Source organism: Lemur catta, chromosome 1 (genome assembly GCF_020740605.2).
Source record: "Lemur catta isolate mLemCat1 chromosome 1, mLemCat1.pri, whole genome shotgun sequence".
NCBI classification, from domain to species: domain Eukaryota; kingdom Metazoa; phylum Chordata; class Mammalia; order Primates; family Lemuridae; genus Lemur; species Lemur catta.
Genome location: NC_059128.1, coordinates 3,649,989 through 3,938,346, shown reverse-complemented (window position 1 = coordinate 3,938,346; position 288,358 = coordinate 3,649,989). Strand labels below are relative to the sequence as shown.

The 288,358-nt window shown below is 43.0% G+C and overlaps 1 protein-coding gene and 1 pseudogene across 6 annotated transcripts; both read left to right on the top strand.

The window, feature by feature from the left end:
• The first annotated feature begins 33,826 nt into the window (after positions 1–33,826).
• On the top strand, positions 33,827–34,441 carry LOC123622832 (annotated as a pseudogene).
• A 103,755-nt stretch (positions 34,442–138,196) lies between these two features.
• On the top strand, positions 138,197–277,502 carry PPP2R5C (protein phosphatase 2 regulatory subunit B'gamma). 6 transcript variants are annotated; one of them, XM_045529094.1, is made up of 17 exons: positions 138,261–138,303; positions 139,320–139,385; positions 158,212–158,377; positions 219,809–220,008; positions 239,939–240,049; positions 241,100–241,192; positions 241,279–241,409; positions 246,391–246,450; positions 248,713–248,821; positions 250,028–250,081; positions 255,217–255,387; positions 258,339–258,466; positions 260,768–260,869; positions 263,240–263,312; positions 268,497–268,613; positions 272,660–272,731; positions 274,924–274,969. In XM_045529094.1, the coding sequence occupies exons 1-16, from the start codon at positions 138,277–138,279 to the stop codon at positions 272,705–272,707; spliced, it is 1,656 nt and encodes a 551-aa protein (XP_045385050.1). In that variant the 5' UTR covers positions 138,261–138,276; the 3' UTR covers positions 272,708–272,731; positions 274,924–274,969. The 6 variants fall into 6 exon arrangements, with proteins under 6 accessions (XP_045384976.1, XP_045385050.1, XP_045385129.1 ...); XM_045529020.1 differs by lacking the exon at positions 272,660–272,731 and having other exon boundaries at positions 138,197–138,303; positions 274,924–277,502; XM_045529173.1 differs by lacking the exons at positions 268,497–268,613; positions 272,660–272,731 and having other exon boundaries at positions 274,924–277,502.
• The last annotated feature ends 10,856 nt before the right edge of the window (positions 277,503–288,358 follow it).

Here is a 288,358-nt window from a genome sequence, read left to right as displayed (position 1 = left end):
GAAGAGACAGCTGTGTCGACCAGCAGTGGGAGAGCCTGACTCACACTGACACATGTCCTGTGACATCTCTGTAGGACCAGCCAGCAGGGAAGGTCTCAGAGACGAGACCAGTGTTGGTGGAGGGCCAGGAGGTGTCCGGGGCATCAAAGGGGCAGACATCTGTGGCAAGCAGAGACAAAGCAGACCAGAAGTGGGAAAAATAAAGTTGCCAAAAATCTATGACACTATTGTAGAATCTGCACCGTTTCAGCTACAGACAGACACACACACACACTCACCTGAGCACGCAGGGTACACACGCAGAGAAACAAGACTGAAAGGAAGCACATGCGACAAAGTGTTGACTGAGGCTCTCGGTGGTGAGAGGAGTGGCAGGTCATTTTTATTCCCTTTTTTAGACTCTTCTGTGTTTTCCAAGTTTTCTGTAATACAGCAAGTTATTTTTTTAAACAATAAATAAAGCACCGTGGGGCCTGAGGTTCAGGACACCACCCTGGGCAGCACCCCGGAACCTCTCGGGCACCTCTTACTCCAGCCGCGGCTGCAGTCACCGGTTCCACACAAGCCCGGCGCACCTGCAGCCGGGTGCCCGACAGGACCTCCATTCGGGAGCCCCCGTCTCTCTTCCTGCCGCCACCCTGGGCCCTCTTCACGGAAACCCACTTTGCATCCCATGGACCAACCCAGGGTTCCTTCTGACAGCAGCAGAGCAGACGTGCGCTCCCCTTACGTGCCGGGAGGACCTTAAGACGTGGCCACGGCTCCTCGGAGGCCGAGCAGCTGGTGCCCACGGCAGGGGCTCCCTCGCCCCCACTCTTTCACCCTCTACTACTTCCCAAGTGAAGCTCTGTTTCAGGCTCTGTCTTGGGGGATCCTGCTCAGGGCACCGACCCTGATACCCTGTCCCGGGCCAGCGTCATCCTAGCTTCTCCGCCCAGCTGTGCCCAGGCCATCTTTGGCCCCTGGAAGGAACCCAGGCAGGTTTCTCCTCTTCATCTGCAGGTGTTGCTGAAACAAGCCCGGTAGACAAGGGACCTCCCCACCTTCCTGGGTAAGAGGACCCAACTTGTGTCCAGAAAATGTCATCGGGTGACTGTTCTGCACCTGCCTACTCCAAGCCAGAAGGTGGGGAGGGGTGGGGGCGAGTGAGGCCTGGACCCAGCCCTGGAGCAGCTCCCAGGCTGAGGAGGGGACAGAAGTGTTACTGCCCATGACAGGGCAGGGCGTCCAAGGTGACGCAGCCCCCAGATGCACAGGGGAATTCCGCCAAGGGCCTGCCCCTGCCCCATGCTAGGAACCGCTGGCCTGGAACCTGTGGGCTGGGGAAGACAAGGTGACAGCCTGCAGACCTGCGCTTAACTCTGATGTTGAAGACCTTGGATGCTTCCTTACAAGCAACAAGAGCTCAGACACAGGACTGGAGCGGCAGGAGGCAGGAGCATCAGTGAAATTCAAAGGAATCCATACGGATTATCCAGATTTGGGGCCGGGCCCTGGGCTCGGTAATGTGGCTGCTTTAAGTAACAGATTTGCTGTTTTCCAAGAACACTAATACGATAAGTGCTCTTGCAGCTAAAATTGTTCTCCATGCTGTCTAATTGTGCTCTGCCAAAGCCAGTGGCCTCGGAGGCTTGTGCAGAGTTGCTGGGCCGCTGTAAATACCCATTGTCCCCGAACGGTGGGCTGCAGAGAAAAACACGATGTGTTGCCGGGGCTTTGTCGGATGAGCTTGTTGCTTAGACTCAGATGAATGCTCCACTGCTCCGAGGGGCGCGGGCAGGATGTGGAGCCAGTGGAGCTGGCTGGGGTTTGTTTTAAGCACTTGCCACCCATGGGGCCGTGGGGGCCTCAGGAGTCAGATGCTGGGTCGGGGTTCCCACCTGCACCCCCACCCCATTGCTGCATAGCCTTGGACCACCCCACCCACCCCAGTTGAGATAGTTTCTTAGTTGGGGCGTAGGTTAGGCTGCATGTGACAGACTCAAAATAACAGTGGTTGAGCAAGGCAGGTGTTTATTTCTCTACCACGGAAGCTCTGTGTGGACAGAGAAGCAGCCAGAGGTTGGAGTACACATGGGCTCGTGGGTGGCAACAAGTGGCCTGGCCAGCTGATTGGGCCCCTGGAAGGGAAAAACTTGGAAGATCTGGGACAAGGAATTCTGAGGGAGAGACAGGACGTACCTAGGGGAGTAGACATGAGGGGTGAGGACCTCGTGACACATGTTACTGCCACCAGAGAGCAGCCACCCAAGAGAGGCCTCCTGACAAGATGATCTGACATCAGCCAACCTCCGTCACAGGCCACCCCAGTGTTGGCACGATGGGCCCATGAATGAGGTCCCATGGCGGCCGAACAATAAGAGATGCACAGCCTGTTCCACCCCCTGCCACCACTGAGTGTGCGACAGGGCAGCAATAGAGACCACCGCGGACCCCCAATGTGGCACCATCCTTAGAGGAAACGAGCCAGCCACTTAGAGGACCCTGACCACACGGGCACCCTCATCCCAGATGGGTGCTACGGTCTTAAACTTTGTGCCCTGCACTCATGTGCTGAAATTCTGGCCCCAAAGGTGATGATATTAGGTAGGAGGTGGGGCCTTCGGGGCGATTGGGTCACAAGGTGGTACCCTCACAAACGGGACCATGCCCTTGTTCAGGAGGCCCCGGAGAGCTCCCTCGCCCCTCCTGCCATGTGAGGACACAGTGAGAAGATGCCCGGCTATGAGGAACAGGCCCTCACCAGACACCAATCTGCCAGCACCTTGACCTTGGAGTTCCAGCCTCCAGAACTGTAAAAGATAAGTGTCTGTCGTTTGTAAGCCACCCAGTCTATGGCAGTTGGTTACAGCAGCTAAACGGACTAAGACCCAGGGGTCAGCAGTTTGTCCTCGCCAGAACAGACACCAACACGGGTGGGGGCTGGCCTTTCCTGCCCTCAGCATCACCGTGCAAGGGCTTTCAGAGGGTGTGACCCGCCAGCATGGGGGGGTCACTTTACAGCAAGAGAGTTGTGCGAGAAACCCAGGACCACGAGGCCCACCGGCCGTACCGTGGAACACGCCACTCGGAAGCCGCAGGCGTCACAGTGCTGGCTGGTGCACGGCCTGCAGGCAGGACTCTGTGCACGGGGACTGTCCTCCAGGATGGTGCACGTGTGTTGTACCTGCCTTTTATACAGTGGAGTGTACCCAACAGGTGGAACAAGCTATGGGTCCAGGGGCCTGGGAATGGAAGCAGGAGAAGTCCCAGCCATCATCACACCCAACGAGCCATTGGGGAACTTCGTGCTTCCCATTGCCACACCGCTGGGTTCCGCAGGGTCAGAGATCCTCATTCCCCAAGGGCACCTTCTCACCAGGGACACGGAAAGAGTGCCACTGAACCACAGGCTGCGACTCCCCAGGGAGGCTGGGCATCCCCATGGTCAGACAGGCAGGGGCCATCGACTCTGACCGCCAGGCAGCAGTAGTGCTGCTGTCACACACAGGACGTGGCAGCAGCAGAAGCGCTAAGCTCTTAAGGGCACGGCGTGGGTGTGCAGACCTGGTGGGAGCATCTGGGCCACGTGGAGAGATGCAGGGACGGCAGCGCCTGGTCCCTGAGGGCTTCACAGAGCGTAGCCGGCCCTGCAACCTGAGCTTCCGCGGTAGAGAAATAAACACCCGCCTTGCTCAGCCACTGTTATTTTGAGTCTGTCACATGCAGCCTAACCTACGCCCCAACTAAGAAACTATCTCAACTGATGGCTGCTCTATCCCCTCATCTCCCAGATCACTTATGAGACCTAGAAGGTCTCAGTAGTTTAGCTCAATCCATTAAAAATAATCAGAGCTGCCAGCTCCAGGGTGTTTGCTACACACTAAGCTCTGCACCTATATTGATTCGTGGACACTTCGTGACAGCCCTAGAAGGTAGCACCATGACTCCAGATTTACAGTTGGAAAAACTGAGACTCAGAGAGGGTGAGCAACTTGCCAAGATCACACAGCTAGAGACCTACAGAGCCACATTCAGAGATCATCAGACGGAAAGTCCGTTCTCCTGTGTCTACTCGTCTGCATCTGCCTTGAAGCCAAGCTGTCCCCTCTGCTCCCACAGACACCACCACCATCCCCTCCTACCCCACGGCCTCCTCTCCCAACCCAGCATGGAGCCTCCAGGCTTCAGGCAGACCCTGGGCCTCCGGAAGGAGGAGATGCCCCAGGCAGGGCACCACGTGTGCAGAGGCCTGCAGGGGGCAGCTGGGAGGGCGGCGCCAGGAGAGCAAGCCCGGCAGGCTGTCCCCTGGGAGTCTCTAGCCCACAGTGCCCCGCTTGCTGGGCCCTAGGCTCCTGCTCAAACTTGCAGTTGGCCCAGCGACGTGATGCTCAAGCAATGGATGCGCACGCCCTCCGTGCCCTCCTGGCCAGGTGCTCTGCTCTGCGGTCATCCCTGCCCCCTCATGTGACAGTCCTGGGAGCCAGGAGCGGGAGGAGGTGGCAGAGAAGCCAGAGCCAGGAGGTCCTGGGCTATGGGCCCGTGGGAGCCAGGCCCACACTCACCCCCGACCGTCCTCAGCCTCTGCCTGGGGAGGGGGTGTCAAAGGAGGGCGCAGATGCCCCACCTCTGAGCTACTCCTCCCCTGGGCCTCAGTTCCCCAGCTGTGACATGGGGACACAGCACCCCTGCCCTGCCCCTCTCTCCTGCCCAAGCCTCAAGGACAATCGCAGCACGGCCTGCTCAAGCCCCTCCCATGCTTGCCCTTGCTGAGGACCTCAGGGGCAAGGGCCGGGTGCACCAGGGTGCACCAGCAGCACCCAGCACCGGGGAGAGCAAAGGCAGGGGTGTGTTTGCCGCCTGTGCTCCAGCGGGCCCTGCTCCCCTCCGTGCAAGTCCTCAGCAGGGTCCACCCGTGCTTGGCCAGGGCCTGAGGCTCACCAGCCGCAAGGAGCCTGGCCCGTGGCTAGCGCTTGTCAGCCCCTTGTCAGGTGTATGCCCTGGTCACTGAGGCCATGGCCTGTGTGCCACTGGGGCAGGGTGGCCGTGTGGAGTGAGGTTAGACTAGCCACAGGCTCCTTCACAGACTCCCAGGGCCGAGGACATACGCAGGTAGACGGCATGTGATCATAGATTGGTAATGTGAGCAGAGAGATAGAAACTCTAAGAAGGAATCCGAAGGAGGTGCTAGAAATGAGAAAACACCACAATGGACATGAAGAATGCCTGTGATGAGCTCGTCAACAGACTGCACATGGCCAAGGAGAGAATTAACGAGTTTGGAAATATGTCAACAGAAACTTCCCAAATTGAAATGCAAAGAGAAGAAAGAAGCCAAAAAAAGAGAAGACAGTGTCTGACAACTGTGGAGCAATGTCAAAAGGTGCTACATATACATAATTGCAAAACCACTGAGAAGAGAGGGTAGAGCAGAAGAAATGTTGGGAGGAATAATGGCTGAGAACTTTCCAAAATTAACAGCAGACAGCAAACCACAGAGCTAGGAAGCTCAGAGAACAGCAAGATAAATGCCAAAAAGTCTACACTTGGGCATATCATTCTCAAGCTGGAGAAGAAGACAAAATCTTAAAAGAAGCAGGAGGGGAAAGACACCTCACCTAGAGAGGAAAAAGAGTAAGAATTACATTGGGCATCTCTGCAGAAAGCAAGAAGAGAGTGGAGACAATAGTAAAGTTTTGAAAGCAGAAAAATCCACCAACCTATAATTCTATATCCAGCATAATGAACCTTCCAAAGTGAAGGGGAAATAAAAACTTTCTCAGACAAATCAAAATTAAAAGTATTCATGGCCAGCAGACCTGCCTTGCCAGAAGTATTAAAAGAAGTCCTCTAGGGAGAAGGAAAAATATATGTCAGAAACTTGAATCTACATTTTTCTTAAAAAAGGAAAAGTATCAGAGAAGGATTTTTCAAAAATAAAATAAAATCTTTTATTTTTCTTATTCTCAATTAGCCTAACAGATAAATGTTTGTTAAAAGTGGTAACAGTGCTGTGGTCTGACTGTGTTAGAACCTTAATCCCCAGTGCAATGGTGTTGACAGGCGGAACTTTTGAGAGGCAATTAGGTCACGAGAGCTCTGCCCTCTGAATGGATTCATGCTATTATCTCGGGACTGGTTAGTTACCATGGGAGTGGGTTCCTGAGAAAAGGGTGAGTTTTTACCATGGGATGATGTAGCAAGAAGGCCCTCCCCAGATGCAGCCACTTGACCTTGGACTTCCCAGCCTCCAGAACTATAAGAAATAAATCTCTGCTCTTTATAAATTACCCAGTCTCCGGCATTCTGTCATAGCAGCACAAAACAGACTGAGGCAAATAGTAATAATGTATTTTGTGATGATAGCATGCCTAAGTGAAATTAATGATGGCAATTTTAAAAGAGACAGGAGAAAGAAATTGTGAATACTGTGTTATACGGTAGCTGCACTACATGTAAAGTAATATAGTGCTAGTTGAAGGTGGACTTAAATTAGTTATAACTGTATACTGCAAACTCTAGGGCAACCAGTAAATTTGGACTGTCACCCAGGCTGGAGTACAGTGGTGTGATCATAGCTCACTGCAGGCTCAAACTCCTGGGCTCACGTGATCCTCCTGCCTCAGCCTCACAAGGAGCTAGGACTACAGGTGTGTGCCACCACATCCAACTAATTTTTATTTATTTATTCATTCATTTTGTAGAGATAGGTTCTTACTATATTGCCCCGTAAAATTTTTAAAGTATAATTGATATGCCTAAGAGAGTAGAGAAAGTGAAATCACTTTTAAAATGCTTAATTAAAACCACAGAAGGCAGAAAAAAAGGGAAGAAAAAGGAAACAAAGAACAAGTGCAACAAATAGAAAATAGCTACAAACAGCGTAGATATTAATACAACTCCATCAACAATCACCTTGAATGTGAATGCTCTAAATACGCCAATTAAGAGACAGAGATTGTCAGAATATATTAAGAAGATGAGACCCAATTATACAATGTCTACAAGAAATCCACTTTAAATATAATGACATGTAGATTAAAAGTATCGGAAAAACCAAAAAGAAAACTTTACTTTTACTTAGTAAAGGGATGAAGAAAGATGTACCATGGCAACAATAATCAAAAGAAAGCTGGAGTAGCTTTATTGATTTCAGACAAGCAGACTTCAGAACAAGGAAAATTATCAGGGATAAAGAGAGGCATTGAATAATGACAAAAGGATCAAATTCTCCAAGAAGGCATAATAATCCTTAATTTGTCTGCATTTAACAACAAAGCACCAAAATACATGAGGCAATAACTGAGAACGACCTGGAGAAACAGACTGATGCACTTGGAGACTTCCATGCCGCTTTCAGTGATTGACGAAACAATGCAGGAAATCAGCAAGGACATTGTTGATCTGAATAGCACTATCAATCGACTTGATCTAATTTTAGTTTATAGAAAAATCCATCCAACAATAGTAGAATACAAACTTTTCTCAAGCACACATGAAACATCCACCAAGATAGAACACACTCTGGACCATAAAACAGACCTTAACAAATTTAAAAGAGTAGAAGTCATATAAACTATCATCTAAGGCCATAAGGGAATTAAACAGGAAATCAATATTTAAAGACAATTGAAAAACCCCAGAATATTTAGAGATTAAACAACATACTTCTAAATAACACAAGAGTCAAAAAAATAAGTCTCTAGAGAAATTTTTTAACATTTTGAATTGAATGAAAAAATAATTTTCAAAATTTGTGGAATGTAGTGAAAGCAATGCTTAATGAGAAATTTATAGCATTAGATGTATATATTAGAAAAGAAAAATCAAAAGGAAGGAAATCTTGTGTTTGTGACAACGTGGATGAACCTGGAAGACATTGTGTTAATTGAGATAAGCCAGGCAGGGAAAGATCTCACTTATTCATGGAATCTAAGAAAGTTGAACTCATGGAAGGAGAGAGTAGAATGGTTGTTACTAGGGCCTGGGCAGTGGGGTGGGGAGATGTTGGTCAAAGAATACAAAATTTCAGTTAGACTGGAAGAATAAGTCCAAGATATCTATTGTACAACACGGTGATTATAGTTAATAACAATGTATCGTATTCTTAAAAATTGCTAAGAGTATATTTTAAGTGTTCTCGCCACAAATAAATATGTGATGTAACACATATGTTAATTGCTTGGTTTAGCCATTCCACAATGTATACATATTTCAAAACTCATATTGTACAGGATAAATACATACAATTTTTATTTGTCAATTAAAAACATAAAAACAAATCAATTAAAATTTTTGAAAAAGAAAAAAATTTTAAATCAATAATCTAAGCATCCATCTTAGGATACTTGAGTAAGGAGAACAATTTAAGTTTAAATCGAGCAGAAGAAAAGAAGTAATAAAAATTAGAGAAGAAATGAATAGAATCAAAAACAGAAAATCAGTAGAGACAATCAGTGAAACCAGAAGCTGGTTCTTTGAAAAGATCAATAAAACTGCCAAACCTCTAGCAAAGTTAGCCAAGAAAAAGATGAGAGAGGAGGCCAGGCATGGTGGCTCATGTCTGTAATCCCAGCACTTTGGAGGCCAAGCTGAGAGGCTCGTTTGAGCCCAGGAATTTGAGGTTGCAGTGAGCTGTGACTAAACCACGGCACTCCAGCACAGGCAACACAGTGAGACTCTGTCTCAAAAAAAAAAAAAAATTAGAGAAGACATTAATTACTAATATCAGAAATGAAAGAAAGTTAATCACTACTGATCCCAGGGACATTAAAAGGATAAGAAAGGAGTATGCCCATAAATTTGATAACTTAGATGAAATGGACTAATTCTTAAAAGACCCAGTTACCAAAACTCACACAAGGAAAATAAGGTAATCTAAATAGGCCTATTCTATAGGCCTGTCTATTAAGGAACTTAAAGCAATAATTAACGACTTTCCAAAACAGCAAGTACCAGCTCCAGATACTTTTACTGATAAATTCTACCAAACACTTAAGGAAGAAATGATACCAATTATCTACAATCTCTTCCAGGAAACAGAGACACTTCCTGACTCATTCTGCAAGGCCGGGGTTACCCTACCACCAAGACCAGGTAAACACATGACAAGAAAGAGAAACAGCAGGCCAGCACCTCTCATGAACACGAATGAAAAAATCTTCAATAAAATAGTCAAATTGAACCTAATAACATACAGAAAGAATTATATACCATATTCAAGTGGGATTATCTCAAATATGCAAGATTGGCTCAACATTTCAAAGGCAACTAACATAATGTACCACATCAACACGGTAAAGAGCAAAAATCATAGGGTCATTATCATTTAAAGCAGAAAAAGCATTTGACAAAATCCAACACTCATTCGTGAAAAAATAATTACTCGGCAAACTAGGAATAGAGAGGAACTTCATTAAAAACAACTACAAAAAAAGCTGCAGTTTACGTCATATTTATTAGTGGGAAACTGGATGCATTCTCTGTAGGACTGGGGAGAGGAGGGCTGTCCCCTCCCATCCCTCATCGACAACACACCAGTCCTGACTGTTTCAACAAGAAAGGAAACAAAATCACACAGATTGTGAAGGAAGAAATAAAACTGTCTTCCTTCACAGTTGACACAATTATCTACAAAGAATTCTCTCTCTCTCACTCACACACACACACACACACACACACACACACACACACACACACAAAACCTCCTGGACCTGTGAGCAATTATGACAAAGTCAGAGGATACAATGTTAATACACAAAAGTCAGCTCAGCTGCTTTCCCATAAGCCAGCAATAAACAGTTGGAATTTGAAATTAAAAACACAGTATCATTTACAATAGCACCAAAAATGAAATGCTTAGGTATAAATCTAACAAAATATGTTCAGGATCTAGATGGATCAAAACTCTGATGAAAGAAATCAAAGAATACCTAAAGAAATAGAGAGAGATTCTGTGCTCAAGGATTGAAAATGACTCAATATTCTGAGGTCAATTCTTCCCAATTTTATCTAGAGATTCAACACAACCTCAAACGAAATCCCAGCAAGCTATTTTGTAGATGTCAACAAACTAATTCTAAAGTTTATTTGAAAAGACAAAAGGCCCACAAAAGCCAAAGCAATACCGAAGGAGGACAGAAAGTCGGAGCACCCGCACTACTTGACATCAAGACTCACAATAAAACTACAGTAATCAAGACAGCCTGGTCTTGCTGAAAGACTAGACAAACAGATCAATAGACCAGAATAGAGAACACAGAAATAGACCTGCACAAAAGTACTCAGTGGATCTTTTAACAGAGGAGCAAAAGCAACTCAACGGAGAAAGTATAACCTTTCAATAAACGGTACTGGAACAATGCGACATCCACATGCAAAAAAACCCTAGACTCAGACCTTATACCTTTCACAAAATTAAATCAAAGTGGATTATAACCCTAACTATGAAATTCAAAGCTACAAAACTTCTAGGGGAAAAAATAGCAGAAAATCTAGGTGACCTTGGGTTTGACAGTGAGTTTTTAGATATAACACCAAAAGCACGATCCACAAAAAAAATTGATAATTTGGACTTTTTAAAACTAAAACCTTCTGCTCTGCAAATGACACTGTTAAGAGAATGAAAACACAATCCATAGACTGGGATAAAATATTCACAAAACACATATCTGATTAAAAAAAAAAAGAACTGGCATCCAAAATATACAAAAAACTCTTAAAACTCAACAGTAAGAAACTAATATAATTTAAAAATGGGCAAAAATTCTGAATTCTCACCAAGAAAAGATATACACATGGCAAATAAGAATATAAAAAGATGGTCAAAACCTTATGTCATTAGGGAACAGCAAATTAAAACAATGAGATACTTCCACGCACCTAGTAGAATTGCTAAAGTCTATAAACCCGACAACACCAGTGCTGGTGAGGATGCAGAGAAACAGGAACTCCCGTTCACTGCCGTGGGAAGGCAAAATGGTACAGTCACTTTGGAAGCTAGTGTGGCAGTTTCTTGCAAATCTAAACATAGTCTCACCATATGATCCAGCAATCACACTCATAGGTATTTACCCAACTGATATGAAAACTTACGTCCACACAAAAACCTATCTGCAAATGTTGATAGCAGCTTTCTTCATAACCGCCAAAAGCTGGCAACAACCAAGATGTCCTTCAACAGGTGAGCAGATAGGTGGACTGAAGCACATCCAGGCGATGGAATATTAGTCAGTGATGAAAAGAAAATTAGTCATCAAGCCACTGAAGACATGGAGGAAATTTAAATGCATATTACCAAGTAAAAGAAGCCAGTCTGAAAAGGCTACATACTGGAGGATTCAATTATATAACATTCTAGAAGAGGCAAAACTCTACAGAGACAATGAAAAAATCAGTAGTTTCTAGGGATTCAGGGAGGCGAGGAGAGATTGAATACGTAAAGCATGAGGAGGGTGAAACTATTCTGTGTGACACAGTAATGGTGGAGACATGACATTATGCATTTGTCAAAAACCATAGAACTTTATTTTTTATTGATACATATTAGATGTACAGTTTTGGGAGTACATGTGATAATTTGATACAGTCATATAATCAAATCAGGGAAACTGGGATATCCATCACCTTAAATATTTATCTTTTCTTTATGTTAGGAACATTTGAATTATTTTATTCTAGCCACTTTGAAAGGTACAATTGATTAATGTTAACTATAATCACCCTACTGATCTATCCAACACCAGGTCTTATTTCTTCTATCTATCTAACTGTATATGTGGACTCATTAATCAATCTCTCTTCATCCCTCCTCCCCTCTACCCTTCCTGGTCTCTGATAAGCACCAGTCTACTCTATCTTCATGAGATCCACTTTTTTAGCTCCCAAATATGAGTGAGAACATGTGATATTTGTCTTTCTGTGACTGGCTTATTTTACTTAGCATGATGGCCTCCAGTTCCATCCATGTTGCTGCAAATGACAGCATTTCATTCTTTTTATGACTGAATAACATTCCATTGTGTATATACACCACATTTTCTTTAGCCATTCATCCACTGATGAACAGTTATATTGATTCCATATCATATTATGCTATAATAGTGCTATAATGAACATGGGAGTGCAGATATCTCTTAGATGTATTGATTTCCTTTGGACATATACCCAGTACTGGTATTTCTGGATCATATGGTAGTCCTATTTTTAATTTTTTGAGGAACTTCTGTATTCTTTTTCATAGTGGCTATACTAATTTACATTCCCACCAATAGTTGTCCTTTCTCCACATCCACACCAGCATTTGTTGTTATTGCCTGTCTTTTTGATAAAAGCCCTTCTAAGTGGGGTGAGATGATATCTCATTGTGGTTTCTATTTGCATTTCTCTGATGATTAGTGGTGGTGAATATTTTTTCACATACTTGTCAAAAAGTGTTGGTCATTTGTACGTCTTCTTTTGAGAAATGTCTATTCAGACCTTTTCCCATTCTTTAATCAAATTATTTGTTTGTTTGCTATTGAGTTGTTTGAACTACTTATATATTCTGGTTATTAATCCCTTGTCAGATGGATAGTTTGCAAATATTTTCTCCCATTCTGTAAGTTATTTCTTCACTTTGTTGATCATTTCCTTTGCTGTGCAGAAGCTTTTTAGCTTGATGTAATTCCATTTTTCTATTTTGCTTTTGTTGCCTGTGCTTTTGAGGCCTTACTCAAGAAATCTTTGCCCAGACCAATGTCCTGGAGTGTTTCCCCAATGTTTTCTTCTAGTGGTTTCATGGTTTCATGTCTTGTATTTAAGTCTTTAGTCCATTTTTATTTGATTGATTTTTGTAAATGGTGAGAGTTAAGGGTCTAGTTTCATTCTTCTGCATATGGATATCCAGTTTTCCCAGCACCATTTATTGAAGAGACTGTCCTTTCACTATTATTGTATGTTCTTGGTGTCTTTGTTGAAAATGAGTTGGCTGTAAATATGTGGATTTATATCTGGGTCCTTTATTCTGTTCTGTTGGTTTATGTGTCTGTTTTTATGTCCATACCATGCTGTTTTGGTTACTATATCTTTGTAGTAGATTTTGAAGTTAGGTAGTATGATGCTCTCAATTTGTCCTTTTTCTTTTTTTTTTTTTTTTTTTCAGGGTTGCTTTGGCTATTCAGAGTCCTTTGTGGTTCCATATGAATTTTAGGATTTTTTTTTTCTATTTTTGTGAAGAATGTCATTGGAATTTTCATAGGGATTGCATTGAATCTGTAGATTGCATTGGCCAGTATGGATATTTTAACAATATTAATTATTCTAATCCCTGAACATGGAATATCCTTCCATTTTTGAGTCATCTTTAATTTCTTTCATCAGTGTTTTATAGTTTTTCTTGTATAGATTGTTCACATCTTTTGTTAAATTGATTCCTAAGTATTTTACATTCTTTGTAGCTATTGCAAATGAGATTGCTTTCTAGATTTCTTTTTCGGATTGTTTGCTGCTGGTGTATATAAATGCTATTGATTTTTGTATGTTGATTTTGCATCCTACAACTTTACTAATCCATTTATCAGTTCTAACAGTTTTTTGGTGGAGTCTTTAGGTTTTACTAAATATAAGATCATGTTGTCTGTGTACAAGGCTAATTTGATTTCTTCCTTTCCAGTTTGGATGCCTTTTATTTCTTTCTCTTGCTTAATTGCTCTGGCCAAACTTCCAGTATTATGTTGAATAACAGTGGTAAAAGTGGGCACCTATGGCTTGTTCCAGATCTTAGCAGAAAAGCTTTCAATTTTTCCCCCTTCAGTACAGTGTTGGCTGTGAGTTTGTCATATATGTCCTTTATTATTTTGAAGTACGTTCCTCTATACCCAGTTTATTGAGGGATTTTATCATAAAGGAATGTTGAATTTTATCAAATCCTTTTTCAGCATTCATTAAAATGATCATGTGGTTTTTGTCCTTCATTCTATTGATCTGATGTATCACGTTGATTTGATCTGCATATGTTGAACCATACTTGTATATCTGGGATGAATCCCACTTGATCATGGTGAATGATCTTTTTAACATGTTGTTGAATTTGGTTTGCTAGAATTTTGTTGAGGATTTTGGTATCTATGTTCATTAGCAATATTGACCTGTAGTTGTTTGGCTTTTTTTTATTGTTGTGTCCTTGTCTGGTTTTTGTATCTGGGTAATGCTGGCCTCATAGAATGAATTTGGGAGTATTTCTACCAATTAAAATTCTTTTGAAGAGTTTCCATAGACTTTGTGTTAGTTCTTGAAATGTGTGGTAGGATTCGGCAGCGAAGCCATCAGGTCCTGGTGGCTTTTCTTTAATGGGAGACTTTTTATTACAGCTCCAATCTCATTACTCATTACTGGTTTGTGGACATTTTCTATTTCTTCGTGAAAACCCCCAGAACTTTACAGTACAAAGAATGAATCTCAATATATGCAAATTTTTTCAATCATTTAGGAAGTCAGGGGACTTCAGGAGGGAATTAGACTATAAAGAGATGCTAACTCTATTAAAAATGTGTGACACCACCTCAGTGAAGGGGATGAGGGAAAAGACACTGACCCGAGTGACTCTGGAGATGAACGGAACTGCACGTCAGCCCTGTAGTCTGGCTGATAGCTGTTACTGGTCGATAGATGGCGGTCCAGGCGAGTAATTCTCGTACTGCTCTACACCATGGAATTGAACAACTAAGTAAATAGATGGTGGATGGTAGAATCTAGGTTTTCACTCTTGGGGTGGGAATTTACAGATGACCAGGGGAGAGGGTTACGCGATCCATGTGATAGTGGGTTAGAATTGGAGACATCAGTATCAGCTCATACTTAGCTTGTACAGATACAGATGGTTATCAGTACGTGTGTATACAGAGGTGCCTATACACACACATATCTCCTCATTCCGTCAGCTGAGACGGCCTAGAAGCAACGTTAGCAACAGGTACACCCAGCATCCAGATCTCAGTTTCTAATGCCATTCTTCAGTAAAAGTGCCCAGGGCTCCTTGGAGAAATGGCCGATTCTAGGGCTGAGGCAGGAAACACACAAGATGAACCTAGAGCATCTTGCAGTGCCAAAAATTGAGGAAGTGCTCAAAAACAAAACACAAACATCTACAATGGTGGGGTACATCAGAGCAATACAGAAGCCAACTAAAAGAGCTCCCAGTGGCCAAAGCAGAACAACGTGAGCAACAAAATACATTAGTATAGGATTATAACCCCAAAGTATAAAATAAATATCCATGAGTCCACACTAATATAAATAAATGATTGGATAAATAAATAAATGGGGGAAAAGAGAGAAATTCCCCTTGCAGAAGAATTCCAAATAGTTTATGTAAATATTCCAGCTTCAAGGAGGAGGAGCAGAAATTCCCCCTCCTATGTCTGGGCTGTGTATAGTGACTTTCTTCTAGATGGTTCAGTATTGGAAAAGGGGTAAAAGAGTAACCATACAATGGAAAGACCTGACAAACACTCTGCCATGGGATCAAGATTGACGACAACGGTGATAAGTCATGATGATTGATAGTGGGTGCCCTTGATATGATGTGATAAGAATGTCACTTTACCTCTGTGGTTTTTTTCTCCCCAAAACCCATAATCCCAGTCTAATCATTAGAAAAATATCAGAAAAATCCCAATTGAGGGTCATTCTACAAGATTTCTGACCAGTACTTCTCAAAAGTGCCAACGTCATCAAAAACAAGGACTAAGAAACTGTCCTAGCCAAGAGGAACCTGAGGAGACGTGAAAAGTAAGGGGGACGGGATCCTGGAAGAGAAGGAGACACTGGGTTAAAGCTAATGAAACTGAATAAACCACAGAGCTTAGTTACTAGTAATACATCAATATTGGTTCATTATATGGAACAGAACGAGAGAGGAAAGAGTAAACTTCAAAACAGACCAGTAGAAATTACCCAATCTGAAGAACAGAGAGAAATAGGATCAAAAAGAAATGAACGGTGCTTCAGGGACCTGGGAGGAAATATCAAAGGCCAAATATAAAAGCAATTGGAGTCACAAAAAAAGCAAGAAAAGAAAATGAGAAAGAATAAATATTTTTTTTAAATAATGCCCCAAATTTTCCAAATGTGGTGAAAGGCAAAAATTTAAGGATTCAAGAAGCCTAGCAGACCCCAAGCAGACTGAAAAATAAAAATAAAAAATAGAAACACACACATGTGCCTAAGCACACAACAGTCAAGTTGCTGAAAGATAGAGATAAAAGGAAAGTCATAAAAGTAGCCAGACAAAACCACAATTACATATTGTAGAACAGTTTAAATAACCCCTGACTTCTCATCAGAAGCAATGGAGACAAGAAGACAGTAGATCTTTAAAATGTTGAAAGAAAAAGACTTTCAACTCAGAACTCTATGTCCAAAGAAAATATCTTTCAATAATGAAGGCAAAATAAGAGCATTTTTGGATCAAAGAAAACTAAGAAAATTCATACCTAGCACACCTGCACTGCAAAAAATCCTAAAGGGGGTTCTTCAGGCTGAAAAGAAATGATACCAGATGGAAACTTAGATTTCAGGAAGAAACAAACAGCCTGGAAAATGATAAATATCTGGTAAACGTAAAAAAAATCCCTCTTAAAAAGTAAACTCCATTTTCCTGTGAAATTTATAATGTATGTTGATATATGTAACAACTGTAACATAAAAGATGAAAATATATGGTTGCAAGATTTCTACATTTTGCATGGAGTGGTATAAACTATATATGTAATATTTATTTTACATAGATGGTGAAAAGTTAAGAATGTATTTTTAATCCCTGGAACAGCTACTAAGAATTTTTAAAATACAAGAAGGTATAGCTAAAATACAATAGATATATCAAAACACAACCCTAAAAAATATTTGAATTCTCAAAAAAAGAGAATCAGAGGAACCAAAAGAAAGAAGACAATCAGAAAACAAATAAAATGAGACATAAATGGACTAAACACTACAATTAAAAGGCAGAGACTGTTAGAATGGATACAAATGCAAAACCAGCTATAAGCTTCCACAAGTTATATTCTTCAAACATGAAGACACAGAGTGGTCAAAAGTAAATGGATGTAAATAGAGAGAGAGAGAAAAAGAACAGGAATTGTAAAAAGGCTAGGGTCATTACTTTATGTATCAGATAACAGAGACTTCAAGGTCAAGGGTTCTATTAGAGATCATTAAGGCCCATTCATAAAGATAAAAGGGTTAATTCAACAGGAAGACATAACAAATTATTGTTATATGTATATGTTATATGTACTCATATAATAACAAAGCTATAAAACATATGAAGCAAAAGTTAACAGAATTAAAAGAAATAGATAACTCCTTAATTATCATTAGAGATTTTAACCCCATCCTCTTAGTAATTGATAGAATAATAGATAAAAAATTAGTTCAGACATAAATGAAATGGTTGAATTGAACAATACTATCAACCACCTCAACTCAGCCTATATTTATGGAATGCCATTTTCAACAACTACAGAGTTCACAGCATTTTAAAGGGCCTTCACCAACACAGACCATATGCTGAGCTGTAAAACAAAGTTCGGTAAATTCAAAATGACTAAAATCAGAGTACATCTAACAACAGTGGAATTAAATCCAATAACAATACAATATCTAGGAAATACCCAAATATTTTAAAATTAAACACACTTCTAAATAATCAATGAATCGATGATACCACAAGAACTGCATAATTATGAAAATACAGTTTATCAAAATCTGTGGGATGTTGCTGAAACAGTGCTTAGAGGGAAATCTATAACTTTAAATGCTTATATGGAAAACAATAGAGAAAAAGGCCAAAAGTTGATTCTTTGAAAAGATAAACAAAATGGATAAACGTGTAGCTAGACTAATCAAGAAAAAGACAGGAAACAGAAATTGCCAATACCAGAATTTAAAGAGATTATCACTACAGATCCTACAGACAACTTTATATCAAGAAATTCAACAAGTGATATGAAATGAACAAATTCCTTGAAAAATATAACTTACTAGATGGGTGGATGAATTCTGGGATGGGGTAGATGGGTGGATGGGTTGATGGATGGATGGATGGATAGATGGATGGGTTGATGGATGGATGGATGGATACAAGGATGGAATGGATGGATGGATAGATAGAAGGGTGGATGAATTCTGGGATGAATGGATGGGTGGATGCAGGGATGAGTTCCTGGACAAATGGATGGATAGCTGGGTAAGTGGATGAGCTCCTAGATGAATGGATATGTGGACTTCGTGGATGGGTAGACTCCAGAGACAGCACTCTCCCTGTGGCAGCTCACTGAGCCTTTCCCCATCATCTGAAACGCAAGGAGGCTTCAATGGTCCCTGAGATCTAAAAGAGACTCTAAAAGCTTATGAGCCAAATGTACTTGACCTCGATGGCCCCCCATCTCTCCATATATGAAATAATGAGGGGAAAAAAACAGAACAGGATCAGCCTGCCTGTGTTTCAGGATTCCCAGGATGAAGCTGTGAAAAGAGAAGTACAGTAGCATCTTGAAAAGCGTAAGTGCTGCAAAGATCTTGTTCAGAGGATAATGCCAGCCCTGGTGAGGGTGCCAAGGGTGCGGCAGGGAAACAGGCCCTGCCAGGCCTGCCCTGGGAATGCACATGGGTGTGCACTGGCTGGCAGGCACGCAGGCTGAGGGAGCCAGCAGCCTTCAAGGCACTCATGCCCTCTGACCCAGTAATTCCACTTCTAGGAATGGACCCTAAGGAGGTAATCAAGGATTCCCATTAGCAGCTCACCTGCAAGAATGGTCATCGCAGTGTTGTCAGCAACAGGGACTTAACACAGGGCACTTCTCTACCGTGGAATGTTAGGCAGCTGTTCAAAATCACGTTTTTGAAAAATGACTACATGACATGGGGAAATGCTTGAAATAAAAACTTAGTGAAAAAAAATCAAGATAGGAAAAACTGCATGTGCAGTTAAGATCTCGTGCCTATTGGGGGGAAGTCTCTTTTTGAGTTTTTGCATGGAAAAAGTCCTTAATGGATATATACCAAAATGCCTGGTTATCTCTAGGTGGGAAAATTTTTTTCTTCCTTTTCTTTTTAACGGTTTTAGATTTGAATTGTCTTCCTATTAATTTTCTTTATTATCCAAATCGCATTTGTAGGGCACAGAAGGGTACCCCTGGGTGGGCCTCTTCTCTGAACTGCCTTCCCTGGGGACCAAACAGGGAACCCGACCCTCCCCTCTCAGAAGGGGGGTTTCTAAGGACAGAGAAGCACGGGAGGAAGGTAGCACCCTGTCCCAGCCCTTTCGAACATCCAGGCACATAAAACTCCAGGCCCTTACCGCATGCCTCTGGGAAGAGGGATCATGGAGTCTTGCTCATTTGCTGGCTTTGCTACCTCTCCGTGTTGTTTTAACCTTCCACATTTTCTACAATGAGCAAGAACAACTTTGCAGATCAGGGGAAGAAGCAGAGCCATAGAGAAGCAGCCAGGGGCGTCGGCTGGCTCTGGATTTGTCCAGACCCCGGCCTGCCTGTCTGCACGGGGCCTGCTCCAACTTGCTCTGGAGCCGAAGCGAGAACCAACGCTGGGAGCCAAGAGACGCAGCAGTCCCGGCTCTGCCCTCACCAGCTGAGGGCACTGGAGCTCCTTTCACCTAGACTCAGTTTCCCCAGCTGTGACCTGAGGATAGTCACACCGCCCACGCACAGTGGCTGTCTGTGGAAGGAAGAGATGAGGGGCGGGGAGTGCGGATCCCCCTAGAGCACCTGCCCCGGGACCCTGCCAGGCCTGGGGGCTGGGACCTGCACGCAGGGGGCTGGATCTCTGAGTGTGTGACACCGGGTAGCCGCAACCTGACACCTCTAGGGTGTGGGATTGGGGTCTGAGGAAACCAGAGCAGAGTCTCGGCCTGAGCCCCTCTCCTCTGCATGCGGGGACTGCAGAAGCCCTGGAGGACAGCTAGTTCAGAGAGAAACAAAGGCAGGATCAGGACCCCAGATCAGAACATGGTCGGTGCGTGAGTCTCTGTAAGTAACGCTCTGCTGTCTCAATTTATGAGAAAATATATAAGACATGTAATTGCTTTTGTATTTTGGACACTCATTAGGAGAATAATAAATGTTATTATTTATTAATATGGTCATGAATCATTCAGTTTTTAAAATTAAACTTTAAACTGCTAACAAGTTAAAAGTAAATTATTGGGCCCCGAGTTGATGGCGAGCGCTCCCCGGGGAGGGGCCGCGGGGGGCAGAGTGAGCCGCGTGGCCCTTTAATGAGGCGCGGAGGCCGGAGGCGGCGCGGGGTGACGGGAGGACACGGCCGAGCGGCGGGGACAGCCTGCCCCCTGCCGGCCGCGCGGCTCACGGCGCCCGCGCTGGTAGCTTCCCGATCTTTCCAGAAGCTGCTAAGCCGCTCTCAGGTGCCGCCGCCCACGTCCCGCCCGAGCCGCGCGGCGCAGCGCTGTCGGGAGCGGGGCTCGGCCCTGCCAAAGCGGCTCCCCGGGGGACGCGCCCCGTCGGCGTCATCGGGCCGCGGGCGGTGCCGCCACCGCGACCCCGCGTGGGGGGCTCCTGCCCTCCGCTCTCGCGGGAGACCGGAGCCCCGCGTGGGGTGGCTGTGGCGGCCAGGGTCGTATGCCCGAACCCGCGGTCCCCGCGCCCAGCCTGCGGACGAGCAGACTGACGCGCACCGAGGCCCCGGGGACTTGCCGGAGCCGCAGCAGGAAGCGGGGGCAGAAGTTAGCACCGGCCCGGCCCGGCCCAGAGCCAGGCTCTGGGCCCCTGCGGGTCGCCCGGCTCTTCCTCCGTCCAGACGGAGGGGGGCCGCCCCATCTGTGCCCACCCCCGCTGTGAGCAAACAGTGCGGCTCTGGCGACAGTGGCTGTGTCTTCGGGGATCACTTGAGTTAAAGCAAGAAAATGAATCATCATTAATCAGTACATGGTCCGGAGCATAAAGGTTGTTCCAATTACTGTGATGAGTAATGCCGCCGCGAACGACGCCGGGCTCGGCTACTTCCTCTAAAAGCTTCCCGAACCCGGACTAGGCGGGGGAGGCGGGACGCCAAACTTTCGGGCGCAGCCATCAGGATGCCTCCCAGTAGGCGCTTCCGCCCCACACTCATCTGGGGAGGGATGTTAAAGAGGGGGGTCCTCCCCGCCCCGACACCCGGCAGCGCCCACCCGACCCAAGCTGGCGGGGTGGGGGGCAACCCCCGCTCCTCTGCGGTCCAGCCCCCCGCGGTGCGTCCCCTGGCGCTGACCCTTGAACCAGCCCCCCACACACTCCTGCGGGGGTCGGAGGTCAACAGAGCAGCCCGGTGCTCTGGGACCCCTCGCTCGCTCCCGCCCTGGCTCGGTGCGTGATCCCAGCCAGGGCCGCCTGCGCGACTCTCAGGACTCCGCGGCGACGGAGCGGGCAACCTGCGCCACATTAGTGGGGATGCGTGATGGGGACCAGTGATGACACCGCAGAAAACCCCTCAGGGCAGCGGCCACTGAGCGCTCGCCCCCAGGCCCGGCTCTAAGGCCTTCGCGTCGCTTTCATAACACGGCGCAGGTGACGAACCTGCCAAGTGGCCAGCCGTGATTTGACCCCAAGCCCGCGCCCCGGGATCCCCTCCGGCCTCCGCTGCCTGCCCGGGCCAGGGCGCAGCCCCTCGACCCGCTCAGGGAGTGTTTGCGAATGAACAAATGGATGGAGTTCTGTGCTCTGAGTTGTCGCCTTCACCCCAGCGGGCTGGGACCCCAACCCCGCCCCGGACAGGAGGTGTTCAGTGCGCTGGAGGGAGGGAGCCTCGGCTCCCTCTGGACCCCACTCCCCTCCTGAGCGAGGGGCGCTGCGCGGTGTCCCAGCCGGCCCTGCAGACACGGGAGCGTGGAGCGGCCAGGACTGGCAGCCTTCCGTCCCCACCCTGGGAGCCCAGGTCCCAACCTTGTCGCAGGCCTCCCCCCTTGCCCATGTGTGGCTTGGGGAGCAGGTTTCTCACCCCCCTGCCCCGCACAGCACCAGCGTGGATGGAGGCGCCAGCACGCCTGCCTCCTGCCCGGGCTGCTGCCGCAGGAAGGGGACAGAGCACTCGTGTTATTGCTGTCATCTCTCGGGGGTACTCAGACACCAACTAATTTGTTTCAATATTGCCCCTCCCTCACTGATCAATGCTTTAGCCGAGTGGCGTGTTAAATGACTTGTTCCCATAGCAACCATCAGATACACGCGCGGATCTGATGTGTCTGTTTCCTGAGCCAGATCGCCTCCTAAGAGCTTGCAGAGAACAAATCTCCCTTCATATCCGCGGCTGTTTTCTGAAAGGCACAGGATATTGTTCAGAACAAGTCATTTTTTAAAACGGTATTTTAAAAAAGAACTTAACCAGGTTTTTCAGCAGATATAAAGTTGTTTCATAAGGTGCATCACTCTTAAGAAATATGAAATCAGATTTTAAAACCTTTGACCAAGTTAATCCTTCTTCTGAGTACTTTTTCTCTCCGTAGGAAATAAGATGAAATATGAAAACAGTTCTCTGCGTGAAGATACCAGCACATCATTTATAAAGAGAAAAATTGAAAACAGCCTAAAAGTACAACAATAAAAGATGCAAATAAACTGTGGTTCGCACATCCACAAGGATATTATAGAGATGTCTAAAATGCTGCTTAGAAGAGGGAGACGCACACATCCGTGATGGGAAGGGAAAAAAGCGAGATTAAAACCTGTGTCTGCACGGGTGATCACAATGAATGGAAAACGAACCTCAATTACGTAGGGAAAAAACACTCAAGGAAAACACACACACACCAAAACGTTGACAGCATTGTGTCTTGTTGGGGGAGCCATGGTATGTTTGTTTTTTCCTTATTCACTTATTGAACGGATATTTATTAAGCACCTAGTAGGACTACAACAGTTATTTCTAGCTCCTATATTTTCCCAAATGTGTTTAATGAGGGTGTGTCACATTTCAATGGAAAAACTAAAGTTTTTTTAAAGCCGGGTACGTGTTTCACGGGCCAGATTGGCAACAAAACATTCTGCTGTGAGAGGAAGCTGTGGGCGCTCGGGCGCCCTGCTGGTGGGAATAGGAATTACAACTACCTATTTTGCCATCAGTTACCAAAATTTAAAATCGACATACCTTTTGCCCAGAAATTCCACCTGTAGTCATTTTCCCTACTGGTATACCACACGCACTTGTTGGGGGGTGTTCATTGATCTTGTTTATCGTGGCTGAACACCCTCGCCAGGGGACAGCAACCTGGACCATGGTTCATACTTAGAACGTGCAGCTTAGAATGAGGCGCTTCACTCATGCGTGCATGCAAGGGTAAGGTGAGGTCTCTGAGGGACAGAGCAGTGGCAAAGGTATACCCCCACTGGTGGGGCCTGAGGGGAGAGTTTTAAAGTGTGTATACTTGCAACTACATAGATTTCTGGACAAAAATCTCTTAGCAATGTTTTCCCTGGATCTAAAATGGGAGGATTTGCTTTTCAACATACATCCTTTTGACATGTTATTAACAAGTAAATGAATCAGGTTAAAAGATTCCTGCCCATTGATTACCGTCCTAATGGTCAGAAAATAGCAGGGAAGCTCTGCATCCCCCACCTGCGCAGGGGTGCAGGGCCCTTCGCTAACAGCCCCCAGCACTGTTGAAGCAGCTGGGCTTGATGCTTCCCAACCTTCAGCCTCTGAGGCCCAACCCCAAAACCCAGTGCCCCCCAGCTCTGGCAGGCCAGACCCAGCCCAGACTCCTGGGACCTGCAGGTCTCTGAGTGCCACTGGGATGTGTTGGGCCCCTTCATGCACATCCTCTCTAGTTCCCCAGTGCACCTGCAATACAGGCTTCATGACTGTCCTGCTTTTACAAGTAAGAAATTGGAGGATCAGAGACGAGGCCTGCCTTGTAGCTTCTCCACGCTAGCAGCTCTGGGCTGGAGGACAGCAAGCAATAGCAGGACAGCTGGAACCATGCCCCAGGACAGGGTTGTTCCACTTCCTATCTCCAGCCCCACTCCACCCCCAGACCCAGGGGCTCCAGGAACCCCAGTCTGCGTAGCACAGGCCTGGAGTCAGAACCCTTGTATTCTGGAGTCAGCTGGCCTCCCCTGGAACTTGGCCTCTCCTGAGAGTTACCCTGAGACTTTAGGCATGTTGCTTTGCCTCTCCGAGCATCAGTATTCTCAGCCATAAGATGGGGGAGAGGAGCAAAGGGGACCTGCTTTGCCAAATTTTGGGGTGGGTAGGAGGCAACATATGTTAAGTATGTTGCACATAGTAGGTTGTCAACAAATGGTGACTGCTTCTGTATGAAGCCCTGGCTCTCTCACCTGGAACCTCTGGCTGAGCCCCCCAAAAAGCATCTCCAATTGCATGATCCTATTCTCCACTTAAGGTAATTAGGGGTGATGCCACCCCCCAAGCTGACATTCACCTCTCTTCCAGGAAGCCTGAGCCTCAACAAGGCCCTGCTATAGAAGGGAGGAAAGTGCTGGAAAGCAGACACACCCAGCGATCCTACATTTGCATCTTCCTGCGTGTTTAATCTCAGGGTGGAGAGGCCTCATGGGGAGATGGGTTTTGGCAGATTCCCATTCTTACTCTGCCTTACCTCCGTGATCCTGGACATGTCCCTTCACCTCTCTGGCCTCAGTTTCCTCGCTTGCACAAAGGAGACGCTGATGCCTCCCTGGCAGCCTTCCTGTACAGATTACATGGGATATGGTGTGTGACATGCCTTCTACATTAGCCTCTTGTGTGCTTTTTTCCTTCCTGAGATGGAAACAGCAATAAATGTTGATGCATGTTCTCCAGCAAGCTCCAAACTACAACCTCCCTCCTCTTTCTCTGCAGGCCCCTCAAAAGTCATGAAAAGGGGCCTTGCACTGGGAGGTCTCTAGGCCCCCAGCGATGGCCTTTCCCTGGGAGGGGCTGCCAGCCTTTGCCTACAACAAGCACAGTGTTGTTTTAAAGCCAGCAAATACCCCCATCCTGTCATTTTCTAGTTCTGATGTACAGGGTCTCAGGGAAAGGAATTCTTTTCTGTTCCCAAGGCTGCCCCTTCTCCTCCAGGCCAGGGTAAACCTTCACTCACCTCTCCAGCCCACCAGCTTCCACTTAGAGACCCCGCCCCACACACCTGTCTTTCATGTTAATTGCGGTTAGCTGTTCCAGGTTATTTGAAAACTTATAAAACCTCTTCTTTAAAAAAAAAAAAAATCAAAGTCCCGTCTTGAATGGGAATCCGTGCTTTTTAAAGAGTCCTAACTCAGCAGCTGCAGGAATTTTCCAGACCTGAAAAAAGGAGAAGGGAGAAAAATCATGATCCCCCTTGGTTTCTGACAGAACACGCATAATCCCCACTGGATTCCAGATTTAGAACAGGGGGAAGCAGGGCAGGGAGAGATTCCAACTTCTGTGCTAACATGCCACCTTCCATCTCCTGGGACAGCCTTCCAGGGCCTGGCCATAAGGGGGTCCTGATTCAGCTGGTATGAATCCCAGTGGGGGGCAGGGGAGAGACTGCAGGCCGGTGGTCATTGGGGTAAGGTGGGAGAGACGGTTCTTTTTGAATTTCCGCGGTCTGTTCCACATAAGTGCATGCCAAGAACCCAAGGTGGGGCCGAGGGTGCCAGGTGCAGACCTGACTTTGCACTGGGAGATGATGCCTGTCACAGCGAGGTGGGCATCTGCGTCCCTCCACCCTTCCTGGAGGGCAATCTGGCACCACCAATCCAAAGCCTTAAAACCCTGCATGATCTTTGACCCAGCAACTCCACTTCCAGGAATTAATCACTGGAAATAAGTAAAGATGAGCAGGATGATTTAACTACTAGTGTAATGTTTTAAATAGGTAAAGTGGAAAGTGCCTAATGTTCACAAGAAGGGTTGAGTTGAGTCAATTTTGATTCACCCATACTGTGAAATATGAATAAAAATATTGTCATAGATGATACCATAAAGAGGTCATCTCCCAAACTGCCAAGTGAGAAAAGCAGATTACAGAGCACTGTGTAACACTGCTAGTATTACACAGAATAGTGAGGACATCTAAATCCACATCTAAACTATTCACAGGCATAGGAAAAAGTCTAGGAAGAAGTACACCAAAATGTTAATAGTGGTCATTTATGAGTGACTTCTCTTTTTTAATTTCTCTGCAGTTTCTGATGTTTCCCACAATAAACTAATGTATCTTTTGTTTATTTGTGAGCATGGCCTTGGAGACAAACTGAGTGGGTTCAGCCCTTCCTGTGTGCCCTTGGGCAAGTTACTTAACCTCTCTGTGCTTCAGTTTTCTTACCTATCCTGTGGAGACAGCACCTGCCTCATGGGTTTGCTAATATATGCAAAATGCTTAGTTTACTGCCTGGAAGATAATAAGTACCCAAATGTTAGCTGTTTTTATTTTTTGCTCGATTTTCTACATATAAACATGTCACTGTGCTCTGTGCTGGGGATACAGCAGTGACAGCTAAATTCCAGAAGAGAACAGAGATTAAACCAACACTCACAGACGATTAATCTGCTGCAGTTAGGACCAATGATTTATTCATCACAGGAATGGTGCTGTGCGGGGCGCTTTGAAAGCACTTATCAGGGGACCCTTGTCGAGGATTTTGATCATTATCCAACGAACAATGAGACGCCAGACACGGAGGGCTTCAAGCAGAGCCCTGAGATCAGAAGTGCACGGTTTAAGAACTCACCACGTCTACACTGTGGGCTAAGAGGGGCCCCAGGGAGGTGCCTTCTTAGGAGTCTGCCGTGGGTTCGAGCCAGGGAGAAGGTGCTGCCTGGACTCTGGTGGCCAAGGCAGACGGACAGAGTGGCCCAGACCCCGGCCCCTTGAGGAGGCCGAGTCCCCAAAATCTGGACACGGAGCGATGCTTCGGAGGGGCGTGGGATGGGCCGCCGGGGTCCACCAGCCTTAGAGACGTATAGACTGACGACTGCGCCATGGCTCCCGGGTAGAGGGGACACGGGGGCAGGAGCGGGGCTGGCGGGAGGCTGCGGAGCGTGTTCAGCTGGGGACACGCTGCGTTTGGGCGGCTGGCGCGGGGCAGTGGGTGTCCGAAAGGGGAGGCCCTGGAGGCAGTGTCGTCTGCGGTTGTGTTGATCTCGGGATCCTCGAGAAACCCCAGGTTCTGGGGATGTGTCTTCCAGGACGAAGCTAAGATGGGCGGGCGGGCGGACACTAAGCCAGACGCCGGGCGGGGCCCCGGGCGCGGCTCTGCCCCTCCGACGGGGCTCTACTCCGCCCTAGGGTCCCTCGCTAAACCGATAAACCGCCCCTCGGCGTTGGGGCCTGCTTCCCTCCAAGGGGGACGCATGGCTCCTCCCCAGGCCCCCCAGCCTGGCCCTCTAGGGCCTCCCTTCTCGCCAATCCGCGTCCCCGCGGGACACCCCCCCCCCCCCCCCCGCCTCCAGGCCTGGGCCCCACCGCTCCCGCCCCGCCCAGGCCAGGGCCCTGCGTCCCAGGCCTCGGCTCGCGCATTCCCACCCCAACACATTGTTCTCCCAGATTCCATGGTTCCCTACTGCCTCATTCAAATCCCAGCTAAACGTCGCCTCCTCCTTCCTGCCTCTCCTGCCGGTCCCTTGCGGAGCAGCCCCCACCTCCCTTCTCAGCCCGCTGTCCCCGCGCTCCCGGGCAGTGTTCTGCCTGTCCCCGTGGGCTCCTCCCTCTCGGGAAGGTACGCCTAAAACCACAGGGATTTGACCCGTCCGCTGCTGGGGTGGGGTGCTGGGGGGCAGCGCCTGGGACATAGTAGGTGCTCACTAAATATTTTTGGAGGAAGTGAATTTGTGAGGGCAACAGAGACCCAGAGAGAGGAAGCCAGGGAGAAAATAGCCCACAATGTTTTCAGCACTTCTCTCAGTGGGATTGTGAGTAATTTAATGTTCTAGCTTCTATGCTTCAACACTTTCCAAATTTTCCAGTGAACTGGCATTTCTGTTGGAGTCAGAAAACATGATTTTTCAATCGCTGTTTCTGAATATGTGCGAAATACCAACGGAATACCAGGGCGCCGTAGGGGGGATCAGGCCCAGCTCTAACTTTGCAACGTGAGAAGGGGGTGTTTGTGGGGGCCACGCCTGCCTCTGCACCGGGTGGGGCAGTCCTGGCATTGTTTGCCTGGGGGCAAGGGCGGGGGGCTTCTGGCCCCCTGGAAGGAGTATGCAGGCCCTCCCGGGCACCCTAGTTCTGTTCACAGGTGAGGTGCGGCACTTGCTTAAACCACCCACGCCCCGAAAATGTGCCCCCTCCCCCTTTCCCAGTGACCTGTTTGTGGGTCTCAGGGCCCAGCTCGTGTGCTCCGGGGGGTGAGTATTGTTGAGCCTGCAGTTAAGAGTGGGACTCTGGATCCCCACTGTCGGGTGTGACGCCCAGTTCTGCCCCTGGGACGTTCGGGGACACCCCTAACCTCCCAGGCCTCCTTTTCTTTAAATGGGACTCACCACGTGCACCCCCGCTGGAGGCGGTGAAAAGTAAGCACGGAGGCCTTGGCCGATGCCGGCACACAGTAAGCACTCAATAAATGCCAGCTTCCGTTGCACTCAGCGAAGTTTCAGAATGAAGTGGACGGGATTGGATTAAGCACTGGCCATCTCTCTCCCCAGGTCCCCGTGCTCTGGGCTTGTGTGGCTTCATATTTTGGCCTGGCCAGGGTGGAATCATTGAGGATAACGTATGGCCCGTGGAAGGCCATCTGACAGGCTCTGCGACGGCCGTGACAAGTTAATGAATTCTGCCGCGGTTACCCAAGGCACACGTCTGGGCCACGAGGCCGTCTGTCTGCTGTGCTGACCTTTAAAGGTGAGCATTTAATACCCACCCATCACTCATGGGCTGATCGAACGTTGGGAAGATGAAACCTGTCTGAGCCAGAGCGATCACTCATTCCTCCTCCGCCCCCGCACGGAAACACTGTCGCTCCCTTCTGAGTCATAATCAAACTTTGCAAAACTGTTTGTTCCCTCCTCAGCCCTTGCTGTGAAAACTGAGGCACTTTCTGACGTAGCTGCTGGTAACGGCCAACGCCGCAGGCTCCTGCAACCCGGCCCCCAGGCCCACACCTGTGCGAGGGGGACTCCAATCCGCCCTCTGCTCACAAAGCTTTTATCCTAATCCCTTAATAACCTGCTTCTCTTCAACCTCCCATCTATCCATTGAACAAACATTCATGAAGATCACCTCAGTTTAGATGTCTTTGGCTATAAGGAACAGAAAACACCCTGACTCAAGCAAAAACCATGAGAACCTGTATTATTTGGTGTAACAGGAGGCCCAAAGGTGAGGCAGATTTCAGGGTGGGTTGATTCAATAGCTGGTGTCCTCCTCCGGCACCCAGGTTCCTTCCGTCTCTGGCTCTGTGGTCCCATCTCTGCACCTCAGGCCTGGTTTTGTCTGCAAAGTGGAACCAAGATGGCAGCCACCACCCATTGTATCTCCCACACCTCTTTCCCTGACTCTTTCTCTTTGGGAGGAATCTATTCTTAACTCAGTCATTGTTATTCTGGCCCCTAAGTCTGTATGTGTAGCCCCCTCATCCAGACGACATCCCTAGAAGCTACACCATTGGCCAACCCTGGCCCTCCAGTCAGTTAATAGGTCATGTCTAGTCACCAAGGTTCATCAGTGAGGTTCTTTACTCTGCAAAGATGTGAAAATATTTAGCTTTCCTTTTCATTATCTCTTATTTTTTCAAAATGTTTTAATTCTGTCATCAGAGGTCTATATTTCTCCATTATCTCAATACTAGGTATTGAGGTCTTTCTCCATTATCTCAGTATTAGGTATTTCCAAGTAAAACATAATTGATTTTGTTAATTTTTGACTGCTTCTTCTTGATTTCTTTTTAAGTTTATTTTAAAAAACTGATATTTCCAATTAGCCGAAGTCTGATTTTTAACAATATTTCATGAGTTATTATTTTAGAAATTAAAAAAAATTTTAATGTTTCAGAAGTTAAAAAACAATGCTTAGGTTTTTAAAAATAATAATTTAACATACTTTAAGCAAATCAATACATTAAAGGGGACTGTAGCATTTATGGCACCAAGAGATCTATCTTATCAAATGGATTTCATTTCACATGTATATAGGTAATAGCCACATTTTGTGAATGTTTCAGAAATTTAATTCCTGAATAAAATGCAAATCCATACTTTAATACATTCTATTTTGTGTACTTCATGCTTAAGTTTTTTTTAATTTTTATTTATATTTTTCAAAACATTTAATAATGCAGATAGGCTTTTTAAAAACACCTTAAAAATTGGTTTTCAGAAGCTGTAAAGGCCTCGGGTCTCCTTAAATATTTCATATCTAAATGGATGTACTTTTACAGATATTTTTATGCCTTCCATAATTGACAATGTTTTAATTAAAGCTAGAAAGTTATCATAGTTACAAGACAAGCAGTAATTCCCCCCAAAAGTCTAAGTCGTTAATTAGGCAACATAATGAGAATTGTCACACATTGGTATTCTTGCAGCCCTGACAATCATCCCCCCTTAGCCTAAAAGTCTTATCTGGAAGAATTATCCAGCCAGGCAAGGGAGCCAAGCAGACCTCGCCAGCATCTCACCAGGCAACACGCTTTTTACCCAGAAAAAAAAAAAAAAAAAAAAAAAGCTGTGACCTTTTATAAGCATCCACAAGCACAAATTAAGAAACAAAGTCCTTTGTCGAGATCGATTGCCCCAGTACCCGATGGAGCCCAAGGAGCTGGTTACAAGGTCGTGCAATTAAGAGCTAAAGCCGAAATGACTCACATAATTGCGGAATCGCTCATCTTAACAGCCTGATTGGAAATTGTCAACACTGTGTCTGAGACTAACGAAGCAAAGGAAATGGAAAAGGTGACATTTTCGAATAATATTATTAGTAAACGAATTGACGACATGTCAGATAACAAAGACCACACCGATCCAAGGGTTTATTAAGTCTAAAAAAGTTTTCATCGCAGATTGATGAATCCATATATTAATACATCACTAATTGGGCTCAGTTAATAGCACTAATTAGAATCCCTAAAGGAAAAGGCTGGGGAGGACACTGTTTGCTCTTTAGAGTAGTCCCAGAACAAATTACTGGGAATGAAACATTCAAACTGGTAAATTAATACTTTGAGACGCATAGCTCATTATGGAAGCCCTACTGTGTCTTGTACAGATGTGGCTGTAATGATGGAAGGAGTAACAGCTCTACACCAAGAACTTGTTCTAGAAAACCCTGAGATTCCAGTAATGCATGGCATTACTCATAGCCTTTGGTATAGAAAGTTTGCGTGCAGATCTGACATCCACATTAAACTACATGATCAAACGGGAGACTCTAATAAAATCCAAGCTGTGACAGTACCGTCTGTTTCAACGTTATGTGAAAAAAATGTCATCATAATACTGGGCTCGGCTATTCCATGCCAAAGTGGCTGTCCAAAGAATGAGATCTGTCGAGTTTAAGAGCTAAGAGAAGAAATGAGGGTGGAAAAGTGTAAATGATTCTCACTTAGCTTCTCACTTGGCTTCAAAAAATGGTGTACTTAACTTGACATTTTTGAGCACCTGAATGAACTTAATTGGAAATTGCAAGGACTATCAGGCCAAGCTGTCCTTCAACCATCCAGGCTATGAAAAGCAGTTTGAAATGTGCAAGAATCCAGGAAATATCATACTCACCAGCTCTTCCCTAGGAATCAACTAGAAGGCTGGCGGTGAGCATTACATACGTTTAATCATAGGTCTAAGACTAACAAAGGCAGAGACCAGAGTGGAAGAATAATACATAACTGTTATATGTTCTAACAAAATAGGAATAATCCAACTTAAAATGGGAGGAAAAAGGAGAGAGAAAGGGAGAAACAGAATAAACTCATTGATTGTCACATAAATAATAGGTGGGAGACAATGGCTGTCACTTAATGCTGACAAACCAAATAGCATACTTTGCACTGTCTGAAATTGACAATATCTGACCATCTTTTACCTATAAAAATGCTAGTCCTTTATTGCTTAAGGTAATTAAACATTATAAAGGATATTAGAATAAAGGTAGTCACTCAAACAAAGAACACAAACTTCCCTAATTACAAAAGAAATGCAAACACAAAAGCATGCTACAACATGGAGAAACCTCAAAAATATTATGCTCAGTGAAACAAGTCAGGCACAAAAGCACAAATATTGTGTGATTCCACTTACATGAGGTACTTAGAACAGGCAAATTCATAGGGATAGAAAGTAGAATAGAGGTTACCATGGGCTGAGGGGACAGAGGAAATGGAGAATTATTGCTTAATGGGTCCAGAGTCTCTGTTTGGGGTAATAAAAAATTCTAGAAATGGTGGATGGTCGCACAACATCATAAATGTACTTAATGCCACTGAATTATATACTTAAAAATGGTTAAAATCATAAATTTTATATTATATATGTTTTACCAAAGGTTAAAAAATTAATCATGGAATAAACCAAAACCATTGAACTGTATACTTTAAACGGGTGAATTGTATGATATGTGAAATAGATCTCAATAAAGCTGTTTTTAAAAAACAAATCGGAATAAAGGAAGTTACGCTTTTTTAAAAAAAAAAAGAAGAAAACAGACCACATGGAGAAAGAAACAATAAATGTAATGCAATATGTATAGTAAATATTATACACAATAACACAGCAGAGTGGAGGCCAGTATAGCAGCAATGTGAATAAGCTTAACTCTCTCAGAGAAAAAGATTTCCAAATCCGCTTACATAGCAAGCTACCACTCTAAGCAGAGTGATTTAGAAAGACTGAAAATTAGGGAAATGGAAGCCATAAACAAGCAGAGATTTGACTCTGCTATCAGACAAGGTAGAATTCAGGCCAAAAAGCATCAAATGTGAAAAAGATGTTGCCTTATTAGGCCAATGGAGATTTAACAGTTATGGATACCTGTGCAGCAAATAGCACAGCAGCCACCTTTATAAAGCCAAAGGTTCAGGAGATGTAGGAAGAAATAGAGAGAAACACACCACCAACAGGGGACTCACACACTGCTCTTGGTTAAATAAACAACAAAAAAGAAGGTTACAGAATAACTAAATAATATAATCAGTAAGGGAGATCTTATGAATAACTGAATAATATAATCAACAAGAGAGATCTCACGGTTATGGATAAAATTTACATCACAATAAAAGAGAATATGCTTTATTCTCAAACATACACGGAACATTCAACAAAACACACAGCCCCACACATACACATTCAGTCACAATACTTTTCATAAAGTAGAAATGATATAATAACCCTTGTTGATTATAATGTATTAAAAATAGAAATTAAAAACTAATTTAAAAAGCAAATTTTCTGACTGGAAATTTAAAATCTCTCTCAAATAACTGTCAGGTAAAAGTCAAAATTGCAGGAGTTAAAAAAAATAATAGCAATACTACTTATCAGCATCTTTAGGATATAAGATATTTATCAGAGAATAATTCATAGCCTCAAATACTTACATGAGTAAAAACAAAATAATGAAAATAAATGAACTAAACTCCCAACTCAAAAAAACTAGGACGTTAACAACAAAGTAAACCAAAAGAATGCACAATAAGGAAATAATGGAGATAAAAGTAGTGGCAAGGTAAGATGATACAGCCACTCTGGGAAAACTGGCAGTTCCTCAAAAAGTTAAAGAAAAAATTATCATATGGCCCAGCAGTTCCACTCCTAGGAATATACCCAAAAGAAATGAAAACAGGCAGTATATTGAGCTCCATAGAGACAGCGCCAGGGCAAGTGAGAGCCGGACGGGCACTGGGCGACTCTGTGCCTCGCTGAGGAAAAATAACTAAACATTGGCAAAGGAGACCCTAAGAAGCTGAGAGGCAAAATGTCATCATACGCATTTTTGTGCAAACCTGCCGGGAGGAGCACAAGAAGCACCCCGATGCTTCAGTCAACTTCTCAGAATTTTCTAAGAAGTGCTCAGAGAGGTGGAAGACCATGTCTGCTAAAGAGAAACGAAAGTTTGAAGATATGGCAGAGGCAGACAAGGCCCGTTATGAAAGAGAAATGAAAACCTATATCCCTCCTAAAAGGCAAACAAAAAAGTAGTTCAAGGATCCCAATGCACCCAAGAGGCCTCCTTTGGCCTTTGTCTTGTTCTGTTCTGAGTATCGCCCTAAAATCAAAGGAGAACATCCTGGCCTATCCATTGGGGATGTTGCAAAGAAACTGGGAGATGTGGAATAACAGTGCTGCAGATGACAAGCAGCCTTATGAAAAGAAGGCTGCAAAGCTGAAGGAAAAGTATGAAAAGGATATTGCTGCATACCGAGCTAGAGGAAAGCCTGATGCAGCAAAAAAGGGAGTTGTCAAGGGTGAAAAAAGCAAGAAAAAGAAGGAAGAGGAGGAAGATGAAGAGGAGGAGGAAGATGAAGAAGATGAAGAAGATGATGACGATGAATAAGTTGGTTCTAGTGCAGTTTGTTTTTCTTGTCTATAAAGCATTTAACCCCCCTGTATACAACTCACTCCTTTTAAAGAAAAAAATTGAAATGTAAGGCTGTGTAAGATTTGTTTTTAAACTGTACAGTGTTTTTTTGTATAGTTAACACACTACCAAATGTGCCTTTAGCTAGCCCTGTCCTGGTGGTATTTTCAGTAGCCACTAACCTTGCCTGGTACAGTATGGGGGTTGGAAATTTAAAGCAGGTTCTTGTTGGTACACAGCACAAATTAGTTATATATGGGGATGGTAGTTTTTTCATCTTCAGTTGTCTCTGATGCAGCTTATACGAAATAATTGTGTTTTTTTTTTTTTTTTTTGAAACAGAGTCTCACTGTGTTGCCCGGGCTAGAGTGAGTGCCGTGGCGTCAGCCTAGCTCACAGCAACCTCAAACTCCTGGGCTTACGCGATCCTCCTGCCTCAGCCTCCTGAGTAGCTGGGACTACAGGCATGCGCCACCATGACCAGCTAATTTTTTCTATATAGACTTTTAGCTGTCCAAATCATTTCTTTCTATTTTTGGTAGAGACGGGGTCTCACTCTTGCTCAGGCTGGTCTCGAACTCCTGACCTCTAGCGATCCACCCGCCTCGGCCTCCCAGAGTGCTAGGATTACAGGTGTGAGCCACCGCGCCCGGCCCGAAATAATTGTTGTTCTGTTAACTGAATACCACTCTGTAATTGCAAAAAAAAAAAAAAAAAGTCACAGCTGTTTTATTGACATTCTGAATGCTAAGTAAATACAATTTTTTATTACTATTGTTGTCCTTTTCATAGGTCTGAAATTTTTCTTCTTGAGGGGAAGCTAGTGTTTTGCTTTTGCCCATTATGGATCACATGAGTTATTACAGTATTTATCTTTTCATATAGTTAGCTGATAAAAAGCTTTTGTCTACACACCCTGCATATCTTGATGGGGGTAATAAAAGTTAAATTGAGACAGTTTTCATCTATAACTGAAACTCCAAAGTTGATAAATTTCACATAGCCCACTTATATTTACAAAGTGAAGAGTAACCAGTCTACTCACAGTATGGCATTATTGGAATCAAAACATTTTGAGAGTCTGTCCCTGAAGGACTAATAGAAAAGTATGTTCTAATCTTTACATGAGGACTCTATTCTTTAACTCCCATTACCACGTAATGGCAGTTATATTTTGCAGTTCCCACATGAAAGAAAACCTGAGAATGTATCCCCAGAAGCGTGAGCTTAAAATACAAGACTGCCATATTACACTTTTTGTTGATGTTAGTCCCAGCAAAGACTAGATAAGTGCTGGCCATAAATGTCTTTTCCCATTTATCTAAATATGGACTGCTCAGGAAACTTGAGGTTCTCCATTAAGAGTATCTTTAATTAATTGGGCCAGCCTTTAAAATGATACATTTTTAAAATAGGTTACATTTTCCTGTATTGTGGTTTGCCCCTTTATGAATCAAATTGATGAGCAAAGGTGAAACTTAAACTTTGCATCTCAGTACAAATTATTCAATTTATTTGAATTTAATTTTTCTTTACAAAACCCAAACTGATTCATTAAAGTTACGTTTATCTGCTTAACAGTTTAGGGAACAATTTGGCAATTTTGTGGGTTTTTGAGATTATCCTTCTCTTAAAAGTGCCAGTATTTTAAAATAGCATTCTTGTAATTTTACATGCTTTTGTGATGGAATGCTGCCTTGTTATATAATTTTGACTTGGATTCTTTCCATTTGCATTTGTTTATGTAATTTCAGGAGGAATACTGAACCTCTGAGTTCTGGATGATATTAATAAACTAATAATTGCAGATGTAAAAAAAAAAAAAAGAAATGAAAACATATTTCCACACAGAAACTTGTACATGAATTATGCATAATAGCCAAAAGGTAAAAACAACTCAAATGCCCATCAATGGACAATGGATAGACAAAATGTGGACCATCAATATGATGAAACATTGTTCAGCCATAAAAAGGAATAAAGTATTGATACTTGCTACAGCTTGGATGTACCTGAGAAACATTGTGTTAATTCAAAGTAATCAGACACAAAAGGTCACATATTTCATGATTCCTTTTATATGATATATCAAGAATAGGCAAATCCATAGAGATGGAAAGCAGCTTAGAGGATACCAGAGGATAGGACTAGCAAGGAATGAGCAATAATTACTTAATGGGTACAGGGCGTTTTCACAGGGTGATGAAAATTTTCTTGAAACTAGACAGACTGGTGGTTTCACAGCATTGTGAATACACTAAATACCACTACATGGTACTTTGAAATGGTTAATTATACATTATGTGAATTGCACCTCAATTTAGAAAAAGAAAAAAGAAATTAATGAGGTAGAAAATAGAAAAGCCATAGAACTAATTAATACTTCAAAATTCTGATTCTTTGAAAAAATTAACAAAATAGACAAGCCTTTAGGTTATCAAGAAAAAAAGGATAAAGCACATATATGCAAAATAAGAAGTAATAAGAAGTTAATACACATTGAGAAGAGTTCTATTTAGAACTCAGGAAAATCAGCAAGAAAAAATCAAACAACCCTATCAAAAAGTGGGCAAAGGACATGAATAGAAATTTTTCAAAAGAAGATATAAGAATGGCCAACAAACATGAAAAAATGCTCAACATCTCTAATCATCAGGGAAATGCAAATAAAAACCACAATGAGATATCACTGAACTCCAGTGAGAATGGCCCTTATCAAAAAGTCCCAAAAAAATACATGTTGGCGTGGATGTGGAGAGACAGGAACACTCATACACTGCTGGTGGGACTGCAAACTAGTGCAACCCCTGTGGAAAGCAACATGGAGGGAGATACCTTAAACAGATACAAGTAGACCTACCATTTGATCCTGCAATCCCATTATTGGGCATCTACCCAAAAGAATAAAAGACATTCTGTAACAAAGACATCTGCACCCAAATGTTTATAGCAGCACAATTCACAATCGCAAAGATGTAGAAACAACCCAAGTGCCCATCAATGCATGAGTGGATTAGTAAAATGTGCTATATGTATACCATGGAGTATTACTCAGCTATAAGAAATAACGGTGATATAGAATCTCTTATGTTCTCCTGGAAAGAGTTGGAACCCATTCTACTAAGTGAAGTATTCCAAGAATGGAAAAATAAGCACCACATGTGCTCACCAGCAAATTGGTTTCCCTGATCATCACCTAAGTGCACATTTGGGAATAACACCAATTGGGTGTCCGTCAGATGTGGGGTGGGGAGGGGATGGGTGTATACCTACATAATAAGTGCGATGCACACTGACTGGGGAATGACATGCTTGAAGCTCTGACTCGGGGGTGGGAGGGCATGGCCAATATACATAACCTAAACTTTTGTACCCCCATAATAAGCTGAAATAAAAAAATCATAATAGACAACTTTGCACAACTCTATGCAAATTAAGTGTGAAAACTTAGAAGAAATGGATCATTTTCTAGGAAAGTACAATTCACCAAAATTGATCCCAGCAAAGATAAGAAGTTTAGACCACCTAATTTCAAAATAAATACAGAAAATTATAAATATCTGCAAAAAGAATAAAATAGAAACCAATAAAATTGGTTAGCTATAAGGGTAGAAACCTTAAATACACATTTGTAAATGCTCACCTTCACTCATAGTAAGGGAAAGGGAAGGAAATGAGACTTCTTTGAATATATCTTTTTAAACTATTTTGACTTTTGAACCATGTTAATATATTACACATTTATAAAATTATATTAAATCAGTAAGATTTGAGGGGAAACCCTAAAACTGAATACAACAGAAACAAATAGATACAACTGTTTATCAGTTTGATAACATAACCACATAATAACAGAAAAAAATAATAATTCAAGTACTTTCTAACACATTAATCTGTTTCTGTAGAATAAGAAAACTTAAAGAAATTCTGAACTTTATTGTAAAGTTTGTTATTGGTAATGGATTTGGGGCTGCAATTCTTAAACTATTTTCTGTGTATTGTAGGATTGAGCAAAAATTAAATATATGAATGTTCTTGAAAACCAGGGTTCTTTGGGGGAGAAAGGGAATGCAAAAATGGAATGGTGGAGGGGAAGAATCTCAAGATGTTGGAATGAAATTAGAAGTATTGGTATGAAATAATTTTTAAATATTTACTTTTTATCTGTCTCCACTAAACTGGCCTAGAAGCTTGTAATACATGGTGCAAGAAAAGTAAAAGTTATTTGTGCCAGAAAGTAAGGAAGCATTCAAAACTGATGGAGACATGTCAAAAGTTCTCAAGAGCCAGCTTGAAGAGGGTCTTGACAAATTTCGAGGAATTTTATCATCAGTGTATTATAGTACATTCAATTTTAAAAAGAAATTCTAAAGGGGAAGGGGCTTCTGACTCTAGCCATGATAGAGTGCTTTGTAAAGCTAATCCTCTCAGTGACAACAGCTGTATGATGTAAACAAAATACGTGAGACAGCTATGAGAAGGCACTGGAGACCAGCCAAGGCCAACAGAACTCCAAGGGCTGTGAACACTGAGGGAAGAGTAATACACAATACGCATTCCACAAATATCCCTTCATTTTCCATAAGGGCATTTTCTACTTCCCAGTGCAAGGAAACAAAGTCCTAGCAGAAAGCAGAAGTCTTTGTGGGTCTAGGAGACAGAGGTTGGAGTTTAGAGCTACCAAATCAGCTGGAACTTAAAGGATAAAGTTATCAGATTGAGGGGACCATGTTGAAGTAAGTAAAACTCTCTGTATAATTCAAATTAGAGTGTTATAATTTGTTATAATACATTAAACATAATCCCCATGGTCACCACACAAAAAAAAATAGCCAAAGAACATACACAAATGAAAATGAGAAAGGAATTTAAATGTTTCATTACAAAAAGAAAAAGGCATATAGGTAACAAGGAACAGAAGAGCTATAAAAGAATTATAAGGCATATAGAAAATAACTAGCACAATGACAGAAATAAGTCCTTCCTTATTAAAATTACTTTAAATGTAAGTAAAGTCTCCAATCGAGACAGTAATTGGCAAAATGGATTTTAAAAATGATCCAACTATATGCTGTCTGCAAAAGGCTCATTTCTAATCCAAAGACACAAATAGGCTGACAGTGAAGAACATAAAAGTATATTACATGCAAATAGTAACCTAAAGAGAGCAAAGGTGATGATACTAACATCAGACAAAATAGCCTTTAAATCAAAAAAGCTTACAAGAGCCAAAAAAAGGATATTATATGTTAATAAAAGATTCATATGAGAAGATGATACAAACAATTATAAACATTTCACACCTAATAATAAACTATCAAGTATAAATCAAAAATTGACAAAATTGGAGAAAGAAGTAGATCTATAATAATAGTTGGAGACTTCAATATCCCATTCTCAATAATGGACAGAACAACCAGACAGAAGATAAATAAGAAAATACAGGCCAGGCGTGGTGGCTCATGCCTATAATCCTAGCACTCTGGGAGGCCAAAGAGGGAGGATCACTTGAGGTCAAGAGTTTGAGACCAGCTTGAGCAAGAGTGAGACCCCCTCTCTACCAAAAATAGAAAAAATGAGCCAAGCATTGTGGTGAGTGCCTGTAGTCCCAGCTACTCGGGAGGCTGAGGCAGGAGGATCACTTGAGCCCAGGGAATCGTCCCACCTCAGCCTCCCAAAGTTCTGGGATTACAAGCATGAGCCGCTACACCTTGTCTGATTTTAAAAGATAAATATCATACAAAGTATCTTCTCCGACTACAACAGGATGAAGTTAGAATTCACTAACAGAAGGAACACTTAAAATTTCACAGATTTGTGGAAATTATACAACACACTCCGAAACAACCAATGGATCAAAGACAAATCACACGAGCAATCAGAAAATACTTAGTGATGAATGAAAACAAAACCACAACATACCAAAACCTATGGAACACAGCAAAAGCAGTTCCAAAGGGGAAATTTATACCTATAAACATTACATTAAAAAATAAGAAAGATCTTGTATCAAAAACTTAACTTTGCTACTTAAGGAACTAGAAGAAGAAAAACAAACTAAACACAAAGCTAGCAGAATGAAGGAAATAACCAAGATTAGAGCAGAGATAAAATAAAGACAAGAAAAATAATAGAGAAAATCAATGAAACCAAAAGTTAGTTCCCCAAAAATATCAACAAAATTGACAAAAACTTTAGCTACAGGGACTACAAAAAAAGAGAAGACTCAAATTACTGAAATAAGAAATGTAAGTTGTATCATTACTATGAATTCTGCAGAAATAAATAACATTATATATGAGTAATTGTACATCAAAAAGTTGAATAACCTAACAAAATAGACAAATGTCTAGAAACCCAAAACGCATCAAGACTAAAATATGAAGAAATAGAAAATCTGAATAAATAAGTGTATAACTGGAAATGAGACTGGAGCAGTAATTAAAAATCTTCTGATAAAGGAAAGCTCTGGGCTTTATGGATTCTCTGGCAAATTCTACAAAACATTTAAAGAATAACAAACACCAATTCTTCTGAAACTTTTCCAAAAACATTGAAGAGGAGAGAACACTACCAAACTCATTCTATGAGGCCAGCCAAAACTAGACAAAGACAGCACAAGAAAATTCCTTAGGAACACTGATGAAAACTCATCAACAAAATACTAGCAAACAAAATTTAGCAGTATATTAAAAGGATTATACATCATGACCAAGTTGGATTTATTCCTGGAATGCAAGGACAGTTTAACATATGAAAATCCATCAATATAATATACAACACTAAGAAAATGAAGGGGGGAAACCACATGTTCATCTCAATTGATGCAGAAAGAACACTGTACAAAATCCACACACTTTCATGGTAAAAACACTCAACAAACTAGGAATAGAAGGAAACTACCTCAATATGATGAAATCCATATGTGAAAAACACACAGTAAATATCATGCTCAATAGTGAAAGACTGAAAGCTTTTCGTCTAAGATCAGAAGTAAGGTAAGGATGCCCACTTTTGCCACTTCTATTCAGCATAGTACTGGAAGTCCTAGCCAGAGAAATTAGGCAAGAAAACAATAAAGGCATCCAATTGAGAAAGGAAGAAATAAATTATCTCTGTTCACAGATGATATCATTTATATGTACAAAAGCCTAAGGATTCCACCAAAAATAACACCTGCTGGAACTAATAAACAAATGCAGCAAAATAGCAGGATACAAAGTCAACAAGCAAAAATCAGTTGCATTTCTATACATTAACATTGAACAATTCAAAAAAGAAATTAAGAAAATAATTCCATTTACAACAGCATCAAAATGAATAAAATACTTAAGAATTAACTTAACCAAAGAGGTGAAAGACTTGTACAATGAAAACTGTAAAACTTTGCTGAAAAATATTAAAGAGATATAAATAAGTGAAAACACAACACATCCTATGTTCAAGGATTGGAAAACTTAATGTTGTTAAGAAGTAAATACTACTGGAAATTATCTACAGATTCAATGCAATCCTGATCAGAATCCAATGATGTTTTTGTAGATATAGGAAAACCCATCCTCAAACTCATATGGAATCTCAAGGAATCCCTAATAGTCAAAACAATCCCAAAAGAAAAAAAATAAAAATAAAGATAGAGGACCCACACTTCCTGATTTCAAAACTTAATACAAATCTACAGTAAAACAGTGTGGTACTGGCATAGAGATAGACATATAGACCAATAGAATAGAACAAAGAGTCCAGAAATAAACTCTTTGACATATATATATCAAATTATTTTCTACAGGGATGCCAAGACCATTCAATGGGGTAAAGATAGTCTTTTCAACAAATGGTGCTGGGAAAACTGGACATCTGCATACAAAAGAATAAAGTTGAACCCTTACCTAAAACTACATATACAAATCAACTCAAAATAGATTAAAGACCGAAACATAAGGCCTAAAATAATAAAATTCTTAGGAAAAAAAGCAGGGGAAATTCTTCACCACATTAGATTTGGCAGTAATTTCTTGGATATGATGCCAAAAGCACAGGAAACAAAAAAAAATAGACAAATTGGACTTAATGAACACTGAAAAAATTTATGCATCAAAAGATACAATCAACAGAGTAAAAAGGCAACCTACACTACAGAGAATATAGAGAGAAGTTTAAAACTCAACATTAAAAATAACAGGCAACCTGATTCAAAATTTGGCAACAGACTAGAAGAGACCTTTCTTCAAAGAAGATATAAAAATGGCCAACAAGCACATAAAAAGGTGCTTAACATCACTAATCATTAGGGAAATATGAATAAAAACTACAGTGAGCTAGCACCTCACAATTATTAGGATGGTTATTATTTTAAAAAAATGGTAAATAACAAGTGTTGGTGAGAATGTGGAGTAATTGGAGCCCTCATGCACTGTTGGCAGGAATGCAAAATGGTACAGCCACTGTAGAAAACAATATGGCAGTTCCTCAAAAAATTAAAAATAAAATTCTTAATACTATATGATCCAGCAGTTCCACTTCTGGGTATATACACAAAATAATTGAAAGTAGACTCTAAAAGAGATATTTGTACAGCCATGCTTATAGCAGCATTATTCACAACAGCTAAAATGTGGAAACAACCTAAATGTCCATTGATGGTGAATGGATAAGCAAAATGTTATATATATGTATATATTCAATGGAATATTAATCAGCCTTGAAAAGGAAGAAAATTCTGACATATGCTGCAGCATGGATGAACCTTGAGGGCATTGTGCTAAGTGAAATAAGCCAGCTACACAAAGATAAATACTGTATGATTCCACTTATATGACATATTAGAGTAGTCAAAAATCATAGAAACAGAGAGTAGAAGAATGGTACTTGCAAGGCATGGTAGGGAGAGGAGAATGGGGATTTATTGTTTAATAGGTATAGAGTTTCAATATTGCAAGATTAAGAATTCTGGAGATAGATGGTGGTGATGGTTGCACAACAATAAATGTATTTAATACCACTGCACTACACACTTAAAAATGGCTAAGATAGTAAATTTTATGGTTAAGATATATTAAAAAGGTATAAGATAGTAATTTTTTTCACATATAAATGAGAAACATAGTTTGCCATAACAAAACAAATTGGAAAGGAAATTCTACGTACAAATTTCTCTAAAATCACTGTCCTAAGTTGTGATTGCTAAGGGTGAGATTGTAAGAAACCCTGAAAAAAAAAAAAAAAAAAAAAAAAACCTAGTACGCTAAGGAGCTGAGTGGAGTCATGAAGTACTATAGAGGCATACAGTGGAGTTCAAGACCTGGAAGAGGGGAATTGGAAGACCTCCTGGACTTTCAGGTGAGACTGCTAAAGTATCACATCTTAGAAGTAAGAGCAACTCTCTAGGAGTACATCCAAGGAGTACAGACCATACTTTATGAGTAAAGAGAAAACTGAAATAGGCCAAACCTAATAGAGCTTAAAACCAAGATCAAGGTGGTCTGGTGCTCTGCATGCTAGAAGAAAAAGCACTGTTTGGAAGAAAATAACATTGTCCACAGTCTTTTCACATTTGTACTTACATTTGACATCCAAACAAAAATGATGAAGCATGCTAAAAAAAAAAAAAAGGACCAAAATGAGTGAAACCAAGAGATAAAAATAAGCAACAGAAACAGACCCATAGATGATTTAAATATTTGAGCTATCAGGGAAGAAATGGAAATTTTAAAATAACCGTGATTATTAGTATGTTCAAGAAAATAGATAAATTCGAGTTCTTTGTGGACTTTCACCAACTAGAGACATTGATTGTTGGACCATCCTGGTGGGAAGGCAGGATATCAGACAGAGGAGAGGGAAGAAGAGTCACAGCTCAGGTGTGGATCACAGAGAGACAACAGAGTTGGCTGGAGACCACACGGAGAAAAATAGTGAAGCTAAGAACGAATAAGATAAAGAGGACAAGATATCAGCAAGGATCAAACCCAGAGAGGCTCAGAGCCCAGTGAAAGGGCAACTCTGGACAAGCATTCTTCTCCCTGGCATTGTCAAGGATTGATCCTTGGAGTCCCAGGAACAGGCCTGCAAGCCAGGCCTAGTACTCCCAGAACTTGACTGAAAGGCCAGATGAGAAGGAATCAATGAAAGAACTCTGTAAATATGAATAATCAGAGCAAAAAAAAAACACCCCCAAAATGAAACAACAACTCTTTACCAATGGATACCAACCAAAACAAAAATATTGAAGTGACAGATAAAGAATTCCAAATTTGGATCATAAGGAGGCTCAACAAAATACAAAAGAAATTGGAAAACCAACACAAAGAAACCACAAAAACAATACAGAAAATTAATGAAAAATTCACTAAAGAAATTGAATTATTTTTAAAAATCAAATAGAACTTCTGGAAATAAAAGATTCATTCAGGAAAATACAAAACACAGTGGAAAGTTTTGAGAATAGACTAGAAGAGGCCAGGCATGGTGGCTCATGCCTGTAATCCTAGCACTCTAGGAGACCAAGGGAGGAGTATTGCTTGAGGTCAGGAGTTCAAGACCATGCTTGGCAAGAGCGAGACCATGTCTCTACTAAAAATAGACATTAGCTAGACAACTGAAAATATTAAAAAAAAAAAATAGCTGGGCATGGTGGTACACATCTGTAGTCCCAGGTACTTGGGAGGCTGAGGCAAGAGGATTGCTTGAGCCCAGGAGTTTGAGGTTGCTGTGAGCTAGGCTGATGCCATGGCACTCTAGCCCAGGCAACAGAGTGAGACTTTGTCTCAAAAAAGAAAAAAAAAAAAGAATAGACTAGAACAGACAAAAGAATCTCAGGGCTTGAAGACAACACCTTCCAATTAAGCAAGTCAGTCAAAGATAAAGAACAGAGAAATAAGAGGGATGAATAAAGCCTACAAGAAATATGGGCTTATGTAAAGATACCAAATATAAGAATTGTAGGTATACCTGAGGGTGAAGAAGAAAACACACAAAGGTTGGAAAACCTATTTTAGGGAATAATTGAGGAAAACTTCTGCAGTCTTGCTAGAAATTTAGATATCCTGGTACATGAAGCTCAACAAACACCTGAGATGTTCATTGCAAAGAGGCAATCACCACAACACAGTCATCAGACCAGCCAAAGTTAACAGAAGGAGGAACTCCTGCAAGCCATAAGGCAAAAAACATCAGATAACTTACAAAAGGAAACCCATCAAGCTAACTGCTGACTTCTCAAGTGAGACCTCACAAGCCAGAGAGAATTGGAGCCCTATCCTCAGTCTTAAAAAGAATAATGGCCAGCCTAGAATTTTGTATCCTACAAAACTAAGTTTCTTATATGAGGGTGAAATAAAGACTTTTTCAGATAAGCAAACACTGAGGGAATTTGTCAAGACCAGTCCGGCCCTGTAGGAAGTACTCAGACCTGCATTATACATCGATCAGCACAATAGACACCCACCAATGTGAAATCACCCAAGAGCTAAAGTTCAGGGCCCATATAAAATAATAGTTCAAGAGGTAAACAAAGCAATAAGGTTCTACCCAACAGGATGAACAGAAATGCATCCCACTTATCAGTTCTTTCAATAAATGTGAACAGCTTTAATTCCCTACTCAAGAGGCATAAGCTTGCTGAATGGATAAAAAAAATAGAAGCCAAGTATCTGCTGTCTCCAGGAAACACATATAACCCACAAGGACTCATTCAGAGTCAAGGTAAAGAGATGGAAAACAATATTCCACGCAAATGAAAATCAAAAGAAAGCAGGTGTAGCCATTCTCATATCAGATCACATAGCCTTCAAATCAACAATGGTAAAGAAAGACAAAGATAATCATTATATGATGGTAAAGGGAGTAATTCAACAAGAAGACATAACAATTCTAAATATTTATGCACCTAACACAGGTGCACCTAGATTCATAAAGCAAACCCTACTAGATCTAAATAAAGTGATAAACAACAGCAGCGTAATAGCCAAGGACTTCAGTACCCCACTAACAGAACTGGACAGATCCTGCAAGCAGAAAATAAACAAAGAAACACTGAACTTAAAAAGGACTCTGGAGCAAATGGGCCTAACAGACATTTACAGAACATTCTGCCCAAAAACTACTGAATATACATTCTTCTCATCAGCACATAGAAAAATCTCTAAGATTGATCACATCTTAGGCCACAGAACATGTGTCAACAAATTCAAAAAAATAGAAATTATATAAGATATGATGTATCTTCTCAGACCACAGTGGAATTAAATTAGAAATCAACTCCAACAGAAACACTCAACTCTGCACAAAGTCATGGAAATTAAACAACCTACTGCTGAACGATTATTGGGTCAAGGAGTAAATTAAGATGGAAATCAAAAGATTCCTCAAACTAAATTACAAAGGAGACACAAGTTATCTAAATCTATGGGATTCAGCAAAAGAAATCCTAAGGAGAAAATTCATAGCTTTGAATGCCTACATCAAAAAGACAGAAAGATCACAAATTAACAATCTAATGAATCATCTCAAGGAACTAGAAAAGGAAGAGCAAACCAAACCCAAACCCAGCAGAAGAAAAGAAATAACTAAGGTCAGAGCAGAACTAAATATTTATGCACCTTACACAGGTACACCTAGATTCAGGAAAAAGAAAATGAAATCAAAAAAAAAAAATACAGAATATTAATGAAACAAAATGTTGGTTCTTTGAAAAAAGTAAACAAAATTGGTATACCTCTCAGTAGATTAACCAGAAACAGAAAAGAAATGACCCAAATAAGCTCAATCAGAAACGAAAAAGGAGATATTACAACTGATACTACAGATATACAAAATATCATCTGTGAATACTATAAAAATCTCTATGCATGTAAACTCAAAAATGTTAAGGAAATGGACAAATTCCTGGAAACACACAACCTCCCAAGCCTCCATCAGGAAGAAGTATAACTCCTGAACAGACCAACAGTGAGCAATGAAATTTAAGCAGCAATAAAAAAATCTTCCAATAAAAAAAAGTCCTGGACCAGATGGTTTCACAGCTGAATTTTATCAGACCTACAAAGAATTGGCACCCATACTTCAGAAATTATTTCATAATATCAAAAAGGAAGAAATCCTCCCCAACTCATTCTACAAAGCCAGTATCACCTTGATACCAAAGCCAGGAAAGGATGCAACAAAAAAAGAAAACTATAGACCAATATCCCTTACGAATATAGATGCAAAAACTCTCAATAAAATTCTAACAGACTGAATTCAGCAGCACACCAAAGGTAATAATACTACTAATCCACCACAACCAAGTGGGCTTCATCCTTGGGATGCAAGGATGGTTCAACGTATATAAATCCAAAAACGTGATTCAATACATAAACAGAAGCAAAAACAAAGATCATATGATCATCTCAATAGATGTAGAAAAAGCAATGACAAAAGTCAGCACCCTTTTATGATAAGAACTCTTAACAAAATAGGCATAGATGGAACATATCTTAAAATTAGAAAAGCCATATACAACAAACCCAGAGCCGACATCATACTGAATGGGGAAAAGTTGAAAGTATTTCCACTTAGAACTGGAAGAAGACAAGGATGCCCACTGTCAGCACTTCTATTCAATATAGTGCTGGAAGTCCTAGCCAGAGCAAGCAAGCAGGAGATGGAAATTAAGTGTATCTCAGTAGGTAAAGAGCAGGTGAAATTATCACTGTTTACTAATGATATGATCTTATATGTAGAAAACCCCAAAGATTCCACCAAGAGATTCCTGGAATTGATAAATAAATTCAGCAAAGTCTTGGGTTACAAAATCAATGTACACAAATCAATAGCATTCCTATGCACCAACAAGAGTCAAGCTGAGAATCAAATTAAAGACTCAATACCCTTTGCAATAGCTACAAAGAAAATAAAATACCTATGAATATATTTATCCAAGGAGGTGAAAGACCTCTACAAAGAGGACTACAAATCACTGACGAAGGAAGTTGCAGATGATGTAAGCAAATGGAAAAACATATACTCATGAATCAGCAGAATCAACATTGTTAAAATGTCCATACTACCCAAAGTGATTTACAGATTGAATGCAATCACCATCAAAATACCAACATCATTTTTTGCAGATATAGAAAAAATAATTCTTTGCTTCGTTTGAAACAGAAAAGAGCCGAAATAGCCAAAGCAACCTTAAAAGGAACAAATCTAGAGGCATCACTTTACCAGATTTTAAGCTATACTACAAGGCTATAGTAACCAAAACAGCATGGTAGTGGCACAAAAATAGAGACATAGACCAATGGAACAGAACAGAGAACCCAGATATAAAACCATCCACATATTGCCATCTGATCTTTGACAAAGCAGACTATAATATACACTGGGGAAAGGAATCCTTATTCAATAAATGGTACTGGAAAAATTGAGTAGCCACATGTAGAAGACTGAAACAGGATCCATATCTTCCACCACTCACTAAAATTAATTAAAGATAGATAACAGATTTAAACCTAAGACATGAGACCATAAGAATTCTAGAAGAAAATGTTGGAAAAACTCTTCTAGATATTGGCTTAGGCAAAGAATTTATGAAGACCCCAAAGGCAATCACAGTGACAACAAAAATAAATAAATGGGACTTGATTAAATTAAAAAGCTTCTGCATAGCCAAGAAAACAATCAATAGAGTGAATAGACAATCTACAGAATGGGAGAAAATATTCACATGCTATACATCTGATAAAGGGCTAATAACCAGAATCTACAAAGAACTCAAGCAAATCAGCAAGAAAAAAATCAAACAGCTCCCTTAAAAAATGGACAAAAGACATGAACAGAAGTTTTTCAAAAGAAGACAGAGAAATGGCCAATAAACATATGAAAAATGCGCAATGTCACACTAATCATCAGGGAAATGCAAATCAAAACCACAATGAGATATCACCTAACTCCAGTGAGAATGGCTTGTATCAAAAAGTCCCAAAGCAATAAATGCTGGCATGGATGCGGAGAGAAAGGGATACTTTTACACTGTTGGTGGAAGTGCCAACTAGTACAACCTCTATAGAAAACAGTATAGAGATTTCTCAAAGAACTAGACCTACCATTTGATCCAGCAATCCCACTACTGGGTATTTACCCAAAGGAAAAAAAGTCATTTTATCAAAAAGACACTTGTACTTGAATGTTTATTGCAGCACAATTCACAAATGCAAAGATGTGAAATCAACCTAAGTTCCCATCAATTCATGGGCAGATTAATAAAATGTTGTATATTTATGCCATGGAGTACTACTCAGCCATAAAAAAGAATTAATACCTTTGGTAACAATCTGGATAGAACTGGAGACCATTATCCTAATTTCTACATCCCCTGGTGACCACATTTCTCCTGTCTTTCTATGTTTTCTTTTTTTGTTTTTCCAGATTTCACATATAAGTGAGATCGTGCAGTATTTTTCTTACTGTACCTATCCTCCAGGTTCACCCATATTGTTGCACATGGCAAGATATCATCCTTTTTGAAGGCTGAATGATATTTCACTTGTATATATTAATATATGTGTGTGTGTGCACGTGTGTATGTTTGTCTGTATGTATATATACACATACTACAACTTCTTTATCCATTTATCCATCAAAGGACACTTGGGTTATTCCCATATCTTGGCCATTGTGAATAACACTGCAATGAACATGGGAGGGCAGATATCTTTATGAGGTGGTGATTTCATTTCCTTTGTGTGTACCCAGGAAAGGGATTGCTGGTCATATGGTACTTCTCTATTTAATTTCCTAAGGAAACTCCATAATGTTTTCCACAATTACTGCACCAATATACATTCCCATCAATAGTGTACAAGGGTTCCCTTTTCTCCACACCCTTGCCAGCACTTATCATCTCTTGTCTTTTTGATAATAATCATCCCAACATATGTGAAGTGATATCTCATTGTGGTTTTGATTTGCATTTCTGTGGTGATGTTGAACACTTTTTCATATACTTTTTGGCCATTTTTATATTTTCTTTGGACAAATACTTACTCAGGTCATTCGCCCATTTTTAAATCTGGTTGTTTGTTTTTTGCTATTGAGTTGTGTGAGTTCCTTATATATTTTGGATATTAACCCCTTATCTGATATATGGTTCACAAATATTTTCTCCCACTCTATTGGCTGCCTTTTCATTTTGCTGATTTGTTTCCTTTGCTGTGCAGAAGCTTTTTAGTTTGATGTAGTACCATTTGTTTATTTTCACTTTTGTTGCCTGAGCTTTTAGGATTATATCCACACAGTCATTGCCAAGACCAATATCAAGAAGATTTCACCGTATTTTCTTCTAAGAATTTTATGGTTTCAGGCCTTATGTTTTGAGCTTTAATCCATTTTGAGGGTGTGGGTGTGTGTGTGTGTGTGTGTGTGTGTGTGGTGTAAGATAAGAGTCTCGCTTCATTCTTTTGCATGTATATCCAATTTTCCTAATACCATGAATTGAAGAGAGTATCCTTTCCCTGTTGCGTCTTCTTGGTTGCTTTCTCAAAAATAAGTTGACCATATATGCTTGGGTTTATTTCTGGGCTCTCTATTCTATTTCGTTGGTCTATATGTCTGCTGTTATGCCAGTATCATACTGTTTTGATTGCGATTGCTTTGTAATATAATGTAAAATCAGGAAATGTGATGCCTTCAACTTTGTTTTACTTTTTTTTCTTGTTGTTTTCTTTTCTTTTTTTTCTTTTAAGATGGGATCTCATTCTATCACCCATGCTGATAGAATGCAGTGGCATAATCATAGCTCACTGCAGCCTGGAACTCCTGGGCTCAAGGAATCCTCCAGCCTCAGTCTCTCAAGTCACTGGGACTATAGGAAGTTTTCTTTTATTTTTAATTGATGAATAATAATTATATATATTTATGGGGTACAATGTGATGTTTTATTATATATATATACATTGTGGAATTATAAAATCAGGATAATTAACATATCCATAACCTCAAATATTTATCATTTCTTTGTAGTGCAACTTTGTTTTTCTTTCTCAATATTGTTTTGGATACTCAGGGTCTTTTGTGGTTCCATAAAAATTTAAGAATTGTTGTTTCTATTTCTGTGAAAAATTGAATCTGTGCATAACTTTGGGTAATGTGATGAACATTTTTCTTTTTTTAATTTCAGGATTTTATAAGGGTATAAATGTTTTGGTTACATGGATTGCTTGAGTCAAAGTTATAAGTGTGCCTATCACCCAGATAGTGATCATTGTACGTCTTAGGTATGATTTCATCCATCCCCTCCTCCCACATTCCCCTGGCTTGATTTCCATTGAGTTTTACTTCTATCTATGCACATGAGTGCCGATCGGTTAGAACCAATTTAATAGTGAGTACATGTGGTGTTTCTTTTTCCATTCTTTAGATACTTCACTTAAGAGAATGGTCTCCAGTATTAATGTTTCTAATCCAGGAACATAAGATATCTTTCCATTTGTGTCTTCTTCAATTTCTTTCATCAGTGTTTTATAATTTTCAGTGTATAGATATTTTACTTCCTTGGTTAAATTTATTCCTAGGTATTTCATTCTTTTTGATGCTATTATAAATAGTATTGTTTTCTTGATTTCTTTTTTGGATAGTTGTTACTAGTGTAAACATTTTGTATGGAACCAGAGAAGACCTCGTATAGCCAAAGCAATCTTAAGCAAAAAGAACAAACTGGGAGGTATCAGTCTACCAGACTTCAAGCTATACTACAAGGCTATAGTAACTAAAACAGCCTGGTGCTGGCACAATAATAGAGACATGGACCTTTGGAACAGGGCTGAGAATCCAGAGATGAAGTCATCCGCATATTGTCATCTAATCCTTGACAAAATAGACAAAAATATACATTGGGGAAAAGAATCCCTTTTCAATAAATGGTGTTGGAAAAACTGGATAGCTACATGCAGAAGATTGAAACTGGATCCCCATCTCTCACCTCGTACAAAAATCAATTCAAAATGGATAACAGACTTAAACCTAAGGCATGAAACCTTAAGAATCCTAGAAGAAAATGTAGGGAAGACTCTTTCAGACATTGGCCTAGGCAAAGAATTTATGAAGAAGACCCCCAAAGTAATCACAGCAGCTACAAAAATAAATAAATGGGAATTGATCAAATTAAAAAGCTTTTGTACAGCCAAGAAAACTATCTTTAAAGCAAATAGACAACCTATAGAATGGAAGAAAATATTTACTCTCTACACATCCAATAAAGGGCTGATAACAAGAATCTATCTAAACTCAAAAAAATCAACAGGAAAATAATCAAACAACCCCATCAACAAATGGGCAAAGGACATAAACAGAAACTTTTCAAAAGAAGACAGAATAATGGCCAGCAAACATATGTGCTCAACATCTCTAATCATTAGCGAAATGCAAATCAAAACCACAATGAGATTATCACCTAACTCCAGTAAGATTGGCCTTTCTCAAAAAAATCCCAAAGCAACAAATGCTGGCAAGGATATGGAGAGATAGGAACACTCTTACACTGCTGGTGGGACTGCAAATTAGTGTAACCTCTGTGGAAAAGAATTTGGAGATACCTCAAAGAGCTACAAGTAGAACTACCATTTGATCCAGCAATAGCACTATTAGGCATCTACCCAAAGGAACAAAAGTCATTCTATAATAAAGACATCTGCACTCAAATGTTTATGGCAGCACAATTCACTATAGCAAGGGTATGGAAACAACCCAAATGCCTGTCAATCCATGAGTAGATTAATAAAATATGGTATATGTATACAATGGAATACTACTCAATTATAAAAAACAACAGTGATCTAGCACCTCTTATATTTTCCTGGATAGAGCTTGAGCCCATCCTCCAAAGTGAGGTATCACAAGAATGGAAGAATAGGCACCACATGTACTTGCCATCAAACTGGCACTGATTGATCAACACTAAGGTGTTCACACAGTAGTAATATTCTTTGGGGGTAGGGGGATTGGGGGTGAGAAAACTCACAACTAATGGTCATGGTGAGCATTGTAGCAGGGGAAGGGCATGTCCCAAATCATGGTTGGGATGTAGCAAAGTCATAACATGTAACCAAAATGTTTGTACCCCCATAATTTCCTGAAATTAAAAAAATAAAAAATAAATAAAATGATTAAGGCATGTAAAAAAAAACTATAAAACATCACGGAAAGAAAATAAAGAAGATCTGTAAATAAATAGAAAGACATTCCATGTTCATGAATCAGAACCTTAATATTGTTACGATGGCAACACTCCCAAAATTAATCTACAGACTTGATGGAATCTCTATCAGAATCTCAGGCAGCTTCTTTATGGAAATTAAAAGCTGATCCTAAAATTCATACATAAACTCAAGGGAACCAGAATAGCCAAAACAATTGTTGTCAAATATATAATTATGGGTAAGCACGTATTTTCTTCCAGTAATTTAAAGACAACTTTCCAGATTCCATCATTTCTATAAAGAATTTGTCTGTTTATTGTTGCTCTTTGGAGGTAAAACTCTTCTGTTCTCTGGCTTCCTTTAATATTTTTCACTTTATACTTGGTTTTTGGCAGTTTGCTATGATTTGTCTATGTGTAATTGTTTCACCTTTAAGATTTGCAAGCCTTCTTTAATTTAGGGCTATGTCTTTCATCAATTTTGAAAATTTTCTTGAACAGTATTCAAATATTATTTCTTCCCCATTCTCTCTTCTAGGACTTCAATTAAATATCATACCTTTTATTCTATCACACATTCTCCTAATGTTCTTTCTATATTTCCCTGTATTTTTCCTGTGTGTTTCAATTTTCATATACTCTATTGATCTATTTTCTAATTCATTAATTCTGTCTTCCGACTTGTGTAATTCTTTGTGAAATCCTCCTAGAGAGTTCTTATATTTCAGATACTGTATTTTTCAGTTCTAGAATTATTTGATTCTGTTTACAGATTTCAATTCTCTCTTGAAATTAATAAACTTTTCAAGGGTTTTCTCAATCTTTCTTCTGTTTCCTTGAGCATATTTATGATGGTTACTTTACAGTTTATATCTGCTAACTCCAGTATCAAAATCAACTTTGATTCCATTTTTGTTGGGTTTTTCCCTGGTTCCCAGTTTAGTGCTATGGTAAATAATGTCTTCATCGCTGTATGTATACATGTCTGTGGTGTTCAGGGATTTAGGATGCCCTAGTTGACTAGCTTCCCAGGGGTAACTTCTCCCCTTCAGTTCAGTTTGCATCAAAGATGCGTCTTAGACAAGCAGGGCTAGGGAGGATTCCTATTCCCTAATGTCCCAGCAGTTTATTCCAGCACCACTCCTAGGAGATCGACTGTAGCAGTGGGCCGGCGGCATGGGCCAGACCCAGCCAGGGGTCAGATGAAAAACCAACCAGGAAGGTCTCCATCTGGAGACCATTCTCAGAGTTTGGAAGATTATGCCCCCTTTCTTATACCTGTATGTAGTCCGGGTCAGTTACAAGGTGTTTCTTTCATAAAGGGACTCTAAGCTATTCTCATAAGGGTAAGCTTTGTTTTAAAGTTTATGAAAGTTACATCTGCTTAGGTGGCCTTGTCTCCTGGAAATCCTCGGGCCAGGCTTGGGCATCCCCAGAGCAGACTACATCGTGCTGCCACGTGACACATATTGGCCCTGCCAGGTGCTCAAGTGGGCCCCGTGGCTGTCATTAATCTTATAGCCATATGTCTCGTATACTATGCTACCATGTCTTTGCATTTAGTATGCTCTTATTTTTCTAGTTTAAGGTGGAAGCAGAGGTTATTGATTCGAGAATTTTCTTCTTTTCTAATTTATGTTTATTGCTATCAATTTCCACCAGTAGTATTTTTACAGCATCCCACAAATCTGATATGTTGTGTTTTCATTTGCATTTAGTTCCCAATATTTTCCAATTTCTGTTTTGATATCTTCTTTGATCTATGAATTATTTACAAGTGTATTATTTAGTTTCCAATTACATGGGGGTTTGCCAGGGATTTTTCTATTACTGATTTCTAATTTAATTCCACCGTTGTGAAAAATCATACGGGCGTATTGAATTTTATTGCACTTCACTTTATTGCACTTCACAGATAATGTATTTTTAACAAATTGAAGGTTTGTAGCAGCCCTGCATTAAGCAGAGCTATCAGTGCCTTTTTAATTTCCAACAGCACGTGCTCACTTCGTGTCTGTGTCACATTTTGGCAATTCAGAGAAATATTTCAGACTTTTTCATTATTGCTATCTATTGCGGTGATCTGTGATCAGTGATCTTTGATGTTACCGCTGTAACTGTTTGGGGGCACCGCAAACTACATCCATATGCAACGGCAAACAGAACTGATAAATGTTGCGTGTGTTCCAACTGCTCCACTGACTGATCATTCCCCATCTCTTGCCCTCTCCTCAGGCCTCCCTATTCCCTGAGACACAATATTGAAATTAGGCCGGTTAGTAACCCTATAATCCCCTGTAAGCATCCAAGTGAAAGAAAGAGTCGCACATCTCTCACTTTAAATTGCAATCCAGAAATGAGCGAGCCTGAGGAAGGCACGCTGAAAGCCAAGATAGCTGAAAGCCAGCCTCTTGGACCAAACACTTAAGTTGCAAATGCAAAGGACAAATTCTTGAAGGAAATTAAAAGTGCCACTCCAGTGAACACATGAATGAGAAGAAAGCAAAACAGCCTTATTGCTGATAAGGAGAAGTTTGAGTGGTGTGGATAGAAGATCAAACCAGCCACAACATTCCCTTAAGCCAAAGCCTCATCCAGAGCAGGGCCCTAAGTCTCTTCAATTCTGTGAAGGCAGAGAGAGGTGAGGAAGCTGCAGAAGGAAAGTTTGAAGCTAGCAGAAGTTGGTTTATGAGATTCAAGGACAGAAGCCATCTCCCTATAACATAAAAGTGCAAGGCAAAGTAGTGAGTGCTGTTGTCGAAGCTGCAGCAAGTTAGCCAGAAGCTGCAGCTAAGATCATTGATGAAGGTGGCCACTAAACAACAGATTTTCAATGTAGATGAAACAGTCTTATGTTGGTAGAAGATGCCATCTAGGACACTTGTAGCTAGAGAGAAGACAATGATGACTTCAAAGCTTCAAAGCACAGGCTGACCCTCTTGATAGGGGATAATGCAGCTGGTGACATTAAGTTGAATCCAATGCTCATCTACCATTCTGAAAATCCTAGGGAATTATGCTAAATCCTTAAAAATTATGCTAAATCAATTCTGCCTGTGCTCTATAAATGGAACAACAAAGGCTAGATGCTAGCACATCTGTTTACAGGATGGTTTACTGAATATTTTAAGCCCAATGTTAAGACCCACTGCTCATTAAAAAAAGATTCCTTTCAAAATATTACTGCTCATTGACAATGCACCTAGTCACCCAAGAGCACTGATGGAGATGTACAAGGAGATTAATGTTTTTATGCCTGCTAATACAACACTCATTCTGTAGCTCATGGGTCAAGGAGTGATTTTAATTTTCCAGTCTTATTATTTATTAATTCATTTTATAAGGCTATAGTTACCATAATGATTCCTCTGATGGATGTGGATCTGGGCACAGTACATTGAAAACCTTCTGGAAAAGATTCACGACTCTAGATGCCATTAAGAACATTCATGATTCATGGAAGAGGCCAAAATATTAACATTAACAGGAGTTTGGAAGAAGCTGATTCCAACCATCATGGATGGCTTTGAGGGGCTCAAGCCATCCATGGAGGAAGTCATTGCAGACGTGGTAGAAACAGCAAGAGAACTAGAATCAGAGGTGGAGCCTGAGGATGGGACTGAATTGCTGCAATCTCATGATAAAACTTGAATGGCTGAGGAATTGTTCCTATTATTTTTTTTTTTTTTTTGAGACAGAGTCTCACTCTGTTGCCCTGGCTAGATTGAGTGCTGTGGCATCAGCCTAGCTCACAGCAACCTCAAACTCCTGGGCTTAAGCGATCCTCCTGCCTCAGCCTCCCAAGTAGCTGGGACTACAGGCATGCGCCACCATGCCCGGCTAATTTTTTTAATATATATTTTTAGTTGTCCAGATAATTTCTTTTTATTTTTAGTAGAGATGGGGTCTCGCTCTTGCTCAGGCTGGTCTCGAACTCCTGACCTTGAGCTATCCTCCCACCTCGGCCTCCCAGAGTGCTAGGATTACAAGCATGAGCCACCGTGCCTGGCCAGGAATTGCTTCTTATGGATGAGCAAAGAAAGTAGTTTCTTGAGATGGAATCTAATTCCAGTGAAGATGCTGTGAACATTGTTGAAATGACAACAAAGGGTTTAGAACATTCCATGAACATAGCTGATAAAGAAGCAGCAGGGTTTGAGGGTATTGACTCCAATTCTGAAAGGCTTTCTGCTGTGGGTAAAACATTGTCAAACAGCACTGCATGCTACAGAGAAATCTCTTGTGAAAGGAAGAGTTGATCATTTCGGAAAAGTTCATTGTTGTCTTATTTTAAGAAATTGCTGCAGCCACTTTAACCTTCAGCAACCAGCACCCTGTTCGGTCTGCAGCCATCAACACCAAGGCTATACCCTCCACCGGCAAAAAGGTTATGACTCTCTGAAGGCTCAGACGATCGTTATCATTTTCAGTAATAAAGTATTTTTCACTAAGGTATGTACATTATTTTTTAGACAGATGCTATCGCATAAGCAATAACTACAGTATAGGGTAAACACAACTTTTATTAATATATGCTCTGGGAAACCAAAAATTCATGTGAATGTTTATTGCAATATTCACTTCATTGTGATGGTCTGGCACCACACCCACAATGTCTCTGAGGTATGCCCATATTTGATATGACTTGAATCCCTTTAAATGTATTGAGGTTTGTTTTATGGTTCGCAATATGGGCAAATTTGGTAAATATTCTGTGTGGAAAAAAACTGTGTCTCCTGTTGTTGAGGAGAGTTTCCTATAAATGTCAATTAGTTCAGGTTAATGACAGTGTTGTTCAGGTTTTCATATTCATACGGATTTTTTCATCTAATTGCTCTCATAAATTATTGAGCAAGAGATATTTAAAATCTCTGAGTTTCATTGTCTATTTCTCCTCATTATGGGCTATACTTTTTCTGGTTCTTTGACTGGTAATTTTTGCTTGGATGACAGACATTGTGAACTGTACCTAGCTGGGTGCTGGATATTTCTGTATTCCTACAAATAGTCTCGAACTTTGTTCTAGGATGCTGTTAAGGCCCTCGGAAATACTGTGATCCTTTTGGGTCTTCCTTTTAGCGTTTGTTAGGTGGACTAGAGCAGTCCTAAGTCTAGGACTAATTATTCCCACCAGTGAGGCAAAACCTTTCTGTGTCTTCTATCCAATTCCTCACAAGTCGCTGAGGCTTTCCGGTACAGCTGGTTGGAACCGGCACTGTTCCCAGCCTGGCGTGAGCACTGAGCACTTGCACCTCTAATCCTTCGGGTGGTTCTTTCCCCAGCCTCAGGCGGTTTCCTCGCACGTGTGCACTGATTGATACCGAGCTGAGTACGCAAGGGAGACCCCACGCAGACCTCTGGAGCTCTCTCCCCTCAGGTCCTCGGTTCTGCAAACTCTAAACAGCACTTCATCCTCAACTCATAGGCCACCAAGCTCCACAGAAGAGACCCTCAAGGCAGCAAGCTGGGGCAATAATAGACCTTGCCTCATTTATTTCTCATCTCTCAGGGATCATTAGCCTTTGTTGCTTAATGTTCTGAGTTTTAAAAGCCATTGTTTCCTATATTCTGTCCATTCTTCAGTGGTAAGAGGTATCCGATTCCCTGTTCCCATGTTGGTTAGAAGTGGAAGTCCCTAACTGTTCACATTTAATGTAATTGTTGATATACTTGGCTTAAAATAAACTAACAATTACTGACATATTTGGGTTTAATAAGTTCTTTATACTCTCCCTCTTGATCTATATTTCCTTTTCTCTCTTTTACTATCTAGTTTTGGGGAATAATCTTTTATTATTCCATGTTTTACTCTGTAAGCTTAGAAGTTATGCAGTCTTTCAGTATTTCTTTTAGCAGTTACCTTAGAGATTATTATAACATGTTTCTGGACTTATCAAAATCTAATATTACATGATACTTTTATGAACAATGCAAAAACCTTAGAACATTTTAGATCTATCTATCCTCTCACAAATTATAGGCCAATGCTGCCATCAATTTTCATTCTATTCAAATGTTTAACCCAAGATGTTATTGTTTCCTATGCTGTGAATATTCGTTTAGATTTACCTGTATATTTACTGTTCTAGTTGTTCTTTATACCTTCCCGTGTCTCTAACCTTTCATCAGGGTTTATCCTTTTGCCTGAGGAATACCTGTGAATAGGTCTTTATTGTGCTGCTTCTCATGCCAAACTTGTCCATCTGAAAATGTCTTTGTCTTTAGTCTTGAAGGGCATTTTCTTTGCATAGAAAATTCTAGTTCAGCAGCTGTTTTTCTTGCAGCACTTTAAAGATACTGTCTAATGCCTTTGACAGACTTTATTTCTGCTGAAAATCTGCTGCAAGCGTAAGGAAAGGGAATGAGAGTCCAGTACCCACCGACGCTAGGCCCCGAGACTGCTGTGCTTTGTGTGGGGACCAGTGGGCTTGGTGTAAATAGAGACAACCCAGAAGCTTCCAGAGCTTTGGGTGGGGAAGTAAAGTTCGCCTTGGAATCATTTTGCTTCCTAACGCTGGACTAAAGCATCCATAGAGCTCTGATGCCCCCTGGTGCCTGGTCGAGCAAACCTAAATTGCATCTGCAGGAAGACATCCTGCTACGTCTTTTCTTTTTATTTTGAGCAGGGGAGGCCATTTTATTTTTTACTTTCATTCTTCAAATTTGTATTATATACATTAAGTACTATAAACTTGTCTTTAAAATATAAATATTTGACTTGGGCCATTTTATTTCATCTGAATCTATTTGGAGAAATACAAATCAGCCATTCTGCTTCCAAACATCAAAAAAGATGCCAAATTAGAAAATAGGGCATTAATAATCAGAATTTTTAAATTAACTCACATACCTTTTTACTCTATCTTGCTGTTGGGTTAGCTGTTATATTTAGCATTTACCCTTAAGGTTGGTAAAACATGTTATCAGGGTATTATGCAAGAGATTGCATCTTTTGCATAAAGTGGTCCCCTAAATTGTACTTACTCTTGACTAAACAAAAGACAAAAACCTATGGAACCTTACATTAAACTGTCTTTGTATCATGGGTTATAAGAATTCATAAAAGCCAAAGTGAATCTTTAATGTTGGAAGGACCCTTTAATAGTTAATCTTTAGGCTTAATGAAGGAAAAAAAAAAAAAACAGTGCCATACTGCATTTCACATCTCTTAAAAATAGCAAGTGTTTTAGTAGCTTAAACCTTTTTAGCTATAATGTAAAATTTATTACGCTAGGATTTACCTTGAAACATAATTTACAATCAAATCAATTATAACATATACACACTGGCACCTTAGCACAAGCACAAACTTTAAAAACAAATTACTTTGTTATTATTATATAAAATTAGGCCATAGTATAAAAAACAGTCCATCGTCTTACACGCAGCAAATGCATACTAAAATATTCTATTTTGTTGGATAAAATCCAAGAAAACTTTACATTTGCTGTAAGTTTATTACATGCATTTGTATGGCTCTTTCTTCTCCAGGTACTGAAAACATTCACATTATGCAGCTCCCCACTCTGAGCAAGATACGCAAGGATGACAAGGCCAGGCCACCGTCAGAACAGTTCGTGCAGTGCCATGATACAGAAATGCATTCTGGAAGCTACGGAATGACCATTAAATACTCGTTCTATAAAAAGTGGTGGTTTTGGTGCATCTGTTGGCAGACACCTCTCCACTGCCCAGTACGGCCACTGGGGTCTCCTGGGCCTCCTTCTAATAAGCCCAAGTGCCCTTTCTACATTCACTGTGGCACAGTTTACTAGAACGCGACTATTAAGAAAACTTCACATTTTCTTTTGGCAGCGTGTCATGTTGTTGGCACATTTCTGGCGTGGGTGTTTCTAGTATGTTAAACTTTCAAATGTTCAACTAGTTCTCAATTCGTGTATTTCTTAGCTCGGTGCTTATGCTCTGATTCACTAACTTTCAACAATATACCAATCCATCAATGATAATCTTAAATTACTATTTTCCCCAACAAACAACAGGAAAAGTTGATTCCTTTGCCTTTTCCTGCATCTAAATTTGAATGCTTTCACTTCATCAATTGAGAACGCTTATTATTCGGGTACAATTATTAATTTAATCGCTTTAACTTGCACTGATACTACCATTGCGTCGCAGTGCACACAACACAAAAAACACATGTTTTTTATGTTAATTAGCAGTTCTGCACAAATAGACTAATTCCCTGGCATTTGTTTCAGACCAATTGACAGCTAGCCACAAACATAACTACATCTCAGCATTAGCACTTTATCTTATTTCATACCTGTACTTCAAGTAAGGTTTAAGTGGAAATGTCACGTTTCCTTATCTGGAGGATCCAAGGAAGCAGGGACGCAGTGGCCCGGTGGTTTGGGAAGAGCACGCGGGGACGGCGGCGCACTGAACGCGGCTCCAGCAAAGTTCTGATTAGCTTGAGATTCAACAAGCAAGCTGGGACCTGAGAAGCTAGAGGTCCAATCTTGATTACTTGGAAAATTTTGTTCTTCCCCCCATTTTGCGCGTCCTGCCATGCAGCCGCTGAGGAGCTATGACCGTGTCCTCTTTCTTTCCCCTCACGAGCAGCCTTCACCTGGGAGTCCCGCCCGCAGTCTTCTGCCTGCTGAGCGGGTGTCGGTTCTGACCAACGCTTCCAGACTGAGGGGCCGGAATGAGACACCTCCCTCCACCACCCATCCGCAGCTGCTGCGTCCCCTGTCAGCTGCTTTTCAGATGACGGGATTTCCAATACTGGCCTCTCCCGTGCTGCCAGGCCCAGGGGGAGAGGTGCTGCTTTCTGGCAGACCCTTAGCTTTGCATCAAGAACAGCAGTTGTCATGGGCCGATCTGCTGACTTCAGCCTAGGAGCTGAGGCCAACGTCTGAGTCTCCTCAGCGCACGAGTTTGGGAGACGTCCTAGTGACTTCAAGGTCAGATCTACAGCAGTGGCGGCTCCCTCTGGACATCGACACCTCCCTGCCTTTCCAGGGAGGGAGGAGGCACGGCTCTGGCACAGCCCATGAGCGCCGCCCACCCCCTACACCTGGAGTATCTCCATGGTGTGCCAAATACCAGGGCTGTCACACAGCAAGCACACGAGACAAGACGAATTGTGAGAAAGCAAGACAAAATAGTAATGAGCCACAGACACCCAGATATTAAAATTTACTTTTTGTTTATGGAGATAAAAGACAAGATTGATAATTTTGGCAGAGATCTGAAAACTGTGAAAGAGAGAGAGAGAGAGAACAAGAGGGAGGAAGGGAGGGAGGGAGGGAGGGAGGAAGGAAGGAAATTGTATCTGATACCTCCTCAGACCTGGGCAGACTCTCTTGGTCTCACCCATCCTAAGAGCCTTTGGCCATGTCTTAGTAGCCTTGGGTAACCATAGCAAAATGCTGTAGACTAGGTGGCTTAAACAATAGACATGTATTTCACACAGTTCTGGAGGCTGAGATGTCTAAAGTCAAGGTCTAGCTGATTTATTTCCTGGTGGCTCTGTGCTATGTCGTCCTCCCATGGCAGAGAGAGAGGGCTGCGGTCCTGTAAGGGCACTAATCCCACCGTGGCGGCTCCACCCTGACACTCTCATCTGAATCCAATTATCTCCCGTCAGTGCAGTCAGGGCGAGGGCTTCAACATACAAACTGGGAGGAACACAAACACTCAGTCCATAGCAACCATCTGTTTTGCTTCAGCTGCCACAGTGGTCACCAGTTCTATGTGGCGCCACCTGACTCCACACGGTGCCACACGGCAGCAGTTCATGTCATGCCCGTGCTGGACACCACTTGTCTCCTACCCTGGTACTTCCCTGGTACCAACGAGGCATAAAAAGCCCCAGGACTCATGCAGTGCACATATGTGCAACCCAACAGAGTGAGGGAATTCATGCTCCAAGGGGGGGACCACTGGTAAGTGACATTTGGACACTGACAGGTAAATAAATTATTCCCTGTTCCTCCTCCCGAACAGAACATGCTGATAATCTGTCATTTCACAGCCTCTTAGAAGATGTGTCTATGAGACCAAGCAATCAGTCACACTTATCCCCAGCCCTGTCCCTGTCATGTCCTGTGTCACTGCTTTTCCCCCACTCCTGATTCCCTAGATGTCACTCTCTGATAAAGTAGGAGCGCTACCCCTTCACCTCACGTTCTGCCTTCTCGGTGGATGTATTTGCTAGGGCAGCTGTAATGTGCCACGGCTGGGGAACAGAAGACAACAGAAATTTAGTATCTCACAGTTCTGGAGGCTGAAGTCCAAAATCGAGGTGTCAGGCTGGCTGTGTCCCCTCCAAAGCCTCTAGGGAAGACCCTTCCTGCCTCTCACAGCGCCGGCAGCCCCAGGTGCTCCTCAGCTTGTCCAAACTTCCCCTTTTTGCAGGGAAACACTCCAAGTCATATGGGATTAGGGTCTACCCCAGTGACCCCATCTTAACTTGATTCTTCCGTAAAGACCCTATTTCCAAATAAGATCACATTCTGAGGCACTGCAGGTTGGGGACCTCAACACATCTTTTGGGGGAAACACAATTCAACCATGTCATTAGGGAACTATGGCTAAGACAGATACCAAGTAAAAATTTCATGATGAAATGATAATGAAACTACTAAAATGACAAGCTCAGTGGATGGGCAGAGCAGCACATGAGTCGGAGCTGCAAGGGTCGGGAGAGAGTCCAGAACTAGGCATGGCGAGAGCGAAGGTGCAGGAAGGAAACCGGCAGAGACGCCGAGAGTCGGAGATGAAAGCCGAGGTCCAAGGTAGACGCAGACCTTCTGCATATTTGTTAAGAAAATACATACGCGCAGGGCCGAAACAATAACTGCACAATACGTGTTAATGGTACAGAATAATAATGGAAGAGATAACACCTTAGAATTTACCCAAAGTGCTAAAAGGGATTAAGCACAGATTTAAGAAACTTTAAAAACCCAAGCAGAAAAAGAAATGCATACATCGTGGTGGAACTGTAGAAAACCAAAGAAAAAGAGAAAATATCAAAAATAGACTACAAAAGACATATATCATTTTCACAAAAAGCATCATTCAGCCTCTCAGTGTTTTCCGCACTGAATTAGCAACTTCTCTCGGGAGGAGAAGCAGCCCAAAATGTTTTGTCACCCCTGCCAAATTTGGGGCCAGTATTTCCTCACTATTTTATTATGTTCCTAATACCTTCAAGCAGATTTTTTAATCCAGCTTTTCTTGCTGTCTTCAAAAGGGCTGATGCTCCTAATTACCTGGGTGTCATTTTTACCAGAAGCAAAAGTTAAAATTTTAATGTTAAAATGTCTAAGCGATGGCAGTCCCTACAAAAGCATTCCAGGCCCAGATGACTTTACAAATTAGTTCCAGCTTATCTTCAAATAAGGATAATTTTCATATTAGTCAAAGTATTCCAAGCCAAAACTAAAGGCAATTTGTGATGCTAACATATCCTTTTTTTTTTTTTTTTTTTTGAGACAGAGTCTCGCTCTGTTGCCCGGGCTAGAGTGAGTGCCGTGGCGTCAGCCTAGCTCACAGCAACCTCAAACTCCTAGGCTCAAGCAATCCTCCTGCCTCAGCCTCCCAAGTAGCTGGGACTACAGGCATGTGCCACCATGCCCGGCTAATTTTTTCTATATATTTTTAGCTGTCCAGATAATTTCTTTCTATTTTTAGTAGAGACGGGGTCTCGCTCTTGCTCAGGCTAGTCTCAAACTCCTGACCTCGAGTGATCCTCCCACCTCGGCCTCCCAGAGTGCTAGGATTACAGGCATGAGCCACCATGCCCGGCTGCTAACATATCCTTGATTCAAAACTTTCCTAAGTTATTCCAAAAAAGAAATGAACAATTTTAATTTCTTAAGATAGATGCAGTAAATAAATAAAACATTACAACATTAAATCAAATACGTATTAAAATCATACACTATGATCAAATTGTTTTTATTCCAGGAAAACAAGGACTTATCATTATTAAGAAAACAATGGATAGAATTAGTTAAAATAACAAATTAAAGAATTAAAACACTAAATTGAAATACAAGGAAACTTCCTAAACTTGATAGACTATTTACCAAAAGCCAACAACAAACAACTGCTTAACCGATAAAAGCCTAAAGCTATTTCTACACATATCAAGAAGAGAAGGATAACTCAGTATGCTCACTGTTACTCAGTGTCGCTGGGAGGTAGAAGCCAAGTTAAAAAATATAAAAACTAAAAAGCAAAATGTTGCTTCTGGATTCACTTTGCAGAAGTCAATAACTGCTCTCAGGCATAGCTGATCTCACCAGAGACTGGGCAGAGAAAAAAACTGCGACCTGCAGCCTGAGCATCAGGCAACCAGGAGGGACAGGCTGGCCCTGGGGATAGACAGTGGCAGTTCCCCAGAGTGTAGAGTCTGTGCCAGTGGAGAAGAGGAAGCAAGCCTGGAAATCAATTCTAACACGACAGCAGACCTTCAGCAGGAGTTTAAGGGATGCCAACTTATTACCATCCCTTGGCTACTGGCAAAGGATGAAGCCAAACATCTCTAGAGGAAATCCTTCTCAGTCAGGCTGGAGGACTACCCCAGAGTAAGACCAAGCAATGAGCTTATACTCAAAGATCACCAAGCACATGAGGAAGCAAAGCACCACAGTGAGAAAAGAACAAAAATAAAGCAACGCGTTCAGACTCCCATGTGTATTGGTGTTGTTGTATCTGCACGCAGAAAATATGTGTAGGTCACCAAGATGGCAGAATAGAAGACACGGGCCTTCATTCCCCCACAGCAGAACAAACACGGACAGCTATCTACAAACTGAAGTAGCCCAGACAGAGCTCAAGAGCCTGTTAAAGAATCTGCAGCAACCCAGCGGAGCCCCGCCAGTCATGTCTTACAAGAAATGCTAAAAGGGGTTATTCAAGATTAAAGAGAAGGATGCTAATTAGTAACACAAAAACATACGAAAGAATAAACCTCACTGGTAAAAGTAAATACACGCTCAAATTCAGAATATTCTAATATCATAATGGTGGTATATAAATCACTTATTTTGTTAGTATGAAGGTTAGAACACAAAACTATTAAAAACGATAGTTACGCCAGGCACGGTGGCTCACGCCTGTAATCCTAGCACTTGGGAGGCCAAGGCGGGCGGATTGTTTGAGCTCAGGAGTTCAAGACCAGCCTGAGCAAGAGTGAGACCCCGTCTCTACTAAAAATAGAAAGAAAACTATATGGACAGCTAAAAATATATATAGAGAAAAAAAAAAATTAGCCGGGCATGGTGGCGCATGCCTGTAGTCCCAGCTACTCAGGAGGCTGAGGCAGAAGGATTGCTTGAGCCCAGCAGTTTGAGGATGCTGTGAGCTAGGCTGACGCCACGGCACTCTAGCCCGGGCAACAGAGTGAGACTCTGTCTCAAAAAAATAAATAAATAAATAATAGTTACTATAATTTGCTAAGGGATATACAAGATAAAAAGATGTAAGTTATGACATCAATGACATAAAAGGGACTGGGCAAGGTGGATCAGACCGATGATCCTAGCACTCTGGGAGGCTGAGGCAGGAGGATCACTTGAGCTCAGGAGTTCAAGACCAGCCTGAGCAAGAGCAAGACCCCGTCTCTACTAAAAATAGTAAAAAATAGCTGGGAGTGATGGTGCAACCCTGTAATCCCAGCTACTCGGGAGGCTGAGGCAGTAGGATTGCTTGAACCCAGGAGTTTGAGGTTGCTGTGAGCTAAGCTGACACCACGACACTCTAGCCTGAGTAACAGAGTGAGACTGTCTCCAAAAAAATAAAAAATATATAACACAGAAGTTCAGGGAGTGGAGTAAAACTGTAGAGTTAGAGTTATTTTATGCAATCAAAGTTAAGTTGTTATTAGCTTAAAATAGCCTGTTATAACTATAAGATGTTTTATGCAAACCTTATGGTAACCACAAAGCAAAAACCTGTAATAGACACAAAAAAGAGAAATAGAAAGGAATCAAAGCATACCACTACAGAAAATCATCAAATCACAAAGGAAGACAGCAAGAGAAGAAGAAGGAAACAAAGAATCCATAAAACAACCACAAAAACAATTAACAAAATGGCAATATTAAGTCCTTACTTCTCAATAATTACCTTGAGGGTAAATGGATTAAATTCTTCAATCAAAAGACAGAGAATGGCTGAATAGGTGACAAACATAAATAAATAAATCAACCAAGAAAATGGTGAATGGTGGCACAGAGGTGAGCTGGCTTTACTCCCCACCCCATCCCCAGAAAAACAAAAACAAATATACAGAGCCAAGGTTTTTACCAGCAACAACCCCAAGGTCAAGTAGGATGAGACAGTTCCCAGGGCCACAGAGAAGTGGAAAAACTCCAAGCAGATGGTAGGAGAATTGGAGATCCACGTCCATGATGCCCTTCCCCCCGCATTCTGCCCAGAATCAAGCACACAGAAAATTTCCCCCCACTTCGTGGTTTCTACACTGGAAAAAGAGAAATCAAGGTGGTCAACCAGCTTCCTCGCCTTCTTGGGTTCCCTAGCAAAAGACCTGTTCTTGCCTTAACCCATAGGAGTATTGTGATTGCTCGAAGGGAGAAATATCCATGAAGACAAGCAGAGAGAAAACAAAGAGGCAAGACTACCATGCCCAGCCCTGGAAATTCTGCTCTGTAACTTGGCCAAAGGAGGCACAAAATCAGGGTGGCCGTTCAGCAGCACCACACTGTAGGAGGCACGTTATGCGGGCCCCCTGGGTATGAACCCTTAGCCAGCTTTCCCACACTGCCAGGATAATCCCTTTGGAACCTCCCCCATTTGGGACAGGTAGCACTCCAACCATTTACTAGGGCCCAGAAAGGCACCACCTAGAGCCAAAAAGGAGGCGGTGACCTAGCAGTAAAGATTCACTAAGCAAATACATTCAGTAAAAGCCAAAACAAGCTGGACAGAGAAAACTGGAATAAGTAATCCTTTAATGCAAAGACTTTGATGTATACCTACAAGAAACAACAGCAAACAGGAAACCATGATGTCCCTAAAAGGACAAAGCAAAAATCCTGTGACCCTAATGAGACAGTGATTTTTGAGCTCTTTGATCAAGAACTCAAAATAGAAGTTTTAAGGAAACTCAGTGATCTCCAAGATGACATGGACACGCAATTCAGAAATGTATCAGAGAAATTTAACAAAGAGATTGAAATAATAAACAAAAATCAAAAAGAAATTTTGGAATTGAGAGATACATTTGCTCAACTGAAGAACCTTTAGAAGCTCTCAACAGCAGGATGAAGGAGGCAGAGAAAGAATCAGTGTGCTTGAAGATCAGCTATTTGAAAATACACAATCAAAGGAGAAAAAAGAATGAAAAGGAATAAAGAACGCCTACAAGATATAGAAAATTACCTCAGAAGACCAAATCTAAAAATTACTGGTGTTCAAGAGGGAGCTGAGCAAGATCAAGGGGTAAAAAGCTTATTCAAAGACATAATAACAGAAAACTTTCTAAAACTTGAGAAAGATATAAATATCCAGGTACAGGAAGGTCTTAGAACACTTCAGTCCAAACAAGACCACTCTAAGGCATGTATTAATCAAACTCTCAAAAGTACAGGACAAAGAGAAGATTCTAGAAGCAGCAAGAACAAAGAAACAAATAACATATAAAGGATTTTCAATTTGTCTGGCAACAGACTTCTCAATAGAAACTATACAGCCAGGACAGAGTGGAATGATATTTTCAAAGTGCTCAAAGAAAGAAAATGTCTACTCAAAAACATTGTATCCAGCAAAGTTATCATTCAAGTTTGAAGAATAGGTAAAGTCTTTCACAGATAAACAAAAGCTGAGAGAATCCTCAACCCCCAGACCCATCTTGTAAGAACTACTAAAGTGTTTTCTTCAATCTGAAAGAAAAAAAGAAACACTAATGTGCAAAAGAAAACCTTTCAAGGTATAAAACCAACTGGTAAAATTAAATACATGGACAAACCCAGAATACTCTATACTGTATTTGTGATGTGTAATCCATTCACAACTCTAGCATGAAGCCCAAAAGACAAATATATTAAAAACAATAATAGTTACAACAACCTGTTAAGAGGCAATATAAAAACCATGTAAATTGAGACAATGAAGAGTCAAAATGGACAGAGTGGACGGAGTTGAAGTATAGAAGTTGCATGGTTTTTGCCCTTATGCGTTTCTATTCTTTTATTGGTGATCTAAGATAAGTTGTCATCTCTTTAAAATAACTTGTTAGATCTATAAGATGTTTCTTGTAAGTCTCATGGTAATCACATTGCAAAAACCTATAATAGATTCACTAAAAATAAAAAGCAACAAATTAAAACAGTACCAGAGATCACCACTTACCCACAAAGGAAAATAGTAAGAAAGAGTCTCAAAATAACCAGAAAACCAGCAAAAGAGGGCAATAGTAAGTCCTTAGTTATCAATAATAACACTAAACGTAAATGGTCTCAATTCTTCATTGAAAAAGCATACAGTGGCTGAATGGATAAAGAAATAAGACACAACTATCTGCTGCCTTCAAAAAACTCACTTCACCTATAAAGACACATAGACTAAAAGTGAAGAGGTGGAAAATGTAACTCCATGCAACTGGAAAGCAGACAGGAGCAGGAGTAGCTGTGCTTATATGAGATAAAACAGACTAAAAATCAAAGACTGTAAGAAAAGACAAAGAAGGTCACTCTATAATGATAAAGGAGTCAAGTCATTACAAATATCTATGCTCCCAACACCAGAGCTCCCAAGTATATAAAGCAAACATTAGTAGATCTAAGAGGAGAGAGATACTGCAATACAATGATAGTAGAGGACTGTAAAACCCACTCTCAGCAATGGACAGATCAACCAGATAGAAAATCAACAAAAAACAGTAGAGTTAAACTACACACTAGATCTAATAGGCCTAACTGACATTTAAGAACATTCCACCCAACTGCTGCAGAATACACATTTCTTTCATCAGCCCATGGAATATTCTCCAGAATGGACTATATCTTAGGCCATAAAACACAGTAAAAATTTTCTTGAAACAAATGAAAATGGAAATACGACATATCAAAATCTATGGAGTACTGTAAAAGCAATGTCAAGAGGGAAGTTTACAGCAATAATTACCTATATCAAAAAAGTAGAAAGACTTCAAATAAGTAATCTAATGATGCACCTCAAGGAATTAGATAAGCAAGAACAAACCAAACACAAAACTAGTAGAAGGAAAGAAATAATAGAGACCAGAACATGAATAAATAAAATTGAGACTAAAAAAATACAGACACTCAAGGAAATGAAAATTTGGTGTTTTGAAAAGATAAAAACCAACAAACCTTTAGCCAGACTAAGAAAAAAAGAGAGAAGACCCAAATAAATAAACTCAAAGAAAAAAAAGGAAACATAACAATGAGACCTCAAAAATACAAAAATGTTATGAGACTATATGCCAAGAAATCAGAAAAATAAGAAGAAATGAATAAATTCCTTCACACATACAATCTACGAAGATTGAACCATGCATGAAGAAATACAAAGCCTCAACAAATGAATAATGAGTAATGTGATTGAAGCCATAATAAAAAGTCGCCCATCAACTCTGGAACAAGTAGACCTAACAGACATTTACAAAACATTCTACCCAAAAACTACACAATATACATTCTTCTCATCAGCACATACAATGTTTTCCAAGATAGATCATATGTTAGGCCACAAAACAAGTCTCAGCACATTTTTTAAACTTGAAATCATAGGCCAGGTGTGGTGGCTCAACCTGTAATCCTAGCATTCTGGGAGGCTGAGGTGGGACAATCACTTGAGGTCAAGAGTTTGAGACCAGCCTGAGCAAGAGTGAGACCCTTTCTCTACTAAAAAAAAAAAACTGAATGACATTAGCCAGACTACAAAAAAATAGAAAAAAAAAAGTTAGCTGGGCATGGTAGTCCACATACCTATAGTCCCAGCTACTCAGGAGGCTGAGGCAGGAGGATCACTTGAGCTCGGGAGTTTGAGGTTGCTGTGACCTGGCTGATGCCACGGCACTCTAGCCCAGGCAACAGAGCGAGACTATGTCTCAAAAATAAATAAATAAATAAAGTTGAGGTCATAGCATATGTCTTCTCAGACCCAGTGGAATACAATTAGAAATTAGTTCCAAAAGGAACTCTCAAAACTACACAAATACATGCAAATTAAACAACCTGCTGCTGAAAATCCTTGGGTCAATGATGAAATAAAGAAGAAAATCAAAAAAATTTTTAATTAAATGACTAAAATTACACAAGTTATCAAAATCATTAGCATACAGTAAAAGAAGTGCTAAAAGGGGACTCATAGCACTAAATGCCTACAGCAAAAAGATGGAAAGATCACAAATTAACAACTTAACATCACACCTCAAGGAACTAGGAATAGAAGATTAAATCAAACCCACAACTAGCAGAAGAAAAGAAATAATGAAGAGCAGAGAAGAACTAAACAAAACTGAAACCAAGAAAACAATACAGAGGATCAATGAAATGAAAAGTTGGTTCTTTGAAAAGATAAACTAAATCAGACCACTAGCTAGATTAACTAGAAATAAAAAAGAAAGGATTCAAATAAGCTCAATCAGAAATGAAAAAGGAGACATTACAACTGATCCAATAGAAATACAAAATATCATGTGAGACTACTATGAAAACCTCTATGCACACAAAGTAGAAAATCCAGAGGAAATGGATCAATTTTTGGAAATACATAACATCCAAAGCTTGAATCAGGAAGAAGTAGAAATCCTTAACAGACCAATAATGAGTAGTGAGATTAAAACAGTAATTTTTACAAATCTCCCAACCAAAAAAGAAGCCCTGGACCAGATGGATTCACAGCCAAATTCTACCACACCAACAAAAAAGGACTGGCACCTATCTTACCATTCCATAACATCAAGAAGGAGAGAATCCTCCTTAACTTATTCTAAAGCCAGTGTCACCCTGATACCAAAGCCAGGAAAGGATACAACAACAACAACAACAAAAAAAAACTACAGACCAACATCCCTCATGAACAAAGATGTAAAAATTCTCAACAAAATACTAGCAAACCAAATCCAACAGCACATCAAAAAGATAATTCACCATGATTAAGTGGGCTTCACCTCAGGGATGCAAGGAAGGTTTAACGTACACAAATCAATAAATGTGACTCACCACATAAACAGAATTAAAAATAAAAACCATACAATAATCTCAGTAGATGCAGAAAAAGCATTTGATAAAATTCAGCACCCCTTCATGATTAAAAAACCCTCAACAAACCAGGCATATAAGAACCATACCTCAAAATAATGAAAGCCATATTTGGTAACTCACAGCCAACATCATACAGAATGGGGTAAAGTTGAAAGCATTCCCTCTAAGAGCTGGAACAAGACAAGGATGCCCACTGTCACCACTTCTATTCAACATAATACTGGAAGACCTAGCCAGAGAAAGAAGAGAGAAAGAAAGAAAGAGCATCCAAATCGGAAGAGATCAAACTATCTCTGTCTTGATATGATATGATTGTAGATCTAGAAAACCCTAAAGACTCCCACAAAAGACTCCTAGAATTAATAAATAAATTCAGTAAAATCTCAAAATTAATGTACAAACATCAGTAGCATTCCTATACACTAAAAACAATCAAGCTGAGAGTCAAATCAAGAACTCAATACCATTTACAACAGCTGCAAAGAAAATAAAATACCTAGTAAGATACATAAGCAAGGAGGTAAACAATCTCTACAAGAACTATAAAACATTGATGAAAGAAACCATAGACAACACAAACAAATGAAAAAACATCCCACACTCATAGATCAAAAGAATCAATATTGTTAAAATGTCCATACTGCCCAAAGTGATTTATAGATTCAGTGCAATTCCCATTAAAATTCTAATGTCATTTTTCTCAGAATTAGAAAACCAATCCTAAATTTCATACAGAATCATAAAGGGCCTGAATAGCCACAGCAATCCTAAGCAAAAATAACAAATCTGGAGGCGTCACATTTCCTGACTTAAAATTACACCACAAGGTGATAATAACCAAAACAACATGGTAGTGGTATAAAAGTGGACACAGATTGATGGAACTGAATAGAGAAACCATGAATAAAACCATATACTTATAACCTGCTGACTTTTCACAAAGCAGACAAAAACATACTGGGGAAAGGACAACTTATTCAAGAAATGATGCTGGGAAAATTGGAGAGTCATATGCAGAAAAAAGAAACTGGATCCCTGTCTCATACTATATACAAAAATTAACTCAAGATGAATTGAAATCCTAAATGTAAGACCTAAAACCACAAAAATTCTAGAATAAAATGTAGGAAAAACTCTTCTAGTCATTGGCCTAGGCAAAGAATTTATGACTAAGACCTCAAAAAGCAAACACAGTAACAATAAAAATAAATAAATGGGACTTAATTGAACTAAAAAAATTTCTGCAGAGCAAAGGCAATAATCAACAGAATAAATAGCCTACAGAATGGGAGAAAATATTTGCAAACTACATATCTGACAAAGAACTAATATCTAGAATCTACAAGGAATTCAAATAAATAAACAAGAAAAAAGCAAATAATCCCCATTAAAAAGTGGGCAAAAGACATGAACAAATTTTTTTCAAAAGAAGATAAACAAATGGCCAACAAACATGAAAAAATGTTCAACATCACTAATCATCAGGGAAATGCAAATAAAAACCACAATGAGATACCACCTTACTTCTGTCAGAATGGCCATTATTAAAAAGTCCAGGCCAGGAGCAGTGGCTCACGCCTGTAATCCTAGCACTCTGAGAGGTCGAGGTGGAAGGATCGCTCAAGGTCAGGAGTTCGAGACCAGCCTGAGCAAGAGCGAGACCCTGTCTCTACTAAAAAATAGAAAGAAATTAACCAGACAACTAAAAATATATAGAAAAAATTAGCCGGGCATGGTGGCGCATGCCTGTAGTCCCAGCTACTCGGGAGACTGAGGCAGAAGAATTGCTTGAGCCCAAGAGTTTGAGGTTGCTGTGAGCTAAGCTGCAGCCACAGCACTCTAGCCTGGGCAACAGAGTGAGACTTTGTCTCAAAAAAAAAAAAAAAAGTCCAAAAACAATAGATGCTGGTACAGAACGCTTATACATTGTTGGTGGGACTACAAATTAGTACAACCTCTATGGAGAACAGTATGGAGATCCCTCAAAGAACTAAAAGTAGACCTACCATTTGATCCAGCAATCTCACTACTCGATATCTACCCAAAGGAAAAGAAGTCATTATCTCAAAAAGACATCTGCACCCAAATGTTTATCACAGTGCAATTCATAATTGCAAAGATAGAGAATCAACCTAAGTGCCCATCAACTGAGGAGTGTGTGTGTTTGTGTGTGTGTGTGTGTGTGTGTGTGTATCACTCAGCCATATATACTACTTAGCCATAAAAAGGAATGAAATATTGTCTTTGCTGCAACTTGGATGGAACTAGAGACCATAATCCTAAGTGAAGTATCTCAGGAATGTAAAAACAAATACTGTGTGTTCTCACTAAACAATGGATATATATGGTCACCCAAAGTGGAACAATGGACATCAGAAACTAAGAAGGGGGAAGGGTGGCAGGGGCATGAGGGATCAAAAACTCCCTATTGGGTACAATGTACATTATTTAAGCAATGGATACATTAAAATCCCTGATTTTATCACCACTATACAATTCATCCATGTAACAAAAAATACTTGTAGGCTCTAAATTATTAAAAGGAAAATTAGTGCCAAAAAATAAAATTATTTCATTCAAAAAATAAAAAGTCTCCCATCAAGGAAAAGCCCAGGACCTGTTGTATTCACTGATGAATACTGCCAAACATTTAAAGAACAACTAATACCAATCCTACTCAAACTCTTTAAAAAATTGAAGAGGAAGGAATACTTTCAAACTCATTTTAGGAGACCAGCACCTCCCTGATACAAAACTAGACAAGGACACAGCAAAAGAAAAGAAAAGGAGGAGGAGGAGGGGGAGGGGGAAGAAAAGGAAAGGAAGGGAATGGAAGGGGAGGGGAGGGGAAGGGGAGGGAAGGGAGAGGAGGGGAGGGAAGGAAGGAGGGAGGGAGAGAGGAAGGAAGGAGGGAGGGAGAGAGGAAGGAAGGAAAAGAAAACTACAGGTCAATATCACAGACGCACATGGATGCAAAATTCCTCAACAAAATACTAGCAAACCAAATTCAACAACACATTGAAAAGATCATTCACCATGATCAAGTGGGATTCATGCCAGAGATGGTTCAACACATGCAAATCAATAAACATAGTACATCATATTAATAGAATCAAGAACAAAAGCCATACAATATTTCAACAGATGCTGAAAAAGCATTTGGTAAAATTCAATATCCCTTTTTAATAACAAAATAGGCATAGAAGGAACACACCTCAAAATAATATAGACCATATATGACAAACCCACAGCTAACATCATACTACATGGGGAAAAATTGAAGACTTTTCTTCTAAGGACTGGAACAAGACAAGGCTGCCCACTTCACCACTGTTATTCAGCATAGTACTGGGAGTCCTGGCCCGAGCACTCAGGCAAGAGAAAAAATAAAGTGCATCCAAATTGGAAAGGAAAATGTCAAATTTGCCTTGTTCACAGACAACATGATCTTACACCTAGAGAAACGTAAAGACTCCACCAAAAACCTGTTAGAACTGATAAACAACTTCGGTAAAGTTGCAGAAAACAAAATCAACATACAAAAATCAATAGCATTTATATATACCAACTGCAAACAATCTGAAAAAGAAATCAAGAAAGCAATCCCATTTACATTAGCTACAAGAAAGATAAAATACTATGAATCGATCTAACCAAAGAAGTAAAAGATCTATACAAGGAAAACTACAAAACTCTGATGAAAGAAAGTGAGGAGGACACCAAAAAAATGGAAAGATATTCCATGCGCATGGATTGGAACAATTAATATAGTTCAAATGTCATTACTATCCAAAGCAATTTACAGATTCAATGCAATCCCTATCAAAATACCAGTGGCATTCTTCACAGAAATAGAAAAAAAATCCTAAAATGTATATGGAACCACAAAATATCCCAAATAGTCAAAGCAACCCTAAGCAAAAAGAACAAAGCTGGAGACATCAAACTACCTGGCAAAATATATAAGACTACAAAGCTATGGTAACCAAAGCAGCACGGTACTGGGGTAAAAACAGACACAGACCAATGGAACAGAATACAGGATCCAGATAAAAATCCATGCATTTACAACTAACTCATGTTTGACAGAGGTGCCAAGAACATACAATGGGGAAAGAACAGTCTTTTCAATAAATCATGTTGGTAAAACCAGATAACTATAAGCAGATGGATGAAACTAAACCCTTATCTCTTACTATATACAAAAACCAAATTGGAATGGATTAAAGACTTATATATAAGACCTGAAACTATGAAATTACTAGAAGAAAACATTGGGAAAATGTTCCAGGGCATTGGGCAAAGATTTTTTGTGTAAGACCCCAAAATCACAGGCAACCAGAGCAAAAATCAACAGTTGGGATGACATCAAGCTAAAAAGCTTCTGCACAGCAAAGAAAACAATCAACAAAGTGAAGAGACAGCCCATAGAATGGGAGAAAATATTTGCAAACTATCCATCTGACGTGATTAATAATTGGAATACACAAATTAAAAATGTTTAAAATGTAAAAAGTGCTAGCTAAACTAAATAAAAATGAAACTGCAACATATCAAAATTAGTGGGATATAGCTAATGCAGTGCTTCAAGGAAATATATGGCATTATATTACTATATTAGAAAAAATAAAGGTCTCAAATCAATAATCTAAGCCTTCTGCCTTAAGAAACTAGCGAAAGAAAAGCAAAGATAAAGCCAAAAGAAAAAAAAAGCCAAAGCAAACAACAGGAAGGAAATAATAAATAAAAGAGCAGAAACCAATTAAATCAAAAGCAAAAAAAATAATTTGAGAAAAAAAATAGATAACCTGGCACTCTCCTATTATGAAAGAAATTAAATTTGTCGTTTAAAACATTCCAACAAAAAACATCAGGCCCAGATGGTTTCAGCAGCAAACTCTACCAAACAAACATTTATACAAGAAACAACAACAGTCTACATAATCTCTTCCAGAAGTTGAAAAAGAAGGAAACACTTCCAAACTCATTTTATGAGATGATTCATTACTCTGATGCAAAAAGAAAGACAGAAAAAGAGAGTACAAGAAAGAAAAACTATAGGCCAATATCCCTCATTGCTATAAATACAAAAATCCACAACAGAAAATAATAAAATAGATTCTAGCAATATATAAAAAGAACAATATGTAACAACCAAGAAATGCAAGGCTGTTTCAATATTTTAAAAATCAATCAATGTAATCCACAATATTAACAGACTAAAAAAGAAAAATCACATAATTATATCAATATATGCAGGAAAGCATTTAACAACATGAATCCATGCTTATGTTAAAACTCAGAACTGTACACACAAAAAAAGCTAATTTTAATACATGTAAATTTAAAAAATAAAACTGAAGTTTTTTAAAAAAAGGCCCCAACAAATTTCTAAAGATTAAATAATTCAGAGTATGTTCTCTGACCACAATGGATTTTAGAACTAAATTACATAAAGATATTTAGAAAATCTCCAACTATAAATTAAATGATACAATTTAAATAATCCTTCAGCCAAAGATATCAAAATAAAAATTTATACCTTTAATTGCATAAATTATAAAATAAAAAAGCTGAAAATAATTACTTAAGCTTCAATCTCAAGTTAGAGAAAAGAAAATAAACTGAAAGTAGAAAATATAGCAGAAAACAATGCAAGAAAAAACACACATATAATTGGGAAATTAATAAAGTTGGAGTTGATTCTTTGAAAACATGAATAAAATTTTAAGCCCTAATAAGAGTGATCAAAAAGGAGAGAGACAAAAACCAAATTGTCAACATCAATAATTTAAAAGGGAACATCTTTACAGACCCCGCAGATGTCAAAAACAAAAGTGGATACCATAAACAACATACCAATAAATTTGACAATTTGGATTAAATACGTCAAATGTAAACACATGACAATATACCTTGTCAAACTGACAGAAAAAGAATATAAAAAATCTGAGTAGTCCAGTAAAGAAATGGAATTCATCTAACCCTCTAACAAAGAAAATCCCAGAACCAGGTGGCTTCACTTCTGAATTCTTCCAAATCTTTAAGGAAGAAAGAATTGCTAACATTACCTGATTTATTTCAGAAAACAGAAAAAGAGGAAGCACTACCTGACTCTTATTATGAGGCCAGTATAAACCTAACAAAGATATTACAGGAAATTTTTTAAATATATAGACTCCTCCAGGTGCAGTGGCTCCTGCCTGTAATCCCAGCATTCTGTGAGGCCGAGGTGGGAGGATCCCTTGAGCCCAGGAGTTTGAGGTTGCTGTGAGCTATTAATGTGATAACCCCACGGCACTCTAGCTGGAGCAACACAGTGAGACTCCGTCTCAAAAATAAATAAAATGTAAGCAAACATTTTCATGAACATGCAAAAATACTAAGCAAGATTTTAACAAGTCAAATCCAGCAATAAATTTTAAAGAGGTAACATATAGCAATCAACCAGTAAGGGATGATATATAACAACCAATCAAGGTTTATTTCAAGAATGCAAAAGCGTTTCAACATTAAAAAAAAAATCAGATTGATTTCTAAAGAATGAACTCTGATCTTTTCTTTGCCCAAAAGAAAAAGAAAAAGAAAATTTTGCCTTTTTAAGGGGGCCTGGTGAGTCACGCCTACAAATGATAAAAATCTCAGTACACAGGTTTTTATGATGGTGTTTACTTCCCAACCTGATTCCAGTATAGCATCACGTGAAAGACACAAGACGCTTAAACACTCCTTTCAGCTGATTCCTGGTCTTTTGGACAAAACCTAACTCAGCCAATTGACAACTAAAGAATCCCTAAACCCACCTGTGACTTGTGAGGCCCCACTTCAAGATGTCCTGTCCTTTTCAGGCCAAACCCATGCATGCCCTCCATGTATTGAGTTATGATTCTACCTGTAATTCCTGTCCCCCTGAAAATGTATAAAAATCAAACTGTAACCCAACTACAGTGAGTCCACTTACTCAAGATTCTTGGGCATGGCTCTGGGTCATGGTCCTCAAATTTGGCTCAGAATAAATCCTTCAAATTATTTGAAAGTTTGGATTTTTCCATCCACAATTCCTGGCTGCCCAACATGGGGCTCAGAGAAGATTCAGGACACCTGAAGGAGACGCCTGGACCCGAAGCTAAGGTGCCAGCACGGGCCCATTGAGGCCCCCCCACCCCCTGACTTCAAGCCTCTCCTGGGGCGGAACCTGGTCAGTCCTCCTGAGACCCGGGCCTCCCACTTTTGGGTGATGGTCCACATTTATTATGAGCTGTCGGTTCTCTTCCAAGAAAGTTGTTGTTTGGAATCCTAATTTGATTTGGAAGTGCACTGTAAAGAGCTTTCTCTGTTGCCTTTTTCCTCTCAAAATCAATCTCAATTGGCCAGCCTGAACGTTTGCACTAGGAACCGAACTGATTGTAGATAAATGAGAGACCGAGTTCCTCAGCTACGAAGAAGACAAACGGCATTTTACACCTCCCAGCCGAAAGGCAGCCCTGGGTGACTGGGGCCTGAGTGGGAGTTGCCTGGGGTGAGTGGCCCCCGAGGGACCCCCCAACGAATTAATTGAAAGAAGGCTCCTCCAGGAAAAGCATATAAGAGCTCCAGGTTTTGAGCCCTCTCGGAGGTGCTAGACCCCCGAAGAGAAACTGAGACACGGGAGAGGGCGGGACCGACTGGGTGGTGAAACATTAAGGAGCCCCACCCACAATCTGCACACTCTGATCCACGACACCAAACCACAGTTCAGTTCCTTCTTCTAAAAAACTAAAACCAAAAAAAAGGGAAATAAACCCTCTAAAATTGAGGAAAGGCAAGAAGAACGACCCCCTGCAGGCACCCCAGCTGGCTTTATGCTTGATGGTTATGGTGCCTCCACTCGCAAGTATTTGTGTGAATGGGAAGATCTCACTAGGGACCACCTAGGTCTGAGGTTTCCAAAATGGGGAACTTTTGATATTCCCAAAGTGCTTTTCTTGCGTGCTTGCTGAACTACAGAAATTAGGCTCCCAAATTGAGGAAAAGGAATGGGGGTCATACTGGCACTTGGAATCATCCAAAAGGGGGAATGATGAACTTGCCTCCCTCCAGGAAGTTAATAACAAAATACTTGAGACTGTCTTGGAAATAAAGAAACTAGCAGAAGCCACTTCTGAAATCGGGAAGATGACAAAAACTGTCTCTCCTTCTGTTCCTCCTAACCCTCTGTTCTCTGAATTTCCTTGTCCAGATGATTTCATTCTCCCCCTCCTTCCCCTATTCCCTCATCTCAAACTGCAAAAGGACCAGAAATAGCTAGAAAAGAAGATAAAATAGTAGTTGCTCCTTTTAAAATAAAACCCACTGGGAGAGGGGACCCTAATGTATTGTGTACACCCAGGACCAAAACAGAGTTGAAAACCCTGGTGTCTGGATTCCCGGCCCCTACTCAAGACCCCCTTGGGTTTGCCAGGGAATTCCAGTTAACACTGAAGACCTATGATCCAGGGTTCTCTGACCTGTATCAGCTAATTGAGCTACGGGTCCCCAAAAACAGAGCCAAAGAATGGTTCAAGGTAGCAGGTTGGAAGCAACCTTTAGAAAAGTTTGGCAAGGTAGATGCAAATGGGAGAGGAAAATGCAGTGAGCTTTGCAACCGCGTCTGTGAAAATTTACCACAGGTTTTCCTCGAAGTTATAGATGGGGCAAGGGTGCAACAATGTAAAATACGCCCAAATGAAACCATGCCTGACTTTTATATCAGGTTTGAAAAAACATTCAAATAATATTCAGGGATACCTCCCAAAAACTTTGAGCCGGGTAAAAGTGACAGTTCACTAAATTCTGGATTTGTACAGGCTTAGATGATGAATTAGTGACCTTAATAAAGAGAAATAATGTTGCCTGGGCTTCTCTGCCCACTAGCAACCTAATCACCCCAGCTGATCAGTTGTCACAAAGGATCATTAAGAAGCAAAAGGAAACAGCCTCGAAGATTATGAGTTTACAGCTGAAACAACTTAGTAACCAAGTCGGAAGGTCACAGGGGTTCGGCCCTCTGCAGAGATCGCAACAGGCCAAAGAGGAAGCAGTTTGCTACTATTGCAAAAAGAAAGGGGCATCTTAAAAGAGATTGCAAGAAACTTAAACGGGGGCTTGCACAAAAGGAGCTGAAGACCCCAGAGGAAGGCACCAAAGGAACTTTAAAATCAGAATAGGGATGCTCCGAGGGAGCAGAGAGGATTGGCCCCTGCTTCTAACAAACACTCTAGGGGACATAGAAACATCCGTAAGTGGGGAAGACACCAGAGCCCTTGTGGACACTGGTGCTGCACTGTCGGTCCTCAGCCCTAACTTGATTAAAAACCCCCTCCCTTGGAGTCAAACAGAAGTTCAAATGGCAGGGGTTTCAAACTCCCCAGTTATTGCTTTTAAATCTGATCGCCTCCAATTTCAATTAGGGGAACTTACAGGGCAGCACGTTCTCATTACAGTGGACAGTGCCCCCGTACACCAGCTGGGACGGGATTTCTTAGAGACCCGTAATGCCCACATCTCATTTACACAGAAGGGAGAAACGATTCTCGATTTGAGAGACACAGAAGACTTGCAAAACCCACATGTAATGTCATGCTTGCTAAGGCGAATGGGGAATTTGAACAGGGATTTAGAGCCTTTCTTATGCAAAATATCAGGTTCTCTGTGGGTAAACTCTTCCATGGATATCAGAAGAATCAAGCCAGCAGTTCCTATAGAGATAACCGTAGAGGAGTCTAACCCCTGCCAAATGTTAAGCAACACCCCTTAGGCCTGAAGCCTTACTAGGAAGCAAACCGATAAAGGACTTGTAACACCCTACACCAGCCCTCACAACACACCCATCCTCCCAGTCAGAAGACCAAATGGGAAAGGCTGGAGGTTCATTCAGGACCTAAGAGCCATAAATAAATAGTGACTCCAAGGCATCCTGTGGTCCCTAGCCCCCACACCTTACAGTCTAGTATTCCTATCACCGCCAGCCACTTCTCTGTCACTGACTCACGCAGTGCTTTCTTCAGCATACCTGTAGATCAAACAACCGATATCTTTTTGCGTTCACTTGGGAAAATCACCTGTATACAGGAAAATTGCCTGTATACTTGCCTCAGGGTTACTCTGAGAGTCCTACTTATTTTTCTCAAGTATTAAAGGCAGATGTAGACGATACTGTATTCCCAAATAGATCCACCCTAATTCAGCATGTGGATGACCTGCTGTTGTGTCCCCCTCCCTGAGTGCATGCAGGGGAGACACTGTATACCTGCTACAACAGCTGGCTCTGAAGGGACCCAGGGTGTCCAGAGATAAATTGCAATTTTGTCTCCCCCAAGTTAAATACCTAGGACACATGATTTCTGCAAAAGGACTTCTAATAAACCCTGAGAGAATCTCTGCCATCATGACCTTTCCTTTGCTCAAAACAAAAAAGCAATTAAGAGGGTTCTTAGGGTTAACAGGCTATTGCAGAAGCTGGATTCCAAATTACTCATTAGTGGCTCAGCCCTCATATAAAAAACTAAAGCGTCACCAACCAGACCCAACGTGCTGGGGGGAAGGGAAAAACAACACATAGAGAACTTAAAACAGGCTCCTACCCAGGCACCCGATTTAGGACACCCCAACTACAGCCTTCCCTTTTTCCTTTTTGTACATGAAATAAGTGGAAATGCTCTTGGAGCCTTAACTCAAAAACACGGTGACGATCACAGGCCAATTGGTTATTTCAGCCAACAGTCAGAACCAGTAGCAAAAGGACACCCCCTCATATGACAGCTATATCGGCTGCGCCATTTTGGGTAAGAGTGTTGAAGAATTTGTCCTGGAGGCCTCACTAACCATTTACACCCCCCATTTTTGTGGAATCTCCCCTAAATTCTCACCACACTCAACACTGTTCTGCCAGTCGCCTCCCCTCCTACGAGGTGCTTTCGCCTTCTGCCCCTAACATCACCTTGAAGCGTTGTGACACCTTTAACCCTGCGGCTGGCCTCACTCTCCCAGGTGAACAAAAGCAAGAGCATGACTGCAGTCTGCTAATGATATCTTACTCTCCTGGAGCAGATTTGCAGGCAACGCCCATCAGGAATGCTGAATTCATCTGGTCCACAGGTGGTTCTTATTAGGGGACGATCACAGGCATTATCGGGCAGGACACGCCCACTGCCACAGCAGACATAACAGAAAGTGCCCCGCTCGAAGAGTGAAATCAGCCCAGGTGGCTGAACTAATGGCGTTAACTAGAGCTTGCATCTTGGCTGAAGGGAAGGTAGCCAATGTATACACTGATAACCACTATGCCTTTGGCGTAGCCCCGGATTTCAGCACACTATGGAAACAGAAAGGGTTTCTCACCTCACCTGGGCAACTATACAAAATGGGCGCCAAGTCTCAGAGCTATCAGAAGTGATCCAGATGCCAAAGCAACGGGCAATCATAGAAATTCCTGGGCATTCCATGGTTAACACCGAAGAAGCTAAGGGAAACATCTAGCCGATGCCGCAGACAAGAACACTGCCCTAGGAAGGATGGCCTATTCTGTACGAGAAGGCACCTTCCGACCCACCAATACCCTCACGAACATTCTTTTACAAGACTAACAGGCATCGACCCCCGAGAGAAACGGGGGGTGTATTCAACCCAAGGAGAGAGCTGTGGCTGGGTCCTAATGAGAAACCATAGTTCCCTGAGGTGCACAATCTCCTCTCCTTCTGTTCATTCACAAAGTCACTCTCTGGGCCGCTGAGAAAATGATATCATGGGGAAAACGATATTTCAGGAAACCGTCTCCCACAATAGCCCAGAAGGTACGTACTCGATGTACTATACCTCCAAACACAGCCCTGGCAAGCCCTTACGTGGCTCCCAAGGCCATTTTCCTTTGCCTACAGGACCATTTGAAGTTTGGCAGCTGGACTTTATCCAGATGCCGCCATCCCTACATTGTAAATATGTGTTAGTCTTGGTGTGTATGTTCTCTCACTGGGTAGAAGCATTTCCTCATCAGAGGGCTACTGTCTTAATAGGGGGCAAAATACTGTGGAAAGAATCATTCCAGTTTGGAGAATCCCTTTGAGCTAAACAGTGATCATGGGACTCACTTTACTGGACAAATTGTTCAATCCATTTGCAGAATCTGGCCTGTAATACAATATTTCCATTGTGCCTATCATCCCCAGTCCTCTGGGTTGGTAGAACACACAAATGGCACAATAAAAACTCAATTAGCTAAGTTAACTGAGGCTTTAACCTCCCCTGGCCAAAAGCTCTCCCACTGGTTTTGCTTAACCTTAGATCCACTCCCTTTGGAAAACACTGTCTGTCACCTTATGAAATAGCAACAGAGAGACCTATGAGGCTGGACAAGGGCTTATATGAGCTGGCCTCACTCAAGGGGAAATACTACATTACTGTCAAGGACTACTTAAATCTCTAACAAATAATACAAAGCTGGTAACAGAGTCTTTCCACAGCAAACTCCTGGGGGCCGAAGACTCCAAGGATTGTGGATTACAGCCAGGTGACTTTGTTTACTGGAAAAGGCACCGACTAAAAGACACCTTACAACCTCGCTGGAAAGGACCTTACCAGGTACTCATAACTAACTCTTGTGCTGCAAAATTAAAGGGAGTTGCCTCTTGGATTCATGCCTCATATCTAAAACGAGCGCCCGACCACACCTGGACATCCGAACTCATCTCTGACACCTGCCTGTGATTTCAGAAAACCTCTGAGGCTCAACCAGCCTCCAAAGCAACAACTGAACCAGAACGTTCTTCCAGAGACATCAGACGGGGCCAGTCCTCATGAACCCTGAAATAACCCTCATTCTCACCTCACTTGCTATGGAATATGTTGCTGCAAACCCTGAATGACTTAACCAAGACCCCCAGGAGGTTGTTTGGAATTTGTGAAATCTCCCTTGGTATAACTTTCTAAATAGTTATGGTAATGACTTTCTTTATCAAAATTAGCCAAATGTTTTATTTGATCACCCTCCTTCCCATGATTTCCTCTCTCTGCCTACCCACACTCCTCTCTCTTCAAACCTGAAACTTCTCCTGGTTGGTACACTGCAAACCTCGCTAACTTCCCTGCGATAGGGTTCACATAGTTCGCTGTGATATAGATCGGGATGAAATAAGGCCGCTGAATGGAACAGTTCCACTGTAAACACTCCTGCAGGTGCCTCCTCTGCAGGTACCTCTATTATAAGGCTCTCATCAAATATGATGCCCTGCAAGAATATGTACCAAATAATACCTCGGGAAGATTACTGAGGGGGTCTAATCAGGTAGAACATTTCGTAACAATAGACATTGGTGATGACAAACTCAGACAGCTGCCTGGGTGTGGCAGGAGAAACCTAGCCGCTCCCCGTGTAAACTGCATGGCGTGAGCTGCCTCAACACCCCAGCCCTGTGCTAGTGGCTGATGCCCTTGTCCAGCACCAGCCACACCGACACTGCCCACAAGGAACTGTGGACGGGAGCCAGTTGGCGGACGGAAGTCCCTGACAGTACAAATTCCACCCTCAGGCAAGGGCGCCTCTGGGAAGCCTTATGGCACTCGAGACAGAGGCACACTTAGGTGTGACTGCCACCCTCCTGACAGTTGACTGGGATACCCAGCGGTTCTGGGTTGACTCCATTTATCCAAATGGCACTGGGGCCATCAGCATACGAGGGCAACAGCATTCCTGGTGGGTACACCAAAACTGGCCACCCGGAAGACTAAAATGGGACCTCACTGGAGGAACTGGAACAGGGCTAGGTGTATTGGGACAAGCCGAATTCACAGCTACTGAGGAGACGTCCCCTAGAGAAGGACGCCCTCTAGAAAGCAGGCCACTAGACGGAACGCTGTTCCAAGAAGGAGGAAGGGATGGGAAGCTGCCCTGAAGGGCAATGCAGCTCTCACCAGGTGGATACACAGACCAGACAAACCCTAAAGACATACGCCCAGCCCAAAGGTGGGAGCGGGTGCGTACACTGACCCAGCAAGGGCCCGTGGCTGTTCTCACGGATGGCATCTGAAGCAGCGGTGAGACGGCGGCCTGCAGCACTCAGTGCCGCGGCTCAGCCTAGACACCTACGGAAAACATACGGTTCCCCAAACTTACAGAAATTTTTAGGTGGCAAATGTGCCCTTAAACACTGTATTCTTAAAGTTCAGGCGCCAAAGCTGAGTAAGACTCAACGCCTGTAGTTCAATCAGCCGGCATTGGAACCATTGCCAACAATACAAGGACACTGCCCAGGGGAAGCTGATGGCTGTTTTAGCTGACGAAGCACATGGCCCCCAATCCTCCTCAGGCTGTGAAATCAGGAAAGGGGAATGGCTAAGCCCTCAAACCACTCAGAACCCTGATTTCTCCCAAATTTGGCCCCTAGGATCCACCCCCATGGGGCGTAGCATTTGGTATACGGGAAAGGGCCGCTTTTGTTGGGAGGGACAACAAAATGACACTGTAGAATTATATGATTTCTTCTGTAACAAAACCTCCTTTTCCCTCCCAAACACTAGTATAACACAAAAGTGGTGGGGAAAATAGATTTGTCAACTGTAAACAAGTCTTATGATAATTTAAACACTGAAGACCAGATGTTCCTTAAATTCAATGTATACCCTCCTCAGGACGTTATACCTATGGAGACCAATTGGCCAGAGGAAAAATTAAAATTCTTAGATTCTGAATTGGTATCAGTGCTACAATCCTCAGATAAAATTTACCATAAGGCTCAAAGGACCGTTGATAAGTAAACAACTGTGAGTGTGATTGAAGAGCAGGGTGGTGCCTGCAGGGGCCTCTCGGCTGGTCAGGCTGCTTACTGCCTCCTGATGCTGCCTGTCACTCTCCTGGACCCCTACTCTCTAGTACTTCTGTGACGTTATTGCTGTATTTTACGTTCCTTGTAAATGCTATGCCAGATAAGGAAAAGGAGAAAACCCCAATCAAAGGCCCCAATCATGAGAGCTCACAGAATAGATCTGATCCAGGATGTTTTTCAGACTGAGCCCTAGGCCAGACTCTCTCTGGCCACTTTAATAATTGGCTACTAAATCAGGTCAAGTCATGTCCTTCCCCTAAAGATATAACCCACCGACGTTGAAATCCTTGTCGCCAACACTGGGACCAAATACACAACTCTAGGAACAAGCCTTCCCAGCGCCGTGGGACCTCCTGCAGGCTGCTGGCCTGCACGTGCACGCCATGGGATCATCTTTGGCCAACAAGGGAACTGAGGACTGAACTCTGATCTTTTCTCTGCTCCCCCCAAAAAACCCAAAATTTTTCCTTTCTAAGGGGGCCTGGTGACTCACATCTATAAATGATAAAATCTCAGTACACAGGTTTTTATGATGGTGTTTACTTCCCAACCTGATTCCAGTATAGCATCACATGAAAGATAGAAGACCCTTGAACACTCCTTTCAGCTGATTCCTGGTCTTTTGGACAAACCTAACTCTTTCAGCCAATTGTCAACTAAAGAATCCCTAAACCCACCTGTGACTTGTGAGGCCCCACTTTGAGATGTCCTGTCCTTTTCAGGCCAAACCCATGCATGCCCTCCATGTATTGAGTTATGATTCTACCTGTAATTCCTGTCCCCCTGAAAATGTGTAACAATCAAACTGTAACCCAACCACAGCAAGTCCACTTGCTCAAGATTCTTGGGCTCGGCTTTGGGTCATGGTCCTCAAATTTGGCTCAGAATAAATCTCTTCAAACTATTTCAGAGTTTGGACTTTTCTGTCTACATTCCCCACGTGTAATGGTTAATTCTAAGAGTCAACTTAGCTGAGACACAGGGTGCTCAGACATTGAGCCAAATATTATTCTAGGTGTGTCTGTGAGGGTGTCCCTGGATGACATTAACATCTGAACTGGGAGGCTGAGCAAAGCAGCTTGCCCTCCCCAGTGTGGGCTGCACCCAGTCACTCAAAGACTTGACCAGAGCAACAAGACTGAATAAGAGGGAACCGCTCCTGCCTGGCCGCTTGGGCTGAGACACTGGTCTTTTCAGGCCTTCAGACTGGGACTGAAACATCAGCTCTTCCTGGGTCTTGAGCCTGCTGGCTTTCGGACCGCCGATGTCCTGCTCGGGCCTCAGACTCAGACTAAGCTCCGCTTCAGCTCCCCGGGTCTCCAGCTCGCCTGCGCAAATCTTGGGATTCCTTGGCCTCCGCATGAGCCAGTTCCATACAATAATTCAATCTGTGTGTGTGTATTAGTAGCACACGAGGGCTGTCTGGAAAGTACCCAGCCATTGTTAATATAAGGAGAATGGTCTGCACGACATTGACGAGACCGGACAGCCCAGGCGAGTGGGCTGGGATGCGCATGCGTGAACAGTGACAACATCCGGTCCGTCAGTGGGGCGCCGGGTGCTGCTGAGCGAGCGCGTGCGCTGTGTGGCCGTCGCGTTAAAATGACTGAGCGAGCAGAGCAAGGAGTCTGCGTCACATTTTGCGTTAAGCTTGAACATTCCTCCAGGGAAACTATCCGGATGATTCAGAAGGCTTTCGGGGAGGAGGCGATGAGTGTGGGCAGATGAAAGCGCGGCACAGACGCTTCTAAGACGGTCGAGAATGTGTTGAAAGTGACCGTGTTCTGGGAGGCCGGCAGGAAGCGGAGCACCCGAGCACGTTAACGTGTGGGGATCGGGTTAAGAGACCATGGGGGACTGTGAGGCCCAGGGTACCTACCTTGAAGGGGACTGCGACGTCATTGTCCCGTGAACAACGTTTCTTGTATTTTGTATCTTCTTCAGTAAATGTCTGTTTTTCACACTACATGGCTGGATACTTCCTGGACAGACTTTATATATTTTTATATATTTATATATATATATGAAGTTTATATATATATATATTTATATATATACAAAGTCTGTCCAGGAAGTATCCAGCCATGTAATATGAAAAATAGAGACATTTATTGAAGAAATATATATATATAATTAGTTAATTAGTTCTGTTCCTCTGGAAAACCCTGACTAATTCACCACATTAACAGGAAAAAAAGGAGAAAAATCCCATGATCACCCCAATAGATGCAGAAAAAGCATTTAACAACATTAACGATTAATCTTAGAAAACTAAGAATAAAATGACACTTCCATAATCTGATAGAAGAATCTATAGAAACCATCACACAAATTGGTAAAATATGGAAAGTTTTTCCCCAGACATCGAGAACAAGACCAGGATGTCCCTCATCACTTCTATTCAACATTGTACTGAAGTTCCAGATTGAAAGGAAAAATATAAAACTGTTATTATTTGCAGATAACAGCACATTAGAAAATCCAAATTAATCTACCAACAAATGATTTTAAGTACTGAGTGAATTTATAAAAGCTGCTGGATACAGGTCACCATGCAAAAACTAATTGTATTTCTACATCCCAGCCACAAACAACATAAAATGTTAGAAATTTAGAAAAGCATTAAAATCATAAAACACCTAAGAACAAATGTAACGAAAGATGCACAAGACTTCTACACTGAAGGCTACAAAACATTATTAAGGGGAATTAACACCTTAATAAATAGAAGAATATACCATGTTAATCATTGAAAGTCTCAATATTTTTAGATGTCAATTCTCCCAAAAATCATCTAAAGATTTAATATAATCACATCAAAATTCCAGGTGCAATCATTTTTGGTGGAAAAGATAAACTAATTCTGAAATGTATATGAACATGCAAAGGTCCAGGAATAGCCAAGGTGATCTTGAAGGAGGAGGCAGAGGATAAGGAGGAGGAGAAGAAAACTGGACGTCATTAAGACACTGGACATTGGTACAAGGACAGAGAAATAAGCCAACAAAGTTTAGAAACAGAATCACACATATGCAGTCACCTGAGTTACCACAAGGTGGCACCAGAGAGCACTGGACGCCTGATGGTCTTACCAATAAACAGTGCTGTTAATCGGATATTTATTTGGAAAAAAATTATTTTCACCCCCTAACTCAGACCATGCACAACAATCAAGTCCACACAGATTGCAGATCTAAATGTTAACAATGAGACGGAAAATATTTTTTAAAAAAATAAATGTTCTCAATTTCTTTCGTTTTCAGTTTACTTGGCTTCTACTCTTGTATTTATTATTTCCTTCCCTCGGCTTGCTTTGGATTTCTTTTGCTCTTCTTTTCCTAGTTTCCTAATGTAGAAACTTAGATCACTGATGTGAGACCTTTCTTTGTTTCTAATATAGGACTTTAATGTTGGAGATGCAAACGTGGAAACTTACAGGGCTGAAGTGTCATGATGTCTGAAAATCACTTTCAAATGGTTCAGGAAAAAATGTGCATGTCTGAAAAGAGTGAGAGAAGACAAATGTGGCAAATTGTGGAAACAGGTTAACAATCATGAAGAATTCCAAAGGGATATTTGGGCGTTCCACTTCTGCAGACCTGGACATTTTTGTCCAGTCCCAATCATAACATGTGGCGTGTGCACCTGTCCCGTGCACCGTGGCCTGTGCTTACGTGTCCCATCGACAGCTGTTAGGTGAGCGCCCGGCACCCAGACCCAGCTGGGCACCGGGGAGCCGGGAGCTCGAAGCAGGACTGAGTTGGTGCTGGGGCTCAGTGGAGGGGCAGACGCACGGCATCCAACCCACAGTGTAGATGGCCCCACCTCCATCCTTCTCACCAACGTCCCCGAGGTCACACCAGATCCGCAATCCCCTATCCATGGTCTGAAACCCAAAAGGCTGTGAAAATCAAGAAGTGTTTCCTAAGTTTGGCAACAAAACACATTTTGCAACAAAGCGTGACCTGACACGAGACTGTTCATAGTCATCATTGGCCCCATTTCATGCAAATAGTCACATATTTGGCTGCTGAGATACCGAGTGTGACCCTGCTGGGGTGTAACTACACAGTCCCCACAGACCCCGGCTGGGGCCTTGGTATGAACTTGCCCGGATGAAAGGAGGACTCCCTGAAATGCACAATCTCATTTCATCTTACTGAGCCTCTGGGGTAGCCGCTATTTTGTCCCCATTTCACAGATGAGGGAACTGAGGCACAGAGCGGATGAGTGGCACGCTCAAGGTCTCAGGTAGCCTGCTGGCCTGGACCAGGGGCTGGGCAGGGGGATCCCTGACTGGGGTCCAGCCCTTGCTGCGGTGACGGGCAAGTGGGCGCAGCACCTGCCGCCTCCCCTTGCAGGGCCTGAGCAGCTGCCATGCTTCATGAGGCTTCTCCAGAGAAACAGAACCAAGGGGAGATGCGCACACGCGTGCACACACACGCACACGCGTGCACACACACGCACACACACACTCGGCTGCTCATGGGAAGCGGCTCTTGTGATTACAGAGGCGGAAAAGTCCCGCCAACTGCCATCTGCAAGCTGGGGACCCAGAAGAGCCTGTCGTGTGGTTTAGCTTGACCCCGAAGGCCCAGGAGCAGAAGTGCTACATCGGAGGGCAAGAGAAGACGGGGGTCCCCACTGGGAAGAGAGGGAAAGAGCGGAGGCCCCCAGGGGCGAGTGCAGAGCTCCTTTGCTCGGGGCCCTGTTCAGTGCTCGGCTCTTCCCGAAACACCCGCACAGACACACCCAGAAATAACGTGTCACTGGCTGTCTGGGCGTCCCATGGCCCGGCCGAGGCTGCGTTTAAATCAGCCTTCGCAGCCACATTCATGCTGCGCCTGCGATGCGCGGCCAGCGTCCACGCACATTCCATGTGAGGACAACTTACACGTGAGGAACAAAACGCAAAACCCTGCCCTGTCCCACTCCGTCCCTGTGTCCTTCCAGACCCTCCAGGCACAGCCAGAAGCACCCCTTTAAAGGAAGCCCGGGTGCCAGGGTGCAAAGTCTCTCTCCCTCTCCTGTGGGCACGTGCAGGCCCCGCGAGAGCCCTCGCCCCAGGCCCAGGCGCAGAGAAGCCGCGGCACGTGTCCATGCAGACTCACACTGACGCGCACAGGGCACCTTTATTCTAATAGCCAAAAGCTGGAGAGGGCCCCCAAGTGTCCCCCAATGGGTAGATAAATAAACTGTGGTGTGTCCTTACAACGGACAATAAAAAGGAACAAAGGGAAACACAACAGCACCGGTGAATCTCGAAATCCGTGTATGAGCGAAAGAGCCAGACAGAAATGGGAACCTCCTGTACGATCCCTTGACATAAAATGGAACTTGTCGATAGTGACAAAAGGCAGATCGGTGGTTGCCTTGGCCCGAGGGCATGGGAGGGACACAATGGACCTACAGGGAACTTTGGGGTGATGGAACATTCTGGATCTTGATCGGTCTGGTGGTTTCATGGATGTGCACGTCTGTCAAACCTGATCAAACTGGGCCAGTTTACTTTTCATAAATTGCACCTCAGTAAAGTTGATTTTTAAAGTTTTCTATTTTAATTTTTTAAATTTTATGTTACGTGTGTGTAATGTAATGTCAGGGCTCTGTTAAGTGCTGCAAAAAGATTACAGCAGAGTAAGGGGGCAGACAGTGGCGAACAGGGGAAGAGGCTATCGGGACAGGTGGCCAGGGAAGGCCACGCTGAGAGCAGAAAGTCCGGCAGAGGCCAAGAGGAAGCGAGCACTGGCCCGCACACATCCCGGAATGCTGCGGCTCTGACAGGGAGCAGCAGGAGCAAAGGCCCTGGGGTGACACAGGCGAGTCGCGCTCTAGGACGGAAAGGCTTGTAGTGCAAGAAAGCCATGACAGAAGGTCAGAGGGGTGAGAGGCGGCGCCAGGCCAGGTGGGCAAGGGGTCACCGTGGGGCTGAGAAGAACAGAGACACGACCACAGTGCACTTAAGAGAGTGGACCGGAAAGGGCGGGGTGGAGCAGCCGGGGGCCCGGGGCTCCGCCCAGCACCACCTCCGACCTCAACACAGCCCAGGCCCTCTCTGCTCCATTCACCTAGGCCCCCCTCGGCCCTCCTGTCCCCAGCCATACCCACACCCTGCCCCACACTGGCCACCAGACTTGGCTCCATGCTTGAGAATGTTGTGTGTCTTGCTCTGTTGCTAACTAGCCTTCCCTTCCTTGTGATGAGTGAGAAAAGAGCTGCCGGCAGCCGCCAGCTCCTACAGGACAGAGGCAGAAACTGCTTGTCACAGAGCCAACAGGAGAGAAGGAATCCGGGACCTGGACACATGCTTGAGTGCTGGATCAAGCCACACCTGAAGTCAGTGCCTGAGCCAGCAGAGTCCTTGTATTAAGCCAGTTTGAGTTGGCTCTGTCCCTTGCAACAGCAGGCACAAACTCCCAGGGGGCAGGCCTTGCAGGCCTTGGTCAGACTGGGTTATCCTGAAAGAACGTCAGCCCCTGAGGGGTGGGCGACTTACCCCACCATCCCAGCCAGGGGACCCCATTGAGGGGAGACCTCCGGTGCCCTTGTGGGGTTCACAGCCTTGGGGGCTGGGGCTGGCCCCTCAACACACACAAGGGAGTGGGGCAGAACCCTCCCAGCAGGGCCTGCTGTCACCTAGATGCCCTAATCACTTGTAGTCCCCAGTCCATAAGGGACCAGCTTTTGTTAATCCCCTTCTAGGGACCAGGGACAGGAGCTAGTTCTGAAGAGTCCAGGCCAGGGTGAAGTGAAGAGGCCTGTGCAGTCAAACCCTCCTGTATTCCCCGGAGGCTGCCTGCTGCAGAGGCCAAGCGGCAGAAATGGTGGAGGAGGGTGCACCGGCAGTTGACACCGGCAGGGCCAATGAGTTCTAGAGCCACGTGTGAAAAATTACCTGGCAGGGCCCAACTGAAGGTGTAATGGCAGACTCTGACCACCAGATGGCGCTCAATAACCATCTTTGATTTTAATGTACCATCTAAGCAGCACAACGCTTATTTTTCTTTAATTTTCTTATTTTATATTTTTAAATCGACAAATAATAATGTACATATTCATGCGTTACATACTGATGTTTTGATACGTATAATATATGGTGATCAGATCAGAGTAATTAGCATATCCATCATCTTTAAACATTTATTGTTTCTTTGCATTGGAACATTCAGTATCCTCCTCCTGGCTATTTGAAACCCTATACTACTGTTAACTATAGTCATCCTACAGCGGTATAGAACACTAGAACTTAGTCCTCCTATATAGCTGTAATTTTGTATCCTTTAACAAATCTCTTCCTACCTCTCTCACCCCCTCCCCTTCCCAGCCTCTGGTATCTTCTGTTCTACATTTTACTTCTAAGAGATCAACATGTTTTAGCTTCCACCTGTGAGTGAAAACATGGGGTGTTCCACTCTCTGTTCCTGGCTTATTTCACTTAACATAGTGTCCTCCAGTTCCATCTACGTTGTTGTGAATGACAGGATTTCATTCTTTTTTATGGCTGAATAGTACTCCATAGCATATATACAGCACATTTTCTTTATCCATCCATCTGTCGTCAGACACCTATGCTGATTCCATATTCTGGCTATTGTAAATAGTGCTGCAATAAACATGGGAATGTCGATGTCTCTCTGATATAAGGATTTCCTTTCCTTTGGATAAATTCCCAGTAGTGGGATTGTTGGATCACAAGGTAGCTCTACCTGTAGATTTTTGAGAGACCACCATACTGTTCTTCATGATGGCTGTACTAGTTTGCATTCCCACCAATAGTGGATCATAGCTCCCTTTTCTCTGCACTTGTTATTTTCTGTCTTCTAGATAAAAGTCATCCTAACTGGAGTAAGATGATAACTCATTATGGTTTTGATTTGCATTTCCCTGATAATTAGTGATGTTCATCTTTTTTTCACATATTTTTTGGCCATTTATATGTCTTCTTTAGGGAAATCTATGTTCAGATCATTTGCCCATTTTATAATCAGAATTTTTTTTTTTTTTTTTGCTGTTGAGATGTTTCAGTTCCTTGTAGATTGATTATATAAAGATGTTGATTTTATTTTGATATTAATTCCTTGTTGGATTTGTAGTTTGAAAATATTTTCTTCCATTCTGTATGTTGTCTTTTCACCCTGTTGACTGTTTTCTTTGCTGTGCAGAAGCTTTTCAGTTTGATATTATCCTATTTGTTTATTTTTGCTTTTGTTGCCTGAGCTTTTAAGGCCTTATTCATAAAAGATTTTCTGAGACCAATGTCCTAAAGCATTTCCCCTATGTTTTCTTCTAGTATTTCTATCATTTCAGGTCTTCATTTAGGCACCAGACCCATTTTGAGTTTATTTTGTATAGGGTGAGATGTGGGAGTCCAGTATTATTCTTCTCCATATGGATATCCAGTTTTCCCAGGACCATTTATTGAAGAAACTGTCCTTTGCCCAGTGAGTTTTCTTGCCACCTTTGTCCAAAACCAGTTGGCTGTAGATATGTGGATTAATTTCTGGGTTCTCTATTCTGTTCCATTGGTCTGTGTGTCTGCTTTTATGCTAGTACCATGCTGTTTTGGTTACTACAGGTTTGTATATACTTTGAGGTCTGGTAGTGTGATGCCTTCCGCTTTGTTCTTTTTGCTCAGGATTGCTTTGGCTGTTTGGAGTGTTTTGTGGTTCCATGCCAATTTTAGGATTTTTTTTCTATTTTTCTGTGAAGATTTTCATCAGTATTTTGATAGGGATTATATTCAGTCTGGAGATTGCCTTGGGTAGTATTGTCATTTTAACAATATTAATTCTTCTAGTTCATGAGGATGGGATGTCTTCCCATTTGTTTGTATCCTCTTCAATTTCTTTCATCAGTGCTTTGTAGTTTTCCTTGTAGAGGTCTTTTTTCATCTCCTTGGCTAAATTTATTCCTAGATATTCTCTTTTTTCTTTTTTTTCTTTTTCAGCTACTGTAAATAGGATTGCCTTCTTGATTTCTTTTTCAGCTAGTTCATTGTTCATCTATAGAAACATTACTGGGTTTTGTGTGTTAATTTTGTATCCTGCAACTTCACTGAATTCGTCTGTCAGTTCTAAGAATTTTTTTGGTATAGTCTTTAGGTTTTTCTATATATAAGATCACATCATCCACAAACAGGGACAATTTGACTTCTTCCTTTCCAGTTTGGATGCCTTTTATTTTTTTCTCTTGCCTAATTGCTCTGGCAAGGACTTCTAGAACTATGTTGAATAAGAGTGGTGAGCATGGACATCCTTGTCGTGTTTCAGTTCTTAGAAGAAAAGCTTCATTCAGTAAGATGGTAGCTGTGGGCTTGTCATATATGACCTTCATAATGTGGAGGTACTTTTCTTCACTACCTAATTTATTAAGAGTTTTTAATCATAAGTGGATGTTGAATTTTATCAAAAGGTTTTTCTGTGTCTATTGATATGATCATATGGGTTTTTTGTCCTTCGTTCTATTGATGTGATCTATGACACTTAATGATTTGTGTATGTTAAACCATCCTTGCATTCCTGGGATAAATCCCACTTGATTGTGATATGTTATCTTTTTGATGTGTTCTTGGACTCAATTTGCTAGTATTTTGCTGAGGATTTTTGTGTCTATATTCATCAGGGATATTGGCCAGTAATTTTCTTTTTTTTTTGTTTTGCCCTTGACTGCATTTGGATTCAGGGTTATGCTGGCCTGATAGAATGAGTTTAGAAATTCCTACCTCTTCAATTTTTTGGAATAGTTTGAAAAGAATTGGTATTAATTTTTCTTTAACAGTTCAGTAGAATTTAGACATAAAGCCATCAAGTCCAGGACTTTTCTTTATTGAAAGACTTATTACTGATTAAATCTCTTTACTTGTTATTGGTATGTTCAAGTTCTCCATTTCTTCTTGGCTCAATCTTGGTATGCACGTGTCCAGAAATTTATCTATTTCCTCTAGGTTTTCAAATTTATTACTGGATAGTTGTTCATAGTAGCTTCTAATGATCCTTGTATTTCCGTGGTATCTGTTCTGACATTTCCTTTTTCATTTATGATTTATTTATTTGGGTCTTCTCTCTTTTTTTTTTTAAGTCTAGCTATTGGATTGTCTATTTTGTTTATCTTTTCAAAAAACCAACTTTTTGTTTCATAGATCTTTTGTATTTTTTTAGTCTCAATTTTATTTATTTCTGCTGTGATCTTTATTATTTATTTTCTTCTACTAATTTTGGGCTTGGCTTGTTCTTGCTTTTCTATTTCCTTGAGGTGCATCATTGGATTGTTTATTTGAAATCTTCCCAATTTTTTGATGTAGATATTTATTGCTAAAAACTTACCTCTTAATACTGCTTTTGCTGTGTCCCATAGGTTTTGGTATGTTGTGTTTCTATTTTCATTTGTTCCAAGGAACTTTAATTTCATTCTTAATTTCTTCTTTCACCCATTGGTCATTCAGGAGCATGTTGTTTAATTTCCATGAATTTGTGTCATTTCAAATGTTTCTCTTGCTGTTGATGTCTAGTTTTACTCCATTGTGGTCAGATAAGATACTCGATATGATTTAAATGTGTTTAAATTTTTCGAGACTTATATTGTGTCCTAATGTATGGTCAATCCTGGAGAATGGTCCATGTGCTGATGGAAAAAAATGTGTATTCTGTAGCTGTTGAGTAAAATGTTCTGTAAATGTCTGTTAGGTTCATTTGGTATATTATGAAGTTTAATTTCAATGTTTCCTTATTGATTTTCTGTCTAGATGATCTGTCCAATGCTGAGAGTTGGATGTTGAAGTCCCCAACTATTATTGTACTGGGGTCTATCTCTCCCTTTAGATCTAATAATATTTGCTCTATATATCTGAGTGCTCTGGTGTTGGGTGCATGTATATTTAGAATTGTTATATTCTCTTGCTGAGTCAATCCCTTTGTTATCATATAATGTCCTTTGTCTCTTTTTACAGCTGTGTAGTTACTTTAGCTGTAATCCATACTAGTGGTGTTTGTGAGTTCCTCAGTGGCTTGGGCTGAACGAGTTTGTGGTGATAATTGTGCAGGTTTGCCAAAGATGGGCTTACTAGGCTGTTTCTCAGGCCTGGAGCATGTGCGTGCACACAGTGGATCAGCCAACTTGGAGTTGGGCTTGCTGGGGTTGGGCCCAGGGGGCTGTTACTCTGGCCAGGAGCACAGGCACATGGTTGCTCAGCCTGCCGGGGGCGTGCCCACGGCAGGTAGCCCACAGGGCTATTTCTCAGGCCCAGGATATAGTCATACAGCTTCCTGGCTAGCCTGGGGGCATGTCTGCTGGGGACAGGCACACGGGGCTATTTCTCAGGCCCATGACATGGGTGCTGGGCTTCTCAGGAGGCCTGGGGAGGCCTGTCTGCCAGGGGTGGCCCAGGGGGCTGCTTCTCAGGCCTGGGACACCCGTGCATAGCTGCATGGCTGGCCTGGAGGCATTTCTGCCAGAGGCAGCCTGCAGAGCTCTTCCTCAGGCTTCCATTGTGGGTGCAAGACCACTGGGCAGGCCTGGAGTTTGTCTGCAGGGGATGGGGCACCTCATGGCACAGAAAACACATTGATCGCTTAGCACCTGCAAGTCACTGTTCCAAGCACTTCCTTCACTTCATCCTCACAACCACCCATGAGGTATTACTTGTTGCCATTGTACAGATGAAGAATCTGAGGTTCAGAGAGTTTAAGTAACTTGCCTGAGGTCTCACAGCAGTGACTCCTAGAGGCAAAATCAATCCAGGCCTTGTCTCCAGAGGCTGTACTCTGCACCTACTATACTGCTTCCTGTTTGACCTATATGATACCACATGCATTTAAGTCTATGTTCTAGCACATTCTCTCCCTGTATAAGAGGCCAAACTTGAACCTGAAATGCTAGAGCCGAGCATGATGCAGCCCAGAGGGAAGCCCGTCGTGTGTGTGGTGCACAGTAGCGCCACCTGGCTCCCTCAGCCCTACCCATGCTAGCGTCCCCCTGACCACCAGAGATGGCCATCCTGGGCCACCCCAAGCCATCGCGTGGCCCATTTCAAGGGGAGAACTTGCTAGAACTCCTCCTCTGAGCCATTGAAAAGGTATGTCCCAGGGTGAACCCAGAGAGGGGGCTCAGCAAACACACAGGGTATCATCCAGGTAACTGAGGAGGTCCTGGGCCAGATCTAGGGACCACTGGAAGGTCACTAGCTGAGAGGGACCTCACAGCACCAGCCAAGGAGCCTTCCCTGTTCTCCTAAGTCTGGCAGCTTCTACACTGCTAGAGACCCAGCCCTGAGAAGCCCCCTGCTGTGCCGCACGCCCCATGCCCTATCCCATGGCTTTGCAGAGCCTCACCAAGGAGCAGCGCTTCGTAACTACCAGAGCAAGGAGGGAGGTGAGAGGGAGAGAGGGAGAGAGGAAGGATGGCAGGAGGGAGTCTCAGACAGAGGGTAGAAGGTACACAAACTCCAAGGTCCATTTGGGGACCTGCAAGTGGCTCCAAGGCGCTGGAATGGGATGTGGCAAGTGCTTGCTGGGGAGTGAGTCTGGGCGGGAAGGGCCACCCGGGGAAGCTTGGGAAGGAGTCTGGGCTTTGAGCTGGAGCAGTGTGTACTTGCCCGGCTCACAGGAGTGGACGGTTACATTTTCAGGAATTTTACAGATCAGTTGTTAAGCACAGCCATTATTAAAAATTAAATTACATTCAAAGCAAAGGTAATATATACTCAGAACTTAATCATTTTCTTATTATTTTCCACCCTGGTTGTCTAGTGGGGAGGATTCGGCACTCTGTATTCTTTTATGACACTGTATTATTTTCTTTGCCGTTGGAGCTATTTCCATCTGTTGTACCTGCATAATAGAAATCCTGCCTAACAATGTGCTGCTGTGCTCTCTTCCCCACTGCAGGTTCAGCAACGCCAGGTTGGTAGTTTGAAACCATGGGCATGTTTACACCACGGAAATTGGCAGATGTTACAAATCGCGGCTTTTTATCCAGAGTCAGCGGGTAAACACTTGTCCCTACGGGCTCCGCGGTCTGTAGGGAACACCATGGTCAGGTCACACTTTTAAAAGATCTTGAGGGTGGGGGAGCCACGAGACTAGCGAGTAGAGGAGGGGAACGATCCGAGTGATGCCACTTAGCAGCCTGCACCGGACGTCTCTGAATCCCAAGTACGTTAGAGGAGCCGCCGGCTGCTGTCCAGACTCCAGAGACTAAGCCAGCCCAACTTGGGTCCTCTAGGTGGGGACCAAGGAGCACAGTTTAGACAATGGCTCAACTTTTACACCACGGGAAGATAACGAGGAAGATAATGCCCCACTGCCCTGGACCCTGCCTGCCCTGGCGCATCTATCTTCTGCTTCCAACTGCTGCCCGCAGCTACGCGACCGTCTGGGTGAAAGTCCTCCTGTCACTGCCCAGGTGCAGGGCAGTGGGCGGGCCCGGGGCAGCTGTGCAGGTCAGCAGTCCCAAGCTGCCCTCCCTGGCACTCCACGATCAGCTGAGGGGACTGCAGGGACATGGGCCAGGGCAGAGGGCGGGGGGCAGCAGGGCAGAAGATGAGGACTGAGGTTTGGGGTGTGCAAAGTTTCCATGTCATTAGCCACGCTGCGCGGACAGCCGGAGGTGTCTGGGAGGGGCACTCGTGGACATCGCTGGCGTGCAGGTGAGAGCTGCAGGTGGGCGAGTGCAGATAACGAGGAGGACTGAGGCTGGGGAGAAGACGCTGAGAATGAGGGGGCGCTGGGGGAGGCCAAGGGCCCCCCCAGACAGCTCGCTCCCTGGCAGAGATGGCGTGCCAGACAGAAGGGAGGGCCTACCTGGGGGAGGCCTAGCTCGGGCCACCTGCCAGTGCCCTGCACTGAGACTCCAAAAGCCTCAGATCTCACGGTCGTGGGTGCCGTGGACCCCAGTCCTGGAAGAGGAAGGGGAACAGAGTTAAAAAAAAAATCAAGCTCCTGTGACAAAACATTCCACTCACCAACACGCAGCCCACACCCGAGTTCCTCCTGTACTGGAATGAGGTCTCCCTGGCGCCATAATCTGACACCAGCCCCAGCCGGCCAACACCAGCCTCCACGACCATCCCCCGACCTGCTAGGCCAGCTGAGGCTGCAAGAGAGAGGTCAGGGCGTGAGCGAGAAGGAGACAAAGGACATGTGGGCCCAGATATACCCTAGATGAACTGGCCTGGTCACCTAGGTCTGCCTACAGCCCTTGGGGAGGGACAGTGACCCAGGCTGAGCTCCCCTGTGGGAAGGCCAGGCCAGCGTGTGGGACCTGTCCCCATCCCTGTCGGTCAGCACAGGGAGCCGGGAAGCAAGAAGGGGGACATGGGACCTTTTGTGCCCACTGACCACACCTGCAGCCAAATGCGGCCCAGCTGGGGACTCAGCTTCTACCAATGCAATCAGGATTTGTGCCCCATGGGAGGCATTTGGGGAGGGTGTAGACTCAGAGCCGAGCTAGGGTCGGGAAGACCTCCTCCCCAACGAACATCTCGGGGGGAACCCAAACATCAAAGAGATAAGCAGAGCCACCCTACCTGCGCGTGGGGCCCAGAGTCCACCTGCTCCGCCTTTGCCGCACCAGGAGTGTCAGGTGCATAGCCGGAGAGAATGCCGGGAGCCCGCTCGCTCCTTAAACCCACCCTGTGAGGCCAGTATCATTGCCCCACTGTACAGAAGAGGAGACTGAGGTTCAGAGAAGTCAACTAACACACACAAGGCACACAGCTTATGGGGAGCAGCCTCATCAGTTTCCACTGGGCTTGTTTACCTGCAGTGACTGCATGGGGTGCCAGGCATGGGGCTGGGACAGGTACCCCGGGGGTCAGCTCTACCTGCCTCTTAATGGCTCATCTGGTCACTGGATTTCTGTCACCAGGATCCGCCTTGAGCCTTCTAGATGAGTATAAAATAAAACAAAATGGGTATGCAGCCAACCAAAAAGATGCCAGCAACTCAAAGGAGGGAGAGTCCTATGCTCTTAATATCTGTGTCCCCCAAAATTCACGTGTTGAAATCCTGCCAAAAGAGGTGCCTTTGGAAGGTGGCTAGGTCTTAAGGGCGGAACCCTTGTGAAGGAGAGATTTCCCTTAGAAAAGAGCCCCAGAGAGCTGCACACTCTACCGCGTGACCCAGAAAGCGGCCCGCACCACACACCGGATCTGCCAGCAGCTTGCTCTTGGACTCCCCCAACCCCAGAACTGAGAGAGACAAATTTCTGTTGCTGATACGCAGCCTCCGAACATGAGACTCTAACAGAACCCACCCAGCGTCCGCTCCTGGGCAGAATGCCCAGCCTGTGCCACCTTGTCGGCTGGCCTGCAAGAAGTCTCCGTGCCAACGAGGAAAAGTGCCCCTGGCGGTGGCAGGGCCTGCAGAGGGAAGGGCCAGCCCCACGCAGGGCCCCCCGGGGTGATCACCACACAGTGTGCGCCCTTCGCTTTACTCGTCTGACTTCCCTTTTAGGCCAGGGGTGGGGCAGGGCCGGGTCTGCTTTGCCCACGGGGGGCTCCCCGGACGCCCAGAAAATGCCTCCTCGTGGTGGCAGCGCACAGCGTCCAGGGGGTGACGCAGCAGGAACGGGACAGAGGCACCTGTGAATAGGTGGCCAGGGAGGCACCGGCATGTGCAGGGGGCAAGGGGGGACCTGGCAACGGGGCCACAGCCCCAGCAGTCGCCTCGAGGTTCTGAAGAGAGGACAAGATGGAAGGACAATCCCCTGGGACACATGGAGCTGGCGCAGGTGACTGGCCACTTAGAAACAAGTAAGGAGAGACTGTCTGGCTCCCTAGGGCTGCCACAGAAAAGTTCCACAAGCTGAGTGGCTGTTATGGACTGATTTGTGTCCCCCAAATTCATACACTGAAGCCCTGAGCCCCGTACCCCGCAGCACGTCTGCATTTGGAGGGAGGGTCTTTAATGAGGCGACTGAGCTAAAATGAGGCCCTTAGGATGGGCCCTAATCCAACCTGGATAATGTCTTTACAAGAAGAGGAGATTTGGGGCCGGGTGCGGTGGCTAACGCCTGTAATCCTAGCACTCTGGGAGGCCGAGGCGGGCGGATTGTTTGAGCTCAGGAGTTCGAGACCAGCCTGAGCAAGAGCGAGACCCCGTCTCTACTAAAAATAGAAAGAAATTAGCCAAACAACTAAAAATAGAAAAAATGAGCTGGGCATGGTGGTGAGTGCCTGTAGTCCCAGCTACCTGGGAGGCTGAGGCAGGAGGATCACTTGAGCCCGGGAGTTTGAGGTTGCTGTGAGCTAGGCTGACGCCACGGCACTCTAGCCCCGGCAACAGAGTAAGACTCTGCCTCAAAAAAAAAAAAAAACAAGAAGAGGAGATTTGGACACACAGAGTCGCCAGGCTCAGCTGAGGCACGGACACCAGGCCGTGTGGGGATGCGGTGAGGAGGCAGCTGTCTGCAAGCTGAGCAGAGAGGCCTCTGGAGAAAACAACCCTGCCAGCACCTTTTTCTTGGGCTTCTAGAACCGTAAGAAAATAAATTTCTGTTCTTACCACCCAGTCTGTGGTATTGTGTTGGGCCAGCCCTAGTGCACTAACATAGGGGCTTCGGTAGAAATGTGTGGCCTCACGGCCCTGAGGCTGGAAGCTGAGAGCCGGTGTCGGCAGGGCCGCGCCCCCTCTAAGGGCACCAGAGGAGGGCTGTTCCAGGCCTCCCTCCGAGCTTCTGGTTGATCCTTGGTCCCTGGCAGTTTAACTCCAATGTGCATTTGGCGTTCCCCTGGCACGTGTGTTTGCACCCCATCTTCCCCATCAGGCTGGATTAGGGCCCACCCTAATGACTGCATCTCAACTTCCTCACACCTGCCATGACCCTACTTCCAGATAAGGTCACATTCTGAGATCCTGGGAGTTGGGACTTCAGCACGTGACTTTGGGGAGGTACAAGTCCATCTGTTATGGACTGAATTGTGTCCTCCCCAAATTCATGTGTTGAAGCCCTGACCTCCAGCATGACCATATTTGAAGACACGGCCACTAGGGAGGTAATTAAGGTTAAATGAGGTCTTAAGGGTGGAGCCCTGATCCAACAGGGCTGGTGTCTTACAAGAGGAGGAAGGGACACTAGCAATCTCTCTCCACGTGTGCCCAGAACAGAGATGACAGGAGCACATAGCAGGAGGTGAGTGGCCTCGCCAGAAACGCACCCCACCAGCGCCTTGATCGTGGACTTCCAGCCCCGAGAACCATGGGAAACGGACCTCTGTCATGTGAGCCGCCCGATCTGTGGCACTTTGTTATGGCGGCCCCAGCAGACAGACACCACTCATAACAGAGCCTTGTCTATTAAGTCGTGTGGTTGCAAGCAACAGAAACCCAAATTAAACCACTTTAACCAAAAGAAAATTTCTTTGCTCAAGACCTGAACAGTCCAAGAGTAGATCCAGGTGCAGCAGGACTCAGGAGTTCTGGCTCCTTCTCTCTCTCCTTCTGCATCTGCCTCTCTTGGCTGCCGCACCTCCTGGCGCTGTGTCCCAGTGACTATCCTCCTCGGCCTGGGGGCTACCGGCTGCCCCAAGCATGTGCCTGGTCCCCCTCGGCAACTTCCCCGGGAAGGAAGCACCTCTTCCCGGGCGCTCAGGCTCAACACGCTGAAAGACACAGGCCAGGCCACGCTGGCTCCGGCCAGGCCATGGGACACACCAGGTCATGGGGACTGAACATGGAGCGGGAGCTCAAAAAGAACCCACAGCGATGACAAAGGAACACAGGAGCCCAATGGCCAAGGCTGACACGATGTGAGACCAAAACAAGTGACACGGCATCAGATTATAGCCCAAAGGAGAATGAGAACATCCATGAGTCCATATTGATGCCAACGAACAACTGAATAAATAAACGGGAAGAGACAAATCTCCCATGAAATACAATTCCAAATAATTTCTGCAGAAACGTGTCCCTCAAGGAGGCGGAGCGTGACTGCCCATCCCTCCAGTGTGGGCTGCGCAGAGTGACTGTCACCCGGGAGGGCGGTGTGGAAGGGGCAGGGGAGGACATGGGGAGACTTTTTATTTGGACAGAAGAAACCTGACCAGCATCGTCCAGCCAGTGGTCAGAGCCGACATCTACAGCGGTCAGTCGTGGTGGCGATGCCTGCCCTGATAGGACGCGGCAAAATGGCGCCATGGCCTTCCTCCCAAATCCCATCGTCCCAGTCTGATTACGAGAAAAACAGGAGACAAACCCCAAATGAAGGATTTCTCATAGAGCGCTCAACCAGTAATCCTCAAAGCAGTCAAGTTGACAAGGCAAGTCTGAGACCCTGTCACAGCCAGGAGGAGCCCACGGAGACCTGATGAGTGATGTCCGGCAGTGTCCTGCATGGGATCCTGGAACAGGAAAAGGACGTTAGGGAGAAACTAAGGAAATCGGAATAAAGTGTGGACTTAATGGATTGCTACTGGCTCAGTGACTGTGGCGAATGCACCGTGCTGATGTACGATGTTAGCGATAGGGGAAATCACATGGGACACACGGGCACTCTGCACTGTCTTCACAATAATTCTGTAGCCATAAAACTGTCCTAAAAGAAAAGGTCTATTTAAAAATTTAAATTAAAAAAATAAAATGGGGACTAGCCAGGTCCCTAAAGAATGTTGAAAACCCAAGAAATATGTATCTATTAAACCCCACATCAAAATACATTCTGGATTCCAGATGGATGTAAGATTCAAACGTATATATATATATATATATGTATATATAATTTTTTAATGAAACCATAGAAATACTAAAAGAAAGTGGAGGTAAATGTTTATATAATCTTAAAATAAAGAAGTTCTTCCTATAGATCACTCCAAAGGCAAAACCCACAAGAGATAGCTCTGACCACATAAATGTAGTAGTGTACTCTGGACGGTCAATATGAAAGAACAATACAGACACCAATAGAAACAGCAAATAATTGTCTCACGCTCACTGTATTCTAGGCCCTGTATTAACTCACTTAATCCCCACAACACACCTACAAGCTATTAATAGTATCCCTAATTACAGATGAAGAAACAAAGGCTCTGGCAGGTGAAGAAATGTGTCCAGAGCCACAGGGCAGGAAGTGGGAGGGCAGGGAGGGTAGGTCTGTGCTTACTGCAAAAGTAGCAGACGCCCCACAGACGAGGAAACGTGAGATCATTTCGTGAACCACAAAGATTATATCTTTATGATGGTAATATATATGTGCACTCTTACCCATAAGAAAAAGACAAACACCTCGGTAGAAAAACAGTCAAACGAAGTAATTCACAAGGGCAATCCGCAAAGGAAGTTATTCAGTCAAAGCCTGTAAAAAAAAAAAAGTCCAACCTCACCAGTTGTCAAAGAGAAGCAAATTGAAACAGCACTTTCCACCCTGTCGAGTGACTAAGGTCCCGCGGTGAGACTTGCAAGCCGGGTTCTCTGGGAAGCAGACTCAGAGGTGGAGTCAGTGCAGCGGGATGTTTATGGAGACTGGCCTCGGTGTCCAAAACTGCAGGAGGGAGGGAAGCAGGAACGGACAGAGAGAGAAGGAAAACTTCATCCCAGACCCAGAGACAGCCGTGGTGATCCCACGAGATGACTAAGCAGGAGGGGCCCACGAGCCTTTTCCTGAGTTGGGCAGAGATGGCCCCACATTGATATGTCATTGGATGAGGTGGCCCGGAAGGGGCCATGACTTTGGACAGTGTGGTGCTTGGCGGCTGAGCAGTCCCTGAAGTGACAAGTCCTTCCTGGAAGAGGGATCTGGGTGGCTCAGCACAGTGATGATATAGAAAAATGCATATTAAAAGTCATTGATGGCTGAGCGTGGTGGCTCACACCTGTAATCCTAGCACTCTGGGAGGCCGAGGAGGGAGGATCGCTTGAGGTCAGGAGTTTGAGACCAGCCTGAGCAAGAGTGAGACCCTGTCTCTACTGAAAATAGAAAAAAAAAAATTAGCCAGGCGTGGTGGCGTGTGGCTGTAGTCCCAGCTACTCTGTGGGAGGCTGAGGCAGGAGGATCACTTGAACCCTGGAGTTTGAGGTTGCTGTGAGCTAGGCTGACGCCACGGCACTCTAGCCTGGGGGAAAGAGCAAGACTCTGTCTCAAAAAAAAAAAAAAAAAGTCATCGATGTTAGGGGAAATTCGAATCAAAATGACAATGAGATACCAGCTCATGTCCCTTAGGATGGCTACTATCAAAAAAGCAGAAAATAGTAAGTGTTGGTGAGGATGTGGAGAAACTGGACCCCTTGTGCTCTGTTGGTGGGTACGTAAAGTGATGCAGCCACTATGGAAAGCAGTATGGGGGTGCCTCAAAAACTTAAAAAGAGAATTATTATATGATCCAGCAATTCCACTTCTGGGTAGATACCCAAAACAATTGAAAGCAGGGACTCAAAGAGGTATTTGTATACCCGTGTTCATAGCAATATTATTCACAGTAGCTAAAATGTGGCAGGAACCCAAAGTATCTGTGGACGGATGAATTGATGAGCAAAACGTGGTCCACGCACACAATGGATGTTACTCAGCCTCATGGAAGAGAAAATTCTGCAATATGCTACACCAGGATGAGCCCGGAGAACATCATGTGGAGTAAAATAATGCAGTCACAAAAAGGCAAGTACTGTATGCTTCCACTTATATTAATGTAAGATACCCAGAGTCGTCAAAATCCGGGACAGAAAGTAGAATGATGGTTGCTAGGGTTGGGGGCACGGGGGATGGAGAGTTGGTGTTTAATGGGTATAGAGTTTCACTTTTACAAGATGAAAAGAGTTATGGAAATCACTGGTGGTGATGTTTGCACAACATTATGAACTGTACACTTTAAAATGGTTAAGATGGCAAATTTTATGTTATGGGCATTCTACTACAATAAAAAAATTGAAAAAATAAGTCATTGAGATGTGCAACCCATTTCCTCCAGACTCCATGACAGGGGTTCAAAAGGTGTTAGGGTTCTGAGTAATTCTGAGGAGACCCTCATTCCTCCCTCCCCCACCCCCACCCCCAGCTCTCACATCCCTCCACACCACTGCTTTGGAGACCACCAGGACCTGTCCCGTGATGCCCCATACCCAGGAGTCTGCTGCAGGAACCAGTGTGTACCAGCCGTCGAGAGCTCATTGTCCACTATTTAAGTATTCTGTCAGCCTGTTGTTAAACCATTGGTAGCTTGAAATGTACCGTGGTGGGAGTATTTACGCCATGGAAATGGGCAAGTGCTACCAGTCAGGCCAAAGAGAGTGCTGTTAAGTCAGCACATAGTTCTCCTCGTTCACTGAAGACGCCCAGGACCCCCAGGTCATCCTTTTCCTCCAGCCCCAGTCCCCATAAGGCTGTGCTTACCTCCTAACCCAACACCATCCTCCCTCCTCCACCCCAGAAGCCCTCGCTGTGCCCTCTGGAACTTGAAATGCACCGTTAGCAAAGACCCATTCCTGCACCTTCGCTCCACCTTCTCGCTCCGACTGGAACCCAGCTCTGCAGCGTCCTCCTGGTTCCCCATGGCTGCTTCCAGATTGTCATCCCTGCGGCCCTCCCACAACCCTCCAGCTTGGAAGCTCCTGCCCCCAAACTCTACCCTCTGCCCCCCTTCCTGGTTGCAGCTATCTGCAGACTTCGGTCTCCTCTGCCTGGCTCCTAGAAGACATTCACTCCTGGCTCATGTCTGTCTCTCTAAATCACTCCATCCTAATTCTGATCTCCACAGAGATGGTCCTCTCTGTTCCTCAGCCTCCGCTCCTCCCAAGAGCTCATCTTCCCCCTGCTCGGCCACCCTCTCTCTGTCATTCCCCGGACCTCTGCCGTTCAGTAGAATGGCCACAAGCCACTTGAAATGAGGCAGGTCCAAAATGAGATGCAGTGTCAGTGTAAATTACAGACCAGGTTCCGAAGTCTTAGTGCAGGAAAAAATGTAAAATATTTCATTAATAATCTTTTAACATTGACAAGATGTTAACATGACACTTAGGATGTATTGGGTTAAAGAAAATATATTATTTAAATTAATTTTGCTTGTTTCTTTTTACTCTCTTAATGTGGCTACCAAAAAAATGTTAAGTTACATATGTGGCTGGCATTTGTGGCTCATGTATTTCTACTGCACACAGCGCTGCTCTACAACTTACCGTCACCAACCATCCTTTCGTGACCTCGGTTTCAGCTTGCCACTTCCTGACCACCAGCTCTCAGCTTTCCAACTCACTGCCACCAGCACCCCAAGCCAACGCTCTTTCAGACCCAGTGGGACCTACAGTCCACTCATTTGTCTTTCCGCCTTGCAGTGGTCCCTGTTCTACCTTATGTCCTCATGTCCCGTCCTCGTGTTTGGACCCCATGGTCCGTCACTGCAGCCCGTCTCTTGTGCACATCTTCTGCTCCCTGGCCTCTCTCTTGTGTCACCATACTCACTCCAACCTGGTCGATTACAGCACCATGCTGTTACCTGTTAAGCTAAACGGGGCTGAAGGAAAACACACAACCATGGTGGCTGGTCCCACTTTAACTCTTGAGCGCCAGACTCCAGCGCTCCGTGAATGTGACTGGCAATCCTGCTCCATTTCCATTCTGTTCTCAGACCCCAACACCTGCCTCCCATTTCGAGTCATGGCACTCAGCGGATGGCTTCGTAGCCTATTTCCCTGGGGAGTGGAGACCGTCGGGGAGACGCTGATGGGATCCCCCCACCTCTGCCCACCCGCCTGCCCCGCCCCACATTGGCTGCGCCACAGGCCGACCCTTCCCCTGTGTGCTGGCTTCCCCCACCTCAGCCACTCCCACCACCGCCACCCGTTGTCTATTGGGTCATTCCCATTAACTCCCCTTATAAAATTTAATTAATTAGTTAATTAATTAAAATGTTAAAAACTTGATCTCTCACCCCTTTTCTGCCCCCCTTTACAGCAAGACTCTTGCAAGTATCAATTCTTGCTGTCTTTAATTCCTCTCCTCCCGTTTTCCTTTGAACACATTGCAGTCAGGCTTTGCCTCCTACAGCCACATTGAACACTCCAGTGGCTCCCCTGTTTCAGCTGGACAAAAGCCAAAGACCTCACGATGGCCCACATGACCCTACCTGATCCAACACCCTTATCAGTAGCTCCCTGGCAGCCACCCTTCTGTGGGGCACCCCGTGCCAGCTACTCTGCAGCCAACGTCAGGGAAAACCTGGAGAATGTGTGTGGACCCAAGGATCCCTTCTTCCTGGCTACCAACAGAACCCCAGAATCCTACAGCTGACCCCAAATGCCCTGACGCAATCTGGAAGAGAGGAGGGACAATGGGGGCAGTCAGGAACCCGACTGGTCGAGCATTTTCGCCTAACAATCATGAGTTTCTCAAAGAACCGGTTAAATTTTTGCATTAGACATAGCTCACTAGACTGGACTCTTTTCCCCCATCTTATCCAGGCGAGGGAACCTCTCCAGCAAGATCAGATTAATTAAGTAGTAAAATAAAGATGCTCTATTTTCTTTACACATCTGATGCACTGTGAGTGATTTGGCGACCCTGCTACATGTGCAGTAAAAAGGATGGCAGAATACAGACCAAAATATTAATAGCACTTACCAATGAGTGATGACATTAGAAGGGCTTTTTATTTTCTTATTCATATTCTGTTATTTTCTGATTTTTTTTTACAATGAATGTGAACTAATTTTAAAATTGGAAGCGTATGTTCAATTTTAAAAGAAAACAAAAACTTCTACTCCCAAACAAGATGGAGCAATAGAGACTGGATTTACTCTTCTGCAGGAAATAACCAAAATAAACTGGACCAAATATGTAAAACAACAGCTCTCAGGACACTGGATACCAGGCAACAAAACACAGTGATTTCTGAGACGGTGGAAACTAATGAAGTGAGCCCCACAATTACCCTAGCTTACTTCCTCGAGAGCAGCATGATTCCAAAAAGACCCAGGGGCAGTTTGGGGTGCCAGATCTGTTCATTTTCTTGACTGGTGAAGGTTCACATGTGGGGGGTGATGCTGAGAGACCTGGGGGCTGCCTGCCCTCTGCAAAGCTCATAGCTGGGGGAGGTGGTCTGGGAGGCAGGTTTGGGGAGACGGGAGTGGAGGGAATTGGGGCCCAGCCACTGTTTGGGTTAAAAGGATGGAGTTACCTATTTCTAAGGGGCCCAAGCCCGAGCCTGCCCATGGGTTAGGGCCAAACTCTCCCCTCCTTGCACCCTGTACATGCGTCTGCAGCTCCTCATGACCTTGCACTTCCTCTCAGAAGCAGGGATCCAAAAGAACCCAAACCTGGCTCCTGGTGCTTTTGGCAATGGCTCAGACCAGGGGTTCTCTAACTTTGGGGCACAACTGCACTGAAGGAGGAGAAGCTTGCTGAACATGCAGGTGTCTGGTCCCCCCTCAGGCCTGTGGAATACAAGCTCTGGAGTAGACTCAGAAATGCATCTTTTAACAAGCTCTCCCAAGAGATTCTAACACCCACAAATGTTTGCACAGCCCTCTCTTGGAACCTGCATGACCATGACCGTGTCACAGGGCTGTCCCTGAACACAAGGCAGAAACAGCCTTTCCTTTAAATCTCCCCAAATGGTGGCTTAGAGGAGCCAGGGGCAGCAACGCTAAACAATACACAGAAAAGTAGCCTTAATGGAGGCATTTCTGGCCTGAGTCACAGCCCAGGGGGGTGGCGGGAAAAGTGTGAAGCAAGGTGGACTTCCCAGCACCCTCCTTGCGCAGCAGGGACTGGTCAACCTCGGCCAAGCCAGAGCAGCTCTGGGGAGCTGGGGCCGCTGCCCATTCAGAACACCTGTATGGGCCGGCGCGGTGGCTCACGCATGTAATCCTAACACTCTTGGAGGCCAAGGTGGGTGGATGGTTTGAGCTCAGGAGTTCGAGACCAGCCTGAGCAAGAGTGAGACCCCCGTCTCTACTAAAAATAGAAAGAAATTAGCTGGACAATTGAAAATACAGATAGAAAAAATTAGCTGGGCATGGTGGTACATGCCTGTAGTCCCAGCTACTCGGGAGGCTGAGGCAGTAGGACTGCTTGAGCCCAGGAGTTTGAGGTTGCTGTGAGCTAGGCTGACGCCACGGCACTCACTCTAGCCTGGGCAACAGAGCGAGACTCTGTCTCAAAAAAAAAAAAAAGAACACCTGTATGGCAGAATCATCTCATTTTCCCCACCTTCCTCATTTAAATGCTTTTGAGGAGTGGGAGGAAGCAGAGGCTGGAACCATAGCCTTTGCCCTCTGAAAGCAAAAGACCAGCAGCCTGGGGAGCAAAGAGGTGGGTGTACGAGCAGAGACTTCGAGTGGCCTTGACCCACCAGGCGGTTCCCACGGACAGGCGCCAGCTGTGAAGTTGGCAGCGGCCAGGACGCAGCAAGGAGCACACAGAGAGCGGTGGACACCAGCACTTCCCGTCCTGCACCCCGCCTAGGTGGAAAGCGACACCCCCACTGCTTGGCCTCTGCACCCTGACGTTGCTCATCACAAAGGAAGGCTGTGGTGTCACAGAAAGGCCTCAGACTTAGCATCCAACAGCTTTGTCATTTATGAGCTCAGAGGCGGATTTCCTGGGCAGCTAATGGAGCTCCCCTGCAGAGCCCCTGGCTTACACGGCCTCTCCCAAGCCTTCAACCTCATTTTGTATTCACAATTTTGTACTCTTCTCCTTCAGGGGGCAGCCAAATTTAAAAGCTGTAAGCCCCACAAGACCTGATCCACCCCTAAGAGGGCAGGAGACCCCCGACGGCTCAAGGATGATAATGACCACCTTGTAGGATTGTCCTAGGGACTACAAGACTGAGCAACACGCCACACACCCAGAGGCAACCCTGTCATGGTGCCCTGACATCATCACCAGAGAGACGTGGCATCACCCTTGACCCCAGGGACCTTGCTATTGGATTTCTCTCTGAAACTCCAGACTCTGGAGGTAAAAGCACGGTGCGGGACTCCCTTTGCCAGCACATCTTAGCAGCTTTTTGAGGCAAAGCATTTCAATATTTAGACACAGTGATTTTCTGATGGGTGCTGAGATCTAAATAATAAAAACTCAGTCTGCAAAGAGAGAATAGAAACCAGCAGCAGCTTTATTATTTCACAGACTGTCTTTCTCAGGTAAACATGCCTAATAACATCTGCTTAACTAATGCACAGCACATCGTCCGTGAGGCCTGGGCTCAAGGATGTTCTGTGTTTCTATAGCATCCTACACCCACCCAGCTCAGAGAGCATGGCTGGAAGGCAGTGGGGCAGAGGTAATTGTCCAGCTGCTGACACGTGGCATGCAGAGAGACACGTGCATGTTGAAGCATGCCACGTGTGAGCAACTGGCCGAGGTCACCTATGTTTGCTTGCTTGGCTCACATCCTGCGAGCACCATGTACATTCTGTTCCAGTTGCTTATTGCTGCCTGATAGATCACCCAGAGCTAAGTGGCTCCAAATGGCATGGAGCATTTTGTAATAAGCACTGCATTCCTATTTCCCCCAGCTCTGGGCTGACTAGGCCCAGCTAGACAGTCCTGGATCCAGATCTCCCAGCCGGGGGGCAGTCAGTGGCTCGGGTTAGAGTCGTGGGAAGGCTCCCTCCCCACACAGCTGGCCATGGTGATGCCTGCTGGCTGGGATCCCAGCTGGGGGTGCCGGCCTCGGTGTGTGCACTGGGCTCCCTCCTAGCATGGCGGATGGGTTCTGAGCTCCAGCGGCCTGAGAGAGGTGGGCAGAAGTGTATCGCCATTTGTGGCCTCACCTCAGCAGCCACACAGTGTCACTTCCATGTGACGGGCCTGTTTCAAGGAAAGGGAATATAGTTCCCCCTCTCGACAGGAGGAGTATCACTGTGAGGTCATGGAAAGAGCATGCAGGATGGGAGGCCTTGCTCGGGCCACCTTAGAAAGTGAAATCTGCCACACATACCTTCCAACTAAGAATGGTAAATCATTATGTTTTCCTTAAATTTAGTCTCTAAGGGGGCCTGCTAGATGATTCTTTGTGAACCGAGTTGTCCTAACTGTGTTATGAACTTATGACGAATGAGCATGCATTTCTCGAATAATGGTAATCCACAATTCCGACTTTTCATTATTCAGATTAATATTCCCACTTCCGCAGTGAGAGTGGGTATTCCGAATTTGGGGCCAGATTCATCCCCCAGATAATTCTTGCTGCTCCTGAGGCTGAGTAGGTTTGCTCCCCACAAGATGGCATTTCTCCGGACACCTGGGTTCGTTTTTCTACGTCTCTGTAAGCAAAGGAAACAGACCACAGCTGAGAGCCACAGGCAGCAGCTTGGGCTATCTGGGCGTCAAATCAGCAGAGATGTGGCACAAGGAGAGGAGGCGTGTGCACAGCGTGCTCTCGCGTTGAGGCCGCTCCGTGCTCCACTGAGCGGCCCCAGGTGCGGGAGAGCCACACAGCATGGCCCAGAGTGACAGTGAGTGTCCCGTAACCAGCACCAGGCTATGTACCAAGGCCATTCACTCCCCACGGAAACTCGTGTGAGCTCATTTTTTTTAGGCTAGTTTCTGGCCTTTCTGCAACAGGGCTGGGTCAGAATTCATGCATTTGTCTAAGTCGGATCCTCAGCACGCCACGCTCACAGGCTCACAGGTGTGTGGAGAGGAGTCATCACTGCAGGCAGGGACGGGCGCAGTGGGGCAGAGGGGAGAAGCGGGGTTAAGGGATCCCAAGAAAGGTCCCTGAGCCAGGTGACAGAGAAGGAAGCCAAGGAGAGCCAGCGGAGAGGGTGAGAGGCTCTGTGAACCCCGCAGCAGGGGGTGGGGTCTGTGGACCCCAGGACACCGCTGGTGGTTTTACCCAGGCTGGGGTGGGGGAGGGGGAGGTGGCAGCCACATGGCCAGGCCTGGGGAGCCACTCCAGGGGGTGGAACTTCATCCTAGAGGCCCCGGTGAGCTCTTGAAGTACCGTGATCAGATTTGGGTTTAACGGGTGGTCTGGCTGCTGGGGGCAGTGGGCCCAGGGGAGAAGGGCGTGGATTCAGGGAGGGCACGATGACCCTTCAGAAGCTGCGAGGTTCTGCGGTGAGGAGCCCCAGCAAGCATCACAGCTGGCGTGTTAAAATGCACCCACCGAGAAAGAAAAGATTCTTTTCATCTGAAGAATTCGAGCCCTTTACCTGATCAGGCCCCCGAGAGGCGAGAGGAGTTGGAATGAGACAGCAGTCACAGCCACCCCCAGAGAACAGTAATCATCTCCTGCAGCCACTCGTTTTGTGGGCTGCAGATTGACTGACAGCGCAAATCGCTCTCAACCCAACAGTGCCATACTCTGGCGCCTCATACCCTGTGGTCCACAATGTACAGGCAATTAGTAATCAGCGTTATTTCTGTAAACCAATGGAATTCCTGAAAAACAACTCTCGTAATCACCGCTCTCATCCTTTTCTCTTCGAAAGCTCGAGCCCCTCCTCTGTTTTCCGGAGCACTTCCCAAGGTCACTTGGGGCTGGGCTGCAGCCCTCAACCTTGGCCCAAATAAACTCTCAACCTATATTATTAATAATTTTGCCTCAGTTTCTTCCTTTATGTCAACACCACAATCTAAACTTGAAATGTAATTCCTCTGCACCATAAGATGTATCTGAAAGATTTCTTTTAAATTTGCTTTTGAAACTCTTTGGCTGCGAGTAACACATTTCATTCATTGCCTCTTAGTGTGATTTATTGACCATCACTGTGCACACCTACAGGCTCACCCCACACCTTCACGAAGCTGGAGCAAGAGGACAGCTGGAGGCGGATCCCACATCCGTAAGGGCCTCGCATGCGTGCTGTGGACGTCCCAGCCCTCACGGCCAAGCTCCATCCGTCCTGCCCCTTACACGGCTCCCGCACCCAACGCCACCCCTCCCCACCCCACCTCAGGTCCAGGGGCGAGCATTCCAGAAGTATGGTCTACCTGAGGGAACACCCAGGGAAGAGGTCTGCAGTCCCTGGAAAAAGGCTTAGGGTTTGTGGGTAAGGACCCCAGATACACGGTGTGAGCTCCAGACGGGCCTGTGCCCTTGGCCCTCCCAGGGAAGTGGCTCTGCCGGAGGCGGTGGGCGGGCGTGGAGCCCTCAAAGGCGTGGAGCCCTGGGCATAGCCCCCAAGTGCTCACAGTTAAGGGTGGTATTTTACCCTCAGGGATCCTTGCAAAGCAGAAAAATCTAATCCAGCAATTGTTTTCAAGGTAGCTTTATGTTAATACTCAATTTAACCAAGTAATGGAATTGACATAAAGTCCGCTTGGCCCATATGCGTTTTCCCCGCCCCTGACTTCTGTGGAGGCCCCTGAGATGCTCGGTCGGTGCCTAGTGGATGCGGCTGCCTGGCGGGACCAGCTGGGAGGCTGATGCTGCTTCCCAGGGGAGGGCAGGGGCTGAGCAGCCGCTCTGGGGTTTTGCCCAGTGCTGCTCAGAACTGCCGCTCCCTTGATGGGTCACTAGCACTCGGCAGGAAGCTGCCGTGCCTCACCCCCTTCTGCCTGTGTCCCCGGGCTGCACACCAGTGCAGGAGAGTGGAGGGAAGAAGGAACCGTGTGGCTCCCGCCCGGGACCCCACTCGGGTGGCCGGGGGTGCTCCTGGCGGGCTGGGCGGGGCCTCTCCCATAGGCCAACCTGCACTCGGGGAAACACCTGGCTCACTTAGCTGGGCTTTCCTAGAGGGCAGCCGGGATTCATTCCTCCCAGGGCTTTCATCACACATGGAAAGTCCCTTCTGCCTCCTGTTTTTTCACCTCTGGGAAACCTCTCAGCCACCCAGAATCCTGACTTGGAACTTTGCGGAGACTTCCAGCACCAGAGATTCAGGGAGTGACCTCTTTTCCCAATATGCTCTGCCCCACTCCCACCCCCACCTTTGGACTCTTAGCCCACCCTCTTCCCCCTTCCCCTTTAGTTTACCTGCTCACCTCTCCCTCAACCTCAAATCACACGTTTGAGAACCTGACCACAAAGCATTTCAGCCTTGAGAAATACCGTTTCAGCAGTCTTGATTTTGCCATGAGCTCGTGGGAAGGGATCTTGAGTACTGAGTACATTGGCCCCACCTGGGGGCCCCCTCCAGGCGCCTCCTCAGGCTGCGCTGCCAGAGCTTGCGGTCCCTTTGACCTGTCCGTCCCGTCCTCGTGGGGGGCCTCAGGAGACAGAGGAAGCCGAAGACTGCAGTGGGCTGGCCCGAGTCCTGTGACCGCAGACTCGCTTTTAACTCTCTTGGCCCGTGATACAAGGTAACCCCCCAGTTTTCGTTAAATTGTGTCCCACCAAAAACAATATGTTGAAGTTCTAACTGCCAGCACCTCAGAGCATGGCCTTATTTAGGTACAGGGTCTTTACAGAGGTGATCAAGGCACAGGCAGGTCATTAGAATGGCCCCGATGCAATATGACTGGTGTCCGTATAAATAGGGACACTTTGGGAACAGAAACAGGCAGGCACAGAGGGAAGGTGTGATGGAGACACAGGGAGAAGTGAAGACACAGGGAGAAGACGGCCGTCTACCAACCGCACAGCCCTCGGAAGGAGCCAACCTGCCAGCACCTCGACCTTGGACTTCCAGCCTCCAGAACTGGGAGACAATCAATGTCAGTTGCTTAAGGCCCTCAGTCGTAGCACTTTGTCACAGCAGCTCTAGGAACGAGTCCTCCTGCCTGTTGACCTCCTGAGATGAGACAGCCCTGTGGACGCACTGTGTGAGGGGCAAGTGCCGCCGACTCCTTCCCGCCGCGAGCGCTGGCTGAGCACCAGGAGCGTGCGGGGACCGGGCCTGAGCGCTGTGTAACGTCCTTCCTTTGCTTCCTTTGCAGGGGTTCTTCTCACAGCCACCTTGTGAGGAGAACCCCTGTCAGACTGCGACAGGCCTCGGAGCTCCTGGCTAATCGGTAAGCACATAGTAGGTACTCAGTAAATACCTAAAGCATTGATTTAATATGGATTTGTAATAGTCACAAATTATTTGCTGTGCAAATCTCTGTGTGGGTGTGCTGAATATTTTATAGTCTTCAGCAACATCCAGAAAAACTAATCATAGTTTGAGCCCAAAATAACCTCATTTATTTCGCGCCACAACAGGGCTTGCCCTGCTCTGAAGGGAGTGGGACACCAGGCCTGAAGTGATGGCATTTTGTTTGCTTTTGTGGCCTCATCCCACCTTGCATGGGTGCAGGTCATGACTGTGGACAGTGTGGGGAGAGGAGGCTACATTTTCTGGGTGTAGCAGCTGCAAATGAAAGGCATGGCCCGGAATGCATCATGCAGGTCACTTCAAACTGGCCTTTCCAGTTATTTGAAAGGAAGGGGAGGAGGGGGGAGGGGAAGGGCTGAGGGGAGAGGGAGAAAGAAAGGAAGGAGGAAAGAAAGAGAACATATTTGGGGTGAAATCAGTCCCTGCAGTGTGTGGACATCGTGTGATGCTGGGCAGAAGGGCTTTCAGCACGACAAGAACAAGAATGCCAAGTGCATAAATTATAATGCCGTCTCTTCCCTGCGAACAGTGAATAATTATAGATGCCAAGTGTCTCAGTGAAAATCTGCTGGGCATATGGCCCCTTTCTGCCTTCATGCCACTTTTCTTTGCTCTTCCAGGGTCCAAAGAAACCAGCGTGAATCAGCACCTGGCCACAGTACGCTGACCTGTGAGAAATGAGGGCACGTTTTCAAGTTCCAGCCAGACACACTTCCGTGTTTGATTCAAAACACGTTTACTGAGAGCCACAAATACGCCAAGTGCCATGGGAATACAGGAAGGGCCTGTCACACAGAAGTGTACAGCCTAGCCTGACGGTCCAGCTCCACAATCGTTTATTGAGTGACTACTGTATACCAGCCACTGAGCTAGGGTGGGGGTGAAGGTGGGGGCACCAGATGAATGTTCCAACCTACGTGTCCCCAGGGGGATTGTAGATTCATGGGGAGAGAGATTGTAAAGAATCACATATTTTCTCTATAAAGGAGGCACAATTATGACACCCATAGTGTTGCAGAAGTGACACTATGGCATAGAGTTTCAGTCACTTCCCTGCGGCCGAGATTAGGAAGTGGAAGAGGCAGGTGTGGACCTAGCCCAGCTCTGTACAGCGGGCTGAAGTGGTGATCTCAGCATCACGGGGTGAGAAGGAAGGGGTGTAGACAGGTAAGCGGCCCACAAGAATGCAGGAGAGGACAAAGGAAATGTTTCCTAGGGTGTTGGGTGTCCTTGGAACCCAGTGGAGGAAGTGACTCCAACAGGAAGACTGAGGGAGTCATCCGGGATGGGTGGCATTTGAAGGAGGATTTCAGTAGGTGAGGAAGTCAGGGAAGGACAGTCGGGTGCAGGCAAGAGCAGGGGCAGGGCCACAGGGGTGGGGTGCTGGGGCAGGGGTGCGGAGGGAGCAGAGACAAGGTCGGAGCTCAGAGAGCCCCACCGGCATGCTGAGGCGTTGGGATTGTCCTGGTGCCACCGAAGGTCTCTGAGGAGGGACATGACCTGATCCAGCTCATGGGCAGAACTCATCAGAGAAAGGAATCAGGTAAGAAACCATTGGAGATCTGGGGCCATTTGAAAAACTACCGATGCTCCAATTCCTTCCTACAGCAGTAAGATGACCACGCCAGGACATGGCCAAGAAGGCTGGGCTGGGCCCCAGGGGCCAGAGCAAGGGCAGAGGGTCTCCCCAAGGCAGCCAGTGGTAGAAAGATCTAGAGGGAGAGTCCAGGGCGAGGCCCTCAGAGGTCACCGAGAGTTAGGTCAGGGAATCCACATCCACCAGCCCAAAGGCAAATAGGGAAGCCCCTGGGAAGAGTCAGAAGATGGCAGTTGCTGGAAGGCCACCCTGGGCAGAGCCTCTGCCTTCTGATTGCGGGTCCTCTCAGCGTGGCGGTGTGGTTTGAGGGGCTGGAAGTCTCAGGGAGTCCAGTAGAGAGCGAGAAGGAGCCCACAGGGAGGGAACTGCAAAGGACACTGTCACTGTGACCCGGGGGCAGAAGATTAAACAGGAAAAGCAACTTCCTCCAAGGAGCGTCCAAGGGGTCCCCAGAGCACCCTGCGAGCGAGGTAAGGGGGCCACAACTTGCTCCCCGTGTGTTAAGTGAAATTCATTTAAGAAACTGGAGGTTTAGTATGGTCACATTTGTGTCGATTAAAAAATATATCCGCATAAGAAAACTGGAAGAACATACAACAAAATGAGAACAGTGGTTGTCTTTAGAAGACGGGATTGTGAATTTTTTAAACTTTCCTTTCTCTTGTTTGCCTGTGCTTGCTAATTTTTGAGCAGTGAATATTTTACTTTCAAAGTGAGTTAACTTTTGAAAAAAGTAACGAGCTCTTCCCCTTCACATCAAAGCTGATTCAAACAGTAGTTTGTGAAACGCGGTAGTACCATGCTGGTTGGCATCGTCTCAGCAGCAGAATGAGCCCAAAAGTAATGAGAACATGCAATTATCCAGGTCAATAAGAGCTGCAATATGTAAGGGAGAAAACAGCCCACGTCAACTTTATGTCCAGCCGAGACCACTGTGAAAGCTGAAAACCAGCATCCCGGCTTCCTCTGCCCATCCCGCATACACTCGCACACGTGGCCCCCACCCGTGAGCCAGAGCTTCCGTGGCCTGAGTCAGATGGGGTTTATGCCTCAGGGCCTTTGAACCAGCTGGTCCTTAGGTTGCAACGCTCCTTCCCAATGTATTAAGGGGCTGAGTCCTTCATCGGGTCTCAGTTCAAATTCTGCCTTCTCAGGGAAACCTCTGATCATTGTAGCTAAAGGAGCCAACACCCCTCTCAGGCACTCCATAGAGTCTAATCCAGCACTGTCCACAGATGATGAGAATTCTCTGTCTGTGCTGTCCAATGCTATAGCCACTAGCCACATGTGACTACTGAACACTTGAAATATGGCTAGTCTTACTGAATAATTGAATTTTAAATTTTATTTCATTTTAATTAATTTTAATTTAAATGTCCACATGGCTAGCAGCTACTGCACATGGACAGCCAGTGGTTGGTTAATTGGCCAACTGTGACCCATTCACTTTTGTTGTTGTGGCATATCACTATCTGAAATGGTCTCACTCAACTGTTTGGTTACAAATTCACTGTTTGTCTCCCTCCTCCACCTTCCCACATTGGAATGTAGGTTCTATAAGGGAAAGGGCTTGTCTGTTATAATCCCAATTCCAAAAACACACAATAGGAGTACAATAAATGGTGAGTGAATAATAGAAAAGGCAGACTTTATAGGCTATTATCTTTATTTTGGTAGTTAGATCTTGTATCACATAGCTATCACCAAACATGCTGCATAACAAAAACAGCCCAACACTCAATGACTTAAAAGAAGCATCTTTTAGGGCAGGTGCAGTGGCTCATGCCTGTAATCCCAGCACTGTGGGAGGCTGAGGCGGGAGGATTGCTTGAGGCCAGAAATTTGAGACCAGCCTGAGCAAGAGCAAGACCCCATCTCTACAAAAAATAGAAAACTTAGCCGGTCATGGTGGAGGGCACCTGTAGTCCCAGCTACTTGGGAGGATAACTTGAACCCAGGAGTTTGAGATTGCTGTGAGCTATGATGACACCACTGCACTCTAGTGGGGGGTGACAGAGCATGACTCTGTCTCAAGTAAAAAGAAAGAAAAGAAAGAAACATCTTTTAATCTCCCAGAAGTGTGGGTTACCTGAGGGTGACCTGACAGTCGCTGATTGAGGCTGGGATCACTTGCATATCAGCTGCTGCCTGGGGGGGCTGATGAGTCTTCGTGGGGGTGGCCGTGCTCCAAGGACCATCACCTGGGCGTGTTCTCCCCACGGTGATGGTGGAAGCACAGAGGCAGACGAAATCCCTTAGGCCTCTCCAAGCCCAGGCTTGAAACTGAAATGCCATCACTTCCGTGGGGAGTGGGCTCTGTGGCTAGCGAGTGCCCTGAGTAGGCTTTGGGGAGTTGAAAGAGGAGACGGGGGCGGGGAGGCATGCAGCCGCAGCGAGAGTGTGGCCGAGAACACGGTGAGTGCTTATATATGGCTCAGAACAATAGTAGCAATATGCCATGGGAAAGCGTGATCACGTGGGTTCACATAGGCGATAACACCTTGGTTACACAACCGTGCTGACTCACGCCTCTCGGAAGGTCTGCGGAAGACATGCCAGCAATTACTTTGATTTGGCCTAAGAAACCTACTGCCTATATAAATGAATTTTCCTTACAACTTCTGCCTTGTGCCATTGGCCCATGAGAGTCCATGGCCAGACCCAAAGTCACAGGGCCCTGCAAAATCACACGGTAGAGGGCGTGGATACAGTGGGAGGGAAGAATTGGGGCCTTTGATGCAATCTACCATTAGCGTTTTTGGTTGCCAGGATGGAAACTCTGAGTAGCTCAAGAAATTGATAGACCATCGTGAAGGTGTGCAGAGGAGGGAGAGCCCAGGGCAGGGGCTATCACAGGGTCCCCTCTGGGGACCACGAGTTGGAGGGCGGGTGGGCTAAGCCAGCTCCAGGAGCCTCTGCATCTGGGACTATTGCCAACATGTCTGGGATTTCAGTCCCTCTCCCACCTGGCTTCTCTGCCTGCTCATCTCCACATCTCTCCTCCTACCCTCTGCCCCTCATAGCTTGGCCTTGATGTGGCCAGAGTGGCCTCTCCAGCCCCTGTACCTCCTGGTCCCTCTGCTCTAGCTTCCTTGGCTCTCTGCCACACACTCTCTCCGACTCTCTCAATTACAATGGGTTCAGCACACTTTCTTCCACCTGGACCTATCCTAAATGCTGCCCAGACCACAGATTGGCTCCCCTTATATTAAATTTCCTACCTCTGGGCCAATTATAATAGCTGTGGCTGCAGGATAAAGTGGCACCAAACGTCTCTGAGAACAAAGCAGAAGCCATGGGGGACATGTCCAGCAGTCATGAGCCAGCAAAGCAAAAGAGATGCTGGTGCCTTCGTAAGGATGAAATAACTTCCATCCAAAAGGCCAAGAAATGGCAGAGCGTGGGCACTGGGTGTCTGCTGTTGTTTTGTTTGTCCTGCACCTCTTCCTTTGTAATTCCAAGTAGTTCACGGGACTGGGGGCTGCCAAACATGGCTCCCATTCCCCTCTCACCCTCAGCTTTCTAGAGAGCCTGAACCCCAAGCTGGAGCACCCAGGGTGGAGTTGCTGGACTTGAGTCCTTCAGGGAACAACATGCTGGAACAACTGTCCTGGACCTCCTACCGCGGTGATCTCGGGCCTGCCCTCATCTCTGTCCTTGGCAAAGCCTGGCTGTTTGCACTCCCCAGCACTCTCGCAGCAAACCTCGGTGGTTCCTGTTATTTGGAACCAAAGAACCCCAAGCAAAATCCTGTAGACGCCTGGGACAGAGATAACCTAGAATGAAAGAGGGCAAAGGATGGAGAGAGAAATCACACTTGTAACAGTCATATTTCTATCTTAGGGTGAATGGGCTATAAATTCTTCTTATATATCAGGTTTGCATTAGGACCACTTAGGTAGGAAAGAAATGTGCCAAGGGAGATTAGGATCACCCAAAGAAAACTTTCCCTTGCTTCACAGTTTTGACCAGGGCCAGCATCTGCAGGCAGCCTTTAAAAAGCTGAGGGCACTGTGTGCCTCCAGATGTGTTGCCCTGAGAACGACACAAGAATGCACCACCTCCAGTCGACCAAAAGAAACGTCAGACGACAAAAATGAGGAATGTTCTGTTAAAAAGGGGAGGGGGGGCTGATCTCTTTTAAAATGTCAATGTCATAAAAAACGATGACAGGCTGTAGAAATGTTCCAGATGGAAGGAGGCTAAAGAGACATGAAAATTTAGTTAATACCTGACCTTAGGTTGGGTCCTCTATTGGAGGGCAAAAAAATGCTATGAAAGCTAGTATTAGGTCCACTGATGAAATTGGAATGTGGGCAGTAGATTAGTTTTGTATCACCGTAAATTCATACACTGTGCTTATGTAGGAGAACGGCCCTATTCTTAGAAAATACAAACTCAAAGTATTTGGGGAGAAAAGGGCCTGATAGAATCAACTACTTTCATATGGCTCAGAAAAAAATTATGCACATAGATAGAAAGTGATCACACAAATGGGGCAAAATGTTAATAATAGAGAGACTTGGAAAAGTTCATGGAAAATGGAAATAAAAGATAAAAATATAAACTATTTCTTAACATATGCTCCATCAAGGTCAAGACACTTTTGTAAGTGATGACATCACCCAATGAGTCCATCCCTAAGGAGCTGAGGGTCCCGGGGGTATAACCCGGCCAGTGCAGACTCTTCCACCTTAGTCACTGAAGAACAGTGGGTGCCCTTTCAATATTTTTTTTTTTTTTGAGACAGAGTGTCACTTTGTTGCCCTGGCTAGAGTGAGTGCCGTGGCGTCAGCCTAGCTCACAGCAACCTCAAACTCCTGGGCTTAAGCAATCCTACTGCCTCAGCCTCCCGAGTAGCTGGGACTACAGGCATGAGCCACCATGCGCAGCTAATTTTTTCTATATATATTTTAGTTGGCCAGATAATTTCTTTCTATTTTTAGTAGAAACAGGGTCTCGCTCTTGCTCGGGCTGATCTCGAACTCCTGACCTAGAGCGATCCACCCGACTCAGCCTCCCAGAGTGCTAGGATTACAGGCGTGAGCCACCGCACCCGGCCTCAATATTTCTTAAGATCAGGAAATAAAAAGAAGTCAGAAGGAGCCAAATCAGGACTGTAAGATGATGCCTAATGATTTCCTATCAAAACTCTCGTAAAATTGCCCTTGTTTGATGAGAGGTACACGCAGGAGCCCTGTCGTGGTAGAGAAGGACTCTCTGGCGAAGCTCTCCCAGGTGTTTTCATGCTAAAGCTTTGGCTAATTTTCTTAAACCACTTTCGTAATAAGCAGAAGTCCTTGTTCTGCAGCCCTCCAGAAAGTCACTGAGCAAAATGCCTTGAACATCCCACAAAGCTGTTGCATGAGCTTTGCTCTTGACAGGCCTGCTTGTGCTGCGACTGGACACGTCCAGCTCTCGGCAGCCACTGCTGTGACGGTGCTTTGTCTTCAGGATCATGCTCGGAAAGCCGCGTTTCACCTCCTGTTTACAAGTCTTTGGAGAAACACTTCAGCATCTTGATCTCCCTTGTTTAAAACTTCCGTCAAAAGCTCTGCTGTCGTCTGCAGCTGATGTGGGAGCAACAGTTTGCTCAACTTCAGTGTTTCAGTCAGAACTGTGTGAGCTGAACTAATTGAGATGCCTGTGGTGTTGGCTGTTGTTTTTTCTGCTCACTGGCGGTCTTCTTCAATCAGAGCACGAACAAGATTAATTTTTTCCTTGCAAATTGATGTGGATGGTCTACCGCTGCAGACTTCATCTTCAGCATTGTCCCGTCACTTCTTAAAATGAGTTATCCATCTGTGAACCACTGATTTATTTGAGGGCATTGTCCCCGGAAGCTTTTCATAAAGCATCAGTGATTTCACCATTATTCCACCCAAGCTTCACCATAAATCCGATATTTGTACTTGCTTCAATTTTAGTAGAATTAATGTTGCTCTGATAGGGCTTTTTTCAAAATGATGTCTTATCCTTCTTAGTGCCTCCAATGAGACCCTGTTTGGACATGTTATGACAAGTTAATATGAGTTTGTTTTGGTACAAAATAAATTTTAAATCCACGCATAGGTTTTTCATGATACATATTTTCTATGAACTTTTTGAAGACTCCCCTGAGCATAGGGTGTATGAGTGTTCTTCATACTATTTTTATTTTTGCAACTTTTTGTAAATTGGAAAGTATTTCTAAATACAAATTTAAAGGAAAAAAGCTGATAAGGTGTTTACAGAATGGCTTTGATGGATTAAAATATAACTAGCTTTTAATATTTGTATCTTGTTTTCAAGGTAAGTCACTGATCCACACAGGCACACACATATACTCAGTAACCATTGATTAAATGGCAGCAGGTTTTATTGATATTGTTACTGTTCTTTGAGCACCTTGTAACCACATGCCACGCATTCTCATATATCTTTTAAGGCTTACAACAGTCTGAGGGCTGGCTATGATCATTTCCACCTCACAGGTGAAAGCCAAGCATCTGTCATACCACAGTCCAGATGTGCTCTGGTGGACTCATCCCATGGCCCAAGGAAAACAATAGTGAGAAACACTTATTCCCTGAACTCTTTGTGAGACACTAGGAGCCCAAGGCAAAGAGACAGCCCTGCCCTGAAACTGGGAAGCAGAGCAATGCAGAGAGGGATGGGGTCCAGGACCCCATGGGCATCTGATGCCTGGGTGTGCACACACTGTGGCCCAGGGTGCAGCTGCAGGCCACCATGACTGAGGAAGGCCCTGTGTGCCTTCCAGAAGCTTCTCAGAACTCAGAGGGCCCAGAGAGGAGAGGTGGGAAAAGACAGGCAAGTACCAGATGGTACAGAGAGGGCAGTAACAATGACCCCCTCCACCACCAGTGTAGCTATTACCACGCACCAGACACAGGCCACTACAGGATTGGGGACCCAGTGCCAAATGAGCATGCAGGCCCTTTGTTTAAAAATCTTAAGAATTTCAAGATGGTAATATCTAAACATTAAACAAAGTGTGGGACCCTTCTGAGCACAGTGCCCTGTGCCACTGCACAGGTCGCAGGCCCCCGGAGCTGACTCTGACCAGACACTGTGCTGGGAACTTAATATCATTTATTTCTCATCTTATAAAGCCCTTTGAGGGGGACACTTTTATCTTGAATGAATTGATGAGGAAGCTGAGCCCCAAGGTGATTAAGTGAACAAGACACAGCTGGCAGGGCTCAGTAAAGAAAAGATAGATAGATGATTGGATAGATGGATGGATGGATGGATGGATAGATGAATGAAATGGATGAATGATGGATGGATGGATGAATGAAATGGATGAATGATGGATGGATGGATGGATAGATGAATGGATGAATGAATGGATGGTTGGATAAATGAATGGATGAATGATGGATGGATGGTTGGATAGATGAATGAATGGATGGTTAGATAGATGAATGGATGAATGAATGGATAGTTGGATAGATGAATGGATGGATGGATGGATGGATGGTTGGATGGATGGATGGATGGATAGATGGATGAATGGATTGATGAATGAATGGCTGAATGGATGGATGAGTGAATGGATGGATGGATGGATGGGTGGGTGGATGAATGGATGGATGGATGGATGGATGAATGGATGGATGAATGAATGGATGGATGTATAGATGAAAGTGGCAGATGGCTCTAGATTCAAAGCCAGTGTTCTTTTCACTAGACAAGTTCACATGAAGGACGCCCTTGAGGACACTAGAAGGTAGTTGGGCCAGAGTCAGTGGAATGAGTCTGACAGTTTTTCTGATCTTGCTTTATGTCCAGGTTCACACAGTTCTGGAAAACTACAGAAACTCAGCCTGGCAAACTTGCTTAAGATGGCACAGTCAGCAAGTGGCAGAACCTGAATTTGTGTAGAACCCCCTACACTGACTTGCTGATCTTCCCATGAAATCACAGCTGCCAGGACCTGTAGACACCCCTACCTAGGAGCTTATCCATCTGTTGTTAGTCCTAAATTCATTTACTGTAAGTTAAAACTCATTTATAAGCCTGCAGAACATGCTATTACATACCTGAAATGGTAACAAATCTTTATCTTTACATTCGATATCTGGAAAAGCCAAAAGTAATGTGCCAGTTTGGGTAAGGTAGAGGTTAATGTCTGGGTATCCTTGGGGTTTTTGTTGTTGTTTAAGAAGAAAATTATTGCAGTAAAGTAATAGTGACAAACTAGGGCAACAATGTCATCAAAACTTACTATTCCAAAAAGAAGTTATAAAAATATTCTGAGAAAAGCATATGGTTATAAAAGGTATATCACCTTCCAAAGTGAAGAACTATTCCTCTAAAAGGAAATCTGTTGGGATGTAAAAGTTATAACATTAATTCTAAAAAGGCAATTTAGAATCAGTAATCAAAACCCTTACAACAATGAAAAGCCCAGGACAACTAGATGGCTTCACTGGTGAATGCTACCAGACATTTAAAGAAGAATTAACACCAATCCCCCTCAAACTCCTCCAAAAAATTGAAGAGGAGGGAACACTTCCTAGCTCATTCTATGAGGTCAGCATAATACCAAAGTCAGATAAAGACACTACAACAAAAGAAAACTACAGACCAATATCCCTGAAGAATATCAATTCAACAATCCTCAACAAAATACTAGCAAACAGATTTCAATACTTCATTAAAAGGATTATACACCATGACCAGGTGATATTTATTACTGGAATGCAAGAATGGTTCAACAAGCAAAAATTAATCAATGTAACATACCACATTACAGAATGAAGGGGGAAAAACACATGATCATTTCAATTGACACAGAAAAAGCATTTGATAAAATTCAACACACTTTCATGACAAAAACATTCAACAAACTTGGATGAGAAGGAAACTACCTCAACATAATAAAGGTTATATGTGAAAGCCAACAGCTAACATTATACTCAATGGTGAAAGACTGAAAGTTTTTCCCCTGATATAAGAAGCAAAACAAAGATGCTCGTTTTGCCCCTTTATTCAACATAGTACTGGAAGTCCTTGCCAGAACAATTAAGGATGGAAGGAAGGAAAGAGAGAGAGAGAAAGCAAGAAAGCAAGAAAGGAAAGCAAGAAAAAGAAAGCAAGAAAGCCAGAAAGAAAGAGAGGAAGGAAAGAAAGAAGGAAAGGAAGGGTCGGGTGCGGTGGCTCACGCCTGTAATCCTAGCACTCTGGGAGGCCAAGGCAGGAGGATTGCTTGAGCTCAAGAGTTGGAGACCAGCCTGAGCAAGAGCAAGACCCTGTCTCTACTAAAAATAGAAAGAAATTAGCCAAACAACTAAAAATAGAAAAAGTTAGCCAGGCATGGTGGCGCATGCCTGTAGTCCCAGCTACCCGGGAGGCTGAGGTAGGAGGATTGCTTGAGCCCAGGAGTTTGAGGTTGCTATGAGCGAGGCTAATGCCACAGCACTCTAGACCAGGCAAGAGAGTGAGACCCTGTCTCAAAAAAAAAAAAAAAAAAAAGGAAGGAAAGAAAGGCATCCAAATTAGAAAGGAAGAAATAAAATTATTATATTTCTGTTTGCAGATGATAAGATTCCCCAAAAACAACCTGTGAGAACTAATCAATGAATTCAGCAAAGTTGCAGCATATAAAATCAACATGCAAAAATCAGTTGTGTTTCTTACACTAACAATGAACAATCCAAAAAGGAAATTAAAGAAGCAATTCCATTTACAACAGCATCAAAAGAATAAAATATTAATTCTCAGAAATAAACTTAACCAAGGAAGCAAAAGACATATATGCTGAAAATTGTAAAATGTTGTTGAAAGAAATTAAAGAAGACAAATAAATGGAAAGATATCCTGTGCTCATATATTCGGAAGGCTTAATATTGTTCTAATGTCAATACTACCCAAGTGACCTACAGATTTAATGCAATCTATATCAGAATCCCAATGGTACCTTTTGTGAAGAAAAATCAATCTTAAAATTCATATGGAATTTCAAGGGATACTTAATACCCACAACGATCTTGAAAAAGAAGAACAAAGTTGAAGGCCTCAGACTTCCTGATTTTGAAATATATTACAAAGCTACAGAAATCAAAACAGTGTGGTACTGGCATAAAGACAGACTGGTAGACCAATGGGATAGATAGAGAGCCCAGAAATAAACTCTTGTATATATGGTCAAATAATTTTTGAAAAAGAGGCCAAGACCAATCAGTGGGGAAAGGACAGTCTCTTCAACAAATGTTGCTGGGAAATTAGATGTCCACATGCGAAAGAATGAAGTTGAACCATCACTTTATGCCACATACAAAAATTGATTCAAAATGGATCAAAGATCTAAATGTAAGAGCTGAAACTATTAGAAGAAAACATAGGGGGAATGCTTCATGACATCAGATTTAGCAATGATTCTTGGATATGACACCAAAAGCACAGGCAACAAAAGTAAAAATAGATAAGTTGGACTACATCAAAATTCAAAACATCTGTGCATCAAAAGACGCAATTAATGAAGTAAAAAAGGAACCCATGGAATGGGAGAAAATATTTGCAAATCATATATCTAATTAGGGATTAATACGCAGAATATGTAAAGAATTCCTACAACACAACAACAAGAAAAAAACCCAATTTAAAAATGAACTTGAATAGGCATTTCTCCAAAAAGGATATACCAATGGGCAACAAACATATGAAAAGATACTCAATATCACTAATCACTAGGGAAATGCAAATCAAAACCACAATAAGATAGCACCTCACACCTATTAGGATGGCTACTATCAAAAAATAATAGTAACAAGTGTTAATGAGGATGTGGAGAAATTGGAACCATGTACCTTGTTGGCGGGAATATAAAATGGTGGTTCCAAGCGTCTGTGGAACATATTCATGGTAGAGTGGTTTTTAAAAAATTAAAAATAGAATTGCCATATGATCCAACAATTCCACTTCTGAGTTTATACCCAACGGAATTGAAAGCGATATTTGTACACCCATGTTCATAGCAGCATTGTTTATAACAGCCAAGAGGTGGAAGCACCCCAAGTCTCCGTCTACAGATAAACAATATGTTAAATACAATACATGGATATACACACAAATAGAATATTATTCTGCCTCAAAAAAGAAGGAACTTCTGACACATGCTACAACATGGATGAACCTTGAGGACATTATACCAAGTGAACTAAGCCAGTCACAAAAAAAGAAATACTGTATAATTCCATTTATTTGAGGTACCTAGAACAGGCAAAGTACAGAGACAGAAAGTAGAATGGTGGCTGCCAGTGGGTGGGGAGGGGGCAATAGGAAATTTTGTTCAGTAGGTATAGATTTCGGTTTGGGAAGATGAAAAAGTTCTAGAGATGGATGTTGGTGATGGTTGCACAAAAATGTGAATGTAGTTAGTGTCTCAGAACTGTACACTCAAAAATGGTTAAGATGTAAATTTTATATTACGTGTATTTTGCCACAATTCTTTTAAAATTTAAAGGCAGCCTCATTACTTCTCCATTATACCTCGGGTGCTGGTTCATGCAGAAAGGCAGTCTTTTCAGGTCTCCTGGGACAGAGCGGTACAGGAAGAGAATCCTGCCCACTGGAGCAGGAGGCTGCTCTCTTCTTCCGAAGATGTAGTCGAAGTTTCTCTTTCTCCGCACGAAGGGTAGGAAAGATAACAATGACGTACGTGTGTATAAAGTGCACTCAGCACACTGTAGAGTTCCCTCCAGGTGGAGAATGTCTTCTTAAATGACGTCCGTGGGCATAGTTCTGGCATTCACAGCCATCATCTTCTGTAACACTCTTAGTAAACACTGCACGGGGCAGGGCAGGCTACCCAGGGTTTCTCAGCACGAGTGACTTTGGGCGGAGGATTCTGTGTTGTGGGGCTGTCCTGGGCAGTGGGGGATGGTCAGCGGCATCCCTGGCTTCTAATCACTAGATGCCAGTAGCAGCCTCCCTGCAACCCAGTCGTGACAACCAAAAATGTCTCCTATTTGAGAACCACTGGTTGAAAGGGCTTGAGACACAGTTTACACACAAACCCATCATCTAATTCCAATCTCCCATCCCACCATGATAGCAGGTTATTCTCCACTTGAGGCCCCCTCGATGGCCACTCCCCTTCCTTCTCTGCCCTGCTCCCTGCCTGGAGTAGGACATCAGGCATGCCTCCCTGGGCTTCCTGGCCCTCTGGCTCCAGGTGGGTCAAGGACCAGGAGGCACTGTTGAGGGTGAGGAGGGGAGAAGAGCACGGTTGGCCTGTTTCTCACCCACCTGGGGCTCCCTCCCTGCACACTGGGGGTCTGAAAATGCTCAGCTCCCACCAGCTCTGGCAGCACCTGTGCCTCCGTCTGCCAGTTAGACACAGCTCCCACAGCCACAGGCCCTTGGCCCTTTGCTTGGTCCTTGCATGCCTCTCTGCATAGACCTTCCATTAATTGATTTCAGGTTAAACCCTTCTGATGGGGCCATCTATTCCTGTCTGTTAAAACCAATAACCCCAAACTTAAGACAAGACCTGAAAGTCAACACTTGAACAGGCTGTGGCTAATTATCAACGCCTTCCATTCCAGCAAGCTCTCTGCCACCCCATTTGAATGCACCCTCCACTCTCGGCAACCTCCTAATCCTGCTCACTAATGCTCTTACCGCATTCTTCCCGCGCTACCTTGGGCTAGGTTATTTCTGTCCCATCTTATCTCCTCCACTGGACTTAGGGATTTGGGAGGAAAAAGAAAAGGATTGTCTTTTACTCTGTTTATGTGAAAATGAATTATTTTTGTGTTGGGTCCCATTTTTCTTCAATACTTGGATACAAAATTTTTATTAAGGTATTTCTTAGAACTTTCTTTTGAACTTTCATAGATTGCTTTTAGAATGATCTACAGAATTATCAGTTTTTAGGACTTTCACAAATTTCTACCTTGTGGTTTTCATAGGAAAAATACTCTAGGCCCATTACTGCAGCAATGGGTGGTGCTTATTCCCAGGTGTTGGGGACTGACCAGCTCATGGCATTTATCAAAGCTCTTCAGGGGCCAAGAAAGAGTCTTTGCTTAGTCTAACAGAGCTCTCTGGGTGCCCTTGGGCCTGAAAGTAATAACTTTTGGGTGTGTCCTTGGATTCCCCAGAACTGAACGGCATCGCACATCAAATCATTGTCCACTCACTGGCAATGAGACTCACTGAGTACTCATTACATGCGTGGCCCTGTGATCAGCACTCTTGATATATGGATAATCAATTTCAATGTAATCTGCAGGCAAATTCGTAGTGGAGGGAGTACAGTGCACGAATAAATTCAAATTCAATAAGAAATGTGCGTTTAATGACATTTTGGTGGAAATGAAGTGACAAAAGTTGTGTGGAGTACACGAGTTGAGCTTCTAGTGTGGCGGAGGCCTCGTGGATGGCCTGAAAGGAACTCACTGTCCACTCCAGGTAGCTTCTCTCCAGGAGAGGTAAAGAGGAGGGGCACAGACATAGAGGGCCCCCACAAGACTTGGGGGATATGACAGCCAAAATAAGGTGGCACAAGGTCAGAGAACAAGAAGTCTGGGATGTTGCCCAAACCACGAGAAGCAGTGGAATCAGTTTCTTCAAACGCTAGGCACTGAGAAACACAACACCTGAGACATGATCACTGCCCCTCACTGCCCCTGGCAAGCTCAGCCAAAAATCTATTTGGTCATTAAGTATGAAATGTCTGATTTTGAATCAAAAGTGTAGTTTATTATATCTCAAACAAGAAGCAGTACAATTACTCAAAGTATGCTCCTAAACTATTGACACAGTTTTGCCATTTTAATGGTGGCTTGTTTATGCCAGCAGCGAAGAAGCCTGGAGAGCGAGTGGTGATGAAATCACCAAAGGCATTTTCCATAGCTTGTTGAGAACTGAATATTTTTCCTTGCAAGGTCTAGTGAATACGGTAGATGACAGAGAGTTTCCAAGTCCAGCTTCTATAGTTTGAGCAGCATTGTTTGTGCAACATGTGGTCAAGTGTTGTCTTGCAAGAGGATTGGCCTGTTTCTGTTGACCAATCTCAGCTGCTTAATCACAAACATCCTCATCATTTTGTCCAAGTGGTTGCACTAGACATCGGCTATAATTTATTGACCAGGTTTCATGAAGCTGTAGTGGATGATACCAGCACTTGACCATCAAACAGACACCATTAGTTTTTTTTGATGAATATTCGGTTTTGGACTGTGCCTTGGCATTTCATCTTTATCTAACCATTGTGCCGAACACTTGTGATTGTCAAAAAGAATCCATTTTTCATCACAAGTAACAATACAATGTAGACATGGTTCACCTTTATGTTGTGACAGCAAAGAAAAGCAAGCTTCAAGTCGATTTCTCTTCTGACACTTGTTTAATTCATGTGGTACCCAGCTATCCAGCTTCTTTACCTTGCCAATTTGTTTCAAATGGTTCAATATTGTTGGAATAGAAACATCAAACCTTGCTGCTAATTCACGTGTAGGTTGAGATGGATTCACTTCCACTACAGCTTTCAGCTCATCATTATCCACCTTGGTCTCAGGTCACCCACATGGTTCATTTTCAAGATTAAAATCACCAGAACAGAACTTCTCAAACCATCAACATACTGTGGGTCCACTAGCCCCTTCCCAAACACTTTAATATTTCAAGCTGTCTGCACTGCATTGGTTCCACGACAGAACTCATATTCAAAAATAACCCCCAAATTTTTGACTTATCCATGGTTTCACAAAAATTGCTCTAAAAATTTTTGAAAGAAAACCACAAGCCAAAACATGCATTTCAAAGGCTCAGGATGTGCCTTCACAATAAAACAAGAGGTGTCAAAGTGAAATGTCAAACATATCAACTCCCAAAACTTACTACTTAAGGAAATTGGACATTTCATACTTAACAACCTAATACGTATGCAGGATTGCCTTGATGGCCAGGGAGCCCAGCTGGGCAGGAAGGACATGAAGAAAGCTGAGCCCACAGGGCGGTGTCCTGAGACCCTGGACAGAAGGCTTCCTGGGGCAGGGAGACCAAAGCTGCAGCCTGCGAGGCAGGGCGGCTTCACACCAGCCTCAGAGGAGATGTCGAGGGCAAGGCCAGCTGCGCCATAGGCGTCTTCATAGAGAGACAGGGGGAAGGGCTTTCTGAGGGAGGGGTGCAAGGGTGGGAGGTCTGAAGAAAAGTTTTGTGTGATATGAGCGATGCCTTTATGAACACAGGTGGCGCCATCACGGAAGATGTGCACACGCTCACACACATGTACACACATGAGTATGAACACACGTACATGCACACCCACACACCGTCTCTTGATAACCTCTTCTGTCTTTTTCTTTCTTTGTTTTTTTTTCTTTGCCAACAGCATTTCCAGAAGCAGAGATAACCTCTTCTGAATCCCTTCTTTTGAGAGAGGGAGCTATATCTATCCTTAGCATTCCTGTAAATGCCACAGCACGCAGTACATTGCACAGCACCCTGTGTCCTCTGCGAGTGGTCAGTAACTGTCCACTAAGACTGGTTATGGGATGGCCCTCTCTAATGTGAGCAAATGAAAACCAGCTCAAGGGCCAGCAGGGTACACGTGCAGATGTAGAGGTAACGTCTTTGAGGTGGATTTCTCTGGTTACTATGGTTTCAAGGCCACTGGGTGGTAACTAGGCAACTTTTCCGGTATCTTGTCCCTATGTTTCCCTCAAACTCAAAATGACCTAATAAATACCTAACTTAACACAGAACTAGACATCTATGCTGTATTTCCAGTGGCCAACTTGGACAACTCTACCTGCATTTTCCAGACACAGCTCGAACTCAACATGTCGAAAACTGAAATCACATTCCCGTGCAAATTTGCTCTCCACTTGCACCCCCGCCCTCATCATTCACTGTGTTGTCCAAAATACAAACATGAGCCTTTTGTCCTCTATTCTGGCTCTCTGCTCTCTCAGCCATCCTTCCTGTCACTGCTGTGAGACACTTCACCAGCAGGCACAGAAACCATCACTAGATCCTGACTGCTCTTTTTGCCTCCTGTTTTCTCCCCACCTTCAACCCCTTCTCCACACTCCTGCCACAGATGTCTTTTAGAATCCAAATGAGGGTACATCACTCTCCAGGTACATATCCACCAGTCATCCTGAAACACATTCGAAACGAAGTCCAATTCCTTGGCAAGCCATACCTGTCTTAACCCAGAGCCTCTGTTCCTCGGTCTCACCTCTGGCCATACCAAGACACCCTGTGCTTGTTATGTGCTCTTTCATGTTTTCCAGCCTGATCACCCTCACCCCAGTCCTTGTAGACGTGCTTCATGTCCTGTCCTTCTGACTGCTGGCTTTCTTCCGTTTCCATCCAAGCAAGAGAATTGTTTGAAGACAAGAGTATTGCCTTGTTCGCCGTGAAATCTCTTGCACCATGTGTTGCACACAGTGGGTATCCAACAAATGTGCGTTGAGTGAATGAATGGTGTGTAGCACGGGATCAGGAGATGCAATTACAAGGATGTTGGTGGCATAGACTTACCTTGGAGAACCCCCTCAGCCTCCTTAGAGGTTTATGGCCATAAACCAGAGGTTTCAGAGCTACTCCTTTTTGATACGGATTTATACTGGGTTGATTAAATTGATAGCATACATTTTATTTTGAAAGTGTCATTAACTAGGTCATTGTTCCATCCCCCAATGTTTTATAACTATTTGTTTCGGAGAAACCGTTAACCCACTTAAAAGACTAATCAAAAAACCATTTCTTCTGCAAAAATAGCTGTTTGAGGTTGTCCTGGTTACCTGCAGATACTCGTCTAAGAGGACGCTGACATTGAGGCAGAACTTACTTTCAGGACCTCCCACAACACTCCTCATTTTAGATATTTCTCTTTTTTTCTGTCTTTCAGCTTTCCCATCGCAGAGCGCACAGAACAACCGAAAATGCCTTGACCGGCAATTTTCAAGAGCAAAACCCGGGGCTAAGGGAACGCAGGGATTGTTAAGAAGCACTTAACACGCAGTTCCTTAACCTCCGCGGGCGGGCGAGGCGCCAACGGCCCTCGCACGAGAAGTCCGGTCGCTGCTCGGGTGCCGCCACCTGACGCGTCTCCGCGACCCCTGCCGCCCGCCGCCGTCTCCAGGCGGCCCGGGCCCCAGCGCGCTGCGCAAGTGGCGTGTTAAAAAGTTCGGCTTTTTCTCCTGGAGAACTCCTCTCCCCGAGCTATTAGCGAGGTGAGAGAAACCGGGTGACTCCGATCATCACGCAGCGACCTCCCCACCCGCCTAGGATCAAGCCAAATTAAAGAACAGAATAAAATCCTATTGGCGCGGCGGGTCTTCGGGGGCGGGGCCTAGCGGGAGGGGAGGGGCCTAGCGGGAGGGCGGGCCGAGGGCGGGGCCTAGCGGGTCCCGCGAAAACGCCGCTCGCGCGGTCCGCGACTTCGGCTAAATAGGAGGCGGCGAGGCAGGGAGGGCGCCGTTCGCGCCCCGCCGGCTACAGAAGTTGTTGCCACAGATTGCCAAGGTGCATTCTCTACATTTCCCTCGTCTCCTGCTCTTGCTGTCGCGCACCTCCACAGCGGGCCACAGCCCTGTCGCCGCAAGTGCGGCCACACACCCGCTCCCCTCAGCCCCCGGCCAGCCCGAGACACGCGAGCCGGAGCGTCGCGGCAGGGGTGCGTGAACAGACCGCGCGAAGCGGGCGGGAGGGCGGGAGAGCGTTGGGGCATGTGACGGCCCGTTGGCCAATGGCAGGGCGCCGTTGAGGGCGGCGGGGGCGGGGCCGGATTCGGGGGCAGGGCGAGCGGTGGGAGGCGGGCCGGGGGCGGGGCGGCGGGCCGGAGGAGGGCCGGGCCGGGGCGGGCCGGGGGAGGGGCGCACAGACGCCGCCGCCGCTGCAGCCGCCGCCGCCGCGGCTGCCGCAGCCTGTGGGAGCCTGGAAAAGGGGAAGCGAGAGCGAGCGAACGACTCAGTCCCTGGGCGGCGGCAGCGGTGGCGGGGGCGGCAGCGGTGGCCGGGGGGGCGCGACGGCCGGGGCGGGGGCGCTGCTGCTGCTGGGGGCCAGCGGCGGCAGGGGCGGCGGCGGCCGGCACCAGCCATGCCGAATAAAAACAAGAAGGAGAAAGTGAGTCCCGGGCCCGGGCCGCGGGACGGCCGGGGGCGGGGGCAGCGGGCGGCGGGAGGACTGCCCGGGAGGAGGGGCGCGGCGGGGCGCCGGCGTCCGGGCCGGGCCTTCGTCCTCCCGCCCCGACGCCGCGGGCTCCGGGCCCCCGAGGACGCCCGGGCCACACCGAGCGCCCCCGGGCCTCTCTCTCTCCCTCACGGCCGGTGGGGGCGGGGAGCGGCGGGATGGTGCCGGAGCTGCGGGGGCGCAGGCCGGGGCGCTGGGACCTGCCGGCCGGGCTGGGGCCAGGCGTGGAGGGAGGCGCGGCCGGGGGTGGGGGGCGTGGGCGGCCGCCCCCGAACAGCGCGCGCGGCGGGCCTGAGGGGGCAGGTGCGGCGCCGAGGTGGTCGACCCAGCCTCGCAGTCGCCGGGCAGGGGCTTCAGGGCTGGGTGCTGCAGACGCCTAGGGAGGGACCTGGACGGGGAGAGAGGGGGCGGGAGTGGACCCCGCTTAATGCTTATAAGAAATTTTATGCTGCTCCAGAGGGACGCTCCGGGGCTCCAAAATACTGTTGTTATCCTGGGTGGCGGCGGCGGTGATGCCTGTGTGTGAGTGTGCTGCGTTTGCATTTGGGGGGGGGGCTATGTTTTTGCTTCAGGTGAAGCTCTGTAGCGTTTCAGTATCCCCCTAGAAATCCTCACTCATAGGGTTTAGGGTGGGAGGGAAGAGAAGGATGCGATGTGGATCTTTCCAAATGCCGAGAGCACTGTATAAAATTGGGTTTATCAGTTTCTGCTTAAAGTTTTCAACCCCAAATACAGAGGAAGAAAATGAGGAGAAGTTGAATTGTGGAGGGGGGAGCATTGCAATATTGTATTTCTAAACAATATGATAGAGAATTTCTTGATGGTATGGATTAAAACTATCAGAAACTCTAGTTAAAATTATAAATCAATTTATAACTGCATTTGGTTTATCTGATGTTTAGCAGTCTAAAAATTGAGAAGACTAATTGATTTTGTTTGATGTTTCCCAGGAAACACCAAAAGCAGGGAAAAGTGGGAAAAGTTCAAAAGAAGGACAAGACGCAGTAGAACCAGAGGTAACTGTCCTCAAATATTCACTTTGTTTTTCATGAACACCTTTTAACTTAGATTAGAAACACTGAGGATGATAAAACTCAGGGTCCTCTAAAATGTTTTCTCTATTTGAGGTTTTTTTTGTGGCATCTTTCATAACCTTCCATTTTAGTTATTTAGGAATTTACTACTGTGCTTTGGAAAAATGTTAATGATTTTATGAAAATTGTGCTTGTCTGTGAAGCTAGTATTTTTAAATTTATTCCCCACACTTCAAACCTTACCGCCCTCCTGTGTATAACTGGTCTTGTTGGGTCTCTCACTGGAGTTCTTCCAGTTGCTTTTGCTCTAGGATCCTCCCCCGCTTCCTTTGCACGCTGCCAGGTGGTTGGTTCTCTTTCTTCCATCACCCTGTTCTCCTTCATGCCACCTAGGCTGCTGGATCTTGGATTAGCTCCCTGTTTCTGTTGATGTCTGGTCCCTTGGACTCTGCCCAATAATGTTGGTATTTTTTTTTTGCCCAGCTAGTTATGGTATTTTTGTACAATCGTCTATCATCTTTCACATTCTCTCTCTGTCTCTCTGCATTGACCACCTGTGAATTTTTTTTTTTGGTTCTTGACTTTGAGCTCACTTAAGGAACAACTGGAATGCTTAGTAAAGATTGCTTCTACTTGATGAAGTTGACACCGTTGTGCCTTCAGAGGATTTGCAGAGGCACCACTTTCCTTTGCCTTTGCTTCCTTGTGACTAATTGTCATTGAACTAGAGTACCTAGGGCCCAGGGTCCAGGAGCTGTATGGCAGAGCTGAAAGGTCCTTTTGAATCCGTGGGTAGCAGAGAGCTTAAGGGAGGTGTCAGGTCTTCAAAGCTGGAGCATTAAGGTCCCAGTCTTACCACAAATAACATTAATTTGTGTCAGACTCCTTCCTGTAAGCCAAATTAATATGAGTTAAATTCTGTCTGGGGAACACAGTTAAGTGGGGATTATCTTCAGTAGACTTTTTTTTCCTAGCCCCAGGTTATCTTTTTCTTATCATTTGGTGTATTCTGAGCCTCCCTCTTCTTCAGCAGGTGGTTTATTCCAGCAAATCTGTTGCCCTCCCCAAAGCAAAAAGCAGAAATGCAAAAGGTTCCTTAAATGTCAGTAGTTAGGATCATTTGTGCTAGTCTGTTTCTACCCTTTCTTTATAGCAAACAACCAAGTTTTACTACGGCATGCTTGAATTTAACTTGCTTCTGTGTCACCTTTGATTTAGATGGAGATGAAATTTATGAATAGTTGCTCTGCGGGGGTGTATGTTGTATGTTTTGGGGGGTTTGTTGATCTTTCATTAAAACTGCTAACACTTCCTACTTCTCCCTAAACCTTTCTTGCTAACATACCTATATCCTCTTACCATTAGGGTCACAATGGAAAACCAATGTGTATGTTTCATTTATTCCTCTTTTAGTGGAAAGAACCTGGTTATGTGGACAGATAATGTTTAAATCAGAAAAATCTATCAGTAATTCAAAGATACCAAAACCACTACTGTGTAAAATTCGTGTTTGTATGGCAGCTTGGGTTCCTAGACTGCCAGTTGCATAAGACTCTTGTGGTGTGGCCTACAGTGTCTTGAGTGTGATGCCCCACTTGTCTTTTTGTATTTTTTCCAGTGCTACTGTCTAAGAGCTGGAGTCACAGAGCTTGAAATTGCCACTGAAAAATACCGCTTCCTCATAAGGATACCAGAGGCAACATGGGCATGTTAAGCATGACATTTGGCAGATCACTGTGTAAATTATTTTTCAGGACTACAAATTGAGGCATTTCTGTTTGTCTGAATTTTGAGTTGACCTTTCACTTTTTTTATTGTTTTTCTCCCCTCAGTCTTCAGCTTACTTGTTCATCTCCTAGTTCCACCCACTTACCAAATATGCTTGACTCACACAGGTGAATTAAACCATTATTGCACACTTTTTCCTTTTCCTCTCTCTGTGTTACTCTTAACTTGAATATTTTAACCTGAATGGTTTAAATGGGTTTGATATTCCTGTGCTGCTCTCAAGCCTTTCTAATGTCATATCACCTTCACAACCAACAGTTGCTCCCGTTACCCTGTGAACTCACCTCTGTTGGAACAGTTATGATGCCCGGGGCTTCACAGCCTTGACAGATGTATAGGGCAGGTACCCATCCAGGGCAGAGTAGCCAGAAGGTTTGAAATAATCGCAACAGAGAAACCTTTCAGAACTTGGCCTGGTTGACTTACTGTACTACCTCAAGTATGTGAAAGGTCTTCATGATAAAATCCTGGCTGGCTATCATCTAGCCTCAGAGGAAACAGCAACACACGGCTTACCTTGCACAGCACTTTTTGGTTCGAACAAGGGAACATTTGATGGCGTGGTTTTTTAGTAAGGAAGATGAAGTCCTGTAGTAAGGGACAGGATGGAGAATATTTCAGCCTGAAGCTTAGAAAATAAAAATGGTGATTCTTGCTTTGCCATAAATGATGTCACCTAACTTGTGTGTTCGTATTTCCTCATCTGTAAATGACTTGATGAGTTTAAGATTTGGCCATTGTTAAGTGTATAGGACAGATTAGGCTTGACACTTCTTGAAAGAAATTTTCCCTGCAAGATGTATGGCAGGATATCTTTCAATGTAACAGAATATTGTTAAAAGTCATAACTGCTGCTGTGCAACTTTTGCCTTATTCTAGAAATTTCTAGCCCTTGAACGACATGTATTGGTACATTTTTATCTTATTCTCTTTCAAATAGAATGTTTAAGTTTGACTTATTGCTTTTGCACATGTGTCCTGCAAATAAAAGTTTTTCTGCCCAGTACTTACTGCTGGTTTATTTCATAGCACATCTTTAAGGAATGAGGCCACAAATGGGCTCGTGGGTCACTTGAAGTTGGAAAATTCTGTGAAGATTGACAGGACTCAGCATCTGTTTTCAGTGTAGCATTCAAATCTGTGGAAACATAAGTAGTAGGCACATTTTATGAGTATTTAGAATCTTAATAAATTGCTTGGAGATTCCTGAAGTCCATTTTGTAGGATCAGATCATAGGATGGTGGTGTTTCTTTTACGTTTGTGTACTGTGTCCAAAATTACATTTTTAAAAGTGTTAATGCTTTTTGTAAAGTGATTTGTTTTAAGCACATTAAAGGTTGTTTGAGTATTGTTCTGATGGTCATGTGTTTTACATATCCTACTTCAGCTTAGTTTTGTTTGAAAGTCTCTACAGCAACTCTTACATAATATCTATTGCTGAAAAGAAAGCTGAACAATCCTCTGTCCGACTTGTTAGCTTATTTTGACACCTTCCACCTTTAGTAATAACTTCTTTTTTCTAATCTGTCCTTTGCGTTCCACTGCTACCACCCCATGGTGTTCTAGAGCTGGGGACCCTGGGACTTGCCTTGGGTCACATAGGTGCTAGATGGAGGAGTAATTTTTTAGAAATTAAAACTGAAATTTTAAAAATACTTATCTAATAATAACATATCCATTAAATGTCAACATAAATAACATTTTCATGAAAAATATCATTTCAGAAAATAGTTTTTGACTTTCTGTTCACTGACTCTGCAGCAGGAGTTTTAACCTGAGGAAGTTGGAGGAGGACAGTGAAAAGTGCTTTGTTAGGCTGCGTCTCCATGGAGGAGAGTCCCTGACTTTGCTCCCACAGCAGACCAGAAGCCACTGTCTGTAAGCTCACTTCTGAGCCGCAGGCCTGCCTCACTTTCCATCATTCTCATCCCAACTATTTTGCATACAACCCTAAACTGAACTTCAGTGAGGCCCAGAGATGACCAGAGAAGTGCTTTAAAAATCTTTTTGGAAATTTATATGTAATTATTATGTAGGATATGGAATTCCTTGCTTTTAATTGCCGTGTCTTGGTTTACTTTTCTCCAAGCTGCCCCATGGTCTTTGCTGAGGGCCCAGGTGCATAGGAAAGATGGATGCGCTGCAGAGAGGACCATCAGCTGCAGATCGCAGAGCTTTGGCGTGGGTGTTTTTAGGAGGCTGCCCTGAGCTTACTGTGCCCTTGGGGCATGAGGACATAGTGGTTCTTCCTGAAGCTGCCCTGACTCTGTCCCAGGTTACAAGCTGCACAGTTGGTAGACCCCAAATACCTCCCATGTGACCTCCACTGCTCTAGGCCAAGGGTCCCCATCTCATCTCAGCACTTGACAATATGGGTCCACATATTTTGTGGTAGCACTGTCCTGTGCTTTGTAGGACGTTCACCAGCATCCTTGGGCTTACTTACTAGATTTGGTATCCCCCCACCCGCTCCGGTTGTGACAACCAAAATGCCACCAGACATTGCCTAATGTCTTCTGGAGGACAAACTCACCCCCTGAGCCACTGCTCTGAAAAGACCCCTCCACAGAAATTGTATGTTTGCTTGCAAATCATACCTGGCACATAATCGTCTGAGCGTAGTATTGCCTTTAGAAGGGCAGTGCTCAAGCAGAAGGGGGATCAGTCACTCCTTTACACACTTCAAAATTATTGAAGACCCCAAAGAGCTTTTATGTAGGTGGGTTATATCTATCTACTGATATTTTTCATTTTAAAAAGTAAAATCTTTAAAATATTAATTCATCCAATAACACCTATTACATGTTAACAAAAGTAACATTTGTATAAAAACTATTTTTTAAAAATTTGCTGAGAAGAGTGGCATTGCTCTACATTTTTGCAAATCTCTTAATGTCTGGCTCCATAGAAGGTAGCTGGCTATCTAGCTGTCTGCTCCTGCACAAAAGCTGTTTTGATTTCACATGAGTGGCCTGTGAAAAACTCTACCTAATGATGGTTAATAGGGCAGATTGTACCATAGTGTTAATGAAAACAGTTTTGACCTTGTGGACCCCTGAAAAGGTCTAAGGGATCCCACCTGAGCTCCTTGGAACACACTTTGAGAACCACTGTTTTAGAATAATACTCCCATTCTCTGCTGGCTATCTGAATCGTTTCATATTTTTAGCTCCAACCCAAGTTCATCTATTCTGAAATTTAAGTGAAGCTTTTTCTCACCATCTTGGACCATATTTTTTCCATCTTTTAAATTTGTATAGCAGTTACTTACTATGCCAATTATTTGCTATACAGATGGTCATTTTACCATCTTGGACAATGTTTGCTTACCTGCAACTTGCCTCCTTAACTAAATTAAGCCATTGAAGAAAGCCGTTTAACTTGATTCTTGTTTGCCCTTGCCATATATATTAGGACCTAGAGTCTAGAAATATTTGGTCAGTGGATTTTAAAAGTGCTCAGGAAAAAAGCTTCAACTGAATTAGGTTGCTGATTTTTCTGATACTATAAATTAGCAAAAAAAAAAAAAATTGTTAAGTGGCTTATTTCCTTATCACTTTTTTGACCCTATAAGGAAATTTTAATGCAGAATTTTCATCGAGTACAATTTGTTTTAAATAAATAGCATTATACTAAAGCAGAAGATTATGGTACCTAAGGTCTTTTTCTAATGTCTTATGAATGTTTTAAGAGGTAGAAGCCTGGTGCAGTGGCTCACACCTGTAATCCTAGCACTCTGGGAGGCCAAGACGGGAGGATCGCTTGAAGTCAGGAGTTTGAGACTAGCAAGAGCAAGACCCCATCTCTACCAAAAATAGAAAAAATTAGCCAGCATAGTGGTGTGCACCTATAGTCCCAGCTACTCGAGAGGCTGAGGCAGGAGGATTGCTTGAGCCGAGGAGTTTGAGGTTGCTGTGAGCTAGGCTGATGCTGTTGGACTCTAGCCTGGGCAACAGAGCAAGACTCTGGCTCCAAAAAAAAAAAAAAGAAGTAGAGTATTTCTTTTTTTCTTAGTTCACTTTTACATAGCAGAAAAACGTATAGTCTCATAAGATGTTGGGAAAAAGGTCAGTGGTAAAAAGTATGGTCCCGTAAGATGTTATTTTAATTAAAGCATTTCAAAATAAGATTTCCATTTAAATACAGTGATGTGTCACTTAATGACGGGGATCTATTCGGAGAACCGTGTCATTAGGCAATGTCATCTTTATGCAAACATCAAGGAGTGGACTTACACAAACCTAGACAATATAGCCTAGTACACACCTAGGCTGTGTGGTATAGGCTGTTGTTCCCAGGCTACAAACCTGTACAGCATGTTACTGTACTGAATATTGTAGGCAGTTGTAGCACAATGGCAAGAATTTGTGTATCTAAACATAGAAGAGGTACAGTAAAAATATGGTATTATAATCCAATGGGACCACTGTCATTGACCCAAGCATCATTATGTAGCAGAGACTGTATAAGGTTTCCTTGTGATCATTGATGCTTTATATTTCTTCATTTAAATTTACTTTGAGAATGTTTTCTCAATAGAACATAAGTTACATATATATTTTTAATATGTTTTATAAGTTATATAGATATATATAGATAATAGTTTTGTTTTGAACACCTCTTGTTCTGTGCAAGCACTTTGTTGAGGATTGGGGAGATAGAAAGAATAACACAGCCCTAACCTGTTAAGAACTTAGGTATTGGGTGTTCCTGTTCTGTGTGAAGTTCTTTGTTGCTTCTGGACATTGGGTGTACTTGGGAGTAACTTGGGCCCCCAGTCAGTCAAATCTTGTAGCTGCTCAATGGATAAGGGTCCATTTCACGTGAAGAGCCACCTGGAGCTTTGGGTGAGAAAATCAGATGCTTTAAAACATCTAAGTAGACACAGACCATTAAATTATGGAGTTTCAGAAAGTGCATTGGACCTCAAGTATGTGTTGTAGTTAGAGCCAGCAGATGAGGTCAGTCAGCATTCCTCTCCCTCATCATTAAAAGCTTTGTTACCCTGTATGCAGTTCTAGAAAGAGTTCCTCAAGTAAATCATATGAAATCTAGAGTTTTCAGGTTCATGAAAGAAGCTCAGAGTTCCTATGCTAACACAGCTGCAGGGTGGATGCAAACCTGTAGCCCCGCTGTATAATGGTGGAGAGGTTTTCACCTGCATTTGTGGAAGAGCTGAGTGAGTCAGTCTGCCACCAGCATGAATCGTGGTGATGTTTTCCTAAATCACAGGGAAAATTCATCTGGAAGATTTCAATTATAAAAATGGTCTCCAGCGTTTCCTTAAACAGTGGGTAACTGTCAAAGGTCAGGGTATGGTGTCTGGTTTAGTACAACATTATATCTAATCGTCTTGCATTTTCCTATCAGCATGTTATGTTAAGCAAAGACTTCCCAGTGCCTTGCTTCTTGGACAGGTTTGAGAACAACTGATGCAATGAATTAATGCTTCCCTGAGCCAAACAATATTGTCATCTTCTTTTTCTCCACCTGGGGGAGTGAGAGAACAAGCCTAGAAATTAAGCTCTCCAGAAAAAAAGATTTTAATTTGAGGACATTGGATTTTCCTTCAGCTTATGTATCTTTTTTTCTAAATGTAAAGTTTAGCATGGCCCTAAAGAGATTAGTTTCAGACACCCGTCAGCCTGCAGGTATTAGCTGTGACCCAGTACTGGTTTTGCCCAGGAGTAATATCAAAGTACCTAGGCTCTGAAGGGGTTAGGTCTGCCCTGGCCAGGATATTAGCTATTTGCCACATGTGGCTATTTTTAATTTAAATTTAAATTAATGAAAATTCAATTTCTTGGTTGGACTAGCCACATTTCAAGTGCTCGGGAGCCATATGTGGCTGGTGGCTATTCTGTTGGCCAGCAGATGTAGAACATTTCCAGCTTTGTAGAAAGTTCTGTTGTACAGAGCTGCCTTAGACCCAACAGTGTTTTCCACAATAGTTCTAATGTGAGTGTATCTAACTTAATTTCACTTCCTTTGTTAGCTATCACACTTCTTAATATGAAATACCAAATTTAAGGTTAAATATAAAGGAAAAGAAGACATAAATTGGCAAAAGAGAAGGAAATAGATAATAGGCAAAGGAAGGTGAGAAGAAAAGGGAGTATGGTGGTAAGACAGGAAGGAGGCCCTGCTCCCCACCTGGGTCATGGGGCCTACACCTGACACACAGAAGGAAACTCCAGTCCCCGTGGGAGTAGGGCCAAGAGAGACCCGAGAGGAGTCACAACCTTTTGTCCTTCCAGTCTTCTTAGACATTTTCTCTTTACGCGTTTGTTTTTGGGTGAAAACACACATGGTTAAACAATAAAGTAGTATAGAAATCGAGAGTTTTCCCCTTCCCCTTCCATTCTCAGGCCTGCTCCACTGTCCACTGGTTGTGAACCGCCCCACCGTCTGATCCAGGAAGCAGCGTCATGCGGCAGAGGCTGGGCTCTGGAGTCAGGTGCCCTTTCTGCCCCCTGGAGGAATCTTACTCTCTCTCAGTGTCATTTTCCTCCTTTATCTTGTCCATTCTGTTTGGCATTACAGGCTTCCATCCAGGGCATGCCTTCATTCATGATCATATCGCAGGCACATTCTGAGATCCTGCCCTGTGCTAAGTGCCATCGTGAGTGCAGAGGCCCTGTACTCACAGAGTTTGCCTTCAGTGAGGGCACAAAAGTGGAGTGCTGTGATGCAGGCATTTTTTTAAGGGGTGCTAGTGACATTGTATGTGAGAGCATCTTAACACGTTGCAGAGCAATGGCCTTGGGCTCTCAACACCGTGGTGAAACCAAAACTACTCCATGGTTCCAGATACCCCTGGTGGGGCGGGAACATCTCCAGCAGCCCCTCTGCTGCAGCCCAGGAGGCTGCTTTAGGGGGTTAGCGAGGGCCTCACCAAGGAGATGGCGGGAAAGGTGAGACCTGAATGTCAAGAAGGAGCTGGCAGTGCAAACCTCTAGGGAACGATGTTCATTCAGCCACAGGCAGCAGCTAGTGCAAAGCCCCCGTGGAGGACATGAGCTTAGTGTGCCCACCACCACCAGTTGACTGAAGAGAAGTGAAAGTGGGGAGAGTGGGAGGGATGAAGTCAGGGGCTGGGCACAACAAGGTGGAGTAGGGTCTTGTAAGCAGCCATCAGCAGGGCTTGGGGTTTATAAAAATGAAGGGTGCTGGGAAGCCATTGGGGTGTTTTAAGCAGAGAAGTGAGATGATCTGACTTACACAGTTAAAAAGACCTCGCTAGCTCCTGTGTGGAGAACAGGGCAAGAGTGGAACAAGGATGCTGACTGGAAGACTTTGCTTCCTCGGATGAATGGTTGCTTGGTTCACACACACAAAGATGGGCACCAGCACAGCCGGCTGTGGGCTCTGGGTCTGGGTGGGCTCATCAGGCGACTGATGCTATGGAGCTCTTATCTGGGAGCTGGTTCTTGTGGAATATCACCCCCAATGGCCAGAATGCAGAGAGCTTTGCTTTGAGGGGCTGGCTTCTATACTAGCAGCCTTAGTTTTTCCTAGACAGTTTCTAAGAAAGGGAGCTATGGACAGATCACCATTCAGACCAAAAAGTAATCTCCTCCTCTTCAGCCCCATACCTCACTCCTGTCCTCTGCCTCACCCTGAATCTCCAAGTCCATTGCCACTGGAGATTTTGTTTGGCAGATCAACTGCCTTCTCCCTCCAGCTCCACAGCCACCAGCCCCTGGGTTTCCAGGTGGAAGTTGCATCTGTTGAATACTCCTATCCTGAGAAACACCAGTGACTGCCTGTGCAGATCTTTTTATTATTGGAGGTCATAACTTCCCTAGGCCTTCGTTATCACTTGTAATGGGGGCTCTGGAGGCGTGCCGATAAATGTGAGTGCGTGGTCAACCTTGCTCAAGGGACTCTCTCCTATTCTTCCTTTGACTTGTTGGCCTAGCACAGGTGTTAGCAAACCTTTTTCTGTAAAGGGCCAGATAGTAAATATTCTTAGCTTTGCGGGCCATGGTCTCTGCTGCAGCTACTCAATTGCTGTTGTAGCAAGAGAGCAAATGTTTAAAATAGGCATGGCTTTGTTCTAATAAAACTTTATTTACAAAATAGGCAGGGGGCCAGATGTAGCCCATGGGCTATAGTTGCCCAGCTCTGGCCTAGTGGAATCTAAATCAGGTTTAGTACTGAGAGAAACTTTCGACAAGAGACTGGGCATGTTGCTACCTCGGTCGTCTCTGTCTTTAGGTCCTTATCTGGAACTAACAGTCGTTCTGCTCTGTGAAGGAGGTGTCTTTTGTGTTTGACTCCATTCACCATCAGAAGTAACTGAGAGAACTGTGATTTGGCCCTGCCCAACTGAACAGTAAATGTCTTACATCTAGTTGTGAATTTTTAGAATCGCAGTGTTTGAGTGAAAGAAAAGAGCTGCTTCTTCAGTATAGTAATGCCATGTATGAGAAAACATCTAGAAGTGGGGCTTTGACACAAATCCAGTTGCCTGTTTTGCTGTTTGAATGAAATACTTAAAGGTACAGAGACTAACAAATATCCATATATCTGCTCAGATTTTTTTTTTTTTACTCCAAAGTTATTGGGTCACTGTTGCCCGCCTGCCTCGCCAGCTGTGAGGCAGGAGAGGCAGGGAGGGCACTTGGACATAAAGGCTTGATGTGTCTCATGTTAGAAAAGGGAGGGGACACTTTTTCATAAGCACGAGGAATGCCTCTGGCATCTTGTTCCCTCTACTTTAGCAACTGCTGCCATGCTTGTTGGCTGTTGGGGAAGACTTGGGAGAGGGCTTTGTGCCCCTGAGGCAAGCGATGCCCTTCGCCCTGCACCTCCCTGTGGGCCTAGCAGGAGGGCCAGGCTGGGGGCAGCGGCTCACCTACCTGGCTGGGCACCTGAGCCCCAAAACTGGGGTCATAGTGCCTTCCCTTGCCACGTGGACTGGCCGCTTCACCTTCCCTCCTAAGACACCCCCAGCCAGTGACTTCAGAATTCCAGAACCCCACACCGTCAGACACATTCTCACTCAGGGCCCATGTGTCACTTCAGTAAAGAGTCCTTGGGAAGGAAGGGGAGGGGACAGCCTCCACTTTATTGGTGTAGCTTCCATTTGAAAGGCCAAAGAGCATCTCAAACAACATTTCAGCTCATGGGCCACCCACATTCCGCCTGGAAAACACAGCTGCTCATTGTGCAGCTACTCGGTGTGCAGCTACTTAGTAGACAGGTGGGGGACACACAGGGTCCTCAGGGACCACCGGCTTTCAGTGGCTTCCAGTGAAGGGAAAAAAATCAGCTATTTTGGTGTGAGTTTGACAAATAATACAGAGTTTGATAAATAATTTCCCATCATTAAGCGGCTGAAGTAAATCCTAGGGCAGCTATCACCTCACTGAATGAATACATAAAAAGAAAACTACCTGTAGCCTCCATTCCAGAAGAGTGACAAAAAAGGTAGAATCAAGTCCTTTTTGGAATTTACCCAAGTCAGGTAGCTAAACAGTATCATACTTCTTTTCAAAGATTTCTTATAATCTGAAAAGAGATCCCGTTTTTGTTCTAGAAGTAAACACCTAAACTAAGGAAGCATACCTGTTGTTTCTCACTTAATATTCAGCCAACATTAATGCCTTCTCTGTGCCAGAGAACAGTTGACCCACTGGAAGTGCACATGCCCTGCTGGGCTCCCCGTGGGCTTGCTGTGGGTAGCAGTAAGCCTGGGAGGCTCGAGGGTTCTCAGAGGGCAGTGTGGCCATCGCCACCATCTAGTTCCAGAGCGTTTTCCTCACCCCAGAAGGAAACGTCATCCCCATTGGCAGTCACTCTTCACTGTCCCCTCCTGCAGCCCCTGGCAACCACTAATCTAGTCTCTCTATGGGTTTGTCTACTGTGGATATTTCGTATACATGAACTCATGCAGCATGTGGCCCTCTGTGGCTGGCTTCTTGCACTTAACATAATGCTTTCAAAGTCCGTCTGTGTTACGGCATGTGTTAGTACTTCATTCCTTTTCATGGATGAGTAATACTCTCTAGTTTGGATATATTACATTTTTGTGTCATCACTTGAAATGTGGGTTTTTTCCACATTTTGTCTATTGTGAATAATGCTGCTATGGACATTTGTATACCAGTTTTTGTTTAAACACCTGTTTTCAGTCCTTTTCAGTGTATCTCTAAGAGTGAGATTGCTGGGTCATAGGGTAGTTTTATGTTTAAATTACTGAGGAACCACCAAACTGTTTTCCCCATCAGCTGCCCCATTTTAAATTCTCACCAGCAATGAACAAGGATTTTAGTTTCTCCACATTCTCAGTAACACTTGTTACTTTTCATTTTTAAAAATTATAGGCCTCCTAGTGGGTGTGAAGTCGTATGTTGTTGTAGTTTTCATTTGTGTTGCCCTAATGGCTAAAGATGTTGAGCATCTTTTCTTGTGCTTGTTGGCCATTTGTATATCTTCTTTGGTGAAATGTCTGTTCAAGTCCTTGCCCAATTTTTAATTGGATTATCTTTCTGTTATTGAACTATTAGAGTTCTTTACATATTCTGCACACTAGACACTTAGTAGATATGTAATTTGCAGTATTTTCTCCCATTCTGTGGGTTATCTTTTCATTTTCTTGATGGTGTCCTTAGATGCACAAAAGTGTTTAATTTTTATGAAGTCCAGTTTATCTATTTTCCTTTTAGTTGCTTGTACTTTTGGTGTCATATCTAAGAAACCAGTGTCAAATTCAAGGTCGTGAAGATTTACCTTTGTATTCTTCTAAGAGTTTTGTGGTTTTAGCTCTTATATTTAGGTCTTTGATCCATTTTGAATTAATTTTTACAGGTGGTGTGAGGTAGGGGTCCAGCTGCATGCGTTTCCACACCACTATCCAGTTGTCTTAACACCGTTTATTGAAGAAACTATTCTTTTCCCATGGAACGGTCTGGGCTCTCAGTTCTGCTCCACTGATCTGTACGTCTGTCCTTCTGCCCATACCACTGTATCTTGATCAAAATGCTCTTTTGAAAGATCTTAAAAGAGATACAAAAATAGATGTTGTCTGGAAGGACAAGTAGTTTGGTATTGCTGGACCATAAAGTCTGTGTTTATGTTGGAAACAGTTGCGTGAAGGCTGGGGTTAAGGAGCTGAGAGGCAACAGTATAAGGAAAAGTGAGCAAGCCCTTGAGTCTTTGCCTACACATGACAGGGAGAAGAGCCACAGCCCTTGCTCCCGAAAAGCTTATCGTCTCTCTGTAGAAGCAGACTTGTGATTCAAGGCCTGAGAGAAGTGTAAGGGAACTACCTTAAGAAGAATGTCAAGGAGAGGGCTGCTTCTGACTGCGTGGGTGAGGAGTAGGGAAAACTAATAGAAGTGGCATTTGAGCTAGGACGTCCTTCAGAAGCTTCGTGCTTGGCGTAGGGGAGTGTCTTGGAAGGGGAAGGGGGCATTTTATGTTGAAGGAACAGGCATAGAAACAGGACATGGTCAAAAAACATTTGAGAATCGGAGAGTAGCCTGGCATTCCTGAAATAGTGTGTGTTGAGAGATTAGTCCTGGAAAAGTAGCTTTAGGAGAGACAGTGGCTGGCCTTGAATACCATGCAAAGGAGTTTCAACTTTCTCCTATGGGCAGGAGGGAGCCACTGAAGTCTTTTGAGCAAGGGAGTAGTCTGATACAGGTTTAGAAAGGTAAATTTGGTAACAGCGTAAGAATATGATTGGGTAAAAGAGCAGGAAAGCTATGTTCCACTTGTCTAGTCTAAGCGTAATGAAGTGAAGCCAGAGAGAATTTAAAATTTGTTTTTATTATTTTTTTCTTCTGTGTATTTTCACATACATAGAAGGTAAGCTAATAGCATGATGAACGCCAGGCCCCCACCACAGAGCTGCGACAGTCATCAGCACGAGGCCAGTGCTGTTTTATCTGGCCCTCACCTCCCCACAGGTGGCCCTCTCCTTGCACTAGATTATCGTGCAGCAAATTTCAGCCCTCATGTTTTATTCCTAAGTCTCAAATATGTGGGAGTCTTCAATGAGGATTCTTTGGCAGAACCAAAACACTATTACCACACCCCAAAAAATTAAGAATAATTCCGTACTATCAGCAGTAAGTGTTCAAATCTCTGCTGCTGCCTCCTCCCTTTTTTTAGTTGGTTTGGGTCCTGAATTGAACTGAGTCCTGATATCCAAATAATAACATCTGTTACACTGCACTGAATTTCTCTTCATCTGTATAGGTTCCTCCTCTCCTTTTTCTCCTTGCAGTTTAGTTATTAAAGAAATCAAGTGGTTCACACTCATTTGAAGAATGTGGTAGTCAACCAAGGGCAATTTTTCCTACCAGGGGACATTTGGCAAGTTTGGAGACATTTTTGGTTGTCATAGCTTGGAGTAGAAGGCTGCTTACATCTGGTAGGCAGAGGCCAGGGATGCTGTGAACATCCCACAGGGCACGGCACAGCCCCTGCAACAAAGGATTACCTGAGCCAAAATGTCAGCAGTGCTACATGGAGAAACCTGTTCTCGCTTCTCCCATATTCTGTGTTTTGCTTATCACATCCCTATGGCTTAACATGTTCCCTTCTCCCTTGTATTTCCTATGAACTGGTGGTTAGACCTCAAGGCTTGATCAGATTCAGGCTGGACTTTTTGGAGGTAAACATACTTCTTAAGTGGTGTAGCACATGGTATCACATAGTCTCTGGCACATAAATGGTGGCAGGTTGATCTATCCATTATAAAATTGCAGAAGGGAAGAATTTTGAAAGACACTGGAGAGTGGAATTGCTCAGGTGTGGGGTCTGAGGGAAGGGAAAGGCAAGTTTGGCTACAGCTCTCCTGCATGATCTCGGGTCGTCGCCCATACTCTGAACCCTGGTTTCCTGTCTGTAAGATGAGGATGCTGCGACTTTGTGGGAGTGCCTGCAGGATGGAATGAGGTTAGGAAATAGCTGCTCCCCAGCACCCTGAGGACAGCTACAGCACAGAAGGGCACTAGACATATGCCCTCCATGTTCCCTGGAGTGCATGGAGGGAGGCAGGGTCTGCCCGTGGGGGAGGAGTCTGTGTGGGCAGTGCTCCTTGGGGCACTGACCCTGCATGTCTTGTTGGCCCCTGGTGTTGGGGCTGAGGAGGAGCGTCCGTCAACAGCTGCTGTGTGTGTGTATCTGGGTGCCCTGCTTTGCCCTCTGTTCAGTGACGCCGTCAGATCCTTCTCACTCTCCTCAAGCCTCAGCCCTTCTGTCAATTCCCTGCTTATGGGCATCTTGGTAGTTGACCTCAGCCATCAGGTGATTCAGCCCACTTCGGGCCATCAGGTTAGCAGGTGTCCTGTGCCCATCAGACCCATCCTTTTCTTCTTCTGTTGTTACTGCAGACCTATCAGATCCTTGCCCTGTGCTCAGCTCTTCTGTCAGCAGTGTCCCTCCTGCCAGCCTCCAGATGTCCCCAAACCTTCCCCATCTTCAGCAATCAGAGCCCCTTCTCTGAGCCTGCTCCTTCCTCTGGGGCCCTAACTCTCTTCTTTTCTTCCCAACCAAATTTTTCAAAAGTGTTGGTGGTCCTCATGGTCTTCCTACTGAATCCCATCACTTCTCCAGACACCACTCCACAAAACTGACTCACCCACCAGCCACCACAACCTCCTTGTTGTTCCATGACCTGGGAGACTCTTGGTCTTTGAGTGGCATCGTGGTGTAGTTGGCTTCCTTCCTTCCTTCCTGAAAAACCTGCTTCCCTTGCTTCCGGGAAGGACCTGACATTCTTGCCTCCCCATGGCTTCCTCCTTCCTTCGCTGCTGCTGCTGCTGCTCCTGCTCCTGAGCCCCTGTCCTCTCCTGCTCCTGCTCCTACTCACCTCCTCTCTCCTTCCTCAGCTTCCTCTGCCAGGCATTCTGTTGAGTCCCAGGACTTCAGAAACCACTTAGATACCAAATGCCCATCTCCAGCTCAGGTGGATTTCCCAAGTGCCCACTGGGTGGCAGGCAGGACCCCTTCTAGGTGCTGAGACACAGTGGGGCAGACAGAGGAAGATGGGCCACACACAACTCTTACTGTCTCCAGGGCAGGGTAGCACAGATAGTAACCAAGAAAGCAGATGCAGAAAAAGTTCAGCTGCTGACTCATGTCATAGGAAAATAGAAGCACTTTTGGAAGAGTGGGGAGAGAGGTAGTTTTGGACTCCTCATCTTGTCATGTTGGAATTGCTGTGCAGGTGCCTCAGACTCACCATATTCATACCGAACTTCTCCCTCCCCATATTTCTTTCCTGTCTTAGTGACTCATGCCACCATCCACCTGTCTGCCGTAGCCAGAAGTCTGGGAGTTCTCACCAGTTCCCTCTTCTCCCCCATCCCACACAGCCACTCTGTCATCCAGCACTCCTGATTTTACCCCTAAATATCTCTACTCTGCCCCACTTTCTGCATTTACCTGCCACTGTCCTGGTCCAAGCCACACGGTCTTCTCTTGTTTAGACTACCAGACAGGACCTTCCAATGTCCCCTCCAGTCTGCAGTCCACACTGCACCTCACTGGTCTTTAAAAAAGGAAGATCTGTTCATGACGTTGCCCTGCTCAGGCTGGCGGGGGTCGAGAATTCGCAGGGTCCAAGGAGAGGAGCCAGTGGCATGGAGACTGCAGGTCTGGGAATAGCTTCTTACTTTCTCAGATAGTGGAAACCTTTCCTTGACATGTTTCCCTCCAGTGTACTGTGAATACCTATGGACTTGATTTCTGTTTTACAGGTTAGTCAGTTCACCAAATCCTAGTCTTATAAGCTTGATTATGTAAGATGCGCAGTTCATCCCTCAATTGTTTATCAAGGTCATTGTTGTGCAGCACTGGGTTTGGCATTATAGAAAAATAAAAAGGAGATAGAAATTTTCATCTGCTGAACACATGTATATATAATTTAACATTTAAAACAGAGACACTTCCTAGAAGTAGCTCTTTGTGACTATGGAACAAATACCAGGGTTTTTCTAGGGGCATCGAGAGAGAGGTGAGCAGGAGAGTTTTCACTGGTGGATTCTGTGGAGGAGGCAAGTTATGGGTGGGGTTTTTAAGGCAGAAAGACCCATGCTTTCATGATCAGATGGAAAGAATGACAGACATCAAGGTCAAAGCCCAAGAAAGCACATCTTGAGGAGGAAGCCACAGACTGCAGGAGGGAAGGGAACCCAGGCCCCTCACTCCCAAGTCAGAGTTCTGTCTGTTGTTCCAGGCTATCTGTCACCTTAGAAAACTCTTTCCAAGCATTCTTAAGCACCTTATTAAAAAATAAATCAGCTTTTACTACTTAGTGAAAATTTGATTCAAGAACGAGAACAGGCCGGACGCGGTGGCTCACGCCTATAATCCTAGCACTTTGGGAGGCCGAGGCGGGTGGATCGCTCGAGGTCAGGAGTTCGAGACCAGCTTCAGCAAGAGCAAGACCTCGTCTCTACTAAAAATAGAAAGAAATTATCTGGCCAACTAAAATATATATAGAGAAAAAATTAGCCGGGCATGGTGGCACCTGCTTGTAGTCCCAGCTACTCGGGAGGCTGAGGCAGTAGGATCGCTTAAGCCCAGGAGTTTGAGGTTGCTGTGAGCTAGGCTGACGCCACGGCACTCACTCTAGCCCGGGCAACACAGCGAGACTCTGTCTCAAAAAAAAAAAAAAAAAAAGAACGAGAACAAATTAGTTTGGGGCTGGAGTGGGTATATCTTGTTCTGCTTGGCCTCACGTAGTTGAACTAGGCATGATGGATTTGTGTCTCCAGAATGGAGTTTGGCAGCCTTTTAAAGAGCACATGTGCAGAAACAAACTCCTCTTCTTTGGGGAGAATGCCTAAAGGACCTTGATGGTCAACACTTAGCGGCGCCAGCTGCTGGCCATCACTGCTGGGCGATGGTGGCAGCGTCCAGCTGTTTACTGTGTCTGTTGTTGTTGCCCAGAGAGCCCTTCAGCTGGGGGGCCCAGAACACACTCCACGGGGTCCCATGGCACGCTCATCTGCTTAGGCCTGTGTGGATAACAGGACCCCCGTGGCTCTGTTGCAGGTACTGTGTGCCCTTAGACCCTCCTCCACCACTTCTGAGTATTTCACATGGCAGCGTTGCAGGTCATCTATGTGGTCGTTGGACAGCCCTAGTTGTTGCAATACAGTCTGGAAATGAGCACGCAAATCAGGAGCCTAGAGGCAAATGCAAGGAGAGAGCAGCTAGAAAGTGGAGCATTTCTGGAGGCCCTAGGGGAAAGCACTTTTCTACAGCCTTCACTGATTTCTGAGGGCTGAGTGGTGAGCTAGCAGGGAAAACGTATCATTTATGGGATATTCAACTGTGGCTTAAAAGAACAAACTTATTATCTTACAGTTGTGTAGATCAGACATCTAAAATGGGGCTGAAATTAAGGTGTCAGCAGGGCCATGCTCCCTCTAGAGGCTCTGGAGGAGACTCCATCTCCTGCCGTTCCCACCTGCAGAGGCTGCCTGCCTTCCTTGGCTCTTGGCTCTTTCCTGCGTCTTGAGAGCAGCGGTGTGGCATCTTCAGATCTCCCTCTGCCTCCATCATCTCATTGCCTTCTCTTGTCTGGGCCTCCCACTCCTCTGTCCCCAGGCCCTGTGTGATTACCTTGGGCTCACCTGGATAATCCAGGATGATCCAATGATCCCCCATTTCAAGATCCTTAACTTAATCACATCTGCAAAGTCCCTTTTGCCAAATAAGGTCACATATTCCCAGGTTCCAGGGATTAAGATGTGAACATCTTTGAGGGGGGTCAGCCTACCACATCAACCTTTGTGGTAAATATTTAGAAATCTAAAGTTTGAAGGAAGCTATAAGAAATTAGGTATATCTATAAATCTCTCAAAGTCTAGCATTACTAGAGGTAGAACATAAGTGCCACACTCCGGCAGCTCTAAGGAACGGTGTTGTCTACAGTAGAGTGCAGTGGACTGTTCCAGATTATGGTTTTGCATATGGTTTTTCTATATTTTAGTTGTGCTATAAAATACAACCATTGTACATATTCATTTGTTTTTGTTTTTGTTTTTGAAGCCAATTTCCAGCAGGAAAAACAGCCTTGTTGCTGTCCCATCTACAGTACCTTCTAAAACAAAAGTACCAATCTCTCAGCCCATAGCGAAGAAAGACAAACGGCAAAATTCTTCAAGGTTTAGCGCAAGCAGCAATAGAGAACTTCAAAAACTATCATCTTTAAAAGGTAATTTTTTGTTTTTTAAAAGTTAAATTTTGGCTATTTGGGGGAAGGAATAATGTTTTGATCGTTTGATGGCTTCTTATATCTTGCTGTGTTTGTATTTTGTAGAATCATCGTCTGTATTAGAGGTTTTTGTAGATTGAATGTCATTAACTTATTTACTCAGCCAACATTTTAAATTCCAGAGCTATTTAAGATAAAAATTTAATAACTAATGTGTTATTGGAATATACGCTAAGAAAACAGGAAAAACTGGAAATCTTTTCATATTATATTAAGCTAGCCAGCTTTTTTCTAAAAATTGACTCTCATTTGTCTTAGGACTCTATCAATTCAGAAAGGAGTTATTACAAGTAGAGTAATTGTAAAAATTATAGCAGAATTTCTTCATTTTTCTAATGTAAGAGAGGTAAGACCTATAGCTATAGCACTCTATGGACATTCTTCATTACAAATCATTTGAGGATTACCTCTATTCAGGGGTTCTTTATTTTAAATTAGTCAGGGAAAAGTGCTCTTTACTTTAAATTTCCCCCCAAATGGCACAGTTACCTGTTTCTATCTGAGAGTATTTAATCCCTAAAAGTCTTCGTTTAGGGGATTTTGAGGTTGAGGTACTCTTAAAACCTTATCAAAGAAAACAGGATAAGGAACCTAAAGTCAAATGTCAATCTCTTAAAACCTTTATATTTACTAAAATATAAGATTAGTGTGCTAAATAAACATCAGACATTTTTCATACATTAAATTTATAATAATGAGTGTTTTACAGTTAATTTGCATTGAGTATGAACTCAGTGAGAGCAGGAAGTTTGTCTCCTTTATAGCTTTATTCCCTGTGCCTTCCATGCTGCAGGATATATGGCAGGAACTCGGGGCAGATGTGCAGGTGGAGGGAGGGAGGGAGGGAGGGAGGGAAGGAGGGTTGGGTGGGTGGGCTTATGGGTGGGGGGATGAATTTTCTGCCCTTCACTTGCTAGAAATCCAGGCTTCCCACTCACTCCATTTTACAGAGCTTGTATTTGGCTATTTGGTTTACCTTTGTGGTAGATCACATACACACAAAATCATTTTTGATGAGTCTTTCTCTTCGCAAATAGTCCATGCTTTCTGATGCTATTCATTCATTCATCAAATATGTATTAGCCCCCATGAAAGTGGCTCTAGGTACTGGTGGTACAGAATTAAACAAAACCAAACTCACTCTCCTGGAGTGAACAGCCCAATGGGGAGACAGTGAGGACAGGAATACGTACACGCCTCTTCCTTCCGTTGCCTTCAGGAAGCCCAATAATTTGGATGTCTGGGATGGAAAAGGCTTTGCATAACCATTATTGACCTTCATGGGCCAAGCCTGTTCCAGCTGGAGCTTGGTTCTTGCCATGATATAGGCACGTTGGGCATGCACCCTGCCTCTTTCGTGTGCAGGACACAGCTCGTGCAAGTACTAGTGCAGGCCTGAGTACACTTCCTCTACCTCTTCCGAGGAGTCTGCACAAGCTTCTTTCTCCAGGCCATCTGTTCTACATCTGCTTTCTATTCTCAACTTCCTTTTCCTCCATTTCTCATTATATCTAGTAAGAATGGCATGCAACATACTCCCACTGACACTTTCCCTGTTCCCCAAAAGGGTAAATTCTACATAGTAAATCCACATGTCCTGGAGAATTTCGCATTAATCAAGCTAATTCCCTCACTGGTCTTGTTTGATAATTCTTTCTTGGCTTTTCTAAAACAAAGTGTTTCTGTATATATGCTAAAATAATTTCATCTAGTTCAGAAACAATAGGAATTCGTTAGAATTACCTTAAAGTTATATTTTAATTTGGGGAAGATTAACAGTTTTATGATACTCTTTTTCCATCTAAGAAGATAGTATATTGCTTCCATTTTTCTGGGTCTTGTTTTCTTACTTGTAAGATTTTATGGGTTTCTTGTAAATCTCTAACTTTCCATTAAATTTATTCCTAAATACTTTATAGTTTTTGTCACTCTGATGACTGGGTTATAATTTTTCCATTTCTGCTTCTAATTGGTTCTAGCTATTCTCATGAAAAGATAATTGGTTTTTAAATATTACACCATCACCTTATCAAATTTTCTTATTAATCTTAGTAATTTTTTTACTAGAATCTGCATATATAGTCCTGTCATTTGTAATTAGGTCCTTTTATCTCTCTTCCAATATTTATACCAATATATACTTGTTATTTTAATTTTACTATAACACTGGCTAGAACCAATAGAACATAGATAACACAGGTGAAAGCATGCATTCCTGCTTTCTCCCATTTTAGGAACTGGCTTCAACACTTCTCATTTAATGGAAAAATGGCTTTTGGTTTCTGATAAATGGTCTTTACCAGGCTGCTGGTGTTCCACAGTCCACACTAGCATGGGCCTCACCCGTGCTGGCTGGTGGGTGCCATGCCAGTGTGTGATGGTTGTGCACTGCTGCTGAATTTTATCAAATGCTGTATGATTTTTCTCCTTAAGGCATTAATATTGTAATTGCTGTGGTGTTAGATTTTTCTTGTTTTGAACTATCTTTGCTTTACTGGGATAGACCTCAATTTTGTCATGGTGAATTTTATACAGTGCCTAGTTTGGTTTATTAATTTTCTTTAGAATCTTTGCTTCTGTATTTACTATAGAAGTGGTCTATAGTTTCCTTCCTTTTTTGTACTACTGTATTTTATCAAATCTTAAGATGCGTTGACACTGGCACTTTGTGATCTCTCCCAAGCATGGTCTCCATAAGGTTTTCCTGCTGCTGTCTGACGCTGCCGTCTCATGACAGGGATTGTAAGATGCACCCAGATTTCAGAAATAATAAAATGTGAATGTGCCCATGAAATAGCATCAAAAGAGTGACTCAGAACTCAGCTGGGCCTAATGCTTTTCTCTATGGTAAATCTGTAGCTTCTTCCATAGTGGATCCATTTAGACTATGTCATGTGTTACCTCGTACATGATATTGTTTGATGAACTTTTTAATCTCTTCCATATCTGTGGTGCTCATGTCTCTTTATGAATTCATGTATTCTTTTGACTATTTTGTTTGTGTTCAGTATCATTCATCTCCACTTTTATCTTTATCCTATTTCTTTTATCCTTTTCCTCATTTAGTAAGTTGAATAGAATTCACTTATTTTTAGTTTGCTTTTTAATAATGAAAGAATTTAAAGCCATGTATTCCTTCTGAGTATCACTTCAAGCCCATCCCTTGATTTTCTTTTTTTTCTAACTTTTCAAGTCATAGATTTTTCTTTTTTAAAGTTTTGTTGAGGTATAATTTATATAGCTTAAAATTTACCCATTGTAAGTGGAAATTTTGATTGTTTTAATAAATGTGTAGAACTGTGCAACCATCACTACAATCCAGTTTTAGAATATTTCCAGAATCCTTCAAAAGCTTCCTCATGCCCATTAGCATCAATTCCCGCTCCCATCCCCAGCTGCAGGCAACCACTGGTCTGCTTGCTGTCTCTAGATTTGCTTTTCCTGGACAGTTCATGTAAGTGAAATTGTACAATATATAGTCTTTTACATCTGGCTCTTTCGCCTGGTATAATGTATGTGAGGCTTATCCATGTTGATTATCTTGTTTCTTTTTAATGCTGAATAATATTCAATCATATGGATATACCACGTTTTATGTATCCATTCACTAGTTAATGGACATTGGGTTGTTTTTTAACTATTATGAATAATGCTACTGTGAACATTTACATGTAAGTCTTTGTGTGAACATATATTTTCATTTCTCTTGGGTAGATGCCTAGGAGTGTAATTGCCGGCTTGTATGGTAAGTTTATGTTTAGCTTTTTAAGAAACTGCCAAACCGTTTTCCAAAACGGTTGCGCCATTTTACACCCCGGCCAGCAATGTATGAGGGCTCCAGTGTGTCCACATTTTGGCCAATCTTATTATTGTCTGTCTTTCTGCTTATAGCCTTTCTTGGGGGTGGATAGTGGTGTCTCACTATGGTTTTCATTTGCATTGCCCCAGTGAATGGAGATATTAAGCATCTTTTCATGTGTCTGTTAGCCGTTTGTATATCTTTTTTGATGAGACATCTATTCATATCTTTTGTCTGTTTTTAAGTTAGTCATCATCTTGTTATTGAATTGTAACAGTTCTTTATCCTGGATATGAGTCCTTTATTTTATCATAAAATATAATAAAAATAAATCATTATAAAAGTTTGACATACAAAATACACCCACAGTTTTTATTATTATAGTCAGAAGACATAAAATTACCGTCTTAAATTGCTATCAAAGTTTCTAAACACTTACTTTGAATTTCTGTTACCTCATTGATAATCTTCAGGTTTATCTGTACATGTTGAGCCCTCTGTTGAGCTTTTAATTTTGGATGTATTTTTTTCACTTCTGGAAGTTCTTTTTGATTCTTTTTTAATCTGCAGTGTCGTTTTAAAATATTTTCCTATTCTATTGCACGTGCTGTCAAACTTGTCATTTCTTTAAGTATAGTAACAGTAAGCACAGCTGTTTTATAGCCTGTGTCAGGTAGTACCAATATCTGAAGTCTTTGTTATGTTTTGTTCAAGATGTCTTATTTCTTTATGTACCTGAAGATTTTTTTTATTGTATGCTGGTCATTGTATTCAAATATTTGAAATAAATTGAAATCTAGAATGAAAGTGTCATCTTCAACAGGAATTTGTTTTTGTTTTGCCAGACACTGGGGGCAGTGCCAGTCTGGGAGTATCTTAAACCACAATACTGACTTGTTAAATTAGCCCAGCATTCTGCAGAATATCCTACTTGTTGCCTGTGAGTCCTGTAAATGAAAACCTTTTTGGCTGAAATACATCAAAGGTGATGCTGTGTAACTCAGGAGATTGTGTCATTATTGTGGCAGATGCATAATCTCTGGTTGGCTATCCAAAGGGATGCTAAATCTTAAATTTTACCACTGAATTAAGGCGATGACAGATTGATCTCTCCACTGAACAATTACGTTTCCCTTTGCAATTCAGAAAGTACTAGTGATACTCTGCTGTGTATATTTTGGCATCCTGCCAGTGTCTATTCCCCTCAACCATATGCTAATGTTTTAAATACCACTTGATAAGCCTTGCCTGAGTCAATAGTTTCACTAGAGAGTTCAACGTTTAATCTAGCATTCTTTTGAAAGCAGTGATTTTCCTTCCCAACTGGAGATATTTGCTTATCCTAAAATATGATTCCTACTGGAAAAGCAGGATAAGCTTAATTCTTTGTCTTTTAGTTACCAGTTTCCCTCACATGGTGACAACTTAAGCTTTTTTTCTGGCTTTCTCTTTAATAACATTATGGACTACTATCATTGATTTAGGTGTGTTTTAATGTACTAAAATTATTACTCTTCTGGTGTTCAAATGCCTAATTTCAACCATTGAGTGTCCCTTAGACTAACTGATAGTCTATGAGGCTTTTTACATAGTCTCATTTGTTTTTGATTCCTTGATTTCTGACACAGTGAGGTATCCCCAAGGCTTACTTTGTATTTTCCCTGTCCCAAACTTGGAATCAGCATTTTTCAAAGAGCCTTGGTTCCTTTCATTAGGGAATGATATTAGAGACCAAAATCTAGGTAGTAGGAGTGCTCATTGCTACTGGACTGATTAACAGTTTTAAGTGCTTTAAATGGAGGGAGCTCAAATACAAATTATTTTAGTCATGCATTCATAGTGATATTTTCAGTTCAGTTTTAATATTACAGTGTTTTCACTTTTTTTTTGCATTTTCAGAGTTTTATGTCTTTTTTTTTTTTACACTGAAAATCTTGATTTCTGACATCATTGATGTAATTATGGCTACATTCTACTAAAATAATTCGTAACAATACTGACATTATTACAAACAATTGGAACTTTAAATTGGCTCATCTCATTGCGAAAAAGCTGTTGGCATATTTATTTTACTTATTTATTTTTTTTAGAGATGGGGTATTGCTGTGTTGCCTAGGCTGTTCTTGAACTCCTAGGCTCAAATGATCCTCCTGCCTCAGCCTCCCGAGTCACTGGGACTACAGGCATGCGCCCCATCGCCTGGCTACTGTTGGCATTTTATTGGGATCCCGTTACATTTTTAAAATATCTGAGGAAGGGTTGGCATCTTATGATGTGTGCTCCTCTTATCTAAGAGTATGTTGTGTCTTCCTGTTTTCCAAGTCCAATTTCATGTCCTTTAGGGTGTTTTTAAGTTTTCTTCATGTGGGTTTTGTACATTTCTTATTAAGTTAATGCCCAGATAGTCTACTATTGTTGCTGTTGTAAATAGGGTTCTGCTCTTCCATTGTGTCTTCCAAACAGTTATTAATCGTTTATATGAAGGCTGTGGATTTTGGAGTCTTGCTTTCATATCCTGCTCGCTTACCAAATTATCTTATGTTTGCAGTAGTTTTTCAGTTGATTCTTTTGGGTGTTCCAGCTATCTGATCAGATCATCTACACATAAAGATAATTTCAGCTCTTTGTTTTTCATTGTATACCTCTCATGTCTTTCTCTGGAGTTGACTGATAATTCCAGTAAAATGTTACGTAATAGTGGTAAGAGTACTACTTGTCTTGTTTCTGACATTAGTGGAAATGAGAGGCATGATTTTTAACAACCAGTTATTATTTCATTCCATGGGTACCCCAGTTTTTTCATCTATGATAAACAATGCTGTTAAGTAAATCTTTTGTTATCATTGTTGTTCACATCTTTGAACCTTTCCTTAAGCTGGATTCAAAGAAAGGAAGTACTGGATCAAGAGTATGAGTTTTCAAAAACCCTTGCTGGCTGTTGTCCAGACACTTTCCGGAGAGGCGGCCCTGCGTCCACTCCTACCCTGAGTGTGTGCGATGCTCGTCCCTTTATACCTCTCCAGTACTGGCATCACTAAAAGCTTTAGTCGCTTGTTACGTGGAAAACAGTATTGCATTTTTTAGATTTTTTTTAACAGTGCGGTTGAATATATCTTCAGACCTGCTGATTGAAAGATTTTTCTGAATTAATTGCTCCATTTAACATTTTTGGTCTAGAAGGTAGAAGTGTTAAATGTTAAATGAAGAGACCAGCTTTTTTAAAGATACTTATGGGAGGAGTAAATTAATCATGAACTTTGTTTCTTGAGGTCATTCTCCCTGTTTTAGAAAGAATGGCCTGACAGAAGTCAAAGTTATAGTAGAATAATGTCATTTATCAACTCACGAGAGGTCCTGGGGCAGAGGACTTGCTAAGTACTTGGCCTTTTGTGAAAGAACTTGTTACATTATTGTTTGGAAAATTTACTTGGATTTTTTAAAATTGGCTTTTGAATAGCAGTTAAATATTTTATATTTCTTGCTCTTCTTTTGTAAATATACAATATTTCACCCCTATTCAAAACAGTTTATTTTCTGGTAAAAGTGAAAATGTTGCCATAAAAGGGGGGTTTGTCTGCTTAAAAATGAATTACGCATGTACATAGGAGCTTTGGCCTCTTGCTATTGAAGAATTATAAAGACATAGTGTGAGGAGGTTACCAGAGTGCCTGCTCTTTCTCTAGTCGGCTTAGAAAGAGCTGGACAGGGGATCTCTGCTTTCATTAGTCTTTGCTTCTCTCGCATGTTTTGATTTTGTATCTTCCTGTGATTACCCACAATAATGAGAAGACACAGCCCCGGGCTTGATAAGGCAGGTGCCAGTTCCCACCGGCCATCTGTACTGTTGAGAGTAAGGGGAGAGGGTCAGAACAATGACCAGGGTTGGCCCTTGCCCTCGGGGAGCTAGAGGGCCCAGAGCCACCATGGCATTCTAGCTCCAGCCCCTTGTAAGGAATTTTTGCTATTGAAGAATTATAAAGACATAGTGTGAGGAGGTCACCAGAGTGCCTGCTCTTACTCTAGTCAGCTTAGAAAGAGCCATAAGGAATTGAGAACTGGTCACCTATCAGACAGCCTGAGCCTGGCCCCTCCAGCACACCCTTCTCTCCACTGCCTGGGAGCCACAAACATGGCCTTGACTTCACTCTGGATTCAAGCTCAACTCTCTCTGGGCAGCACCAGGGGTTTGGTTTCCAGCTGCCAGCTGTAATTTCACTTTAGTGTTTAGCTCAGACTTCCCCATACCTTGCCTGGATTTCTCCCAGCACCTTAAATTCAGCTCATATATAATATCTCTCTAATATCTCTCATTCACTCATACACACAGAGGCCACTTCTTGGACATACTCATCCTCTGTACAGTCTAGCACCCTGCTGCTCCTGCCTTCTCAAGTATTTCCTGAACTTCCCTGGCTCAAGCCTTCCTTATCTTTTTTTTAAAATTCTGGTAAAATGTACATAGCATAATATTTGTTATTTTAACCATTCATAAATGTACAATTCAGTGGTATTAAATACATTCATGATGCTGTATACCCATCACTGCTATCTACACCCAAAATTTTTTCATCTTCCCCCAACAGAAACTCCATGAAACAGTAAGACTTCTCTCTCCTGTCCCCAACCCCCGGTAACCTCTATTCTACTTTCTGTATCTATGGTTTTGCCTACTGTAGGAACCTCATTCAAATGGAATCGTACAGTATTTGTTCTTCTGTATCTGGCTTATTTCATGAAACAAACATCCTCAAGGTCCACCCATGTTGTAGCATGTGCCAGAACTTTGCTGAATGGTATTCCATGTGTGGACGGACCACAGTTTGCTTATCCATGCATCAGTGATGGACACGGGGTTGCAGAACACACTGTACATGTTAAACCACTCACTACTCACGTTAACTCTTATGTGTGCTTCCCATTCTAACAACTGCCAGGGATCCAGAAAACACACAGTACATTCACTGAGGAAATGAAAAGCCCTCCGGGCCCCAGCCTATCCTTTTGCTTCTCCCTCAGTTTCCATAGAGATGGAAACCACTCTCTCAGGGTGGCCAGAACCCATCCAGGCTCAAGGTTCCCTTCACCTCACTCTCCCTCAGACTTCTTGGAAAATGAAGTTTATGACTCACTTGACCAACTGCCTGGGTTGGTAAGAGTGTAGGCAAATCAAACAAAACAATTAGCATGAAAGCACGCCAATGTATGCATGCTTTACGTACTTTGTGTTGGTTTCCTGTGTTCTCAGAAAAAGGAGTGTGAGCACTGGCTTTGTTTATAAGGTTTTCCAGCCTCGCTGCAGGGAGTAGAAAAGTAAGCCAAGGCCTCAGGACACAGCACTTCTTTTGGGTGGATTTCACTTCTTTTCCACATCCCTATCCTGAGCTTCCCTGTGGACAAGCTCGTCACTCAGAGGACTCACTCACGTTAACAGAGCACAAATGCCTGTCCACTTGTCTTTGATATTGACAAGCACAAGTTCCCTGGAAACCTTTGAACATAGTTGGATATTAGGAATCTTTATCTGTCTCAGGAAAAAGTCTATTTTAAACTGTAAATAAAGCCAAATTTTTTAGGTTAGATTTCTCACTCAACAAAGCATATATCATCCATGCTCACATAGTTTCCAATTTAAAAAAAAAATAGTGCTGGCCAGCATCCTGTCAGTGCACTGTGGTTATGATGCCACAGGTCTCTCGGTTCAAAAAACCAGCTTTTTGTTAATTACTGTAAAACTTCTTCACTAAAATACAAGCATATTTAATTTGCCTACAAAATTGCTGGAGGAGGTAAAAAATAAAAATAAAACCTTCAGTTGAATTTAGAAATGAAAATTTGAAAGTTTTATTTGGAATTACTATCTGGAAATAACATCAGTGGGATGTATTTACAGGCAGTTTGTTTTTAAGTAAAGAATGAAACAGTGATGGGAGACCCAGACAGTAAAGAATAATTCCTTTTCAAACCTTCATTTTTGTATAACACAAAGATTACTGTGTTTATGGTATTTGGTGAGAGGCCTATGGGTCTGTGTGCCCACGTTCAGTTGTGCAGGCACTCTGGACTGAACCAGCAAGGCACCCTTCCTTGGTACTGGCTCCAACCCTTCATGGTACGGCCACAGCCTCAGGAAAGGTTCAAAGGTTCTGTGCTGTTGTGAGGCCAGCACAGAAGGCAGGTAGGCCTGACCACAGGTGGTAACTGAAAGGTGTCCACTCCTGCAGCAAGTGTGTCATGGGAGGCCTGGAAAGGGATCTGTATTCGGAGGAATGGGAATTGCTGTTCTCGAAGGGATGCGATGGTGTATCCCTCTTAACTATGTGCTGCAGGGTAGAGGTGTGAAGAGTAGCAACGGGGTTTTGTAAGGTCAGAACTGGGTGCTACGCCTGATTCATTCAGTGTATTTGATGGGTGCCAGGAATTGTCTAGGGACTGGGCTGAGGAAGAGAGCCACAGAACCAGGAGGTAAGAGGAAGCCTGCTCGGAAGGGGTTAGTCTAAGTAGAAATCCCTTAAGTGGCTCTGCTGCAGCCCCACATTGCAGCTGGAGGGATCTCTCTGAAACGCTGTTGGTGGACAGCTCAGGTTTTTCGAGTGGGACAGTGCCCACTGCTTCCTGCATTTTGCGTGTGATGGCCAGAGCTACATTTACTTGTATCCTGCCTCAGCTGGAGCTGCTCCCTCCTGGGCTGCCCACTTCAACTGCATAGGGGGCGTGTCCTCCATACACGATGTTTACTCTTCTTAACAATGGGAGGAGGTGGGGATACATCCCCGTTTACAGGTGAGGAAAGATCCTGCCTGGGGTTATTCAAGGCAGCCTCTTTCCCTGTGCTGAGCTGTCCCCTCTGTTTGGTCCCTCCCTGAGCAGGTGATGAAAACACGTCCCAGTGATGTGGCTGCATTAAACCCTCTTCTGGGTTGCGTTTGCCAAGAGCTTGTTTCATCAATGGAGAAAGTGCTCCAGAGATCACATGAGCCCTATAGCTTAGATGAGCATATAGACTCAGATGCAAAGGTAAAAATTTAGGCAGCTCATAACTGATTGAGACAAGGAGTCAACATCCTCTAATCTGTGGGTTCAGTTTTTCATGCCTTATTTCAGCTAATTTCTGTTTGTGTATTTTTACATACATGATCTCATTTATCCATTACAATAAATCTTTTCTATCAGATTTCCTCGGCTCCCATCACAGCCTTTTCTCTATTCTTAACCTATACCTGAGGCAGCACTCATTGAGGGATTCTCCCTGCTGTAATTTAACCTATATCTCTTTCTAAAAATTATTTTAAAACATGGTTACAGCCGGGCGCGGTGGCTCACGCCTGTAATCCCAGCTCTGGGAGGCCGAGGCGGGTGGATTGCTCAAGGTCAGGAGTTCGAGACCAGCCTGAGCAAGAGTGAGACCCCGTCTCTACTAAAGATAGAAAGAAATTATCTGGCCAACTAAAAAAAATATATATATACAAAAAATTAGCCGGGCATGGTGGCTCATGCCTGTAGTCCCAGCTACTCGGGAGGCTGAGGCAGTAGGATCGCTTAAGCCCAGGAGTCTGAGGTTGCTGTGAGCCAGGCTGATGCCACGGCACTCACTCTAGCCCGGGCAACAGAGCGAGACTCTGTCTCAAAAAAATAAAAATAAAAATAAAAAAAAATAAAAATAAAAAAAAAAAATAATAAAACATGGTTACATTTAATTCTCATGAAAGTAACATGTGCTTGTTTTAGCAACACTGATATAAGGAAGTTTCAGAAATAATTACATGGATCAATCCCACTAGTATCCAGAAGAAAGGAAATCAGTATGTTGAAGAGGTATCTGCACTCACATGTTTATTGCAGCACTATTCACAGCAGCCAAGATTTAGTATCAACCTAAGTGTCCATCAACAGATGAATAAATAAAGAAAATGTGGTATATATATATATATATATATATATATATATACCACAGTGGAATGTGGTATATATATGTGTGTGTATATATATATATATATATATACACACACACACAGTGGAATATTATTCATCCATAAAAAAGAGTGAAATCCTGTCATTTGCAGCAACATGGATAAAACTGGAAGTCATTGTGTTAGGTGAAATAAGCCAGGCACAGAAAGACAAATACCACATGTTCTCACTCATGTGGGAGCTAAAAAAGGGGATATTGTGGAGGTAGAGGGTAAAATGGTGGTTACCAGAAACTGAGGAGGGGAAGGGAGAGAAGGGGATGAAGAGAAGTTGGTTAAGAGGTACAAAAATATAGTTGGATAGAAGGAATAAGTTCCAGTATTTGAGAGCACAGTAGGGAAATATAGTTAACAGCAATTTGTTGTGTATTTCCAAATAGCTAGAAGAGAAATATTGTAATGTTCCCAATACAAAGAAAAGATAAATGAGGTGATGGATATCCCAGTTATCCTGATTTGATCATTCATTTCAGATTGTATACCTGTATCAAGATATCACATGTACCCCAAAATATGTACAACTATTATATATCAATAAAAAAGGAAAAATCCATAGCCATACCTCCCCATGATGACCACTGTTGATATTTTGGAAGTGATTCTTTTTATGATCATGCTATCTCTGAAAAGTTTTATACTGCCTTTTTCACTTATGTTTAAGTATTTTTGGTGGATGGATGCATAATATTTCACTGGATGTATGGGATAATCCCTTCGACATTAAGGTAGTTTCCAGTATTTTAGAACCATAAATAAAGTATGATGCTCTCAAAAAGAATAAAATACTTAGAAATCAACTTATCAAGGAGGTAAGAGACTTGTACACTGAAAACTACAAAACTTTGCTGAAAGAAACTAAAGATGACACCAAAAAATGGAAAGACGTTTTTTATTTATGGATTGGAAGACTTAATATTGTTAAGATGTCAGTACTATCCAAAGCAATCAACAGATTCAGTGCAATCCCTATTAAAACTTTTACCGTGTTTTTTTCCAGAAATAGAAAAATTCATCCTAAGATTCATAGTGAATCTCGAGGGATCAACATAGCCACACAATCTTGAAAAAGAAGACCAAAGTTAGAGGACTCACACTTTCTGATTTTAAAACTTACAACAAAGCTGCAGTAATCAAGACAGTATAGCATTGGCATAAAGACAGACATATAGACCAATGGGATAGAATAGAGAGCCCAGAAATAAACCCTCACATAGATGGTCAAATGATTTTTGACAAGGGTGCTAAGACCATTCAGTGGGGAAAGACAGTCTTTTCAACAAATGGTGTTGGGAATACTGGATAACCACATGCTAAAGAATGAAGTGGGGCACTTACTTCATACCACATACAAAAATTAAATCAAAATGGATCACCAAGATCTAAACAAAAGAGCTAAAACTATAAAACTCTTAGAAGAAAACGGGAAAAGCTTCATGACGTTGCATTAGATGGTGATTTCTTGGATATGACAGCAAAAGCACAGGCAACAAAAGTAAAAATAGGTATGAAGTGGACTACATCAAAATTTAAAACTTGTCTGCATCAGAGGACACAATCAGCAAAGTGAAAAGGCAAAGTCACAGAATGGGAGAACGTATTTGCAAATTGTGTATCGGATAAGGAGTTAATATCCAAAATATATACAGAACTCCTGCAGCAACAAAAATCTGATTTTTAAATTGTGTGAAGGACGTGAATGGACATTTCTCCAAAGAATATATACAAATGACCAATAAGCTTATGAAAAGATGTTCAATGTCACTAATCATTAGAGAAGTGCAAATCAAAACTACAATGAAATACTTCACATTCATTAGGATGGCTGCTATTTAAAAAATTACAAATGTTGATGAGGTTATGGAGAAATTGGAACTATTGTGCTCTGTTGGTAGGAATGTAAAATAGTGTAGCCACTGGGGAAAACAGTGTGGCAGTTCTTCAAAAAATTAAAAACAAAACTACCATATAATCCAGCAATTTCACTTCTGGTTATATACCCAAAAGAATCGAAAGCAGGGATGTGAACAGATGTTTGTACACTTATGCTCATAGCGGCATTATTCACAATAGCCAACAGGTGGAAGCAACCCAAATGTCATTGACGGATGGATAAACAACTGTGCTATATACCAATAGAATATTATTCAGCCTTAAAAAGGAAGTGAATTTTAACACTTGCTATGACATGGATGAATCTTGAGGGCATTATGCTGAGTGAAATAAGCCAGTCACAAAAGGACAAATACTGTGTGATTCCACTTGTATTAATATCTAGAGTAGTCAAATTCATAGAAACAGAAAGTAGAATGGTGGTTGCCAGGGGCTGGGGGGAGTTATTGTTTAATGGGTACAGAGTTTCAGTTTTGCAAGATGAGAAGAGTTCTGTGGATGGATGGTGGTAATGACTGCACAACAGTGTGAATGTACTTAATGCCACTGAACTATATGCTTAAAAAAGGTTAAAATGGTAAATTTTATGTGTGTTTCAGCACAAGTTTTTAAATGATTATTTTAAGAAATGTGATGCTTATTTGTGGCACTTCTAGAATAGATTCCCAGAAGTAAAATTACTTAGACAAAGAATCTTGATACATATTGCCAAATTATTTTCTGAAAGAATCAGAACAATTTATAGATTTTTTTTTTGGCAAGGTTACATCATACCTGTACCAGTATTGAATAATTACCGTTTTAAAAAACGGTAATTTAAATTGCTGAGTGATAGGTTAAAAAATACTTTTTGATACAATTATTGATCATTTATAGTTCTTTTGAGAAACAAATCATTTAAACACCAAGGTCTCAGTGTTTTTCTAATCAATTATAGTAATACTATTAATTCCTTGCATTTATAGTATTTATATTTCCTTTTACTTGTTTTTTGGAGGGAACATACAGACATTTGTAATTTTTTAATATAGGCAATATCCCTTATATTCCCTTATAACCCCTTTATTCAGTGGTTTTTAAATGTCCTTTTTTAGCTTGAGAATTGATACTCACTTTCCTTTTCTTCTAAAGACTATGGGATTTGGAAGTGTGGTTTTGCGGTTTTTTTGTTTGTATTTTTTTTAGCTCACTGCTGCGTCCAACTCCTGGGCTCAAGTGATCCTCTCACCTCAGTCACCTGAGTAGTTGGGACTACAGGGGCACCCCACCACGCCTGGCTAATTTCTTAATTTTTTTGTAGAAATGGGGTCTCACTATGTTGCACAGGCTGTTCTCAAACTCCTGGCCTCAAGTGATCCTCCCACTTTAGCCTTCCAAGGTGCTGGGATTACAGGTGTTAGCCACCGTGCCTGACCTTGATTTTTTTTTTTTTTTATTTAACTGTTTCATCCATCTCAGATTTTGTTTTGGTATGAGGTAAAAAGACTTAAATTGACTCTTTCCTACGTGTAGTTAACCAATTGTCTGTCCCAAGATTGCCAAGCAATTATCTAATTCTTTCCCTTTCCCTTGATTTGGCATTCATTCTTTATCATGGTGTTACATTTATGTAAATATGTTCATCGGTTTGAGAGCTGTTGCTTCTGTTCCATTAACCTGCCTCTTGTGCCCCATCACACCGGCATTAATTCATACAGCTTTAGAGTTGGTAGAACTGGCCTTTCTCATTAGTGTTCTCATTCTTCTTGCTTTTTATTTTTCCAGGTGAACTTTAGAATTGTTTTGTCAAGCACCTAGGAAAATAAAGAGGCCCACCTGCATTTTCATTGGAAATGCTTTAAACCTATAAGTCAATTTGCGGAAAAATTAACATCAGCATATTTACAGTATTTATACTTCCAGTTCAGAAATATACCTTATCTTTGTTTGCCTTTTTTCTCTATATTATTTATACCTTAGAGTATGCTTTATCAGTGACAGCCACATCATATTTTTGGAGTTCTAAAGAACTACTTTATATGCATAAGGTTTCAAAAGAGCATGGGGGAAAATCATTAATAAAGTAGAGATCCTTTGATCTGAGATCATTAGGAAAAATACATCAGAAAGTGTCTTCACTTTTTCTTTGACTTCAATTCTGTATATTATATATAAACCTCCTCGGAGTCTTTCCGTCTATTCCAACTTATCAGCGTAGTCTTAGGATAGGCACATAGTCCATCTCATCTAGTATGAAATATTAAATCACTGGCAGGCCTGTGTCTCTTGAAAGCCCAGATTTGCAATAAGAATCTCCTTACCAAGCCCCCAAACACTTCGTTCCTAATGGTGTCTGAGTCATCTGGCATCACTCCTTGCATTAGGAGGTGATGGTGAGTGTTAGCACCATTGTCACCATCAGCATGGCTACATGGTGGTAGTCTGTGGCCGGTGGTCATCCTCTCCAGACAGACACAACCTAGGGGTCGGCAACAAAGTGCCAGGAGGCGTGCAGCAGTGTCTAGATTCGTGTTGCCCGACTGACAGCACATGCTCTTTTCGTTGAACTGTCTGCTGTTTTGGTAGCAGCAGACCAGAGCAGGTGTGAAACCAGCAGTGTGGTGAGGTGGTGAGAGGCTGATCAGGTGGCACCCCTCCCCATGGCTAGTTAGAAATGGTCTCATGCCAGCCATGGAATCCAGCAGTGTCTTTTGCCTCCAGGGAAAGGGGTGCAGGGGTGGGATTTGCCTTGCTTTTATCTATTTATATATTTCAATGGCTATTGATACACATAATAAAAACTAAATTCATACTAGTGAGGGAGGATTTAGTCAGCACCCTGAATGGTTGTAGCAGTTCATTCATGTATTGGAATGTGTGGCGTGCTCAGCCCCAGATGTAACTGCTAACTCATTTGTGTCAGGTGTTTCTTACTATTCTGAATTCTGTTTATGAACTAAGGGCTTTGTATGCTTATTCATGAGTGGGACAAATGAGTGGGGGTTGTGTGAGAAATTTATTTAAAAAGAGGGGCCATAGTTTGGACAAACTTTGTTATTTGTGTGAAGAAGTGAGGAATTTTTTTCAGTTCTACCTGCCAAAGAGGTTTTTCTTATAGTTTATTCATTTCCTTTTGTAGCTACTGATAATACTTCTTTTTGTAGGAACTCATCTTACCTCCCTGTACCCCATGGGACCTTATGATACTCCAGTTCAAAAATTATGTTTTGTCTCCTTAGAATAGCTTTTTACATTAACCTTTTTTGATGATGGGAAATTAAGATCTGAGTAATCTGAGTAGCTTTTAATAATAATCCCATAAAAATAAGTGAAATATCTTTTAAATTTAAACAAAATATCTACAACTTAAAAGTGTCTAGTATGTCAACATCTTTATGATACAAAAATAAACACACCGCATTTCATTTTATGCCTTTTTTCCTTTTACTCCCATGGCCAGGTGGTATAAATACCTTCATTTGTAGCACTTTCTAACTATTGAATATAAAGCAGTTTCATTTTTCTAAACTTAATTTTTCAGGAAAAAAAACTATCCAGAGAAAACAGTGTTTGGAGATTATAAGTTCACAACTTGCCCTATTAGTAGTAGGGGAAGTTGAACAAGAGTCCAAACTAATGAACTAGAATTGTATAATATTGGAATAACCATTTGCTTTTAAAAACTGGGTTGCCAGAGTACTACCTATGATGCAGATATTAAAGTAATTAGAACTAGAAAGTAGAAGATGTACAGGAGGGTATAAAATACCGTTGAATTTGGGGTACCAGTTAAGGAAATGCTAAAGTTAAAGTTCAGAGACGTGTACGCACATGCTTTTTTTGGAAGCTCTCTCGGAATCATTTGTTTGCAGTCTCGCCAAGGTTATGGCCTCAGTCCTGTCCCCTAAGAGATGGGATCTTTGCCTGAAAGTTACTGAGAAATGAAGACTGCAGAAAGCCGGAAAATGTCCAAGCTTTTAGTGCGCACTGACAGCCAAACAGAACGCTCTTTCCGTTTGCAGGTTTTTTTTTTTTAGTGTCATTTTAAGTTGCAGCTTCTGGCCAATCAGCGAGCTCCATGCCTGCTGACATCACGAACCAGCCAGTTCCCTCCAGCTGCAGAGAGCTTCAGTTTGTCTTTTTTTTTAAACTAAAATGGAGGCTGGTTTCTTGCCTTAAGGAGTCCATTGCCTTTCCCGCTGAAGTCTAGATGTTGACATGTAATAAAGCGGGCAGCAGGATGGTGGTGGATGCGGCCAACTCCAATGGGCCTTTCCAGCCCGTGGCCCTTCTCCATATTCGAGGTAAGTTATTGTGTGTTTCACTGAATCGGAACCTTCCGTGGGTAGTTAATAAATGGCTATTGTGCTTCAGATAAGAAAAGCAGGAAGTCCTTTCCAGCAGAATTCACTCCATTTCGCTGCAGACTTAAGCAGAGGAGATTGGGTGTGTCACTGCCATTTGGCATTTTACGAACTACTTACAGAATGTGAGGCTTGAGAGAGGCCTTGCATGCATAGTTCAAAGCTGGTTTTTCTGCTTTCTGCTCGCTCTCCCATCCCCCTTTCAAAGCTGTGCTGATGTCAAAGGATGTGAAGTCACTGCCCGGGGAAGACATTGGGTGGGGTGGGAGGAGAGGCGGGCCCACCAAGCCTGGCCAAGTTGTGCGTACGCAGAGTTTCTGTTACATCTGTGCTGCTTAGTGCTCCAAAGGTTTTACCGGGGACACATCTCTGAATTAAATATGAATTGCAGTCAGAAAATATGCAGAATTGATTAGAAAAGAACTTCCTTTGAAAGAATTGTTTTCATTCTTGCCGTGGAGCCTAAAAGAGAAATATGCTCGTGTTTTGAAATATTGAAATCTATTGTGGGTCATAATTTTTGAAGTATTGGCTTTTTCGTGGAATGTTAGGAAATATTTTGCATTTAAATAGGCTCTGTATTGCCATTTGACTTTAAAATTAATAATTACAGTTTGTCTATCCTATGGTTTATACATATTTTGGGTTTAAAACTTAGCTTAAAAACAGTTACTATAGTAGTTACATATTCAACTATAGGTATAATGGTAGTAGGATACTTATTCTTAGTTGATATTTTAAGATATTTGTTATAAGAATTTTGGGTCATAATTGGGTGAAATAGAAAAATGGACTTTACACTTAATCAAACCACTTTAAAATTTATAATATCACAGTTGTGCCCTAACAAAACAGTTTTAACTGTCAGAATCTCCTTTAAGGACCTGTGTTAAGGGAGGGTGGAGGCAAGATTTCCGGGTGACTAATAGCCTCTATGACTAAAATGCCGGGCAAGATCTTTCAGATCCTAGGGTGTACCCAGGGAAGATAAAAGCACATGAATACCCAGTCTGTCAGAGTAAAATGGGTGTTGCTTTTCTCTCCAAACTATCTTTAATGAAGTTGGTGGAAATCAACTTTCACAAATTGTAGGACAGGCTATGAATTTATTGTTTCTGTAATACACCCAATAAAAAGCCGAGGTTGACTACAGATAACATTTAGATATTTTAGTTGCAGGAACCAAATGTGCAAGAGTAAAATATAATTGTTTGGATTTAAGTTAGTTCTTAAACACCAACTGGTTAGCAATAAGATAATTTTATTGCATGTAAAATGTAAATTTTCATAGTTTTAAGATATCTTCTTATAAATAACAAATCATTTTGGTTTGTGAATTTTCCGGTTTTTATTAGACACTTAATGTACTAGTCATTTTTTGAATTATGAATTTATTCTGAAATAGAATCTTTTAATTTTATATCTTAAACCACACTGGCTTTTTTTTTTTTTTTAATTCCAAGACCTTATTATGGCCAGTGTAGATTTTTTTGCTGTTGGTTAGGTGGTTGGTTGTTTGCTATATAATTGTGAAGAGAAAAAGTAGTGAAGTGTATTAACCTGAAAGAGACTTGGGTTTTTAAGAAGGGGTAACCTTTAGGGACCTAAGACTAACTTCTAATTCAAACAGTAGGAGTAATTTCAAATTTCAAAACTTGGAGAACACGCCTGTAAATCCTAGCACTCTGGGAGGTTGAGGCCGGCAGATCGTTTGAGCTCAGGAGTTCGAGACTAGCCTGAGCAAGACCAAGACCCGTCTCTACTAAAATTAGAAAGAAATTAGCTGGACAACTAAAAATATATATAGAAAAAATTAGCCGGGCAGGTGGCGCATGCCTGTAGTCCAAGCTACTTGGGAGGCTGAGGCAGAAGGATCGCTTGAGCCCAGGAGTTTGAGGTTGCTGGGAGCAAGGCTGATGCCATAGCACTCTATTCTAGCCTGGGCAACAGAGTGAGACTCTGTCTCAAAAAAAAAAAAAAAACTTGGAGAACTGCTTCATTTACTCATGAGGACTTTTTGGAGCAAGCATGTTAACGTGAGATATAGCAAAATTTGTTTTATTTTCTAGGCTTTTATTCTTAGTTTGACATCCATTTAGCATTTCTGTGTGCCAAGTGCTAAAGGTCATTAAATATGACTAAGTTACAGCCTCTGCTGCAAAGGAGCTAATGGTTCAGTGGGAGAGACCCACCAAGGAGCTCAGGTACCGGAGGGACAGAGCAGGAACTCACGAGCAGGGTGCTCTGGAGAGAGCAGGCGCTGATGTCAAGATGCTGGGCAGGGGAAGGAACCAGAGCTGCTCAGCCCTGGGCTGCCTGGCTCGCTCACTCGGATGGGGTGTGATGCATTGTCCTCCCACCTGCACAGAAGAGAAAGTAGCTTACCTGGGGTCACAAAGCCTGGAAGTGGTGGAGCCAGAATCCAAAACCAGACAGCTGTTTTGAATCTTTTTTTTTTTTTTTTTAGCTCATTTTAAAATAGAAATTTTGGCTGTTTGAAGAACATTTTGCTACAGGATTACCATAGTTTTTTCTTAATGTCCTACCATCTATTCGGTTCAGTGGCCTCTTTTTGTATAACAGTTTTGTGCCTGGGGTTCATTTCTTATTCGTTTTACTAATATTTGTTGATCCACACCACGTGCCAGGCAGGTCCTACCTTGGAGTGAGAGCAAGTGCTGTGGCTCAGCTTGCACACAGTGTACAGTCCACGGGGGTGGGGGCAGCCAGGTAAACAGATGGGTGAACTCGATCACTCCACTGAATGGTGGTCCCAGTCGATTTGACAGTTATTGTCTACCAAGTAGTCTGGCGTTTGTAATTAATACGGTGAATTAGTATTTCCTGAAAAGTTCAAGTGTGAAAGGAACATATTTTTTGAAACATAGTGTAAATCTTTCTGTCTGTACAAGGAGAGAGAGTCATCTGGAACTTGATGGCTATAAATTTAGCTTGATGCCTTAAATTCTGTATGTCCAGCACTGCCCAAGAGAACTGTCCAGGAAGTGGAAAAGTTCTTTGTGCTGTCCACTAAGGTGTCCACTAAGGTGGCCACTGGCCATATAAGACTGTGGAGCACTTAAAATGTGCAACTGAGAAACTGAATTTTTAATGTTATTTTAAACTTAAATAGACACACATGTCTGGTGGTTACTGTATTGGACAGTACAGATCCAAGCTGGAATTGGCAAACTTTTTTGGAGAAGGGCCAGATTGTAAATATTTTTGGCTTTGTGGGTGAAAGGAGCCATAGACAGTAAACAAATAGGCATAACTGTGCTCCAGTAAGCCTTACTACAAAAACAGGTGACAGGCTGGATTTGGCCTATGGGCCATAGGTTACCAACCCTGTTCTAGACTATTCCCTGGATTTTTGGTTGCCTGTTAAGAATAATAAAACCTAATCAGCAGTAGGCTTTCAGCTGGAGTGCTTTCTCCTGCACTGTCTGGTGTGATGCTGGGAGGGGGCTTGATACCAAGCCCTTGTCCCCCCCTCCAGGTCTCCAGCTCACGCTTGCTTCAAGAGCTGGGTTTAAAGCAGTGACAGCCAGGCTAGCAAGATATTAGTGGCCAAAAAGGAAGTGAGCAGTCTTGCACCTCTTCCAGCTGCCCTTTATTCTGGGTCTCAAGAAAGTTATTAACTGCTCTCATCTTGTTCTAATCATTAGTAAACTTACCTGGTTGATGAGCTACCTTTGAAAGACTCAGAAGTAGCTCCAGCCTGGTAGGAAGCTGGAAAGCAAATCATTTTTTTTTTTTTTTATGTAAACCATTTTTCCTGAGAAGTGGAGGTCAAATTATGGGAGAGTTTATTTTCTCACAGTACTTCCTGGGGCACCTTCGTGGAAGTTCTTTACTTTTCTAATAAAAATTCAGAGAAAAACGTGGAAGTCAGGCCTTTCGTTTCCTGCTGCACTAAATCTAGTGACTTGCCCTATATTAATAAAATTAATAACTATACACAGTGCATGTGGGCTACTAAATTTAGAACATGCCTACATGATGTGAAGTCAGTAAGTGCTGGTAAGGACGTGGTACCTGCTATTACCTTTATTCCCAGAAACTAGGAAGGAAAAATATCTGAATGATGACCAAACGTAAAAGACCCTTCGAAAGATCAAACCAGTGATTTTTTTCTCTCTGAGTGGTGCATCAGCTCAAAGCAAGATTTTTACTTCACAGACATCTATTTACTATGTAACTGTAGCTCTCTGTAAAGTTACTTTATAGAAATACACCCTTAAACCTTAACCTGTAGTGGTCCAGTATGTAATGTTGTTTCTTTTGTATTCCTGGTGGTGTGGAATGTAACCAAAGTAACAGATAACTCTCTGGGGGTGGGGGGTAGGGGAGTGTATCTGTAAAGTCCATATACCTTTTTGTTAATTAGTCTTATTTACCCTTGAACTTGGGTATAATATCTGCTTAAGAGGTTTTTGCCTTGCAGCAAAGTGTATCTCCTAGAATTTTTTCGTTAAAATATGTTAACTGTGTAGAGGAATGAGAGGAAATAAAGAGGTAAGGCATTAGTCAAGAAAAGGGTGTGTGTTTTTAAACCCAGGAAAAGGACAGACAGAACAAAGACAAAGTGGTTTTGGTACATCATACTTCTAGTTCCGCATGTCAGATATAATTGCAAGGTTGTTCTTTTTTAATCCTACAGCACTTTGCCAATTGTAACAAGCTTTTGTGAACACTCATTTTTTGTTCCTCCCAGCACTCCTGCCTGACAGGTGAGCAAGACAAATCCTCTTGTTTCTTCTCCCCAAGGTCACACAGCCTGTAGGGCCCAGTCCAGGGCTGCTGCCCCCTGTGTGCCAGCTTCATGGTCCCAAAGCTGTGCTGGTGGCTATCCCAGAAGGGAAGCAGCATTTATTGAGCACCTTTAGTGTGCTGGGCCAGGGCCATGTCCTCTCTCTGTTCTATCTTCGAATCTGCCCAGCACTGTGAGGCAGGATTATCCCCATTTTTTTCTAGAAGAGAAAGGGGAGCCTGTTGCCCAGGGCTGCAGAGAAGGTAGTGAGACGTGGTTTGAGCCTCAGGCTGACAGCAAAGCTCGTCTTCTTTCCTCTGCAAACATCAGAGTGTTGAGAGACGGTGGCAAAAGCTCCGACATGTGTACCTTTTGATTTTTATTGTTTTCTGTACAGTATAATATATTTGAGTGTATGAAGTTGAAAATTAATTTCGGGTTTGAATAGGAGTATTAAGGTTTACGTGCATTCATTCTTGGTGTCCGGGGAGAAAGTTGGTAATCTTCCTTGCTGTCCCATTTCACTTACCAAGTCTGCCAGGTACTAATTGTTGGCTTAGAATTCTTATCCCCTCCAGAAAATCATGAGTGTCCTGTTGAACTTGTTCTCTCTCATGACACCTAGATTATAAGCTTCAGTCGGTGTCAGTGGATTGAAAATAAAAAGTTATTCCTCTAAGTGATCGTTCAGATAATAGCTATCTGGTGTATTTCTTAATTAATTACTTGACAAATGGAATGGTACTTGCCAAGCTCATGAGAAGCTGTGCAAGGTGACTGTTGGAAGAGTGGACACAGGTAACCGCTCCCCTCTGGGCCTTTCCCTTTCAGACCAGAAGTTTTACCAACAAGTGGAAAACTTTTTAAAATGGTGTTGTTTATCCCACTAATGTACTTTTTAAAAAGTCTTTTCTTTTTAGTCTTGGAAAGGCATTGGCTAAAGGGCACAGGGACAAACTAGTACTATTACAGTAAATAAAATCTGGTTTTATTTTAGGCCCTTGAATTATTCGTAAACCAAAAGCCTTTCTCGTTTTTTAAAAATGACTAAAGAGATATAATGATTAAATACAGTGAGTGAATCTAGATCAGATCTTAGTTCTAAAAAATACAAAATCAAACCTATTGGAGACATTTTGGGAGCAGTTGGAGAAGTTGAGTACAGAATGATATTGGATGCTGTAGAATGGTGGTTAATTTTCTAGGTACAGTAAAAGTGTTGTAATTTTGTGGGACTATTCTTATTCTTAGAGAATACACTGGAGTATTTACAAGTATCATGATCTCTGCAACTTCAAATAGTAAAGGGTAAAATAACTATAAAGCAAATGTGCTGAAGTATATACAGTTGCTGAATCTAGGGAAGTAGATATACAAGTATTCATTGAAATTCTACATAGATGTAAACTTTTTCATAATATTTGAGGAAAATATCTTTTTTAATAGGGCTATTTTGCTTTCTTATAATTTGTGTATTTACTGGCGAGGGAAATATCTTTAAAAAGGTTCTGCTTTAGAAATAGTGCAAAGGAAGTGTAATAACTTAGAAATTGTTTCCTGAATAGTGAGCAGTGGTCTTTTGTGTCTGAGTTTTTGCCAGGCAGTGCTGGCCCTCTGGTTGCCAACTCATGGTGGGCACAGCCTGTCTTACCAGACAGTGTTTTGGTAGTGTATACCTTTTTTGATGTTCATGGGCATTTTTACTGGTCTTTCAGAGTGTGAGTGCCTTTAAGGCACACTGGAAGATAAAACGAAAGTTGCATCTCAACTTGAGAGGCAGGAGCTTAGTGGTTAAGGGCAGGGCCTGGAGCAGAACCCCACCCACCACGGGCCAGCTGAGCCATCTTGGGCACACAATTCACTCTGTGCCTAGAAATGCAATATGAAATGGGAATGATAATATGACCGACCTCTTTGTGTGTTTTGAGAGTTAAATGAATTCATACACGTTAAGTGCTTAAAATGGTGCCTGGAGTGTTGTAAGACTCTCAAAGTGTTAGTGGTGGCGGTGGTTATTCCTTTTGTAGGTCATATGTGGCACTTTGAAGCCCAGCAGCTTAACCACAATCTATTTTATTTTCCTATAGCTGTATTACTTACATTTGTTCATTTTGAAGCTTATCTGTCCCTCTGTCTCTCTCATATACTGAGCCTTTTCGTCTCTTGCACTTTGCTTGGCATTTCACCACCTGAAAGAAATTAGTATCCTCAGTACTCCTGGAGTTTGAACTATGTTCTATTGTAGATGGTGCATAAAATTACCTACCAAGAGGATCCCAAGCACCATGTCCATGGCCATGTTCAGAGTAGGCTTACTGGTCCCCATTCAGTCTCTGTTCTCATAGTCCAGTCTGTGAAGACTAGAGTGAAATAAGAAATTGGCATTTATATACATACCCTCTCCTCATTTTTTAACTCTTTTGAAGAAAAGAATTTTAACATAGCATTCATAAGAAATTTTATTTTTAAAAGTTAGAGATATCTGTGATTAATCCCAAATAGGGTCACTTGACATGTCATTCCCTTTTAGTTGTTTTTAAATGCAGATGTTGCTTTAATTAGATAGCATTTTAACCAAGTGAGGTCTCATCTATAACCTTATATCTTATTCTAAATTTTAATATTGTGGTATTTTTAATAGAATTTGAGCTGTTAACATTGATTAGGTTTTTTTCAGTCTCTGTCATTGATGTATGTGAACTTGTTATATATAATGCAGCTGAATTTTTGTCTGCTGATTGTGTTACTCATGAGCAGTATGTTCTAATTACACTATTTTAATTTATAAAATTATGAGAATAGTAATATTTTACTCTAGGGAACAAGCCCAGTTATTCCTAAGTTGCTGATTCTTTATTCTTGGTAGACTTCAAGGAAGAGGCAGGGAGTGTACATACTTGTGTATTTACATTTGTAGACAATTTCTGCACGTGTACAATTAGGAATGGTTTTTTTTCCCGCAAGCTTTATATCGTAGGTCAGGCTTATCAAGGGGTGGCTAACCACTTTCTGAGATGCCCTTGGTCTTGGGGTGCTCTGTAGCCCCTGGAGTTGCAGAGCTACTTTCATGGGTTCTGCAAGGCCATGACTATCTCATATGAAGACCAAGATGTAGTCTGCCTCTTTCACCGTGTGGACATTTGCCCTGGTGGTACAGAGGCAGTGAGGGTAAAATGGCTCTTTCCACAGAGCAGGACAGTGGTGTCCAGCCAGCCAGACACCAGTCTGACCCAAGAATATCCTTGATGAAGAATGAAATTATTAGTTTCATTTAATCTCAGCTCTGTGTATACTTTTTAATTTTGTGTGATGAAATGCAAAGTTCACATAAAGCCCTTCTAGCATGTTGGAGTGCAATGGCCATCTTAAAGAAAAACTGCCATGCAGTTGTGAGCTAAAATAGCCACTTTTGCCAGGAACATCATTTTTACTTGACAGAACAAAAGGCAGGCAAACTGTGATTATTAAGATTTGAATATTTGGCACATATTTTTTCAAAAATCTGTGAAGTGAGTTTATCAATTCAAGAGAAACAACTGTGACACTAATTTTTGCCCATCATAAAATTTGAGCTTTCAAGCAAAATTTGAATTTTGGAAAACTTATATCTGCCAGTTGTGAGCGTGATCGCTTCCAGTGCCACAGACTCTCCCACTGAGATAGGTGGTGATGTTACCAAGTGAGGCTTCTTGACGTATACAGTGGAAGATCTGCACAGCTCATGCACCAGTGTGTTCCAAATGCCTAATAAATGATGCTACAAAACATGCATGAGCAGTAGAGCCATTCCTAGTGTAAGACACAACCGCTGCATGTTAATGTCACTGAAAAGGTCATCAAGATGGTTTCAGATGCCACATGGCACCTGGACTTTAAGAAACTATCACTTGTTGAATCTTAGCATCGATTCAAAGAAAAATATCCACAATTTTTGGAAAAGGCTGTTGAAATACCTCCCTTTTTCAACTAAACATGTCTGTGTGAGCCTGGGGTGTTTTTTTCCCCATATACTTCAACCAAAATATTAATCACAGCAAATTGAATACAGAAGCAGATAGGCAAATCTACCTGTCTTCTTAAGTTAGACATTAAAGATCATGTAAAACTGTAAAGCAGTGCCATTTTCTTGCTAATTTTTTGAAAATAAAGTTATTTTCATAATGATGTTACTTAACATGAAATGAGCTTATTGCTATTTTAAATGAATTAACAAGGAAATATTTTTAAAATTCTTTAATATGGTCAGTATCAATGGATATAACCCCGTAATCAAAGCTCTTTGGGGTCTTTCCTACTTTCTAATAGTGTAAATGGGTCCTGACACCAAAAAAATCAAAAATCCTTGGCCTAAGAAATCTCTCTAGTATGGATTGGATGTGTCTCTGACCCTGTTTTTACCAGGCTTCTGTGGTTTTTCTCTCTTCCCCTTGAGGGGGAAAAAAAATCACAAACTAAGTAGTCAATCAGTTTACCCACGTAACTGGTCCCTCGGGTCTAGTGAAAAGTAAGAGCATCTAGTACCCTGGCCCACCGGAGCCTCCCTTCTGCCTTGGTCAGTTTCCTTCTGACTTTTTCAAATCTTCTTTTAAGATCCATTTTCAGTTAATTTACGTGTAAGTATAGGTACCTTTACATTTTTTCTTAATTGCAAATAAAATTAAAATTTTCCCTGATCAATCCCCCTAATTGGTTGCCGTCCCCCATGTCTCAAAGTGACTGTCCTTTGGAATTTACTATATGTCATTTCAGACCTTTCTCTCTCTTTCTCTCTCCCTCTCTCCTCTTTTCTCTTCTCTTCTCTCCTTTCTCTTCTCTTCTCTCCTCTTCTCTCTCGTGTTTATTTATTTATATAAATAATATAAATATGTATTTATTCACCAAGTATACAGTATATTTTGTTTCTTCATTTCTTAAGGGAAAAAAATGTAACATGACAGCAGTTTTCAAAACCAAAACCTTTTTACGAGTTTTTAGTATCTTGATAGCTCTCGTATAATTCATGATGCTCTGAGCAAGTGTTACATCGCTCTATGCTGTATTGTGCTCTATGTACACACATTGCATACGCTTAGCGTGGTCTCCCTTGTTTTTTTGTTAATTTGATTTAAACTTTCAGATTAGACAGGTATTTAGAAGGAGGAGGCCAATGGGGCATCTGGCACATCTGTGACTATCCCAGGGGCTGTTGCAGACACGCAGTCCCACAGCCTCACGCACAAGGGCTCTGTGCTCATTTTACAGGTGTCAGAATGACCAAATGACCAAGCCAGAGTGAAGCTTCACATTGTCCAATTTTAGAATGGAGTCCATTGCTGCTCCACCAAGCTGCTGGAAATGTGGAGATATTTCTCAATTCTTGGACCTGGTCTTGAGGAGACATTTTACTTTAAAGAGCATCAGTGGCCCTTTTAGAAATATTTTACTGTATGTTGAAAACATTGAAGTCTTGTTAATTTACTGAACACACACACACACACATCTCTTCCGAAGTTATTAGATCACATCATAAAGGAATCTGGAGCTATCAGATCCAGGTCTAAGGCCTAATAGTATCATTTACTGGGGTCCTTGATTAAGTCACCATGCCTTCCTGAATCTCCGAATATATTTTATTTAAGAATGCATTTGATTAAATTATTTTTAGGGCATTGAAGAAAGGAGCTTGGATTGACATTCCAATCTAATATCCCTGAAGAGAAAAAAGTGAGAATGAACAAATTTCTCCTTTTATTTTATCGTTATTTAGGAGAAATGTTCTGCCAGGAGAGAACCTGAGTGACTGTCCAGTGGGTATTTTTTTTTTCCAAGAACCTAGTAAATTCAGCTACTTTTCCTTTACAATAAAGCCACAAATGACATTATATTGATAAGTGTTTTTATTACTCTTAAACAGTGGTTAACTTAAATTTAAGCCAAAGTTAAATTTATAACAGTCTGAAATTTTTTACTTACTTTCCTCTCTTTTCTACTTGTTCCCCTTAAATCTCCATTCTCACTTTGTCTCATTTGTATTCCAGATGAGGCCATCGGGTACTGAAACTGACCTTTAGTAAGGCATGTAAACTTTCAGGGGGTCAGGGGGTGGCTTCTCTTATTCAAATAGTACAATGTCAGTGGCCATATATCATGCATTTTTTACTTCCAAATTTTATGCATTATTTAAATAACTTTCAAGATACTGATCTTTAATTTTTGCATTTCATTTTTGTGTGAGTTGGAGTTACCATTATCCAATTAAATCAACATAGACTAGCCAGCCTACATAGATTGGAAAAATATCTTTTGGTGGGGTGTGTGTGCATGTGCGCACATGTGTTTACATATTAACTTAGAAAAACCAGTGCACTCTTACAGTCTTGTTTAGTATAACATATGGGCTTAGGCATTGGCTTATTTGAGCCTTTTCACCCTTTATTTTTAAAAAGGAGGAAAACCTTTAAGTGAAATGTAGGCTAAACTTGGAACTCCCAAAATAATTTTTAACACTACACTTCAGATTTAAATGTTCAAATAAATTAAGGGAAGTTTAAGAAGCATATTCAGTAAAGAGTTCTTTGGCAGGAAACAGGGACTTATCAGCCAAGCTAATAGCCTTAACTATGGCATCCATAGTAACTAAAACACGCCGCCTCTGTAAATATTTATATCAATTAGCAGTGCTGCAAAACCTAGGCAGGGCAACTCAAGCTAATGTAATTAAAGCACCAGCCACCAAGGTTTGATTTCTTTCTTATTATCTGGTACCCTAAGCATTACCACCATTCATCTCTTCTAGAGTTTTTCAAAATTGTTTAGTCTTAAGAAAAAAAAATTTAAAAGACCAGTTTACTAGGAGCAATTTCGGTATCCCCCGCCACAGCATGATAGATACCCAAGTGAGAATGGGTAGGCTGTTATTGTTTGTCATTAGCACCCAGGAACCTTTTTAATCTTCAGAGCTCCTTGCAAGGGTTTATTAACCAACATCCTCTTTCCTGTGAGGTAGTAAACAAGTATTATTGGTCCCATTTTTATAGTTGTGGAAACCAAAGCAGAGAGGTTCCCCAACTTGCCTGAGGTCCAGGCAGGAGTTAGTGACAGAGACAGGACAAGCACTTGAGTTTTCTGACTCACTATTCTGGGCTCACCTCTCCGAACATGCATAGGAGCCTGCTCTTGCAGGTTTCCTTATCACACTTTCTGCTTCTGCTCTAAGTTTTTTATAGTGGTGTAGAGTGCCCTGCAGCCAAAACCAGGTTAGTTGATCTCATGGTGTCATCTAGAAAAACAAGAGATGCAGATTCTGGGTCATGAAGGTAAGGCGGTACCTTGGGGGTTTGTGGTTATGGGTAAAATTAACTCAGCTGAGCCTTAAGTTGTCTAGCTAGGCACAGTATCCACCTGCTCCGTAGTGTAGCCTGTAAGCTCCTGTTGAACAGAGACTCCATGACTGGCTTTCCGCCTGATTTAAGAATCTCACACATCCTGAGAGATTCATGTTCAAGCTGCATTTTAAACATAGCTGCCATGAGTATTTTAGTGCCAAACACAAACTTACTATTGGTAAAGAGTCTTAATGAGTACTTCTTAGAATTTAACACAAAATTAGATATATTCTTTCTATTGGTAGTGATATAGTATGGAGCTCTTGGGAGTGCAGGGGGAGAGGCATTCTTTATTTGAAAACTGATTCTGTTTTAGTATAGGCATTTATCTAAGAGAAACAGTTGTAAAGCAGAAATATTTCTTGATGTATACAATTGAGGTGATATTTACATTGTAGTAAAAAAAAAAAACCTATGAGCTCATGTTCCCTATTTTAATAAAGCTCTGCAAATATTTCCTTCCTTGTTATTTGCTTTTAAATATTCCGTGTTTGTGTTGTTAATTTAAATGTTGGTAGTATAGCAACCCTATGTCCTTTATTGTGCCAAATAAGGTTAAAATTAAGACTAAAAAATTTTAGTTAACTGAATTCATTTCAAACAGAAAGAAAACTTCATTGAATATACCTAACACAGAAAGAACAACATTTAGTTTTGACTTTCTGTGTTATGTCCACCTAAAGCTTTATATCACTCATTAGACTAATACTTGATTCACGATCTTGGTTGTTGGCCTGTGCTTGGTGCTAAGAATCAGTCGTGTTACAGGTGTGTAGATGTATGTCTGTACTGGCTTCAGGAGCAGAGGGCAGCTTCCTGGGGCTCAGCAAAATACTTTAGCTGTGGCCGGGTGCGGTGGCTCATGCCTGTACTCTGGGAGGCCGAGGCAGGCAGATCGCTCGAGGTCAGGAGTTCGAGACCAGCCTGAGCAAGAGCAAGACCCCATCTCTACTAAAAATAGAAAGAAATGATTTGGACAGCTAAAAATATATAGAAAAAATTAGCCGGGCATGGTGGCGCATGCCTGTAGTCCCAGCTACTCGGGAGGCTGAGGCAGAAGAATCACTTGAGCCCAGGAGTTTGAGGTTGCTGTGAGCTAGGCTGATGCCATGGCACTCTAGCCCAGGCAACAGAGCGAGACTCTGTCTCCAAAATAAAAAAAAAAATACTTTAGCTGAAGCTAAGTAAACTAACTGGTGGCCTCAGAATGCAGTTGGGGAGATGGGGTGACTCAGCCCACTGTGTGGGGGGGTATGTTGAGGATGGGCGTGGCTATGTGGTGAGAGTAATCCTGGGAAAGGGCCTGCGTGGACCAACAAAAGGAGAGTGGCACAGAGCGGATAAGTGGAAGGCAGAGTGCAGGGTGGTGTGCCACCCTTGTCATCACACAAGGGGAAGTTGGGCTGAGAAGACCTATTATGGTCCCAGGATGAAACTCAAAGAAACTGAAGGTGATACCTTTGGTGGGCGAAAGGATAGGAGGGTTTTCCCCATGTGTTTGTGTTTGTGTGTGTCTATATGTATAAATTGTGTGACTGTATTACCTATTCAAAAAAACTAAATATAAAGAATGCATAGCATCAAAAGTGGGCACATATACTGGTGATTGCATCAGGATGTTGCTATCCTTCTGTGTCTTAGAAGTTATTGCTATGATTTCAGCCAGTTAACTGGCTAGAACACAGTTTTAAAAGGCCAAGATCATGGATTTATATTTGAGGCTGGGCCAAAAGGTAACTTTCCTAGTCCTTATCATAGAGTACACACTCTCAGCCTCTGCCCAGCCTGTTGGAAGTGCACACCCTCATTCTTGAGGGCAACAGAACATAAGAATGTAGGTGGATTATGCAGGTCAGTCATCACTCAACTTCCTAACCAGGGCCTCATTCAGATTATATCATTCTGGTTTTACTGACCTTTTCCTTTTTGCATTTCATTTAGTTGAATGAACCAGTTTTGCTGTATTTCAGATATTGTCACTTTGTGGTTAGCCATGTTCATTTTTTGTAGGTGAATGGTAAGGCTGTCAAAACTAGATCTGCTGAAAACCAGAATGTTCAGTGTCATCTTCATCAGAGAAGGTTATCAGAAATTTCTGGGACAGGAAGGGAAATTTAAGAAGGATGTTAGGGAAGGTAGGGCCTCATTGGCTTTGGTTTTCCTGGTGGCACAAGAGAGGAGGCCTCTGAGGTGATTTGACGGAGAAGCCTGACTGGGAAGCATGAAGAATGAAGATTGGTGAAGGTGTGTGGTGGCCCGAAAGGTGTGGTCAGAGGTGGCAATCATGCCTGTCATGACAGAGGCCTTGTGTACTCTGGGTATCAGACCCTTTCACATATGTGCTTTGCAAATATTTTTCCCATTTTGTGGGTTGTCTTTTTCACTATCTTGATAGTGTCATTTGCAACAAAAAGTTTTTAATTTGGATGAAGACCAGTTTGTCCAACACCTGTGCTTTTGTTGTCATATCTAAGAAACCGTTGTCAAATTCAAAGATTGAAGAGCTTTATAATATTAGGTCTTACATTTAAGTTTTTGATCCATTTTGAGTTAGTTTTTGTATATGGTATGAGATAAGGGTTCAACTTCATTTGCATGTGAATATCCAATTTTCCCAGCACCATTTGTTTAAAAAACTGTTCTTTCCCCCCATTGAGTGGACTTGGCACACTTGTCAAAAATCAGTGGACCATAAGTAGGACAGTTAATGTCTGAATTCTCTATTCTTTTCCATTTGGTGTATATGTCTGTCCTTACGTCTGTGTTATACTGTATTGATGACTGTAGCTTTGTTGTAAGCTTTAAAATCAGGAAGTATGAGTTCTCCAATTTTGTTTTTCTTTTTCAAAATTGCTTTAGTATTTTGAGTCTCTTGCATTTCCACATGAATTTTAGGATCAGCTTACCAATGCTCTTGTTTCTTGCCCCTAATTCTGTAGCCCTCCCTGATCTGTCGCCTACATCAGGACAGTGCCACCTGGCATTTCCCCAGTAGCTCTGAGGATGAGGAGAGAACCCATCCTCTTGGCAGTCTGGGCCTTAGCCTGAAATGGTCAACTAAGAACCCCCAAAATGTTTAAATTTTCAAAGTCTCAGGTTTTATCATTAAAAGCTATTTGAATTTAGTATTCTGTTTTATAATTTTTACACTTTAGTGTAAAAATGTTTAACATTATTTAACTACATGGAAAGCTGATATTCTAGGAAGTATGTTTATCCTAGAAGTTTATCCTGTGGCTTTATGTACCCTTCAGAATACATACCCCAGTTTATAAGGCCAACTTGGGGAGAAACCTGCCTAATAGGGTCCTCATGTTTGTAAAGATGGCTTCCTTAGCTGTCTGCCATCTGACCTCTCCTGACCAGCCAAGCAGAACTAAAGTGGGATGGACAGTGTTTGTCTGCTGCCGTGACCCCCCATGAGGGCAAGGTGGCCTTACCTGACTCATGTGTATTGCTTTCTCTTGGAGAACTACTGTCCTTTCGTATTGATTCATGAGATAGATTGGGATCTCATCAATCTTGGCCATCAAAAAGATTTAACTCTTACAGAATGAAATCCATTCTGTTCCCTAAGTTATCTTTTTTGGGGAAATCAAGTTCTTGGCCAGACTCAGTTGTACTAAAGGTGGTGGTTCAGCATCAGTCGTTTCCAAACACCTGTGCTCCTCTAAGACTTTTACCTGTCTAAGGCAAAAATAAGGTTGATGTCATGTGGGTTTTCCATAAAGCTAAATTTATTCAATTTAAAGAACTATACTTTATTCTAAGATTGTCCTTTTTGGTATTAAAATGTCTTTTCTAGTTTTTTTTTTTTACTTTTAATGATCTTATTTGTCAGGGTGAAAACTCAATGTCAGTCCTCAAGATTCTTTGTGAAATGTTACTAGTCTGTGAAATCCTAACTCCAGAATATCATTTTAGACCACAAATCCCAGATTTTTACACTTGGAGTTACCACATAATATTTCAAATGGTTTATGTAACTTAAAGGCCCATTTTTTATTCCTTTCATATGAAATATTCAGAGTAGGCAGATCCGTAGAGACAGAAAGCAGATGAGAGATTGCTGGGTGGGGCGGAGAGACGAATGGGGAGCGATTACTTACAGAGTGCAGATGTTCTTCTGGGGTGATGAAAAAGTTTTGAAACTGGGGGGGATGGGGGCTGCACAACATTGTGAATGTACTAAATGCCACTAAAGTGTACACTTTAAAATGGTTCATTGTTATATGAAGTTTACCTCAATTTTTTGGAAAAGCCCATTTTATTCAATGGTGTAATTGTACATAAGAAGACTGGAAGGTGTGGGGGGAGTGCTGTATTCCGATGGGGCAAATCCAGGTGAGTGTTCTGTGTGTGCCCACACACATGCATACATGTGCACATACGTGGATATGTTATTACTTTGTGTCTCTAAGTGTGATCATTAAGAGCTGATTAGGTAGACAAACTTTTCTTCTGCGCGGGGACAGCAGAAAGGTTTAACAATCAACTGACACTCAAAGGTATTCTTTATCTCACCTCAGCAATAGTTTTTTTCAACCTTTCACACTGAAAAGTTGAAGTGTCAGAAATACCCTCAGGATAAATCTGAATACAGTGTCTCTTACTTTGAGTGCAGTGGTTTGTTCTTCATAGTTAGTGGAACTCTGGCCATCACCACCAAAGGCAGGCAGCTGCGTTCTCTATCTGTAAACTTGAAATCGGAGCATGGCACTTGCCCTCCTCTTCTCCTTTCCTCCCCCCACGAGAAAGAAAGGAAAGGAAAAGAAAAAAAATTGTATTATTTTTAGGTAAAAATCCTTATTGTGAGTTCTGAGCCCAGCATTGTTTTCACTCTTTCTCTCCTGCTGTCTCCTTTGGTCTCCGAACCTGCAGAAGGAAACCACAGCCTGCAAAGGCGGGGTTAGGGCACCCTGGCCTGGCTGCTCTGGGGCAACCTGAACACTCACTACTGTTTAGGTTTCTTAGTTTCCTGAGATAATCGAGCTTGTTGCCTTAACGTCAGTTAAAGTACTGATTGTGCTTTACTTTTAACTGAACATTAAGATCAGTAATTCAGAATAATATTCCGTGAAGTTGGATGTTCTTTAAGGAAGATGATTTTTCCCCTTAACCTTGACTCTGTGCTTGTAAATGTGTTGTGTTTTGTCAGTGTTCAGATGGTTTCCATGCACTGACCCTGATCACAGAGGGAACAGGCAGTCTGAAGCACCTGATCATGCAGAGAAGGAACGAGACATCTAATTCAGCATGGTGGCATTTCCTGCTCCCAAGGCATCCTTACTTAGGTGGTGCCTTTAAATTATATTTCTTTGACTGAGCCACTTAGTCCCACTTTGGTTGTTTCTGTTGTTTTTGTTTTTGTTGTTTTTGCAGTCTTTTTTGTAGTTACTCATAGAAACTGAACACTGCCTTTTAGTGTCCACAGTGGCAAAAAAGAAAAAGTTTTCAGAAATTGTATGTATTTAGTCCTCTGTTACCAAAGTTAATTGCTTGGCTTTCTTGCCTAGTAAGAACTAGAAATGAAATGAGGACATGGATGGTATTTTCAGAACCTCAGGTTGTATGAAATACTGGTTTTGTAAAGAAAACATCTGATTTATTTAAGCCTCTGTTCAAGGCAGAAGTTCTTGCTTAGATAGCTTTATGTCTGAAAGGAAAACTGAAGTATAATTCTTAAAAATGCCAAATTGTTCTCCCACTTGTTCTTTAAGACTCAATATGCTCTAGTCAATAGGGGAGAGAGGATTTCCAAATTCATTAATTCAGGTTCCTGTTACCAACTCATATTTTACATCCCTTATAAAGCTATATTTCAATGAGATCTTCAGTTATCACAAGTAGAGTTTTGTAGAATTTATGAACTGTACACTGCTGTCTCCAAACAAGATACAAGGTTTCACTTAAACTAACAACAGATGATCTATCTCAGAATTGTAAACAAATTCTAAGTTGTGGTTTTGATAGTTGTGACCTGACTCAGTCCCACTTTGAAGCTAACAGCAGGAAGGATTGGTCCAAATCAATATAAATCAGAGCAACACAAAATTCACCCAAGGTATAGCATCTGATGGAGTAGGACGGGCTGTGGACAGCAGGTCTGGTCTGCACCTGACGTGGATACCGAGGCTGACTTTGGTCTCTGCTTTAAACATAGCTCTGTGAAATGTATCCTGGACCATTCTAAGTACCATTCTAATAATGGTATGTAGTTACCATTTAAGTGTGTCATTCTATTAAAAGAAACCTGCAGCTTCTATTAAGGTGGTCAAATATAAGATACTTCAGTTTAAAGATATAAAGGGAAAGTTCAATTCTGTATAGCAAGAAATAACAAAGATAAGCAAAAAAGTCTGCCCTCAGGGAATTTGCAGACTAAAAGAACATAAATATCTATAATAATAAGTAAAATGAAAGTGTGACTAGAGGTCCATGGTGCTGCAGGGATGCGAGGATGAAGAGATTGCCTCCAGTTAGAGAGTGATAAATAAGTGTCACCGTCAGCATGGCATGTGCAAGAGTTGGGGCCTTATCGTGTTTTCATTCAGCAAACGTTTCTGAGCACTTTTGTGTCCAATTCTGTCATACACCAGTGAAAAATTATAAACTAACAATCCACATGCAAATAACAACATTGAGTGTCACATGCAGAAATAGCAGCTGGGCAGGGATATTGGCAGTGCACCTGGGGGAGGAAAGAGGTGTGTTGGTTTGGGGGTTTTTTTGTTTTGTTATTTTGGGTTTTTTTTTTTTTTCCCATAAATGAAATGTGATCCTTCTTGATACATTTGTGTCTATGATATGTCGACATTGATATCTTAATGTATAAAACATGCTTATATTTTTATATGACATTTTTTGGCTATTTCCAGAAAAGAATTTGATATAGCTTAAACTATTAGAGACACATGCAACAGTATACTAAAGGGAAAAAAGTAACTAGAAGCCAGTTAGGAGGACGAATTCAACTTTTGAACGGAGCTACTGAACAATTTCAGAAAAAAATTTTATGCTATGAATTGGCCAGTGGGCGTAGTGTCTTTTTACTCTTTCTTCTGTAATAATTTGTGGTGCTAAAACCATTGCAGATGCCTAAAGGAAGATGCTTATCTGTTTGATGGACACACCACCTCATTGTAGTACACTCCTTTAGTAAGTAAAGAATTACAGTTGACCCTTGAACAACATAGGTATGAACTGCAAGGATCCACTTATGTGGGTTTTTTTCAAGCAAATACACAGGATGTGAAACCTGCATATCCAGAGGGTAACTCTTCATATACACAGGTTCTGCAGGGCCTACTTCAGGAATTGAGTACACACAGGTTAGGATATACATGAGAGTCCTGGAACCAGTCCCCCAAATATACTGTAGTCCGTTATTACACTGGCTAAAGTTGAGTTTAATTTGTCCAAAGACATTCTTATTTTAGCAGCAATATTATGATGTACATTTGAAGACAAAACTTAAAAGAATCTATGGATAGCCTGGGATTATAGAGAGCGTCTTAACACTAGGCTCCTAAATAGTATTTCATTTGTAAAACCAAAAACTGGAATTAGCCAGGGAATTAGCCAAGACTGAGAGAGAGAGATTGGTCTGTCTGTCCTCTCAATGAGAAGGAACAGAACAGCAGAGGTAAAATGATTTTCCTGCTCCTCACTCAAGATGATAGTTGGAAGATTTCAAAGCCTGCACTTTGTGGAGTAGTTAACAGTCAACATAGAAATCTATAAATTAGGCAAAATAGAGGATTTCTTGTTTTGTTCTTTCCTTTATACTATGGGATAGCCCAGGATTCCTCCAAGTATGGTGAGTACACAACACTGCTGATGGCACAAAAGATGATTTTAATTGATTCTGAGATGAACATTATTTTATTTTTCATTATGTATTGATGAATCTGAAAATACTGAATTAGCTCACCAAATCTGTAATTTCTTGGGCTATTATTGCTTAGGACAGAGCTTAGTAAAAAGTGTACCATTTAAAGCAAAACACTGAATAAATAATAGCACAACTTACCCACAGATTGGTGAAAATCTTACAGGTGTTAGTGCGTGACTGGGTTCGTTCTGAGAGACTGTTCTAAAGACGCCTTCCAGGCTCTTCCCCAGGGTTGCAGCAGCAGAGACTCACTCATGCTTGCTCAGGTGAAGGCACCAAAGGAGGCACTCCAAGCAGAGGAACCAGGGTGATGGGACATCGGTGGCCTGAGGGGCGTGGTTCCAGCAGCACGACTGACCCCCATGAGCTCCGCTGCTCAGGCTGCCCCCAGCTCCCACTTGTGTCATTTCTCTGCACATCTCTGCACTTTTGCTTGGTGACACAGTACATTTACCAGTTGTGTGACCTCAAGCAAGTTACTTAACTGTTGAGTAACTGTTTTTCATTTGTAAAATGGAAATAATAACAGTGTCACCCTCACAGAATAGCCGTAGATATTCAAGGAGATTGGGAATGTGAGCACTTGGCCCAGTATCTGTAACATACTGAACCAATAATGTTAGCACAGATGATGATTAGATCTGCCTGATTCTTCCCATGTTTCCATGTTCATATTCCAATTAGTGAAAACTGGTTGTTGGTAGCTTCAGTTTTAAGGAGAAAAACTTAAGACTTGACCAAAACATTGCCCTCTATCAAGTTGTTTATTCTTGTTCCAGGCTACCTGGGAGCCAGGTCCAGGTGTTAAAAACATGGGCACCTAGGTCTGCCCCTTGGCCAGCTGTGGCCAGTGGGCACTGGGTGCTGCTGTTAACACGGCCAGTGTCGGGGTTTTAATTCGAGTAAGCAAGGAGGTGGAGCTCCTCAGCCTGGTAATGAGGAGTCTTGCCCAATATGTCTTAGCCAGCTCCGTCTGATTTGGTCAGACAGATGTTTTAAGAAGATAGAGTTACTGAAGAGTCCTAGACTCTAAGTTTGGCAGAAGTTGTTAGAGGATCACAAAGTTGCCTAAAATGACTGATTTAATTATGTGGTTTGATAATTCTTCAGCAACTACCACCTTAGGTGAACCACTGTTCTTAATTTTGCATTCATTTCTGCTTCTAATCATCTAGACCCAAAAAGCTCGTCCTTTGGAGTTTTGCAAAGATGGATTTCACTCAGTCTCTTTTTGAGAGGACATAGTGAGGACGAGGACCCGAGTTTGGGTTCCACCTCTCCTCTTCTAATCATCAACCTAATTAACTGTTCCAAAACTTTTCTCACAGCATTATAAGAATCAGGAAATGTGAAATTTTCTAGTATGGCTAGGGCACCTGACTTTATTGAATGAAAAGTTTTAACAGGGTCTGTTTCTCTGGTGACCAAATGTGGTCCCGCCAGAACAGATTATATCCCGTGAGAAGAGTCACTTGAGAATCTGAGCAGGGTGCTCTGTGGTTACCTGGACCCCAGACACATGTCTGTGGAACTGAGAAGCCCTTTGCTTGGGCCTGTCCTCCCGTCCCCATGCACAGGCCACTGGGGCCACGTGTGAGGTTAGAAGCAGTGACAGCCATACTGAGGATCAGCTGCAGGAGGAAGCGGCTTCTCAAGCTAAACAAAAAGCCTTCTCAAAAAATGGACATCAGACGATCCCCTTGATTTGGCATCTAAGCCGCTGAGTTATCCCACAGGCCGCCAGCAGGTTAACTGGGGCAGGCATTTTCCTCTTCAGCTCGGGGGCCTGTTTGGGCAGAAATGGCTCAGGAAGTTCTCCCAGACTCAGTGTCTGGAGGTGAAACTCACAGGCCCATCGCCAGTCCTGGCATCCGAGTCTTTTAAAATTATGAGGTCATGTAATGTGTGCTTGAAGCTCAAGGGCTGTCAAGTTGCTCGAGGACATTCATACTAAGGATTTATGCATTAAAATATTAATTTGGTCTTATCAGATCAAATTAGATTCTGGATGGGGATGAGAGAAGTGAATCTTCATTATATGCTGGGAAAATGAGAAATCAGCCCTCTAATTGACTGCCACTACTCTTTCCTCGCCCAGGATGACTGCCAAAAAGCTATGAGAAAAAGGCCTCAAATCTTGAAGATTCACTTTGTTACATCCGGCTCCTTTGTGAGCCTGTGATGATAAATAAAGCCTCAAAGAAAAGTTAGGTCTGACTGGATCTTCTGCTTTGCTTCCTCTGCTTGCCAGAGGCCGGGAGAAGCATTTCTCACTCCCAGGAGTGTATTCAGAGCACATTCACAGCGAGGGAGAGGTGCAGCCTGTGTGTCTTTTGGGGGTTGGAGTCTCTGATTGCAACCCCTTGACCGCCTGACAACCCCAGCACTGGTGGGCTGGACGTTGGGCCGTTCCCCCAGCCCGGGCAGTCTAAGAGTGAAGCTGGGAGCCCCTCTGTGGCCGCAGCGTTGGGGGAGGTAGGCGAGGGAAGCATAGGGGGTACTGGTGGAGAGCTGGGAGGTGAGTTATGCCAAGGGACTGATGCAGCCTAAACTCCACAGTCACTTCCTGAGTAGTCAAGAGAATTAAGTAGTGAGAAAAGTTGATGCTGACGTGGGTGTTTGGTTGGTGATAGTGTTATTCAGTCAGACTTGCAGTTAAGGCAATACCTCGGTTGTTTGCCAACCTGCCTGCTAATCTGTGATACCGGCTAAGGGGACTCTGACCCATGTCAAAGGGATATTAGGAACCATTGATTTCAATTCAGATTTTGTCATTGAGGAATTTAAAGGTCTTAGAAGAAATATTTTTGCTAAGCCTTCTGAGGTCTCCTGGGGGACAGACATGGTCTTCATCTTGACCAGGAATGTGAGACCTCTCTTCTCCCTGTACGGGGCAGGTAGCAGGTGAGACCGCCTTGCCAGTGTGACAGTGCCAGGGCAGAGGCACCAGCTGTTCCCTCACAGGGTGCTGCTTGTTCCCACAGGTCACCAGGAGGCTCTGAAGCCACCCTCTCTGGGCTCAGGCACTGGCTCTGTCACTTCTGAGCCATGTCACCTTAACCTCTGTGGATCTCTTTCCTCATTGGTGTAATGGGGTCGATCATGGCCCCTCAGAGCGTTGTTGGAGGAGTAATGGGTATAGAAAAGTTACCATAACACCTAGTATGTAGAACATAATGGTGAGCTATTATTATTCCTTAAAAGAATTAAAAGTGAAAATAGTAGGAAAACTTAATAAGATAAAATACAATGGGAAATTAAATTTTTTTAATTATTTAAGGAAATTCTTCAATTGGCAAGCAGCAATAAATAAGAAACTTATACTTCCTGGCAGCTGAAGTGGACTGAAGTGAAGGCTGTGAAGCTGGACAGAGTTTCAGCTGAGCCGAGGCTGTGAGTCCCTGACCTTCAGTAATAGCCGCCAAGGGAGAGGTGGGGAGAGCAAGCTGGCACTCAGGCAGGAACACAGCAGCCCCCAGAGCCTGAGCGACGCCGCCACCCTTCCTCCCCTTCCCTTCCCTCCTTTCTCTACTCCCAATCTGCCAACCTTCAGACTAAAATCATGGCCACTGGAATCACACACACTGTTACAGCTAGGTTTTTTTTTAATTGTAAATGAGTCATTCTCTTATTTTGGAAATTTATATCTTATGCCAAGATCTGAAGATGGTTCTTTTTCAAAATACTGTGTAGACTAAATGAATTTCTTTAAATATAATATCTCAGTTTTAAACATCTGGGGTTTTGCATGCATTTTTCTAGGCTAGCAAAACTTAAAGATTATTTCCATAATTTTAAAAGTTACATTTACCTTTATATATGTATTACTCTGTATAACAAATTAAACATAGTTCTTCTGACTTCAGCTTTAAATCCTAAAAGGGGGTGGGTGTCATATAAAAGAGTATTAAAAAGAAACACAGGCAGTAAAGATGTTAGGCAGATGCAAAAGAAAAGCAGGGTACATGCCGTTAATACTGGGCAATGTGGAATTCAAGGCACAGAAATAATAAATGAAATGGATTACTTCATCATGCTGAAGCAGATGTCCATAGCATGACATAACTCTCATGGACTTATGTGGCCTAAATGATTTAGCATCAAAGCATACCACGCAAGAACTACAGAGAATATGAGACAAAATTGGTAAACACAGTGGTGGTGGGAGATGTGCCCTACTTCTCGGCCCTTGACAGGCCACGTGGTGGATGCAGGTTATCGCTGTGACCCGGTAGAAACTTTTAAGTTTGATCGCTAGGAAATAGGTACTCACGGTATAAGTTTGTAAATTCAATGTATAATAGTTTCCAGAGAAAATTACTCCAATTACCAAAAAGTTGAAGTAGGTAGAAACCATATTCTCTCATCGTAATGCAATAAAAATGGAAATAAACGCACAGGTAGCGACCAGCCATCACCAGGAGGCCCTCTGGGCAAAGAGGGAGTTGCCGGTGGCCGGGCTGCTTCGCATCCACTGTTAGTCCCTGAGTTGTCCCCACAGACATCTAAAGCAGCCTGCAGCCATTCATTCAGGCACAGCGCTCTGTTTTTTTTTTTTTTTCTTTCCTGAAATTATTTTGTTTATTGATTTTTTTTTTTTTTACTTGTCTTCCTCACTGAGGTGAAGCATCCATAAAAGCAGGGACAGTATTTATTTTGTTGAAAGCTTTATTCTCAACATCTAGAACACTAGCACTCGTAGACTTTGAACAAATATCGTTAAATGAATAACAGCTGATAATAACAGTAATAATGCGTCACATGCACCATTCTAAGCCCTGTATATTCATTATCTCACTCCTTACAGTCCCCGTTTGAGCAAGGTGCTGTCATCATCCCCTTCCACAAATGGATGCATCCTGGGGCATAGACTCAGTAACTTGCCCCAGAATTGACAGCCGGCAAGTAGGAGGACTGAGCTTGAGCCCAGGCTGTCTGACTTGGCCTGAGCTCTCTTGTACAGAACCACTGTTGCGTACAAATGAGTGAAAAAATAAAATAAGGTGATGGCTTACAGAGTTAATGTGTAAACATCATTATTAAATAAAAATGAAAAGAAATTATTTAAATACTAAAAAGATAGAAAAGGACCAAAATAAATTGAAGAATTACTGTATTCTTTAAAGACAAACCAGAAATGAATCAGTTGGTGGGGAAGGGAAGAAAGAATGAAACCCAAGAGCTAGTTTTGAAAGTGGGGCAGGCAGCAGAGTAAGGGGGAGAAGGAAGATAAAATAGGTAGACCTCTCAGCAGCCTAGTGAGAAAAGGGAGAGAAATCGTAGTACGTAATAAGTAGTAATAGCTCAAGGAAAATAAATATGAGCATCTCAATAAATGCAACATTTGGTAAAATTCACCTTCTATTCCTGATTTGTGGTTTGTTTGGTTGTTTTTTAGCTTTTTGAAATAATTTCAAAATTATGGAAAAGTTGCAAGAATGGTATAAAGAATTTTCTTTATTGAGATTTCACCCACTTGTCAACATTTTGCCACGTTTGCTGTCGTTTCTCTCATACACTGTGTATATTTATGTTGTAATAAGCATGGGGGTTTTACCAGGCCCTCCCCACCTTCAGGGCCCTGAGCTCCTTGGTTGGTTTGTGTGTTCTCCTCCCTCCCAGAGACCATGCTTCCCATCGCCGGGTGCTCCGCAGCAGACAGAGCCCTGGGAAAGGAGAAGGCAGCCCCAGATGCAGAGCTTTTCCCTTTGGGTTTCTGTCATCCTTTCTTCTTGGTCTTGTAAGTCTTCACTATTTTTCAAGTTCATCGATACCTCTAAACAGATTTTTTTAAAAGAATACTTTCTGAAGCCTTTCTTACTGCCCCAGTGGGAGGGTTGGCTATAACCTACTCTGCCATTACCAGAAACAAAGTCTCTGGTAGTACAGAAAACCGACTCTCCTGAGTAGAGCCCTCCAGTTAGTGATCTCAGGTGGCAAAGGGGCCTAGAGGACAGCCCTTGAGTGACTTCCCACCAGTCTTCCTCCTCTTGGCCCTCTGGCACCTCTGTTCCACAGCACCTGTGGCCACCCTCATCTGAGCCTGGAGGGCTTCGCCAGCACACGCCACACCAGTGTCCTGCCATCCTTCTCTCCTGGGTGCCTGGCCAGCCACCCTCCCCACCTGCTCTCCAGCCTGGAGATCCCATTGTCTTGAAGGTGTAAGCCCTTTACACAATTCACTATCTCTTTAGAGAGGTTTTAGGAGGGAGTGGACTAGATCAATGTATTCCATCCTCCATCTGTAATCATAAAGTAAAGCATTTTTTGAGATGTAATTTTTCATAAAGAACACCATTAGAAGACTGATGGATTTATTGAGTTGTAGCACATATGTACAGTGAAATTTCAAACAACTAAAAAGGATGTTGATCTGTGTACTGCTGTGTAGGACATCCTGGACATAGGAGTGAGTGAGACAGAACAGACGAGCGTGTGAAGCTTGACTCTCAGTGGTGTGTGGGATCTGGCGCGCCTATGAGCACAGAGGGACCCTCCGCCCCTCCCCGGGCAGGTGTGCGGCACAGTGCCCGAAGTGAAAGGGTTGTCCTTGCATACATTAATATTTGGATTCTTTTTATTGTATAAGGAACATGTATCATTATTCTAAAGACAAAATTTTTCAAAAATAAGTAAACATGTTTATATCATATGTTAGCAATTGAATACTAAGTTGCAGTTTCATTTAAAGATCAGAAAGATTTCATTTATAGGTGTGAGCCCTTAGGTTTTTATATGTTTCTCCGTCTACTATCCACCTTGTAAGTTATTTTCCTGGATTTAAAAATATATATATCACGCTCTTCTTTCCTCTGTTTCTGTTTAGAGACCCTGTTATATTTTCATTTTTCCTCCTGTCTAGGATTTGCTACTGGGACTTGAGTTCTTGAAAGAAGCATGCTTTCACAGTCTCATAGAGCCAGAAAGAACTTTATTTTTCAAACGTAGAGACTGAGGCCCAAAGGCTCAAGCAGCTGGTCATTGCTGGTTAATAACAGCATCCCTGCTGCCCTAGTCTGCTTCCCACTTCTGGTTTTTATTTCTCTTCTTACCTATGTGAGCTTGCAGCACCACCACAATCCTTTGTAAACCTATCAAACTTTAAGGGTATTTTTCCATTCAAATCTAGTTAGTTATACCACAAACTGACAATACTAAGGTGTTGGCGAATTTGTCAAGGAGACTGCCCCCGACCCCATACCCTAGTGGGCACGTGTGTAATAATTGGAGTTGGGTTTCATTCAGCCCCTTTCAGCCAACATTCGAATAGCTCCTGTTGCTGTGCTTTGTCAGGACAGTCACGTAATTGTGTTATGCAGAACCAGACACCGTCACATAGAGATTCTGCCTTTCATTAGGTACAAATTGAGTTACTTAGTGCAGTACATTAGTGGCCTGCTTGGAAATGCCTGGAGAAGATGAAAAATGTTGCTTCCGTTACATTTTTGAAGGACAGGAGAGTAACAGCATTGAGTGGTAGACGCTATTAAGTCACTTGGCTTATGATTAACAGAGAACAAAAACAACTAACATTTACTGAGGACACACTCTATTTCAGGGATTACTCTGAGCACGTCTCTTAATTCACAGCAACCCCAGTAGGCACAATTTTCCAGCTGAAACTAAGGCCCAAAAAGACCAACTTTTCTGTCCAGGGTCACTAAGGTATTATAGTAAAGGGTAGAGCTGGGATCCAACCCACATGTTTCAGCTTTTCAGCCAAGTTCTTCCTGCCTTTGTTCTGCTGCCTCCTGTCTTAGAGGCTTAACAACCTGAAGGGGCAACTGTGCTTCATGGTGGCCCCAAAGTGCCAGGACCTTAAGTTGTTTTAACTATAAAACTTGGACCACAAAGAACAAAAAGTACCGTGTACGGAAACAGAATTTAGAAGACTACAGAGGGAGATTTCCCCAAATGGCACCACCTCAGGTCACCGAATTCATCTACAATTTGAGGCTTCAGCACTGGAGGATGCAGAGGCAGCTCACCGATGTCCAGACACTCTCCCACGCTACGCCTCTGCACACCTAAGCTCACTACAGATGGTCAGACCTCACCTGAGGAAGTAGGGTGAGAGGACCGGGTTGCCCATGGTTAATATGGTGGTTTTTTGGTAACAAACCTTCCAGTCTCAAATATAAAGAGCAGCAGAGAGTAACACAAAGGATTGCCCGTGGTTCTTGGGAGGCTTGTCGAGGGGGCCCCTTTGAGGCCAGCTGGGGCAGTGGGGCCAGTTCAGGGAGCAGGACCCCTGGGGTGGGTGGCTAGCATCATGCAGGCCCCCACAGACCAGGCAGGCTTCATCTGGAAGGAGGAGCACACTCCTTCAGAGACCACTGAGATCACGGCTCCCCCTCAAGCTTCCTGGCAGTGCTTGGCATTCCTTGGAAGTCAGCTCTGCCTGCAGTGTGCCACCTCTTGCCATTCCTCCTAGAGAGTCTGGCTTTTCTTCCCAGGTGCAGGGACAGCTCACAGAGACCCTCATTATACCAGCAGGTTTCCTTCTTGCCAAACCCTGCTGCATCAAGAAAACAGGAATTAAATGGAAGTGTATTTATATATGATTCTAAGCATAATCTCAGTTTCCTGTGCAATTTGGGATCAAATGTATAGAAAAGGATCGGCTAAGTGTCTTTCAACACTTACCTAAACACTAGAATGTTTCTCTTTTAACCAATAATAAAAATTTCAGATATTTAGGTGACATTCTTCTCTAGTGGAAAAATGAACCTTCTAGCCAACTTCTTGAATAGCCCACTAACTGTATTACAGTTGTGTAATTTAAGGAGCACGATGCCTTTGTAAAGTGGCAAATGGCACATGTGATCTAAACCCACAGTTTCTTAGTGCATGTGCCCGCATCGACAAAGAATGATAGGGCGGGGTGCCAACAGGCACGGGTTGTTGATTTGCTCTCCTAGTTGGTGAGCTGCCACCACAGTTTCCTGAAGAAATGGAAGCAGCCCGGTTTTTGGCCCCCAGTAGTAGTGTACCTGTGTGCTGTCATCAGTGGACCTATGTGGACCTACTGGTGACAAGGACATGTTGTATTGGAGAGCTGTGTGTCACCACTAATTACCATCTGAGGGCACACCTGGCGTGGGGTGAGCATGGCCCTGCGTGGCAGCATGCTTATTTTCTATCCCAGAATTATCCTCCAGGTCACAGATCTATGTCCACCACTCCCCCAGGTAAGCTTCAGTGCCCTGGGGAATTGGTGCTGTGGCGCCTGCTCATACCTGGCCCAGGTAGACAGACCTACCTCAGCCCAGGTCCCTATAGGAGGAACCTTCCAGTTTTTCTCAGTGTATCTTATTATATCAAGCAGTTAATCTTTCTCTTTATATTAGTAATTTATCACTGAATTCAGACAGTAACGTAACAGGCTTAAGAAATATAAGATTTAGTTTTCCATATATTTAATGCTTCAGAATTTCTTCTTACCCCTCCACACTGGGTAGTCGCTAGGATCCCATCCCAGTGGTGGCACCTGCCACCCAACTTGAGGGTCCCTTGTCTAGGAGGAGTACCCATCCCACAGGGGTTGCCCCACAGCTCCAGTCAGCTCCCTTCAGCAGGAAACAGGCTGGCTGCTCCATGTGGACATCATGGGTTGTGAGCACCTGCGATGGTGGTGGCATACCAGCATCATTAGTTCACATGACAAAGTTGTTGAGCACCTGTCATTTGCTGGACACTGAGCTAAGGGCTGGGGAGACAGCAGAGGCTAGAAGGGATGGAGGTGGAGAGTGCTGCACCCCCCTCTTCTTCAGGTCCTCTCCAAACAGCAGCCACAATGACGGCAACGAGGCCAAATTCAGTGTCAGGGACAGGAACGCATCAGAAAGCCTCCGGTAAAGCCTGTCCAAGCCTCCAGCTAGGGCACAGGCCACTCTCCACCATCACGAGCTCTGCTGGGCCCTGAAGGGACCCTTTGGAGACAGGAAGGACTGTCTGAGTCATTACCAGCTGATAGCTCTGATGCTTTTAGCGTCTTAGCAGTGATGAGTTGATGGCCAGGTGAGATGAGACTGGAACCCAGTGTAGGTTAATACCAGTACCAGATAACTAATCCAAATCTTAGAAGGTGGAGTGATGGGCATGTGGTGAGTTTGGAGAGGCTGGCAGCTCTCAGGAGGGGCCAGCGCACTCCAGCACTGGTTTCTGCCTGTCCCGCCTCCCAGAGGGTGGACATGTACACCATCCTGACGTGGTGGTTCCTGCTTTCATGGTGCCTGTTACTGCTTCATGGCCCTGGTTCCCAGGCTGCCTCTGTGAGACTGGAGCCCCAGGTGGCAGCCAAGGCTCTGCAGGTCCTGGCACACAGGCCCTCAAGGCTTGTTTGATTATGTCCTTTATTGATCCCTCTTGCTGCCAGCACTGGGTGGACATCATGTGTGAAGGAGGAGCCCAAGATTCGTAGCAAGAGAGCTTCTGTCCAAAAAGAAGCACTTGTACCTACTCTATTAGGTCATTAAATAGGAAATGTCCAATTTCGAATCAAAAGTGTAGTTTATTATATCTCAAACAAGAAGCAGTACAATTAATCAAAGTATGTGCCTAAACTGTCAACACAGTTTTGCCATCTTAATGGTAGCTTGTTTATGCCAGCAGCGAAGAAACCTGGAGAGTGAGTGGCGATGAAATCGTGAAAGGCATTTTCCACAGGTTGTTGAGAATTGAATATTTTTCCTTGCAAGAAGTGGTCTAAAGCCTGGAAGAAGTGGTAGTCAGTTGGTGCAAGGTCTGGTGAATATGGTGGATGACAGAGAGTTTCCAAGTCCGGCTTCAGTAGTTTGAGCAGCGTTGTTTGTGCGACATGTGATTGAGCATTGTCTTGCAAGAGGATTGACCTGTTTCTAGTGACCAATCTCAGCTGCAGCTGCTTAACCATAAGCACCCTCATCATTTCATCCAGTTGGTTGCAGTAGACATCCACTGTAATTGACTGACCAGGTTTCGTGAAGCTGTAGTGGATAATACCAGTGCTGGACCACCAAACAGATACCATTAGCGTTTTTTTTTTTTATGAGATGAAGTGCCTGTTTTGGCACTTCATCTTTATCCAGCCATTATGCTGAACACTGGTGATTGTCAGAAAGAATCCATTTTTCATCATATAGTGTAGAAATGGTTCACCTTTATGTTGTGACAGCAAAGAAAGGCAAGCTTCAAACAATTTCTCTTCTGATGCTGGTTTAATTTATGTGGTACCCATCTATCCAGCTTCTTTACCTTGCTGATTTGTTTCAAATGGTCCAATATTGTTGGAATAGTAATGTCAGATTTGCTGCTAATTCACACTGAGGTTGAGATGGATTTGCTTCCACTACAGCTTTCAGTTCATCATTGTCCACCTTGGTCTCAGGTCACCCACATGGCTCATTGTCAAGATTAAAATCACCAGAATGGGGTAGGCGTGGTGGCTCAGGCATGCATGTAATCCTAGCATTCTGGGAGGCTGAGGCAGGAGGATTTGCTTGAGGTCAGGAGTTTGAGACCAGCCTGAGCAAGAGCCAAACCCTGTCTCTACTAAAAATAGAAAAAAATTAGCCAGGCATCGTGGCATGTGTCTGTAGTCCCAGCTACTTGAGAGGCTAAGGCAAGAGGATCACTTGAGCCCAGGAATTTGAGGTTGCTGTGAGTTAGGCTGACATCATGGCACTCTAGCCCAGACAACAGAGTAAGACTCTGTATAAAAAAAAAAAAAAATCACTAAAATGGAACTTCTCAAACCATCAACATACTATGCCTTCATTAACTACATCCTTCCCCAAACATTTCGTTGATATTTCAAGCTCTGCACTGCATTGGTTCCACCATGGAATTCATATTAAAAAATAACACAAATTTTTGACTTGTCCATGGTTTCACAAAAATTGCTCTAAAAAAAATTTGAAAGATAATCATAAGCCAAAATGTGTGTTTAAAAGACTGAGGATGTACCGTCACAGTAAACATAAAACAATCAGTGTCAAAGTGAAATGTCAGAGATATAACTGTCAAACTTAGCACTTAAGGAAATCAGACATTCCTTACTTAATAACCTATTAATAACATTAGAGACATAGAGAAAGGAGGTAGAGAACATAGAACAAAAACTGAAAAAAAATAAAAAAGTGTATCTTTTTCACAACTCTACACTATTTTGTCCACTGGTAAAGGTATTGAAAGTTCTGGATCCTCTCTGGCAGTCTCTTTTTGTCAAATATAATAACAGCTGTTACTTTTCCTGAGGTGGTACCTGCTCTTGTTCTATAGGTAAATGAGCTGCTAAGTTGCTGGAGCTGTTGGCCACTAGGTGCAGTAATATTTAATATTTCACCAAAAATGCTAGTGTAAGTGGAAGATGAAGTGATATGGGCTCCACCAGAGGTGTCCATTTACTGATCTGTGCTCTGCGTGTCCACTCTGTTCCCCAGGAGGCTGCCTAGAACTAGGCTCTTGAGTAGGGAATATGGCCTGTGTCAGCAAATACTGCTGTGTTGGATTGATACCTCCATCCAAGGAGTTGTTTGATCTGTCTTAATCTTCCTCTATGTAAAAGCCAAATCTTCTAATTTAGATTGATTTCCTTTTATGTATTGCCTGTACCAGGAGTTGGCACACGTTTCTGAATATACATGTGTGTCCACAAGAGATTTTATAGCTTAAGGAAACTGAGGCTTAAAACGATTTCATGCTTTACCGTGTTCTGATTTGGCGGAATCTAGACTAGAAGTCAAGTTTCTTCCATGTGACCTCCTTCGCTGAAAAATCCACTTACCTTAATAGCTTTTCTGAGGAAACCAGTCCCTCCTGGCCTCTTATCTCAGTCTGACCTGGCTCCATCCGGGCGGCCCTCGACCGCACCCTGCCCTTCCCCACCCCTTCCCTGCAGAGGCTGCCAGTTCTCATAGGCAAAAAACATGAATGAACTAGAGCTTGGCTTCAGCCACGACTTTTTGAAATGAAAACATCTGCCTTATTAAACTACACTGTAATTTCATGAGAAAGTGGTGATGATTGGGGTTAGTGGTAGAAAGTTTTGAGGAGAGTGAATATCACCGCTTTCTTCATATGCAAGTAAAGGCAGGCTAAGCAATCAGAAAAGCCCAAAGAGAGGACTGTTTTAAGATAGTAGCAGCTCAGATGTGGGGAAAACCCCACACTGTGCCCTGTGGCTAACAGATCTTTTTCTACAGGAAGGAGGATATAAACTTGGTAAATATGTGTAGCAAAGCTGAGTAAACCACAGATTTGGAATCTGTAAAGGGAACATTCATAGTGACTGGATTGTAAGCTACAGGTTGTCTCTCCAAATGTGTGTAGAATGAGAATATCAATGTAGACACCACAGGCCAGCCTCACTTTACCAGATTTATATCCAAATTAAGTTTAGCCGGCAGCACTTTGATTTTGCCCAAATTCCACCTACAGGGAATGGAAGAAGGACGGTTCAATATCCTAGTGACAGGAAAGACTGCTCACTGGTGGTTTCTCATAGAACACCACCAAACAAAACATAGTTGCAGGTAGACAGCATGCTCAAGCCAATGAACACTTAGGATAGGGACATCACCGTTCAAAGTCTTGTCTGCTTCATATGACCAGGTGGTTACTTCAACTTTATAGGAGTAGTACAGACAGAACATTTGAAAGAAATGTCCATTTGGAAACCTGAGCAGAGACACAATGTGTATAGTGAAGTTAAATGAACATACCTCATCAAATCTAAGACACTATTGATTGTAGGTCAAGCTACTTTTTAGGAATTACCAAGAAAGAAAAAGTGAAAGATGTAATTTGATTTTAAGGACAGTAATATGGAAAATGTACATATTAGAATGGGTGAAATAGGATACTTGCACTTTGAAATTAAGGAAGATTGTAAATTTCAGAAGTCATCAACCAACTTAAGAACAATTTAAGAGGGTTAATTCAATTTTGAAATTATGTAGGTGCTGAGGGTCAGAATAGAAGTTAGTCTTGTCACTTCACATGTATAAAAGTGAATGTTTCATTGTTATGTTTATCATGCTTTCAAGTTGTAGAAGTTTGGGTTCACAGAGTAAGAGATAATTGTTGCTAGAGGTGGCCGCCTGCCAGGCCGGCGCCCAGGGAAGCAGAGCTTGGGTAGGCGATTGCCTCAGGAGAGGACTGAGGACTGGTCACGTAGGCTGTAGCTCAGGCCTTTCTCTTTTGAAGTAGATTTTCCTGCTTCTGGCATCTTAATTTCAGTTCATCTGTGCATCTTCTGAACAGATCTTTCTTATTCCCAGATCAAGCTGTATCACTCATCTGCTTAAAAATCCTCTATGATTCAAATTCATCTTCAGTACTTTTAGATTTTTCTGTCAAAGTACCTCTGACTACAGGGATTCCAGAGAGGAGAAATGCTTATTAAGAGAAGAGGGTTTCTCTGAGGACCTGGGTTTTATGTAGATTATGTTCTGCTCTGATACATGTGGCATTATTTTGGTGTAAATATGTTGGAATTTATGGTACCTCTCAGTTAAATTGCCTGAATTTATTTCCCTCAGATTGTTGTGTTCATTCGGCAGATATCTGAGGTCCCACTATTTGCTAGCCAGTTTTAGATGCTGAGGATAAAACAGTTAACAGGACAAAGTCCCCCTCTATAAAAATTTGCAATTAAGTATCCAGTGTGATTAATTTAGGGTATGTAAAATGTAATCAAGTATTATCCTCATTCAAGATGCCATCTTTTTGAGGAAAATTGATTTTCTAGGAGAATGCACCCTGTTTAATCTGTCCTGTTAACATCAGGGCCCTCTGATTTGAGAAGTGAGCACCTCTAGAGACTCTTCCCCACGAAGGGGGCCCTTCAGTGCCTCCACCTCGGGCGTCAGCCTCTCCTGAACTGTGCAGCTCCTGTCTCCCTGAGCCTTCTTCCCCTGACACAGTCAGTCACCTCCTTCTCTGCGTCCCCACAGTGTCTCTGTTACAGCATGTCTCACTTCTCCCATATTTTGGTCATTTTTCTTTTAGATTAAGTATTCTGTTTTAATGTATCTCTGTCATCAATGCCTAGTCCAGTACCTGGCACATATGTGTTGGGTACGTTTTACCTTGACTTCCTAGTGACACAGGCTGTGTCCTCAAGGTTGGGGCCCTCTGAGACCTTAGTTCTTATGTCCCAATCACTCCCACAGATGCTTAAGATCTATTAAACAAGTCATATGGCAGTTTTTAGTTTACACATTTGGCATCATAATTGCTGATCTTTAAGAGAAAGAGAATCTTTCTATAAATAGGAAACAATTAGAGATCACTTACATCTTTATACTGATTGGGAAAATTTTTCAATAAAAGATATTCAGAGCTTACATTGTTCAACATGAAACACTACATAGAAGAATGTTAGAAAACATGTTGGGATTTTGTGTATGTGCGTGTGTTTTCTGGTCCCAGGTAGACCTAGGTTGGTTTGGAGGTTGTCAATGTTGACCCATCTAAACCTGGGTTGGAAACAACCAACGTCTGCACACGCAGATTGCACGCCTGGAGTGGCCCTGGGGGAGCTCCCCAGCTGGCAACAGTGGTCACCAGTGGGGAGAAGAGGTGGAGGGTGTGGGTGTGGGGGAGGGAGACTCTTTTTTTTTTTTTTGAGACAGAGTCTTACTCTGTCTCCCCTGCTAGAGTGCAGGGGTGCCATCATAGCTCACTGCAACCTCAAACTCCTGGGCTCAAGCAGTCCTCCTGCCTCAGCCTCCTGAGTAGCTGGGACTACAGGCATACACCAGAACTCCCAGCTAATTTTTCTGTTTTTAGTAGAGACCGGGTCTGGCCCTTGCTCAGGCTGTTCTCAAACTCCTGAGCTCAAGCAATCCTCCTGCCTCAGCCTCCCAGGATCTACTCGGCCACTATGTGCTTTTAATTTTTCTTTTTTTTTTTGCCATATGCATGTATCTAGCCTTTTTTATTTGAATTATTATGCACCCACAGAAGCATACAGATCAAATGTAAAGTGTAGTGAATGATTATAAAGCAAATATCTATGTAACCACCACCCAGACCAGGCACCCGGAAAAGCCCCCTGGAGGTCTTTTCTAGTTTTAGGGATGCCTATTTCTGTACTGTATATGAATACAGTCATACTGAATAAATCCCTTTCATTTGCCTCTTTCATGCAACAGTATTTTTTAAGTCTTACCCATATTGTGTAGCTATATTTTATCTCCCTAGTTTTGGAATATTATATATGCTGCAGTGTATTTATCTAATCCACCACTGATGGACATTTGGGTTGCTTGCAATGAAGACTGTTAGGACAGTGCTGCTTCGAACATTCTTTTTCCTCTGTTGTGGAGCATGCCCAGGAGTGCAGGTCTGGCACATGTGTCTTCAATGCCACTTGATAACGCACAGCTCCTCAGCCTGTAAGTGGCAAGTGCACTCCAGCCACAGCACAGCTTCTCTCAGCAGTTTAGGGTTGGCCAGGCTCTTAGGGGTCTAGTGGTATCTTGTTGTCGTTTTAATTTGCATTTCTCTGGTTATTAATGAGAGTGATGATCCTTTCATATGAGATTAGCAATTTGGATATATTTTGTATGAACCTGGTTAAGACTTTTGTCTATCTTTCTATTGGTACTCTAAATTTTCCTTTTCTTTTCTTTTTTTTTTTTTTTTTTTTTTTTTTTTGAGACAGAGTCTCACTCGTTGCCCGGGCTGGAGTGCCATGGCGTCAGCCTAGCTCACAGCAACCTCAAACTCCTGGGCTCAAGCGATCCTACTGCCTCAGCCTCCCGGGTAGCTGGGACTACAGGCATGCGCCACCATGCCTGGCTAATTTTTCTATATATATTTTTAGCTGTCCATATAATTTCTTTCTATTTTTAGTAGAGACGGGGTCTCGCTCTTGCTCGGGCTGGTCTCGAACTCCTGAGCTCAAACGATTCACCCGCCTCGGCCTCCCAGAGTGAGTGCTAGGATTGATTCCAGGCGTGAGCCACCGCGCCCGGCCTAGTGATTACTGTTTTTTATGTCTAAAAAGGTCTTTCTCTATTTCTTTCTCTACATAAGACTTTATTCTATATTATTTTTTAAAGGTATTAGAGTTTTGCCTTTCAGATTTAAGTCTAAAACCCACCAGGACTTTATTGTTTATTGTGTATTCTTGTTCATTCTTTTATAAACAATACAGTGTGTACCCAGCACCACATGTTGAAAGGCTGGCCTTTCTTCACTGTTCTGCAGTCCAGTTCTGTCACAAATCCAGTGTCCATATATGCACAAGCCTGTCTCTGGGCTCTCTTCTCTGTGGTGACACAGAGCTTGGCTGTTTTCATTAATGAAGCTTTACAGGAAGTCTTAATTTCTGGAACAGCAAGTCTTCCCACCTCGTTCCTCTCCAAGAGTGTCTTGGGTAGTGTTGGTCCTTTACATTCCACAGATGTTTTAGAATCCACTTATCCAGTTCCACAAAAGTATCTCTTGGGATATGGATTAGGAGAGCATGGAATCTATGGGCTGTTTCTTACTTGGGTAAATGTTATCCACAGACTCCTAGAGCAAGCGTCAAGCTCTGCCGGGAACCTGTAAAAGCTCCGCCCGAGATGGGAGGAGGTGAAGGGGCTGCCCTCGCTGCTCCCGTCAGCTGTGCTCGGGAGGTCCCACCCAGTGCAGTCAGGCCAGAGAGAGAAGAATGGTGTCAGGACTTGCAGGTGAAAGAAAAACCAAAGGGATTAACAGATACATTATCAGAATTCATAGGAGTTAAGCAAGGTAGCTAAATATAAAAATCATACCCCAAAATCTTTTTTTCTGTATTATAACAGCAGTTAGAAAATTAAATCTTCTTCAAGATACCATTTACAGTAGCATCAAAACATAGCAATTACCTAAGAATAAATCGAAAAATATTTAGCACATATTAAGAAGAAAATTAGAAAACTTTACTGAGAGACATTTAAGGAGAACTTGAGTAATTAGAGAACTATTCCATGAGTGTGGATGGGAAGGTTCAATATCACAGAGACTTCAGTTCTCCCCCAGTCTGCATGGGATATATAGAGGGCCGTGAACAGACAAAACATGAAAAGGAAACAGTGACAGAATCTTAATTAGGTAGTAAGGCCTATAGGTCTCCAGGAACTCAGGCTTCACGGTGGCCGACAGAAAGGAGAGCCTACCTGCACAGACACACACCTACGACATGGGAAACAGTGGAAGCAGCAAGGGAGATGGTCACGTCTAAAAATGGCATGTGAATTTTCTCTTTAAAAAACAAAATGATACTGCCGAGCTTTTGTTTTCTTAATGGGAGAAACTTGTCATCTGCTAAGTTCCTTGTTGTGGGACATAGAACCAAGCAGAATTTAGTATATATTAATGAAGGATCCTAATTTGCTCCTGATTGTTAGTACTTGAATTCAACTTTGTTCCCTCTCATTTTGTACTAAGAGTAAAAATATTTGAAGGACAAGATGGCTCTATAGCTAAGGACTGGCTCTTACCTTTGGAGAGTTTGCTCATTTGTTTCTGTTTTGCATAAGATCTCATTTGTCTGTGGGCTCACGACCTGACGGACCCTTATCGGGCCCTGGGAGCAGCGTGCTTGGCCTGTGTCCCACGGTGGCCTCTGTGTTTGCAGGTTGAGCTGCCTTTTGCTTAGTGAATGTTCTGTGAGTGACTAGGAAGTAGTTCCCACACCCGTGTGCTTGCACCTTTGGAGGCATCTTTTGAGTTACCGCTCTCTAGGCTGGTAGTTTTTCAGCTCTATCTCATTGTTCCATTGGGATAACATTTGTTTGGAAGAAGCCGTCATCTGTATACCAAAAAGTCCTGGTTCTGCTGTCTTTCTGCAGCTGCCATGCTGAAAGTTGGTCCTTTATTGTATCTTAGAGCATTTCTTTTAACCATTGAGATTTGCCATGTGGAAGTGGGCTGGCCTTTTTTTAAAAATCATTTTCCTACCTACAGAGTTCACATGATGCCTTTCAGTACACGGTGACAATTTGGTGATTTAGCCTTAACATATCATATTCTATGGTTTGATGGCTAAATGTATATGTAACAACTCTCAGTCCCGTCTGTAATTGAGGCACACATTCCTAGCAACATCTGTGAAATTGGCTATATTATTATTAGCCATTTGGGGCTCATTTACAAAGCCTGCAGTGGCTCCTCACTGCCTAGAAGTGGTCTCCAAACTCTTGTTCACACCTGCACAGCAATAAAACAGTCTCAAGCACACACCTCCACTGTGTATAAATTTGTATCTTAAATATTAATATATCTTGTTCTTTGTAGAAGAAGAAAAATGTAAGTAGACACCCTGCTGTTTTCTTCCTACATCCTAGTGGCTCATCTTGAGTAACCCTGGGGGGTTCACCCCCAACTCTAAAGATCGTGATCAGTGGAACAAGTCCACTTCTCTTGTAACTCTGGTGCCATGCAATGTAAAAATGCCACCCTCTCCCACTCTCGGGACCAGGGACATGTATAAAGCTAGAAACGGGGTGCTCCCATCCTACTTTAAAGGTAACCTTTGTTAAGCATCTTATCACTGATTAATAACAGGCTTCCTTTTAGTAAATGAGTTTTTAAAACAATAATACATTCTTATCTCCACCTTCTTTCTGTTACAGGTGCCCTGTCCTCCACTCCTCTCCCCCTACAGGTTTTGCATGAGTATGTTCATACATTTTGCTCCTGGTATTATTAAGAATTTATCTTGAGGCCAGGTGCAGTGGCTCACACCTGTAATCCTAACACGTTGGGAAGCCGTGGTGGTAGGATTGCTTGAAGCCAGGAGTTCAAGACCAGCCTGAGCAAGAGTGAAAACAGAAAAATTAGCCGGGCATGGTGGCACACACCTGTAGTCTCAGCTACTCAGGAGGTTGAGGCAGGAGGATCACTCAAGCCCAGGAATTGGAGGTTGTAGTGAGCTATGATGATGCCACTGTACTCTAGCCTGGGCAACAGAGGGAGACTCTATCTCAAAAAAAAAAAAAAAAAGAATTTATCTTTAAAAAAAAATGGTAAAATTGTAAAAATAGCCAAATGAGATTTTTTTTTTTTTAAGAGGCGGTGTCACCTAGGCCAGAGTGCCGTGGCAGCGTCATAGCTCACTGTAACCTCGAAATCCAGGGTTAAATCAATTCTTCCACCCTCAGGCTCCGAAATAGCTGGGACTACAGACACATCCCACCAGACCTGGCTAATTTTTTAAAAAATTATTTTTATAGAGATGGGGTCTCTCTGTGTTACCCAGGCTGGTCTTCAGCTCCTGGGCTCAAGCAATCCTCCAGCCTTGGCCTCCCAAAGTGCTGGGATTATAGGCATGAGCCACTGCACCTAGCCCCAGATGAGATTCTTCAAAAAAGAGCTCATGAGATTATAGTCACAAACCTATCTATAGACTATAAACAAAAATAGTATAGTAACACCTTAACTGTTTGGAACCCTGGAAGAATTGATATAATTCCAGATAGTTGAGATTTGCTTGCCTTTTAGAAGCATTTTGGATAGAAATTTTCTGAAAAACAATGTTTTACTCTGCTCTTCCTTCTAAATTGTAATAGATTTGTTTTTGTGTTTTGATGACAACATGGTCTTTATTCTGAATATCAGTCATTGCCCTGTGTTTAAAAAGTGATGATGCCTTCAGGGCATTTTCAGGTGTGTGAGACTTATTTGACTCCATCCTGAATGATCCCAACATCCCTTTGAGTTTCAGTTCCCTAAACAAGGTGTATTTTACTGTCATATCTGTACTCTGCCGCTAAATAGCACCTCGGCCTCAGACAAGCTGTTTGAACTCTCAGTGTTTGTGTCCTCACCTCCAGATGAGTATAACAGTACCAGCTTGATACTGCTGTTAGGAGAATTCATGTTCTGTTAGGAGAATTCTGTTAGTGAGACATGTTCTTAAAGGACTTAACTGGCCACTTCTTAGAAGCCAAGCTATGAGTAGGTCTTGAATTAGGGGTGTCAGGGTGGCTCTTAGTTCTCCGTAATGTCAAGAGTGTGAGAATGCTAGACAGTTCCAAATATACAGGTTATGACTACAGATAAGAGCCTCGTTTAAGGTAATCCTGGCAAATTAGAGGATGAACAAAGGTGTAGAATTGATGAGAATTGAAGGCAAGCAAGAAGGTAATTCAGAGAATTAACCTTTTCTTTGGAAAAGCCTGAGTCGAGGTTGCTCGTCTCAAATGATTGAACAGTCACTGGGTACTCAGAGTGTTTAGGAATCAAAGTTTTGCTCTCATGGTCTCTTAAGTATCCTATAAGCAGTAAACTTACTCCCATCACCCTGCTTGTGTGCTGCTTATCTCTGCGTGCAGTGTAGGAAATCAGGAAACCAGAGTGTCCCGTGAAATGGGTTAATTCAGAGAGCAGTGTCTGTGTGCCTGCTACTTGCAAGGCTTGATGTTGGGCCTTAGGGGACACAGAGAACTAAAAGATATAATCACGTGGTACGTTCCTTCCAAAAGCATCTAGTTGGGGGAGTAAGAAATACTAAGCAGATAGCTAACTGTTTACAGCAACGGGAAGTGCTAGATGACTTGCTCAGAGTGATGAATCTTACCGAACTAGGAAGTCAAGAGAGGCCTTGAAGATGAAACCTAAGCAGGAAGTTGACAATTAGTAGGGCTAGGAAAGGACTAGAGGAGCACAGAGACAGCAGGAGCGGAATGAAAGGAAATCCCAGGGGCCACCCAGCCACTCTCTGGAGTGAGGCTGGCGTGGGCAGCAAGTCTTGGGACCCCTACCACTCCTAGCAATTACGTAGGACCCCAGAGAGCTTCTGTTGATGTGAGTACAACTATCGATATTGACTGTATTCAAACTTAAACCACAGAAAATTTTTAAACGTGTGTTTATTAAATTCATTACAATATAATAACCTGTTACATGTTAATAGAAATAACAGATTTTTATGAAAATAGCCATATTTTCCAAAACAAATTTAGCAAAAAGAGTGGCGTTGTTTTATGTTTTTATAGATCTCTGTAATGTCCAGCTTAATGGGAGATCATTGGACTCTCTTGTCTGCTCTGCATTTGGTCTGTTGCCATATGTTGCTGTGGTTGAAGTGCAGGAAGACATGGTTGGGAAAGGGAGGAGTATTATAACAGTCTTTTCAGACAGTTGTGGACATTTGCTTTGCTATTTCACCAAAACTTAATAAGTGGATAGTTTCTTAAAGAAATGTGCAATGTGGCCTCTGAAACCCTATTAGTGAGAGCTTTCTATACATTTTATTCCATGAAAATCCAGTGGTCCACCTTGCACTTTGAATGGCTCTTTTGCCCTTGAATGGTATTATAACACCGTTTGTCAGTCATTTGGGAAATACTGGCTCACTGAGTTTTGCAAATCTCCTAAGACATTTTGCAAATCTTCAACACATTTCAGTATTATCAATAAATCCCATTCATTAGTATCACCACTGATCTCATCTTCAGCCAAGAAGGCTGTCAAGTTCATACAGGCAGATAAAGGTTTTCCAAACTTCCCAGAATACTGGGCAGTCATACAGAGCTTTGAGTTCAGTCTCATCATTGCCAGCCCTGCTGTGATTATCTAAACCTGTTTCTTTATTTCTGTTGTTATTATAAAGACTAAATGGGGGGGGGGAGGTGTTGATATTTATAAATTTTTAGGATGATATCTGGCCCAGGTAAGTACTCACTAAATAATAGTCATTGTTATCATTGCTGTTTCTAAATGACTATCATCATTAACATCATTAGTCATCATGTGTGATATGTGTTGGCTATGAACAAGAACGGAAGGAAATGTGCTTTGTCAAACACTAACATGGTGACTCTTTTTGAACGTTTGCAAGGAACAGTTAGTTATGATGATCTTCAGACTAATGCCAGTTACTCAGTGCTTGTCAGCTGACCAGAGCGGACGACCACTGTGCCCTTTCCCCGTTATAAGTCTAGAGCCAAAAGGAAGTATCCTTCCCTCTGGTCATTTTTACCTTGGACTGTATACCTACCTTCTGTGTTTATCACATGGTGCAAATGTGCCCATGCCCCTAACCCCAGCCTGGGGCCTCATTGTCTGCCTCTTGTTCCATTGCCCAGCACAGTGCCTGGTATGTGATTGTTGGTGCTCAGCATTTGCTAGAGGGAATTTATTTTGAACAGTACTTGCAATGTGGTTCGAAAGAGTTAAAGAGCATAGAAACTTCATCATATTAAACATATGATCCAAGCAGCTATTTTTTTCTTTTCATTTTCTTCAAATAATCTTTAACCTCTATTCACCCAACCCTATCTCTTTTTTCTTGAATCTCTATTAATTCAAAATAAAAATAGAATAAAGCTTAAAAGTGTTTCACAGTAACTTTGGATTAAGCATTTTTGCAATCAATATACTTTGCTTCCTGCTTTTCAGATGTTCCTCCTGCTGATCAAGAGAAGCTTTTTATCCAGAAATTACGTCAGTGTTGTGTCCTCTTTGACTTTGTTTCCGATCCACTAAGTGACCTAAAGTGGAAGGAAGTAAAACGAGCTGCTTTAAGTGAAATGGTAGAATATATCACCCATAATCGGAATGTGATCACAGAGCCTATTTACCCAGAAGTAGTCCATATGGTAAGTCATTACAGTTGTTGTTTGTTTGTTTATTTTGTTTTGTTTCTGTGATAGGGTCTTGATCGTTTGACCAGGCTGTAGTGCAGTGGTGCAGTCCTAGCTCACTGCAACCTCAAACTCCTGGCTCCAGTGATCCTCCCGCCTTGGCCTCCCACCGTGCTGGGATTACAGTTGTGTGCCACCACACCCAGCGTTTAGTGATTACAGTTTAACTAACAAGTTCCAACACTGTTGACAAACAGGTCTCTGATAGTCTTAGGACAAGCTGAGACACCTGAGCCTAACCCAAAACTACCCAGTATCAACATCCTTCTGTTCCAAAATCTGTACTTATACCCTGAAGAATGAAAATTTCCTTTGTAATCATCTGGATTACAGTGATGGATAATAGTAAGGGAACTCAGTTGCCATCTGGAGACCAGTCTAAGTGCTTTATATTTATTAACTCATTTAATCCTCACAACTACCCTATGTGGTAAAAATGTTAGAACTTGTATTTATTTTATCCTCTTTAAACTTCTTTTTGTAACATATTAAACATTAATATAATAGTGCCCTTATACAGTTTAGAAGTAAACATTTTGTCCCTATATGTTCAGAAAAATTCTAATGGTAGTCTGGAGTTAAAATATTGATGGGACCAAGCTGATATCAGAACAGTCCATGCTAATTGGCTGAAGTGCCCTCTGTCTGTCAGTGCTGGTGTCAGGACAGTATGTCCTGATTGGCTGAGACAGCCTGTCATCCTGCAGTTTGTTTTGTTCAGCCCCCACCCAAATCTGAGCCCTCTGAAGTCTCATACTTTACAGCCTAGTCCCAGGTCATTTGCAGCTGTTCTTACTGTATCTCGTTGTGACCCCAGTCAGCACCATCTGGAAACGTTTCATGCAATGCTGTTTCCAAAACTCTTACTGTTTGACACCGAACTCCAGTCTTCTGTTGAGTTTTTTTTTTTTTTGAATTGTTGATATTTTATCTGCCTTTGAAAGTAGTACACCTCATTTATTGGGAGTCATTGTTTAATATAACATTTTAAATCCAGATTGTCATTGAACTGTTTCTTAAGTTACTGATTGTTTTTTCCAAAGCTATGTATTTCAGAATTGACTAAACTTGTTGACATAAGATACTTTATTTCTTATTTTAGTGTGTTTGCTTTGGAAAAAGAAGATGAAAGTAATGTTCTTTTTTGTAGTTCAGTCCCCTGTTTCAGAAGTTGAAATCAATTTGATTGTTTTAATTTATTGTTGTTAACTCTTGAAGACCAGAATTTATCAGTGTGGCCACTGTGACAATGAGGGCCATGTGGGCTAATCTCCCCAGACTTGTGCCTGGATAGTTACATGTATTACCTGAGCAGAAAGTAAATACCCTAAAACCTTACCTATTCAGACTAAGGATACTTGGGGAATATCTTTTTTTCTTTCCTTAATTTCAGCTCTCAATTACTTTGGAAGGCCACCCCAGCCCCAGAATCATAAAGAAAAGTCTCTAATATATTCTAGTGCTTTGATAATCTTGTTCTTCACATTACGTTTTATAATCCTCTTGAAACTTTTTTTTCGTGGTATAGGTTGGGACTAGAACTTCATTTTTTTTAAATTGTCTTCTAAAATTGTTGAAAAATGTTTTATCTCTATATCATGTATTGAATTCCATTCCCCCCTTGATTTAAAAATACTTCTTTATTTGTTAATTTTATTTTCTTTTTAAGTTAAATTTATTTCTTGGTATAAAATTTATAAGCATATAAATTTATTATGTATTAAATTTACATGTATGGAAGGTTTTGTTGTTGTTGTTGTTGTTGTTTTGAGACAGAGTCTCACTCTTTTGCCCGGGCTGGAATGTCATGGTGTCAGCCTAGCTCACAGCAACCTCAAACTCCTGGACTCAAGCAATCCTACTGCCTCAGCCTTCCAGGTAGCTGGGACTACAGGCATGCACCACCATGCCCGGCTAATTTTTTCTGTATATTTTTAGTTGGCCAGATAATTTCTTTCTATTTTTAGTAGCGACGGGGTCTGGCTCTTGCTCAGGCTGGTCTCGAACTCCAGAGCTCAAACGATCCACCCGCCTCGGCCTCCCAGAGTGCTAGGATTACAGGCGTGAGCCACCACGCCCAGCCTTGGAAGGGTTTTTTTATTTTTAAGGAGTCTTGGCTGCCAGCAGTCTCTGATTCCCACTCTTTAACCTGAGAGGGAAGAGTCTTCAAAGAACGAGGAGGCTTCAGCTGGCCTGGTTTGGGTCAAGTGCCCACCCTTGAACCAAGTGTGCTCCCAACTGCTCGACTCGTCTCATTATATTTCACAGTAGCAATGTGCTTCACCAGCACCACTTAGGGTACTTAAAAGCCCTTGACAATTTTTTTTTTAGATTAAATAAGCATTACTTCTCCTCTCTGTTATAACTGTTTCCTAATTAGATTCTCCTCCTGCTGTCTTAACTTTGTTTCCCATTCCTGAACATCAGGCCAGACCTCAAATTGTTGCAGTGTTCTCTCAAGCATTTAACAGATACTCACTGAGCATCCACTACAGGCCAAGAACTTTTTTAGGTGAGGAAATAAGAATAATGAACAAGATTTCTCACTCCTAAAGCTTTCATTTTCACGTGGGAGACAAGCATAAAATTAAGCAACCAATAATACACCATTTTAGCTTCTGGTAATACTATACAGAAAAGTAATCCAGGCTAAGTAGATGGAGTTGCAAGACTGTGCCCATGTGGGCAGAAAAGTGCAGAGAGAAAACTTCTGTGTGATGAGTTAGGTTGTCCCATGAAAATATGTGCCCATGAGATGCTTCTCTGTAGCCACTGAGAGAGCAAAGGACAGTCACTCTCTCCTTTCCACTCTGATTTAAGTGCAGAAGAGAACATTGCCTTTCCCTGTCCCTTATTTGTCTGGAGTTTTGGGGGAAGAATAGAGGATAGAAACAGACTGGAATTTTTGTTTTATTTTTGTTTTGTTTTAGAGTCAGAGGGCATTGATGAAAGGTACCATGAAAGAAGAAAGGGAGTATGTGGTGGGGGTGGTACTTGGCCATGGTTTGTGACCTTCTCAGATGTAGAGTATAGGGAATTCAGGCAACCAGTAGAAGACCTCTGTGGCAAGCAGTGCCTGGACCTGGTGTGACAGGCAGAAAAGCCCGGGGCCTTGTTCCATTCTGGTGAGAAGCTCTGCAGCTCCAAGCCCCCTGGTAGGCTCACCCTGTAAGCAGCACTTGGTTGTCCTGCTTGAAGTATTGCCTGTTCTTTTGTTTGTTTCTTTGGGGGGGTGGGGGATTGTGTGTAATTTGGCCATAGTATTCTTAGAGACATTAATTTACACTTACTTTGAAGAATCCAAAGCTCTACAGATGTTGTACTACTAACGCCGCTACGTTTAAGTATATTGCCTATTTGACTCGACTGCTGTATGGTTTTTAACAGATTTCTTGAGATATTACTCACATACCTTACAATTCACCTATTTGAATTGTGCAACCATTATCGCATCTAATTTTAGAACACTTTCATAACTCCTTTAAGACAGTGTCACTGTCATTCTTCCCTACACCATTACCCTTGCCCTGCACCCCTCCCCCAAAACCCTAAGCAACCACTGATATACTTTCTGTCTCCATAGATTTGCCTATTCTGGAGATTTCACGTAAATGGAATTATATAATATGTAGTCTTCTCTGGTCTTGCTTCTTTGACTTAGCATAATGTTTTCAAGGTTCATCCATGTTGTAGCCTGTATCAGTATTTCATTCTTTCTTATATACTACATTTTATTTATCCATTCATCTATTGATGGACATTGGGTTATTTCCATTTTTTGGCTGTTAAGAATAATGCTGCTGTGAACATTCACATACAAGTGTCTGTGTGGACGTATATTTTCATTTCTCTTGGGTATATATACAGGAGTAGAGTTGCTGGGTCAGATGGCAATTTTAATATTTTGAAGAAGTGCCAGACTGTTTTCAAGTGGCTGTACGATCCATCTTACATTCCTGTCGGCTGTGTATGGAGGTTCTAATTTCTTCATGTTTTCAACACTTGTTATTATTTGTCATTTTTATTATAGCCATTCTAGCAGGTGTGAAGTATATCTCACTGTGGTTTTGATTGCATTTCCCTGACAACTAATTATGTTGAGCATCTTTTCACATGTGCTGTTTATTTTTACACATCATAGACTTTTGGCCTCGAATTTAACAGAACCTTACAGATCATCTAGCCTGACCCTTTTCTTTTCTAGATAAAAAAAAAAAAAGCTTAAGAGAGATGAAGGTAAAAAGGAGTTATCTCAGGGGAGATAACTCATGGCATTTAGTTTCTCAGGCCTAAATTATATAAAATATTTCAGACATGTTTTAAATACAACCAACCAACTTTTTTAAATTAAATTATCCAGTTAGTCTGTTTCTCGGGCATGGACATTTTTCTAATAGAAGAATAGTGATAGCAAAATCAATTATCTGGCCTGGCGTGGTGGCTCTCACGCCTATAATCCTAGCACTCTGGGAGGCTGAGGCAGGAGTATCGCTTGAGGTCAGAAGTTCAAGACCAGCCTGAGCAACAGTGCAACCCTGTCTCTACAAAAAATAGAAAAATTAGCGAGGTGTGGTCCTAGCTACACAGGGGGCTGAGGCAGGAGGGTCACTTGAGCCCAGGAGTTGGAGGCCGCAGTGAGCTATGATGACACCACTGCACTCCAGCTGGGGCGACAGAGGGAGACTGTCTTAAAAAAAAAGAAAAGAAAAAGAAAAAATGGAGGTGTGAAGGGACTGGTTTGGTGGCTGCTGGAGCATTTCAGGGGAGCAGTAGTGGAATGAGCCAAGTGGCTGTGAGGGCGAGAGAAATAGGCAAAGGCAAGAGACGGTAAGAAGGTACAAACGAGATTTGGTGGTAGATTTGATTGAGGTATCTGGGGAGAGGAGCCAAGACCCAGGTTTCAGACTTTGGCAAGAGGAGTGTTGATTCGAGGAAAAGAGCATGGGCCTTGGTGTAAGTCAGTCCTGGGTTTGAATCTTATCCATTATTCAGAGTGCTTTGGGTTACGAGTGGCAGACACCCAATTCACTATTGTTGACACTCATGGGGAAGTAAATCGGACAGGCACTGGGGTAACTCACAGGCTCACTCCCCACACTTACAGGGATAGCTTCTCTCTTCTTGTGCCATGTGCCCTGCTCTTTCTGTGCAACCATCCTTCTCCCAGGCATCTCTCTATGATGGTGGCGTCCAGCCACAGAGGAAAGAGTGGCCCTTGCTGGCTCTTGCCAGAATGCGTGATGCCAATGTGTCACTTGCCCATCCCTGAGCCCATTACCATAGCTAGGGAGGTGGGGTACTATGACTGTGGCCCAGACTGGGTCTTGTGCCCATGAAGCCATGTGGTGTTGGGGAGAAAGAATGCCCTAAGAGAAGAGGGAGGATGTACTCTTCTGGGCAGAGGAAACAGTCGTGTCTATACCAACTTTCCATCTACCGATTGTGTTACTCTAGGCAAATGGCTTGGCTCTGCAAGCTTCGATTAGTGCAGTAGACAGATGGCTGTAATGTCTTCTGCCTTGCAGAGCAGTTAGCGTGAAAGAGGAAGCACATGGAAGCTGGATAGCCCCCATGACAAAGTTGTCATTCAAGTATCCTCTAGCTTCTCCTCTCAGTGCCCTCAGAAGTGGGCCAGAAAGGACAGCATCCAAGCTTTTTTAGAACGTTTACCCGGTGGATGCCTAAATGCGTCCTCCTTCCTTCAGATCAGGATAGGTCTTACTTCTGATTCTTGCTCCTGACTCTGGATACCTTGAGATTACTTAACATCTCTGCTTGGTTATTTAGAAGGTTATCATGCTGTGGAACTACTCCATAGAGAGTTGGTTAGATTAGTTTAAATAGTGATTAGAGGATTAAAAATACATGGTCTGAAATGTTTTGTGTTTATAACATATAAATAAATTCATAGAAATAATATCAAACTTGAAGAGAGATTAAGTTGTTAAATACCATACACAGTACAGTTACACAACTCTACAGTATCATTCACACCATAGACTGATTCATTGAAATTTTTGAAAATTTTAATAATGATCATATACCACATTTGACGTCATCAAAAATGAATAAAGTATATTTTTCTTTCTAAAAACAAAAAGAACCCCAAACTATCTGTATGTAATAGTAGTACTGGTCTTATCAGGGCTCATGTAGGGTTTCCAAGGAAAATGAGTTCATCACATTATTTTAGTCTGTACCATCTGTAAATGATTAGACATTGACTTGCCGGTTTTATCAGTGTGAGACTTTTTCTTAGGATCTCTTGTCTGGGTCCTTGGGGAAGGTTTCAAACCCCAGATCCCCAGGATGGTTGTCTTGTGCTTCACTTAAGGGCTGATATTGGACACTTTCCTTCTTCCATTTTTATGTCTGATATTTACAGCATGTTCTGGAAAGCATTACTTGTTGTAAGGGCGATGATAGTTTGGAAATGGGAGAGGAAAGAATGTTTTGAATTAAACAGGATAGTATGTTAACCAATGGAATTTCAAATAGTCTACAAATTTATTTCAAGTGAAGATTTAAATCATATGTTCCCCTTTTTGCTTAGTACTTTTGCCAAAGTTACAATAACATAGGTCAGAGAACTGACATCGATGACAAGCTACAGGTAGGTTAAAAAATAAAGCACTTTATGAAACCCAGAGAATGATTTTTCTACTTTAAATATCAGTAAGCCATTTTTTAGAGATTTGTTCTTATATTTTGAGAAGATTTTCCTTTGATGTTGTTAAATTGTAAAAGAAATGCATGCTTATTTGCATTCCTCGGAGAGTTGATAAATGCATATAGTCACGTAACCCCCACTACAATCAAGATATGGAACAGTTTCTTTATCCTCCCAAAATATGGCTTTATGTCCCACCTGTATAGTCAGAGCTTTCCCCTTACTCTCTGTCTCTGGCTGGCACTCATCTGTTCTCTAGCCCATCATTGTGTCTTTTCCAGAATGTCATATAAGCAGATTCAGACAATATGTAGCCTTTGAGTCTGGCTACTTTCACTTAGCATAGGGTGTTTGAGACTCATCCATGTTGTTGCATGTATCAATAGTTTGTTACTATTGTTCAGTGTCATCTCATTATGCAGAGGTACCACAGTTTTATCCATTTCCTAGTTGAGGGATACTTGGGCTGTCTCCAGTTTGGGGCAATAAAGCACCTATAAATATTCATATACAAGTTTTGGACATAGTCTTCTATTTAACTTGGGTAAACATAAGAATGGCATTACTAGATCTTACGGTATGTGCATGTTTAACTTTCTAAGAAGCTGCCAAACTGTTTTCCAAAGTGGCTGCGGCATTTTTGCACTCCCACCAGCAGTGTATGAAGAGTTCTGGTTGCTCCACATCCTTGACAACATTTAGTGTTGTCAGTCCTTTTATGCCATTTTGGTTTTAATTTGCATTTCCCTAATGACTAATGATGCTAAGCATTCTTTTTCTGTGCTTGTCGTTTGTATGTCTTCCTTGGTGAAGTGTCTATTCATATCTTTTGCCCATTGTTTAATTAAGAGGGGTTTTTTAATTGAGTTTGGAGACTTTACTATATCTGGATACAGATTCTTTGCTGGATACATGATTTGCAAATATTTTCTCTCAGTCTGTAGCTTGTGTTTTTATTTCCTGACAGTGTCTTTTATAGAGCACAAGTTTTTAATTTAGCTGAAGTCCAATTTATGTTTTTCTTTTTTTTTTTTTTTTTTTGAGACGGAGTCTCACTCTGTTGCCCAGGCTAGAGTCATCATAGTTCACTGTAACCCCAAACTCCTGGGCGCGAGCAACCCTCCTGCCTCAGCTTCCCAAGTAGCTGGGACTACAGGCATGCACCACTACACCTGGCTAATTTTTCTATTTCTTGTAGAGACAGCATCTTGCTCTTGCTCAGGATGATCGAGAACTCCTGGCCTCAAGTAGTCCTCCTGCCTCAGCCTCCCAAAGTACTAGAATTACAGGCGTGAGCCACTATACCCAGCCTTTGTTTCTTTTATCAGTGGTGCTTTTGGTGTCATATCTAAGAAGTCTTTGCCTAACCCAAGCTCACAAAGATTTTTATATTTTCTTCATAGTTTTACTTTTTTTTTTTTTTTTTTGAGACAGAGTGTTGATTTGTTGCCCTGGCTAGAGTGAGTGCCATGGCGTCAGCCTAGCTCACAGCAACCTCAAACTCCTGGGCTTAAGCGATCCTACTGCCTCAGCCTCCCGAGTAGCTGGGACTACAGGCATGCGCCACCATGCCCGGCTAATTGTTTCTATATATATTTTAGTTGGCCAGATAATTTCTTTCTATTTTTTTAGTAGAGACAGGGTCTCGCTCTTGCTTAGGCTGGTCTTGAACTCCTGACCTCGAGCGATCTGCCCACCTCGGCCTCCCAGAATGCTAGGATTACAGGCATGAGCCACCGCGCCCGGCCCATAGTTTTACATTTTATGTTTAGGTCTATGATCCATTTTGACTTGAGGTTCCATTTTTGGCATCTGGATGTCTGTGTGTTCTATTTGTTGAAAACTATTTGTTAAATAGACTGACCAATCTCCATTGAACTGCTTTTGTGCCTTTGTCCAAATTTAATTGATCAGTTTTGACTGGGCATGGTGTCTCACACCTGTAATCATAGCACTTAGGAAGGCCAGGAGTTTGAGGACCAGTCTGGGCAACACAGCAGTACCCCATCTCTACAATAATAATAATACAAATTGACCAGTTTTGTGAGTCTGTTTATAGGCTTTTATTCTGTTGCATTTATCTATGGATCTCTGTGGCTGCCAGTCCCATACTTTCTTCATTACTGTTACTTTATAGTAAATTTCAAGATCATATTGTGTGTATCTTCCAACCTTGTTCTTTTTCAAAATTGTTTTGGCTATTCTAGTTATTTTATCTTCCCATGTAAATTTTAAATTCAGCTTGTAATCATCTACAAAATATTCTTAAGGGGTTTTGATGCAGTTGGGTTAAATATGTAGATTTGGAGTGCATTGACATTTTAATAATATAAACCATGAACTGTCTCCTTATTTTGGTCTTCCTTTTTTCGTAGTTGTCAGCAAACAGATGCTATAGATATTTGTTTTGTTTTTTTGAAACAGGATCTCCCTCTGTTGCCCAGGCTAGAGTGTATATGTCATCATAGCTCACTGCAACCTTGAACCCCTGGGCTCAAGCCATCCTCCCACTTCAGCCTCTCGAGTAGCTGGGAGTACAGCTGCATACCACCACACCCATCTAATTTTTTAAATTTTTTATAGAGATAGAGTATCACTATGTTGCCCAGGCTGGTCTCAAATTCCTGGCCTCAAGCAATCCTCCTGCCTCGGCCTCCCGAAGTGCTGGGATTGTAGGTGTGAGCCACCATGCCCAGTTGCTATACATATTTTTAAGACTCAAAAATTAGTATTTTATTTTTTGGTGACATTATAAATAGGGCTGTTTATTTTCTATTTGTAATTGTTTATTGCCTTTTTTTCTTACAGTTCTATCAGGTTTTGCTTCATATTATTCAGTGCATAAGTATTTAGTATCTTCTTGTTGAGTTGACTGTTTTATCATTATAAAATGACTCTCCTTATTCTTGGTAACATTATTTGCTCTGAAATCTACTTTGGCTGATATTAATATAGCCACTCCAGCTCTACTAGTGTTAGCACGTATGTCTTTTCCTTCCTTTTATTTTTAACCAATTTGTACCTTTATACTTAAAGTAGGTTTATTTTAGGCAGCTTATAGGTGGATCTTGCTCTTTCATTCAGACAGTCTGTCTTTTGATTAGGGTCTTCAAACCATTTACTTTCAATGTGATTATTGATATAGTTAGGTTTAAATCTGCTACCTTGCAGTACATTTTGTCTGTTTGTCCCAACAGTTTTTTGTTTACCCTTCCTTTTTTTCTGCTTTCTTTTGGATCAATTGAACACTTTATGATTACAGGACTGTCTTTAATATTTCTTGTAGTGCAGGTCTACTGATAATTATTTCAGCTTTTGTATGTCTGAAAAATTTTCCTTTTGCCTTCAGTTTTGAAAGATAAGCTTGCTGAGTATAGAATCCACCTCAACAGTTTTTTATCCTTTAAAATTTTTAAAATTCAGGCACAGTGGCTCACACCTGTAATGCCAGCACTTTGGGAGGCCAAAGTGAGAGGATTGCTCGAGGCCAGGAGTTTGAGACCAGCCTAGGCAACATGGCAAGACCTTGTCTCTACAAAAATTTAAAAATTAGCTGAGTGTGATGGTGCACACTGAAGTAGGAGGGTCACACCCAGGAGTTCGAGGGTACAGTAAACTATGATCACGCCACTGCACTCCAGCCTGGGACACAGAACAAGACCCTAGCTCAAAAAAAAAAAAAAATTAAATGAATAAATAAAAATTTTACTTGCCTGTTGTCTTGCTTGCATTGTTTCTGATGAGAAATGTGCTGTCACTCTTTTCTTTGTTCCTTTGGGCATAATGTACCTTTTTTCCCCTATGGGTGCTTTCAAGATTTTCTCTTTCATTTCTCTTTTTAAGCCATTGATTATATGCCATGGTACAGTTTCTTTCATTTTCCTTGTGTTTAGAGTTTGTTTATAGTTTTTATCAAATTGGAAAAACAGGTTAGCCATTATCTTTTCAAATATTGTTTTTTATCTCCTCCCTTATCTCCTGTCCTTTAGGGACCCCAATTACTGTATTAGGCTTCTTAGAGTTATCCCACAGCTCACTGGAGCTCTCATTCTTTTTTGTTCCCCCTCTGTTTCATTTGGATAGTTTTCTTTGCTGTCTTCAAGTTCACTAATATTTTCTGCTGTGTCTCCACTGTTGTTAATTCCCATCCAGTAAATTTTTCACTTCACACATTGGTTTTTCTTTTCTTTTCTTTTTTTTTTTTTTTTTTGTTTTTTGAGACAGGGTCTCACTCTGTTGCCCGGGCTAGAGTGAGTGCCATGGCATCACCCTAGCTCACAGCAACCTCAAACTCCTGGGCTTAAGTGATGCTTCTGCCTCAGCCTCCCGGGTAACTGGAACTACAGGCATGCACCACCATGCCCGGCTAATTTTTTCTATATATTTTTAGCTGTCCAAATCATTTCTTTCTATTTTTAGTAGAGATGGGGACTCACTCTTGCTCAGGCTAGTCTCGAACTCCTGACCTTGAGTGATCCACCCACCTCGGCCTCCCAGAGTGCTAGGATTACAGGTGTGAACCACTGCACCCAGCCTGGTTTTTCTTTTTTAAGTAAGTAATCAGGTTTACTTTAAGCAAGTGGAGACCTTTGGGTCAGATATTGTTTTTGTCATCTCTAGTGGTTTGATTTGTGTCTTTTTTTAATATCTTCCATGTCTCCACCTAACTTTTTGGACACATAGATAGAATACCGTTTTAATATCCTCGATTGTTAATTCTAACATGTATCTTGGTTCCACGTCAGTTCAAATGATTGTTTTTTTTCTTATTATAAATCATATTTTCCTGCTTCTTTGCATGTCTGGTAATTTTTAATTGGATGTCTGACATTGTGAATTTTGCCTTGTTGAGTTACATGTTTCTACTAATATTCTTGAGAATTCTTTGGGGCTGCAATTAAGTTACTTGGAAACAGTTTCATCCTTTTAGTTCTTGTCTTTTAAAATATTTTAGGCAGGACTAAAGTCATATTAATTCCAGGGCTAATTATTCCCCACTACAGAGATTACATTTTTCTGATTATGAATCCACTGCCCCATGAATTATGAATTTTTCTAGTCTGGTTAGTGGAAACAAGTCACTGTTCCCAGCCCTGAGCAACTACTGCTAATCCTTTCAGGGTAGTTCTTTACCCAACCTCTAATAGTTTTCTCTCACAAATATTGGGAGGGACCTCTACAAATCTCTGGAGTTCTCCCTGTGTGGAGCTCTCTCTCTGTGGGACTCTGCCTTGCAAATTCTAACCACCTTTGACTGCTGAGCTCCACTCAAGTTCTTTCTCTCTGCACTGCAACCTGGAAATCTATCAAGGCAGCAAGCTGGGGCATGTAGGGTTCACCTCATTTGTTCCCATTTCTCGTTATCCTTCATTGCCTGGAATCCAGTGTCTTGAAGACCATAATTACATATATTTTTGTCCAGGTTTTCAGTTGTTTCAGGCAATAGGGTAAACCCTATTTCTGGTATCCATCTTGTTTAGAAGCATAAGCCTCTGCTTCATTCATGATAGATACTGAATAAACATTTCACTCCATCCACACAGGTGATCCAGCAATGATTATAAAAAATGTAGTGATCACAGATAATTTGCATAATTTATAATGCTGTAATTTTCTACATCAGTTGGCAGTTAGGGGACAAGGCATGAAAATGGTTGTTTATACATACATGACTGGGAAGCAGTAAGTGCTTTCACTCTGAAACTTCCCTTCTCAGTGTATTTATATCATGTGAGATGCAGAGTATATTGTTTTACTATTCTACAGCATTCCTAAATTTTTTCATACTTTACTGCAGAAAAATTAGAATATCTGATAAAGCAAATATATTAGAACGTTAATGGTAAAATCTAGGTGATAGCTAGTCTTTTTGTGTTCTGTGCTATACTGCCTCCCTAGCTATTCCCTATAATATTCTTTTGACTTTTGTGCATTGAAATTTTCATAATAAAATATGGGGAACACATTTTTCAGAATCCATATAAAATAAACTGGCCCAGGCAGGGCTGGTGGCTCACGCCTGTAATCCTAGCACTCTGGGAGGCCGAGGTGGGTGGATCACTCAAGGTCAGGAGTTCAAGACCAGCCTCAGCAAGAGCAAGACCCCCCGTCTCTACTAAAAATAGAAAGAAATTATCTGGTCAACTAAAATATATATATAGAAAAAATTAGCCCGGCATGGTGGCGCATGCCTGTAGTCCCAGCTCCTGGGGAGGCTGAGGCAGTACGATCGCTTAAGCCCAGGAGTTTGAGGTTGCTGTGAGCTAGGCTGATGCCACGGCACTCACTCTAGCCCAGGCAACACAGCGACACTCTGTCTCAAAAAAAAATAAAAATAAAAAAATAAAAATAAACTGGCCCAGAGAAAATAAAAAAAACTGCCAAATACAATGTTATCTTTGTATGACACTAATTGAATTGAGTTGTAAGTATTAAAAATTATTGCTTGTCACATATAAATAAATTTTCTTAAACTCAGAAACAAAAATTAAAAAATAAACTCATACGCATTATAAATGACCATTATATTTTTATGCTTATCTGAAGTAAAGTGGTATTGTACATTTAGTTGTGAAATAGTCATAAAAATTAAAACATGCATTGTTTGAAAAGTTGAGACTAAATTTCCTTTGTTAAGTATTCCATATTCATAGGCTTTTATTTCATGATATCTTAAACAGTTATTTAAGAACATACTTTATTGTAAAAATAGCAAATTATTCAAAATAAGAATTTTAAATGTAGTTCTTTTCTTAAGTCTCACATTCTGGCATCTGTTCGGAGGCAAAATTGCATTCTTTAAAAGCAGCCTTTGCCGTGAAGAAAGCGGCAATGCAGAGGTTTGTGGAAAAGAAGGCTCTGCTCTCACTGCACATACTTGCTGGGTGCTCGTTCTGTGCCAGGCAGCGTGATGGGTCCTGGGGTGTGGAGGAAGACATTAAACCAAGAATTCCCCAACCACCTAGTTATATTTGAGATAAATACTCCAAAGAAAATGTACAACATTGTAGAAGAGCTTAAAATTTGGGACCCAATTAGGACGGTAATTACATTCCAGCTGAGACCTAAAAGTTTAATCAGACAGTTTTCACAGTTTTCAGATAATTATATGGTGTTACAGTTAATAAAGTGACTGATATGTGCTTTTCCCAGAAGATCTCAGCAAGTATCCAAGGACCTACTAGGTGCCAGGCACTGTGGTAGGTGCTGGGATTCAGCGGTATGCAAAATGCAGGTTTAAATTGCCCGGGATGACAGCTGAGTTCTGGTAACATGAAAGCTACTTGAACTCACTTTACAAATGAGGAAGGGAACAGTTTTTCCTTCTAAGATTGCTACTAGGATTTTTACTATTCCACCTAAATGTTAAATTAAGTTCATTGAGTTCATCAAAACTTCAGTTACGTTTATGTTTAAGATTGCATTCAGTGTATAAATTGCTCTGTGAAGTTACATCTTTGTAAATGATGTCATCCCACACTGGAGAATGCACGTTTCCTCCACTAGTTCAGGTGTTTGGTGCCCTTTGTTAGAAGTTTGTGCTTTCTCCACTAAGGCCTTATAACTAGGCTGTTATTTAATTCCTGGGCACTTGATGGGTTTTGTGCCTGTATATGTGCAGTCTTCCTATCTGTTATATTTTTTGGTTGCTTATTTTTGATGGAGATGTCATTGCTGTTAGTTTTTTATTTTTGTTTTTTTCATCTGGTGGCCTAGCTGTGATGGTCTATTGCCTCTGTTTGTTTTCCAGATATATCATTTGCAAACAAATGATAATTTTATATTTAAAATAAAATAATGTGGAAGGACTTGCCTCACCCTTTCCAGAAATGCTAGAACCTAATATTTCTATCATAGGAGGAAGAGTGTTCTGCAGTAACATAATTTGGCCTTCGGTGGATCCACCTGTTATAAATCCTGTTCACATGAATAAAACTGATGTAATTAGTAATAGTAGAATAGCCCCTCTGGTTTCAAACAGAGACTGTGAATGATCAAACCTTTCTTTCCTGTTGGCTTCAAAATTATTAATAGATTATCAGTGTTCTTTTTTGGAGCGTATCCCTTCATATCTTTAAAATCTTTATATGTTACGCTGTGCTGCAGTTATGTCACAGCATAAATATTTTATTACTTCGCCCATTAGTAATGAATAATACAGGTATAGAAAGGCTGCATGATCTTGCTGAATTGTAAGAATTTTCTGTAAAGTTGCTTCTCAGACCATTTGGTTTGCATTTAATTCAATAAATTTAGCAATTTGGAGAACATCTGCAGGGCTGATTGAAGTACTGGAAGTGGAAATGTCAAGAAAGCTGTAAAAGCAGGTGTTTCCTAGTGTTACACAGAGTCAGCCCCTGGCACAGATGGGGCTGCGTGAATCACATGCACACATATGTACACGCTTTTGTGCATGCCGTCATCATCCTGAGGAGGTCAGAGAAACCGTCACAAACGTGGGAGATGCTGGGTAATGGTTACTGTTTATGCAAGTGCTTTTATGTGCATTTTATGTGATCCTCACAGCAGCCCAGTGCTAAAAAAGGATTTACTCTTGTCAACAGATGAGAAAAATCAAGACTCAGGTAGGCTTTTCAGTATAAGGTCCTGCTTCTAGGTAAGAAGAAGTCGTAGGGGAACCAGGCACAGTGGCACACCTGTAGTCCCAACTACTCAGGAGGCTGAGGTGGGATTATCACGTGAGGCTAGGAGTTCAAGGGCAGCCTGGGCAACACAGTGAGACCCCATCTCTTAAAAAAAGAAGAGGAGAAGGAGGATGTGGTGTGACTCTGCTCCCACTATGCCATGCCACCTCTCTCCTTATAACGTGATTCTTGTCTCCGTGTCTGTGCCTCAGTGTGTGTGCTCGGGACTGCTGTTTCAGCTAAGAGATTATTATGATTATGATGAATCTGTGTGATCCAAATGAGACCTAAGACTTTTAGACCTCAAACTCCCTTTGGTGTTCATGGCATGATGTGGACAGAGATGATCTTCTGTGGCTTCCTCACACCGGACCCCACACATCCAGGTAGCACAGAGCTGACATTTGCGCACTGACATCAGCACTGCGCAGTTCTGTACCTGTGGCTCCTGCCCCTAATTTGGCCCCTGAAGCTTTTGGCTAAGAAATACTGGCCAGGTTAGAAACGAAGAATAATTTGAGGTGTCAGATTGTTTGCCTTCTCATTGTCTTTTTTCCCAAATATTAGTTTTTAGTATATTTAACCTCTTCTAGAGATGAGCACTAAATTATTATAATGTAATGTGGTAAGAAATGTAGGTAAAGTTATAAGTGCAAGATTTTTTTCTTACATGTAAGAAATAACTTATAATTGGTTAAAGTTGGCCAATAAAGAAACTTCCTGGATCTAAGCCAGTCATCGGTCAAGGATATCATCTTAGTCTCCTCAGGCTGGCGTAACAGAATACCACATACTGAGAGGCCTAACCACAGACATTTATTTTCTCTCAGTTCTGGAGGCTGGAAAGTCTAAGGCCAAGGTTCAAGCAGGTTTGGTTCCCAACGAGGGCTCTCTTCGTGGCTTGCAGATGGCAGCTTTGTCCTCACGTGGGCTTTCCTCTGAGCATGTGCACAGAGAGAGCGCGCTGGCTCTGGTGTCTCTCTAAGGACGCTAATCCTGTGGTAACAGGGCTCCGCCCTTCTGACTTCATTTAACTTTAATTACTTCCTTTGAGGTCCCATCTCCAAACAAAGCCACACTGGGTGTTAAGACTTCAACATACAAACTTAGGGGGAGACACAGTCCCTAACAGATCCTGAAAAAAGAGGACTTTTCATTTAGAGCAAGGTGGCAGAAGTCACCTTTCAAGCTCCTGCCGTGGCACGTAGGAGTCAGTGAACGTGCAGGTGTTCACGATGTCTGTAGCTCATGGGCCCAGGCTGCTCAGCCCTGTGCAGTGGGGCTGCAACCTGAAACCGTAGTCTCTAACTTCACTGCAAGTGGAAAGAACCAGTGCATTAAGAAATCTCAGCCAACTGGGTGTATCAGTCAGGATTCTTCCGGAGAAACAGCAGAAGGGGGATTTGGGATTTCAAGGCATTGCCTTATGCAATTGTGGGTCCAACTGCACAAGTCTTGGCTCCACAGGACAGGCAGCAGGTGGGAGACTCGGCCAGTGCCGGCGCAGTAGTGCAGGGGCGGAAGCTCCTCTTCCTCAGGGAATCCGCAGGCCTTTCAGCTGATTGAATGAGGCCCACCTGTGTTATCGAGGGTAATCTTTACTTAAAGTCAGTTCATAATCGATGTTAACCCCATCTACAAGATACCTTTGCGGAGCACTCATATCAGAGTTGGACTGAACAGCTGGATGCTGTAGCCTCACTACGTTGGCACATGAGACTAGCCATCACGCTGAGGGTACATTGTATTTTTTTCAGCTATTGCCTTTAACCATGATCTGTGAAATCACACCTTGCACCCCCTAAATACATCTTCGACAAAACTGCTTAACTTTTTAATCATCTGTATTATAGAAGCCCAATCTGGTTTAAAGCTTTAACCTCAGGCTCTCTCCGAGAGGCATCTGCACCTCTCCCTGAAGGCACCTGGCCAGTGAGGGACTTGAAGTGAGAAGGGAGGGGAAGCAGGGATGGCTCTGAGCACCTCTTGCCTGCCTTGCTCTCAGGCTTTGAGCAGAACCCAGAGCAAGGCCGGGCACGATGGCTCACACCTGTAATCCTAGTACTCTGGGAGGCCGAGGCGGGAGGATCGCTTGAGCTCGGGAGTTCAAGACCAGCCTGAGCAAGAGCGAGTCCCTATCCCTACTAAAAATAGAAAAAATTAGCCAGGTGTGGTGGCACCTGTAGTCCCAACTACTTGGGAGGCTGAGGCAGGAGGATCACTTGAGCCTAGTAGTTTGAGGTTGCTGTGAGCTAGGCTGACACTATGACAGTCTAGCCTGGGCGACAGAGTAAGACTCTGTCTCAAAAAAAAAAAACCCCAGAGCAGAGGGAGGGGCACTGCCTGTGTGTCTGCCGTGGTGTTACCTGTGGCCTCTGCGGTGGGGCAGCCTCTTCTTCCATGGTATGTCTGTGCCTTTTGGACAGTGTTCAGCTTCACTGAAGATCCTTTCCCGGCGGCAGCCATCTCCCTTTCTCCCAAACCTCCAGCCTCCTCTCTGGGTGAGCTGGCCCCTTCTCTGGCAGTTTCCTAGGTGGCCCCACGGCTCCAGCTCTGGCCTCTGTGTCCCTGACATGCAGCCCCAGGAACCTCAGCGGCAGTGACCTGTGGCTTCCTTCCAGGTATGCTGTACCACAGTTCCTGAGCCCTCTGATGTCACAGGCTTCTCCTGAAAGTCTCCTACCAGATGTGGCCTGTACTCACAGACACCTCTGCCACCCAGAGTCCGTGCCCGGGCTCTGCCTCCCTACGCTGCACTCTGCTCCCGTTGGTACCAAGTGGAGCCTGTGGCTCTCACCCACCAAAACCATCTTTCTTGAAGGTGACCCTAGCTGGAAACTGCCCCCGGCCCCGATAATTTGGCTTTGGGGGAGAAAATAGGAAACCCCAGTTCATGAATGTTACATTCCCCATAAAGGCTGAAGACATTTCCAACTTTCCTGCCCCCATGCTTTCATCCCTTGGAAGGTATGGAGAGCACAGGGTGGTGGCTGGCTATGACAGGGCCAGTTCTGTTCCCTGTCTGCAAGCTCTGGGAGGAAATGGTGTCCCACTCCAAGCCACTGTGTGTGGCCTTTCCTTAGTGGTTGGGCCTTTAGCATCTTGTGTTCTCATCTGTGGGCTTTGGGATCAGGCTGCCAGGAACAGTCTCCTCACTGCTCTGGTCCCCTGTCTGTTCCGAGTGCCAGCGACTGAGGAAGGGCCATCCACCCGGGAACCACCTGTTGTTTGAGAGGCCTCTTACAGGGCCCTGAACACACCAGTGGAGAGGATTGAGCCCCAGAGAGCAAAAATTCCAGAGATTATACACCAATGAGAGCCAGGTTGACACTTGGGGTTTTAGATTCTAAATTTTTTTCTTTCTCATTATGTCTTAGGAACATTATTCATATTTTTACTAAGAACTTTTGTTTCATTAATTGTTTCTGGATTTTCAGCCCCTTTGCATCCTTCCCCTCCTGTCCGTCTGCATCCATTGCAGTTGCTCTTTGCATCAGGCCCTTTCTCAGACAGTGCAGAGTGTAAACGTTTGGTGCTCAGAGCTTTTGTAGCTGATGGCTTCATAACAATGATGTTAAGCGTTGGAATTCAGCATCAATAACAGTAAAGAAAGGAACAAAAGGGGTAACACTGAGTATTAGCTTGGTCTTTACAAGACTGGATATCTGAATGGCCAGGGTTTCCCTGGACTCTGTAGATATCTTCTCATTGTTGTGGTGGTGTCGGATTTAATCTTTCATGTCAGATGTTTTGATCTTTTGCTTTTAGAGTGGTGGGGCAGGGGCTTTTGTGGTAAGCTGTTCACCAGAGCCCAGTTCTGTAACTGGCATATGATGGCTTCAAAGATTTCATAAGGTAACTGATCAAATTTAGACCTGGTACAAAAGAAAAACAGGTTATAAATTGCTGATATGGAAAAACTAAACTTTTAGGTTTATGTCATTGATCTATCAGTATATACAGTGCAAATCCAAACAGAGAGGGAGAAACGTAGCCACAGTGCCTGGACACACAGCTAGGCCATCTTCCGATGGTTCTCTCCGTGCTGAGCAGCCCTTCCCTGGAAATGATCCTAGCCACCCACGCAAAAGTTGCGCCATCTTGACTCTTGCTTTTCTCATCATTGCTGATTACAGAGGATCTCAGGCCCATTCTCACATGGGTCATCTCTGGGCCATGAGGCACGTGCTGTTTTCTCGCCATTTTCAGTTGCATGATCTCTGCTTTTCTCATCTCACCCTTTTCTTACCATCACTTGGAACATTCTCATTGCTTTTACACTCAGTGGATATAAGACCTCAGAAGTCCTTGCCATGCCATCAGCATTTGTTGGTGTTGGTTATCTTTTAAAGTTTGACAGTTAAGAGTCAAAACAACTTTGGTGGTCACCTGTCCAAGGTACTCTATCTCCTGCTAAAGTTGTGATGCAGACTCTCTTTGGGGACCCACGCTCCTGCTGTGTTTTGAGAATTGGAAGCAGCTATCCTTAGAATTACTTAAGACTTTTTAAAATTTACTCTGCAAATATTTCAAATGTCCTGATTGTAATTATAGAACATGTGAATTTTAGTTTGCAGTTAATATGTTTCGAACATTACCACCTTCCTCCAATCCTACGGGAGCAGAATTTGACCCAGAGGAGGACGAACCAACGTTAGAAGCAGCGTGGCCTCATCTACAGGTACTGGGCTCTGGGAGAGCACAGGGTCAGAGGGCACGAGCTGCAAGTTGGGGTGTTCCCGGGGTTCGTGGAGCAGTTGCTCTGGCCAGAGGTCTCACTTCAGCTGGTGGCAGGTAGACCTCTCATCTTCAGTGCCATAGTCCTTGCAAACCTGTAAATACAAGGAAAATATTTCAAGAGAACAGAGAAAAGCTAACTTGTATATGTGTTTGGCCACTTTACACGAATGACAAAGCTGTAGAATTGTCAGTATGTGCTCGATGGAAATGACCGCTTTGTTGATAGCTGCTGAATTCGGGCCTATAGGACTCAGGCAGACATTTTCCCGGTTTTCAGTACTCAGATTTAACGTGTGCCCACCAGGCGCCCCAGCTCCCGTGCTGATGGCTGCCTTTCTGCAGCGCATTTGTAAGGTGGAAGGTGTTTGGTGAGGAGGTCTGAGGCCAGAGTGAGCAGAGCACCTGCCAGAGGTGCTGATGAGAGGGCTGGGCTGTGCAGAGTGGGACTAAACCGAGAGCCGACGGGAAGGCAGGTGGCTCAGTATCCTCATGGTCCCCACTCACAGCGTCAGGGCTCCACATGGGACTCCTGACAGCAGGCCACGCTGCCTGACCCAGTACACTCAGAGTGGGAAGGACCATCTCCCCTCACGGTCCCAGAGCTGCTGTCCCCTTGGCTCTGCCCCAGCACTACAGGATGCTTACAGTTGACAGGCTATAAATCCCACCCTGGAGTTTGGTCGTGGCCTGGCTTGTGACAGCTATGCCCTGTGGTCTCTGGGCAGTGTAGTTTAAGTGTTGGTGACATCGGCCATGGAAATCATTTTCTTTAAATGTCATTTAAGGGTCTGTGGTTGTGACTAAATAAGATAATTACCATCACCAGTTATAATTAAATTAAGCCATGTAATTTAGCACTGATTCTGTAGATGTGTGACTTTTGTTAAAGGCTAATATTCCCAGCCAAATAAAGATCCAACTCATAGTGTATTTTAATATCCATTTAGTAAAATACCGTGTTATTGACTCATTGTTGTTTTTTTCCTCCTAGCTTGTTTATGAATTTTTCTTAAGATTTTTAGAGTCTCCAGATTTCCAGCCTAATATAGCGAAGAAATATATTGATCAGAAATTTGTATTGCAGGTAAGGTACAACTCAGTTGAAACTACAGAAGCCCTAACCTACAGAGCGGTAACACCAAGTCACTAAGTGTCTTTTTCTCCTTGAAGCTTTTAGAGCTCTTTGACAGTGAAGATCCTCGGGAGAGAGATTTTCTTAAAACCACCCTTCACAGAATCTATGGGAAGTTCTTAGGCTTGAGAGCATACATCAGAAAACAGATAAATAATATATTTTATAGGTAAGTCCGTATGTGGCTGACATTTTCTTTGTGCACGGTGATGTCCATTCCCACGCTTGATCCCCCTCCTGGCCTGGCACTTCCTTTGACAGGGGACTGAGGCCCAGGGAGCTGGCTCTCAAGCAGCCTGTTCTTGTGTGCAGGTGGACCCCGTGTGCGGCTGGACTTGTCCCCACTCCCTTCCTGCCCTGCCCCCCACCTGCTCCCCTGCACCCCTGGTGCCTCACCACACACACTTCCCATTTCAGCTTCTGCTGAGATGTCCAGTCACCCAGAAATACGGATGAATTGATTCTGTCCAAGCCAACCTGCATCTGTGCACTACTGCATTCTTCCCCATGGAATCTTAGGGAGAGCAGGAAGGGTGAGGAGTGATGCAATTAGTTTTTAGGAAACACCAGATCTGTGAGCCTAGATTAGAGGTTCTGAGACTCCCCTGTGCACCAGGGGAAGGGAACCCTGCTGGAAGCAGCAGGTCGGGGAGGACAGCTTCCGACATCGAGCCCACCTCTGGGCCTTGGGACCCCAGTGAGTGATCGCAGCGGCCTGTAGCCGCCCTGAGGCCACCCTCTTCCTAGTCTAGCTCTGCTTGGCCCCAGGTCCCTGCCAGACCAGGGCTGTGCAGCTGGTATTCCCTCTGCCTGGGTGCCCTTTTCCACCAGCCCTTGTCTCAGCCTCCCAGGCTTCCCAAAATGTCCCTCCACCAGGGAGCCCACCTGACTAGGCACATGCATCTGGTCTCCCACGAGGGCAGCCACCATGCAGGCCGATTTGTCACATGCCCCAGCTCGTGGTGTCATCAAGTAAATGTTAATAGAGGAAACAGTTCGTGTTTTTCTTCTCTGTCCCTGGAAAACTTACTAAATGAGCAGTTTATTCTACACACTTTGGCTTCTCAGGTTAGCTTGCCTCTCTAAGGCACCTGAGGGTGGTGCAAGGTGGTGACAGATACTAGCAGTGACACATGCAGTGTGAAGGTGTCCCTCTGTGAGATAAGAACATGGGCAGGTTTCCTGCAGCCCAGCTGCAGGGCCTCGGTGAGGATGAAGCGCAAGCCATTGCTGGAGAAGGGCCAGGTCCACTGTGACAAACACAGGCCTGGCGTCCTTTCTTAGTCATGATGACCGAGTAAGGGAGAAGAAGAGGGCCAGCCGAGACAGACAGGCGGGCAGCAGCTGAGCTCCCAGCCTCATGCCCCAGCTGCTGCGCAGCCCTGTGCTCAGCTCCCTTGCCTTCGTCTTGGCAGCCGTCAGGCTCTGATTCCCACCCTGATGCTCACACCTGGTAGGGCCCTTCGGTGTTAGTGCTCTGGTTCTGTGCGTCTCTTTCCTTTGAACTCCTTCCAAGTTCCCCACATCCCATTTGTGTAATGGAGCCCGGGGCCCTGGCTCACCAACTATAATCAGAGAGTGACGTCAGCATCCTGAGTGTTAGGCTTCTATTTTATGTTTCTTGCTATCATGCTTCCTTTTTAACAAGATTATTACTTGGCTGATATACTTACCTATGAAAATAAATACACATTATTTAAACAACACAGAATAGGTACAATTTAAATTCCAGTCTTTGGGGCCCAAAATTAAAGCTCTACCTAAAGTGTTTTTGTTTTCTTAATATTAATAGGTTTTGTTCAAATAGCAGAATCACGAATCTATTGAACACGTGTATTAAAGAAATAGCAAATGTTTTGTATCCTAAAGAACTTTAATTTAAAAACTAGAATACTGTAATAGATTATTATTCAAAAGTTATTACACATAATTTAGTTCAATTCTCACTAAAGGCTTGATGCTAGAGGATGATATTTGTGTGTGTATGTTTTAGTAATCTCTTCTGTAATTATCTTGATACATGCAACCAAAAGCAAGCATGCTACCTAGATTCCATAATTGGTTTGGGTCCTCATTGTCAATACTGCTCCCTCCTCATTTCATGTGAGGATAAAATAAGGAGAAAGATACTGAGAGATGTGTTCAGCTCACTAAGTTCTATGTAGTACAGCTATGTCGTGTAAGACAAAATATTTTGAACGTATTTGGTTCAACTTACTGAAAATGTTAATATAAAGTTCCTGTTTCTTTCTATAGTTTCTCATCCTAGTCAGCTTTGTTTAGATGTGAGCCAAACAGTGCTTTAGATCCCCCTGACGCCACTTTGGCCAGCAGTGGGACGGAAGGCGAAGTGGGCAAGGTGGGCAGCAGCTCCTTCTCTCGTGCTACGTACCCAGCCACCCGCAGCTCGGTGGCTTCACTCAGCCACGATCTGCCATCCCTCACATTCTGTCACCTCAACTGGGCTCAGCAGGACAGTTCTTCTGTTCTACATAATGTCTGTGAGGGCTGGAATGTCCACGGTGATTTCTTCCCTCAGGTCTGGGGCGGCCTGCTCGGGCTCCCTCACGGCACGTGGCTTCCGCTGCTTCTCAGAAGGAAGAGGCAGAAGCTGCCAGTCCTCTTAAGGGTTTGGCCCAGAACAGGACAAAATCACTTCAGCTTTTATGTTGGTCGAAGTAGATCACAAGGACAGCCTGGATTCAGAGGGAGGGCACAGAACACATTATGCAGGAAGGAAAGGAATTGATGACATCCATTTGAGAGACTTCTACAACAAGCAGGTTCCAGCTCAGTTTTTAGAGTGTCTAATTCCTTTTTTGCTGAAAGAGTGAAAAACACTCCACCCTGCTCTGAACAGGTATTTACGGCTTCTCTCCCATTTTGCACCTTCCTGTTTTATCTTCATCTGGAAAAGTAAGGAGAAGAACTATCCTTATTCTTTCTTATACCTACTTTAAATCAGGTTAAAATAATTAGAAAGTAAGAATTTATTAGTAAGAATGTAGTAATGTTGATTGAGGAAAATGAAATGGCTTTTCACTAAAAGCCATCCTCATGTGAATGTCAAAGCTGGTGGAGATAGATCAGAAACAGTGCGAAGGGATTCAGGCATCTTTGTCCTGAGAGGCCCAGAGCTGACCACCCAGGCTCCTACGGAGCCTCAGTGACCTGCTGGCTGCACAGCTCTCCAGGGTACGTGTGAGGGGGACCAGAAGACTGAAGTTGGAGGGCTGCACCGTATACAAAGGTAGCCTTCAGGGTGAGTTTCACAAATTAAAGTGCTTCTCCATGTAGACACACCACAGAGGGCTTAGGCTTAGTTACAGCTTCCAAGTTTTCTGGGCAGGTCCGATCAGGAGGACATGGGACAAGAACACTTTGCGTTCCATGTACTTGCACCACCAACGTTCTTGTCACCCAGGTTGCCACATTCTATCACAGTAACTTCCCTGCTCACTTTCAGGCTGAAGCCAAATTCATTTTTTGCTACTGCATTTCACTGCCCAGTGGTTCTGCACCTGGTGCTGGATCTCGGCCTGTCTGAGCTGGCCTTCCAGCCTGGCCTGCACCACGCCCACCTTCCCACCCCGCTGCTCCGGGTCACAGACCATCGTTCCCGCCAAACAAGTTCATCCCCGCTCCATACTCCGATTTTTTAGTATCTGTCAAAATCCTTCAGGGCCCAATTAAAACACCCACAATTGAGTAAATTTTGGTCATTTGGGAATATAGAAATGTTAAGGCCATTCTTGAGAAATATTTCACATCTGTAGAAGTTTGGCTTGTTCTTTACCTTAAGGCCACTATTCTATTTATTTCAAACCACAATGAAAAAAAATTTTTTTTTTGAGACAAGGTCTTGCTCTGTTGCCTGGCCTGGAGTGCAGTGGCATCATCATAGCTCATGGCAACTTCAGTCCTCCTGCCTCAGCTTCCCAAGTAGCTGAGACTATAGGCGCACGTCACCATGCCCAGCTAATTTTTTTTTTTTTTAATAGAGACAGGGTCTCACTCTTGCTCAAGCTGGTCTCGAAGTCCTGGCCTCAAGCAGTCCTCCTGCCTTAGCCTCCCACAGTGCTGGGATTACAAGCATGAGCCACCACACCTGGCCTACAATGAAAATTTTTTAAACTTTACAAATTTATTTTTGGCTTGGAGCTGTCTTTAAGCAAATAGTTTTCATCTGACAGGCAGGAACCTTTTGCAGACTTCTCTCTTACTTCCTGTAGAATACTCTGCGTGTATTGGTTCAGACCAATGCAAGGCAATCAAGGCCACAGGCAGGAGTGGCTTGTTTCTACAGGAACCCTGGGGAGAGGACATGTCCTGTTCCTTCTCTCTGTCCCCAGTTTATTCAGCAGACGTGTTTAAGAATCAAACAGATGCCTGGCTTGGTCCTAACCCTGGGAGCACAGTAATGAGAAGTGATCCCATCTGGAGGGAGACAGGCCGACACGAGGGGTGGGGTGCATGGTCCAGGAGCTCCCCAGTAGCGGGCACTCTGGGCAGTGGCTGCCCTGGGGAAGGGAACCAGGGCAGACTGGCGTTCCAGAAAGATTGCACCTGAGGCAGCGGAGAGAAAGCATAGGGGTGTCAGCAGGCAAGCAGGCAGGATGGTCTAGGGAAGTGTTCAGGAAATCGCTTCTACCCTTTGCAGGGACTGCAAATATTGTAGGCTTTAAAATGGAGTAAGACATACACTTATGTTGAAATGTGGTGAAAAAAATAAGATAAATTAATGGATGGGCAGAGGGGTGAATAGACAGATGTACATGTGACCAAGCTAATAGAGCACACAGGTAATGGTTGTATCTGAGTGGTTCAAATAGGGGTGTTTGTTGTAAAATTCTTTCAACTTTACTGGATGCTTGAAATTTTTCAAAATAAAATATTAAGAAGAAATCAGCAAGACCAAGCCCTCTGTTCTGAAGGCATTTACATCTACAGGTTCTGAGGAGTGTCTTTGGTTCACTTGGTAACAGTGAGCAGCTGCCCGGGCCCCATGCAGGTTTTCACAAATAGACGTGTTTGTCATTGCCCGGCTATGTGACTTTCTCCTACAAGCATTGTTTTCTTATTCAGGGGAATTTAGTCTTTCCAGCTGTTATTTCAGTGTCTAATTCTGATTGACAAATTGTTTTTTCTAGGTTTATTTATGAAACAGAGCATCACAATGGCATAGCAGAATTACTGGAAATATTGGGAAGGTAAGTCTGTGTTAGTGGCATCAAATGACTGTGGATGGAACTTATGCCAGAATGATCCAGTTCATTCGGTTCATCTGCCCCAGTCCCCAAAGTGAGGCAGCCGAAACCATTCTCTAAAGTAACGTCAATGAGAGTTCACTTACCGAGGGGTTGGTGAGCTCATGGATTAGAACACACCAAATGACTGATTCTCCCATTTTTATGTTTCTATATGTAGATCTACTTCATATACCTCAGTATCATTACTATGGAAACCTAATTTAAATTATTTCCTCAAGAGCAATGTTAAAAATAGTTACCTAAGAAGGTTTATATTAGACACTTTGTAAGAAGAATAGATGGTACATTTGGGATATTGAGTAAATGCTAACTTTTTTTTTTTTTTACATTATAAACAACTTTTTTATTCCAATTATTCAAATAATACATACTAATTGAAGAAAGTTTAAAAATGAACAGCAAAGAAATATAAAAAGAAAACATGTATTTTTGACATAGTTGTAAGCATGTATAATTTATATCTTGCTTTTTTTTTATTCTTATTTCTGCATATTGTGGGGGTACAAAAGTTTAGGTTACGTATATCAAATGGCTTTGATTTTATGAATTTTTATATGTATCTTATAAGATAATTAACATTTTAAAACTTTCATCATCTTAATCTAAGTAAAGTTTTTGCTTGCTATCATATTTTTAAACTGATAACACATAGATTTTACAGTAGACCTCCTAACCCATTGTTTCCCAAACAGAATACCTCAGGGCTCCAAGGCGAACAGGCTTGGAAAAATGCTTTTTGCCTCTGCCTCTCCGGGGCTTTAGTGCACCTTAGCCGCTCAGCGTTCTGAGGAAACCTGCAGTGAAGAAGCTCAGTGCTCTTGTTAAATCTAGTGATTCCCTACAGCACTGGAACAAAGTAGTCTTTCCTCATGGCATGCTATTATTATCTGGGGAATATGGTCCTGCCCAGTAGTTCTGAGAAAAACTGTTCTTGCTATTTAAGATGTAATTTGAAAAAAACATTAGTCCTTACTGAAAATATTGCTTTGATTAGTTTCGACAGACTCGACTGGGGTTTCTCTCTCAGTGTAGCGTAGTATAGTGAGTGGTTAAGAGGCTGCCCCTTACCACTTGTATGACCTTGGGCAAGTTAATTCTGTAAAATGAGAAAAATAATGGATTTTCCCTCCCAGATTCTTGCGAGGAGGGGTTAAGCTATGTAAGGTGTTCAGCACAGCCTGCCACATCGCGTGGGTAAGGGCCACTGTGCAGCCACCACTGCTAGGCTTATTTTTATTCTTCTAGAAGAGAGTTTTGCCTTGAGAGTTTCCCCTTGTGAATGAGCAGATCATCCTTGAAGGGCCACTCCAGACCCCGCCTCCTGCAGCACCCAGTGCCCTGTGCTGAGTGACTAATGGAGGACCACGTTGGAAATCTGTCTGCTTCCACGGCTCTCTGTAACGTCTATTTGTGTTTGCCTAATTATAGAACTAAGTAAATAAACTAGTTGATGTTTGAGACAAAAACTTCAGTTCGGAGGCTCTAAGTAGGACCCCCTTCCCTTGCAGAAGAGAACCGCTTTCTGATTGATTTTTAACCAGCACCCCTGTTCTGCACACACTTGGACTCTGTTGCTAATACTAGAATAATGAGCCTGCATTACTGCAGGGGTGCGTGACTTCCTAAAGATGGATGATGGAAGGTGCTGGGTGTGGGGGCACCTGGAGCTGGGGGTCCCACCTGAGCTGTCCAGTCTTCTTGGCCCTGTTTGAGCAAAAGATTTTGCCCTTACTATTGAGCCAGCTTCCTGCTGTTTTGGGCAATGCCCTATAAGCCCAGAATTTTAAAATTATCTTGTAGTTACAAAGATAAAAATGACTGTGCCTCCTTGAAGGCATTTAATTTTATTTAAATTTTTGCAAATAACCTCTTTTTTCTGAAACACTTATGTACACACACACACACACACACACACATATATATATATATATATTTTTTTTTTTTTTTTAAGAAAGTCTCACTATGTTGTCCAGGCTGGAATGCAGTGGTGCAATCTTAGCTCACTGTAGCCTCAAACTCCTAGGCCCAAGTGATCCTTCCTCCTCTGCCTCCTGAGTAGCTGGGACTACAGGCTCTTGGCTACATATATTTTGCCTGCCGGGTTTTCATGCTGAAAACAAAAACTAAAAGAAAAACAGCAAAATATTTGCTTAAAATGTAGGATTTATATATATTCAAGCCAAATAAATTTTCTTTTTCCAGTATAATTAATGGATTTGCCTTACCACTAAAAGAAGAGCACAAGATTTTCTTATTGAAGGTGTTACTACCTTTGCACAAAGTGAAATCTCTGAGTGTCTACCATCCCCAGGTAAGGGAGGTGCTGGCGGGCACAGCTATCATCATTTGAGCAGGATTGAGCCCAAGATAGTGAATCCAGCCTTGAACCAAGAGTGTTTTCTTTTTTATATCATATTAGTGACTTCAGTAACAAGGTTCTGGCAATAATTGAAAGAATAAAGGGGTAAAGAAAGATTTCTTTTAAGAAATTCAGAGAAATATCTAGAATATAGAATTTTAAAATTAGTTTTAAGCATAGAGAAGAGAATATGTAACTCTCTGAAAGGAGTCAAGAGGAAGGTTTTCTGTAGTGTGATCTAAAATCCACTACCTTAAAGAAAAATAGCCTGTAGGTCCATGGCCTATGAAAAAGTTTAAAAAAACAAAAAGCTGTGGATTTTTAAAACTGACAGAATATAACTACAGATATACTGAAACATTGGTCAATAAGTACTTGCTAATTGGTTAGTGGACTGGATTTACTTAGATTTTTCACTCTTATGTGTAGACAACTAAAGCTATGCTGATTGCAACACACTGAAGATTTATTTCAGAAAAACTCCCACCTTGGGCTGCAGGCGATATGTCCGTTCACTTCTAGCTGTCACAGGCGTGGCACCAAGTAGTCACGCCATAGTACGTGCTCAGGAAGGCAGGCCCCACCTTGGCAGCTTGCAGCATGGGAAATCACAGACACTGCATTCTTTAATGGATTCTCATGACAGTGGTTTCCTGAGAAATATTTTACTTATTTTCTCTGATTGCTATTAACTGGTAATATCTTTATATCCAGCCAGATTATCATATGAATTGTATAAAAGCAGTTAATAATTCAGATATTTAATGGAACCAGATTTTAATTTGATTTTACCTAACTATTAGATTACGTTTCATCATAATCTCCAAAAGGACCACAAGAAAAATCCCCATCACACTATGTTGACTTGGTGGTGGTGTTAGTCTGAAAGACCGTGTGCTAGATTTTTTTGTTTTTTAGCTTTCTGATCTATCACCAATTAATAGGGAAAGAATTCGCGCAGAGGTGCTGGGGTTCCCCCCTGAGATCCCCCCTCAGAGCCTCCTGCGAGGGTGGATGGCGCACCTGGGGGCAGCTCATCCATCACACCAGGCCTTTGTACCACAGGCCCTTGTGCCACAAAAAGGTGTTTAACAGCAGTTCTAGAAGCACAGCAGCATTTCCATGTTGAAATGTTAACACTCTCCTTTTACTTTTTAGCTGGCGTACTGTGTAGTGCAGTTTTTAGAAAAGGACAGCACCCTCACCGAACCAGTAAGTTCACTCTCTGCGCTTAATTCCAGTGCTGACATCTTGTAAGATGCGTATATTTCACTAAATGTAAATATCGCAGTGTCTGCTTCATTCACCAAATTACTGCGCAAAGAGCTTTTCCATCTTAAGTCGCAATACTCGTAAACAGGCCCATTTCATTCATTTGTTACAAGTTTTCAGAGTATAGTCATTTTAATTGCAGGTTCCTTTAATGCAGTGATTATTTTATGTAATGAGATTGCCGCTTTATTCCTCATTGCACTCTGCTCCTTTGTGTACAAAGCACTTGAACAGTTGTAGCCACTAAATCATGGCTTGATTTGATAACATACTAAACTGACTTCGGTCAGAGGAATTATAGTAAGGGTTTGAAATACTCGTTGTACTAAAGAGGTTTTACTATCTTGAAAATTCTTTCCAAGAGTGTTACTGTTTTATGATCCTGAGTCACAAGTAAACGTTAGATTGATACCATTCAGTGTTTGGGTTTGTAATTTTCTTAACATTTATCTTTATTAAAAGTAAAAAGGCCAGCTGGGCACAGTGGCTCATGCCTGTAATCCTAGAACTTTGAGAGGCCGAGGCTCAAGTGAGGATCACTTGAGCCCAAGAGTTAGGCTGCAGTGAGCTATGATCATGCCACTGCACTTCCTGAGTGATAGCAGGAGACCTTATCAATCAGTCTATCTGTGAGTACTATTGTAGCCATGGTTAACAAAGTCAGACATGTCAAATGCCAGTTTAAGTATTTGAATAAACTTGTTTTGAACTTTATTGAGGTATAATTCATATACCATACAATTCATCCATTTAAAGTGCACAATTTAAAGGGTTTTTTGTATACTACTTAGGATTTTTCCTTAATTGTGGTAAAATTTATCATTTTAACCATTTTAAGTGTATAATTCAGTGGTATTAATTACATTTATAATGTAGTACAACCATCACCACTGTTTCCAAAACTTTGTCATCATCCCAAACAAAAATTCTACCCACTAAATAATAATTCCTTATTCCCCCTTCCCCCAGCCCCTGCTAACCTGTAATCTACTTTCTGTCTCTATGACTTTGATTACTCTAGGAACCTCATATAAGCAGAATCATAAAATATTTATCCTTTGTGTCTGACTTATTTCACTTAGCATGTCTTGCAAGATTCATCCATGTTGTATTGGGCATCAGAACTTCATTCCTTATTATGGTTGAATAATATTCCATCCTATGGATAGAACACCTTTTGTATATCCATTTATTCATCAGTGGACACTTAGGTTGTTCCTACCTTTTAGCTATTGTGAATAATGCTGCTATTTGTAAGTCCCTGCTTTCAGTTCCTTTGGGTATATACCCAGAAGTGGAATTTCTGAATTCTATGTATTGTATGTTTAGCTTTTTGAGGAACCGCCATACTACTCAGTTTAACATTCCCACCAGCTATGTACAAATATGCCAGTTTCTCTGGATCTTCACCGATGCTTGTTATTTTCCTTTTTTTTAAATTTAGAGTCGTCCTAGTGGTATGAAGTAGTATCTTATTGTGGTTTTGATTTGCATTTCCCTAATGACTAGTGATGTTGAGCATCTTTTCATGTTCATATTGACCATTTGTATGTCTTCTTTGGAGAAATGTCTGTTTCTTTGCCCATTTTTAAAATAGGGTTGTTGTGTTTTTTTATTGAGTAACAAAATAAGTAGTGTTAGGTGCCAGTTTAAATGTTCAAGTGCTCTTTTAAAAGTCTCTGTCAGGACAGCAAAGGCAGGGCTGCTTACTTCGAGTCCTTCCTATGCCTTCAGCTGTCTTTTACGGTTTTCTTATGAGATTGTGATTTTTATACTGAAATTACATGGGAAATTCTTAATCCTGAATTCCTGAGTTAAACTGGCTTCTGGGTTCTACTTTCTTTGAAGCTTTTAAATTCTATGTGGAGACTCCCCCTGTCTCACCCAAAAATTCAGGAAAAGCTCTAATCCTGCGGATTACTAGCCAGGGAGGTGTGTGCCCAGCCTTCCCCACCCCGCCAGCCCCTCACAGAGCGCCACATCCCTGCATTACCCCTCAGGCCTCCAAACACCTGTTGCAATTCTGTGTTAGATTCTGGAAACTCCCAAGGAAATGTGCCAAATGTTATCACACCTCAGCATCAAGCATAGTCCAGGGTCTTACTTCAGTTTTGAGTTAGGATGTGTTATTTTTATCCTCCTTAACTGACTGAAGACATGTTTAGGTAGGGAAAAGAAAAATGAGTCAGAGTTAATAATAAAAAAGCCCACAGAGGTAGGTTGCCGTGGCTCACGTCTATAATCCTAGCACTCTGGGAGGCCGAGGTGGGAGGATCACTTGAGCTCAGGAGTTTGAGACCAGGCTCAGCAAGAGTGAGATCCCGTCTCTACTAAAAATAGAAAGAAATTAGCTGGGCAACTAACAATAGAAAAAATTACCCAGGTGTGGTGGCGTGCGCCTGTAGTCCCATCTACTCAGGAGGCTGAGGCAGGAGCCTGTTAGGAATTTTTTTTTTTTAACTGTATTTTCTCTAGTGGGTACACAGCCTTATTCTTCTGTCTGTAGCTGAGGTCTCTCCAAACTAAAGGGCAAGAGCTCTTACTGGAGAAAGTAATATGTAAAAAAATTCCATCTGTCCCCCCAACCTTTTTCTATTCAAAAATAAAAGGGAAAGAAAGATATATGGAAGGAGACGGAAAGTATGCAAAGTTTTGTATTATGATTTTTCTTTGTTCATATTTCTCACACTCCTGTAGTGGCTGAGGAACTCGCCACATGCAGACCGAGGCTTCTGCCACCAAGCCACTGCCTGTGGCATGTCTGTCCCGCTGTCCACTGTCTGTCCAAGCCTGAGCCCTAACACTGTTCCAGCGAGAGCTCAGCGAATGGGCTTCACCCAGTTCCCCTTTCCATCCAGAAGTAATGTGAAAGAGGATAAAGTTTGTGAATGTTTTTAATTCCCACGAACATAGTAAATAATAAAGCAAATATAAATTTGCAAGAGTGAGAGCTCTTAATTGCAGTTGTCTGAAAGAAACAAGAGATAGTATGCCAGCCTCGCTTGGGTCCTTCCTCGTAAGTGTAGCTGCAGCGTGCAGCTGTGCAGACCCCATGTGTTCAGTCCCTGTTCTTTCCACCTAGCATCTCTTCATGCCTTGTTTCCTGCTGTGCAGATAATATAATGTCCTATCCTGGCTTTAGAAAGCAGATTTGGTTTTCTGTATGTTAAAAACATTTAGACCTTCATCTTAGTAAATTTCTTCCTTTGAAATTCATATTTTATGAAAACACAAAGGCCATTTTGTCTTCCTTCAGCGTCGAAAGCATGTCGATGATAAGATGAAAGTGTAGACTCTGTGAAGGTGTGCACCTGCTTGGTAGCGTTGAGGACATTGGTGTAAACATGGGTCTCTCAGGCCCACGCCGAAGGGACTCCTAAAGTCATGGTATGTCTGTCTAGGCTCAGGAATTCATTGAAGTCCGGTCTTCTTAAGAGACTAGGAAATAAAGGATATTTTTTTGTCCCTATTCGTAATTTGTAATTAATATTTTTCATTTGTAAATTTGTGTACACAGACTCAAAAGCTTTCTGAGCATTTTAAATACATTCACTACTGTCATGAGTAGAGGCTCCTCAGATAACTTAGAGAAGTGAAATTGTGTCTGTTTTCATTCCCCTGCCTTCAGGCTAATTGAGTTTTACTGCACGGCCTGGTGGCAACTCTCCTTTCTCTCTAATGTGCCAGGACAGAAGAGGGGGCCCCCAGGACTTGAGGCTGGGCTGCTGGCATGCCCACCCGGGCTGCTTGCCCTCTCCAGGGAGCCAGCAGGCCCTGGAGTTTCTTAAGGAAACCTAGGTCCTTGGAATGCACCCAGCAGCAAAGAGCCATTGTTGCCTGGGATTAGCATTCCCTGAGCAGACACCCTCCTCTGCAAAACACTGTCCTGCTCTAAAGCAGCTGAAATAGCTGGGTACTGATCACAAATTATTCCAGTGGTGTGAAAAGTAAATTCAGTTTGTGAATCTGATTCCAGAGGTAACACCTTTTCCAAAGAAATGGAATAGCCAAATCCACTGTGTTTTATAGCCCCTTGTATTTCTCCTAATAAAATTCCATTTGGCAAGGAATGGTATATTTATGAAGTGATTTGCACCTGCTGTATCCTTAACAGTGGTGCCAATACAGTAGTATACTAGGAATGCAATAAATGTCTGTTACATAATTTTGAGCTAGAAGTAGGAGGAAAATCATTAAACGATGCATTTTAGAAATAATACCTTTTAAAGACAGTTGTGTTGTAGATTTTTTACAAGACTTCAAAACTAGGAGCACTTTCTTTTTTTATAAATTTTGGAATTTTATAAATTATAATATCGTAAAAGATTGTCCAGGAGCCCAAATGTCAAAGCAGCAAAACAAAATTGTTGTAAGTCAATGTTTTTTAAATGCCCATCTTGTTTTTTAACAACTGTAATGATTAAAAGGCCAGCTTGCTAAGCAGTGAATTGGTGTGACTAGTGAGTGAAGACAACCAGCCAGTACCAAAGAACTGACATTTGCAGCAATTGCACGGCAGTCTTGGTCCCAGCATGGCAGCTAGGTGGTGGCTCCGCTGTACTGCCGTGACTGTGCCAGACAACTGCTTTAGGGTAATAGGCTGCACTTGTACAGTGGTGTGTGCCAGTGTGTGTGCTGTATATGTACTTACATATAAATGCCTACTATGTATTTTTCTGCTTCTTTAAAACTAAGATAACTAAACTCTAGAAATAGTATTAATCTGCACTGAGTCAAATTCAATATTTTGTGCTGATATGATCTACAGATTGCTTATTTTTTAGTCTTTTTTTTTTAAAGCAATTGACTCTTACTGAAATGGTATCTAATCAGAAAGAGTGGGTCACATAAATTAAAATTGCGATTCTAAAGTATATAGAATTAAGCTGGCCGCAGTGGCACATACCTGTAGTCCCAGCTACTTGAGAGGCTGAGACAGGAGGAAAGCATATATTATAAAATTATACCTATTTCTCTAATTACAAAGAACCATGTACCGATTCCTGAGTTCACTGGTCACTGTCTCTTACCTTGTCACTTCATGGGCATCATTCCATGTGTCTTTTCTCTTATAGGTGGTGATGGCACTTCTCAAATACTGGCCAAAGACTCACAGTCCAAAAGAAGTAATGTTTTTAAATGAATTGGAAGAGATTTTAGATGTAATTGAGCCATCAGAATTTGTGAAGATCATGGAGCCTCTTTTCCGGCAGTTAGCCAAGTGTGTCTCCAGCCCACACTTCCAGGTACGTGGGGCCTGGGGAGGGAGAGTTACACCATTTCAGGATCTTCATTTAGGGAGTCTGATGGTGGAAACCTCTAGCTCTGAAATTCTCTCCCTTCATAAGCTCTTCATTTCTGGCATTGTATAAACTCGTTTCCCCTTACCCTTTAAAAGAGATTTATAGTTCTGATTTTTGTCACTACCAAAGTCCAGAATGAGAAGGCTGCATTAGCCAGGGTTGCCTTCCGCTTTCTTCTCCTAAGTTCCTGCTTAACCCTTAAGCCTGCCTCAGCTCACCAGCTCTCTGCGGCTGCCTTCCCCAGCGGCCTCGTCAGCCTGTCTGCCTCCATCTGCCACCCATCCTTTTGCATTGTTGAGTGACATTTATTGTGTACTCATCTTGAACAAGGTAAAAATGAGCAAGGCCTCTTGGTGTCTGGGGAGTGGGTGATACAGTGGAAGACGGAGGCTGTGTGGCAGGGATTGGGGGGTGGATTTGGGGAACACATCAGAGTTACCTCCCCCGACCCTGGGTGATCAGAAAAAGGCCACAAAAGTAAGGGGTCTTCCAAAGTGACCCTTTCAGGATGCTTATGAAGGGGTCATTGAAGGGGTCATTGAAACCAAAACCAATAAAATTCTGACAAGCAAGCACAGCAAGTGACAAAAAAGTAAGAAGTCTGTCTGGAGCGTGGGCAGCAGTTGTGAAGTGAGACGGGCTGAGTTGGGGTCAGAGAAGGGAATCTCTTCCATGGCAGATAATAGAGTTCTTCTTATTTTAGAAATTTCTGTAAGTTCTCACATGCGGAATTAGAAAAGGAAAACAGTGGTTGTCAAGACTTACAGTGTGAGCAGTTTGCAGAGAGGAGTATGGTCTCCTAGAAGCTATAGTGTCCGCACCGCAGGGCACAGGCCAGAGCACCTGGCACTGGAGCGCCAGGAAGAGACTGAGGGTCGTTGGAAGCTTCCTGAAAACTGAACCCCTTCCCCAAGTGCGGAAATAGCTATTGACATAGGTAATGTTATACTTCTGAGAGAAGACAGGGATGAACAAAATCATCATGTGTCATTTCGAATAAAAGCATGTGACGGGAACACAAGGAAGAGAATTCCAGGTGGGGCAGACAGAGTGTGAGAGGCTGTGCAGCTATAAAGAGCCAGGGGATGGGGCCGCCATTCCACATGTGTGTGGAGGCCTTGCCTCCCATGGGCCACCCCAGCCAAGCACAGAGTGTAAAGGGGACACCAAGGCAAGCCGTGGCGCCTGAGGGCGAGTTTGGCACCGAGACTCCCTATGGCCATCAGCTGGAGGCTCCCCTCCCTGGCCTCCTGGCTCTGGCACCTTTATCCCCACGCAGGCTGAGCCCATCTTGGCTTCTGCTTCAGATCAGCACAGAGTCCTTTCCTGAATCTTTTCCAGACACATAGACGTGAGGCCAGTTCATTCTTAACTTTTAGATTTTTTTTATCAAAAAAAAGTTGCTGATGTTAGAAACTGAAAAAAAAATTCAAAACTTAAACCATCAACCATCTGAAGCTTCCTCTGTTTTCTAATTAAAGCTTAAAATATTACCCACAAGTATGTTTGTAGATAGATAGATAGATAGATGCCTTTTGAAATACAGGGAATGGAACTCTTAAATAAGAATTAGTCTACAAGCCACCAGTGTGATCATGATCATTTTTTTTTAATTCACGCTTGTGTTCTTGTGTATGTACATCCCTCCCACTTCAGCTAATTCACTCCTGTTCTGCAAAGTTGATCCCAGCTCACTGCCTCTGAGAAACCTTCCCTGATTCTTGAGCTTGGCACAGTTTCACCCGCCATTCTCTCTGCATCCCACCCGCACACACGGCGCCACAATCTCCAAATCTCTAGGCTGTAAGCTTCTGGCAGCAGAAATGTCAGCCCCCTCTGCTCGGAGCGTCTGAGTGCTGCTGTCAGATCTGTGCAAATGTAGGTGTGATGATGGCGTGTGGTTATGTAGGAGAAGCTCCTCTTCCCAGGTCAGTGTGTGCTGTGACCGGGACAGGCCAGGTGCCCTGGCACTGCCGCAAACCCTAGGATGGTTCTGTAGAACGTGCGTGTATTTGCTTGTTGATTATGGAGACAGCAAGTAGGTGTGAACTATTGTTGGATCTGGGTGGAGGGAGGTGGACACTCATCATACTAAACTTTCAGCTTTGTGTATGTGTGAAAGTTTTAATAGTAAAAATGGGGGAACCCTCCAATGCCTTCCCATGAGTCAAGGCCAGCAGGCCTGGGCTCCATGATAAGCCTCAGTGACCTCGGTTCCTCCTATACCCACCTCACTCATTCACCACCCTGCTGTCTTTGCCATGGGTCCTCAACCACCATGCCGGCATCTCAGGACCTCCCTCTGATCCCTGCTCAGATGTCAACTCCTCTACGTTGAAGCCACACCTCCCCAGGCACACCACCGCTGTCCATCCCCCTTCCCTGCTGCCTTTCACTGCATGACTTTTCATTTCTAGTAAATTAAAGAATCATCCAGCATCTGTCCTCTTCCCTGCTAGCACAGAAGCTTCTTGAAGGCAAGGATTTCTGTCTTGGTTTCACTGCTGAGTGAATGCTCGGTGCTGAAGCACGTCACACACCTGGAGACCTGAGAAACATGGGGCAGGGAGGGAGGGAGTGGGGGTGCTGGAGAGATGGGATGAACTCCTTTGATTGGGTCCTCAGGGTCTAGCCCAGTGTCTAACACAAATGTTTATTGAATAAATGGAGAAATAAGTAACAGTGTTCTTGATTTCTTGATATATAAGAAATTATCTGCTTCTTTGTTGACAGCTCTTCAAGGTTACAATCTAGAGTATTTTGAATTTATGGAAATAATTGTAACTTTCTGATCCAGTATGATTAGTTACTCTTTGTAGGTTTAACAGTAAGGACACCTGCCTAATGTTTCCAAGCACAGTCACCAGCATTGGTTGTGCACTTCTGTCTTTTAGGTGGCAGAGCGGGCACTGTATTACTGGAATAACGAGTACATCATGAGTTTGATCAGTGACAATGCAGCCAAGATTCTGCCCATCATGTTCCCATCCTTGTACCGCAACTCGAAGACCCATTGGAACAAGTAAGAACGAACTGGCTCTCGTCTTCTCTAGTCACTTTTAAATGTTGCATATTTTGCTGATGGTTCAATTAGAATAAAAGTCTAAATTTTAAATATCAGTTACAGAACAAAAATACTGATTTCTCTGTGGACTTATAAATCACCTAGCAGTGTGGATTGTATTTGTAGCCTTTTATTTTACTTCTTACCCTCATTTCACACCATATAGAGGCACGTCTGTCTGCAGCCACCTCGCTGCTGGTTTCGGTAGCGGCATTCTTGAGGCCCCTTCCTAAGCTCCCTCCGGAGCTGCGAAGCTCATGGGGGTCAGCCCCAACAGGAGCACAGTGGCCACCCCGTTCCCAGGGTTGTCCCTTGAGCCCTGCTGACACACACCCTGGGTGAGTCCGTCTGTGAGACCCAAGGACCACCCCCGTGTCACTACCCAAGTACAAAAAGGAAGAGCGGTGACCTAAACACAGCCCAAGGGGTTACAAACACTTACTTCTACTTCTCTCCTTTGTATTTTTACTTAAGGAAGATGAATAGATCAATTTACTAAGTAACACTCTTTTGAAACATGAAAAGGAAATTGCCAATGCAGTGTGGGTGCCATATTATTTTTTAATACTGAATTTAATACTCTTGTTATTTAAATAAATATGAGTATCAGTTTTTCTTTCTCCATCTTCTTTCATTTTTTTCCTTTGTGTATTACAATCGTAACTCAGAATTTAAAGCAGGGAGAGCAGAGCTACTACGATATCTCGTCCTGCTCCCTTATTTTATAGACCTGGGAAAAGGAAAGTGAGACTTGGAGGGAATAAGGAGCCCGACTGACCTGCAGTCCCTGAGCTGGCGAGCGGTTCTCAGGTTCCAGCACGGTCTCCTGACTCACAGTGTCTGTCGCAGCACCCCTCTTGCTGCGGGCCAGCCCTCTGTGCACCCGTCCCTGCCTGCTCAAGGCTGCGGGAGGTGCTGCCTCCTCAGAATCAAGCCCCAAGGCAGCAGGCAGACAGGCATTAGCCCACCTGGAGCCCCGGAGCACTGAGCCAGGCCATAAGTACACAGAGTCCTCTGGGCGTTGGCCGTCCAAGAGGTGACTAGAGAATGGCAGACAGACCACAGTCAGCCTTACCTTGGTTCATCTGGACCTACGCAAGTTAGCTCTCTAGGTCTTTCTCGGCCAGTTTTCTCATCTGAAAAATAGAGAAAATAAATTGCTTTGGTTTGCAGCAACCTTCACCTGGTTGTGAAGATTAAGATAGAGTTAATATATATAAAGTACCTGGCACACGCTTGAAGCAAACATTGGGTACATGTTTGCCGTCACTCTGGGACTGCAGGACTAGCAGTGGTGCTGCTCTCCGTGGCAGCGGCAGCGGCTGGGACCATCACAGCGACAGTACAGTGGTCGCAGCTGTTAGCGCAGTAGCGCCACTTTTTTTTTGTTTATTGAACAGGACAGGTGATAACAAAGGCCCCTGGAGTTTCGCTGTATGTCTCATGCATCATTTAGTGTGACGTGAAAGCCAGTGCAGTTAGTAACTGACTTTCATTTCCTGCCCATTGCAAAGAAAGTATTCTTTTAAGTGTTTTCTAAATACAATTTAGGTTTTATTATAAAATGGATTAAGAAGTGGTTATGATTTGAGAGTTAAGCTTTTTGTTTTTTGTTTTTAACTCTGTTGTATTGTTGCTCACAATTCTGTGGGTTGACCAAGCTCTGCTGGGCAGAGTTTTTCTGCTTATGTCCCTTGGGGGCTCTTATGTGTTGCAATCAGATGACATCTGGGACCAGAGTCATCTAGAGGCTCAGCTGGGACAGTTCGGCCTTTCTCCCTCTCCATGTATGCCAGAGCCTCACAGCTAAGTTCTGATTAAGCTGTTTCATGCTAATTTTATTTTCTACCTTTCAAAGCTCTACTTTGGCATTATTAAAATTAATTTTTCTGTCCTCAGTGAATTAAGATTCAGAGGAAACTGACATTTATAGGAAATAGTTATCCCATTATTGTCCTTTTTATAATCTTGTCTTAATTATATTTGTTCAAGTTTCAACATTTTTTATTCAGCCTCCAAGCGAGGTGGCTCTTGGCTACTGTCAGCCAGGCTGTAGACCAGGCAGCCTGCTGTGCTCGCCGGAGAGCCATCGAGAGGGAAGAGCCTCCAGATCTGGGCGCTGCCTCTAAGGAAAGAAAGTGAATGCATCACAACCAACAGGCTTCTCATTTTGGAGGCTCAGGGAGCTTGTGGAATGTGGGGCTGCGGCAGAGGTGGGGGAGGGGGACCCCGAGTTTCACTGTGAAGTTTTCTTTATAGGACGATACATGGCTTGATATACAATGCTCTGAAACTCTTCATGGAGATGAACCAAAAACTATTTGATGACTGCACTCAACAGTTTAAGGCAGAGAAACTGAAGTAAGTTGTTCCTTTCACAAGTTATTGTTTCCAAGAGGGTTTTCTTCCTTAATCCTAAATAAATCTCTTCCATTGTTTTGTCCTAAAAAGTGGATTTTTCACTTTAAAGCAAAACCAGTCCTCTTATACTTAGAAAGCACATTAAAACTATTATAATAACTTATACAGAACACATGTTTAAAGTTAGCTATTCTCTCCCTTATGTTACTAGTTTAACCCTCTTTGCAAAAAATGCATGTGAAGTCAAGAATTTAACCTTCTGAATTTCTTCTTTTCTCAGGGGACACTTACAGGCTATAATATGTAGTAATTTTTCTTGTTTATAAGGCAGGAATTTGAATTATGACAGAGCAAGAGTCTTCATTTCAGTGTAGCTTTATTCTAATTTAAGGATCTCCATGAATGTGGGCATTCTCTGGAATCTAGTCTGTCCTTTGCAAAATCAGGATCCTGCTCTCATGCCTTTGAGGACTTTAGAGCCCACATCTGTCCATGGATGGTCTAGGTGACAAGGTGCTCTGTCCCTAGACTGTGTAAGTAATAATATGATTAGTTATCAAAAGTCACTTTGAAGAGTTGGGTGTGGACTGTCGGCAGATTTTATTCTTTGCTTATCACTTAAAACTGGCTTAGATAGGCCAGGCCCAGTGGCTCACGCCTGTAATCCTAGTACTCCGGGAGGATCGCTTGAGCTCAGGAGGTTAAGACCAGCCTGAGCAAGAGCAAGACCCCGTCTCTACTAAAAATAGAAAACTTAGCCAAGCATCATGGCATGCACCTATAGTCCGAGCTCCTCAGGAGGCTGAGGCAGGAGGATCGCTTGAGCTCAGGAGTTTGAGGTTGCAATGAGCTGTGATGACGCCACGGCACTCTACCCAGGGAGGCAGTGAGACTCTGTCTCAAAAAAAAAAAAAGCTGACTAAGATACATAAGTTTTGAATGAATGTAATTCAAAATACAGTGTGTATAATGTATATACACACACATAAAACTGTCATTTATTCATTTTTTTAGACAATATGTGTTCACCTCTACGCCAGTCCCTATTTTAGGTTCTGGCATTACATCAATGAATAAAACATACAAAAATGTAGCGAAGGGCCACAGCGAGATGGGCCAGCTGTTGGATCTGCGAGCTGCAGGTTCTCATCGGTGTTCAGATTTGAAACATGTGAGCACCAGGGCTTTTCTGATGGTGGATCCTCCTCCCATAGAATACCATAGCGTTCTAAAAGGGACCTTAGAGATCATGTAGTACATTTTCTAGGTCCAAATGTACTTTTTGAATCCAAAAATCAGATCCAAGTTAAGTGATTTACTGAAGGTCGTGTAACTCTTAACAGTAGAATCAGCAGCCCGGGTCTCCTGCTTGTAAGGCTACTCCTTTTTAATGTTGTCAGAATTGGAGTACTGGCTCTTTTTACCTTGGTTCCTTTATGCTGTGGCATAGCCTCGTTTTTCAGGGGATATATAAGCCCTTTTTTTTTTTTTTTTTTTTTTTTTTGACAGACTCTCGCTCTGTTGCCCAGGCTAGGGTGCCGTGGCATCAGCCTAGCTCACAGCAACCTCAAACTCCTGGGCTCAAGCAATCCTTCTGCTTCAGCCTCCCAAGTAACTGGGACTACAGGCATGTACCCCCATGCCCAGCTAATTTTTTCTATATATTTTTAGTTGTCCAGCTAATTTCTTTCTATTTTTAGTAGAGATGGGGTCTCGCTCTTGCTCAGGCTGGTCTCGAACTCCTGAGCTCAACGATCCACATGGCTCGGCCTCCCAGAGTGCTAGGATTACAGGCGTGAGCCACCACACCCGGCCAATGTATAAGCTTTTCATCAAAATTATATAGGTCTTGGCCAAGTGCAGTGGCTCATGCCTGTAATCCCAGCACTTTGGGAGGCTGAGTTGGGAGGATGGCTTGAGGCCAGGAGTTTGAGACCAGCCTGGGCAACATAGTGAGACCCCTGGTTCTACCTAAAAAAAAAAAAATTTCTTTTTTTTTTTTTTTTTTTTTTTTAAGTTATATAGGTCCTGTAAAGAAGCAGCTAACCAGGGGAAGAAGGATGGAAACATAAGATTTACTTGAATAAGATTTTTTTTTAAGAATTTAAATTCTTAGATATGTTAAATTTTTAGCCTTTTTATTAGTTTTTTTTAATCTTTACTTTTAAATCATGCTTGGTTTTTAATTTCATTTTTCATGTTATGTACATTGCGATCAACACTATGAAGTATGTGGAATGAGACCAGAAGGTAACAAAGGAAACACAGGTGTTTGTGTTGCTGGACACATCTGTGCTTTTTCAAAACCTTTAACATTTTCTTGAATATGAGTCCTCTCTCTAATACAAATGACATTTTACTATTTTTCAGAGAGAAGCTAAAAATGAAAGAACGAGAAGAAGCATGGGTTAAAATAGAAAATCTAGCCAAAGCCAATCCCCAGGTACTAAAAAAGAGAGTAACGTGAAAATGTCCAGGGTGTTACTTGAATGGTTTTCTAAAATAGGAATTTGTCTTCATCATGGGAGGGGAGAAATCAGTTTCACTAACATTGTATATGAAAATGTCTGCAATAAAAAATACTTTTAACTTTGTAACCCTCCTCTTGTACAAGTACTTATTTTGCCCCATGATGTAATTTTACCACAGAATTGACTTTTTTCCTCTGCTTTTTAAATAAGATATGAATCTTAGTAATATACTATGGCAAAAAAAAAAATGTAACCTCTATTTTGGACCAAGACTATGCTTTCTCTCTCAAATGTCGTAGATGCTGTAGCTCAAACGCTATTTCCCTTTCTTTTTAATATCAAATTAATTCCAAAAGAAAGGAAATTTGATTTGAAATAGATTAAGTATGTAGTTGATGTCCTTTTTCCTAATATTAGGTTTTATAGGCTCAGCCTTTTATTGTTAAGAATTAATTCTGCCATATTAGTGACTGACTAGTCCTTCTCCCCGCCCTCGCCAGCAGGTGCCAGTGTGCTCCAGCCAGTGGGCACAAGTGGTCATACCTTCTGGAGCTGCCGGCAGTCATGGCAGCCAAGTCTACCATGGTCTGGGAGGGTTTCATAGTTGTGGTCTTTTGGTTTTATGTACACTGATCTAAATGATTAGAGCATTATGCTTACAAATGTTTCTTTTTGTTCTGTGTGCCTCTCTGGTTATAACAGTATCTCATAATGAAAATCATTTGTCTGAATCTTTGCCACACTAAGAATTCTCAGGCTTTCCTCAAATCCCCAGAAAAGAAATTATTTTACTAAACAATGTACTTCTTTTAGTGAGAGGTATGCATAAATAATTATGTAAGTGATATGTAGGTTTTTTAATTTCTCTGACAATTAATAAAAAGTGATACATGAATATAAAGTTTAAAGTATATATTTCACCTATATAACAACATATTGGTCTGTATTCCCTTTGATAAAACTATAATCAAGAAACTTGAACTATAGGACAGTTGAATGACATTCTTATTCGTATGTCCTTGATTCTGTCTAAAACAAGTAAGCAACATTTTTCTAATAATATTTATTCATATTCTTACATAGAAATGCTGTTCTAAGATTATTATCTGAAATTGTGTAATAATTGAGGTAGATAGCTATATGTATTATACTTTAATGAATAGGATTTATGTTAAAAGTGAGGTTAATGCACTGATATTTGTTTTAAAACATAGTAGAAGCTTGAATCTGGGGCAGGTTTAGATGGTTCAGCCCTGCCTAACATTGCCCCTGGGTGTCTTGCTTTGTTCTGAAGGGCCACATGCAGAGGGAGTGTGACAGGTGTCCCTTATGACATTGTCAAGGGCCCAGCACTATCGACATCAACAGCCTTGGAAAACACATTTTTTATATATATGTATGTGTATATGTATCTCAGAAGGTCTGAGTTATTTACTTAGAATATAGACACGACCTATTAAAAATGCATATAACTTTTAAATTACAATTGAAGAAGAGCTGGTTGTTTGTATTGACAGACATGGCCTGGTTTCACTACTGTATTGTAAACAATGTTCCTTCTGGAATATATATTGTTCTCTTTTCCCTTTTTCTGAACTTTTCCTGAGTTTTCTCAAGTAACTTTTAAAATTGTTTTTAGTTGCTTTCTTTAAAATTATCTATGATGATACCATAAATGTAGTGGGTTTGCATTAGAGCTTTGGTGACCTCCCGCGATCCTGCCATCTTAGTGCTGTCCTGAGCCCTCATCTCTGTGTTGAAACTATCTGTGATTCAGTCCCCATGGTCCTGTCCACACGCTCCAGTTCCATGGTGCAGTGTCTCTCAAATGGAAAATACTTCATGGGTCAGTACTCAGAGCGGAAACTACGGCCTCAGTACTTGCTTTTCATTCTCTCGAGAGAAAATCTTTTCTAAATTCTGATCACTGCTTGCCATTACAATAGAAAGTAAACCATTTTCTGGATAATACACTTTGCTGCTTATTTCTATAATGAAAATAGTTGGGTTTTTGAAGCTTGGTTTTCCATCTCAAATCTGCCTTTTTGAGAATCAACTTACTGGGTGGGCATGGTGGCACACGCCTATGATCCCAGCTGCTCAAGAGGCTGACATGAGAGGATCGCATGAACCAAGGAATTTGAGAGCAGCCTGGGCGATTATGGCAAGACCCTGTCTCAAAAAATAGGAAAGAGAAAGACAGAGAGAGAATGGATTTACTGGCTTTGTTTTTTTAAGTGATTCACAGTAGTTCGCTGATGTCTACCAAAAGTCTTCCTGATGCTGCCCTTGTTGTTTACAAAGCAAGTATTTCATCTAGTCACAGACAAGGATGCCTGTCCGAGTGGGGCAGTTGGGGATTTGGGAAAGCTTTGGTGCCGTCAGGATTTTGTCTTGTCTGTTTCAGCAGTTGTGGCAGCTTCATTGGGTTTTTTTAATGTCACATGGTTTATTTTTTTTAATCATGAACTACTGAAGATTTCTAATGTACACGTGTTTCTCCTGATGCACCAAAAGAGGCCATACACCGTTTTACTGCTGGACCCCCGGCTTTCCTGGGGTCATGTGAGATGAAGTCACTGCTCATGTGAACCTTAAGTGTCACCGTGCCTGGGTGCTTCTTTCCTTTGCAGTGACCAGAGCGATGCCACAGGAGCCTGGGCTCTGCGCTGCATGTCTGCCCTTGCTTTGAGAGATGAGCTTAGATGAGGGAATGTGTATGCTTTTACCCTGTTACAAACTGCAGCCTCAGTGAAGGTTTTTATTCCTAGTAAGAATCCTTTCCTGCCGGTACCTACTGCGGGACATTCATTTCCTCCTGCTTAAGGGGACTGTCCTTTGCCCTGAGTCCCAGGGAGCCGCGCTCTAAGTACAGGCTGTTGGTAGGTTCTGTGAAAAGCACTGTGGTTTGGTTTGTTGTTTGGGTTTTTTGGTTTTTGGTTTGTTTGTTTGTTTTTTGGTTTTTTTTTTTTTTTTGAGCAGTCAAAAGCTGAGATACTGGTTTAAAACAATCCCCTGCACCATCTCATGAGTGTTGCAGTCATTTATGTTTCTGTATCTTCCCACCTGACTGGGAACCCCCTCGAGGGCGAGGCACTGTGTGTGTGTGTGTCCTGAATTGTGGACATTTCCAGAGGTACAGAGATAAGAACAAGACACAGCCCCCGGCCTCGAGGAGCTCAGGACCCACGAGGGAGCCAGCGCCTGGGGACAGAGAGCTCAGTTCAGGTCGTGCAGTAGCAACACACACCCAAGTGCTACACTAGAGGTGCAGCGAACAGCTTATTAGTTCATGTCTTTAAAAAGAAACGGTGTGGGAATGGGATGGCCACGGCGGAGGGGTGCCCAGGGCACCGGAGGATTGCTGGGCCTCTTGCAGTCTGACTCGGCAGACATAACAGTGTGAATTTGGGGAAGGGGCCTGAGGCCGAGGTAGAGAAGAGTGAGGAGGCTGCCAGCCTGGGCCTGGGCTGGCGACGGGGCCGGTCTGGGTGTGGTCTGCGTGAAAGATGAAGCTGGAGAGAGTGGGACAAGTTTGGCCTTTATCCCCAAAAATGTGAGCCAATATTAAAAAGCCAGAAAGGGCAAAATGACCTGGTCAGACTTGCATTTTCAAAAGCACTTCTGGCAGCAGCATGGCTGGTGTGCTGGGAAGGGCTGGTGGGGCGGGGGCTCTGTAGAAACGTGTGGGGTGGCTCTGGACAGAGCTGCCAGAGGGAAGGAACCAAGTGGAGGGTGTGGCTCTGGCTGCATGAGAGGCAGGAAGGAGGCAGGTGGGCCTGGAGCTGAGAGGGCTGGGCAGGGAGGTGGGGAAGCCACGCGTGCACAAGGAGGGGTCACGGGCAAGGGGCAAGAGCCCCCACAGGAAGTGTGTGAAAGGGCCAGAGATCTCAGAGGAAAGAGGAACCCAGGTCCCCTGGACGGAGAAGAAAGACCAAAGAAGGCCGGTGCCACAGAGACAGAGGGAGGTTTCAGGGATGGAGAGGTGAGAGCCGAAGCCAACCATGTGGCCCCCAGCTGAGGATCCTGGGCCGGAGGAGGGGGTGGGGAGAGGCCGCAGGGCAAGGGGCTCCGAACCCAGCTGCCCCCTTAGGTGCTCTGAGACCTTGGGCAAATTACCCAACCTCCTTGTGCTTCGGTTCCCCCTTCAGCCACATGGGAGTGGCAGTGGACAGGTGTCTGTCTGCTGCAGGGAGAATGAGGCACTTAGTGTGGTCCCCAGTTCACAGCAGACACAGATGCTTCCCATTGTCCCTCCCCGCCCCCAGAGCACACACCGGACACTTACGATCAGGCTATCTTGTTTAGCCGCCACAGCAGCCCTCTGAGGTGATCTTACCCTGCTACACTCAAACAAAAAGTCAGCAGGGCCAAGGGACTGGTGAGCCCTCTGCAGTGCAAACAAGAGCCTGCCTGGCCTAGGCCACAAGGAGGGTGGAAGAGTCACAGGGCCACCCTGCAGGGAACTGGACAGGAGTGTGGGGACCACGTGGGTATGCCGGGGGAGCCGGCAGCGCCAGCCCGGGCAGGCAGAGGAGAGATGGGTGCTGTCACACTAACCCAGGCTGTGTTCATTTGGTAGAGAACAAAGACTTTGGGGATAGGGTGAAAGGATTCAAGCAAGTTAGGAAAATGCTGAGTAAATGGGATAAAAGGAGTTGGGGCAGCTGCCTCAATGAGGAAGAGGATGGTGGAGTATGGGAAAAGACCCGGGAGGTTAGCAGGTTGTGCGAAGAATGGGAGGTTACAGGTGAAGGTTTCAGCAGTGAAACCGTTCCCAGTGACCAAACCATGGCCTGCCCCCTGGCATTCGGTTGCCCATGTGGAGTCAGAGCATCAGAGACTACCAGGCCTGGCGTGAGCTGACTGTGCGTCAGGCACTAGGGGACCCAGGAGGGCCTGGCAGCAACCTCTGGGGCCAGCGGAAGGCCAGAGTGCAACCTGGATTGCAGGAGACTCAGCTCTCTGGTTGCAGAAGATGGCAGGGCCAACATGGCTGTAGTCGTAGGCGAGTGTTTCCCGTCAAGTGGGCTTCATGCTGGAGGGGGTTCTGGGGGAGGGCTGCAGGGGAGACGTGTCCTCTGGCCAGGATGAGCCCCCTCGGAGTTCAGAACCTGAGCGCCTAACAGAGAGTGATTGCACACTTTGCATTGCAGTACACAGTGTATAGTCAAGCGAGCACCATGAGCCTTCCGGTTGCAATGGAGACAGATGGGCCTTTATTTGAAGATGTGCAGATGCTGAGAAAGACAGTGAACGACGAGGCTCGTCAGGTAAAAGTGCACAGAGCTCAGCTGGGATGCGCCCCTTATAGATTTCACTTACAGTTCTAGCAGGAGATGTGATAACGCCTCAGTGCCTTCTGTTTAAGCTAAAATTAAAAATTAAATTTTGATAATCTTATAGGAAACATGTTGTCCATAGCTCTTAGTGATCAAATTACTAGGAATAATTTTAAGGATTAAGTATGTGCCTGGGATTTGTTTCGTCATTTACTTTAACAGTAATAATCCCAATTCTTAACTATTCTTTAAATGTCAGCTTGAGCAAAATCAAAAGCTTCGCAGCAACATCTTACCACTAGCTTTTCCCTTTGCATCCCTCTGACTTCTGCTCTGGCCCAGAGATGTCCCTTTTAGCTTTTCACAGCAGGTACTAATGACCCCCCTCCCCAGGACACCAGATAGAGCCCTTGTCCTTGTCTTCACTGTCATGGTCGTCGCCCTCTTCCTCCCCACCCCACCCCCTACTGTCTTTCTGTGCCTCTGTTGCAGGGCCAGGCTCTGTCTGAATACCTCTAGTGCTCTAGTGGGTTTGTTTCCATTGTTGTGGAAATAAATATTTAGTCACCACTGATTTAAAGAGAGCCTCCTGTTCCTCTTTTTACTAAACTGGGAATATATACTCCCTATTTCAAATAACATGTAAACAGACGTAGTCCCAAGTGGGTGTGGGGACATTGGCCTGTCTCACTTAGAAACTGTAGTCCCCTTTGACCAGTGGAGGAATTCCTGAAAACATCCCGCTCCAAAGTTCTGAAGTGTAGGAAATGAGAGAGGCTGAAGTTACTCCCATTACTTCACACTGTGTGCTGTATGCAGATGGTTTATGATTCTAGTGCCATTTGGGGCTCAGTGACACAGGGAGGGGTTTTTTGTAAATCTGTTTGTGTTTGATTCAAGTAAATCGTGTCCCCACCTGATCAGACAGGATGAGACATCACAAGAGCACAGGCAGCCACAAGCCACACTTGGCTACAGAGCACTTGAAGGGGACACATCTGAGGTGGGCTGTGCTGTCAGTGTAGGATGCCCATGAGCATACCAGGACTAGTGTGAAGAGAAGAACGTAAAAACATCTCATTCGTTTGATTTCAACAATATTGATTATATGTTGAAATAATCACATTTTGGAAATGGAGGTTGAGTCGCCCTTAAGCAAAATGCTTGGGACCAGCAGTGTTTTGGAATTCAAGTTTTTACAGATTTTAGAATATTTGCATATATATACTTACCAGTCTGAGAATCTCTGATCCAAAAACTTGAAATCCAAAATGTTCCAGTGAACATTTCCTTTGAGCATCATGTCAGCACTCAAAAACTTTGGGATTTTGGAGCATGTTGGATTTTAAATTTTTGGATTAGTGATACTTATGCTGTACTGAGCTAAAATATATTGTTAAAATGAATGTCCCCCATTTGTTTTAACTTTTTTGATGTGACCACCAGAAGATTTGGAATTACATCGTGGCTGGCATTGTGCTTTGATTGGATGGTGCTGGTCAAGGTTGCTTCCTCATGGTGCTGTGCAAGGAAAGGGCTCTGGTGCCAGCACCTGTGGTGGCCTTTGTTTTTGAGACAGAGTCTTGCTCTGTTGCCCGGGCTAGAGTGCTATGGCATCAGCCTAGCTCACAGCAACCTCAAACTCCTGGGCTCAAGCAATCCTACTGCCTCAGCCTCCCAAGCACCTGGGACTGCAGGCGTGCGCCACCACACCCACCTCATTTTTCTATTTTTAGTGGAGACAAGGGTCTCATTTTTGCTCAGGCTGGTCTCAAACTCCTGAGCTCAAGCAATCCTCCCACCTCAGCCTCCCAGAGTGCTGGGATTACGAGCATGAGCCACCTTGCCCAGCCATGGTTGGCCATATTTATCTGCCTCTTCCTGCCCACCTGCTTCCTCAACTTAGGTGAAGATGAAAAATGTGAATGAATACATCTTTTAGCTCATCGGAGCTTGAAAATACAAAAAATACAGTAGAAAAGCTCAATGAACACTTGGTGAACATCAATAACCAATTTTCTGTCTAATTCCATACTTTCCTCACAATATTCTTAGCAATGAGATTTCATCAAAAATATGAAAATCCATATATTTTTCTCTATCTGTAGGGGTGTTAATGTTCCTCCTAGATATTTTTTTAACTTAGGAATTTAAGGTTACCATTTTGATTTTATGGCTTCAAATTTGCTAAAGACATGTGAGCTGGCCCCAGTACTGCAAGCAGACGGAAATCAAAATCAGTGTCTCTCCTGTGAGGAAGCCTGCCTTGGAATTTGTTAGGACACATTCATTTTTAAGACATGAGGCCAGGCTGGGCATAGTGGCTCACGCCTGTAATCCCAGCACTTTGGGAGGCCAGTGTGGCAAGATTGCATGAGGCCAGGAGTTCGAGACCAACATAGGCAACACAATGAGACCCCTATTTCTACAAAAAATTAAGAAATTAGCCGGGCATGATGGTGCATGGTTATAGTGCCAGGTACTCAGGAGGCTGAGGCAGGCAGATCACTTGAGCTCAGGAGTTCCAGGCCCCAGTGAGCTGTGATCACACCACTGTACTCCAGACTGGGCAACAAGGAGAAACCCTATCTCAAAAAAAAATTAAAATTTTAAAAACAAATTTTTTAAAAAAGGCATTGAACCACACAAAATTGAAAAGGAAGTTGATGGTTTCCAAGCTAATTCTTACACATTAAATATTTTAGGGTTGGGGAATTTTTCTTTTTTAATACATCCTTTGACTAGGTCAAAATTAAAGCTAGGAAAAGAATAAACCGTGCCCAAAATGTAATGAACCCGAAGGTTATGGACATATTTACAGTTTAGGTCATACTTTGTAGATCGAGAACTTGATCAAGAACACAAACCAAAGTAGCATTCTCCTTTTGAGTAAAGCTGCCTTTGAAAGTCAGTGCCAGTGTTTGTATGATACCCAGTGTCACGGAACCCCCCCAACTGGCTGACCTGTCCACTTCCCCTAGAAAGGGGCAAGTCCCCCCCCATCACCTGTATAATGATGGGAGGAGTTAGTCCTGTAGCCATCTGCTCATTTAGTTCTAAATGTAATTGTAGACAGGATAGTTCTTAGAGAACTTCTAGAGCATGTTTGCTTCCTTGTTTGTCTTCACAATTCTTGAAATTAGGTTCTGTGACTGAATTTCCTGGGTAGTTGACTTACAGTCATTCCCGCACCTTACCTTTAGATTTCTATGGCTCATGTTCCGGGGGGGGGCGGAGGACAATGCCATTTAGGGTGTCAGTTCTTCCCAAATTAGCAGAATCTCTTTTTTCCTCAAGAAATTGACAAGCTGATTCTAAAATTCATATGGAAAGTCTGAGGACCTAGAATAGCCAAAACAACTCTGAAAGAGAGCAAAGTTGGAAGACTTAACAGCACTACCCAATTTTAAGAGTTATAGATTTCTGTGCATCAATCGAATGTCATTGAATCAGTTGAATTCAGTTGATTCTCAACCTATCTAAATGAAGTGTAGTCTCTGAGGTGTAACATTTGAAAGGATAGACTCTACTTAATTTAAAAATGTTTGGAATTGTTTTCCTCAAATTCCCAGAAACACTGTGGTTAAAGCAAAAAGAAGGTACCAAGATACAGGAAAAATGTGCACAATTTGGTGACCAAATTGACATAGTTATAGCTAAAAAATAAGCTTTTGGTTTTTATGTTTAGTGATTTGAATAGTTTCAGTGCCCCTTTAATTTCATTTTCAGCTAACTTTATTTTTCCAAAATAGTTCTACATTTCTTTAAAATGATTTCAGTGTTGGGTCAAGGTAGGTGTGAGAGGTAGACGGTGGCAGGAGAAGAGGAGGGAGGAGACCCTGATCTGATGAATGTAGCGGGCTGGAATTTTGTGGAGAAATTAAACTGTGTATTTACCTGTCAGAACCATTATGTGGGTTTCCTTTGAGAAACTGGTATAACCCTATACAGAACATGGGAAGAAAACTAGTAAATTTCACATGAGTGACATTTATGTCAGAGACATTTAAAATGTTTACAATTCTCATTTTTAACAGTTGGTCGGGAGAAAAGCAGTGTCAACCGTGCAAGTAAGGAAGGTGTAGAGAGACGGAAGGTGGGCAGTGCAGGTATTGCTTATTCACCGTGTAGCACATATGGAAGGCTCTCTTCTCTAGGAAAAGAATCGACAAGTGAACGTGTGTACATGAAGTATTTTCCTTTTTTCCATGTCATTCCAGCTTGTGATGGTCAAGACAAAGTTAAAGAAATTTGGTCCCTTAAGAAATGTTGGTTATTTCTGTCCCAAATTAAGTAGTAAAGTTTGAATTTATTTCTTTATCAGAGGAAAACTTGCACAGTCACATATGCCCAGTCCCCAGTGTTCTTTTAGCATTTATGTTTATGTTTAGCCGCCCAGCCTGCCAGTGAGCTGCAGAACACAGGCCCCGGCCCCCAGCTTGCATCTATGCAGAGACGCCCCTAGCGGTGCTCGTCCACCTGCCCGTGTGCCCACCCCCGCCAGCATGTGCGCCCGCACCCCCCTCCTCCAGGCATCGCTCACCTAGGGCTCCGGCAGCATGACATCTCACTCTTTCTTTCCTGCCTCCTGGTTTTCTCATTTTCTCCCCTTGTGGTTTGTAAAATTATCCTCTGCTTTACACTCTGGTTTAAAACACCTAAGCAGAGAGGCCCAGATATGCCCACCAGTTTCCTGTCCTTTCAGAAGTCCTTGGGTCACATGTGTGTTCTCAATTTGCATTCATTGGTTCCAGCTCCAACATTTTGCTATTGCTTTTTTCTGTTAAAATGTTTCTTCTCTTTAGAGTGGGTATTTCAGCAATAGTTACATATATTTCAAGTATATAAAAATCTTGGTCTACTTTGTTTTGTTTTACAGATCAACATAAAATGGGCATAAAATTCAGGGCAGAATTTCCCCTCTGAATTTCTCGTGGGTTGAAAGCAGACATGCTTTCTGTGCTAACGCACCCTTACAAGTACTGTGACTGGTGACCGTCCCTAGGGAACTGTGACCTTTACTGTCTCCGAATGTGGGTGGCTCTCCTAAAACCATCTGACACTGGTTTCCAGGAGAAAAAAATCAAAAAGTCCTGCATTTACCATGAGTGAATGTTAATATTCAAATAACATTTCTAGAAATAATCCTAAAATGTCACACAAAATTCTTTTTAAACCTTGACATTATTGATGTTTTCATAGATATATTTACCAAGAACACTGCTAAGAAATACTTAGCTCTGTAAAACTTTTCATTTGTGACTTCTGCAGGTCCTTGAATTTTTCATCAAAGCAAAGGAGAATGTATTTTACATACTGTACTGAAATCAGGCATCTGGAAACTATGAGAAGTTGTTACACTTATGTTCTTTTTGTTGTCAAATGATTGACTTAAGACAAATTTTCTCTGGTAGATGTACCACAAAAGTAACTATCTTTTAACACTGGCTTTTTGATGGAGACACTAAACCGAAAGGAAGACCTGATTCTGGTTAAGGAAATTTTATTCAAAAAGTTTCTAACTAATTGGCAATCTTCTGGTATATACAGTCTTCTGGATGATTTAAATAGTGTGTTTTCTCTGAAAATACTGGTGTTAATGCAATGGGTCTAGTTTAAAACTGAATTATTTTACTACTGTTCATGGAAGTGGATGCTTTCAGTATGTCACCTCCCCATACCATGTGTCCCTTTTATTGCAGATATGATTGTCTAAATTGTCCTGCAGAAATGGTGCTCACTTAATTTTTTTTTTAAGTGAAACCAAATTTTCCAAAACTTTAGGAAGACGATGGATTGGAGAAAGAAGTATCTTTTTTTTTAATTTGATACAAGTTTTAGATCTCTTACTGGTTTTAAATCCAGTCTAAGTGTTTTTCGTCCATTCTTTTTATTTACCTCCAAAGGAAATGTCTACTTTCTGAAATGTTTCTGTAATAGATAAGGCCATAAAATGGCTTTGGTAACATTTTATGAAATAGGGTATTTATGAGATTTATTAGCAGTGAATTCTGCAAAATAGAGGTACTGAGTACTCTGTACAAACACTACACAGTTTAGAAGACCAAAGTGCCGATATTATACACACAGTCCTTCACACTAATTGATGGTCTTTAATAGACAAGATATTTTTCATGAATTACCATGATAGGAAACCTGTGCTTTCCTGGTGGCCAGTGAAGTATTAGCATGTGGATGATGCACGTGTGCCTCGTAGTTATGCTTTGACTGCTCATGTAGAAGTGAGCTCGCTTTTCAATCACTCAGTTTGTAGCCAACTCCATTGCCTTTTTAATTCCAGGCACAGAAAGATCTGAAGAAGGACCGTCCTCTTGCACGCCGCAAGTCCGAGCTGCCTCAGGATCCCCACACCAAGAAAGCCTTGGAAGCTCACTGCAGGGCCGACGAGCTGGTCTCCCCGGACGGACGCTAACCTCCGGAGCGCCGCCAGCTGGCCGCCACTTCCTCTCTGGATTCTGTAGAAAACACACACTTTTTGTGCCATACCAGTCAGTTACACTCAAAGTCAAAGCTTTCTTCGACCCCGTTGTAGGCAATAACGTACGTCCGCCTCAGCTCGAGATTAGGAGTTCAAACAATGGTGACTTCTCAGACCCCGCTGGCAGAGCCGTGGGTTGATGACAGTGTCTTCACAGTGTCGTCATCACCCAGCGTAGTCCTAAATAAGACTGTTGCACAAAAATCAGAGCTATAGGAAAGCACCCTGCTCCTCATCCTCATGTCCTACCCAAATGGAATTTGTGGTCCTTTAAAATAGGTGGTTCTATGATAATATCAATGTTTTTCAAATCAAAGGAACACTTTAAAAAATATTACCTATTTTTTAAGACTTTACAACCTTTGAAATTGTTTCCACGTGATTGTTACGCCAGCAGGTTTTGTTTGTTTATTTTCTTAATCTCACTGAAAAGGCTCTTTCCTTTCATGTTCTAACACACGTACTGGGAAAAGTGACATGACAATCCTCGGCCACTGGTATCTTCTAAGGTGTTTCTTTACGTTGATTAATGACATGGGTACCATGTCTCCTTCTCTTACGTGTACCTAAAGCCATATTTTCCAAGATTGTGGTACAACACCGGGTTTCCAGGAGTAAGCTCATAGAACAAACTTATTTTAAAAGAGCTTTCTCCGTCTACCTTAACTGAAATTGGAATTTAAAAATTATGTGTTCATATTTTTATTTGGGGATTTTTTTCATCTATTTATACATTGTTACCCTGCAATAAGACTTTTGAATTAATGAAATTATAGTCTCTAAGAATTCCACACTCTGTAGAAAGTTAGAATGAGATCATTTGGAGCTAAGACAGTTCTTGGCCTAATGCAGACTGCAGCTGCCTTTGGCATAAAGTAACAAAAATGACATTGTACGTGCCGGGGACTGCCACTGCGTTCACTTATTGCTGTCATGTGGTTCTAAGAGCTTAGAGGAAGCACCAGTGAGGGTGACATGAAGTGAACCTCTTTCTGTTGAAAAGAGCACACGTTATCAGCACCTCATAAGGAAAATACAGTGTCTGAGTTTTCATCGGTCTTCAAATGCTGCTATATATTCACAGACTTCCTTGCATGTACTGAGCTTTTGTTTTAGATGGAATAGCACGAGGAGAAAAATCTTTAAACTTAGTGCTTTGTCTATTCTTTATTTCTCTCAGGGTGGCCAGTATTTTGACTTATTTATCCTGCTTGAAAGTTACTTGAGATGTGTACTGCTTATTCTAAACCAGTGATTCTAGTTTCTTTTGTCTCTGGCATAAGATTATATAACTTAATGTTAAGCGTCTTGATGCATAAAGACAAAATGTGGCTTCTTTTAGGATCTGTTTTTTAATCAAGGTCTCGGGTATCCATTAAAAGATTGTGAAACGCAGACATTGTTCCTTGTGCAGCTGTGGTGCCTGTTGCCCAGCGGTGTCATTTAAGTCCTTGGACAATGTTTATTTCCTTGTGTCTTGGAGGAAAATCTGGGGGGGAGGGGTTTCTTGTGTTAAGAACAAGGCTAGTCCTCAGTCACAGGTCGCCCCAGCAGGAGTGGACGAGTCCACTTTGTGAGAAGAACACTTCCTGAGAAACTTGACAAGTATCTATCCATTTTACCATTATGAAATCTATAATTTAAAAAAAGTTTAGATGCCTTCTCCTCTTGAGGGAAAAAGGGTGCTTTTTATTGTATAAAGCAGCGTCTTATGTATTTTGATATATACCATTGTTTGAACTTCCGTCTTTAGCTGATAGATTCTCAGATATCCTTGGTTTGGGATGTTCAGTATGTTTGAGAGGGAGGTTTCTGGGAAGCCTCTCTTTTTGCCCTCGGGAAGAAGCAAAATATCAATGTTTGGGTGATTGTGTAAAGCTCAATGTATAAGAACATCTTTTTGTCTAGGTTTTATTTCTGCTCTTTATTGAAGACAAACACTCACCAAAAAGGAAAAAAAAAGTTTTGAGAGAAACAGATTTTCTTTGGCAAGAGTATTACTTAATATTTTGGCCTATTAAAGTTTCCCTAGTTAGTACTCGGATTCCCTGTGCTAATTGTTCGACTTATGTATTATATAGATACATTGTTTATTCTGTACCGAATTGATTTCAAAAGTACTACATTGAAAATAAACTGGTGACTGTTTTTCTTCATAAAGTTCTGCGTTTGGCATCTTTACTCTTTCCAAAATGTATCTGTACATCAGAAATGTCATGATTCCGAGTGTCTTTTTAGTGTGGCTTTAGTATGGCTTCCTTTTAATATTGTACATACATTGTATCTTTGTTTTATGGTAATAAGTAATAAAAATGTAGACTTCATATTTTGTACAAAATGTCCTATGTACAGAATAAAAAAGTTCATAGAAACAGCAAAAATAGGTAAGTGGCACAATTATTTTTCTTTAGAAAATATCTGTAACTTTATGCTGTAGTGAAATGTTAAGTACCTACATATTTTTTAACATTTTGTAATTCAAAACTTTTTGTTTTGACATTGTTTATGAAGAGAAACTTCATACACTTGCCATTTAATATGCTCTTTTATCTAATTTAAAAAAAAAATCTCTACAAAATGGTGTATTATATGGACTAAATAAAGAACGTGTGGATTTTATTGCTCATCATGAAACTAAATTTAGCCATGGAGTTGGGCGAGCTGGTTCCAACCTTCTCAGGTCACTGTTAGAGGACGGAGGCAGGTGTCCCTCGTCCAGCCACCTTGAGTGCCCATGTGCGTCAGCTGCTACTCACGATTCTCAAAGCTAATTCTGTAAGCTAATTTTTTACTTTAGTGGAAAAAGCAGAAGGGACTTTTTATAGACCACCTCTCATTTTTTGTTTTTCTGAGTAAGCACTTGTGAGTCAGAATACAATTTATAGAAATTGAATTATTTGAGCCCTAATTATGTTTTAAAAAATTCTTAAAGAGAAATTAACATCTTGAAAATTGAGAATATGAATTTGGGATCCCAGTTAATCCACCTCCTTAATGGAGAGATCATTATCCTCCCTGGTGCTGTCGCTGAAAAGTCCATGAAAATGGGACTAGAATAAAGTTTTGTTTCTTCACATCAGTATTATACACCGCACCCTTGCACAGCTGCGCTTGATCACCGTGCCAGCAGGTGTGTGTGGGCGAGCTCTGTGGGTGGTCTCAGACTCCTCACTCAGAAATGCAGAAGCCACTTGTGGGAGCTCCAGGCAGAGGGCAGGGCTGGGGCCTCCTCGGTGTCTCAGCCTAAGTATCTGGGAACTTTGGATATTTTAAAGAACCACAGCTACTCAAATTGCTGTTTCCTCTGACTAGACCTCTGCATTCCTTGTCTCCCATGTTGAAACTGGTGAAGCTGTAATGTCTAGTGACTTCCTACAGTGCGAGAATTCTTGAGAGAACTTACTAAATAGAAGCATGCTTGATTTGAATCCAGCTATGTGCTGCTCTTATTTCAGGGTAGCAAGAGGCCTAAAAGCAAAACTAAACTGGCTTTGTGTCTCCTTCTGTGAGAACTGGCATCTCTCTGTAGCAGGAATGATGACTAGAACCAATATTGCTCACCACTACCTTTAACCCAGGGGTTGTTGGGGGTGTCTCGAGTCCCTGGGTTAATTCTCACAACCCACCAAAGTACTTGCTATGATTATCCTCATTCACAAATAAGGAAACTGAGGCACACACAGGTTAAGTCACTTGCTCAAGGTCATACAAGTGCATAGTGGAGCCAGGCTTCCAACACAAGCAGTGTAGCCCGAGATCCAAGAACCCCGCCACCAGGTTACACGGCAGAAACGCCTTCTCGACAGCAGCATCACGGACGCCGGTGAGCACAGGCCGGGAGCTGGGGAGCATGTCTCGCTGCCACTCGGGAAAACCCCGGGTGACCATGAGCAGGTGATGGGCCCAGGTCTGCTCTTCTCGACTGTTACCACGTGGAGACACACACAACCTCAGAAATCACAATCCTCAGAAGCTTTTGTTTTTATCTAAATTTAGATTTTATAATACTTTTAACTTTTTAAAAAAACAAACATGCCAAATTTCAGCACTTTGGAGACCACCAACACGTTGGCCTCTGTTATTAAATTTATGTTGCTAATATGAACCTACAAAATTATCAAAATTCAGCTCTTATTTAATGTATGTGGTTTTACATAAGATTTTCTTTGGGGGAAAAAATGGGTTCCTGCTGGGAGTTAGCTACGCTCCCAGCAAAAATCAGGCCCCTTAGGCAGGGGTCGCCGCAAAGGATGAGGAAATAATAGAAAATAATAGAATATAGAAATAAAAGGACACACAGAGACAAAAGTACAGTTTTATAAAGAATAGATTTATGAAAGGGGGGGCTTGGGAGACCCCACAGCATGCCCGTGAGCCATGAGGCCCAGAGTAAAGTTTTACATGGGTATTTATAGCTACAGTGATCGGTTGCCAGGGGTAACAGATTTACATAATAACGGGTAGTTCGTTTTAGGTTAAAAACCTCCCAAAAAGCTTCTAGAGATCCCTTAATTTATCTACATGAGCAAACAGTTACAAAATCTTGCTAAGAGAAACTTGTAAGTTCTAAGATAAAGCTATCACTTTAGCAGAAGGGATAAACAAATGTAGTGGCTCTGTATTTCTTTATCTAGTTTTTGTGGATTGAGACAGGTAGTCAGGAGTGAAGCAAGAACTGTCCCTTGGGCTACTTGCTTTTAGCCGCAGGTGTCTGTCGGGAGGGCACTCTTTGATCAGCTCTCCTCCCGTGGCTCCACGCAAACCTGCTCTGTCATACAAAACAGGTGAAAGCCACAGGTTTGAGATGCAATGTCACCTTGGAAAGCAGCTGCCACTGGCCTGTGAGACGCCCTCCGGAGGCGAGGCAGCTTTTGATATGCGAACTAACACGTTCCCATATTCCTTCAGGGCAAAGCCCCACAAAACTCCTAAGATCATTTCTGTATACAGCAATATTGATCTATGGAGCAACATCTCTATGGGGCAACAGGTTCCACTACCAAAACTCTGAAATCCACTAAGCTTCATTTAACTCTTTTTTTTAGAGAAGGAATTAGTCCTAGAGGTAAAAAGATGGGCCCAAACTGGTTTGAAGCTAAGTGTCCCCTCCGTCCAACATTCTTTCTCTCTAAAGTCTTTCGCTTCTTACAAAAGCATTAAGTAAATCCCACAGAACTTTGGGGGAGAGTAAAGAAAACCTATAATTCATCTTTTTCTACCCCCAGGTTTACCTGATCACATCCAGCTCAGAGTCGTTAGCCTGCTTTACTCTTGTGGGGCCTTTAGAAATACATAGTTAAATAAAAGCTGGGGGTGAACTCTCAACCGGGCTTTATGATTCGTGTATTTTTATAGGATGATGTATAATAAACTGATTATTAGCCCAGGAATTTTTTGACCCATCTTCTTAGTTCCCATGATAAAAGCAGCCAGTAGCAAACTTTTGGTGAACATTCAGCACAGCTGTGGTCGGAAGACAGCAGCAGAGGAGGAAGGAGGTTTGCAGCCCTGGAGCCCCTGTGATGATACACAGGGGTAGCTCCTCGCGGGGCCTGCGTCCCGGCGGGGTCTGCTTCTCTCTGTCCCTCTCACGCACACGCGGCGGCGTGGATTAGGGGGCGTGCGGGGAAGCCCGGCGGGGCCCGGCTGCGGTGTGATGCCGGGAAGTCAGTGAGGCGGATTCCGTCTCCCTCAGCTGTGTCACCTCATCGTCTTCATTTCCGTCCCCGAAATGCATCCTGTAAACATCTGCCGCAGGTTGTAAGTTTAAGGGCACCTTAGCCGGTGACTGCGCCTGATGCGCTGGGACCGTGCTCAGCCTCCTGCTGAACCTTCTGCAGGGTTCCCTGCCCGAGCCCAAGGCCCAGGGCTGGGTGTGAGCCGGAGCTAACGGGGAGGCAGGTGAATGGACTCGCGGGACCTGTTCCCCACAGATTTCTAGTTGGAGGGTGATTAGGTGCTTGTGAAAATGGGTGCCCAATCCAGGAGGGATCCCGGAGGGGGCGTGCGCTGCCCAGGGGCTGCGGCCAGCGCGGAGCCCGGTGTCCACCACGCGGCGCGTGGAGCCCGCGGCACCCAGGCCCGCCCGGGGACGGCGCGAAGGGCCGGTCTTGGGCCGAGAGCACACGGCGACGCATCCAGCGAGCGCTGCCGTCCCATCCTCGCTTTAAGGCTGTCCCCCAGCTGGGCCGCTTTTCACCCTCTGCAGAAAGGAGGGAGCAGCTGAGAGTTTGACATCACCCGGCGGCACCGGAACATGGAGACGGGAGAAATTCCTCAAATCCGCCTCCCCCAGAAGCTGCAGGCTGGGGATTTTAGGGGAGTTTGGCGAGCAAGGGGCTAGGGTAGGGCATTGGCATTGCTGATGGGTTGGGTCAGGGGCGAAATCACGGGGATGTGGACCCTGCGTTCCTCGGCGGGTCCTAGGCCGGACTGAGTCAGTCCCAGGGCTCGGGTCACTGACGGGGCCTGCGGCAGCGGCCCACAGGGATGCAGGATCTGGAAAACATCTTAAAAGGCAGCCTTAGGTTCCACAATAGAGGTGTCATCTACAGAAGCGATTAAGGGACGTTACACACCTGTGACCAGACTCCTAAGCAGTGAGCGACTGTAGGGAAGCAGGCCAGGGGCACAGCTGGGTGGTGTTAGCTATGGCTGTGCCTTGCAAAGCTTAGACCTCTAGCAAAGTTTTAACCCCTAGGTTTCAGTTGATTTTATAGGGATGGTTTCAAGGCACCTTTTTTTCAATGTCAGAGTCCAGATGATTCTATAGTGAAATTTTTTGCTAGGAAACCTAGAGGGTCCTTCTTGCAGAATTGTTTCTTCATGGGTTGCAAAAGGACTGGAATAAAAAGCCTGCCACACACAGTGAAATAATAATTAAAGCCCCACAGGGCAGAGCAGGTTATATGAGACCGGCGAGAAGGGCAGAGATGAGGAACTGCTCACCAGGACCCACCTAGGCCTCCCGAGACTCAGCAGAAGGGACGCTGCAAAGGTCAGAGGTCCCCTCCCCGCCCTCAGGTTGAGGAGTTCCCCAGAAGGACTCAGGTGAGTAAAGCTGTTATACTCAGGGTTACAACTGATGACAGTGAAAGGACACGGATGAAAGTCTGGGGCAAGGTCATGGGAAGGGACGGGGCTGAGGCTCAGAGCTGCCAGGTGTCCTCTCCCAGCGAGACCGTGCCGCGGTGGTGGCTTCTCCCACGACAGTGTGTGGTGGCACGCACGGAGCACTGCCACCCAGGGAGACTCACTCAAGCCTTGGTGTCCAGAGTTTGGGGGTTAAGCACCAATACATGGCTGACATTAGTGTCCAGCCCCTCCAGAAGTCGAGCCATGTGGGCTGGCCCCAGACCACAGCACAAATCACACTGTTAGCATAGACTGTGCAGCGTGGCCCGAGGCCTCCTCTTCATGGAGGGCAGTCCGGGGGCTTAGCAGCGACCTCCGGGGCCTGGGCAAAGGCCAGACCTCTCCTGAGACAGGCTAATCCTTACTGAACCGCTGTCCACGCCACACGAGGAGCTGCAGCCTGGACAGGTTCGTCCCTTGGCTGAGGCCAGGTAAGGGGGGCGCAGGGGTCCCCTGCACAATATGGCAGGGAGGAGGAAGAGGAAGAGGAGGAGGAAGAGGAAGAGGAGGAGGAGGAAGGAGGAGGGGAGGAAGAGGAGGAAGAAGAAGAAGAAAGAAGAGGAGGAGGAGGAAGAAGAAAAAGAAGAAGAAGGAAGAAGAAAAAGAAGAAGGAGAAGAAAGAAGAAGGAGGAGCAGCAGCAGCAATACCAAAGGAGATATGGATCCAGGGACGGTTGTTAACAGCTTTACTGGGGACTAATTGATGTACGACAAAACCTGTGCATGTTTAATGTATACAATTTGAGGAGTTTAGCTGGGCACGGCAGCTCACACCTGGAATCCCAGCACTTTGGGAGGCCAAGGCGGGAGAATCACTCGAGCCCAGGAGTTCAAGGGCAGCCTGGGCAACATATCGAGACCCTCATCTCTATTTAAAAAAATAAATAAATAAGAAAATTTTAATTGGATGAGTTTGGACATAGGCATTGTCTTAGTCCATTTTGCTGCCATAGCAAAATTCCCTAGACTGGGTAGCACATGAAAGATATTTATTTCTCACAGTCTGGAGTCTGGGAAGTTCAAGATCAAGGTGCCAGCAGGTTTGGTGTCTAGTAAGGCCCCTTCCTGGTTAATAGATGGCACCTTCTCATTAATTGCCTCATACAGATGAGTCTGGAGTAAAATTATATCACTTGAAACTGACAAATCATTAGATTAGGACAAGATTAGTAAGTGACTAAAAGTGGATGATAAGGGGAGAAAGACGAGGGAGGAAGGGGGTTATTAGCTCATTTCAGTTCCACTTACAGTCAAGAATCAACAAATAATATCTAAGAAAGGAGAAGATGATGTTACTATATAAATGTATTAGTATAAAAGTCACTGCCAGATCAAAGACACAAACCTCTCTACCAAAAAAAGCAAAGAAGCAGTCAATAGAGTAAAAGGCATATTCTATATAAAACAGTAAATAAAATGTAAAGCAATGTGACAGAACTGAGACCAATTATAACCGTCATAACAGCAAATGTAAGTAGGTTTAACTCACATATTGGAAGAAAAATAACATTCAGATTGGCCACAGAAGGAAAATCCAGTTCTATGCTGTGCACACAACATGCATAAAACAAAATGATCCAGTAAAAGGATGGGCAAAGATAAGCCAAGCAAAGAAACATTTTTTAAAAACCGGCCGGGCACAGTGGCTCACGCCTGTAATCCTAGCCCGCTGGGAGGCTGAGGCAGGTGGATCGCTCCAGGTCAGGGGTTCGAGACCAGCCTGAGCGAGACCCGGTCTCTACTAAAAATAGAAACAAATTATCTGGACAACTAAAAATATATATAGAAAAAATTAGCCAGGCATGGTGGCGCATGCCTGTAGTCCCAACTACTGGGGAGGCTGAGGCAGTAGGATCGCTTAAGCCCAGGAGTTTGAGGTTGCTGTGAGCTAGGCTGATGCCACGGCACTCACTCTAGCCTGGGCGACAAAGTGAGACTCTGTCTCAAAAAAAAAAAAAAAAAAAAAAAAAGGTTGCGATTTTTACATTAAATAAGGTAAAATTCGGGCCAAAAATAATATATGAGAAAGAAGAGGCCATTTTATGATATTCGCAATGAGGATATAGCAGTTACTAGTATCTGTGCACCAGCTTCCATGAGGAAACGAAAGGAACATACACAGGTACATGCTAGCAACAGGAGCCTTAACATCTCTCAGACCCGACACCAAATGAACAAAATATTCAGAAACAAAGTACAAGATCTAAATGAAATAATAAGGTAGATCCTGAAGACATATATTAAACTCTAAACCCTAAAATACATAATACTTAGCTTAGTCTTTTCAAATTTGCCTGCAGCATTTACGAAAACTGATTATATACTAGGTCACAAAAATCCGAAATTTCAAAAACAATAATACAACAGCACTCTGACTACAATGCAACAAAACTATAAATTAAGAGCAAAAAAACTTTTTAAGGTCCTTCCACCTGGATGATGATTATTATTACTACTATTATTATTTTTTTTTTTTTTAGAAACAGGGTCTTACTCTGCGGCCCAGGCTGGAGTGCAGCGGTGCAATCACAGCTTACTGCAGCCTCAGCCTCCTGAGCTGCTGGAATTACCGCTGTGAGTCACTGTGCCCGGCCCCAACATTGTTTTACTAATTCATCCATGGGAACAAGGCCAGGTGGTGTTCAGGAAGGGGACGGGTGGATGAAAGCCAGAGCACTGGGAGGGGCTGGTCCCAAACAGGAGCAACAGCAGGTGACCCATTTTAACAGAAAGGAAATTTTTTTTATTTTTGCCTTTTTCCTTTTATAGTCGCCCTTTATTTTTTTTTCTTTCTTATTTCAGCATATTATGGGGGTACAAATGTTTAGGTTACGTATATTGCCTTTGCCCCACCCGAGTCAGAGCTTCAAGCGTGTCCATCCCCAGACGGTGCGCACGGCACCCACTAGGTGTGAATATACCCATGCCCTCCTCCCCCTTCCCACCTGCCCGATACCCGATGAATGTTGTTACTATGTGTGCACTTAAGTGTTGATCAGTTAAAACCAATCTGATGATGAGTACATGTGGTGGAAAATGTTTTTAAAAAGGAAGAAATTCAGGTAAATACATAGATTTGGGTGTGGGTAGATACAGTAGTTGCCCTCTGATGCTCGCAAGTTTTTTCAGTGGATTATGAATGTCCAAATGAGGCTGTGCTCATGAACATAAAGCGAAACCAACGGCATCCTTCTCTCTAGCCACTGGGGCATGTGGAGGTCCCTGAACTGCCTGCTACCTGCATGCCCCCTGCCCCAGGAGTGAGGTTTCCTTGCATTTTCCCTGCACCTGCCCTTTCAGGGAGGCTGTGGATCATGGCACAGAATTCACAGGAGGTAGCTGGCATTTCTCTTACCAAAGAAGGGGGAAAAAAACCTGTTTCCTCCAAGAGAGCTTCCCCGGGAGAGCATCCCTCTAAAATGGGAAAAGACATCAAACAGCTAATTACCATAATGCTCAACAGAGCTGTGACAGCAAAAAGTCTCATATGCAGAGCTGGGCATGGTGGCTGGTGCCTATAATCCCAGCTGCTTAGGAGCCTGAGGCAGGAGGATCACCTGAGCCCAGGAGTTCAAGGCTGCATTGAGCTATGATCATGCCACTGGGTAACAGAGTGAGACCCTGTCTCTAAATTTAAAAAAAAAAGTCCCCTATGCCAGGGGCATCCGCATCCATGTGGCTTTCTAGCTTTGTAGCTTGCCCTCAGAACGCAGGCTCTGGGGAGACAGACTGGAGGTGCAATTCCAGCTCCATCTGCATCTCAGCGCTGCCACGTGTGAAAGCAAGATGATGATTCCTACCTTGTAGGAGTTTGGGAGGATTAAAGAAAGGATCGTGTAAAGCAGGCAGAGGAAGCTCAGCAGATGCCATCTCCTGTGATTATTATAATTGTCCTACCCCTATTTCACATGGAGAAAACAAAGGCTTTGAGAGGGAAAGGGATTCATCCACTGAAAATTAGCAGCCCTGGTGGGACAAGAAAGAAATTCCAATCACAGTGGGGAGGATGGGAGAAAAAAGCATTTTAGTTTATTGTTGACAGCTATGCAGATTCAGATGACACTTTGGAAGGGCACAGGGTAGTGTTTAAAATGTTAAATATCCAAAATATTCAAAATGTCATATCTTTTGACTCTGCAATTCTGTTTCTAGGAATTTAGCCACCAGCAACACTTGCACAAGGGAATGGCAGCTATATACTCAAGACTGCTCACTATAGCATCATTTGCCATATTGAAAAAGAGACAGAAAGCATGGAGAAATTATTAAATAAATAAAAGTGCATCTTGAAAACTGCAGGACTCTCAGCACATAACAACTCCGTCCAAACCTCTGCACTAAGCGATGACCAAACTAGCATAGCTTCTAGCAGCAGCAGGACTTAGTATGACCACAGCCCCCCAGTAAAATGCCTGCCAGAGAAAGCTCAACGATGCTGGGAGAATTTACTATTTGTTTTAGCCAACACCTGATGACAGGCTCCTGCCTTCCCTTAAAGCATTTACTAAAAAGGGCTTACAAATATGAATCCTTCCTCTGTCCCTTTGAGATGTGTGTATGTACCTCCTACAACGCAGGAGTGTCTTTCCCAAGGACCTGAATGCCATCTCTTTGAAATGTAATCATCAGGAAGGGCAAACTCCTCCATTCCCTGTGGGAGGACAGAATCCGAACTTCCACAGTTGCAAGCCAGCAGGCACAGCTGGCCGAATCACAATGACCAACCCTTTGTAACTTTTCACTTGATCCCCTGCTCTTCCCTGGAAACCCTTCTCTCCCCAGTGTGCCCGCTGTGTCAGTTTCCTCCTTCCCTACCTCTCATGCATCCCTTCCTTTCCATTATCATAATCTTTCTCTCTCCCCATTTTAACCACTTGTAAGTGCTCCCCAACTGGGATATTGCTAAATTTGAATCAGAGGTGGAAGCATCTTAAAAATGGAGTCAACTTCCACTTTACAAATGGGCAAACTGAGGCCCAGAAAAGCTCCTGCACATGTTCAGAATTCTACATCCAGCCTTTGCTCAGGCTGTTCCCTGTTTGGTCTCTGCCTGCCCAACTCCCTCCTGCCCTTGCACCCCTCACTCCCAGCCAGCAAGGTCTCCATGCTGCAGCCAGAGGGATGTTCAAAAAACATCCATGTGATCCCCTCCATGACCTTGTCTAGCAGCCCTTGAAGAATCAAAATGCTGGCCCAGCTACCTTCTCTACTCTCCTGTGACAGGCCAAACCTTACCTATGAGCCTTCCAGCATGCTCTTCTGCCTCTTGCCCTGACCTAGCTATTGGCTGCTTATCCCAGAGTCTCAGATCTCTCTGGTGCCAGATCTGAGGTATTCATGACTTCTCTCTCATCTCCAATCCCAGTCTTCCTGGCTAGACTGTGGGTTCTGTGGGAACAATGCACAGGCCTGTCTTGTTCACTACCATCTCCAGTGTCTGCCACTGTGCTCACCCCTCACTCACAGGCTCAACCCATGTTTGATGTGTGAACTAAACCTTTAACTACCCCCAGCCAACTGAATGGATACCCTCTTGGCCAAGGGGATCCCTTCCCCCCAAAAAACACCTTAAAGGTGAGTTGCTGGCCATGAGGCCATGAGAAGGGAGGTCAGACATGCCTAGTTATGCCCTGTCCCTTTTGCCGTTATTCCTTGTAATGAAATATATAAACTTATTAACAACCCTAAGGCCATATAAGACAAAGGTTAAACCACACCTGCAGGTCATCAATTTACTTAACAGATCACTTGAGTCTGGGTATATCTCTGATGGCTTGTCTCTGATTAACACTTCCTTAACTTAAAACATTCCAAGCCTTTAGACAAAGCTTCATTCTTTAACCAATTACATACCAAAGACTCTTTAAACCCACCTATAACCTGTAAGCCACTACTTCTAGATGTCCTGCCTTTTCGGGTCAAACCAATGTATGACTTCCATGTATTGATTTATGACACTGTGGGTAATTCCTGTCTCCCTGAAATGTATAAAACCAAACGGTAACCCAACCACAGTGAGATCACTTGCTCAAGGCCTCTTGGGCATGGCTCTCCAGGCCACAGTAGCACATACTTAGCTCAGAATAAGCCTCTTTATTTTACA

What these genes read in the sequence shown, in the direction of transcription:
- PPP2R5C (XM_045529020.1), top strand. Translation starts at nt 138,277, where the DNA reads ATGCCGAATAAAAACAAGAAGGAGAAA. An exon ending in ATAAAAACAAGAAGGAGAAA is followed by an intron (nt 138,304 to 139,319) that starts GTGAGTCCCGGG and finishes GATGTTTCCCAG; the next exon opens with GAAACACCAAAAGCAGGGAA. An exon ending in TTTAAGGCAGAGAAACTGAA is followed by an intron (nt 260,870 to 263,239) that starts GTAAGTTGTTCC and finishes ACTATTTTTCAG; the next exon opens with AGAGAAGCTAAAAATGAAAG.